The sequence below is a fragment of the Schistocerca nitens genome, chromosome 3 (genome assembly GCF_023898315.1).
Source record: "Schistocerca nitens isolate TAMUIC-IGC-003100 chromosome 3, iqSchNite1.1, whole genome shotgun sequence".
Lineage (NCBI taxonomy): Eukaryota > Metazoa > Arthropoda > Insecta > Orthoptera > Acrididae > Schistocerca > Schistocerca nitens.
Genome location: NC_064616.1, coordinates 259,296,433 through 259,584,790, shown reverse-complemented (window position 1 = coordinate 259,584,790; position 288,358 = coordinate 259,296,433). Strand labels below are relative to the sequence as shown.

The 288,358-nt window shown below is 42.8% G+C and overlaps 1 protein-coding gene and 1 pseudogene across 1 annotated transcript; both read left to right on the top strand.

The window, feature by feature from the left end:
* The first annotated feature begins 72,846 nt into the window (after positions 1–72,846).
* Positions 72,847–258,499, top strand: LOC126249169 (homeobox protein B-H1-like). The gene is made up of 3 exons (XM_049950825.1): positions 72,847–73,213; positions 179,867–180,083; positions 257,989–258,499. Exons 1-3 carry the CDS (start codon positions 72,847–72,849, stop codon positions 258,497–258,499), a joined length of 1,095 nt encoding a protein of 364 aa, XP_049806782.1.
* Positions 186,324–186,441, top strand: LOC126250087 (5S ribosomal RNA; annotated as a pseudogene).
* Positions 258,500–288,358: the final 29,859 nt, after the last annotated feature.

The following is a 288,358-nucleotide window of genomic DNA, read 5'->3' as shown; positions in this document are numbered from 1 at the left end:
CTCGAGGCCCTTTGTTCACATTGCACAAAACATGAAAATAGTTCATGAGCCTCTGGGGACACATATTTTAAAGTTCCTTCTAAAACTTCACTGCTTGTTATAATATTTGTTTCAATAACTTTCTTGATTCTGATAGAAGATGTTAGCTGTGAAACTTCCTTACATAGAACTTAATATATATATATGTATATAATATATATAATGGAGACACAAACTTCAATTTTCTTGTTATCATATTCTTTGTAAATCTGAATATGAAGTTATTATTAACAACACTGTCTTTGAATACTTTCGCCCACAGCTAAGTCTTATCTTTTCAAGCTATCATCAAAACAACTGTTTCCAAAATTACTTAATTCAGCCACAACTGTGATTTTTCTGGACTGTGTGAACATAAAAACAATTTCATCATTCGCCATACAGCTATTTTCAATATGTAACTCTACCAATCTCTCACACTTGTTAATAAAAATTTTTTCTGCAATAGTTTTCTAAATTTATTCACCACTTTGTTATTTGTATAAACAGGATATTCGCTATTAAGTGGCATTAAGTCAGTATTGCTCTTGTTCATTGTTAATAGCATCCTATAGTTCAAAATTTTGATTTGTGCAGCAAGAGCACAAGTAGCTTCCTCAAATGAATTTTCTCTTTCAACAATACCACTTTTCGTGAAGAAATAGTAAACAGCAAGTCAGTTGCAAAAGAGAAGTTTTGTTTATACCCATTGACTATGGTTTCAACATTTATAGATACATCTTTTTCAGAAGGAAAATAGTGACAATCTTGTATACATATATACAAGAACTATTCATACTTACTGGCTGACTAGCTGGATCACATGTTGTAGGAGAGACACATTAAAAAATAGCCAAAATTTGTCAGTAAAATATAAAATTTCACCTCCATATATTAAAAACATACAAAACATCGTTCTTGTCACTGGATAGTATCTCACCCATGTACAACTAATGCACGAGCATCATAGACATAACACTTGGGCCAAGGAAAGCTTCTGCTGAGAGAGGGCACAAGGAGTATGGGTGAGGAGGGTGTGCAATAGTGAATGAACATTACTATACTAAACTTACTTGAAACGTTAAAATTAAAATTATGACATTAAATCAGATAATAACATAGCTTTGTAAATAAGTAAAATTGATACAATGGCAACAAGGTACAGTGAAAAACGTTATTGTAGTAAAATCAAATTACCTAAACTGTGAGATAGTGTAAGTAATAAACAATACAATAACACCAGCATAAAGGGAGAAGAAAGGTGCATAAGAGAGGGGGGAGAAGGTGGTAGATGGTAGAAACGTTTATAACTAAAAAATACATCATATCTTAGAAGATGTGAACATGAAAACCTCAAGAAATACATTAACATCATAGCAAGAAGAAACAGAGTACTACCAGGATTAACACATGAGGAAAATGACATGTTCAATAGTCATGTGGAAGGTATAGCCACTTCACGGTTATGTTAACGAAATTAGGGGTCTGAAAATATCTAGAAAATTTTTGTTTTTGAGTTATATCTGTTCATTTAAAACTGATTCATCTTTATGAGCAAAATGTTTAAAAATTTCTACTTCTTCCAACAGCCCTATTATTTATGTAAAAGTTCTAAGGTGCAACTATAGAATATAAAGTTTCTATACAGTTTCAGACCCCTACTTTTCTTTAATGTAACAAGGAAGCAGCATTGTCTTCCAGATGACTGTTGAATATGCCATTTTCTTCGTCTGGTAATGCTGGTGGTACTCTGTTTCGTCTTGTTATGACGTTAATGGAGATTTTCATGTTCACAATTTCTCAATTTTTTTTAGTTATATACATCTTTTTCTATCCTCTCCCCTTCTCTCCACCCTGATTTTATGTCCCTCTCCTCGCCCTTTCCCCCTTGTCTTATTGTATTGCTTATTATTTACATACACTATCTTCCTGTTTATATAACTTCATAGTACCAAAATAACCATTTCTTGATGGTAACTTATTATTTGTTGACATTTCATTAATTTTACTGGTGCACATAGCTAAATTATGATTTGGTTTTTAATGTCATAACTTTAATTTTAACATTCTAAGCAAGTTTTTCATAGTAATGTTAATTCACTATCGCACACCCTCCTGTCACATACTACTAGTGCCATCTCTCACCAGAAGTTTTCCTTCATCCAGATGTTATCTACATGACGCTAGCGCATTAGCTGTACAATGGTGAGGTGCTATTCAATGACAAGCATCATTTTGCGCATGTTTTCAAATATTACGAAGGTGAAATTTTATATTTTACACCTTTTGCCTATTTTTGAATATACCTCCACTACAACATGTAACTCAGTAGGTTTGAATAATTTTTGTACCTGTAAAAAGTTCTTATTCTTCCTACGCATATAGCCTAACATGTATTCACTGTTAATCTGTTTAGTTGTCACTTTTTCCCTTATGAAGAAGACCTATTTATAAATGCTTGAATATTCCATTTTGCAGAAGATTAGCTATTTATTATTTCTTCATGAAGATTTCATCCTACAGTGGCTTCTCCAGCCATGTAAAAATTTTAAAACCATTTTTACTGTTACTGTTGTTGTTGTTTCTGTTTCCTTGCTTTGCTGAACTCAACTGTTTACATCTTAACCTCAGCTGTTCATTAGTATTGCTATTGTAAGCAAGACTAATGAACAGCTGTGGTTAAGATGTAAACAGATGAGTTCAGCAAAGCAAGGAAACAAAAACAATAACAACAGTAACAGTAAATATGGTTTTAAAATCACACTAGCTTTTCATAAGTTTCTTGTAACTGTTCAGTTAATGTAACAAAATTTGTTTGTCTGAGTTCATTTATTTTATGCTATATGCTATAAATATTTCTGCTAATTCCAGAGTTTTTCATCTTCTACACTGTTCACAGTCTGGTTCAATTCTTCAATTGTTTCACTATTTTTATCTCTATTTTCAGTTGTTTTCATGTTGTTAACTTTTAAAGTTCACTTACAATGTGAGTAAAAATTTCAAAGTAAATAAAAGAAGGCATATTGCACTTATCTTTGTTTTCTGTATAGAGTACAGGCAGGACATGCTCTTCAGTTCTTTTTGTTTTCACGTGTCATTTTTTCTTCCAAAATCTGCTTCCAGCAACGATCCTTTTACATTGTTATTTATTATTTCCATTTATTAACTCTTCTGCTTTTACTCTTGTTCGTTTAGTTACACTCATTTTATGTGTACTGCTGAAAAACATCAGAAGTATTTGTGTTTTAATCTGCAACTTTATGTTCTTTGGCAGAGCATTTATACAGAAAACCATCAGAGATATAATATCCCAGACAAATCAAAGAATCAAAATCATGCCTTGTGCAATTCATTGTAAATATGAAAATTAATCTTTTGTTAAAATAAGGAAGTTAGAAAATGTCTGACTTTTTAATGCACCCTTCTAGCAATGTATATGCTGATGTAACACACATTACATTTATCGTTAAGAGAGATGCTTCAAATGAGTTATTATCTGAATGATACTATACTAATCTTCTTTTGTAGACTTCCATTGAAATGTTGCTCATTGTCTGGGAAGTATGATGAGTTTTATTTGTAGTAACAATACCATCATGACTCGTTAGTGGGTATTTGCATGGTTTTCACATTAGCAACTTGAAAAATGACTTAAATGACACAACAAAACAGCTCTTCAACAGAAATTTCACATTTTTTCACTAAACAGTATACAAATATTGCAACATGATATGGTTGGAATAAACAGAACATACTTGTACATACAAGAGCTAATTCACAAGCATTTCAAGTCAACAAAAGACTCACAAACCTCTGAGAAGATAATGCCAACATAGAACTCATGTCAGTTATTTTCTTTTAGTATGGGTGCAGAACTTCTAAATTTTTTTTTAAATTAGTTAATCTTGCTTTCAGGTGTTAGAATTATATTTTGCCATTGCAGTTTTGGCATTAGGCTTAATGCATTTACAAACTGTAATACAACATACTGAGAACAATTTACAGTTGTGACTCTTCAAGCTTTCCCGACAGCTATGTTGTAAACAGTCTTAGCGGGTTTGCCGTCAGATGACATTGTGCAAATTCCACAATATTTCTTCAGAGCAACTGTCCGACATCTTCAGGTGGCTGAACCTTGCTGGTGGCCAGTTACGACTGACTGTAACCTCACTTCGACGCCCCTGTACGAGTATATAGAACACGCACGGGAAGAAAGCGCAGGCGCGGAAATTACGCATGTGCAATGATTTACAGATAGGTGGCACCATACTCCAACGCCCTCTGCCGAAAATCGCACAGCGGCCCTCCCGTGGGTGCGCTGTACGCTGTGTTTACCTACAGTACAGCCAGACGTCACTCACTAAAAAGCCATACTAGACCCATTTATGACGGGTCTTTTATCGAAAAATCTTGCTTTTCTCGTTGTGATTTAACAGCAGTCAGTGCAGGGCTCCAGGCTGTTCTTGGCGGTTCTAGGCGCGCAGTCCGGAACCGTGCGACTGCTGCGGTCGCAGGTTCGAATCCTGCCTCGGGCATGGATGTGTGTGATGTCCTTAGGTTAGTTAGGTTTAAGTAGTTCTAAGTCTAGGGGACTAATGACCACAGCAGTTGAGTCCCATAGTGCTCAGAGCCATTTGAATCAGGCTGTTCTTAGTTGAAGTCCCGCATCTCTGTCGATGAGATTATGAGCTGTACGGATATGTATTGCTTCCTTAATGACGCAATCCTAGAAATATTATGCCGGGGATAAAACTCCAGTTTGTTCATAAATCAAATGATGTCGTGTATTCAGACAGTGTTCTGCAATTTTCCGGTTGACGTAGGCGTGTATGACGCTGATATTCATCGCAGCGTTCGATGCGACATGTCTGGCCTATACATATGCCGCCGCACACCGACAAGGAATCTTGCACACGCCACATTTCCTTAGGCCAAGATCATCCTTAACCGAACCCAACAGGTTCCTCGGTTTTGCAGATGGTCGAAAAACACACTTAATTTCGTATCTTCCGAGGACTCTTCCTATTCATGACGACATGACACCAAAATACTGCAAATAGGCCAAAGTGGTGGGTGTCTTCGTATCTTCATTCTGCTCCATAGATTGAGCTAGCTTGGGCCTGAATGCATTTCGTATCTGTCTCTCAGAATAACCGTTTTGTAGGAACACTGTCTTCAAATGTTGCATTTAACTCGGCAGGCTCTCAGGATCAGATACCACTTGTGCTCTATGAACTAACGCACGTAATGCACTACCGCGTCGTGCAGGATGATGGCAACTTGTGGCCCGCAAGTATATATCTGTATGCGTTGGCTTGCGGTAGACGCTGTGTTCTAACAAGGGAACCTCCCCATCGCACCCCCCTCAGATTTAGCTATAACTTGGCACAGCGGATAGGCCTTGATAAACTGAACACAGATCGATTGAGAAAACAGGAAGAAGTTGTGTGGAACTGTGAAAAAATAAGCAAAATATACAAACTGAGTAGTCCATGGGCCACATAGGCAACATCAAGGAGAACGTGAGCTTAGGAGCGCTGTGGTCCCGTGGTAGCGTGAGCAGCTGCAGAAAGAGAGGTCCTTGGTTCAGGTCTTCCCACAAGTGAAAATTTTACTTTCTTTCTTTTTGCATAGTTATTATCTGTCCGTTCGTTCACTGACGTCTCTGTTCACTGTAATAAGTTTAGTGTCTGTGTCTGCGATTAGTAGACGAAAGGACGTGCCTCTCCAATCGGAACCGAAAACATTTGATCGCAAGGTCATAGGTCAACCGATTCCTCCACAGGAAAACACATCTGATATATTCTATACGACACTGGTGACGGCATGTGCGTGACATGACAGGAATATTTTGTCGACCCACCTAACTTGTACATTTGGCGAATGGGTAAAAAGATTCTTCTACCTTGCCCGACTTAGGTTTTCTTGTGGATGTGATAATCACTCCCAAAAAAGTGATGAAAACATAAGAGTTTGTCACATAAACTGAAAATAAAAAATTAAAGTTTTCACCCGAGGGAAGATTTGAACCAAGGACCTTTCGCTCCGCAGCTGCTCACGTTACCACGAGACAACAGCGCTCCTGCGGTCCCAGTGTCCTTGATGTTGCCTATCTTCCCATGAACTACTCAGTTTTTATATTTTGCTTATTTTTTCACAGTTCCACACAACTTCTTCCTGTTTTCTCAATTGATCTGTGTTCAGTTTTTCAAGGCCTATCCACTGTGCCAACTTATAACTAAATCTGAGGGGGGTGCGATGGGGAGATTCCCTTGTAAGATTCCATCCGCTTCCCTTCGTACCAAAACATCAATTGTGAAGTTTATATTCGGATGGAGCGAATTTAAATGCTGAATAAACGTAGGTTTAGTTCATAGGTAGAATAATGAGAAAATTCAGTCAGTGTACAAAGGAGACTGCTTACAAAATACTCGCGAACAGTCTTGTAATACTGCTCAACTGTGTAGAATGAATACCACATATAAGTAACAGGCAATACTGAATGTATACAAAGAAAAACAGGCTTCTGACTCATGGGAGTGCGTCACAGAATTGCTGAAAAAAGCTGAACCGGTGGATCCTTGAAGAAAGACGTCACCTGTCCTGTGAAAGCCTACTTACGAAGTTTCAACAACTACTATTGAGCAAAAATGTAGTCATATACAACAGCCCAATACGTACCACTCCCGTAAAGTCGGTGAAGACAAGATAAGGCCAATTATACTGTGTACAGAGGTACTTACAACAGTAATTCAACTTGCACAGCATACGCAAATGGAATCGGGAGAAACTATTTTATGCCGACAGGATGCTAAAATCTTTTCCATGCTATTAAATTTACGCATAGTGATACTGGACGTGTTCCAAGAAATTTTAATGTTTTGCGACACATCCACAGAGAGATATGCTGCAGTACTAAGGGTATTCGAATCACGTTTCCGCTGTGACGTCTACCAATCTTGATTTTCGATTCGCTAAACACTTCAAATTAATGCGAGGCTGCTTACTACGAAAATTCTAAAGCAGTTTCCATCTCAGTTGGAATCGTTTTCATTGAGATACCTATGGATGAAATGGCGAATTCTAATTTTCCTTTCTTGTTTCACATTTCCAATTCCCAATGTCTTTCTGAAATTTTGTTTTAACATTTCTGCATATTGTCCGCTAGTATACAGTTGTTATAACATTAAGGCAGGGACGTGTGTAATTCCTGCAGTATTAAAAAGAAGTTCATAGTTTTGTTAGAATCGTTTTTACCGCAGCTGCTTAGTGATACAATAACCCACAAGAAGCTACCGTTCCTGTTATATCTTGGATCAACAGTATCTTGTGCTTATCACTCTAGCGCATAGGTGAGGAATTCATTATCAGGCCCATGTTAAAAGGAGCTACCTTGAAGAGAGAAACCAATACTATGTGAATGATAACAAATAGTGCTTAAGATGACACATCCTTGTGTCCTTGACCTTCTACTTCCCGTGAATATAAAAGGCAGAGCACTGTGCGAGGTCTGTTGGCCCTCTTATATATGCACGTGGATGCCTGAAACAATCCGGGCTAGCGGCGTAGGAGCCCTGTCATTACCAGTAGTGAGAACCAGCGTGCTTATGAAATATTCATGCTGTTATTACGAATATAATTCATCCATTGCGCAATTCTAGAAAACTCTCGATACAGAACGTTTTACGGCCACAGGAACGATACCCAGCGAGCATTATGGTAATAAATCTGAGGAGGAAGCGATATTCGAATACATCTGCCGTTCCGCATTTTATCATCCGATTACCAGATTTTTGGAAGTACGCCATTACAGGCGTCATGCGCTCATCTTCGAAACCGTAATCTTACCATTACTCGACACTAAAAAAATTCGGATTCAACTGAAGCCAGGTGAGGGCTACAATATCTGGAAAAGAAAAAAATCGTCGCTTCGTGTTTAGGTAAGAAATGTTGAAGAATCTATCTTTGTATCCAATTTTCTCAGACTTCATAAATTACGAAAAACGGATTGTAAATTCAAACTGGTACCTTCATAATATGTGGAAAGCATTATATCTCTTACGAAACAACGCATATGGATGACTGGCGGAGGCATAGCCGATGTGACAAGCGCTCACAGAACAAGACAAAATGATTACGTTTATTTGGGAAGCAGTGTTTTCTTACACGTTATTTGAAATACGACACACCATTATACTCAAGAACTAGCTACATCGCTAGATAAACAAAAATGAACATTTAGTATTTGATCCATCCTCACCAACTGTAGTCGCATATAACTGAATAATAAGCAACCAGTTGCATAAAGGAAATTCAATTTCTTTATCGATTTCGGGCAATAATCTCTTCTTCAGAAGGTTATAACTATCGCATTATTCGCGAATGTCAGCAATAAGATGCGTACAGCAAAATGCCATGTCCATGTGGTTCATATTGTCTGTAGAAGACTAGTATTACACTAATTTTGTACAGGCACTATGAACCACATGACCATGGCATTTCACTGTATGCATCTTACTGTTGACACTCCCAAATAATGCAGTAGGTATAACCTCCTGAAGAAGGACACTAACAGCTCGAAACCGATAAGATATTAAATTTCTTTTAGACAACTGGTTGCTTGTTACTTCGTTATGATAATGAACAAATATTAAGTTTAATATCTATTCGGCGTCTAAGTCATTACATACGGAACAGAAGCTAAGATCGATACGAACAAAAAGATCGTGACCTTAATTAAGGAATTCTTCGAGCATTCTCTTCCAGGGATTTTGATAAATCACGCCAGGTATACAGGGAAATCACGTGAAACCTAAATCTGGATGGCTGGACGAGGATCTGAACTTCATTCCTTGGAAGTACGAATCCAGAACATTAACCACCGCATCACTTTGCACGTTGTAAAGATAAATAACAGTTTCATGTCAGTGGTACTATGATTTTCACCGCGTGTTGCATATCAATGCGGCAGCTCTGTAGAGTCTTATTACGGCGGATCCTCATCATCAGCAGAACTGAAACATCAAAACAAACAGAAAAGTCTGTGAAAGTTTTTCATTCATTCTGCCTCGTTTCGGAATTTTTGTTCCAGTAATGATGGAACTGCTGATCATTAATGAAGATGTTCAGAATAAACCACTTGAAACTTTGATGGAAACCTTTCAGAAGTCCGCGCTGTTTCCATAGCATCAGGATTTTGACATACAATTAGCCAACAACGTGGTAGTTCACATACTGTTGTTGGTGCTGTAGCTGGCGGAACAGATGAGGCTTGTTTTTTGCGAAGTATTGAGCCTACGACCGCCTTATATTAAGAGTTTTCTTGGAGAGATGTGATAGATAGAAGAGATAACGTCATTTCATCATTCCGACTCTAGACACACTTTTCAAGCTGTTGTTCAGCATTCATCATAAATCAAATACAAAGTAAAATGAGATCATTTTTGCTACAGATTTCAGTGTCTGTTATGGTCTTTCCTAACCGTCTGTAAAGTGAACTCTGCATATTAAGAATCGCCATGTGTACTATGTGATAAAAGTATCCTTACACCCCCATGTAATGCGGAATTGACCGCCAGATGTCGCGAGAGGTGGACCCGCCCCTGCCGAGCGGGAGGGAGGGGGGGGGGGCGGGGGTTGTTTTGCCAGGAGTGAAGCAGATAGTTATAGCTGATGGGTTGGTCAGGTGAGTTCAGTTACTTCGAACATGAACTAATCATTGGATGTCACCTAGTAAAAAATCCATCAGGGACATTGCAACCCTTCTAAAACTGCTCAAGTCGACTGTTGGTGATTTGATTGTCAAATGGAAACATGAAGGAACAACCATGCCTAAACCAAGACCAGACAGATCTTATCTACTTACGGACAGGGATCGTCGAGCATTGCAGAGGGTGCTTACAAAAAATCGCATGAAATCAGCGATCAGCAGAAGGAAGCACTAGTAATTCTAATTAGTACGATGACTGTGAGCAGGTGCATTGGTCGAGAAACTTCTGGCTGGAAACGAGTGATTTGGAGTGGTAAATCACGATACGCCCTTTGGCACCCAAAAAAAGGGTTTGGGATTGGCGAATGGATTTATAATGGCGACAGTGAAGCACTGACGAGGTGGTGTTATGGTATGGGGACGTCTCTCGTGGTTAGGGTGTGGTCCCTTATTGCCATTAAGCAAACACTAAATGCGGAAGGATTTGAACATAGTTTACAGCACTATGTACTGCGTACCGTAGAGAAGCTGTTCCAACATGACGACTGTTGGTATCAACATGGCAATACACCCTATCATAAAATAGCGACTGTGAGGCAATGGTTTATGGGAAATAATATTTGTGAAATGGACTGGTCTGCCCAGAGTCCCGACCTGAACCCAGTGGATCTCATTTGGATGAGTTAGAACATCGACATCAGACCAAACCCAGCGCTCAACATCACGATCTTCTCTCTTTTCGGCTCTTGAGGAAGAATGGACTGCAATTCCTCCAAAACACTCAGACAACTCACTGACAGTGCCCCCAGCAGAGTTCAAGCCATCACACGGAAGGGTTGACCCACACCATTTTAATGTCCACTATTAGGTGACCAGGTACTTTTGAGCAAATAGTTTGTAGTTACGCTAAGAAGGATGCTAGAGCAAATGATCTGCCGCTGACTTGCCGCTATTTTTTCCTCTCATGCTTATATGTAAATGTATAGCTCTCATGACTGTAATGAATATACTTGACCAATAGATGGGACAGGAAATGGACCGAGAAAAAGTCACGAAGTCCCACGTAAATCAGCAAACTACGCATAAAAAGAAAATGAAGTGTTGATCTTGGAGGAACTATCATCATGGCGTTCGTATACTTCCTGTTTACAGGACACCGCAAAACGTACTTAATTTTAATCAAGATACTGATTAGTAACTGGTATCCACCTCCCCTATTTCCCTGCCAGCAATGTATTAATACAAATTCTTTTCTCCAGTGGTATTCCAGTTTGCTTTCCTCTACGCAAACAGCGTTGCAATTCAGCCACATCCCTTATTAAAATAGTCGTGCGATATACTATAGATCATATACTCGAACAACGTAATGTTTTTGGAAGGAATTATCGTCTTGAAGGATGAAGTAATACTTGCGTTAACGAATCATATTTACACATCACAGTACTAAATTCACTTTCGAATACACGATTCACAAAAATTAGGATACAATGTCACTCTTCCCTCCTTTAACCAACAATACAGAATCGGCAAGGATAGTAAAGTATGTGTCACATCAGAATGTTTAGCGCACCTTAACACAGCACCCTTCTTGTATAATCTTTTAAAGGTCTTCCGTGTTTGTAGAGGGCAGATGTAATTAGAAACCTCCTAAAATCACAGCTGCTCTCTACGTACTGGTAACCTGATACTAATGGTTGCTCTTCGAATATTTTGACAAAGCCATAGACCATGAAATACCCTCGAGTTATTAGAAACTGATTTTTCGGTTGCAACCAGTCTAGCCATTGGAGTTTTCACAAGAATATTTGACTACTGTTAACCTTTGTTGTTAAAAGAAAAGTGTTAGCTTCTGTTCGTCACCAGTAGCATGGCAAAAGAACACTTTTTTTAAAGTTCTGGAACAATACATGTAAGCGTAGGTGTAGTTTTTTTTTCCTTTTGTATCTGATCTTCTGTGTAAAAAAGGGTTGAAGGAACGTTTTGCTCTACTTGTGAGTAGTATGGTGATGTAAAAAAATGTTTAATAGTTTCACTTCTTTTTGTGTACGGGATGTTCCAAAGAGTAATGTCGAAATTGTCAACATTGTTAAAGATGAGACTGGAGGTCGGCAGTCAGTTATATTTTGCACCACCCGTGACACGAAGGCGACTTGCACTATAGAACCTCCGCTATTGAGGAAGCCACTGGCTTTCTTCTTATCTCTTCTAACCCACCACGACGCAACTGTTTCAATACCTTGCGCCCTTTGGCGCAGACCACAGCCTTAGTTTCCCAGTGCATCAGCCTGAAGCACTGCTGCTACTTCTGATAATTTCTTTAGGAACGTCATTCTACTCAGCAGAAGTAACAGTCGTGCACCAGGAAAAGCATATTTACAGTTGTTAGAGAATCAGAACGGTTTTATTTGTTCACCAGAGCTCTCGGAATTGAGAAGTTAAATCGCATTGCGGAGTCCTAAGTGCTATGGCGACTGTTTCCGTGGCCTCCTTCAGTTGTAAATCCCCTGAAATCACGCTAATGTTGTTGAAACAAACAGATACATAATATTCTGCCTTGCTGTACCCCAGCACCAGATTTGGAATTCTTACAGTACTTGTATAACATTCGCATGATGTATGTGATGGTTTAGACTAAATAGAAATGCAGTTCTCCGATTCCCTTTTACAACTCTATCAGGTCGGATCTACACCACACTATTGGGTCAAGCTATAATATCTAATATTTTGATGTGCCCTCATTACCTTATGTCCTAACAATTCATACGATTTTATAGTTTTTTCTATGTCTTCCTGTAATTGGAGTGCATGCGTTATTTGAATCGGGATACAACTGACACTTTTTTCAATTTTTACATAGTATCTGCAGGCACAACTACAGTCCGCCGGCCGAAGTGGCCGTGCGGTTAAAGGCGCTGCAGTCTGGAACCGTAAGACCGCTACGGTCGCAGGTTCGAATCCTGCCTCGGGCATGGATGTTTGTGATGTCCTTAGGTTAGTTAGGTTTAACTAGTTCTAAGTTCTAGGGGACTAATAACCTCAGCAGTTGAGTCCCATAGTGCTCAGAGCCATTTTTTACAGTCCGACTTGGATTACTCCTACCGGCAAATCGTTACTATTTTCATGTTTTCGTATATTAAAAATTGATAATTTAATTGGGTCAAAATGGTTCTGAGCACTATGGGACTTAACATCAGTGGTCATCAGTCCCCTAGAACTTAGAACTACTTAAACCTAACTAACCTAAGGACATCACACACATCCATGCCCGAGGCAGGATTCGAACCTGCGACCGTAGCAGTCGCGCGGTTCCGGACTGCGCGCCTAGAACCGCTAGACCACCGCGGCCGGCGATAATTTAATTGTTCACATAATTTTCATCGAATATTTAAAACAGAGCATATACTGTACTCGAACATTATGAAACACCTTGAAGAAAATGACTTATTGATACATAACCAACACGGATTCAGAAAATATCGTTCTAGTGCAACACAGCTAGCTCTTTATTCCAATGAAGTAATGAGTGCTGTCGACAAGGGCTCTCAGATCGATTCCATATTCCTAGATTTCCAGAAGACTTTTGATACCGTTCCTCACAAGCGACTATTAATCAAATTGCGTGCATATCGAGTATCGCCTCAGTTGTGTGACTGGATTCGTGATTTCCTCTCAGAGAGGTCACAGTTCGTAGTGATAGACGGTAAACCATAGAGTAGAACAGAAGTGATATCTGGCCCTCTACAAGGTAGTGTCATAGGCCCTCTGCTGTTCCTGATGTATATAAATGATCTAGGTGATAATCTGAGCAGTCCCCTTAGATTGTTTGCAGAAGACGCTGTAATTGACCGTCTAGTAAAATCATCAGATGATCAATCCCAATTACAAAATGATCTAGAGAGAATTTATGTATGGTGCGAAAAGTGGCAATTAGCACTAAACAAAGAAAAGTGTGACGTCATCCATATGGGTACTAAAAAAATCCGATAAATTTTGGGTATACAATAAATCGCATAAATCTAAGGGCTGTCAGTTCGACTAAATACCTAGGAATTATAATGACGAGCAACTTAAATTGGGAAGTCAAGTAGATAATATTGTGATGAAGGCGAAACAAAAACTGTGCTTTGTTGGCAGATCACTTAGAAGATGTGACAAACCCACTAAAGAGACAGCCTACATTACACTTGTCCGTCCTCTGCTGGGATATAGCTGCGCAGTATGGGATCCTACCAGGTAGGTTTGACGGAAGACATCGAAAAAGTGCAAAGAAGGGGAGCTCGTTTCGTGTAATCACGCAATGGGGGTCAGAGTGTCACTGATATGATACGCGAGTTGGGGTGGCAGTCACTGAAACAAAGGGGGTTTTCTATGCGGTGAGATCTATTTACGAAATTTAAATCACCAACTTTCTCTTCCGAATGCGTAAATATTTTTTTGACACCCACCTACGTAGGGAGAAATGATCATCATAATAAAATAAGAGAACTCGGAGCTCTAACGAAAAGATTTAGGTGTTCCTTTTTCCCACGCGCCATTCGAGAGTGGAATGGTAGAGAAGTGTATGAAAATGGTTCGATGAACCCTCTACCGAGCACTTAAGTGTGAATTGCAGAGTAACCATGTAGATGTAGATGTAGAAGTAGCTCGTTTTCTGCATAAATGTGAGTGGTAAACATTGCTAGACATGAATAACTTAGGTAACCAGTTTACAACAGTAAGCATCGATCCTGAGCTCACTTTACATCAATACCACGCTAACGCGCTGCATTACACACGCTAAACTAAGAACTAAAATATTATTATTGGGAAAAGTAAGGATTCTCCACGAAGACAGTGGCACGACCTATCTAGTAGGTACTAAAACCCAGTTCCCACGACAGTTGTTGAGGAATGCAATTGTCTGGGAGAAGCGCAGAACAGAAAATCGCGTGACGGACTCTGGCGTACCAGCAGAGATGCTACCACCGGACGTAATTGGCATGCAGCGGCGGGGCAAAACTCCCACGCCCGAACGGGAACTCCAGTGACGGCGGTGTCACAGCGCGTTTGACGCGGTCGCCTCATGGAGCTCGTTTAGCGCTCACACGACTGCGTATCTGCGATGGAGCGTAGCGAGCACGCAACGCTCGCGGGGAACGAGCTAAAAGAATTAGCGCACGCCGAGCGCCGGCACTTAATTGGCCGGAGATGATCCCCGGAGCAGCGGCTAACAAGCCCCGGGCTGCATATTGAGCAGCGCCAGCCGCGCCGGCAACAGCCTGTGGCCAAGCGACCAAATCATTACGGCGGTTGATCCGGACCCATTTGCGTGCCGCCTTCCTGCAACATGAATGCATTACACCCACTTTGAGCTGCGGCGCTGAAACCGATAATTTATTCAGCCACCGTTCTCAACGACCTCCACGCAGAAATCGCGCACGCACGCCAACAGCGGTACGCGCAGCGGTCACGCCTCGAGCCGGCATCCCTCCCGTGTCTGCGTTGCTATCTTCGTGCGTAACGCTTTGTCGACTCTCTGTCCTTTCTGCAGAAAAGCGTATTTTCCACAAGTGAGAACGTTTCACGTAACCAGTTCGTGGGAATTTCTGTTCCCCGAAGGAGAAGTGTAAGATGTTGCGGAACTGAACAGGTAGAGGCTAATTTTATCTTGTTCTTTTGTCGAAAACTGACATGACGAAACCGTCACTGTGTGACAGACACATTCTTTGGCACTGTTTTATCTTATCAAGCCACTATCATTGTACGTAAAGATCCGTGTGACCGAAAACCTTAAGTGTGTACGTGAAAATTATAATCATTTTAAAGAAAACGAACTGTACTAACATTCTACATCTTCATTTCTAATGTCCATAAAGGGTGTTCAGAAATTCCCATTAAAAACATCTAGAACTTTCAGAGGGGAGTGAGTACATAATATTTTGAACAGTAATCCATGTCCGGTAGCGTACCGTTTCTGTTCTACGACGGTATCAATTCAGACGTTTAACTCATACACTTCTGCTAGAGGAATTGAATTAGGCGTGACGCAGTACAATCATTAGATAACAGCCTGAAAGGAAACATGACGAAACATCCATTCATCACTTAAGCATATTTGTTTATGCTTACACTTAAACATAACGTTCTTTACATACAGTATGCTGGTTACGATCTGTACATAAGGTATGCTGGGTTCTTTTTTGCTATAGGATCAAGTAAACACGTAATGTTTAAGTGTTAATACAAACAAATATGCTTAAGTGATAAATGGATGTTTCGTTATGTTTCCTTTCGAAATGATATCTAAGAACTGTACCGTGTCACGACTAATTCAGTTCCTCAAGCAGAAGAGGATGAGTGAAACATTTGAACTGAAACCCTCGTAGAACGGAAACCTTCGAAACTATCGATCCCTGCGCCACGGCTCAGTCATAGAGAAACGAATAGAGTCTAGCTTATATTAACAGCCGCTAGATGTCAGTTGTTTTCTGTTTTGCTTGGTAACCGTCATATGTTTAAAATAGCTACTCCGCAGCAGAAATCATTTTGTGTTCTCGAGTTTGAGAAGTGCAATTCTTTGATTAAAGTGCAAAGACGTTTCAGGTTGAGGTACGAAATCGATCCTCCGAATGGGTGGAACATTCTCAGATGGTATCGACAGTTTCTAGATACAAGATGTTGTGGCGTAACAGGACAGCCACGCCACTCGGAAGTAGCCGAAAGGCACGCGTTAACTCACGCAGGCTAGTAGATAGGTCTGAAACAGGATACGTAATGAATGCTATAAAGAAAAGTACGTAGCTCCTGGAATACTTAACTTTAATCCATCCTTGTGTTACATCGCTCTTGACGATACAAGTGAGACTCTTTAGATACAAGCTATGTAAGGCTAATGGCACCTTGCTAGGTCGTAGCCATTGACTTAGCTGAAGGCTATTCTAACTATCTGCTCTGCAAATGAGCGAGGCTTCGTCAGTGTGCATCGCTAGCTACGTCGTCCGTACAACTGGGGCGAGTGCTAGTCCGCTAATGGACCGCGGCCGATTTAAAGCTACCACCTAGCAAGTGTGGTGTCTGGCGGTGACACCACACAAGATGTGTATGTAAATGAGAGAATCCTGGCCGCCCACGTGTTCCTGAAGAAAATGTCGTAAGAATTGAAACTGCTTTCCAACTTAGTCCTTCAAAATCAACTCGTCGTGCCAGTCGGGAGCTACAACTGCCTACAACAACAAGTTGGCGTGTTTTGAGACGGCGGTTGGTTATGAAGCCGTACAAGTTACAGCTGTTACAAGCTCTGCGTCCTGATGACAAACGCAAACTTGTGGCATTTTGTAACGAGATTCTTATGCTATTGACAATGATAACACTTGCACACAACGCATCGTGTTCAGTGATGAAGCGACTTTCCATGTTAGTCGTCAGGTAAACAAACACAATGTTCGAATTTGGGGCGTACAGAACCCACATGCAGCCATTGAACATGCACTATATTCGCCCAAAGTCAATGTGTTTTGTGCGATATCCCGATCATCTGTTTACGGCCCATTCTTCTTTGATGGAAACACGGTTAACGCTCAGCAGTATCTCGCTATGTTATAAAACTTATTGTTTCCGAGGCTGCACGAACACAACTTCATTTTTCAACAAGACTGGGCACCCGCTCTCTGGAGTCGCCAAGTGCGTGAATATCTGAATGAAACTCTAGCGAACCGTTGGATTGGTCACCAAGGAGCTAGCGACATAGCATGTTATCAGCTGGGCTCCACGGTCACGGGGTTTAACACCCTCTGACTTCTTCCTGTGGGGTTTCGTTAAAGACAATGTTTATGTACCACCACTCCCACAGAACCTGGAAGAGTTGAAGAACCGGAGGTCACTTTGGAGTGCTGGGGAACGAAGCTGCCGATGCTGTTGCCAAGGCTGCAGGCCAACTACGTAAGCCTTTTACCTGTTCTGTCCCTTCAGATGATCTGTGTTACTGCACGTAGGAAGACTGTGCCCCTGCCGGCCGAAGTGGCCGAGCGGTTCTAGGCGCCTCAGTTTGGAACCGCGCGACCGCTACGGTCGCAGGTTCGAACCCTTCTTCGGGCATGGATGTGTGTGATGTCCTTAGGTTAGTTAGGTTTAAGTAGTTCTAAGTTCTAGGGAACTAATGACCTTAGATGTTAAGTCGCATAGTGCTCAGAGCCATTTGAACCATCTGAACTATGCCCCTCTGACATGATCACGGGTTTTCTCTACATGGGAAAGAACTCCGCGAAATAAAACATCTCCCAAAGGCTTGGATGACTTCCTCTCGCCCTTCTCGTCGTGAGGAGATACTTTTAGCTCGGCTGCGTATTCCTCACTGTCGTTACAGTCACCGTCATTTGTTAAGTGGAGACCCTGCATCTCTCGGTGCTTACTGCAACCAAGCATTGGCAGTGCGCCATTTTTTTGACTCAATGCCGATTTTACAACTGTTTACGTTTTAATTTATGTTTTCCATCTGAATTATCGTATATTTTATCAGATACAGCACGAGCTGTAGATCGCGGTGTTTTACTTTTTATTCGTCGTAGTAATGTGGCTAAGGAAATTTAATTTTCAACCTTTTGAGCAACTTCCTAAAAGGGGAAGTGATCGTTCTTAGCTATCACTCTACTCCAGTCGATTGGGCTCTGAGTATTCTCAGCTTCAACATCATCCGGTAATTCACCATTTAAAGTTATGACTGGGGCGCTTGTGGTCTCAGCGGTTTTGCACCTTAAAGCAACACACAGACACACACATACACATTATAAGTACTCATTAGCCTGAGTAATAGCTAGTCTGCACTCCGAAGTGTGGTTCGAGTTATGAGGTACTGTTGTTTGAGTGGTTTTAGTCTGTCTTACTGTGCAGTAAATAACTCGCAAATCTAAATATTTATCGTGATTTCTTATCTACATATAAAATTTACTTCACTTGTGTGTTTACTCTTTGGGGGACTGTACTACTTGTAAGTCCGAATGGTTGAGTACTTTTCTTACCAACGTGTCGGATATGGTTTTCTGCTATGGTTTAGGAAATGGAAGTAATACGAGCCCGTGACCTCTACGGTAAAATTACCCACGTTGGCAGGGACACGGGTCCTGTAGCATTCCAAAAGGCAAATCGTGAAATACCTCGTTCAGTCCACACGCCTGACATGGAAGAGAGTATTGTAAGTTTGTGAACCAAAATCCTTATAAATCGGTGCGTCGATTAACCACAGCGGAAGGCGCGAGTCAGTCTGTTGTCTGCGCTGTATTACACGAACATTCTCGTACCATATTCAACTCCTCCATGCCCTAATACCACAAGGCCACAGTGGCAAATTCCAGTATGTCAGTAGCTCTTGCAAAAGTATGGGCTGATGAAAAGTTCTATGCAGTTGAAGAAAAACCGTATCACTACCCTTTCTCTATCAATGAGTGGACAGTTCTTCTTGGAGATAGATTAAGACGGCCATGTGTGTTACCAAAGAGATTAAATGGGCCTTTTTTCAGGACTTTCTCGTATACGTAATGCCTCCCTTGCTGGACAATCAGCCATGTCAACAAAGAATAAAGTCGTGGTTCACGTACAGGATTGTTATCATTATATTTCCTACTTGAGCCAGTGCAGTCGGAACACTATTTAACTTATGGGTAACCAGCTTTGTTGGAATAACGTTCAATCTGTGCGCTGCAGGATTTGCGTTGTTACTAATGTTCGTGTCATGGCTTGCCATTAAGCTCCGGTACTGGTGCGGCGGTGTAGGACTGAAACACAAGCATCAGTGTGCATTACAGCTGCAGACAGTCAACATGGGTCTGGACGAGGTGATAAGGGCTTTACTCGTAAAGCTGTTTTATAAAAACAACAGCAATAGTGCTACTGCTCTTTGCGAGAATCTACGCATTAATGGAACACGGAAGGTTCTCTTTCCGCACTGGGGTTGAAGGACATGATTCGTATGTTCGAATTAAGTGGCGATTCGCCGGCCAGAGTGGCCGAGCGGTTCTAGGCGCTTCAGTCTGGAACCGAGCGACCGCTACGGTCGCAGGTTCGAATCCTGGATGTGTGTGATGTCCTTAGGTTAGTTAGGTTTAAGTAGTTCTAAGTTCTAGGGGACTGATGACCTCAGATGTTAAGTCCCATAGTGCTCAGAGCCATTTGAACCATTTGAAGTGGCGATTCGAGAATTGCTCCTGGGAGAGTCCGACGGACAATTGCGCCACAAACTGTCGAAGAAGTTACTGTTGTCCTGGCTGAGAATGCTGGACGCAATGTGCTGTCTTCAAGTAGTGCACGATATGTGTCACCATAGCTGAATATTCCATGGTCCACCGTTCGAACAGTGCTGCGAACAATTGCGAAACAGTATCTCCAATGCGGCTCCAGGCTGTCGTGGATGCAGATGGTCGTCACATGGAGCAACCTTTGCAACCTGGAACGTAAACATTTTAAGCAATTACAAATGTTATCCTCTCATGTGGGAGTTGAAATGTGTTTCGTTCAATGGTTTATCCTCACAAATGTGTCGACAAAGTTTCGTTGTCCTACGATGACTCGTTTTCATGGGGGCCCTGTCAAGTAGCGAAAGTTTAATTATATCACACAATGGCGCTGCGGCACAATCTAGAAGCAATGTGCCTGATCCTCTGAGGCTGACATTTCATAACCACTGGATTGATTCAGGAGGCTCCACATTTCGTCCATATTGTTCCCTAGACACCGGTCCGCTAAAATTTGACTATCGGAACGCTGGAAACAATTAGTTAACGTCACTTCAGTCAGCGTTGTGCAGACATTGCAGGACTGCATCTTCAAAGCATGCCAGCGCGTACGACAACTTGATCAATTTCAAAGATTTCGTGATTCCTTAGGTCCAGATGGATGCACTGCCATGAATGGGCGTCACTTTGAGGTCGAGCTGTGGATAAGGGTTCAGAGCTCAAATAGTATGCGTTGCCGGACCCGTGGCTATTGTACATGATATTTTTTATTTTTTATTTTTTTATTTTTTATTAATTTTTTATTTTTTTAGTATTACGTCTCCTCAAAACATTCGGAATTTTAATACTCTATGCAACATACATTCCGTGAACCTTAGGGAAAACTGACGTTAGGCAGGCTTGTCACCCGAATGTTTTGAAATTTAGACCCAGTGGTCTCAGGCGATTTTTTACTGACCAAATGAATTTTCGTTTAAACGTTTACTATAACATGTACCTGGTGAAAAATGCCCGAGGAGAAACATTAATTCCCATATTCACGTAGTCCGCCCCTGGTAGCTGAGTGGTCAGCGCGACGGAATGTCATACCTAAAGGCTCGGGTTCGATTCCCGGCTGGGTAGGAGATTTTCTCCGCTCAGGGACTGGGTGTTGTGTCGTCCTTATCATCATCGTTTCATCCCCATCGACACGCAAGTCGCCGAACTGGCGCCAACTCGAAAGACTTGCAGCAGGCGCACGGTCTACCCGACGGGAGGTCCTAGCCACACGGCATTTCCATTTATCTTCGCGTAGGTGTAAGAGTTCACAAATGGTTACAAGAACACGGGAAAAGTTGTTATTTCCACGTCCACACATGCTCTGCACACAGTGCACAGTGAATGGACTTTGTTCCAATTTACGCAATATTTTGTTTGCTTATGTAACGAGGGAAATATGGCTTTCAGGTGGCCTTGCATGCATCCCCACCTCTCTTGTTATATTCTAACGGGCATTACGCTAGATATACCAGGGATACTACATCTTCAAATTCACTAAACTGTGTGTAGTGAGAATAATATCACATTTCCTGCAAGGATCCCTACTGTTGTTTCCCGAATATCTCTGCTACACATTCGTATCAGCAATACCAACCTAGCAGCGCACCTCTGAATTCCCTTGAATTACTAAGTTAATTATTTCACGAGATATTGAGATATTTCAGTAGTAAATGAAGGTTATGCCTTGGAAGCAGCTGACCGTTCCCTACTTGGAGTTATAAATCAAGGAGCCACTTTGAGCATTGATTAATCGAATCTAATAGCGGGGATATAGGTGAACAGGAATCACAATCACAATATTAATAATAATAATAATAAGAAGAAGAAAAAGAATAAGAAGAAGAAACCCAGTTCGACTCTTTACCTACCATATATTCAGCATTCAAGATTTACAAAGATTTACAGAAGACGAATATCAAGCACTGGTACCGGAAGGGAAGAGTGCACTAGTGTTCTGTATCAAGGTCACATGATATCAAACTTTAGTTAAGATAAAACTTACAAAAATACTACAGTGAATACCCTGTAAAATTTAATGTCTGGAGAGCCTTGAAACGACGGCGGAACATAAATTCTACAATGAGGAGCAACTGTGGAACATAATGGTATTGTATCCAGCCCGTTGGCCGCAGTATCTCGCCATGTTGTGGCGACAGCGCCTGAAAAACACAGTTCCAGCAAGAAAACAGAAGACTGACAGGGTAGGCACTATTTTATACTGCTACCCGAAGCGACTGTTTTTACAAAAAGCTTTGTCTGTCTCAGTGAGTTCTGAGGGAAGTCTCTAAATCTGTCTCGTTGCCGTTACCTGGCTGGTCCTACCCGCCAGCACCCTCCCATGAAAGTATCCCAGCGCTCTTCGCGTCCTTCTTCAAACCAAGGAGCTTCTCGAGCCGTCACCGCCATCTTGGTCACCACCAATAACTACAGCTTGAAAGGCGTTGCCTCAAAATTAATTTGATTCAAAATCACTCCTCTAAATAGACGATAATCTTGAGTAATTTCTTTATCGTTCTCACCAAGATCACCTACAGAAAATCGGAAGGCCTTTTTTTTAATTTTTAGCTTAGCTTCTTAGTAAAATAAATTTGGTATCACAAACATTTTGCCACTTTTGGCTATTTAATCTTTTCTATATGTATGTATGTTTATTACATTATTCGCTTGTGCACCTTCAGCTGATTTCAGCAAGTGGCTTACTGTAATATCTAACACAACAAGGATTAACATTAGTGGAGTGCTGACGAAGGAAACTGTCAGAAACTCAGCAGTAGTATGTTTAATACATGAATGAAAGGAGAAGGCAGCTGATATTTTGTAATTCCAGTGAGCTCTCTATAAGCGTTACCTCTAGAAGAATCGGAGGACATTTCCATGGTTTATCGAATGGGAAGAATTCATGTATTCAAAAACGATTTCACTCCCCTATAAGCGTGTTCTTTCGTGAGCTGTAGCCACAGTCATCCAACAGGGAAACAGGTTGCCTGGAAATGGGTAGAAAAATTAATACTTTTTAGGTTTCGTGTTAGAAACAGTATATTTCTAGTGGAAATGAGCTCGCGGTGGCCTCTTGGTTGCACATCTTTTTGAAGTTACTTGTCAACGGCTTCGAGAGGTCGCTCTGCATGTTGGGCAACCTGCCGGATACATTCTCTTCAGTATGTTATCTTGAGCTTTATAAAATAATAGTATAACTACTTATTTCATCCATGACAGTTTCTGAAACTCTTATCAGAACATTGATAGCTAAGTTGGTAAGTATCCAAATAACTTACGAGAATACGGTTGGGTGCTATCGTCGACAACTGGCGATATTTCGACAGGTGCACACGCAGTCGTTTTCAAGGCAAAACTACAGAGAATGAATTGAAAACCTCGGTTTGCAGAGAAATTTCGGAAAGATACACACACACGCTCTAAATACATGCGCCACCTCCTGACCAAAGATGACCGATGTCAGGAGTTATCGATACCGAACAGTATTAAGCAATGAGTGTGGTAGCATTAACTCCAACTCTCTGCTTTACGACAAAGGAGACAGCAGGATACCACTCATAATTTAAGCAAAAACCTCCATCTCTATTTATATGATTACCTTCTAATTTCGCGGTGGTCATGAGGTTCTAGGCGCTCAGTCCGGAACCGCGCGACTGCTACGGTCGCAGGTTCGAATCCTGCCTCGGGCATGGATGTGTGTGATGTCCTTAGGTTAGTTAGGTTTAAGTAGTTCTAAGTTCTAGGGGACTGATGACCACAGATGTTAAGTCCCATAGTGCTCAGAGCCATTTGAACCATTTTTTACTTTCTAATTTAATTTCAACTGCTTCCTTAATGACGCTATCCCCGTACCTGGAAGTGCAAGACATAATCTTCATATATGACATGCCACAACTGCAAGGAATACTAGTTGCTAAGTTTTCATGTAGCTTCTCCCTTCACTCGCATTCCTCTATCTGATATATTACGGTTAAATGAGGTTAGGTTTGGTCAAGAATTAACGAACCTATTTCGACAAGTGTTGACATCCTCTTACTTTTTATTCAATGACCAGTACTCTGAGCAAACAGATGGAGTTGCGATAATAACTCGGTTGTCACCTATTATTGCCAATTGGTTTATGGAGGACATCGAGGAACGTGTCTCGAAGTCGGTGGCTTTGAAACCTGCGTGTCTTTTCAGATAAGTAGACAATAATTTTGTTTCCGGCCTCATGGCAATGAGAATTTGAACGACTTTTTAGAACACCTGAATTCAATGCACCCGTATATTAATTTCATGATGGAGGTGGGAAAGGATGGCTGCCTACCATTTCCTGATGTGTTGAGCAGGAGGAAGGTTGATGTTTTGTTGGGACATGCCGTTTATAGGAAACCCACACTCACATTGTCTCGTATTTACAGGCTGATAGTTGTCACCATCCGGCTCGGCGTTAAGGGGTACTTCGCACGTTGGTTCACAAGGCCCATGTCATTCGTGAAATACACCATGTGACTCAAATAGTTCACTTCGAAGTCTTCAGACTGAAAATTCATTTGGATATTGTTTGGCCTGTACAGTTCGCACCAAGATTGACAGCTTAACTGTAATTCCCTTAGAAAAACCGTCATTTGGGTAATCTTGAGTGTTTTTCGTTGGTCTGGCACCCATAGCAAGAGAGGAGAGAGAGAGAGAGAGAGAGAGAGAGACAGAGAGAGAGAGGGAGAGGGAGAGAAAGACACACAAAGGGAAAGAATATTTAATGTTGTGCGATTCGTCACAGGTTTGTTCAGTCAACGAGGGAACATCGCAGGAATGCTCAACTAACTTTAATGGGACTTACAAGATGGGGTTGTACATTGCGAAATGCTTTACTCGCAAAAATTGCCATTCGAGTCGAGGAGGGGTTTTTCGGGGGGGGGGAGGGAGGTAGGAGAGTGGGGAATATCCTGGCTCACCATAACATGCAACTTTCCCTCCCCCCCCCCCCCCCCCCGACACACACACACACGAACACACGCACAAGAAAAATCAGTAAAAATAAAAATACTTCGAACACGTATAAAAGAAGCTCCTCTTTAGTCTGACATCATTATAAGTGTTCGAGAGAAGTTATCGTATGGGTCTTACACTTTCATCATTTACTTCTGTACTATCAGTTTCAGTCTGATACTACCATTTCTTCATCTTATTGCCCAATCTTACAGAACAGTAAATCTCCAGAAATTCTCATGCCGTGTATCTCAAAAGCAACGCTTGAGTCTCTGCAAATTCCCTTTACCGTATCCCATGCGCAAGAACAGCTAACCTGATGTAAGCAGAGGTTCAAGTGGCGTCAGTGTTGAGTGTATCAGCGTTAATTACTTGGGCAATAGTGAGCCTAGAGGTGGTATAACAGGCGGGCATGGGACTAGCGTGTCGCCTCCGCCAGCCAGTAACCAGAGCCGGTAGGCTGTTGGCGCGAAACGGCGGCAAACCGCAGCCACATTCCTCTCGGTTCCCACAGTCCTGCCTCCTGCGGCTAACGGCCGCTCGCCTCACATACTTCCAAACTGCCGGCAACCGTCTACCGCTTCACGTTGAACTATGCCCAAACGTAAACGACTGGAGGTGATCTTCTTTTTTCCCGAGAAATCCATTTTTTAACTTCGACTGTTTGCAACTTGTCGGTAGTAAGTTTATTTAAGATGGTCTGCCAAGACTTCCGGCTGAGAGAGTACTGGTATCTGCCTGGTCAATGTGTGTCCTACTGAAGTGTAAACGATGAGCCGTCAATAAGTAATGCACCACTTTTTTTTTTTTGAAAATAGGTTTTTTTTATCCAGAGTTTCAGTACACCATATTATTTCCGATTCCTTTGGCTACAAGTCCGCAGCTCGGGTTCTCGCGGTAGCGTTCTCGCTTCCCGAGTACAGGGTCCCGGGTTCGATTCCCGGCGGGGTCAGGGATTTTCACCTGCCTCGAAATGACTGGGTGTTGTTGTGTCATCTTCATCAACGTCATTCATCGGCATTATGGTCGGAGGAAGGCAGTGGCTAACCACCTCAGCTAGGACCTTGCCTAATACACCGGTGCGGGTCTCCCGCATCGTCCCCTACGCTCTGTCGAGGAGTATGGGACTGCATCATCATCGTCATCATTGGCTACAAAATCCTGTATTTCAGCATAATCTCCGTTCAATGCGACGGCCTTACGCCAACATAATGGGAGGGCCTGTATGCCCGCCTGGTACCACTCTACTGGTCGACGTCGGAGCCAGTATCGTGTTGAATCCATAACCTCCCCACAATCCGCGTACTGCTTCCCGTGGAGTGCATCCTTCATTGGGCCAAACAGATGGAACTTGGTAGGTGCGGGTTCCGGGCTATAGGGAGGAACCCAGGGAGCACACAACTTAGACAACTCCAACTGGTGGAAGCCGGCCGTTGTAGCCGAGCGGTTCTAGGCCCTTCAGTGCGGAACTGCTCTGCTGCTACGGTCGCAGGTTCGAATTCTGACTCTGGCATGGATGTGTGTGATGTCCTTAGGTTAGTTAGGTTTAAGTAGTTCTAAGTTTAGGGGACTGATGACCTCAGATGTTAAGTCCCATAGTGCTAAGAGCCATTTGAACCATTTTCCAACTGGTGGACGAGTGTGTCAGCACTACCAACAGAGACGTCCAGTTGAGCAGCGAGGAGTTGGATCCATCGATCACCTCGAATGAGGGTGTTCGCACTTTACGTTCTAACATTGCAGGAGTCACAGCTGTGTGCGGCCGACCGGCACTGGGACAGGTTTGGGCCGACCTTGTTGCGATGATGACAGAAGCCTCGTCTGACGACTGACCGTGCTTTTTTCAGTGGCAGGTCACCGTAGACATTCTGCAAGTGCTTCTGAATATCTGCGATTCTCTGGTCTTCCGTCAAAGAAACTCAAAGACTGCTCTCTGCTTGTAAAGCAACTCCGTTCAGATGCCATTTTGAAGGCTACGTATAGCGCCGCTACCAATCAGAACTTCACGGAATTATAGGGGCTGAATTGGGAATATTCCACGACGTCCCACAACAAATTCTGCATTTTTTCAATCGAAACTGATTGAGGAAAAAGTGTGTTGCATTACTCATTGAAAGCCCCTTTTACGTGCTCATCGACAATTCTGGAATATATAGGTATTGGGGGGTATAACATGAACACCAGTGTAATGTGGTGTAGAAACAATTTTGCCATCCTGAATATACCATTTCTCGGAAACAAACCGTTCTAGTCCCTTGCGAGCTGTGATAGATTATAGGTTCCTGATTATTTCTCCAAGACAACCAATGCCTCGACAATAATCAAATTTGGCAGAGCGTTCAAATTTGGGAATTGAATACGTCTGAGAAGATATATTATTTGAGACTAATGTTCCTACATATCAGCCTTCGACATGAAATATGAATAGGAACATTATCATGTTGGAAATTCCGTTCCCTTGACGACAGTAATTCATCATTGAATGTAAAAGTTTATCTAACAACATTTAGAAGTCTCAAGCAGGTACCTTGCATTTCAGTGTTATTATGGGACCAACTTAATATCACTAGCTACCAAATCACTACAGACATTTCACTGTTGTTCGTAGAAGGTCTAGATTAATGGGCCGAGCGGTTCTAGGCGCTTAAGTCTGGTACCGCGTGACCACTACGGTCGCAGGTTCGAATCCTGCCTCGGGAATGGATGTGTGTGATGTCGTTACGTTAGTTAGGTTTAAGTAGTTTTAAGTTCTAGGAGACTGATGACCTCAGATGTTAAGGCCCATGATGCTCAGAGCGATTTGAACCATTTCTAGATTTATGTTTCTCATGGAGTCCTCCACTTGTAAACGTGTGCTCAAGTGCGCTTAATATGTCCCCATCAGTTCAATGATTTGTAGCTACCTTCTGAATTCTCTGCACCAATGAAAACTTCCCTTTACATTCATCTGCATTACAAGATGTTTGTCTATGTCATCTCTGCCATACTTTGCTGACACAGTTCCCTTCTCACCGTTTACCTTGGCATTGTATGACACTGTAATCTCTTGATGCACTGTAAGCTCAGAAGTCACTTTCGCGACAGTGATCTTCTTATCAGAAGTAGAAATCCTTTTCTACACCACCTGTCACTAAGAGTGACTTCTATTTTCCATTCAATATTACGTTTACAAAAGCCAATTTTATCCTGTGTAATTGTGCTGGGTGATTATACATTATAGTTCAACAGTCGCTGTCTTATGTGTGAAGAGCACACAAGCTCATGAAGTTCGGATAGCTATGGAACCAGTGACGACAATTGGTGCCTTGTCTTACACATGCGCGGGTGGTACTTGGTGTCATTCATGTGAAAGGTCTGAAGGTGACGTTACTGAAACGTCGAAATTGGTTACCTAATAACACAATATCAAAATAACGGCTGTTGGTACAGTATTATTAATGGCTCTGAGCACTATGGGACTTAACATCGGAGGTCATCAGTCCCCTAGAACTTGGAACTACTTAAACCTAACTAACCTAAGGACATCACACACATCCATGCCCAAGGCAGGATTCGAACCTGCGACCGTAGCGGTCACGCGGTTCCAAACTGAAGCGCTTAGAACCGCACGGCCACACCGGCCGGCTACAGTATTATTACATTTTAACTATGTGTGCTCGACCGCTATGTTGTTCATGTTGATAACAATTGTATGTATGCTGTATGTTAACCGGGGACCTAGAAACGACGGAGAGGCTCCGTCCACGCCGCAGCCGCAGTGGTCCACAACCCCGCGACGACTACCGCAGTCCACTTCACCCCTCCGCCACCCCACACCGAACCCGGGGTTATTGTGCGGTTCGGACCTCGGTGGACCCCCCCCCCTCCCCAGGGAACGTCTCACACCAGACGAGTGTAACCCCTATGTTTCCGTGGTAGAGTAATGGTGGTGTACGCGTACGTGGAGAAGTTTGCGCAGCAATCGCCGAAATAGTGCAGCTGAGGCGGAATAAGGGGAACCAGCCCGCATTTGCCGAGGCAGATGGAAAATCGCCTAAAAACCATCCACAGACTGGCCGGCTCACCGGACCTCGACACATGTCCGCCGGGCGGATTCGTGCCGGGGACCAGGTGCTCTTTCCCGCTCCTGAAAGCCGTTCTTTAGACCGATCGGCTAACCGGGCGGGCTTGATAACAATTACTCTCAGTGTAGTGTGACACACATTGGACTCTGGAGTGTTGGTAATCCGCGAACTCCGAAAGAGGAATACTTCACAAGCCTTGCTCTAGCTATACTGAAGGAAATGTAAAGTGTTACACCATGAAACAACAGTACACTATTTTTCCAATCTTTATGAAGATGTTCCTCAAATAATGGTTGTTAAATGATTAAACTTACATTCCAATCGTAACTCATCCTCATCACTAACGTCAAAAAAATGTTCAAATGTGTGTGAAATCTTATGGGACGTAAGTGCTAAGGTCATCAGTCCCTAAGCTTACACACTACTTAACCCAAATTATCCTAATGATAAACACACATACCCATGCCCGAGGGAGGACTCGAACCTCCGCCGGAACCAGCTGCACAGACTAACGTCAGTATCAGTGTGGCAACCACGGGCACGAATACACTCTTACACTCGTTGTGGCACGCGAGGGAACGTCCCTCGATTGTCATCTTCAGGAATATCTTGCATGACTAAAAACCATGATGGACTAGTTCATGAAGATTGCTGGCTGGAGACTGGTATTAAATTATACAGTACGTCTTCCCATTACATCTCAGATATGTTATATAACTGTCATATCAGTGAACCGGACAGGTCAGTAATGGATCCTTAAATTCTTCAGTGCGTTTGTGATGTAAATTTCATTGTGGGGTCTTGCATTGACCTTCTGGAATATTCCATTTGTTACCCATATCATAAACAGCCTGACAATGCGATTTACCATTCATGCCACAGACAGATGACCATTCAACAACCCTTCAATAATTACCAAATCAGGCATGTTGTGATATCAAAAAGCTCCCCCCCCCCCCCCTATGGTTCTAGGGTCGGAGAGCTATGGTTGCCAAGAATTGCTGCTCCTTGTGACGTTTCTCCAGGACTACAGTAAATGTATTCGCAATTCCGAATATGAACCGCCATCGGCTGTATATTGGAATGACGACAACGCAAATTTGTGCCGGATTGGGACACGAAACCGGATTTACCGCTTTACGCGAGCGGTCGCCTTAACCGCTTCGGCCATCTGTGAACGAATCGCGGTGAAACCCACACTTCCATATGTCGTCGTCCATGCGTTACAACGTGGACGTTACGCATATTACCTTCCAGGACGGACATAATACTAAACAGCAGTGCCTGTGTTATCAAGAAGTACATGCATGCATGTTCGAAGGAACTTACTTCTTAATAACACAGTTACCGCTATTTCGTGTTTCTCCAGGACGTCTAAGGGCAAGCTCTAAGCGACTGGACCGCTAGTAATAGAAGCGAGACTCGTCACTGAACGCCGCAGAATGTCACTCAATGCCCCATGCGACTTTGGTTCTACACCACGAAATTCAAATGGCTCTGAGCACTATGGGACTTAACATCTATGGTCATCAGTCCCCTAGAACTCAGAACTACTTAAACCTAACTAACCTAAGGACAGCACACGACACCCAGTCATCACGAGGCAGAGAAAATCCCTGACCCCGCCGGGAATCGAACCCGGGAACCCGGGCGTGGGAAGCGAGAACGCTACCGCACGACCACGAGCTGCGGACAACCACGAAATTCCCTGTTGTCTATAGTGTTAGCGGTAAACAATGAATTAAAACTCGAGATCTCAACCAAGTTTCTTGTAATCTGTTACCGAAACTTCAGGGTCGGATTTCACGTTAAACTGTAGGTGCCCTTTCCCCGTTAGGAATGCTGGTGTAGGATAGGGACACACAAGTCACCGAAGTGGTGACCAGTTAAAAGACTTTGACCAGGCCGTTCAACCACACGAAGTTATTATTACTGTGGTGACACACTCTAACATCGCCCTGGATTGCAGCTGTGGTCATCCGAATATTCTTTAGAGATTTTCGGACAATCCTACAATCTTTTCTTGGTGTAGTCCTTCTGGAAGGACCCATACCTACTCTTCTGGCCATACTGTTGTCCCTTTTCCCTCCTGTCAGCCACTGCTTAACAACCAACTGTCTATTCAGTCTGTCGGTGGAGTACTTAAATGTCCCTAACGCCAATTATTCGACCTTTCTCAAATTGCTAAATACGGAACAAGCTGCAAGTGAGCATACTGTGTAGCGATCTCCACTTGAAATGTTCTGGTAACGTTAGATGAATATTACAGCTATGATATTCTGACATGTATATTTTTTGATACTGAAAATTAGTTCACATAAGGTTTAAACTTTAATCAATAGCCGGCCGGAGTGGCCGAGCGGTTCTAGGCGCTTCAGTCTGGAGCCGCGCGACAGCTACGGTCGCAGGTTCGAATCCTGCCTCGGGCATGGATGTGTGTGATGTCATTAGGTTGGTTAGGTTTAAGTAGTTCTAAGTTCTAGGGGACTGATGACCTCATAAGTTAAGTCCCATAGTGCTCAGAGCCATTTTGTACGTCAATCTAGTGATTCGACCTGCTGTGCGGCCGTTCATGAGCAGCATTCCAGGGGGTGTTTTACAAGAGGATAACGCTAGCCCACATACCGCTGTTGTAACTCAGCATTGATCTACAGAGTGTCGACATGCTTCCTTGGCCTGCTCGATCACAGATCTGTCTCCCGTCGAGCACGTAAGGGACATCATGGGGCGACAACTCCCGCGCCATCCACTAACAGCATTAATAAAAAAAAAAGTGTTCAAATGTGTGTGAAATCTTATGGGACTTAACTGCCAAGGTCATCAGTCCCTAAGCTTACACACTACTTAGCCTAAATTATCCTAAGGACAAACACACACACCCATGCTCGAGGGAGGACTCGAACCTCCGCCGGGACCAGCCACACAGTCCATGACTGCAGCGCCTTAGACAGCATTAACCGTCACTGCATGTTTGCATGCTTGCACTCAACAGTCTGGCTGTTACACTGTTATAAAAGTACCAGCATTTCACATTTGCAAATGGCATTCCTCGAGCGTACATTAACCTGTGATCTTGCAATGTTAATCTCCTATACATGTTACCTAGACAGATACCCTACTGGCCATTAAAATTGCTACACCAAGAAGAAATGAAGATGATAAACGGGTATTCATTGGTCAAATATATTATACTAGAACTGACATGTGATTACATTTTCACGCTATTTGGGTGCATAGATCCTGAGAAATAAGTACCCAGAACAACCACCTCTGGCCGTAATAACGGCCTTGATACGCCTGGGCATTGAGTCAAACAGAGCTTGAATGGCGTGTACAGGTACAGCTGCCCATGCAGCTTCAACACGATACCACAGTTCATCAAAAGTAGTGACTCGCGTATTGTGACAAGCCAGTTGCTCGGCCACTATTGACCAGACGTTTTCAATTCGTGCGAGATCTGGAGATTGTGCTGGCCAGGGCAGCAGTCGAACATTTTCTGTATCCAGAGAGGTCCGTACAGGACATGCAACATGCGGTCGTGCATTATCCTGCTGAAATGTAGGGTTTCGCAGGGTTCGAATGAAGGGTAGAGCCACGGGTTGTAACACATCTGAAATGTAACGTCCACTGTTCAAAGTGCCGTCAATGAGAACAAGAGGTGACCGAAACGTGTAACCAATGGCACCCCATACCATCACACCGGGTGATACGCCAGTATGGCGATGACGAATACACGCTTCCAATGTTCGTTCATCGCGATGTCGCCAAACACGGATGCGACCATCATGATGCTGTAAACAGAACCTGGATTCATCCGAAGAAAATGACGTTTTGCCATTCGTGCATCCAGGTTCGTCGTTGAGTACACCATCGCTGGTGCTCCTGTCTGTGATGCAGCGTCAAGGGTAACCGCAGCCATGTATGCAAACGTCCCCATCCGTTGACACAGGGATCGAGACGTGGCTGCACGATCCGTTACACCCACGTGGATAAGATGCCTGTCATCTCGACTGCTAGTGATACGAGGCCGTTGGGATTCAGCACGGCGTTCCGTATTACCCTCCTGAACCCACCGATTCCATATTCTGCTAGCAGTCATTGGATCTCGACCAACGCGAGCAGCAATGTCGTGATACGATAAACCTCAATCGCGATAGGCTACAATCCGACCTTTATCAAAGTCGGAAACGTCATGGTACGCATTTCTCCTCCTTACACGAGGCATCACAACAACGTTTCACCTGGCAACGCCGGTCAACTGCTGTTTGTGTACGAGAAATCGATTGGAAACTTTCCTCATGTCAGCACGTTGTAGGTGTCGCCACCGGCGCCAACCTTGTGTGAATACTATGAAAAGCTAATCATTTGCATATCACAGCATCATCTTCCTGTCGGTTAAATTTCACGTCTGTAGCAGGTCATCTTCGTGATGTTCAATTTTAATGGCCAGTAGTGTATATTCTCGAAATTTCATTAATCGACACTAATTATTTTTTTATGTTGCGATTTTTATCCATCAGTGTATAAAGTTGAATCTTTCGGCTTGTAATAAATCTAGAAATTTCCAGAGCTATAGATTGTTAAACAAGTATTTGATGAATATCAGTATTCGCAACCCAGAATTGTGAAAAAGGTGGGAGGTGTAATTACCCCGAATATGGACAACAGTGATAACGACACAAAAGATGGCACTGTTAAAAATTAACGGATGATGAAGCCACTGACCGGAAATCATGGAGGCGAAGTATGGAGCGCCGGCCGCGGTGGTCTCGTGGTTCTAGGCGCGCAGTCCGGAACCGTGCGACTACTCCGGTCGCAGGTTCGAATCCTGCCTCGGGCATGGATGTGTGTGATGTCCTTAGGTTAGTTAGGTTTAAGTTGTTCTAAGTTCTAGGGGACTTATGACCACAGCAGTTGAGCCCCAGAGTGCTCAGAGCCATTTTGAAGTATGGAGCAAAAATGTGAGCAACTGGGCGAAAATGGTAAATTATCAGGTTCGTGCATAAGTTCCCACCGTTTTTGTTTTGCACGTTGGTATTCCGGTTGTTGTGGGTTTATTTACTGATTGTCATGACTGTTACTTTTTATTAGTAGTTCACTGTTGCTATTTGATTTTTTTTTTCATTCGGAAATACGTAGTTAGTGGAGCTGTGGACGTTAGAAAAGTGGAGATGAATGAAGGGGTGACGGCAGTAGAGGCAGCCAAAAACATTTGCCCCGTGCATGGTGATAAGGACATTACACAGAGAATAGCAAGAAAATTGTAACATGAACATGAGATGAAATGTGTGTGAAATCTTATGGGACTTAACTGCTAAGGTCTTCAGTCCCTAAGCTTACACACTACTTAACCTAAATTACCCTAAGGATAAACACACACACCCATGTCCGAGGGAGGACTCGAACCTCCGCCGAGACCAGCCGCACAGTCCATGACTGCAGCGCCTGAGACCGCTCGTCTAATCCCGCGCGGCAAGAAAATTGATTTCTCGTTTTAAGGAGGATCAATTTGACATTAGTACCCCACCATGTCCAGGAACCCCTTTGGCGTTTGGATGAAGATCGCTTAAACGCATTAATCCACAACGATCAACGTCAAGAGTACTCGAGAACTGGCATTTGTGGTGAACTGTGATCATTCCACCTTAGTTCGGCATTTTCAAGTGATGAGGAAAGTTCAAAAATCGATTTATGCGTACCGCATGCTCTAAGCCAAAATCACAAAAAAAAAAATCATCGGGTTGCTGTATGTGTATCTCTGCTTGCTCGTCATCAATTGGCTCGTGAAAAACACGACCATTCCCATCCTGTATCGTTACTGGTGACTAGAAATGGCATATTTAGGATAACATAAGGAAAAGAAAGGAACAGATGAGCTCAAAGAAAGCAGCAACACCTCGTACGGAACATCTGCGCGCTTCCGCAAAAGATAATGTTACTCATCTGATGGGAAAGTGACGGTGTGGTGTACTATGAGTTGCTTATCCGAGGTGCAACCATCATTGCTGATACTTGTTGTCAACAACCGAGACAGCTTGCAGACGCAATCTAAGAAAAACGACTAGGAAGACCGTGTGAAGTGATTTTACACCACGAGAACGCCTGCCCGCATTTTGCTAGACTGTCTGAAACACAATACAGGAGTTGGGTTGGGAAGGCATTCCACACCCACCTTATTTACCTGTCTTGTGCCATCAGATTTTCACCTTTCCCGCTCTCTTGCGACCAACCTTCAAGAAACAACAACATTCAATGAATTTGCTTTCCGGATGAAAATGCGCTCCGAACATGGTGCGACAAGTTCTTCGCCTCGAAACCACACGATTTCTGCAGTCGCGGGATGGAAAAGTTACCCCTGCGTTGGCAAACTGTTGTAAATTGTGAAGGAGAATATATTATTGCTGAATAAAGTCTCTGTGTTTATTAAACTTATGGGAAAATGCTACGAACCAACCCAATAATAAGTATTTTCCTCTCATTGCTTATATTACATTTAGTTTTTCACCCACTGGAGAGTGTAGTTAAATAATACTGATTCCACTGAACATGCGTGAGTGGTGAATCACTGTGATACCGAGACCATAGATGGTTCCTTCAAATGCTGGTGGAGGAAGAAACTTTCGTTACTAGAATTTTACTAGTTAGGAGTGTGGATGAGGTAGCCTATAATTAATAACGGCCAGATTGTGAACTAATACGCTGAGTATATTCTACTTCTTTCTGCAAACTCTCACGCATCGATGGTACTTGATTCTGTTGACGACTATTTGTGCGTCGGATGGGCTTGATGCCTCTGGTGTCCACGGGCGTGCTTATGGAGAGATATTAGGCAGGTATGGAGTTTGACCCGTTACTTTCCCGCTTTCAACATTAATGAGACGAAGATAACACTACACTGGACGTATATTTTTCACAATCTTCTACACTAAATGTTGGCAGTCGAACTTACATGTCATCGATGCCACTTCGATCAATCTAAAACCAAAATCTCTTCAAAATTACAGTTGATGATTAATCTTTTTCTTAGTTGAATGTAAAGTCTTCCTGCATTACCGCAGCCCTGTCCTTTTCCCAACGTTGTCCTGGTTTCTCGGCATCGTTGTACATGTTGGAGCAGTTTCAGTGACAGTGGATGATAGGTTGACCTTCTGATGCCACCACTCCTCCCCCTTCCTCCCCCCACCCCTCACATCTGCCCCATCCCTCCCTCTCTACGTCTTGCGTAAATCTCATGTACAAATGTGAGAACGTTTTCTCAATGTCTGCGTACTGCGTAGCGGGTTGATTAGGCGGGACGTGGTATCACCCCGGTTTTATCTAGATGGCCTGAAAGCCACCTCCAGCTCTCGTCGCGAATCCGGGAGGCGGATTCGAATCGGGGCAGGCTCGATAGAATCATTACAAGGAGCCGGAAAATGAAGTTTGTCTACAGAAGCCTTACAATACAGTGAAGGCTTATAATACAGGGCAGGGCAAATAAAAGTGGACCGAAGAACAAAGTTCCAGGGTACAAAGAAACACAGCCTGCCGCTGTGGCCGAGCGGTTCTAGGCACATAAATCCGGAACCGCGCTGCTGTTACGGTCGCAGGTTCGAATCCTGTCTCGGGCATGGATGTGTGTGATGTCCTTGGGTTAGTTAGGTTTAAGTAGGTCTAAGTCTAGGGGACTGATGACTTCAAATGTTAAGTCCCATAGTCCTTAGAGCCAATGGAACCATTTTGAACCATACAAAGAAACACAGCAGAGCAAAGGAAATACTGTACTAACCTGACTATAGCACATGTTGTCAGTGACCACCACTCACCTCTTAGCAGTTTTGGGACCTGGTCAGCAAGTTGCTGAAGGCGGATCGAGGCTGGACTCCTGGAATTGCTGCAGTCTCATCTGAAATGTTCTCCTGGAGTTCTTGAAGACTATGAAGGTTGTTGCGATACATCTGTGACTTCAGGGCTCCCAACACAAAGTAATCGCACACTGTCAGATCAGGTGACCAGACTGACCTCTACTGACAACTCTGTCAGTCGTGAAAATTGTAAAAATGTGCTCCAAGATTCGGCCGGCTATGGGCAGTTGGTCCATCCTGTTGGAAGTATTTATAGGCCTTTTCTTCTCCGTTAATGCTGCATAAATGGTTTCAAAACATTGACAATGTAACGTGCCGAAGTCAGTGATTAATGAAAGAAAATGGGACCAATAATGCGGCATGCAGACAATGCTCACCAAGCCCCAACCTTCCGACCACGCAATTGTGTTTCATGGAAGTTATGTGGATTCTCCGCAACCCAGAACCTGTGATTCTGTAAGTTGACCTAACAACTCAGGTGAAACCAGATATGATGAAGAGATCCATGTCCAAGCCAGTCATTGCTACCTCAAAGAACTTGGAGGCACTGCGGAGCATCTGCTGGTTTTAATGCATGAACAACCGACACTCGGAAGGGACGCATGTGCACGTTCAGATGGAGTATTCGTCTGCTTGATCGACGGGATACACCGGTTTCTTGCGACAGGGTCGGGTTATTTGGTAGGACTCTGAAGCATCTTCTGACTAAATGCAGCCACATTTCCTGTTGTGCGGGCACGTTTCGGAATATTTTTTTAAGTTGTTCAAAACAGATTCTGTCTGACGCATGGTTATATGCATACATCCACGTGTAATCGTATCCACTCGTCCGGGCCACTTTTATTTGCCCCACCCTGTATGTATGCGGTCTGTATTGGAATACAACGTAAGTATGAAGGATCTACAACTATATTAGTTCGCAGCAGCACAGAACATTGAGCCTGTATAATAAACCAAAACAAAAATATTCATAAGGTGTATGAGTAGCATGAAAGTGTAACAGAAACTCTCCAATATCCGAAGTGACAATCACTTGAGGAACGACGCCTCATATCTCACGTAACGCTCACATAGAAATCACAAAGATATTGTTTTGACAGTGGCATCTTCAAATACTTATACGCACCCTTCATATTGTTCCTACAAAAATAGAGGCAATAAAATCTTAAGCATGGGTATACAAACAGTCATTCTTTGTACGCTAGAATCATGAACAGAGCTAGAGGAAACTTAAATATATTGTACAAGCAAAAGTGATCTCCGTTTATAAATCTGGAGTTCCTCTAGAAACCCGTCGAACTCTCATAACTAAGTGTATTGTATTCTGCGGTTCATGCTATTGTTGTTTTGACTTAACAGAGATTTGCTGCAAGCTAAATAAATGGTTCAAATAGCTCTGAGAACAATGGGACTTAACATCTGAGGTCATCAGTCCCATAGAACTTAGAACTACTTAAACCTAACTAACTTAAGAACATCACACACATCCATGCCGGAGGCAGGATTCGAACCTGCGACCGTAGCGGTCGTACGGTTCCAGATTGAAGCGCCTAGAACCGCTCGGCCACACCGGCCGGCCAAGCTAAATAGCTAACAAAGCTACTACAGAAAAACAGTGTATGATCTGCTGGTTGGAGACGCCCCAGTACATTGCGTGTTTATGTGAATAGCATTGCGTCATGACGCTAATGTTACAGTGTTTGAAACAGTGCTCCAATGAGATGAATTCCTGTTATATTGAAGAAACTCATCCCACGAATTTTGGCAGATGTCAAAGAAAAGGAAAGCTGTTGATGTTGTGGATCTCATTTGCTCTTTCACAAGAATATAAAAAGAAGGAATTTGCAAATTACCTTATGCTGGTGCGATATTTTTCTGAGGGTTTAGTCGAAAGGCACTGGAAGAGATACGGAGCTGACAGACGACTGGATCGGATAATTCGCTTACAGTAGCTGCAAAGATACTGGGGACAGATTCCTCACGTAACGGCTGGCAGAATCTTACCAGAATCTTCCACCCTATTAAACTGATGAACCACGATGGAATCTAGGTGGAGGAGTACGTGTAAAATAAACCTCTAGAACTACTTTACTAATAAATTATAGAAAATCATGGGTTCATGAAAGGAAAAGGCCCCAGAGACATGGCTTTGTCGTCCGATCTTTACAAGAGATGCAAAGATCTAAAACCGCGTACATTATGTTTTCGTTCACCAGAAAAATCTAAGAGAATACTTACAGAGCTTATATGGGACTCTAAAATAGGGATGAGTGTCTTCAGGGTGAACTCGTACTCCACCGAGAAAATCTCTGACATTTATCAGGGATACGCCGCAACGAAAAATGCCTTTGTTTTAATGATTGCCACGACAATTCGTGTAACATTCCGTGATACTCCCCACCTGTTTGGCGATAGTAAAAAAACGAGTTGCCCTTCTTGGAACTTTTTCAGAGTCCGCCGTCAGTGCTATCTGGTACGGATCCCACACGGCGCAGCAGTACTTTAAAAGACGACGGGCAAGCGTGGTGTAGGGAGTCTGTTTAGTAGACCTGTTGCCTCTTATAAGCGTTCTACCAATGAAACACAGTCTTTGGTTAGCATTCCTTACAACCGTATCAATGCGATCTTTCCCGTTTACGTTGTTCGTAATTGTAACCCCTAAGTATGTAATTGAACTAACAGCCTTTAGATTTTTGTGATTTGTATGTAACCGAAATTGAACAGATTCCTGTTACGACTCATGTGAAAGACCTAAGACATTTCATTATTTGGGGCCAATTGCCACTTTTTCCATCATACATATACTTTATCTCAATTATTTTGCAATTGGTTTTGATCTTCTGATGACTTTACGAGACGGAAAATGGTAGCATCACCTGCAAACAGTGTAAGTACTGGATTACTTTAAGTCTTAACACTCCGTTTTCTGAATATGTCGTACGCCGAGCTGATGGGGAATACTGGAGAAGGCACATAAGATAAGATAACTGAGTATTTTTAGGTCCTGGAAGCGGAAGGACATGTGGTTAAGAGGTAAAACACAATAGGTTGCTCGTAGCAAAATAATTGCCTCGGTGGAAAAGTTCAAGTATTTCTGTGATATTCTAGAAGCGTGCAGTATCTGTGAAAAATATATGAAAATACAGCAGATTCATCTCAATAACGTTCAGGAAAATGTCTGCAGTGTTAGTAGGCAGGAAAATTACTAAACAGTTAAAGGAAAACATTTACAAAAATGCGGCTACATCGTGTATGATATGTATCTGAGGATGGTAGGCCGGGTTCGATTCCCGGCGGGGTCAGAGATTTTCTCTGCCTCGTGATGACTGGGTGTTGTGTGATGTCCTTAGGTTAGTTAGGTTAAAGTAGTTCTAAGTTCTAGGGGACTGATGACCGTAGATGTTAAGTCCCATAGTGCTCAGAGCCATTTGAACCATTTTTGATGGTAGGCAGCAATGAAAAATTGTGAGGAAGTGCAGCTAACAGCCGAGAGGAGTTTGATGGGAATTCTTTTTCTCAATAGGGAAAAAATGAATACATCACAGGGCAAGAAACTATGTCAAAGAGAAGCATATGTATTCAGAGCATATACAGATGCTGAACGATAATGTCCTACCGAAATAGTCAGCGAGTAGACACACACTGCTATCCGAAGAGCTCCGGAAGATCCTGAACGACGCTTAAGAGGAGACTCGACGAATTCGTGAATACTTACACAGTTTCGAAATTGCACCAGAGACTGCTTTCGACAAGGCAGCATGAGAGGGCACTGTCCTATCTGCGACCCTCGCTAGGTAAGAGCAGACAAAGAAAGAAAACGACGAAGATTCACATACTTTTCCTATTTAAATGATCAGCTTCATTCTGTACTTCAAGACAAAGGAGAGAAGGGAGTTAGCGACAGGTCTAGTAATGGCGCGCCAGCGACCGGCAGCGCGCCCGCTGGAATAGCGAGGGCCGCCCCGCGTAGCGTGAAATTGCCAGCGAGAGTTTGCTGCGCGTATGACCTCGGAGGTGGTCGCTTTTTCTGCGACCATCTCTTACCGTGCTCACAACGCGTGCAACAGTTTCACTGATGTTTCTCCGTAATTTCTCAGTTCGTTGCGATTCGCTCACGATGCGGGTTATTACAGCAGGAAACGCGATTCTTCTTGCGGCAGATTTGTTTACATTCGATACTCCTTCGTAGGTGGTAAAAGTTCCTAAAGGGGAAGTCCGGATACCGGTACTAAAGCGAATTGCATTCAACAGTGAACTGAATCAAAGTGCCTTACGTCTCTGAAAATCCGCCGTATTCGTAAACTGGCGTTTAGCAAGGCGATGTTCAGCGATCCTGAACATAAATTTATCGTATTATTAATTAAACAGCGTTCTGTTCAAATACATTAAAAAATCGGTTGACTGCTGGAGGTATAAAGTCATTATTGCATGACGAACGAACGAGTGAGTCTGGAATGCAGATGAGCAAAAATCTGGCGGTTCTACCGTTCTGAGAGGTTATTTGACAGTTTACATGTCAGTTACCCTAATCACCTACTGTCTAAGCGATCGTCCCTTTGTCAGGTCGTCACCAAACCCAGAGTGACACCCAGTGATAAACTGAATGGTCTGGACAGAATAGCTCCACGTTTCTTAGGTGGCTGATAGTTCTCAACAAGGGTGGTACTGAAGTGTTATGAGGCTCAGTCTTCATTTGATGATAAACGTTCTAGTCGAATATTCAGACCTAGAGTCATGTTTATAGCTGTCACAAACGTTATCCGTTTATAATGCGCTAGAGAAAACTGTTCTGGAAACTTAAATGAGCCAAACAGAACTTGCGAGGTTATTGCTCTCATCTCGTGGCCAGGTGGGAAATTAGTAAATTTAGAATCGATTCTATCGTACGCGGAATGATAAAATTATCCAGAAAACTTCGTTTATGGAGCTGCCTGAGAGAATTATTCGTTCAGCTGGGTGCATTCACAAATGTGGACAAGAACAACCACCTCTGCAGTTACATAGTTACCCTCTAACTTCGGACACGTTCACTCTGAATGATCTCCTATATGGTAATGAGGATGTAATCCATGTCATAAAATAACTGTCTCAGTTGGTTGCACAGGGCTGGAAAAAGAAAGCTGACCTGCAAAATACAGGGTGTTTAAAAAAATTTACTTATTTCGAATGTATGTATTTATTAAACTGTAAGACATACAACTATGAAACTTGGGAGACGTATTTACGAATCTCTCAAGTTTAGATTACAGCCGGCCGTTGTGGCCGAGCGGTTCTAGACACTTCAGTCTGAAACCGCGCGACCGCCACGGTCGCAGGTTCGAATCCTGCCTCGGGCATGGATGTGTGTGTTAGTTATGTTTAAGTAGTTCTAAGTTCTAGGGGACTGATGACCTCAGATGTTAAGTCCCATTGTGCTCAGAGCCATTTGAACCATTTAGATTACAGATACCTCCTCCACCAGCGATTTGAACAGCAATACATCAATACTCGAATTACTCCCACACTTGGGTAAGCATGTCCATCGACGCTGGTGCTGTAGCAGTACGGACCGGGTTTTTCAACTCTTCTACGTTCTATGGTAGTTTTGGTGCATAAACGTTGCCCTTAATGAAATCCCACAGGAAGAAGTCGCAGGGCGTCAAATCCGGTGGCCGTGGAGGCCAGCTGAGAAGCACCAACCTTCCGGCTATTTGACGACCAATCCAATGGCTCGGTAGAGTTTTACTGAGATACTTACGCACTTGGTGACTACAGTGTGGGGGTGCCGCATCTTTTTGAAAAATGAAGCTTTTCTCGTTCAGGCCCAGAAAGAACCAGTTTTCTAACGTGGCAAGACAGCTGACTGTTAACCGTGTTTCCATCAAAGAAGATTGGGCTGTAAACAGATGAGTGGTATATCGCTCAAAACACATTGACTTTGGGTGAATTTAGTACATGTTCATTGACATCTTGGGTTGTTGGGTGTTCTGCCGGATATCAGCGTCGTACTTGCACGATATTTTGGTCACGTAGCTCGTAACCTTCATCAGGTGCGACCTGAGACTGCTCCTCGAGTGGACCTGGTCCAGTATTTATGCCTATGGCCTTCCCCCTCCACCAACGGCTGCAGGCACTTCCTCTGTGGTCCGCGCCCATTCCCTGCGACCTGCTGGAGCGTTGCTGCTCCGTTTTCCGTCCGCTGCGGTTCTAGGTGTTCCCTCTGCGGTCCGCAGGGGGAACGCTTGGTACCCCAGACCGTAGATGAAACCCCCAGGAGCGGGGTTGGTGGGCGCGGACCGCAGAGGGAACACTTAGAACCGCAGCGGACGGAAAACGGAGCAGCAACGCTCCAGCAGGTCGCAGGGAATGGGCGCGGACCACAGAGGAAGCGCCTGCAGCCGTTGGTGGAGGGGGAAGGCCATAGGCATAAATACTGGACCAGGTCCACTCGAGGAGCAGTCTCAGGTCGCACCTGATGAAGGTTACGAGCTACGTGACCGAAATATCGTGCAAGTACGACGCTGATATCCGGCAGAACACCCGACAACCCAAGATGTCATCAGATCGCCGGGAAAGCCTGATGAGTTACATGTTCATTGTTTGCATAAGGGTCCTGTAGGCCCCAAAAACATTGTGTGTGTTTCCTTTCCCATTATTGTAGGCGGAAAGTTGCTTCATCACTGAACACGATGCGCTGTACGAAAGTGTTATATCAGTAGCATTCTGATGCTCGTCAGCAAATGCCACACGTCTGCGTTTGTCATGACGTAGAGCCTGTAGCAGCTGTAACTTGTATGGCTTCACAACCAACCGACCTCTCAAAAGACGACAAATTGTTGTCGCAGGTAATTGTAACTCCCGACTGGCACGACGAGTAGTTTTTGTAGGACTACGTTGGAAAGCGGTTTGATTGGTTCAGATGGTTCAAATGGCTCTGAGCACTATGGGACTCAACATCTGTGGTCATAAGTCCCCTAGAACTTAGAACTACTTAAACCTAACTAACCTAAGGACATCACACACATCCATGCCCGAGGCAGGATTCGAACCTGCGACCGTAGCGGTCGCGCGGTTCCGGACTGAGCGCCTAGAACCGCTAGACCACCGCGGCCGGCGCAAAGCGGTTTGAATTCGCGCTATATTTTCGTCACAAGCTCGAGGCCGGCAGGGACTTTTTTTTCTTACATACACACCCTGCGTCTACAAACTTTCGATACCACCTGCGAATGTTCCGTCCATTCGGAGGATCCGTTTGGTATGTCAGCCTGAAACGTCTTTGCACTGTAATCACGGAATTACTATTCGCAAACAAGAGAACGCAAAATGGGGAATCATTTTCTGCTGCAGAGTATCCATTTTGCAAAATATGACGGTAACCAAGCAAACGGAAGGCAACCGACATTTAGCGGCAATGAATATAAACTAGACAGCGTATTGGTTCCTTCAATAACCAAGCCGTGATGCGTCGATCGATAGTTTTGACAACATAATACTTTGTAACACGTATATTCTTTTTGAAACACTCTGTATTTCATACATCTTAAAATAGGCAAGCCAAATTACATCGTGTGCCCCAGGTGTGGATGATGTAAGTAGGATTGCCCATATTACGGTGCATGAAATATTTTCCAGGCCAGTTCTGTTTTCCCATCCTACATTTCAACTTCAGTTATTGTTCTCTTTTATTTTTTTATTCAGGTACAAAAATTATTAATTGAATTATCCTTGATACCCCTTTAAGTTGCTATATAAGTTCATTAGGAAAAGTATTAGTCATACTCTCAAAAAAAGAAAAACGCTTTGGAGTGCCGTATAATGTGTATAACTGGTCTCAGGCAGTCATGTAACCCTCTGTGACGTAAGTCATAGTAGTGAAGTGATGAGTACGTGCCAGTCGGTATGATGGAAGCAGCACGGTAATGTGGAACCACGTAACAGAATGGCAGAAAGGAACTATTGTGACTGGACGTGCTGATGATCTCCAAATGAATGACTTTGCTCGATTTGTTAGTGTTCAGGCACGAACTGTCCAACGAGCCTACAACGAGTGGTGTAGCGCTTGCAGCCATCTAAAACGGTGTGAGAGTAGTGCGATCCTAACCTTAAAAGACCGAAAGACGGGTGCCGCACCTGGTCAATGAAAATCCGTTTCAAACCCTGGAAGAATTACTGCTGCCACTGGATGCAGGTTCGTCTCAATCGGTTTCCGAGCGAATATTGTGAACGAAACTGCATGTAATGGACATCCTGAGTCGGGTAACTTATACAGGGTGTTTCAAAAATGACCGGTATATTTGAAACGGCAATAAAAACTAAACGAGCAGCGATAGAAATACACGGTTGTTGCAATATGCTTGGGACAACAGTACATTTGCAGGCAGACAAACTTTCGAAATTACAGTAGTTACAATTTTCAACAACAGATGGCGCTGCGGTCTGGAAAACTCTATAGTACGATATTTTCCACATATCCACCATGCGTAGCAATAATATGGCGTAGTCTCTGAACGAAATTACCCGAAACCTTCGACAACGTGTCTGGCGGAATGGCTTCACATGCAGATGAGATGTACTGCTTCAGCTGTTCAATTGTATCCGGATTCTGGCGGTACACCTGGTCTTTCAAGTGTCCCCACAGAAAGAAGTCACAGGGGTTCATGTCCGGCGAATAGGGAGGCCAATCCACGCCGCCTCCTGTATGTTTCGGATAGCCCAAAGCAATCACACGATCATCGAAATATTCATTCAGGAAATTAAAGACGTCGGCCGTGCGATGTGGCCGGGTACCATCTTGCATAAACCACGAGGTGTTCGCAGTGTCGTCTAAGGCAGTTTGTACCGCCACAAATTCACGAAGAATGTCCAGATAGCGTGATGCAGTAATCGTTTCGGATCTGAAAAATGGGCCAATCATTCCTTTGGAAGACATGGCGGCCCAGACCAGTACTTTTTGAGGATGCAGGGACGATGGGACTGCAACATGGGGCTTTTCGGTTCCCCATATGCGCCAGTTCTGTTTATTGACGAAGCCGTCCAGGTAAAAATAAGCTTCGTCAGTAAACCAAATGCTGCCCACATGCATATCGCCGTCATCAATCCTGTGCACTATATCGTTAGTGAATGTCTCTCGTGCATCAATGGTAGCGGCGCTGAGGGGTTGCCGCGTTTGAATTTTGTATGGATAGAGGTGTAAACTCTGGCGCATGAGACGATACGTGGACGTTGGCGTCATTTGGACCGCAGCTGCAAAACGGCGAACGGAAACCCGAGGCCGCTGTTGGATCACCTGCTGCACTAGCTGCGCGTTGCCCTCTGTGGTTGCCGTACACGGTCGCCCTACCTTTCCAGCACGTTCATGCGTCACGTTCCCAGTCCGTTGAAATTGTTCGAACAGATCCTTTATTGTATCGCTTTTCGGTCCTTTGGTTACATTAAACCTCCGTTGAAAACTTCGTCTTGTTGCAACAACACTGTGTTCTAGGCGGTGGAATTCCAACACCAGAAAAATCCTCTGTTCTAAGGAATAAACCATGTTGTCTACAGCACACTTGCACGTTGCGAACAGCACACGCTTACAGCAGAAAGACGACGTACAGAATGGCACACCCACAGACTGCGTTGTCTTCTATATCTTTCACATCACTTGCAGCGCCATCTGTTGTTGAAATTTGTAACTACTGCAATTTCGAAAGTTTGTCCGCCTGAAAATGTACTGTTGTCCCAAGCATATTGCAACAAACGGTGTATTTCTATCGCTGCTCGTTTAGTTTTTATTGCCGTTTCAAATATACCGGTCATTTTTGAAACACCCTGTAGAAGGCCTTTGTTCACAGTGGCACAAGAGGTTCCACGTCTTCGACGGCACAAAAAACACAGAGACTGGACTGTAGCTGACTAGAGGCGTGTCGCATGGACCGACGTGTCGAGATTTTACTCTTTTCAAACGATACAAGGCTTCGAGATACCGACGAGCCAACGTGGCGTTTCACCCGTAGTGTCTGGAGGACCCCCCGCGCCGGAGGTTCGAGTCCTCCTTCGGGCATGGATGTGTGTGTTGTTCTTAGCATAAGTTAGTTTAAGCTAGTTTAAGTATTGTGTAAGTACAGGGAACGATGACCTCAGCAGTTTGGTCCCTTAGAAATTCAGACAGATTTGAACATTTTTGTCTGGAGGATGTAGAGCAGGTTACCGTGAACATGATACGAGATGCCTATTTCAACACTCGCTGTTATAACAAATTAAATTTTGAAGTTTAATGAAGTAGAATTCTGAGAATTATGTGCATCTTTGCACTGTATTTGTTACACTCGATGGAATTATTACGTTGTTATTTTGTATAAATCAAAGGAGGCTCTCTTAGAGTTTATTACGTTGTCATTTTGTATACATCAAAGGCGGCTCTCTTAGAGTTTATTACGTTGGTATTTTGTATAAATCAAAGGAGGCTCTTTTAGAGTCCTTGCATCCACTTCTCGTACTGACTCTAGAAACGTAAGAAGGACATTTTGTACATGTAAGTTAATTGTGAGTAATAATGTTAATATTGGATTAAAATGAGTTACTAAGTTTTGAACATGAGTCTTAATTATCTGTCGAGATTTATTTTATGGTTCAACATCTTAATTCTTATGGGAAGCGGACGTCTGATGATGCAAGAATTACGCAACATCTGCGTGGTATCACATGCATATTTGCGTCCTTCCTGTTTGAAACTGAAATCTAATTCATTTTGTACATGAAGTATGACCATTCTTGCTGTACACTGTGACGCACACTGGAGAGCCAAAGAAACTGGTACACCTGCGTAATATCGTGTAGGGCCCTCGGGAGCACAAAGAAGTGCTGCAACACGACGTGGCATGGACTCGACTAATGTCTGAAGTAGTGCTGGAGGGAACTGACACCATGAAATCTGCAGGGCTGTCCATAAATCCGTAAGAGTACGGGGCGTTGGAGATCTCAACGGCACGTTGCAAGGCATCCCAGATACGCTCAATAATGTTCCTTCCTGGGGAGTTTTGTGGCCAGTGGAAGTGTTTAAACTCAGAAGAGCATTGCTGGAGCCACTCTGTAGCAATTCTGGGCGTGTGGGATGTCGCATTGTCCTGCTGGAATTGCCCAAGTCCGTCGGAATGCACAAAGGACATGAATAGATTTAGGTGATCAGACATGATGGTTACATTACATACGTGTCACGTGTCATAGTCGTACCTAGACATATCAGAGGTCCCATATCACTCGAACTGCACACGCCCCACTCCATTACAGCGCCTCCACCAGCTTGAACAGTCCCCTGCTGATATGCAGGGTCCATGGATTCATGAGGTTGTCTCCATATCCGTACACGTCCATCTGCTTGATACAATTTGAAACGAGACTCGTCCGACCAGGGAATATGCTTCCAGTCATCAACAGTCCAATGTCGGTGTTGATGGGTCCAGGCGAGGCGTAAAGCTTTGTGTCGTGCAGTCACCAAGGGTACACGAGTGAGACTACGGCTCCGAAAGCTCATATCGATGATGTTTCGTTGAGTGGTTCACACGTTGACACTTGTTGATGGCTCAGCATTGAAATTTGCAGCAATTTGCGGAAGGGTTGCACTTCTGTCACGCTGAACGATTCTCTGCAGTCGTCATTGGTCTCTTTCTTGCAGGATCTTTTTCCGGCTGCAGCGATGTCAGAGACTTGATGTTCTACCAGATTCCTGATACGGTACACTCGTGAAATGATCGTACGGGAAAATCCCCACTTCATTGCTACCTCGGAGATGCTGTGCTCCATCGCTAGTGCGCCAGCTATAACACCACGTTGAAACTCACTTAAATCTTGATAACGTGCCATTGTAGCAGCAGTAACCGATCTAATAACTGCGCCAGACACTTATTGTCTGCCGGCCGGTGTGGCCGAGCGGTTCTAGGCGCTTCAATACGGAACTGCGCGACAGCTACGGTCGCAGGTTCGAATCCTGCCTCGAGCATGGATGTGTGTGATGTCCTTAGGTTAGTTAGGTTTAAGCAGTTCTAAGTTCTAGGGGACTGATGACCTCAGATGTTATGTCCCATAGTGCTCAGAGCCATTTTTGAACTTATTGTCTTATATAGGCGTTGCCGACCGCAGCGCCGTACTATACCTGTTTACATATCTCTGTATTTGAGTACGCGTGTCTATAATAGTTTCTTTGGAACTTCAGTGAATTTTATCGCATTCTAGTGCATATTAACACCGTCCGCCATCACCTAAATTATCGCTCTCCTGCAGCGATATTTGCACCTGATTTCATCTTGACAGTAAATTTGACAGGCAACAAAGCGCAGATTCAAGTTCAGCGCGGAGTTTTGTTAAACCCAGTCCTAACAGCAAACTAAACGTGAGAAGTTTTATTCTCGCTGTACCCTTTGTGAATCATCCCACTTCCAACAATTAGTGTTCTAAGGTAAAATGCAGTCTAATATTCCATCTATATTCGGATGTCTTTTACGGTATGAAATCACACTCTGACCGAGTGTTGCCCATTCTTCACCATCTTCTTGTTGAGTATGCTATGGACGCCCCCCTCTTCTAAGATGACGAGAACCGTGTTCAGAGGGTTGTACGCACGGATTTCTGGTTTGTCCAACACTCAAGTATCCTTCCGAAGTATGTTACAGGAGCTACTCTAAATTTTGTTGCAGATTTTCCGTCGCAGCACAAAGTAATGTGAGGAACCAAAATTTTCTATTCCAGATATGGTTGCATTAGTGTTTGGTCATTCCTTTATTAATCTGGAAGAATAATTTGGCATCTACATAGCTGTAAATGCACTAAATCATCTTCCTGTACACAAGGAATAATATTCTACTGTTAATTTCACATTTCCTTTTTTTCTTAAATGTCAGACGTCTCTAAATAACTTTTGCCCCGGTACAAAGACTCTGTGCATATAAGGTGGCTTAGTAGAGCAAAGTTAGATTTAACCTTGAGAAGTGAAGATCATCCTTTCTCCTAGTGTTGTAGCCATGTACACTGCTATTACTTTTGAATTCGTTCGGATTGTTAATAACAAATTTCATAAGTGAATATACACTCCTGTAAATTGAAATAATAACACCGTGAATTCATTGTCCCAGGAAGGGGAAACTTTATTGACACATTCCTGGGGTCAGATACATCACATGATCACACTGACAGAACCACAGGCACATAGACACAGGCAACAGAGCATGCACAATGTCGGCACTAGTACAGTGTATATCCACCTTTCGCAGCAATGCAGGCTGCTATTCTCCCATGGAGACCATCGTAGAGATGCTGGATGTAGTCCTGTGGAACGGCTTGCCATGCCATTTCCACCTGGCGCCTCAGTTGGACCAGCGTTCGTGCTGGACGTGCAGACCGCGTGAGACGACGCTTCATCCAGTCCCAAACATGCTCAATGGGGGACAGATCCGGAGATCTTGCTGGCCAGGGTAGTTGACTTACACCTTCTAGAGCACGTTGGGTGGCACGGGATACATGCGGACGTGCATTGTCCTGTTGGAACAGCAAGTTCCCTTGCCGGTCTAGGAATGGTAGAACGATGGGTTCGATGACGGTTTGGATGTACCGTGCACTATTCAGTGTCCCCTCGACGATCACCAGTGGTGTACGGCCAGTGTAGGAGATCGCTCCCCACACCATGATGCCGGGTGTTGGCCCTGTGTGCCTCGGTCGTATGCAGTCCTGATTGTGGCGCTCACCTGCACGGCGCCAAACACGCATACGACCATCATTGGCACCAAGGCAGAAGCGACTCTCATCGCTGAAGACGACACGTCACCATTCGTCCCTCCATTCACGCCTGTCGCGACACCACTGGAGGCGGGCTGCACGATGTTGGGGCGTGAGCGGAAGACGGCCTAACGGTGTGCGGGACCGTAGCCCAGCTTCATGGAGACGGTTGCGAATGGTCCTCGCCGATACCCCAGGAGCAACAGTGTCCCTAATTTGCTGGGAAGTGGCGGTGCGGTCCCCTACGGCACTGCGTAGGATCCTACGGTCTTGGCGTGCATCCGTGCGTCGCTACGGTCCGGTCCCAGGTCGACGGGCACGTGCACCTTCCGCCGACCACTGGCGACAACATCGATGTACTGTGGAGACCTCACGCCCCACGTGTTGAGCAATTCGGCGGTACGTCCACCCGGCCTCCCGCATGCCCACTATACGCCCTCGCTCAAAGTCCGTCAACTGCACATACGGTTCACGTCCACGCTGTCGCGACATGCTACCAGTGTTAAAGACTGCGATGGAGCTCCGTATGCCACGGTAAACTGGCTGACACTGACGGCGGCGGTGCACAAATGCTGCGCAGCTAGCGCCATTCGACGGCCAACACCGCGGTTCCTGGTGTGTCCGCTGTGCCGTGCGTGTGGTCATTGCTTGTACAGCCCTCTCGCAGTGTCCGGAGCAAGTATGGTGGGTCTGACACACCAGTGTCAATGTGTTCTTTTTTCCATTTCCAGGAGTGTATATATTGTGAGGCTACAGTGAAGTTCTCTAGCTCTTTAAATGTCTGCAGGATGATCTTGGATGAGCTTCAGCAATTATTCTGATTACACGCTTTTGTGCAATGAACACTCTTTTACTCAATGGTGAGTTACCCCAGAATATGATGTCATACGAAAGCAGAGAATGAAAATAGGCGTGGTAAGCTAATTTACTCAGATGTATATTGCCAAAATTTGAAATGACCCCAATAGCATAAGTAGCTGAACTCAAACGTTTCAGCAGATACTCAGTGTGTTTTTTTCAGTTCAACCCTTCATCAATGCATACACCTATAAATTTTGAATATTCTACCTTAGCTATAGATTTCTGATCGGAGTCTATATTTATTAATGGTGTCATTCTATTATACTGTATATACTGTGTTTTGTCAAAGTTTAATGAGAGCCCATTTCAAGAGGACCACTTAATGATTTTCTGAAAAACATCGTTTACAATTTCACCAGTTAATTCTTGTCTGTTTGGTGTGATAGCTATACTTGTATCATCGGCATACTGATTTCCCGTGGGCCCTGCACGGAGTCTAGCGTTCGCGAATTGTGGCAGAGAAGGCGACTAGTGTGACGTCAGAAGTTCGTTGCGGAGCCGGTGTTTCTCGTGGGCCTTATACCCGAAGGCAGCCTCACTGTCCAGACAGCGGCCGGTGCCACGTGTAACCGCAACAGAATTTACTCCGGCGAAGGGCGGAGCGCGCCCATTGAAACGCGAAGGCAGTGAAATGCGTCCAGCGGCGATACTCTAAAGCTGAAGCACGTGAGGAGGCGGTGGCGTAATTACAGAGCTGTGGGCGGACTCTGCGCCTTGCCTCCCGTGGCCTTTCCCCGAATTATGGACGCGATGCTCCAGTCGGCGCCCGACGACAATTTTCTATCGAGAATTAATGAAGGCGGCTGTTCATATAATGATGCGGAGTGCAGATCGACATTCTAAATGAAATTCTGCTGTCCTGTGTCAGCATCAAATGCTCCTTCTCATCTGTCATTTCGGAGCTTCCGTTGCCTCTGACGAAGATCCGCTCTCGGCCACGCCATAATCCACGCACCCTTGAACCCCTTTTACACGAGCAACATTCTTGTCATCGTTGACCACTCGTTATAAGTTACTCTGCGAGTACTGCAGCACCCCTGGCGTTTTATTCCGTCTCATCTGTCATGAGTGGTCGTTTGCGATTACAAAAATGGCTCTGAGCACTATGGGCCTTAACATCTATGGTCATCAGTCCCCTAGAACTTGGAACTACTTAAACCTAACTAACCTAAGGACATCACACAACACCCAGTCATCTCGAAGCAGAGAAAATCCCTGACCCCGCCGGGAATCGAACCCGGGAACCTGGGCGCGGGAAGCGAGAACGATACCGCACGACCACGAGCTGCGGACTTGCGATTAAACAAATGCGCCAAAATTGAGTTTGTCGTCAGAGTTGTCTGCTGTACAGTTTGGCACCTGAACGGAAACAGTTAAGTTAGGAAGGACCATCTTTTTTACGAAAACAATCGAAGTGTAGTACCGGTAACAGATTGCTAGAGATAGAGTTTCCTAATGACAAAAGCAAAATACTTAGAGGATGTTCTTTACAAATGTCGTATGGTCAATTCTCCTGAGAAATGAAAGAATAGGAAAAGTATCACCCAAACTTTTCAAATTATCTAAATATATTTGGTCAAGAAGATATACCGGGTGATCAAAAAGTGAGTATAAATTTGAAAACTGAATATATCACGGGATAATGTAGATAGAGAGGTACAAATTGACACACATGCTTGGAATTACATGGGGTTTTATTAGAACCGAAAAAATACAAAAGTTCAAAAATGTCCGACAGATGGCGCTTCATCTGATCAGAATAGCAATAATTAGCATAACAAAGTAAGACAAAGCAAAGATGATGTTCTTAACAGAAAATGCTCAATATGTCCACCATCATTCCTCAACAATAGCTGTAGTCGAGGAATAATGTTGTGAACAGCACTGTAAAGCATGTCCGGAGTTATGGTGAGGCAATGGGGTAGGATGTTGTCTTTAGGCATCCCTAGAGATGTCGGTTGATCACGATACACTTGCGACTTCAGGTAACCCCAAAGCCAATAATCGCACGGACTGAGGTCTGGGGACCTGGGAGGCCAAGCATGACGAAAGTGGCGGCTGAGCACACGATCATCACCACACGACGCGCGCAAGAGATCTTTCACGCGTCTAGCAATATGGGGTGGAGCGCCATTCTGCAGAAACATCGTACGTTCCAGCAGGTGTTTATCAGCCAGGCTGGGGATGATGCGATTCTGTAACATATCGGCATACCTCTCACCCGTCACGTAGCAGTTACTGACGTTTTGCTATCCATCGCCATCTGTCGGACATTTTGTGAACTCTGTTTTTTTTTGGTTCTAATAAAACCCCATGTCATTCCAAGCATGTGTGTCAATTTTTACCTCTCTATCTACATTATTCCGTGGTTTATTACGTTTTCAAATTTATACTGACTTTTTGATCACCCTGTATATTTGCAAACACATCAAGCAACATATAGATGGCGTAAAATAGCGCCTTTTTAATTTATCCTTTCTATTTTCTTGTCTTTCTAAGTGTCAAAATTGAAAATTATTTTCCCCGCTTAATAGGTTCAAAAAATGGTTCAAAAGGCTCTGAGCACTATAGGACTTAACATCTGAGGTCATCAGTCCCGTAGACTTAGAACTACTTAAACCTAACCAACCTAAGGACATCACACACATCCATGCCCGAGGCAGAATTCGAACCTGCGACCGTAGCAGCCGCGTGGTTCCAGACTGAAGCGCCTAGAACCGCTCGGCCACAGCTGCCGGCGCTAAATAGGTCTTACTTTTTCACTGTTGAAACAATTTTCATTAAATTTTTTATCCATTTACATTTTTATTTATGCATAGTGTAGCCTTTTTTGTTTATCTAGGTACTGTAAAACGTAAAAACAATTTTTATTTTCAGATTTTCTCTCTTGAAGAAGAACATTAACAGGAGAAACATTGAGCCACCTTAGCACTGAGCAGCCATCGCTCCGTATCACGAAAACGAAACTGACAGCAAAATAGAAGCTATGACCGAAATGAGTTCAGCGAGAAAGGTTGGCTACCTATGTTAGCAGACGATGACACCGTCCCTTGTTTCTGTACATGCGCAGTCTCCAACATGCGTACTCAAGGTTTTAGAACTCCATTTTCGGCACAGCCAACAGATTATTATGTCACTGATCACTCCCGACATGATTGGCAGCTGATTTACTCGCAGGCACCTGACGCACATCCTCAACGAGTCAACGAGTAGTGTATTTTGACCAGAAAGTCGTTTGTGTAGAAAAGGCTTTAGTGCTGTGAATTGGGCGAGATAAATTACACGAAATAGTACTCCTCAGACTGCCTAGCAAACGTTTCTTGGCCGGAGCCGGTTACACAGGTCTGAAAAAAAATTTTTTTTTGTCAGCTGCATGAGATATTTTTACTGAATTATATGTTTTAGAATGCGCTGATTTCAGAAATGATGTCCATTTTTTCTATATTGTAAGGTTTTTTCGCAAATTCAAACACAAAAAATTGGTAAAAGCACTCGTTTATTCAAAATTATCAAACGTAATATTTTTTTACAACCGATGAAACATTATTTGAGACATGTAGTAACAATATTATACTTTTTCATGTTTTTTATGAAAATTTTTCTTCTTTTCCTTGATACTTCGCCGAGTCCTTTTCCGATTTCCATTTTTAGTTTCCCGCTTAAGCATGCAGCAGTAGCCAGCAAGCACAGTGACATCCCATCTTCCTTGGTACCGTTTCTCGATATCACGGACATCCTGGTGAAACCACTCCCCCTGTTCTTCACTGTAAGCTCCCAGGTTTTCAGGAAAACTGTCTCTGTAGGAGTGTAAAAAATGGACATTCAAGCTCATCTTGCAGCCTTGAGCTTCGTATGCTGCTAGCATCCGTTGGACAATGGTTTTGTAGTCAGGATCTTTAGTATTTCCCAAAAACTTCCGCACTACATCCTTGAACAATACCCAAGCTTCTTTTTCCTTCTCATTCATACGTTCCACAAAGAGGGTGGCGGTCAAACGTTTTCTTACGTCGGGGCTAGTGAAATTTCCCTCTTTCCACTTTGCTTCTGACAGCTTCGAGAATTTTGTACATAGATATTTAAAACAGTCCCTATCCTTTTGCAGCTACTTTACAAATTGTTTCATCAACCCCAATTTGATATGGAGAGGGGGCAACAAAATCTTTTCTGGTGGTACCAAAGTAGTGTTGATAACATTTTTCTCTCCAGGTTTTAAAGTTTCTCGGAGTGGCCAATCAAGTTTAGCCCAGTGCTATTCTCTGGCTCTATACTATCACACAAGCATAAGAAGCATGGTTATTTAGTATAGCCTGCCTGCTGATCCAAAAGCATCGTGAGTATTTTGAAGTCCACTCAAACCATCCATTGATCTTCCTGATATTTGATTTTTTCCAGGATAAAGGCCAAATCGTTGTAATTTTCATCCATATGCACAGAATATCTCATCGGAAGCGATGCAAATTTATTTCCATTGTGCAATAATACTACTTTAAGACTAGTTTTGGATGAATCGATGAATAGGCGCCATTCAGATGAGTCATACTGCACATCATTGCAAAACACTAAATTTCCTTCTTTTGAGAAAAACTGGGTACATTCTTTTTCTCGGTGTCTGTACCATGAAAATGAGATGCCAGATGGTAAAAGGTTTTTATTTTTTTAATCTGGAACCTAACAGTTCGGCTGCATCTTTTGAAAGACCTAAATCTCTTATTGATCATTGAGCTCACTTTGAGAAAATACTTGAGGCCTTTCATCTTCGTCTGAAGAAAAATCTGAGCTGAGGTAATGTAACTTCATCCTCCAACTCACTCGGGTATTCATCCAAACTGGAAGGTGGTTGTGGGATAGGTATTTCGGAGCTATGGGGCACTGGACGTGTCGCTGAGTCAAGGTTAGGATAACTTATGCTTCTTTTGTTTTTTGAATTGAATCCCTTTGCGTCAACTGAACAGGAGTAGCAATCAGTGGTATGGTTTTTCTGCTCACGCCATATCATAGGACTTTCAAATCGAAATGCATTTTTCTTACCCTTAAACCACAAACGAAGATCTTCACATCTTCTACACACCTTATGCGGGGCCCATGGTTTATCTTGATCACCAAGTTTAAAGTAGCAAAATAAACTTTCCTCACAGAATCACTTTTAATAGTGTATTCACCACAGATATAACAAAAATTGTTTGGGGAAGTAACACAACCTCTTGCAGCCATGACTAGACAGAAACAATAGCACTGTTCACTTGAATACCAACATTTCTACTGAGAGTTTCTCTTCATTTCATGCGAGATACAAATCGTCATTTGACTTGTCGCAACACGATAAAACTGAACAATAAGATTGTTTGCATTTTGTTCTGGCGCCCAGCTGTTCACGGCAAAATCTGCAAGTGGTAAAAAAGAATAGTTAACATAGTATTTTTTTAAATTTAAGTTTATTTTATCAATCATAATTGACATAATTTTTTAATAATTATTAAATTAATAAAATACCTAGGTTTACTACTAATGAACATAAATACTGCTACAGTCGCAGGTTCGAATCCTGCCTCGGGCATGGATGTTAAGTCCCATAGTGCTCAGAGCCATTTGAACCATTTTTAAGATACATTTATTATGTCGCGATTGGTTTCGTTCAATGAACATGAGGTGACACTGCCAACAGTCTTCGTAACAAATTCTCACAGAGTCGTGCCGATAGTATTACGAGACTATTTAGACTTCTTGAGTCATGATATCGGCACAATACAGTGAGAATTTGTTACGAAGACTGTTTATATTGTCACCCGATGATGTTCTTTGTTTGTGGTTCTTATTAAAAATAAAAATAAATCACTTTCTTAAGAATAGGAGTTACGGGCCAGACTATGACTATTTAACAGGTTTAGTGGGGGGCTAGCCCATTGTCTGCGGTCTGGAGAATTGTCCACATCCTACAAAAGCCAGGAAACCGGCGTTGGCGTTCCCAATAGCGACCACCACAGATAGGGCCGAAACTCGGAACTAACATGATACGAGCAATCCATGATTAAACTAACACTAATCAGGTCAGCGACAAGGGTACTAAAAGAAATCCGATAAATTTTGGGTATACGATAAATCGCACAAATCAAAGGGCTGCCGGTTCTACTAAATACCTAGGAATTACAATTACGAGCAACTTAAATTGGAAATACCACATAAATAATATTGTGGGGAAGGCGAAACAAAGACTGCGCTTTGTTGGCAGAACACTTAGAAGATGCGACAAACCCGCTAAAGAGACAGCCTACATTACACTTGTCCGTCCTCTGCTGGAATATTGCTGCACGGTATCGGATCCTTACCAGGTAGAAATGACGGAGGACATCGAAAAAGTGCAAAGAAGGGGAGTTCGTTTCGTGTTATCGCGCAATAGGGGTGAGAGTGTCACTGATAGGATATGAGAGTTTGCGCGGCAGTCACGAAAACAATGGCGGTTTTCTTTGCAGTGAGATCTATTTACGAAATTTCAATCACCAAATTTCTCTTCCGAATGCGTAAATATTTTGTTAACACCCACCTACGCAGGGAGAAATGATCATCATAATAAAATAAGAGAAATCAGCGCTCGAACGGAAAGATTTAGGTGTTCCTTTTTCCCACGCGCCATTCGAGAGTGGAATGGTAGAGAAGTGTATGAAAATGGTTCGATGAACCCTCTACCGAGCACTTAAGTGTGAATTGCAGAGTAACCATGTAGATGTAGACGTAGATGTAGATGATACCATCGTTCTACTCCTGATCCTTTAACGCTGCCAATCCCCAGACAGCAACAGTAAAAATTTCCTGCCATACTGCTAGGTGTTTTGCCGATGGTGACCTACTACAGTTTTATGTTCTTCTTCATTCACTTAATCTTCTTTTCGTGAACGATTCCTAATTTAAGTTACTTGTGTTGTCCGACTGTGGTTGACGGCACGTCTAACAAAACAAGAACCAGTCGCAATTATCACCTCTCGATATGTTTATTTTTTGATAGTTGGGTTTCGAGCCTTAGAAAGTTCATCACCAGGTGAAACATTTACTGTGGACTGTACTGCAATCGTTGCACAGATAATCATGACAGGCGTGGTAGTTGTGGGATAACAAATTCATTTTGGTAGGGTACATAATTGAAAGAAGCACGAAAATTAAGATCCGGAATCGCTATCGCAGCTTAGGCGTCATAGAAACGAAAAGGACATGCGACATGTTTGGGTAATTTAAGACATTAATCACTTGCAGTGTTTAAAAAGGCACTAGGAAAAAATTCGTGCGTAAGAAATTCAGTGTGCAAGATACACTTGATCACTTCGTGATCTGAGCAGTTAACATTTTTTGTTATCGAAAGTACGGCACTTAGTGCTTCGATAAAGCAATCATACAGGGTAATTAGGAACGGTCTGAACGGCTTGTAAGTTTTGTTGCAGGGAAGGTTGTGGTGGTAAATAACTGTTAAGAAAAAAAATTCGATACGTTGCGCCGTCACCGAGTTAATTAGCATTGAAGTTAGTCAGTCAGGCCGTTGCACGAGCAAATTCAAACTGCCCGCCAGAGACGGTGTCGCCAAACGTATTCTTTGTTTGATTTCCTAAAACCGAACGAAAGGGTGATACAAAAATTGTCGATGGGACGGTATTAAGAATCGAACCCGAGCTAAAGGCTGAGCATTCTCGTGCGCTATCATTTACGCTATGAGTACAACGGATATTAATTGTATTTGGCGGGCCGCTTGAGTTTCCGAAAGCAACAGCATGATTAGCTACCTTCAATACTAATGGAGTAGAAAATGGTGCAACATATCGAATTTTTTTCTTAACACTTATTTCTCAGCACAGTTTATCCTGTAAACCCTTACAAACTTTCCAGACTGCTTCTCGCCACCCTGTCTAACATGAAAATGCAGAATAATGTGTTCTTGGGGACTCCTCGCAACAAGGCGAAGACGGCTAAACGAAGAGGAACCGGAAAAATTCAGTCATTCATCTGTATCTTATCCTTCAAGTTCTCAAATTATAGCTGTAGTAATAACACCGATGTTGGTGGTAGTTCATTACTGAATGTGAAATTGGTTACCTGAGTTTTGGAACTTAAATAGTGTCAACTATTTATTCACAACCGACACAAAAGAGTTACATGTTTGCACCTGTTACTGTCCTTCAAAGTAGTCACCTGCGTTGTGTAGAACCCGTTGCCAGAGATGTGGAAGCGTAGTATACCGTCAGCAGAGCCTGTTCTGTTTATGGTGCGTATGGAGCGGTCTACTGCCTGTCTCTGGAACAGTTCTGAAGCGAATGCCACGAAGCCTAAACTGAAACGCCAATCCAACGAATGGCGTCATTAAGGGTCGCTGCGAAAGTCGAAAGTGCGTCAGAGCCCCAGTATGGTGAAAGCTATAGTGATTCTCGTGTACCACTGTGATGGTGTTATCCTAACGCATTACGTTCCTCCACGGCAGACCGTCAGTGTACAGTATTACTGTTCGTTTTTGAAGCAACACCTGCGACCAGCTTTGCGAAAGAAGCTTCGGCACTTTCTGCGCAACCCACCCATCATTTTGCGCGACAATGCGCGGGCGCATTCAGCGCAAGCTGTGGCTGCTCTGTTCGGTGGATGGGACTGGGAAGTACTGTACCATTCACCATACTTAAGTCCTTGTGACTTTGATTTGATTCCGAAGACGAAGGCATTCGCTTCAGAACTGTTCGACAAGGTGGCTTCCCGTCAGTTACTACGAACTGTGAGTTTTCTAACAGGAAACCACGAATCCAGTCGCACAGCTGAGGCAATACTTCATAGGAACGTAGTTTTATTAGAAGGAACTTGTGTGGAACCGTGACAAACGCCGTCTAGAAATCTAGAAATATTAATCAGCTTGAGATTTCTGTAGCTATCTCGTGATTATTGGCAGTCACGAACTTCACAATTCAGAAAGAGGTGGAGAATAATTGTGGTGACATAAGTTTCTTTTTGTATGAAAATGTGTGATTCCAGGAGACAGTGAAGTGAAAAAGGCATGAAAAACAGTGCCTATCATTAAAAAAATTCAATGATGTTACAATAACACAACAGAAAACGTGACATCCTGATTAGTATAAAAACGCATAAAAGCATGTCACTATCACTCTATACGGTTCTATCTTTACAATTAATATAGTTACAGAAATAAGACTTGAGCCACTGAAGGTGAAACGTAAGTGTCGGAACATTGTATTTTGCAGGAAGCGGAGTTTAAAAACCCATAACTATTCCCCAAACTCGGAGAAAAAGAAACCTCAACAGGCGTTTCCAACCCCAACAAGCTGATTAGAGTTTCATTCCGTTAAACACTTTTCGGTTATTGTTATGTCATGTGTGGTATTTAAGTCAATAAATTCCCACTCCGTAGTAGCACTGTAATATTAGTCTTGATACAGTCTTATAATATGGCTTCCTGATGTGTTCCGCAGAGTGGTGAAGACACAAATCAGAGATGTGATCCTAGTTGCTGGATACGAGTACAGAGGGTAACGGCAGTTTTGAGCGAGTTTCGGAGGTATTGGGGCCTCTGGCTGCATTCTTTAGTGACTCTTATATCTACACCATCCGTCCTTAAAGTCCTGGCGTGTAAGTGACACCATCCCAGTAACTACGGTGTCAGCTCAAATTAACGCCTGTAAACGACAGACGTGTACTGACGAGTCAGTTGTGAGCAGGCTTGTAGTGTGTCAGTGTTGTTGAGTCACAAATCGCAATTGAGCAACGAACTGAACATCTCTAAATCAAGTGTGCAAGATATTCTCCAGACTGTTTTGAAGAACAAAATAACATGTGCAAAGTTCGTCCCGCAACCTTGACTCCCGAACAAAAAAAAAAAAAAAAAGACGCGTGTACGCCTGCCGCGACTTGATTCAGTTAACGAATTCGGACAGTTCTTTTATCGAAGAAAGCTCACTGATGACGAGACTTGATGCTCTCAGTACGAGTCTACCACAAAACGACAAAGTTCAGAAAGGACTCTTATGTTTCGCCAAGAGCGAAGAAGATGCGAATGTGACGCGTGAATCGAAAATCTTAAAGGACTTTTCTGACAGGAAATTTATTCGCAGTTTCGAACTCAACTATATTCGGCTGTATATTAGAATGACGGCAGTGAAAAATTCTGCTCGAACCCTGATTTCCTGCTTCACGCGAGCGGTCGCCTTAACCGCTTCGGCTACCCGTGTAGGACTCGCGGCCAGACACAAACTTCCATATGTCGTCGTCCACGTGTCAAGAGCTGTACTCGTGCGATACTTATATTCTCGTCCAGGAAGGACAAATTTACTGAGAGTCGAGGGCTTGGTATTAGCGAATAAATACGAAATAGCAGTGCCTCTGTTAACATTGTATCGTATTTCTTAATAACACTACTGTGACAGTTTCACATGGTTGTTCGGATGTTCTGCGCGCTGTACTCAACTGGACGGAGACTATTTAGAACATCTGCAGCATTAAAACCACCATCTTAACTTTTCTCTATTTTTATTAAACCAGTCTCGAAACATTTTGGATAGGCACTTGGTGCAGGGAGTGGCAACTGTCCCTTAACATAGACAAATGTAATGTATTGCGAATACATAGAAAGAAGGATCCTTTATTGTATGATTATATGATAGCGGAACAAACACTGGTAGCAGTTACTTCTGTAAAATATCTGGGAGTATGCGTGCGGAACGATTTGAAGTCGAATGATCATATAAAATTAATTGTTGGTAAGGCGGGTACCAGGTTGAGATTCATTGGGAGAGTGCTTAGAAAATGTAGTCCATCAACAAAGGAGGTGGCTTACAAAACACTCGTTCGACCTATACTTGAGTATTGCTCATCAGTGTGGGATCCGTACCAGATCGGGTTGACGGAGGAGATAGAGAAGATCCAAAGAAGAGCGGCGCGTTTCGTCACAGGGTTATTTGGTAACCGTGATAGCGTTACGGAGATCTTTAATACACTCAAGTGACAGACTCTGCAAGAGAGGCGCTCTGCATCAAATGGCTCTGAGCACTATGGGACTCAACTGCTGAGGTCATTAGTCCCCTAGAACTTAGAACTAGTTAAACCTAACTAACCTAAGGACATCACAAACATCCATGCCCGAGGCAGGATTCGAACCCGCGACCGTAGCGGTCTTGCGGTTCCAGACTGCAGCGCCTTTAACCGCACGGCCACTTCGGCCGGCTCGCTCTGCATCGCGGTGTAGCTTGCTCGCCAGGTTTCGAGAGGATGCGTTTCTGGATGAGGTATCGAGTATATTGCTTCCCCCTACTTATACCTCCCGATGAGATCACGAATGTAAAATGAGAGAGATTAGAGCGCGCACGGAGGCTTTCAGACAGTCGTTCTTCCCGCGAACCATACGCGACTGGAACAGGAAAGGGAGGTAATGACAGTGGCACGTAAAGTGCCCTCCGCCACACACCGTTGGGTGGTTTGCGGAGTAAAATGTAGATGTAGATGTAGACCACTGTAGCGGAATGCAGAGGATCGACGATTGGTTCATACACTACCAGTGCACTCTAAACGGCCGAAAAGATCCACTACTGTTGGATTACAGTATTACAGGAATCACTGGAAACAGTAAATACCGTAACTACCTGCGACGACTTCAAATGGAAAAAAAAACTGTAAATTTGTGGTAAGTACCTATGGAACCAAACTGCTGAGGTCATCGGTCCCTAGGTCTACACACTAATTAATCAAACTTAAACTAACTTACACTAAGGACAACACACACACACCCATGCTCGAGGGAGGACTCGAACCTACGACGGGGGAAATCGCCCGAACCGTGGCAAGGCGCCTAAGCCCGCGCGGCTATACCGGGCTGCGACTTCAAGTAGAATGACCACATAAAACAAACAGTAGGAAAAGCAGGCTTAAGGAACGGCGGTTGTAAGGGGAAGTTTCAATGGACCGCAAGTTGAAAGCTTTTTAAACATCTGTTTTCTTTATAATCTTGTACTTTTGATACATAAACAGATTATTTTGTTTTTTAAAGTCAAAACACCTTTTTTAATTAACAACCTGTATTTTGTTGTATGGCCTATATTATCCGACACTTCTCTTAACACCTTCCGAGCGGTTCTAGGCGCTTCAGTCCGGAACCGCGCTGCTGCTACGGTCGCAGGTTCGAATCCTGCCTCGGGTATGGATGTGTGTGCTGTCCTTTGGTTAGTTAGGTTTAAGTAGCTCTAAGTCTAGTGGACTGATGAGCTCAGATGTTAAGTGCCATAGTGCTTGGAGCCATTTGAACCATTTGAATCTTAACACCTCGAATTATGTTCTGGAAAATCTTTTCTTGCTTTGTGTCGTTTTGGTTAGAAATTCTTTTTCACCATTTAAACAAAAACCAATGTTCAAGCAACTGTTTCATGCAGATATACCTTATTGAAAAAGAACAATAAAATTTTCTACCCATCTTAGCTTAAGGGGCGCCTACCAAGCGCCGTTCCTTAATCTGAACCATTTGCTATTCATCCACGAGAGAAGTGGACTTTTTCAACCGATTCTTCAGTATTGCTCATTAGTTTGGAACCTTTACGAAGAAGGATTAGTAGAATAGATACAGAACATCGAACGAAGAGTGGCGCGTTTCGTTACCGGAGATGCTCAACAAACTCCAGTGGCAGAAGCAAAAGAGAGGCGTTGTGCGTAACTGTGAGGTTTACCATTGGACTTTTGAGAGCGTACATATCAAAAAGAATCGAACAACATATGATTTCCTCCACCATGTAACGCTAAAAGATCACGGATAGAAAATCAGAGAAAACAAATGTTATATAGAGCTTTACCGACAATCATTCTTCCCATACGCCAGTCGCGAGTGGAACAGGAAAGGAGTTTGAAGGTGATGGAACAGAAGTACCCTCCACCACACACCGTACTGTGGCTTGCGGGCCGGCCAGTGTGGCCGAGCGGTTCTAGGCGCTTCAGTTTGGAACCGCGAGACCGCTACGGTCGCAGGTTCGAATGCTGCCTCGGGCATGGATGTGTGTGATGTCCTTAGGTTAGTTAGGTTTAAGTAGTTCTAAGTTCTAGGGGACTGATGACCTTAGAAGTTAAGTCCCATAGTCCTCAGAGCCATTTTTGTGGCTTGCGGAGTATAGATGTAGATGTAGATACGTGCATCAGAGAAGGTAACAATGTGTTCGATAATCTTTTTGTCGATTTTCGTCAAACGTGGGTTCAGTACCATATGACAAATGCGTTCGTTCGTATCTAAGTAGGCTTACGACTCAATTGAGCGGAGGTATAATGCATAACATTACTCTGGCTGGAGAGTCATCGACGGATTAAATTAGACACTGCATGTAGTTGAATATGCAACATGCACCCGCCATGGAAGTAACCTGAAGACGATTGCTTTGATAACTGAAATCGGTAATTCAATTTAATAATCGTGATTTTACCAGTTAAATTAACGTTTCTGAAAAATAACCAAGTCACTATAGACGTCTCCAACGCTGTAGAACGTCCTGGTATGTAGATCCATCCAGTGACAAAGAAGTGATTTCTTGTACGCCTCGGGAAAACGATATGGGGCCACTACAGTTCACGTTAATTATTTCTTGGACATAAACTAGTTGGTCTGTCAGACTTTCCAGAAATGAGGTGGTTAAAAATAAGAAAATGTTGTGCAGAGAAAAGTTGTGGTAGTATGTCGTCAAATACAGAACAAAATACCAGCCTAGTGCACAGACTGGTAACTAGCTCCGAATTTCGGGTAACTTAGCTTTGTGCTCCTCCGGAGATGTAAGAATGCAGTAGCTTTTGAGAGCACGATTAATTACTCAAAAATGGAATCAGTCAGTCCATACAAATACCTGGCAATATCCATGCATGGGGAACGTGAAAAAAGTCTATTGACAGAAATAGAAATGGTGTATCAACTCTCATTTCTCCTGCACTTCCTCCATGAATGAGAACATAATACATGAAAGCTCCGCGGCGCGCACTGCTGCGAGTTGTAGACAACACAATGCGTTCGCAGTTATCTTGATCTTCATCCGTTTGGTACGATCCGTATCCTTTTCCGCTACTATGAACGAGGTTAGCACTAGGCAGTGTTATAAAAATTTGCTAGTTGGTGAGACTAGTTATAGTAGTCAAAATATTTTTGTTTTATTTGTTTGTTGCCATTTACGTGTGACCTTCCACCTAAAGGTTAAGACAGGTCGTATTTTTGAAAATTATGTCGTTCTTTCATATGGCAAACGCAGCAGTAGGAGCGCAAAATTTAGCTTTCTCGTTTCTTTAAATCGTAAACACTATGTCTCCGGATAATATGAATTCTCATTCAAATCACTATCTATCAAATACTCTTAGAAGTTTCGTGGAAACTCCCCATCTCTCGGTACATCTTGATCTACATCTGCGAGTCGCTGCTAAATATGTGGCAGAGGGTACATTTTATTATACCACACATAGTTTCTCCACGCCCCACTCAAGCTTCTATTATAGGTTCAAATGGTTCAAATGGCTCTGAGCGCTATGGCACTTAACTCCTGAGTTCATCACTCCCCCAGAACTTAGAACTACTTTAACCTAACTAACCTATGGACATCACACACATCCATGCCCGAGGCAGGATTCAAACCTGCGACCGTAGCGGTCGCGCGGTTCCAGATTGTAGCGCCTAGAACCGCTCGGCCACCCCGGCAGGTTCTACAATAGGAACAGTACGCATCTGTGAGAGCTACTATTAGTCTATCTTGACGATGTTTGTGGGTTCTGTAAAGTGTCGGCGGAGAGTGGGGTTACATAAAATTCTCTAATCAGATTGTCTCTTCTTTTTCCTGTCTTTGTGAGATGTGCAGGATCTTCAGTCAAGTGTCTGCCAATTTACATTTTTTGTCCTCTCTCCCGCCAGACAAACTCGCGTGTAACCGTCTGCGCCAATCTTCGTTGTATACGCTCTATATATCCAGCTAGTGCCCTTACTGAATCCTGAACACTTCATCAGTGTTCCAGTACATCTACATCTACATGATTACTCTGCAATTCACATTTAAGTGCTTGGCAGAGGGTTCATCGAACCACAATCATACTATCTCTCTACCATTCCACTCCCGAACAGCGCGCGAGAAAAACGAACACCTAAACCTTTCTGTTCGAGCTCTGATTTCTCTTATTTTATTTTGATGATCATTCCTACCTATGTAGGTTGGGCTCAACAAAATATTTTCGCATTCGGAAGAGAAAGTTGGTGACTGAAATTTCGTAAATAGATCTCACCGCAACGAAAAACGTCTTTGCTTTAATGACTTCCATCCCAACTCGCGTATCATATCTGCCACACTCTCTCCCCTATGACGTGATAATACAAAACGAGCTGCCCTTCTTTGCACCCTTTCGATGTCCTCCGTCAATCCCACCTGGTAAGGATCCCACACCGCGCAGCAATATTCTAACAGAGGACGAAGGAGTGTAGTGTAAGCTGTCTCTTTAGTGGACTTGTTGCATCTTCTAAGTGTCCTGCCAATGAAACGCAACCTTTGGCTCGCCTTCCCCACAATATTATCTATGTGGTCTTTCCAACTGAAGTTGTTCTTAATTTTAACACCCAGGTGCTTGGTTGAATTGACAGCCTTGAGAATTGTACTATTTATCGAGTAATAGAATTCCAACGGATTTCTTTTGGAGCTCATGTGGATCACCTCACACTTTTCGTTATTTAGCGTCAACTGCCATCTGCTACACCATACAGAAATCTTTTCTAAATCGCTTTGCAACTGATACTGGTCTTCGGATGACCTTACTATACGGTAAATTACAGCATCATTTGCGAACAACCTAAGAGAACTGCTCAGATTGTCATCCAGGCCATTTATATAGATCAGGAACAGCAGAGGTCCCAGGACGCTTCCCTGGGGAACACCTGATATCACTTCAGTTTTACTCGATGATTTGCCGTCTATTACTACGAACTGCGACCTTCCTGACAGGAAATCACGAATCCAGTCGCACAACTGAGACGATACCCCATAGGCCCGCAGCTTTATTAGAAGTCGCTTGCGAGGAACGGTGTCAAAAGCTTTCCGGAAATCTAGAAATACGAACCCAACTATTGTCTTCTAAGTGTTCAACATTGTAGAAAACTCGTTTTTTCCCTCTATCGTTCTAATGCATCGCAAAATGTTACAAGGTGCGTCAGAAAAGTTCTTTGAATGATTCCAGAAAATAAAGGAAACACGAGTTACAAACACAATATCTTTACTGACCTTCAAAGAAATCAGTTTCCTGCAACACACTTCTGAAATCGTTTGTAAAATTGTTGGAAGCTGTCAGCGAACACTTTGCTCGAAGCACCGTGGTCACGCGTTGTTGGATATCCGCATCGTTATAGATGAGACCTGACGTAATCAACACCATGCGGAGACCAAGCGACAGTCAATAGCGTGGCGTTCATAGTCTTCCCCGCCTCTTTCAGGTAGACATGCATAAAATATCAAGTCCTTACTGTCGAAACAGGCGACCAACGTTGTCTTATTTTGCCAGTCGACATTTTTAGCGGGTCGCCGGATCTTATTGGAATCTCCAGGTCTTGTCACCTGTAATGATGCGGACATCCAACAGCGCCTGGCCACGGTGGCTCGAGCAGTTCCACAAGAAACGTTTCCAACTGCTCTACAAGCGATGTCGTAGTCTCTTGTTGCTAATCATGATTTCTCTAAAGGCTAGTAAAGGTGCTTTGTCTGTAAAGCTTATTTGCTTTGTTTATGAAACCATTCACCGAACTTTTCAGATTCTCCTGGTACTAAATTTACCTACCAGTGAATCTATGTGATCATTCCACTTCGTAGCTATAGACTCATTAAGACAGTAGTCAAAGTGCGAGAATTTGACCTACATTTATGAAAAAAGTTCTGGGAAAATGCAATGTGTCCGTAAAGGAGATCGTAAACAAGACGCAAGTGAGACCAATTCCAGGTTACTGTTGCAGTTTTTGGAGTCCTTACCAAACAGTCACGAGAACAGACATCAAAATGGTTCAAATGGCTCTGAGCACTATGGGACTTAACATCTATGGTCATCAGTCCCCTAGAACTTAGAACTACTTAAACCTAACTAACCTAAGGACAGCACATAACACCCAGTCACCACGAGGCAGAGAAAATCCCTGACCCCGCCGGGAATCGAACCCGGGAACCCATCGCGGGAAGCGAGAACGCTACAGCACGACCACGAGCTGCGGACAGAACAGACATCGAACTTAGTCAGAGACGCGCTGCTAGGATGGTAATAGGTCGATATTTGCCTTACGGAAGTATAACAGAAATGCGCTCGAAGATGGCTGTGCGGCCATTATGCTGCCGCCGACGTATGTATCATGAGAATAAGATACGAGAGATGAGGGCATTTACAGAGCTTATTGACAGTCATTCCCTCGCTAAGTACGCGAGTGGAATAGGATAGAAAATCGATATAATACTAGAACAATATACCTTCCGCCATGCACTATATTGTGGCTTCCGGACTACAGACGTAGACCTATATGTAGAAAGAGAAATGCTGACCGATCTCACTGATTTCAGTTTTTCGGTTCAGTTCAGTACCATAAACTTCTGTACCTGTTATGTGGAAATTCTAACACGAGTCGTACAAATTCAGTGCTCATGACAAAATACAAAGATTTAGATTAGGTCTAGTAATATAGTATATCATAGCAACTGTTGTAAATATGTGAGGAAGATACAAAAGAAAATGTTGAAAATATAATTAAATAAAACAACATCTAGTAAAAGTGAGTAACTTTCAATTTTATTTACTACAACTGTTACTCGCAGCCTCATAGTTCAGCTCATGGTTCACCGACTAACTAGCTACAGCTAACTCCACATCTAGACCTATTATTTCTAAATTATTCTACATTGCACCCACTGGTATGTGCGTCTGTCGGCAATCCCTTATTCTAGATACACCCATGTAAGTGGCCACTGCATTTCTTCACTTACATTTTAGTCGTACCTGTAATTTGCTACAATACATATAACCATTATTGCTGGTTCGAATCCTGCCTCGGGCATGGCTGTGTGTGATGTCCTTAGGTTAGTTAGGTTTAAGTAGTTCTAAGTTCTAGGGGACTGATGACCACAGCAGTTGAGTCCCATAGTGCTCAGAGCCATTTTTGAACCATTATTGCTATTATTCTATCTTAACCTTACAGTTTATTGACTTTAGTTTGATACTCAGAGCGTACATTCGATCTTAAGGACTTGCTTTTTTTTACGTACGGTGAGCAACGAAATTAACAGTGGTCCATAGATTGTTATATTTTACAACTTTTTTCAATCGCAATGTAAATCTCTGCATTCCCTTTCTACCTGGAAGCAGAAGCACCTGAAGACGACATGATCAGCTGAAACTTCTTCTTCACATTCACAGAGTGGTGTATTACTACATCCCACTCGATGTAATGTCTGTGGTATTGACCACGACGTGTGAATAGATACCCATTTCTTGAGTCTGCCAATGCATTCTGGGCCTTTTTAAATGCTTCGGAAAATGCTGTCTACTCGTGCTTCTAATGTCCCAGTCTGACTGACATTGGTCTAATCTGCAGGCTCGTACACGTCTTCTATTAGATATACAGGCTCCTATGATTTCGTGTATACGATCGTATTGTTCACACCACACAAAATAGTACGCTGCCCTCTAACATAATACGATATCCAGCGAACGTATCCCGAGAATCACTAGTAAACTCTCGACAACAGAGTTGCCAAGAATCCCGATTTGGGCGGGATTCTCCCGATTTTTCCTGTAGAAAACCCGACTTCCAATTAAAACTTAAAAAAAAAAACATAAAAAATTCCCATTGCACCGGAACGAATAATATTTCATACAATACGGTCTGTTTCTTATGTGAGGTAAGAGGCACTCTTGTATATATAACTGAACTTAAAAATGCAGCTTTCAGTCCTAAAAGACTTGCATTCAAAAGCCATTCAGAGTCTGTAAGTTGGCCGGTCAGCCCCCTAAACCTGAATGGCTGTAACCTATATGCCAGCTTATGACAAAAAAAAAAGTCCTCAATCGGCAGAAGTCGACAAGTTTCGGTTGACAGACATATGCTTTTGCTGCAGCCAACGTTGCCCTCATAGCTGACAATTCGGCGTGAGGTAGCCACCGTGTGCTTTGTAATTGTGTGCTGTTTTTCACTCATTTCGAGTGTTACCTCGTGTAAGTATACGAAAGCGTTGTAATTACGATCTTTATTAGACTATCAATATCTATGACGGTTTTAGTTTCAACTGCGAACATCATTTAATTGATTTTCACCTCTGACTTCTGCTTGCAGAAGCAGCTATGGCTTGTTCACCCCGCGTGGTGGCGGCGTGTGAGGTCAGGGGTTGAGGTCGACTAGCTTACGTCAACTTCAGCAACGAGTCAGACATCCATCGAAACACCTAGTTATTGTTACGGTTGGCGAAACATTTTTACACCGTGATTCGCCGTCAGCAAAACTAATGAAGTACCATCGCCTAAAAAGAAGGAAAGTGAAAGTGAAAACCAATTTTAATGACATATGATGTAAGGTTTACTCAAGGCTTCACAAAGGTAAAGATGATTAGCTATAATGTTAACTGTGTTTTATGCGTCTCATAGTTTAGTGTTTCTCACTGACAAGGGGAGGCCGCCAATTGTGAAATTCAGATTCGATTCATACTGCACATAATAAAAGCTCATGGCCAGAGGTGTAATGTGGCAAAGCACCAAGATGCACTTCTCAGCCGTTGTCGAGAAAATCGACAGTTAAAAGAAGCCGTTGCGGTGAAATACTCTCTACGATTAATAGTCTTCTACAGCGTCGAGGCGCAGCGGTAAGCGCTCGGGTTCGTAATCCGAAGGTCGCCGGATCGAATCTCGCGCCATGCAATTTTTTTTATTATTAGTTTTTTGTAATTCAAATATATATATATATATATATATATATATATATATATATATATATATATATATATATATATATATGCGGCGGCTCGTTTCAGCCCATTCAACATCTGTCCTTCAAGTGTAACGAGTGAGCAACGGAGTTTATATTTCATACCTGCCACAGCAAATTTGTGTTCGTCGGGTCTCTATTCTAATTCGAACGTTTGACTTACGCTATACGTATTCGTTTCGGAATATCGTTTCTACGTCTTCCGTTAACTATACGTGGTTAACATTATGCAGACAATTAATAACATTTGTGAAATACAACTCTGTTTGCGGGAAACACAATGATGTTCGAAGTCGCCAGTTTTTCCACGACAAACGACTTTCAACAACTTATTATATGCATAATTGTTGCAACTGATTGCCGGTGTGTGTGTGTGTGTGTGTGTGTGTGTGTGTACACATTTGAATTACAAAAAACAAATACTAAAAAAAATAGTTGCATCGTACGAGATTCGATCCCGCGACCTTCGGACTACAAACCCGAGCGTTTACCGCTGCGCCACAACGCTGTAGAAGACTATTAATCGTAGAGAGTATTTCACCGCAACGGCTTTTTTTAACTGTCGATTTTCTCGACAACGCCTGAGAAGTGCATCTTGGTGCTTTGCCACATTACACCTCTGGCCATTAGCTTTTATTATGCGCAGTATGAATCGAATCTGAATTTCACAATTGGCGGCCTCCCCTTGTGAGTCGAAAATGATGTTAATGGCACACGTTAAAATTCTCAGTTTTGTTCACTTTAAAAGAGTGCTCGAGAGGTGTGCGAAAGGCACCGGTGTCCCTCAGGAATACGCTCCACTATATTCGTCGCAGAATTGTTCTGTTCCACTCCAGTCGAAAGTGATGCGCCCAGAAGCTGGTGGCAAATCGCACAATAGCGTTGAACACAGCTTCGTGATATGATCGGACAAGGTTGCCAGAAACAGAGAAGATAGATGGAGAGCGTCCATCGTAGCACCGGCGAAACGTTTGGAAAACGTTTAAGCGACCACCGGCAGTAGAATCCGCGATCCACAGACACGGGGGCCGTGAAGTGTCCGCGTTGTCACACGCGTCGCGGCGGGAGGACAGGCGGCACGTGGCCGTCGTTTAGCGGCTAGGGGAGAGGCTTATTAGCCGTGTGTCTAGGCGGCCTGTAAATCTGTTGTAGGCTTCCTTCCCTTCCTTCCGTCCGTCGACCTCGACGGAGACGCTATCGATCCCGCGGAGGAGATCGCGGGTGAAAGTCAGTGGCGGGGTCGGGCCGGCGGGCGGGAGGCGTGGCAGAGCGCGCTCCGCGATTGGCCGGAGGATGGCCAACGCCGAGTGGAGGGGGGTGGGGGCGGAGCAAGATGGCCGCTGGGCCGGGCCGCGGCGCGCGCCGGGCGGCGCGACCCGCAGTCGCGCGCGGCCGCCCCTAGCCAGCGGACGTCACCGTCGTGGACGCCGTCGTGAGGCTGGCGACGCAGCGGGGCATGACCGTGGACGAGATGACGGTGAGCGACAAGCTGGCGCCCGCAGCCATGGTGAGCCAGCAGCAGCAGCAGGCGACGCGCTCCCGCTTCATGATCACCGACATCCTGTCGAGCCCGGGGTCCGGCGCCAGCGGCGGCGGAGGCGGGGTCGCGGGTTCGGGCCCCGTGCACGGCGCGAGCTCGGCGTCACCCTGCTCGTCGCCCGGCTCGGGATCTGAGGGCCCGCGCGACCTGTCGCTGCGCTGCCGCGCCGCCCACGCCGCCCACGGCGCGCCCCCCGCGCCGCCCGACGCCGACCTCAGCGACGGCCACGAGAGCGGCACCGACTCCGGCCTCGCCGCCGACTCGCACTCCGTCTGCTCCAATGGTTAGTACACGTGTGCACCGCATGCCCGCGCTGTGTCGACCGAAACACCCTTCTGAGGACACATACTGCACCGTTACACAGTCGTCTGTAGTGGAACATTACAGTTCTAGCAGAAATGGTAGCAAAATGACCATTGCTGTAATGTCTGGACTGTTTGACAGCCGAAATTTCGTAACCTTTACTTCGTCAGCTGTTGTACAAATTACCCTGAGATTCCATCGCATTATTTGCCAGTTTCACAACTGATCTTCGTACTGTCACTATCTTCCAGAAATTATCGCTAATCTTAGGGTATGCCCGCATTGTTAGTCATTCCACATAAGTTATTTTTGTACACATTTTAACGAGTTTGATTCTTGGTAAAAATAAATTGTTGGGTAACCTGTCACCGACATTTGTTGTAACGCACTTTGAATTGTGTCTCACTAATTCCATGTGAAGTGCCGCACCAAAAATATATTATCTTCTGACAGCATCATTACGAAGGCTGAAAGTGCGTTTAATAACAGTCAGGTCTAGAATGACTGCTTAGCGCAGGTGGTAAATGCTTCGGTGCTATTTACGATGTTCATATTTGTCCTAATCTCGGTACCATAGTGCCACAATATACGTTTGTCTACAGCAACTGTTTTTGTTGGCTCGTTTAGACACTGCCTTTATCTATGCAGTTGCGATAGCTGAGAGTAATTTAACAGTTTTACTGGCGGTGTAGCACTAGTTTCCGTTAACCGGGAGCAAAACTATCGTGCAGGGTATTCTCTCATCCATCGGCGATACACGTCAGGAAGCCGGTAGATAAGGTTGTACAGTATCTAATCTGCTTAGCAGTAGCGGCCTTCATCTCGGAAGTGTTCTCACCTTTGGCATCGAACGTCGTGGAAGTTACTGGGACAGTGCCCGCAGCGATAGAAATGATATGAGATACGCAGTCAGTGGGCAGCGTCCTGTTGCCGCTCCTGCCGAGTTGACAGGAAGACTGAATCGCGCCCTGTTGGCTGCAACTGGCGTTTTTACACGCAGCGATTACCGGGGAAACCAGTCGCGCCGGCTGGTTGTTTGTCGTCGCGTAATAGCTCGTTAGAGTCCTCTGGCTTCGACAGCAAACTAAGCACCGCCGTCCTTTATTTCTTTATTAGTAAAGCCGAAGCCCGCCGTCCATTAAGACTGGCGCTCCGTACCGTGTTACAGCGCGCCTCGACTTCTCACACCTCCGTGTGCCGCCCGCGACAAGGGAGAAGCTCAGATAAAAAGCTGACGGTCACCTATAAAAATCAGCGCTGCTACGGCTAGCCCATTCCAGGGAGCTGACTGAACGGCTTGTTTAATCTGTACGCTACGCTATCGCACCATTTTTCTAAGTAATTGTTCCGAATAGGAACAGCGTAATGCTTTTTCCTTCTCGCGTCATGTGTCCTTGGCAATCATCGCCATAGGAGCATTTCATTCGTTCCCTTCCCACACGAGGACTCTTGCCTTCCCAGTTCTTGTTCGTCCTTCCGTATTATTAACTGCCACTTTTGTATCAGTTGGCATAACGCAACTATAACTCCTTCATATAAGCATTAAATCGCATTCCGATAGTTTATGTTTGTTGTTTTTACGAGTTTCGGCGTGTTTCAGAGTTAAAATTCCATTCAGTCCAGTTCTAGCGTGGTATCTACTTCAGTTTTTAATACTCTTTCAGCCATTAAATATTTTTGTTTGCATCAGTGATGAGCCTCCTGATTCGCACTTCCAATTCTGTTTCGATGTTATACTGCAGAACTTTTTCACAACTGTAGTAGCAATCTTTTCAGTATCAGTATTTTATAACGAGGAATCCATTTCTCACTCGCTTTCAGTTCTATTCTTCAGTATTTTTTGTCGTCATGGGACATGTTTTGAATATTCTTATTTTCCTTTCAGTGAGTGTGAATTTTGTTTCGTGATATATTACTGTTGTGAATCCGTGCGAAACTGTAGTATGGCTGATTTACTATAAAACCCTTGTGAAAAATAAGCACCAAATTATGACACAATTGTAATTGAGGACGAAAACTAAAATTTGTTCTAAATCGTGATTGGATGTGTTGTGTGGGTGGTGCACACGGGACCTGACGTGGTATATTAATTTCTCATGGTACCACGCGGTCATGCACACGTACGAGTCTATGCTGTCTGGAATGTTTCACAAATTTGGCGCATGTCTGTACCATGCTGTACCCTGTAATTCATTGCTACGTCATTTTATTATTGTTGTTGTGAATGTAATTACTAATTTAATTGAAGTGTGAGCAACTGCACAATGACAGTGTTGAATGATGTCATATTATCAAATACAACGTTACAAAACCATGTGTACAACTGTACTAGAAGCAGTCTAATAGTATTTCAGAAGATTTCATTTAGACGCCAGTGTTTGAGAAGATGCAGTGTGATACGTTGGTACATCTGTCTCAAAATGGGGTCGCAACACTAACAAAACTGCCATTAGTTTAAGCGTTTATAGTAATCCTTTGCCTCGGAAGTTTCTCCTCGTCGGCTACCGAAAGTGTTCGCAGTGTAACACACAGCGGGGGACGCCCAAAAATAATAGAAACTTTCTGTACTGTATGTCTCAAAAATTGGTAGCAAAAATGTTGATAATATGTTGTTCTAAATAGGTTATTATTATCCGTAAAGTAGACATCAGCGTGACTATTTCTGTGAACACCTTCTTAGGCCTTCATGTACAACGAAGCCCTTTCCAAGTTATAGAAAGAGTTTGTGTATGTGCAGCATTTTGTGTACAAGCAGTAACATTTGCATGTCTTTACAAGGTAGCCTTTAGACGTCGACTAGTGTTTTAGATAGTTGGAAGGATGAATTTAGTTGCTTGACCTTTTCCCAAAAATTGAAAAGCACTATGTTCGCAGCACACGATTCAGTCCGACAGCTACCGTCATAATGATTTTACACCGAATGTGAGATGCGCGGGTACTCTACACGAAAACAATTCAAACAAAGATTGTTGTGTGTATTTTTGCTAGATGTTATTGTTGACGAAAGTCGGCTCACTGTATTTTTCCCCCAAGCAAAAATCGCTTGGTCTGCAATATTAATTGTAGATTACTCGTAAAACGACAGTTTCAAATTAGTTTTCCGATATCTGCAGGTGCATATCCGTAGCACTAGTTTCAGGCGAGCAGTAAGGAATGTAAATAATGTTCTGTCCTGTAGCGTGGTGACTGACGCGCACTTAGCCTGCATATGGCGTCAGTTTGTTCTCGTGCCGTATTGTTTAATTTAAATAAAGCTTATGTGCTTCACCTGTGCTTTCTGTACGCTTCACTTGTGCTGTAGTACACTAGTCTCGTTTTAATTAGCCATAAAGAAAATCTCTTCTTCCCGAGTATTAAATTTTATGCTCTATATGTCAAGGAATTCATATGGTGAACTCCTGTTTTTGACAAACTACGCTTAGAGATATATAGTACCGCCAGAATGTTGACCTTGATTGTTTAATATTTGTACCTGTGGGCTGAAAGAGGTAATAACTACACGGTGATACATGTCGAGTCTTTCGGGGGCAACATTATATTTTTAAGACCGTTTATGCATTCCCGATCAGTACAGTTATTCGTAAATGCTCTCCCCACACGTAAAGTATTGAAACCGTTTCTATCCACTACGGAAATTAAATCTGGATATTCTATTAGATTTGATATATTGTGTAGTAATATCTCGGCCGCGCTTGCAACAAAAGGTAAAACTGTGATAAATTAGACATTTGTAGTACCTAAGATGTAAGACTAAAGTTATCCGCCTCGGTAGCTGAGTGATCAGAGCAGCGGATTACTAACTGAAGGAAACCGTGTAAGATCCTCGGGCGGGTCGGAGATTTCCTCCGCTCAGGAAGTGAGTGTTGTGTCCTTGCATTCGTATCGTCATAATTGACATTACACTATTAAGTTGACTGTATGGGCACGTCCCGAAAGCCAATAAATTTAAATTAAAAAAAACTGCAGTTACATAGATTCATGGCCTGATCTCTGGCTAGTCCTACAGCTTTTTTGTGGCAATTGATGTGACTTTTTCTTCTAGAAAATCAATATGTCTGTGTGAATTTGCAGAATCGTTCGGATTTCTGGTTGAGCTGCAGATACTCCTCTATATGAACGGATGAATCAGTTCGCAAAGTACGACAAGGCCAATACAGCCTTCCGGTGTTCAAATCAGTGTTCGTGTAGATAAGTGATCAGCTTTTTAACTTCTAAGAATACGACGTATTCATCTCCACACGACACTGAGTTACCAATACTATGCTGACTGCCTTCCTCAGGGCACTATACGCGGTACTATATATATAACACTTCGCCTGTGTACTCCGAACACTTCTGATTTACTATTTCTGTTAGTCCAGAGCAAGATCTCCAAGTGCGTCGCTTTCAGGATAAGTTATATTGTAGTACTGTAGCAGCAGTTCTCCGGGAAAGGTCAAGAGATCGTGACCCGAAGACTACAATTTGACGCTAATGTAATGTACATGTTTTATGCGCTATAAAAGTGCTCAGATTGCACGGCTGTGTGTGTGTGTGTGTGTGTGTGTGTGTGTGTGTGTGTGTGTGTGTGTGCCCACAACGGCGTTTATCTCTCCGATCGGCCCTGACCCATTACCCGAAACCAACACAACACTTAAAACACTTTCGGCGTCCATCCGGTTAACCTGAACAGCTTTCAGTTTAACACGCAAGTCGTTAAGAAAATTCTCTGTCGGCCGCACGCGTGTTTCCTGACTATAAAGATCGTTTATATCAAAAACAAGCGCGGGTGCGACGAGGTAATCGTCGCAGCGATGGCGAAATTCCCTATCGATGAACAAAGAAAGTACACGGGGGCCTATCTGACACGTTACCTTTCTATTAAACAGGTGCGGCGTGGCCTAGCGTGTCGTGCGAACGACGCAGGATTATCGTCGTTTGAAATCTATTCGTAGGCGTATCGTCGAGTGCGTTGGGCTGGGTGTGTGACCCGTTACCTTATAAGCAGCGTAACACACCTTCGCGTACAGGCCCTCAAGCAGCAGCCGTATGTTAGCCGCTTCCATTTAATTAAGACACAGAATTTGTAATTAACGGTTCTAGGAAGTTATATCCAGATGTGAATCGGATAACTACAGCTACGGATCTCGTCAGGCAGTTTCGGAATAATATATTAATTACCGAGCTGCGCCCCTGCCTCGCCCACTAGTTGAGGAGCGAGTGGCTGTTAATAAATTTTGCTTTACAGTTGAGTTAGCCTGCAGCGTGCTGGGAAAGGAGGAGCGAATTATACAAGGGAGAAGGTCGAGTAATTACTGCGGTCAGCGGCCACTCGGGCTCCTTAGTACAAAATGTCAGATCTGATTACGCCGTCGCCTAAACGCCGCCCGGAAACCATGACGCTCGGTTTACCCATGAGGTGCGGTCGCTGCCGTAGCTACCGATATATCTTTTCCTCTGAACGTCTCCTTACCATCTAATAGTGTTCTGTAGGTGACTGAAAATTTCACCCACGCATAGATTTATACAGAATGTTTAAGATCTTTAATGGGGGTTGGGTTGTTTGGGGAAGGGGACCAGACAGCGAGGCCATCGGTCTCATTGGATAAGGGAAAGATGGGGAGGGAAGTCGGTCGTGCCCTTTCAGAGGAACCATCCCGGCATTTGCCTGGAGTGATTGAGGGGAATCACGGAAAACCTAAATCAGGATGGCCGGACGCGGGATAGAACCGTCGTCCTCCCGAATGCGAGTCCAGTGTCTAACCACTGCACCACCTCGCTCGGTAAGATCTTTAATGCTAGAATAGTCATAGCGATGCTTTCAACGATCTTGCGGGATGGATGTATAATCAGAAGTATGTAGAGTACTTCTAGCATACTTTTTCTTGTATCTCATATATCGCGTCTGGCGAATGCTGGGATGTTTTCATTAAAAAATTATCAGTTACCTATGCTATCCTTACCCAGTTCGAGGTTACGCTCCGTCCCGATGACCTTATAGTCTACCGGGTATTAAATTTTAATCTGCCTTTTCTTTTTTAACATTCCCTCTTCGTGTTTTCATTTCTATATTTTGTCTCTTAACGTTTTTCGCTTCCGTATCTAGACGAAACCGTGGTGTGTACGACAAAATATGAACCTCTCGTCAGACGACTACAAGTATTTCGTTTCCAGTCCTCAAAAAGAACTGAATTGTCAAACTGCTCAATTCATCCAGCTTTCATCGGTAGACCTTTTTTAATCACTTTGTCATCGGCAGGACCTCAAATGCCTATCTGTCCTACATCTTTCTCGACAGATGTCTGAAATTTCCCTTCGCGCCATGATTTCTCGTAATAACTCAGACTTTCAACTCTGGGGACGGTAGGGGAAGTTTTCAATATGTTCACGCACACAAATAGATAGTAAGAAAAAAATTAGTAAATGTGGAACGTTGAAATTCATTCCGTATTTATGCGTTTGCATTCTGGTTCCTCTGAAAAGCACGCAGCCAATTTCCTCCCCTCTTCTTGATCAAACCGAACTTATGCTCCGTTTCTAACGACCTTGTAGCTGAATGAGCGTTAAATCTTATCTCTCCTCCGCCTTTTATTCATGTCTGCTGATCATTTTTAACTCCAATAATCGTGGATATTCTTTATCTATCTTGAAAACCCATGAGAAATACGAGTACATGTACCAAAATGTTACACACATGTTAGACTTAACTATCAGTTTCATAATACGATGGTAATAAATATTTCTTCCAAATCATCATAAAGAACTGAATTATCAAATACCGTACAATTTTGCAGCAGCTGCACCTATTTGAAGAAATTTTTTACGGCATGCTTATTCTTCGACAGTATTTTTTGAACTTCTAAACGTTAGCAAGACGTTATCGGAAAGTTCAGGCACGGGACCACAATGCTAGAGAAGCAGGTATCATCCTAGTAGACCTAGAATATTGCTCGCCGTATGGTGGTACTGCTCAAGGAGAAATGAAAGCCTTATGGTATTTTCTTAAGCTCAAGATATTTGTCGTTTCCTTTTTGCTACCGTATAATGATAGCAAACAATTTTTTTATGGTCGGGAAAACTAGTAATAATAACTAAAACAAGTTTGCAGAAACTTTATCCTTTACTCTACATTTCGTTTGCAGCATATAGTGTGAACTGACAAAAATATTTAGTGGACGTATGTTAGCACCTTTTTGATGATTGCGCGGTGTTAACCTATTCCCTACTTGGATAACTCAACTTTCTGGTTTATTCAATTGATGTTTTAACGTTGCAAATGAAGTCCGTTTTGAAACTGACTCTGTCAGTGCAGGTTAGAGGTATATGACATTTTAACAAGCGTCCCATGGATGTAGTTTTATATTCTCAGCCCTGCAGCGTCTCCAGTAACTTATATCAATTTCCCGATGGCTGCCTACGGTTCTTCGTTTCCTCTATTTAAGTTTTTTTATACTGCAATCTGCAAAATTATTTTTTTTTTCCTGTCTGTAATCTTCTAACAATACACTCTCTCTGTATTTTCTGAATGAGTGCTGTCGCCTCAAAATAACCATTCGAGAGGTTTTTTTCGGATAGTATGTTTGCTAATTTCTGGTTTTGTTTTTGTTCATCAGTACATGTGATGGAATTAATAGTTTGATTTTTGTTTATTATGCTATCAGATTGTTCTAATATAAGGTAATCAGTCTCTCCATTTGTTGTAATTTGCCAAACGTGGATTCCATTATCAGTGACCTCCGATGTTGCATAGCATTAGATGGAATGACAGTGCTAAACTAAATTCCTCCTTGAAAAAATGTCCCCCAGCTTACTAAGAAGTTATATACGAGCTTCTGTTTCAGCTTGTCGCCTAACACCCTCCTCTTTGAGTATTTATCGTCCACAACATCATCAACATATAAGCGAAGTATCCTCGTCTCTGTTTTAACCTATAGTCTGCTGATCCGCTTAGTACTACGCTAGTTAACCCCGAAAGTCACGGCACTTGACTCATTATGTTATCTCTTTTTCCACTGACACTTCTTCATTCTGCCTAACGTCTCTTTATTGTCTGTTTTTCTTTCAACTGACAATTTTAAAATTTCCTGGGATTCTAAGTTTTTTTAACGTTCGCAGGTTCCTTCCTTATGTTATATGTCTCTAACTCTAAATGTAACACATTCATTGAGTCTCAGTTTCAGTAAATTTAGAGTTTTCTGGCATTACATTAGATCAATATTTGATACAGATACCATTGGACAAGAAAGTGCAGAGAACAGACTCGTATTTTCGATGAGCGTCGTTTAAATCCCCATCCTGTTTTGATTTTCCGTCATTCCCTTAAGTCACTTTACGTGAAGTTCGGGATACTTCCTCAAACAAAACGACTGTCAAAGCTTACTATTATTCTATCCAACTAAGTTATTTCTCCTTGTTTAATGACTTTAATGTGGAACTGATCGTTAAAAGGTACCCTTAATGAAGATATATCCTTTTACTGAGATTGTATGTGGTTTATGGATACCTTGCTTCGGCAATATAGCGTGATTTCTCTCTCTCTCTCTTTTTTTTTTACTATGGAGATCACATTATTAGAAACCTACCGCCGTTAAGGTAAGGGGACGTTATATTCGTACTTTGCCGTAACAGTTTTATATCATATGCGGCAGCCTATCCAACGGCTTTTAGTGTTATTTACTTGGTTTAAACATTAGTTTTTTCCCTTCGTATAAAGGTAATTCGAATCGATAAGAGGCGCAATTCGAGATATTTGCGTTCCTCCATCGCTGTGAGAGGACGTAATTGAGTCGACATGAATTACGAGTAGTTCGCCTTCCATTCCTTCCGTTATTAGAAAGCGTAATTACGCGGCGCAGTACGGGAGGCGTTCTGAACGCGGTGTCGCAGTGGAAACTTCGATCCTCGTGAGAAGCGGGCCGGCCGTAATAGTGAGTGCCATGATTGGGAATATTGACACAGGAATCATGGCCGGCCACCAGTCAATACACGCATTTATTATTCAAAAGCCAAACAGAGCGATGTGTCGGGCTCTATAAACGTATTGCGCTTATATCGTACCTCGGGCAAAACTGTGTGAATAACGTGTTTGCTAGCAATGTTACAAAGAGCAGTAATTGAATCAAACGTGCGCGATGAAATATTTAAACGGCAGGCTCGCACTATGTGACGTTTGCTAAATAGCTTCCAAAATGCTCTCGGAGCGACAAATGACGCTTAATCGAGCTGATACATTTCATATTTCATGAAACGAGCGATAAATTAAACAATATCCGTGCTAAAGGCCGCGCACAAAAGGTGTCGTCGTGCGTACTACAGAAATATTGTATCCAATTTGGGCTAATTATTTTTTAAATTATTACTCGCACGAATACCGAATAATTTTTGCGGTCGGATGGACAGCTAAACGTTACCGTCCGGTTCGAAACGTTTATCACCCTTTCCGTGTCACACCTACGATCAGATCACGATGTGTTAAATTTCCATTCGATGTTAAATTTGACCAAATGATTAAAGTTGACGCCGCTGCATGTGAAACGCCTGAGAGGATACAAAGCAAAATATTTTTTCTCGTGGGGGTTCGGACTGAAAAATGGAGAGGCAATCCAGAATGTGAGTGTTTTATGTAACAAGAGGCCGGACAAAAGTGAGGGAGACGTTGCAGATAGTGAAATCGCTATTTGTTTAAAACATTCGCAACCAACAACTAATGTTTACAACAATAAAAAACTCCTCACACTTCCCTGTATCCTTATATCGGAAACAGAGCACCTAAAAACTCTGTTCAGAAAGTGAGCAGTTTGAAAAAGTCTGAAAAAAGTGAAGTACAAGCTGTTGGATTCACAGAGTCTGTTATTAGTATTACGTTTTTCAGTCGTATATATTTCGGGCATTAGGCTCATTCTCAGTGTTCCAGTTTAAGAAAAAATAGTTGTCATATTTTGGCGTGTCACCTAAGGTAAGTTATAATAATGCTTGAAAGGATAGTACACACTGAGTCAATACAAGCAAGTTTTTTGTTATTTCTCCGTTATCGGCCCGTGGTGATGACGTGTGAATTGTCTCTTTTCTTTCATTTAGTCAATGGAAATTACCGGCAGTTACAGCTAAAGAATTTTTATGTTGCCGAATGCGGAAACAGCATTCCTGAAACAAAACGAAAACCAATAAGGGACATGTAATCGGAAACGCTAATTTCGTTTAACTATGCCTTATTGCTATGAAAGTTGTAAAGTGGAACGTGACTAGTTTACAGTATTGGGACTATGCAGTACCATAACTCTATTTGGTGCTGCCAGGTTTTCGCTTTCACTGTTGTCACGGATAAGAAATAAACGGTCGAAGGGAGATAAAATGTATTATGCACACCGAGTACAGGCCACAAACAATGCTAATGTCAGACGTTTTAGCCTCCAATGAGCTATATTTGTCTTATACGTAATTTTCGATAAAGTACTAAATTCTATGCAGTCAGGAAAAAAGGTTACGCAGCCAACTGCGTGGCTGTGTGGAGGGTATGGTTTTCCATGCTGAGAATTTCTCGTACACACTGACTACAGATTTCTCATCCAACTCGCAGTTTTACAAGACGTGTCGTGCTTTGACCCCAAAGCCGGAATATTGGCAGGTGACGTGCTGTCAAAGAGACGGATCACCGGCTCGCGAAGCGGGGTTGACAGACTTGCTTCCACCTACCATCAGCCTGTTACGTCACGGCCATCTTCTGACGGATATTTCCCCATCCTCCCTGAGAAGCGCCATTGTCTTCTGAAAAACCAAAGACACGTATTTAGCAGCAGTAGATGTCTAGTCATGTCTTTTTTGGGTATAGATTTATCTCTGATACATGTTGCTATACAGATAGCACAGGACGTCAGAGCGTTTTATGCAATTAATTACCATTGATTGTCGTAGCCATTCTTAAAGAACCGAACATAATATTTAGAAGCAAAATAGCTGTTTGATACAAAATACGCTTTCGAAAAGCCGTTACTGTGCCGTCGCAATCATGAAGGCCTTAGATAAAAACTGAATGCTGTTTCAAGAAAAAATAAATTACGGTGAGCGCTTTTAAAAGGTGTTAAAATGAGCCCAAGGCAACAAAAGCACTCGAAGATTACCGCTGTATTATGTTCATCGATCATTTGTAACTTACTTATCTTAATATATTTACAAACATACACCGTGTTTACCTACGTTTGCTGTACGTCAGATTATTATTCTAACAGTTTTATGTCGTTGCGTAATGGGATATCCGTCTACTTCCTTTTCGTTACGTTACCCACTGCTTGGAATGATAAAACTTGTTGCGCAATCGTTCTCGAATTCATTTTTCGAACTTAATACATACCCATTTTACTTCACTGCATTATGCTATACACTTCTGCACTCTTGGGAACAACGGTCAGAATGGATTCTAGCTTTCATGACTCATTACCTTATTAAAGTTTTTGTTCCCCCGTTTGCGGTTTCGTGACAAGAACGATTTCATAATCTTTTTGGAACTTATTGTGTATGAAAGGTTGAAAAGTGCCTGCTTTTATGTACACTTCCTACAGTGTACACAAAAATATAATCATATTGGCCTATTTGCTTTGAACATTGTCTTCCGGAATGACAGAGTAGAGCACGCGACGGAACACAGGAAGCGGACACGGCCGTTTATTGCGTAATTACTGCGACGTCGACCCGACTTAATCACCGTAAAGGACTTTCAACAACTGCGCCAGGTGAGCGCCACATCAGCCAAGTAATGCCCAGTAATATTTAAACTACTTTTACAGTCATCCGATTTTTGGCAGTGAAAGGCTGAGGTTTTTGAAAACAAGCATTTTAACCAGTATATGGCTGACGGAGTCAACGAGGACTCGAGCAGAGTGGAGAGCGAATGTCTTCTGAGGCAGCATTATGATCTGTCAAATGGTTCAAATGGCTCTGAGCACTATGGGACTTAACAGCTATGGTCATCAGTCCCCTAGAACTTAGAACTACTTAAACCTAACTAAACTAAGGACAGCACACAACACCCAGCCATCACGAGGCAGAGAAAATCCCTGACCCCGCCGGGAATCGAACTCGGGAACCCGGGCGTGGGAAGCGAGAACGCTACCGCACGACCACGAGATGCGGGCATTATGATCTGTCATTCTCTTGCCTCTTACGTGGTCGGTGCGGATTACAAATTTGTATATCATCTACTTTTTTTATCGTCGTCATTAACCAGTAGCCTGTGATTTTCTGGTCTTAGAAATCATATTTGTGTTGAAACGGAGAAGTATTGCAGCTACTTTAGCATTCGCAACTTGTACCGATTTTTCTTAATGAAACGGTTAAGGGATCGTGATTTGGAGTTCTTCTACATGAATGAAACGTTGTTGTATAAATTAGATTCAGATTTTCAACAATCTCCTCATCTTGAAAACAGTGGAAGTAGAGACAGTCTTTCACGTCGAGGTTAACGTCAACAAGCATCGATAATTAACTCGATGCTACTAATTAACTCGAGGGATTTGTCTCAGGAATTATTTAAATTTAGTTTTTCGAGTTTTAGCGCACTTTATGTTCATTATAGACAGTCCACCATGTGTTGGCTCATCGTAGCACGTCCGTCTGCGTTAATCTGCAAGAGGGAATTATCTACCGATAGCTAATGGTAAAACCATTTTAGTGATTGTAAAAGTTCGCGTTATTCCGTAGGGATAGGGAAAGAATTGTACCTTCTGATTACATATAGGTGATATCTCCCAGTTTAAAAACGTTTTAGTCATTGAGAATTGTTTCACGAAGTTTCATTCCATAAAAGAAGGGAGGCCGACAAAGTTACGCATCCACACATTCACGCGTCGTGCAAGATGCTTCAAAGAGAATGCCTACCAAAATTTCAGGAATTCTTTTGCTGGTCACAGAGTTCCTGGCACCGTCTTGAACTTACGAGTCAGATACCATGCGGGGCCCAGAATTCAAGTTTTTACTGGTATTCTGTAGAACAAACCATCTTCTGGTTGTCCTTAACTCAACAGTGCAAAGCCAGCTATTTGTTCTGAACACATTTGCTTTTGGATTACCTGTAAATCTTGGCCTTGGAATGAGGAAAAGATTCCTGGACAGGCCTGAGGTGTTGTTGAATCTATAGGAAAGAAGCAGGCCCTAATCTCGACTAGAAACTGAAAGTTAATTCATCAGTAATTCGATAAATGTGCAGACGTGCAAACAGTTTTTCTCAACAGCTTGAAACTAGCTTTAAAACTAGGCAACCGCTCTTAGCCTTATCGGCGCATGTACGTATGTATATAAGCACTTTACGCGCTCCATATCGCAGCGGCTATTTGACCGCTATCGTGCCGATATCAAAACCCTCATTAGGCCACTGCGAGCGACAAATGGGGTTCTTCACCCGGCGAGCCCCCCCCCCCCCCCCCCCTACCCCCGCGGCAGCGCAAAGCACAGAGCTCTAAGCCCTCCACTACAGCAGCGCCGGCGCTTATTAAGCGCGTCTCGTTTGCTGAAATGAATCGGGACTCAACAGTGGTCGAGTAGGCGCGAGCGGCGCAGCGTATGTCACTCGCGTCTCTGTTTCCATATTTCTTCACCTACGTAATACTACAGGCCACTATGAATTTCTTACTAGACGGAATTTCATAGTAATACTTGGGACATTTTAAAATTTCTCGTCCTGACAAAGAAAACGCTGGATTTAAAAGATTAATTTGTTTTTTACTAGTAAAATAATCAATTACTAAATCAATAAATGTAGTCGAAAACTTTCCGACTTTTTAAAATTTGCAGTAAAAGAAGGTTTCCCTACGTGTGTAAAATAAGTCTACATTTAAATCTACATGACTACTTTGCACACTTAAGTGTTTGACAGCGGATTTGTGGAACCATTTTTAGACTTCTTCGTAATCTTTCCACTCTCGAACAGCACTTGGAAAAAAAATGAGGGCGAACCCTGGTTTCTATTATTTTATTACGATAGTCATTTCTCGCTAAGTAGTTGGGAGTCAAAATGTTTTGGCATTCATTGGATAAAGCTGGAGGTTGAAATTTCGTGAAAATTTCTCCCCGCGAAGAAAAACACCTTTGTTTTAATGATTATCGCCTCAATTCGATTATCATTTTCGTTACACCTTTTCCTCCATCCCGCAATAATACAAAACGAGCTTCCCTTCTTTAAACTTTTGCGATTTCTTCCGTTAGTCCTATCTGGTAAGGCTCCCATGCCGCGCAGCAATACTCTACAAGAACAGAGAACTGTAGGGTAACCAGTCTGTTTAATAGATTTGTACGATCTTCTAAGTGTTGGCAAATGGCTCTGAGCACTATGGGACTTAACTTCTGAGGTCATCAGTCCCCTAGAGCTTAGAACTACTTAAACCTAACTAACCTAAGGACATCACACACATCCATGCCCGAGGCAGGTTTAGAAACTGCGACCGTAGCGGTCACGCGGTTCCAGACTGTAGCGCCTAGAACCTTTCGGCCACCCCAGCCGGCCTTCGAAGTGTTCTACCAGTCAAATTGAGTCTTTGGTTCGCCTTTCGCACAGCATTTTCTATGTGCTGGTTCCAATTTAAGTTGTTCGTAACTGTACCCCTAGGTAATTAGTTCAATCGGAAATCTCTAAATCTGTACGCTTCATCAGCTACCGAAGTATAAAGGATTTTTTTTCATTCATTTGATTTGAACCTACGTTCACCTAGCCATTTATTCAAATCTCAGAATAGAAAGCAGCAGGAAGACGTTCGGAACGTTATGCAGTAATGACCAATGCCTGTGTGAAGGTGCATTATCGTAGAGGAAGGAAACATTTTTCTTTTGTGAGACGAATGTCAGACCAAGCTGCATCTTTCAGTTTGTTTAGTTCAGAAGCGTAATACTCCACGCCCACGAAGGGGGAGGGGGAGAGGTTTGTTCCCCACGTCACGAGAATCTCAGAAAACGATATCCATTAATTTTCATGTAGACGGAACTGTTTCTGATTTATTTGGTGATCCCCCTCTTGTCATTTGCTCTTATCACCACATCGTGTCTTCAGTGTATAATGATGAATCCGTGTTTCATCTGTCATTATGAAACGTTAGACGAACTCAGCGCTATTGTGTTTAAACAAGTCCGAACACCCTTGAGCAAAGCGTACTTTAATATAGAAAAAAATTCTGTAAAAATGTGCTACGGTATAACACCTTTGCAATGTTGTCGAGCTCTCGTACCATGAGTCAGTAGTCATTAGGTACGACTCTGTGAAATTATACGAACAAAATATTGTTAATCGCACGGAATAGGTAATTCTTACTACTTATCATCACTGGATGCACAACCCTCCTCAATTCAGTAGTATATTTTAATAATAAATACAACTCTCCTTTTATAATCCTTGTGCTTTAACTTATTAACAGAATGTAGTTCATCATAGTTCATAATTCAGTTTGACTCAATCTTCATTGATGTCTTAACACTCAGTTGTTATGACTGTCACAAGCAAGTAAAAAAAATCATTGAAACTTCACTGTGTGCCACTGAAAGAGTTGTATTTTGCAAAGATCCTTATATGTTAGTCACCTGCGTAGCATCTCTATTCTCGGACGAGAATTTTCACAGCATCCTTCGTATTACTAGGTTCACGTGCTGCTCCATTCACAATTGTAAAAGTGATTGTGTATCGTTGCAGTTACTTTCTTGTGGTCTCTACGGGAATTGCGAGGCTTCTCAAGAAACGTGCTCGCTCCGATGTTTCATAAGATATTCAAGAAACTGAAACAAAGAACTCTGCAGTTTTTGGTGTATGAATGTAACATTTTTATTGACTCAGATACTGAAATAATTTTTTGAACAAATACTTTATTGAATGAGATTTTCACTCTGCAGCGGAGTGTGCGCTGATATGAAACTTCCTGGCAGATTAAAACTGTGTGCCCGACCGAGACTCGAACTCGGGACCTTTGCCTTTCGCGGGCAAGTGCTCTACCAACTGAGCTACCGAAGCACGACTCACGACCAGTTCTCACAGCTTTACTTCTGCCAGTACCTCGTCTCCTACCTTCCAAACTTTACAGAAGCTCTCCTCCGAACCTTGCAGAACTAGCACTCCTGAAAGAAAGGATACTGCAGAGACATGGCTTAGCCACAGCCTGGGGGATGTTTCCAGAATGAGATTTTCACTCTGCAGCGGAGTTTTAATCTGCCAGGAAGTTTCATATCAGCGCACACTCCGCTGCAGAGTGAAAATCTCATTCTGGAAACATCCCCCAGGCTGTGGCTAAGCCATGTCTCCGCAGTATCCTTTCTTTCAGGAGTGCTAGTTCTGCAAGGTTCGCAGGAGAGCTTCTGTAAAGTTTGGAACGTAGGAGACGAGGTACTGGCAGAAGTAATGCTGTGAGAACCGGTAGTGAGTCGTGCTTCGGTAGCTCAGTTGGTAGAGCACTTGCCCGCGAAAGGCAAAGGTCCCGAGTTCGAGTCTCGGTCGGGCACACAGTTTTAATCTGCCAGGAAGTTTCAAATGCTTTATTGTCTTTACGTCATTCGATATTCCGAGAAATGAGGGACGCAAATCTTTTCGAAGTGAAGTCTTCACAAAAATAAACAGGAAATGTACTAAACGTGAGAGCAAAATCTGCCTGCACACTGCAGATTGATGCTCATCATGCGATGTTTTCATGGGCAAGTAAATGTAACAGTGTTATTTCGGGCGATTTCTAGCTCAAATTCAGCACGTTTTTCAGCCATTTTGCATTGAGATTCCCTGCGATTATTACCGTGTATTAAATCACGGTATGCTTTTTCACGTTCTGTCGAATGCGATTTAACAAAATACATCGTCTCATTAAAAAAAGTCATCATTTCCTCGATATCTCGGTTGGTAAAAACGTTAAGAGAATTACAAACACCTTAAAGTAACCTTCCAGTACTGGAAACGTTATTTCTATATTTTGAACCACTTACGAATCAATTGAAGTTTGTTCGTTACATCGAACACACAGTGTAAACACGTCGAGCCCAATGTAATAATTATTCAGTCTACTATTTCTCTATTTTCCACATTCCTTTTGCGAGAACAACTTTGACATTTCTTACAATTGCTCCCTTTTATGTTCACAATTCAGCTCTTTATTATTTCTGTACTAACTACATGCACTGGTTACAACCCTTTCAAAGAAGACCGTGGAATACTTTCCCGACTCTCCGTTTATGCTACCTTTATGAGGAAACTATTCCTCAAAAATTGTTCGTGCGAGAATCCTGTAAGTGTTCCCTCTTGTAGATGCAATAAACCTTCTGCAGAATTGTCTAAGTAAATCGATTTCTTCCAGTCGCTTTCATATAACAGATTATAACAGATTGACGTGTTTCCTCCACTTGGTATTCCTTTGTGATGTTGGTTCTACATCTTAAATCGATTTCTTCCAGTCGCTTTCATATAACAGATTATAACAGATTGACGTGTTTCCTCCACTTGGTATTCCTTTGTGATGTTGGTTCTACATCTTTAATCAGTGTCATACGTCGAGAAGCTTACCACCCAAACTAAAATTGAGTGCTACTTGATTATTTTTCTCCTTAAGTGAATTATTTTACACATATCCACGTTTAGTGAAAGTGGTCGTTCTGTACGCCAAGTGTAAATGCTATATCGATGTTATTCTGAATTACCCTACTGTAAATTAGATATGTCGCTCTCCTACAAACAATAATATAGTAATATGATAATCTCAAGGTTAACCCTGCGTGTTGTCAATGGTTTTTACATACTGGGAACATTCACATTCCTGTTACGCTTCCCGGCTGTATTCTCGACGTACCCTAGCCTTCGATACATTTTCAGTGCTTTAAGACTGTTATCTCAGAGCTTCCTAGCGCTATTAAGGGATAAAAAACAGGTGTAAATACTTGTCTACATGGTTTTAAGCACGCTTTGCTTCGTCTTATTACTTCTATATTCGAAAACGCGGCGGTATGGAAGGATGCTCTGCGATAATATCATTTTTTCGTAATATTTCTCTGTTGTATAAGGACAAAAACTGTGAATACAAATGTGTGTTATATTTGCGTTGTGTTCCAGCAAAATGTTTTCATTGCTTTCATAAGTAGCTGTGAGATGTACAGTGACTCGTGTCAACCACAACAAATAAAAGAAAACGAAGCATTACAAATGTGTGATCTGACATCTTCAGTAGTTATTTTTCTTTATACTTCATCTCCTAACTAGCAGCCAGCAGTTTTCAGCATGCTCAGTAGCGCTAAAATTCTCTCCTTCTAGAGATCATCCGTTTACAATAACCAAATTCTGAATCTGTGATTCGTGATCAATTTATCGTGTGGATAATTCTGAGATATCTGTCGTTAATCACTACATCTCCGATGACGTTGTTACTGGCGGTATGTAAGATCCTCAGAAGGATATATTACTCGCTACTCAGCGTTTAATGTGATTCTCCAGTGTCGTCGCCTTTACTAATGCAGTCCGCCGAATACCTCAAAAATCTTTCTACACGGTTGTGTCGGAATTTTGCGAACCACTGGCTCTCCATAGCATATTACATACCAGCATTCAAAGTGACACCGCAGCGTATCGCTTCTGAGATGCTTGCATACACTGACACAGTGATTTGATTTCACCGTTACTGGACGTTAAAAATTGTTTGTTAAGACAGGATTTTCTTTCTTAGTTAGAACAGTCGAAGACACAAAAGATGTAATCAAATTAACAATGCATACTCTTTTCAAACACATCTTCCCGCAAAAAGGAAAAAAAATTGTTTCTTTGTAGATATGCAAATAACAAATACAGAAATGTATCCACATTATTCGTTACTTATGTCAGCCCCAATAAAAGTGCTCCTTTCCTGGTGTGATGCACTAACTGTTATATACTTCTTTGTTTCAGAAGCGCTACTACATAACCTGGTCAGTAACGAAAGCAGAGGTTTTCGTGTAGCTTTAACGTACTGCAGTAGAGGGGCAGGAACCCTGCCTTAAATTCCTCTGTACCTTGTCCTGTGATCTACCATTTCAAGCGAAGTTTCCTCAGTCATCTTGTCTTACACACGATAAGAATTTTCATTATAAATAAGTCTATGCGTTGACTCAAACGAATGACGATATCTCTTATCAGAAATAGGACATGCCTCTTCCAGTGATTAAATAACACAAAGGCAAAGAAATTCTTGACTTTTCAACTACTTACCGTAGAATAAATTTCAAAGAAACGTAACTAGAGGTAACACACAAGGTAAATGTCTGGGTTTGAAAGCATCCCGTCACAGAACGCATTCTATTTCACAATAAGGTTACGAAAACGATTCGTAGTACTATTGTCGGCGAAGATATAAAAAATGGTTCAAATGGCTCTAAGCACTATGGGACTTAACATCTGAGGTCATCAGACCCCTAGAACTTAGAACTACTTAAACCTAACTAACCTAAGCACATCACACGCATCCACGCCCAAGGCAGGATTCGAACCTGCGACCGTAGCAGTCACGCGGTTCCGGACTGAAGCGCCTAGAACCGCACGGCCACCGCGGCCGGCGCGAAGATATAACTTACTAAACTAACAGTCACTTAAATAGTTCACGAAATATTTTGCTTAGAACAGAGGGCTTAAAAGTTGTCTACCTCTGGTAGTCAGTCTGGCTGCTCTAAATTTTGTATGACTTTTCAAGTGAAATTAATGCATCGATCTTCATTACCTGAATAAAATGTTTACAGCTAAGTAATGCTACGAGCATTCCAATAAACTGTCCTGTATAATTAAGAAAATGCAATTTCTTTCATAGGTGCTACAAAATTAGCAGTAACGTAAACTGCAAATAGCAGAAGCGTTTCAACTGTGTCGAAAAATTTTGATTAGCTGGACTATATTTTATTGCCTGGTTAGATTTCGTAAACAATATCTCAGCGAAGGTTTGTCTGTTCCGAAAACTTTAACTTGTGCGAAAATGTCATTCTTGGAGTTACATGGAAGATGAGTGTTAACATTGCTAACATATAGCGATGCGGGGATAATGTGGCAGGCGAAAACGTGTCGGAAAAGTGGTGTGCTCTTACATTGATTTATCAACGGGAAATTCAGTTGTTAGGTTGTAATGAGAAAATGTAGACGCGCGCGGCTCTGGTAGTAGCGCGCATAGCAAGTCACGCGACATAGTTTATTTCCACTTTTTTTTTTATTCTCTCGACAGTCCGTAGTGTCGGGACATTAAAGACAATGCTAATAGCAGCACTCATTCTGAAATGTGATCGTACGCTTTTGAATGACGTGACGCGGTACGCGAGGGTGTCCCCGATAACTCAGACTCGTGCAATTTCTGGACAATAAAACAAAAAGCAGCTCGCCGGAAACAGCGGTGGCGATTGTCACGTAACGCCGACTGTTTAGACCGGCTGGCAGCGCGTCGCACGCTCAAATCAGGCGCCACTGTTTGCGTTGTTCGCGTCGATAGCGGTGCATTATTAACGGCTCTTCTAGATTTAGTAGCTCAAGGCTCTGCGTTACGCCGCGTATCAACGCCACGAATTACATACCACGACCGCGCCTGCGACGTCGCCGTGTCCAATGGGTGACCGCCACGTCCCATTCTTCACTACATTTCTGCTTCCCTTGGAGACAGAAATAAGAACATTATCAATCACGAGACAAGTGAAGGGTATGCAGTATGAGTCCTAAAGTCCGTTTTTTTAAATATTTTTGAAACAAAACATATTTCTTATTTATTCGCTGTTTACATGAACTATTTTAAAGATGTTGCCACAAAGGTCAACACGACGTTAGCGCCACTGCCGTATGCAGGATAAAACCTTCACACAATCTGAGCTGTATCAAACAAGTTTCGAGCTCCAGCTTTCGATTATTTGATTATTTTCAACACTGTCATCATTAGGAGACAAAAAATGGTTCAAATGGCTCTGAGCACTATGGGACTTAACATCTCAGGTCATCAGTCCCCTAGAACTTAGAACTACTTAAACCTAACTAACCTAAGGACATCACACACATCGATGCCCGAGGCAAGATTCGAAACTGCGACCGTAGTGGTCGCGCGGTTCCAGACTGGGAGACAAATGTTGACTGCCAGGAACGAGGTGGTCCCCCCTCCCCTCCCCCGCCCCCCAGCCCTTACGAATATGGTGTAGGAAATAACTCGCGTTCTGAAACCGATTTACCTCAGATTACCGACCGAGAGATTCTACGTTCTCTGGGTGAAAAAATTGTATTACTATCGCAACCTGTTATCAAATACGAACGGAGTTTATTGCTGTTCTCGTGGTCGTGCGGTAGCGTTCTCGCTTCCCACGCCCGGGTTCCCGGGTTCGATTCCCGGCGGGGTCAGGGATTTTCTCTGCCTCGTGATGGCTGGGTGTTGTGTGCTGTCCTTAGGTTAGTTAGGTTTAAGTAGTTCTAAGTTCTAGGGGACTTATGACCACAGCAGTTGAGTCCCATAGTGCTCAGAGCCATTTGAACCATTTTATTGCTGTCTTCATGTACCTCAGAATGTTCTTTTAAAATGTCTGTTCTCTAATATCCCCATCCTCGAGTCTTTTGGTCAACACATTGCAGACTACAGTAAACTATGACTGATTTATATATATTTTACACTTCAGTATAGCAGTTTTCATCTGAAGTATTATATATATTTTTGGGGCCAGATGAGGTCTGGATTTTCTGTGGCTGCCTATAATATAGCATTTCACAAGGTCACTGCTTGGTTAGTGCAATGTACGAGGCTTTGTATTTCACTTCTTAGTTTAGTGTGCTTATTTAGTAACATGTGTAACAGTATAGCTGCAGCTGTGTTATATAGTAATGGTGATATTGCAATACCTTCTTCTCCTCGCTGTGTCTTCCTTTAATATTTAGAATTCAACGGAGCGCGTCTAACGGACGGTCCAGCAATAAGTTAAAGATATTAAATTATTTATCTTTGTCTATTTATACCCTATGTGGAGTTTGAATTGGTGACCTATCACTTTTAGTTGCAACGTAGCAATCTCCATGTGCGATTAATCGCTTGAAAACAGGCTGTAAGCAATAAAGCAGCTAGAAATTATGATTTTTCTTTTTACTTGTCGCTGAATCTAAAAGTCCGCCATATTTCTAATTTTTGGTGGTACTGGACGTGTCGTAGATGTTTCACTTTAGATCAAAGAGCCAGAACTCGCTCATATCGTTTGAGAATTATCAAATTTTCAATCTTCTCAAACAGAAGTATTTGTTTACTCTCGCTATTGTTTCTATTTATTTTTTCTGTATCTATCCTGGTCAGAGTATGTCCTTCAAGACTTCCCTTGTGCTGGACCACACATTGTACATTTTACAACGTAAACATGTATACTTTGACACAACAATAGACGAAGTATGTTATCAATTCGTAGTACAATAACTGTAATGGAAAACTGAAACTGTCGAGAAGGAAAGGTAATTTTGGAAAAAAGGAAATTGAGAAAAAGCTGTAGGAGGCAGTGAGTTAAAACGTGTGCATTTGGCAACAGTTATAAAATACTAAAGCTATACTGTACTGAGATAAGCCGTTAGCTTATTTCAACAGACGGGAAAATGTAGAATTTCTTCTTTGTCACAACGCAGGCTATTCCATAGGCGAGTGTTTGCACCGCAGTCTTGGCGTAAACACTAGCATGTAAGATGGAGATGAAGGTAGTTTAGAATATAACGAACAATATATTACATTCTGATGACATTTATGAACGCATGGAATACGTAAATCGGAGTAGACGGGAATCTGGAAGGGATCCGTAAGCGTGCATCGTAAACTAGAAGCCATGCCTAGAATAAATACGCCGGGCCTGATTGACAATGTTCGAACGCTCCCGAGAGTGTGGATAGTACGAATTTCGTATTGGCTGCTGAAATTTGAGCCCTGTTTAAGCTTTGAGAGTTTCGCGGCTGAAAAGTGGAGGGAGCTTTAGAAAACGGTTAGGGTGACGTTACTTAACATTTTTGGGCAATAAGGAGGATATTTTGTATAGGACTTCAGGTATACGAACGGGGCCTATAAAAAGTAGTGTGCCTCAAAATGTGCTTGGAATCGGCGGCCAAGTCAAAAGAAACTGTCATGTATATTTGAATATCTATGATAACAGAAATTATACAGTCTACTAATGTTTATGTATGATAATATGACAAGGTGGTGAACGAAGTGAATTATGAACTGTATGTTGATTAGAAAGCTTACTTCATTTCTTTCTTAAAACTTGTGCAACCTAGCTGAGCTTAGTCATGACGAGTACAAGTTTTGTTCTGCGAAATATAAAGGAAAAACATTAGTTATTGTAGTATTTAGGTTATTTGTCATTTCAGTTACGATATTATTAATAAAGCTACCACATTTCATAACAACGAGGAAATAATCTGTTCGATTTATCTTTAAGAAAGCCTCTGGATATCGATTGGAAGCAATGACTAAAATTACTATTTGTTATGTTTAGCCAGGAAGTGGAGTAGTTTTTTCATAAAGCAGAATTTAAATAAGTGAGAAAAGCTTATTGAATGAGTTCCAACCTCACTTATCGATACTGTCGGACTCGCGAAACGCTGGAGCATGTCTGCCTCAAACGTCTCTATCAGTCGCCCCCTCTTGACGGCGTTGCAGTCTCAGACTTACGTCTGGCACGCGCGCTAATTTCTCAACTGACTTCGCTCGTGTTCCAAATGCACTTACCGGCCGTAGTATTCTACCTCCTTTCTGTTACCCATAGTTCCAGTGAAAATAGAATTGATTTTCAACAATATCAAGGCAGCTTATCGAGTATTCAGTTCTATCTGTTCTTTGACACACCGATCGCGTTGTTGTAATGGTGAGATAATGGTCTATCTCTAATGTTCACATCCCAGTTCTGCCGTCCAGGTTATATTTTCTATGGTTGTCCTAATCGCTTATGGCAAATGCTGTGCTGAGTTGCCTGAATTGGGACACGGATAAATTCATTCCCCATCCTTTTACAATTCGAGCTTGCACTCCGTCGTTAGTAACGTAGTCACACACAAGACGTTAACCCCTAATTTTCCTTCTTTCCTTTTGTAAACTCAGTATACACGTCCTGTGTGTCTGCCTTTAGGGAGCGAATGGTAAAACTATAAACGGAGAGTCTATGTTAGACGCCTTATTGAAACTAACGATACATTGTTGATGTCGAAAATTTGGGCCTCGCCCGTCCATTGGCTTGTATGTGTTTGAACATTGTTCAACACTGTACTGCCTTAAAACGAAGCAGCTTTTAAAATTATGAACACGTACCTTGAAGACACATCTACGTAATAAGTTGTTTCTTTATCGTCCCATCTGATACAAAATCACAACATCCAATTTCAGTTGTGGCTAGAATTTTATTTTACAAAAGCGCTTTTATACGGAATTCCCTTTGTAAAGCTCTGAGGGTATATGACATACTTTGTTCTAACGAACGCAACTCTTGCTTGGTGTCCATATACGTCGTTAGCCAGAACATTCCTTAAGCCTTTGATCCTCAGAACGTTCGAACTTCTACAGTAAGCCAATGAAAACTAGAGACACATAGAATGCCTTATTATGGTTATTAACATTGCACACTACATACGGTCTCGAGTAAAAGGGGAGTCCCTTTTCTCACGTATTTCTCGGAAACGAATAGCCGATTGCTTTGGCTGGAGAATTAGAGGGGATTAACTTTCTGACAATTCATATTTTTAAATATTCACGTGACCGTTGTTAGTCTAAAAAAAGGAATTTACCGATATTTTGAGCTTATGTGTATCTGGTGTATGCGGAAATACTGTGCGTAATCTACATATGTACTGGTTCAAGCCTACTTAGAAAAAATCGCGGTTAACATGATGCACTTATTTCTATTAGTAATAATATGACGAAATACATGTAGCGCAACGAAACTGCATTGAGACTTACAAACTAAAACATTAAAATTCCTACATGAGGAATCAAATGCAAAAACAGCCCTATCTGTTGATAACGCTGATGCAATATAGCTCTTATCAATAAAGCGAGATAGTATTCGAGAAAAAATATGACGGTCGCAGTACGCAGTATAGGAGAGTATCAACCAAAATATCATTCTTCGTAATAATTATCTGCTATGAGAATAATCGCATTGTTTTATTTCATATCAATGTTTTTTCAGGTTTTGATAGAGCACCTCTAACTTCTCAATTCTATGAAACCAGCTTTTGAACGCCTGGAAAAAGCGACCAGATAACAAACTAAATTAATCTGTGAGTTCCCCCTCGCGAATGTTAACGCCGAAAGTTGTACGATAACTTACTGAAGGATTGTGGTGAATCATAAAATCGAGATATTATCAGTTAAGAAATCTATGGTTGCTGCAGGTAGATAAATAAGGCACCAATGAACTTTATACGCAATAAAAAGACGACATTGGCTGCCACTGATTCCTTTTCGTTAAGGTCAAGAAATATTTCCTCTCACAAATTTTTTACCGCGAATCCACATGAGTGATTCTCACTCCTGAACCAAATCTGAAACTGGCGCGTAGTATCGGATAAAGCTTTGAGCTATACGTTAGATTCGAACTGTGTAATAAATAACTGGTAGAAGCCGACCTTGAGGAAGTTCAGTTTGAATTCTGGATAAATATACGACCACGCTATGCAATGCTGATTCAACAACTTACCTTACAAGATCAGTTAAACAGAGGGAAACCTAAGTTTAGAGTTTTTGTAAGCTTAGAGAAAGTTTTGATAATTCTGACTGGAATATAATCTTCTAAATTCTGAAGGTACCATAGTTAAATTATAGGGAGCGGCAGGTTATACAGGGTGGTCAAAAGAGTCTGAAAAGCTTGTAAGGGTGTTGCAAGGTAGGCTGTACTAAGAAGTAGCCATTAATAAACAATTAGATACGTTGCACCGTTTCCGAGTTAATTAGCATTGACGTTAGCCAATCAGGCCGTTGCCCGGGCAAATTCAAGCGGGCCGCCAGAGACGGTGTCGCTAAACGTGTACTTCGATTGGTCTCCTAGGATCGAATAACAGAGCGATACAAATATTGGACAAGGGAGTGTAGTAAGGATCCAACGCGAGCCAAAGGCTGAGCAGTCTCGTGCGCTATCTTCTACTTTATGACAACAACTTACGCTGCTTGTGTCTCGAGGGCTGCCTGAATTTGCCCGCTCAGCGGCCTTATTGGCTAGCTTCGATGCTAAGTCGGAAAGGGCGCAACGTTTCGAATTTACCTCGTACTTATTTATCAGCACAACCTACCTTGCGACACCTTCACAATCTATCAAACTTTCACTGGTCACCCTGTATAAAATCTTGTACAGAAACGGGATGCAGTTACAATAGTCAAAGGTCATGAAAGGGAAGCAGAAATTGAAGAGGGAGTAAAACTGGATTGTAATCTATTCCCGACGTTATTCGATCTGTACATCGAGCAAGCAGTAAAGGAAACCCAAGAATAGTGTGGAGAAGAAATTACAGTTCGGCGAGAAGAGATAAAAACTTTCATGTTTGCTCATGATATTGTAATTCTGTAGACGGCGAAGGACTTGGAAGATCAGTTGAACGGAATGGAAAGTGTCTTGAAAACATGGTAGAAGATGAACATCAGTAAAAGTAAAATAGGGGTAACGGACTGTAGTCGAATTAAATTAGGCTGTGCTGAGAGAATTAGATTAGGAAATGAGAAACTTAAAGTAGAAGACGAGGTTTGCTATTTAGACAGCAAAATACGACTAACTGATGAAAACCGAAGTAGAGAAGGTATTAAATGCAGACTAGCTACAGAAAGGAAGAAGTTTCTGAAAAAGAGGAATTTGGTAACATCGAGTATAAATTAGTGTTAGGAAGTCTTCCTAAAGGCAGTTGTCTGGAGTGTGTCGTACGGATGTGAAACGTGACCATAAGTAGTGCAGACAAAAAAGGAATACAAGATTTTGAAATGCGGTGCCACAGAAAAGTGACGAAGATTGGGTAGGTGCGTCACATAACTAACAGGGAGGTACTGAATCGAATTGGGAAGAAAATAAATTTATTGGAGAGGTTGACTAAATGAAGAGATCTGTTGACAGGACGTATTCTGAGACATCAACGAATTGAGAGTTTGGTAAGGGAGATAAGTGTGTGGGTAAAAATTTGAGTGCGACCAAGGTTTGAATACAGCAGGCAGGTTCAAATAGATTTGAGTTCAGTAATTATGTAGAGATGAAGTAGCTTGCATAGAATATATGGTGTGGAGAGCAGTATTTTGAATAATCAACTTCAACTCGCTCCCGGATCGGCAGTTTCTTTCTTTTCAGCAACAAATATATATCGGTATGTATTCTTCGTCTATGCTATTTCAGTATTTGTTAATGCAGATATTACTTAAATCTAAGAAAAAAAATTAGAAAATACACGGATCTGTAGAAGTTTTCGCTTCCCACGCCCGGGTTCCCGGGTTCGATTCCCGGCGGGGTCAGGGATTTTCTCTGCCTCGTGATGGCTGGGTGTTGTGTGCTGTCCTTAGGTTAGTTAGGTTTAAGTAGTTCTAAGTTCTAGGGGACTGATGACCATAGATGTTAAGTCCCATAGTGCTCAGAGCCATTTGAACCATTTTTTTGTAGAAGTTTAATCTTAACACCAAGCTTCCTGCTTGTCACAAGAAGCCGTACAAACAAAAACGAGACTATTCTTTAGTCAGTTAATTTCTGAATTCTTTGCAGTCTTTTCCCTTACTGGCTGACTAATTTGGTAGCATATGCTTGTAGTTAATATATTTTTGATGACAAAGATGTAATTTATTTTGTTATTTTTACGGAAATCTTGAATCTGTACCTTTATCCTCATTGTTTATTCGTATACTTCAGTTATGGAATGGTAGCAAAAACAGTTTCAGGATGTATTTTGATGAACGGATTTCAAAATCTTAACCATAAATTCTTTTTATGAGAGAAATATCTTCCGACTGTTAGTGTTTCCCACGTAAGGCCGCAGACCATATGCGTGATGTCTATGAACTAATAAACATAGATACAGTACGAGTGTATGAATTCGATGGCTCTCTTCTTTTAGACAGACATTGTAAAGTGCGAAATTGATGAAACAAAGTTTTATGAACTTCGAATATAATACATACCATACAAGACATATTTTCTACATTTGCTTTATATGATCAACACGCACGAATTTACATGGCATTGTCACAGCTAAATACTTAGACGATATGGGCATGCTTGTAGGCGTTTCATTGATAACGTATCCTGAAATTTCCCTGCGTTACCATGTATTTCTATACATCAGCAGAATTCTTTATAACCTCTCATTTATTCTTTGCAATCATTGAACTCTTTCTATAATGAAAATTAAGAAATCAAAAAACGAAAGAAAGAACATTAGAGTGAATTTCCTGTCAAATGTGGTGTGATGAGAGACAAAGCACGCAATCGAATGGGACAACGGTCGAGATGAAAACAAATCAGTTCCTTCTCAAAGAAACTGTCCCGCCGTTCGCCTTATGCGATTAAGGGCAGCTACAGAAATCCGAAATTTGATGGATGGACGGGGTTTCAAACTTGCACCTTCCCAATGCTGATTCATCACCTAAACCACTGAGTAACCTCTCTCGGTTCGCTAAGTCATATTATCCCTTAATATTTTGACTCAGAAATGATCTCAGCTTTCTTGTTGCCGCAATACCGAGTAGCGCGTAAGACGGATATGAAGGCGTTTGACCATTCGCACGAGGAAGGCGATAGAAGTAATGTTCTCAAAGACTTAATTAAATCCTGTGTAGGTATAATGGCGTAAATCGCTGCATTGCACTCCTACACAATTTCAGCGGCGGCGTGAATCTAACGACGCCACATGTTGCGAAAATCAAGATGACCTTACAGGATGAACTGAATTTATTGGATGAACCAAATGTGGAATACGGAGCAGTTAATTATTTGGCGCTGATGAAAGCAAATTGAGAGGAGAAGAGCACTGACATTTGTCTCTCATCAAAGAAAGATGGCGGCTGCAGGTGGCCACTCATAAGGAGGCTTCACTTATTAAATACTTGGCCACGCAACCATTTCCACGGCCGGTCTCCCTCAATTATGGAAGCCACGCGGCTGCGCTGCTCACAAAATCGCCGGCCAACAGCACTTCACAAATAAAACATGGTTGCGTCACAAATACGTCGCAGTCACGTCAAGCGAAAAACTACAAGCCAGTTCGTTGCTTTCCGGAGAACCTGACGTTCCGTCTCTGAATCTACCAATCTAAAAGTAAGGCCATGAGTAGGGTGGCAGAGCAACAAAGGGAGGGGGGGGGGTGAAGGGAGGTGCGAGAGGGGGGGGGGGCAGGAGGAAAACGTAGAGAGATGAGTGAAGCAAGTGGTGGAAATAATTGGAGAAGTAATTGGCATTTGCTGGGCAGCAACAGACGCGCGGATGGAACAACAAGGGAAGCGGCCCATTCTGTATGAGTAACATTTCTCGTCAGGCCTCTTTAATTGCAGCTCGACGAAGTTTAGATAGTATCCAGGATGTCACAGATATTCCAAGTTCTCCTTTAATTGCACAGAAATAGAAAGTTTCTAGAAAAAACGGGTTTCGATGGCAGAGCAAGATGTATTTTCCAGTTTTGTTAATGAAGTTCATGACAAAAGACACACCACAAATGCTGATAAGGGAAAGGTAGGAAACGTTCACTGTGACTACCGTGAAGTATTTCCGTTCGTTTCATTGTCTCAGTGGCACAGTGCGTTTCATAACGAACAGATCTGTCACTCCTCGCAATGTCTTAACAGATCATCGCTGAAAAGATCGACTATTTGGTCTATATGTATTTCGTAATCTCATTGAACTGGTAATCCAACTGACAGAGGTGTCTCAGTGTTTAAGACACTCAGTTCTCGTTCGGGAAGATTATGGTCCAGTTCCCTTCCGTCCTTCGAGGTACAGATTTTCCGTGGTTTTCGTGAATCTTTTAAGGCAAATACGAGGATGTTTCCGTTACAAAAGACACAGCTGGTTCTTTTTCCGTCCTTATCTACTCCGAGCTTCAGTTCCGTCTCTAATGATCTTGCTGTCAACAAGGTGCTAAATCTTCCTTTGTATGCTATCTAGAGTAACATGGCCAGACATTTCACTTAACAAGAATAATACTAATAAGCGTTAAAAATATATAACACGCAGAAGACGATAGTAGTTTGTCAGGTCCATTAGATCCCTCGAACGCACGATTAAAAGTCACACCTCCTGGTTTTCAGTGTGAGTAAATTTTGGTGTGTAAATTTTGGCAAGGAAGAGAATATATAGAGGTTGTCCCATGTTACACTGGAAGAGTTTGAAGGGGAAAAGGCAAGTGAAGAAGAGTTGAAACCAGAACAATCCAGACTATAAGAATATGTAAGATTATTCTTGTGGATAACAATTTCACTGTTAATTTATTTCTGGTCTAAAGTACAGGAGTTGGAGCTACCAGCCGTGTGAAGCGGTCTGGTGAAACTCATGGCAATTCACACCTGCCATATAAATGTCTCGTGAGCTCTCTGGTTTATTACATAAAGCTGTGCCCCACGATCTGAAAAAGGTAGCGGAAGACAATGGCAAACGGGAAGTCCGAAATATACAATGCCACAAGAGCACAGCTTTGAAGAGCGCTTTCACATGCTGCTTTCCCCCCACTTAGTTTACGACCATTTTCAAGAGAATGCCTCCACATAAACGATGATGATCATTGCCGCTACTACCAAATCAAAGAAGTGAAGTCGAGAGCACAACGAAATTTCTCGCGCGTTATATAAACAGCAGCAGGAAAATGATTTCGGTAGATTTGGCTATGTATCCAAAAAGCAGGAAGAGTTCTGTTAACCATCGATTAACCTCCACAATGATCACTATATAATTTTCAACTGTATTTATAGTCTCATTTTTCGTGCATCAGAGTGGCAGCTCGTAACTACACAATTGATAAAATTTAGCTATTAAAATAGTTAGTCCTGAGAAAACACATTGCCTCGTTGTGCTTCTGTCATTTCAGAATTTACAGTCGTCCATTTATGGCTCAACTGAATGTTATTATTAATATAGACTGCACAGAATCAACAAAAGATTTTGTATCAGATTACTTCCTAAGAAACTCTTGAGCTGCCAATCATCATAACCCCGTTTCTTCAGCGTCCGGTAGAGTTACTTTCGTTCGTGTATCTTAGCACAACTCCTAGTTCCGTTCCCCTCAAACCGTCTCCAGCTACCGATTTACTGTTGATTGCACACTTACTACATCACTTCCGCATTATTTATTTTATGATACTCTGACGCATTTTTCTCAGTCGTGTATACTGCAAACCTGTCTTTTGCAAAGGTCCTGAACTGCACAGAAAATGAGTCACAATTTCGTTCTCAGTTTAAAATAAGAATTGCAATGACCAAACAATGCTTCAGACGTAAAAGTAATTTATTAACAAATAACAACTTTAATGTAGGAGCAAGGAAGAATTTCATCAAGAAGTGTACCTCCAGCTTCTATTGTGAATTATGGAATCTGGGGAGACGAAAAAGGACAACGTTAGAGGCAGCAGGTATGTGTTTATGGTCGACAGTCATGAAAACAATCTGATTTGAAAGAACATTCAATACCAAGAACTAAGAAAGATTAACAAAAGAGATGTTGATTTAAGTCATTTGGAAAGAAAAGAATAACTGAGCTCTTAATCCAGCATAATAACTTTGTAAAAAAAGGATCCTCGAAAGCAAAATCCTTGTGAATGAATCAAGAGACAGTGGCAGAACTGAAAGCGGATCAGGGAATCGAAGTGCGAAACTTAGAATCGAATGGAAAAAGAAAAGTAGCAGCGAGGCCGGACGCTAGTATACCAAGCGATGTTGCTCTGTGCTCGACACAATGGACTCGCTTTCAGAGAAACGGGGTTCAAATCCGTTTTCCTAAACCCATTACGCAGGATGCAGGGAGATTCTGACTTTGTGCACCGAGTTAATAACGCTTATAATCTTCTTCCTTTATGGAATAATAATAATTATTATTACTATTATTATTATTAATATTATTATTATTATTATTTCTTTCCTTTCTCAGACCTTAGGTCTGGTTCGAAATGAAAGTGACGCGGACCTTGATCAAGCGTGACTTCCTTTTAACTGTACGGTATATGTTACATTGCGTTTAGGAACTTTCGGGTAATTGAACATGTATCAATAATTACGGATTTCTGTAGTTGTATATATAAGTTTGGATGTAGCTGTATTGCATTGATGTACTGGTGGATATTGTGTGGTATGACTCCTGTAGTTGATAGTATAATTGGTATAATGTTTAAATGGTTCAAATGGCTCTGAGCACTATGGGACTCAACATCTTAGGTCATAAGTCCCCTAGAACTTAGAACTACTTAAACCTAACTAACCTAAGGACATCACACACACCCATGCCCGAGGCAGGATTCGAACCTGCGACCGTAGCAGTCCCGCGGTTCCGGACTGCAGCGCCAGAACCGCTAGACCACCGCGGCCGGCTGGTATAATGTCAACTTTATCCTGATGCCACATGTCCTTGACTTCCTCAGCCAGTTGGATGTATTTTTCAATTTTTTCTCCTGTTTTCTTTTGTATATTTGTTGTATTGGGTATGGATATTTCGATTAGTTGTGTTAATTTCTTCTTTTTATTGGTGAGTATGATGTCAGGTTTGTTATGTGGCGTTGTTTTATCTGTTATAATGGTTCTGTTCCAGTATAATTTGTATTCATCATTCTCCTGTACATTTTGTGGTGCATACTTGTATGTAGGAACGTTTTGTTTTATAAGTTTATGTTGTAAGGCAAGCTGTTGATGAATTATTTTTGCAACATTGTCATGTCTTCTGGAGTATTCTGTATTTGCTAGTATTGTACATCCGCTTGTGATGTGATTTACTGTTTCTATTTGTTGTTTGCAAAGTCTGCATTTATCTGTTGTGGTATTGGGATCTTTAATAATATGCTTGCTGTAATATCTCGTGTTTATTGTTTGATCCTGTATTGCAATCATGAATCCTTCCGTCTCACTGTATATATTGCCTTTTCTTAGCCATGTGTTGGATGCGTCTTGATCAATGTGTGGCTGTGTTAGATGATACGGGTGCTTGCCATGTAGTGTTTTCTTTTTCCAATTTACTTTCTTCGTATCTGTTGATGTTATGTGATCTAAAGGGTTGTAGAAGTGGTTATGAAATTGCAGTGGTGTAGCAGATGTATTTATATGAGTGATTGCTTTGTGTATTTTGCTGATTTCTTCTCGTTCAATAAAGAATTTTCTTAAATTGTCTACCTGTCCATAATGTAGGTTTTTTATGTCGATAAATCCCCTCTTTTGTCTTGTTTCCTGCTGTCAATTCTGTTTTCAGTATTTTTGTTAGTCTTTGTCTATATTTTTCTTTTAGTTGTTCTTTAATATTTGTATTATCTATTCCTATTTTTTGTCTGTATCCTAGATATTTATAGGCATCTGTTTTTTCCATCGCTTCTATGCAGTCACTGTGGTTATCCAATATGTAATCTTCTTGTTTAGTGTGTTTTCCCTTGACTATGCTATTTTTCTTACATTTGTCTGTTCCAAAAGCCATATTTATATCATTGCTGAATACTTCTGTTATCTTTAGTAATTGGTTGAGTTGTTGATTTGTTGCTGCGAGTAGTTTTAGATCATCCATGTATAGCAAATGTGTGATTTTGTGTGGGTATGTTCCAGTGATATTGTATCCATAATTTGTATTATTTAGCATGTTGGATAGTGGGTTCAGAGCAAGGCAGAACCAGAAAGGACTTAATGAATCTCCTTGGTATATTCCACGCTTAATCTGTATTGGCTGTGATGTGATATTATTTGAATTTGTTTGGATATTAAGTGTGGTTTTACAATTTTTCATTACTATGTTTAGGAACTGTATCAATTTAGGATCTACTTTGTATATTTCCAATATTTGTAGTAACCATGAGAGGGGTACACTATCAAAAGCTTTTTGGTAATCAATGTATGCGTAGTGTAGCGACCTTTGTTTAGTTTTAGCTTGATATGTCACCTCTGCATTTTTATCAGTTGCTCTTTACATCTTCGTGCTCCTTTGCAACAGCCTTTTTGTTCTTCATTTATAATTTTGTTCTGTGTTGTATGTGTCATTAATTTCTGTGTAATGACTGAAGTTAATATTTTGTATATTGTTGGTAGGCATGTTATGGGGCGATATTTAGCTGGGTTTGGTGTGTCTGCTTGATCTTTAGGTTTCAGATAAGTTATTCCATGTGTAAGTGTATCAGGGAATGTGTATGGGTCTGCAATGTAACTGTTAAATAATTTAGTTAGATGTGAATGTGTTGAGGTGAACTTCTTTAGCCAGAAATTTGCTATTTTATCTTTTCCAGGGGCTTTCCAATTGTGAGTAGCATTAATAGCTTGGGTGACTTCATGTTGCAAAATTATAACTTCAGGCATTTGTGGTATCATCTTGTATGTGTCTGTTTCTGCTTGTATCCACCGTGCATGCCTGTTATGTTGTACCGGGTTTGACCATATGTTGCTCCAGAAGTGTTCCATGTCTGTTATGTTTGGTGGATTGTCTATTTTAATGTGTGTGTTATCTATTGTCTGGTAAAATTTCTTTTGGTTTGCGTTGAATGTTTGGTTTTGTTTCCTTCTATTTTCACTTTTTTTGTATCTCCTAAGTCGTTTTGCCAATGCTTGTAATTTCTGCTTCTTCTCATATAATTGCTCTATCGCTTCTTGTTGTGAGATTTTACCTAACGTTTTTCGTTTTTTTTCTGATATTTCATTTCTTATAAACTGTGTTAGCTGTCCGATGTCCTTTCTCAGTTTTTCTATTCTGATCTGTAGCCTGTGTTGCCATGCTGGTTTTGTGGGTTTCTTCTGTGTGTTGGTTGGTTCTGATCTCTGCCTAGTGTGTATATTTAGTGTAGTGAGTGCTCCTATATAAACCAGTAGTTGTAACTCTTCCATAGTTGTATATTCATTTATTTTGTTGTGTATGATTGTGTTGATAGTTTTTATTGTTGTTTCGACTTGTGGGTTACTTGGCAGTCTATGCAAGAATGGTCTAATGTCTGTATTTGTGTCTTTGTATTCTATATATGTCAGCTGAAATTTTTCTTCTATATCTAACATGTGTGTCACTTCGTGTTCTATTTGTGCTTGTTCTGGTGGCTGTCGCAAGATTCCGTTTTCCTCTGATTGTTTAATTGATGCGTGTTGTTCTTTGTTTGTTTGCTCTGGGATGTTTGAGCCCATTACTCTATTTTCTTCTTCTTCTGTTTGCACATTATTTTGTTCCAGTATTTGTTGTACTTGTTGTTTGATGTTTTCTAATTCTGACTGGAGTATCCTGTTATTTTTGATTATTACACGGATCTGATCAGCTAGTCGTTGTTCTGTTAAAAATTTTGATTCTGGGTATCTGGTAATAAATGTTGTGTATGCTTGTGATCTGTATCCAGTTGTGTTGGTTCCTAGGTTTGTTGCTTGATAATAACAGAACATGAGGTGTCGATTAACTTCACCTGACCATCTCATCCTCTGCCTTTGTTTTCCTTCTAGGGTGGTTGTAGGAAGCATATCCTGCAAAACACCTCTATTTGGATTTAAATCATTTTCCAGTTGGCTAGCAGTGTCGTTACCATTGTGGGCGGGCATAGGGTTCAAGCGTCGTCCCCGACCATGAAGGCGCTTGTCCGAGGCTTCTTTAGTTCTGTCCTGAACCAACTCATCACACTAAAAGGGGGGTTAGCCCTATGAGTGGTTTGTTCTTTTCGTCGCCTTTTACGACTGACAGAACATACCATTATTATTATTATTATTATTATTATTATTATTATTTAGATCTCCCATCATTCATATTTCATGTAATGATTAACTTATACTCAGATATCTAGTTTATCTTGCTGTTGGTGACATGTTGTAACAGTGTATTAAAAAAAAATTGTCGTACCTCCATTTCAAGCCTCTTATAGTACTTCATTACTGGGCGAATGTGTTTCATCTGAACCTTGAAGAGCCGCTTTTTGTTCGACTCGATTATCACCTGGTGCACGGTTATACACCTCCTTCCAGCAATAGTGGAACAGGTGGCTACTGTAGCATTTGACAGGCCGGTCTTACTGCCTGTCACAAGAATTAAACGTTTCTCTTGACAGAATATTCACAACTGTTATCGATCATCAGTGATAAAATCCACTACAGTTCTAAAAATTATTTATTTCGAAAACGGAAAACACAGCCCGGTTTCAGTACATGTCCCATCTTCAGGGGCATATAGCAATGTGAGTCCAAAAAGGCTGCGTAACTGAAGTTAAAATAGGTGAACACTTTTACATATATAACAGTTTTTAATCAACTTTAACCTCAGCTGTGCATGCTTTGTGGACTCACATTTCAATATGCGCCTGAAGATGGGACACATGTCCTGAAACCGGGTTATGATTTCCTTTAAAGAAATAAATAAATTTTACAGTGGAGCGGATTTTAGGAGTGATTATAAAAATAAAATTTTTGGTGCGTACAAGAGCTGAATGAATGTGGCGAATCATCATGTTTAGTGAAATGATAATTTAATAGACACCCTAGCTGCAAACAGGCGTTGATATACTTCACTGGGGACATGTTGAAAATGTGTGCCCCGACCGGGACTCGAACCCGGTCGGGGCACACATTTTCAACATGTCCCCAGTGAAGTATATCAACGCCTGTTTGCAGCTAGGGTGTCTATTAAATTATCATTTCATTTCTAGCAAAGCTGCATGGTCATCCACGGTATGTGTTCTTTCGGGAACAGATACTACCGTCATATATAGTTATCATGTTTAGTTCCATACAAAATATTGTTGCAGGTGCTAACCTGGTTCTCTCCTGTTTGTTGGTCTTCAAATTAGCAGACGGTTGTGTTGTCAAGTTTTAAGCAGTACGTTTTAGTGTCTTTATAAAAATTACTTGAGACACGAAAGTGAACAAAACTTAAAATAGCTTTCATACGACCATAGGGCAGAGCTATTGGCATTTCATCTACAGATGTATTGTAGTTACCTACCAACATAAGAGTTACAGAGAGAATATATTTTGGATCCTTAAGAGAAGATAATTTTGTATTTGTGTATGGCCATTGGCCTCTCAATGTATACCCCTTCTGTGTCACAGTATGTGAGTCAAATGCAAGTCAATTTATCTATGTCGTTTTGGTGAAATTGTACCAAAAAATGTTTCAAATGGCTCTGAGCACTATGGGACTTAACATCTGAGGTCATCAGTCCCCTAGAACTACTTAAACCTAACTAACCTAAGGACATCACACACATCCATGCCCGAGGCAGGATTCGAACCTGCGACCGTAGCGGTCGCGCGGTTTCGGACTGAAGCGCCTACAACCGCTCGGCCACTGCGGCCAGCGAAATTATACCACAGCGTTTCTAAAATGTTAGCTTACCTGCAGCAGTCCTTCATGACTATTGGATCTCGACACTCCAAACTGCACCTTAAGGATGGAAAATTGCGCTCATCTCGTGTCGTTAGGATTAACTTGGCTTCAGCTTCGCGCACAAGCTCTCAAAAAAAAAGTTGCAATTAAAATATCACCTGTGTATTTAAATAAAACATTATATCCTTCCCGTTATGTAATGTGGGTATGAATTAGAAATCCTTTGACAGTAAGAGTGGAACGTGAGAAGCTGCAAAAGTCACCTATTTCACTCTTCCTGGGCATTCGGGAGGACGACGGTTCAATCCCGCGTCCGGCCATCTTGATTTAGGTTTTCCGTGATTCCCCTAAATCGCTCCAGGCAAATGCCGGGATGGTTCCTTTCAAAGGGCACGGCCGACTTCCTTCCCCGTCCTTCCCTAATTCGATGAGACCGATGACCTCGCTGTCTGGTCTCCTTCCCCAAAACAACCAACCAACCAACCAACTCTTCCTGGAAGAAGGTGTGTAGCATTGCACCAGGTGACATTCGAAACACACAACCATTGCAGGCCGAGGTTTGAAGCATCAGTACAATAATAAAACGGCAAGTCACGATTCAGATGAAGCTTGTTTGCTCAGTGATGAATTAATGTAAGTGGCTTGAAGCTGAGGTCGACAGTGCTATCAACGCTACTTTATCGTGTGAGAGTACTGGTTCTTCCTGACATACCAGAGAGACAATGCGTAGTCTCTTGGAATATACGCAGAAAAAATTAACAGATAAATTATGCTGAACAGACAGAACATTACTCTGTGCATTGTTCCGTTGGTGTGATACATGAATTCGAGGTAACCTCTCAGTCGAGTTGAGTGTCAAGTCGAGAACTGGAAAAGCTAACATGGTTAATGTCTTATATGACTATTCTGTACGGCGCCACTGTTGACTTTAGTATCGGCATTGTGTTTTCATTATAGCCTGGTAAGATTTCGTTTTAGTGTTATGTAGATAACTGCGTATAATAAACTATCAGAGGGAGATACTTGTACATTGGGCAAGACAGATTCCTACGCTGTAAGACCAACTGGATTATAGTTTAAAATAAGCTAAATTCTACGAAAGACGGAAATAATTTTAAAACACAGGTTTAGCTGCCAGAGTAAAAGTGGAGGAAAGGTTTTAGTGATGTAACCTTCATCGGTGCTTCAGAACAGATCAATGTTTCATTTTACATTATCGGTCTACAGATAATCACAAAATTAATTATCCAACCTAGTTTTTCTGGCCTGAGTAAGGTGGCTTTACGGCTCACATAGTTTATCTAAATCACAAAAGTCGAAAAATAAGATGATTTCAGCGGCAGCGGCAGGATAGGTTCCTACTCCCAACACTGAAGAAGAATTTCAAACCTTTCGGCTTTCGGGACACTTCCGAAACTCCTCCGGAGACCAATGGACAAAATAATGCTGTAAAGCTTTGAGCTCTGGCACTATTATGTCACTAGAAACATGAAGTATATTTGTTACAAAGTGAAATAAACAAATTTTCTTAAATTACACTCAGAATGGACAGCGGGAAGTTGGACTGCCTCGTCCAACAATGGAGAGACGGTAGAACGGTTATCTAGCTGCCAAGACCTTGCCTTGATCTTTCTAAATGAATTAAGCGTCTAAACTCATTCCGACAGTGTGGCTAATCGATCCGTGAACTAACCTGAGTGAAACTACATCCGGTAAAAATGCTCTCCACACTTGAGACTGAACTCAAATCCAACATTCAGAAGGTGGCCACATGCTACTCTGAGATCATGCGGTTGCAGTGCTCTGTCATCTTTTGTAACAAGCCTCTCAAGTCTTCGCATTATTTACTGCCATTTACTCACCCGCTGTTAGCTGACTTTTTTCTTCTTGCCGTTAATTTGTCCATGTCGTTGAGTGTAGCTGACCCACAGTTTCTTCGGCTGAGAAGGACGAGCGTGAATAAGAAAGCGGAAAATGTTAGAATGATTCAAATCCAAATATTTTCTGCTGATAGAAACGTTTCCTCCGCTTTCTTTTGTCTCGTGGAGTTTGATTTAGTAGGACTTGGGACATGACGTGCACTGATAATGTATATGTATTTTATGACAGCAAGCACGTAATTTTTTTCATCAATATAGTACTACATTAAATTATTTCTAAGGAAAGAGTAAGGTAATTTTTAACAGCATCTAACTACGTGCTTTAAGTTTAAATGTGCGTAAAATTTTTGTCAATACCTTCACACGATCTACTGCTTTAGTTCCGAGGGTCAGGCAAAAGAAACAAAGTAAATACGGTGCCAGGGAGGCGCTGAGGAGAACGTCAACCATATCGTCATCGGCTGCCCTTCGTCATCGCAAAACATAACTAATTTGCTACACTTCCTGGTGATATGTGAACAGCAGTTACCTTTCTAGTGTCAAACTTTTGTTAGCAAATGACCTGGCGTTGTATCTTGCCTGAAAGATGAAGTGAAGCGCCCAAAATGGCAGCAGGAAACAAAATGAAACTTCACGGATTGAGAGGATATGTAATGATATTTCAGTGTTTAAAAAATTGAGTCTAATTTATAAAATACTTACCGGCGTTATGTTGCACCCCTACTGGCCTGGTTCTGCACAGATTGGGTTGAAAAGGGTGACACAAAAGCCGGTTTATCCTCCTCTGAGCCACGCTGGCCCACAACTGTTGTAACTGGTCCTTAATATGGGTACTGGCCTCGGATGGTTCAAATGGTTCTGAGCACTATGGGACTTAACATCTGAGGTCATCAGTCCCCTAGAACTTAGAACTACTTAAACCTCACTAATCTAAGGACATCACACACATCCATGCCCGAGGCAGGATTCGAACCTGCGACCGTAGCAGACGCGCGGTTCCGGACTGAAGCGCCTAGAACCGCTCGGCCACCGCGGGCCTGGGATGGAGTTGAAGACAGAGCTGCTCCCACACATGTTCTGTCTGAGAATCTTTCAGGCCACGGGAGTACCTCAGCCTTTCGCAGACAGTTCATAAAGAAACGTGCCATATGTGGACGAACATTGACCTGTCGAAAAATGGCACCAAGATATTGACGCATGAGGGGTAAAATATGAGGATGCGGGATGTGCGTGACGTACCATTGTGCCGTCAGATTTCCCACAATCAGTACCATCCATGAAGTGAAGCTATACCAGATGGTTGTCCACACCATGACGGCAGAGATAGCCCCGCTGTGCCTCTCCGAACACTGTAGGAAAGAGACCTCTCCCCAGGTCGCTGCCGTATTCGTCGACGGTGGTCATCCGGGGATAGTGCAGAACAGCGGTTCATATCTGAACATAATCCGACGGTATTCATCGGCAGTCATGCTTACCGGTCACGGCACGGCACCAAAAACAGCTTTGTGTTAGGATGTTAATGCCAGCCTTTGCATGTGATGTTAATTCCTGCCAATCTTGGACCAATGGTTCGTGACAGAGAATGTGGCAGGGAGTCTGTTACCTGTTCTAGCACGCCAGGCGCAGATGTGAAGGAGTTAAATGTACTTAGTACACCATACGGTGATCCTCAATTGTGTGGTCAGACGTGCTCGAGCAGAACCTTAACGATTGTGAAAGCCCTGCCTTTTCCATACCTTCATAAATCGCGCCACTGTCTCATACGAATGCCTCAAAAACCTGGATGTTGCACGATTGGGTCAGCCGGCCAAATGGAGACCCACAGTGAGGCCACTTTCAGATTCTATCATGTTCTGATAACGCTGTCTCACACGAGTACGTGGCATTTTTCCGTGTCCCTTACAGTGATCACTCAAACCCTGGCCTGTTCACGCCTGTTATATACCCTACCGGGCCAGGTAACAATGCTAAACACGAACAACAGTAATCGAATCTGGGGGCAGTGCTATCTGCCTCAAAGAAGTGAAACTCTATAATCATTTACACTGGAGTGCAGAACTTAAGGACGAAAGTAACTTTTCCGAGATGTGTCACTGCCAAATAACATAGTTCAAAGATATTTGGACCATACAGAGAGAGAGTTGCTACAGTATACTACAGAAACTTACTGAAAGAAACACGCAATGACACTAACAGAGATGATAATTTATCCAAAGATAGTAATTACACTGAAAACACGGCAATTCATTAGACACTAAAACGGCGGGACAAGGTTCTCAACAGGGGATGTGATCACCATGGAGGGCTATGCATGCTCTACAGCGTGCTCGCATGCTGACCAGAAGGTTGTTAACGAGCTCTTGTGGTAGGGCGCTCCACTCCACAAGCAGAGTGGTTGATTGCTGCTGGATGGTCGCTGGTGCATGTCAAGGGGCTGCTCCGCAACGCACCCCACACGTGCTCGTGTATGTTTGTGTGTGAACTTTGTATAACACATTGCTTTCGATTTCCAGGTATAAAAATGGTTCAAATGGCTCTATGGGAATTAACATCCGAGGTCATCAGTCCCCTAGAACTTAGAACTACTTAAACCTAACTAACCTAAGGACATCACACACATCCATTCCCGAGGCAGGATTCGAACCTACGACCGTAGCGGTCGCGCGGTTCCAGACCGAAGCGCCTAGAACCGCTCGTCCACTGCGGCCGGCTCCAGGTATACAGTGATAGGCTACCTCAACGAGCGTTGTACGAATGGCATGGAAACATTATTACAACATAAAGTATTGTCAAAAGGAGGAAAGAAACTTCGTGTTAGAAATGACATAGTCACTGGGCGGATACAAGAGTGGGTCTACTGCACAACTATTGCACAAACGCCTGTGGTATAGGTGACATCAGACATAATTCTTTTCTGTCAGTTTACACGTCTCAGTCAAGAATAAGAACTGTGAAAGAAACATTGGGAGATTTATAAAAAACCTAGATGCTGAAAAGTCAGCCCAACGTGGAGGACTCTGGTAGTAAGCAAATCGCGGACAGTTATGCGCTCTTGAAGGACCAGCGAAGGAGTGAAGGAACAGAGCATATTTTAAACTTGGCTAGTAAATCGATAATTATAAATTTAAAATGTGCTATGAACATATTAGAGCGATATCATAGAAGCGGCTGAAGAGTTTGTGTTCTGAAAATAACTGGATGAGCAGTAAAATAAATAAACAGAAGAGTAAAGAAACAGCTGTGAGCGCTTTTGCTAAACTAAATAGGGTTTCCTAAACAAAGGTTCCGGTATTTCTAAAATTGGAAGTTTACGATTAGAGAATATTAGATTTGACTTATGATGATGATAATAGGACATACACATTTTCTACGAATACTATTCAAAATCTGAGAGTTGGTCAGCAATTAATGGCGAAATTCATCCTTCATCTGTGTGACCATATTATCCGTAGTTGCGCCCCCTCGCCCCCCCCCCCCTGCAGGATGTTCGAGTCCTCCCTCGGGCATGGGGGGGGGGGGTTGTTCTTAGTGTTAGTTTAACTTTATCTAAGTAGTGTGTAAGTCTAGAGACCGATGACCTCAGCAGTTTGGTCCCTTAGGAATTCACACAAATTTGAATTTTGTCCGTAGTTGCGTTACAATTCTTGAGGATATTTTCGTTCTATCTTTGCAACGACAGAACGAAAATACTCTCAAGGAGAGATTTATGTTGGGAATTACTAGGAGAGACTGAAAGAAAGCAAAAGTTAGCGCGTACATAAATCAGTAGAACACTTAATTATGTCCGTAATTAAAATAAAATACAGAGGAGCGGGAATGGAGTCTGACGAATGGGCGGTCAGTGAACCAATAATATTCTCTGCTATATTCAACGACATAGGGAAAGTGCAATAAGATGACCTAAGGAAAGTCGAGTGGAAAGCATTATAAAACATGGAGGAGCACCATTAATGTACACACTTGAAAACCGTATGGCGTGCATATATCTAGAGGATTTTATCCAGCAGTGGCTGATGATATATTCTTGGTAGACAACCCGTGTTGCTTTCTGATATTGTTCGCAGGCAGTGAAGTTGTACACAAAGCAGACGACGTTTTTAGAAGGCTGCAGAGAAATACAGGACGACTTGCAACCAATGGTGACGTGTCAAGGAGCATCTGTCTGTGTTGTGTTCACCACGTAAGCTTGGCATCCAACATAAAGGTGGCGGGAAGAGAACCTCCTACCACAAAAAGTAATTGCTTTTATTGAGGTGGCTTGATGAGAACGTAGCAACTAATCAGCTCCGTCACAGGGCAAACTAGGTATGAACAGAAATACAAGGCAACACGGATTGGGATATAATAAACAATAATTTATTAGGAGAACTTTGTAAATTCTTAATTTTGGTATTATGATTAGGATGATGCACAGAAATTTTTTAAACAGTTCTATCACAGACATAACTGTGAACATTAGTCTACCTTTTGATTCCAGTGAACGACGACTTAACGCAAGTAATGGTTTGTCCAGTCTGCCATTGCTGGCACTGACAGTACACAGGGTGATCACAAACAATCTGAGAAGCTTGAAAGGGTGTTTCAGGGTAGGTTGTGCTGAGAAAAGGCGCTAACAAAAAATGTAGATACATCGCGCCGTTTCCAAGTAAATTAGCGTTGGAGTTAGCCAATCACGCCGTTGCGCGGGCAAATTCAAGCGGACCGCCATACACGGTGTCGCAAAACGTATTCTTCGTTTGGTTTCCTAAAACCGAACAAGATAGCAATACAAAAATTGGACATTGGACGATAGAAAGGATCGAATACGAACCAAAGGATGAGCAGTCTCACGCGCTGTCTTCTACGCTACGAGGAAAACTGACATTAATTGTACCTGGCGGGTCGCTTGAATATGCGCCGTCAACGGCCTTACTGGCTAAGTTCAACAACTCGGAAACGACGCAACGCATCGAATTTTCTCTTAACAATTATTATTTCTCAGCACAAGCTATGCTGCAACACCTTTACAAGCTTTTCGGACTGTTTCTGATAACCACGTACAAGTCGTAGGACTGCCTGTTGATGCACGGACACTGAGACACTCAGCGGGTCTGGACACGCCGAGTTGAGCTGGGCGTCGATTTTAAACCGCGACTGGCGGACGATTGTTCATTTGCCAACTATTTGCTTGACTTCAGGTGGAAGTATGATACAGACCGTGTTTTAGCGCTCTCTGTGGCGTCAGACCATAACTACACTCCTGGAAATGGAAAAGAGAACACATTGACACCGGTGTGTCAGACCCACCATACTTGCTCTGGACACTGAGAGAGGGCTGTACAAGCAATGATCACACGCACGGCACAGCGGACACACCAGGAACCGCGGTGTTGGCCGTCGAATGGCGCTAGCTGCGCAGCATTTGTGCACCGCCGCCGTCAGTGTCAGCCAGTTTGCCGTGGCATACGGAGCTCCATCGCAGTCTTTAACACTGGTAGCATGCCGCGACAGCGTGGACGTGAACCGTATGTGCAGTTGACGGACTTTGAGCGAGGGCGTATAGTGGGCATGCGGGAGGCCGGGTGGACGTACCGCCGAATTGCTCAACACGTGGGGCGTGAGGTCTCCACAGTACATCGATGTTGTCGCCAGTGGTCGGCGGAAGGTGCACGTGCCCGTCGACCTGGGACCGGACCGCAGCGACGCACGGATGCACGCCTAGACCGTAGGATCCTACGCAGTGCCGTAGGGGACCGCACCGCCACTTCCCAGCAAATTAGGGACACTGTTGCTCCTGGGGTATCGGCGAGGACCATTCGCAACCGTCTCCATGAAGCTGGGCTACGGTCCCGCACACCGTTAGGCCGTCTTCCGCTCACGCCCCAACATCGTGCAGCCCGCCTCCAGTGGTGTCGCGACAGGCGTGAATGGAGGGACGAATGGAGACGTGTCGTCTTCAGCGATGAGAGTCGCTTCTGCCTCGGTGCCAATGATGGTCGTATGCGTGTTTGGCGCCGTGCAGGTGAGCGCCACAATCAGGACTGCATACGACCGAGGCACACAGGGCCATCACCCGGCATCGTGGTGTGGGGAGCGATCTCCTACATTGGCCGTACACCACTGGTGATCGTCGAAGGGACACTGAATAGTGCACGGTACATCCAAACCGTCATCGAACCCATCGTTCTACCATTCCTAGACCGGCAAGGGAACTTGCTGTTCCAACAGGACAATGCACGTCCGCATGTATCCCGTGCCACCCAACGTGCTCTAGAAGGTGTAAGTCAACTACCCTGGCCAGCAAGATCTCCGGATCTGTCCCCCATTGAGCATGTTTGGGACTGGATGAAGCGTCGTCTCACGCGGTCTGCACGTCCAGCACGAACGCTGGTCCAACTGAGGCGCCAGGTGGAAATGGCATGGCAAGCCGTTCCACAGGACTACATCCAGCATCTCTACGATCGTCTCCATGGGAGAATAGCAGCCTGCATTGCTGCGAAAGGTGGATATACACTGTACTAGTGCCGACATTGTGCATGCTCTGTTGCCTGTGTCTATGTGCCTGTGGTTCTGTCAGTGTGATCATGTGATGTATCTGACCCCAGGAATGTGTCAATAAAGTTTCCCCTTCCTGGGACAATGAATTCCCGGTGTTCTTATTTCAATTTCCAGGAGTGTATGTCGCGAAGCACTGGAGACTGGCCTCGCTGTTGGATGCTCTCTGTGTATGGCTGTGTACCGCGTCTAACGGCGGATGTAACAGTTCACAGCTATTCAAGAACGAACGAACATATGAAGTTGGCCAACGGCATGACAGATGTCAGGTAGCGATTTATCACAATGATCCTAAGGAAGCGAAGTTCGCTCATGATAGAGATCGCTTGCGCAGTTCTTGTTCGACGAGTTCTGGAGCATTGATTTTTGATTTTTGGGGGAGGAGACCAGACAGCGAGGTCATCGGTCTTCTGGAGCATTGTTCCTGTATTGTGTACATCTACCAAGTTGGATATACAGAAAAGAGAGAATGAATTTGTAGAAGAGCTACGTGATTCAATACTAGTCGATTTAGATAGCACGAGGGCGCCATAAAATCAATGAACAAACACCGGTGAGGAAGACTGAAAAGGTTGGGCATCGCAGGTATCTTCACCCACAAGTGTCCAGTAAAGGTCACGAAACATGTCATCTCTCCAACACACATTGTACTTAATGACCCATCGAGTGAATTTGCATAAATTCGGGATTATTAAGTCAGATGCTCAAAATCAGTCTTCTTTCTTACCGGCGAAAATGGAAAAAGGAAGGGGGCAAAATGAATCTGGCACATTATGTATCTCATCCAAAGTTAACTTGTAGAGTACAAGTTGCTCACTCTTCAAAGTGAACGTTTATTATAATTGTTACTGTGCTAATTAGGGCGACAGTCCATGTAGGAAGCACACTAATATCCTGGTCGTTAATGACAGCAAACGAATCTTTGCCGATACTAATCCTTCAGGTTTCGTTTGAGCTACTCTTGCCAATATCCGCCGTTTCAGCCACTGAGATGTTGGAAAACACATCCGATTCTCCTTGAGGCTTGAAAACCGATCAGCTGTCAGTAGTGGAAGGGAACGTTAAATATTAATATCATTTGCTTATTCTACTGAGCAACTAAGGCCCGTATACGCTCACTCAAAATTTTCAGCACAGTGAGTGCTGAGGACAGCTTCACCGCCTCCGCTTTTGTTCCACTCTCTGACAGAGCCTGGGAAGCATTGTTTTCGTGCATTTCAATTTCTCTTTCTGCTCGCTGTCAAGATGAGAACAATACTGCGTGGCATCTCATGTCTGACGTCACTTGATTCAAAATGTGGGTAAAATTTCTGGAAAATAACTGATCGTTATAATATTGACCTTTATCACAGTAAACGTATTAGTTCCGTGTTCTAGTTTTTGGGATCACCACCACATCGGATTAAAGGAAGCCACCGAAGCAATCCAGCGGCGTTCTGCTAGACTTATTACTGATAGATTCGATCATCACAGAACTATTACGGAAATGCTTCGTGAACTAAACTGGGAATCCCTGGAGGGAAGACGACGCTCATTTCGCGAGGCACTATTGGGGAAATTTAGAGAACCGGCATCTGAGGCAGAATGCTGATCGATCCTACTGCCGCTGATGTACAAGGACTACGAAGACAAGGTGAAAGAAATTAGGCCTCTTACGGAGGGTTCTGAACAGTCGTTTTTCAAATGGTTTAAATGGCTCTGAGCACTATGGGACTTAACATCGGAGGTCGTCAGCCCACTAGAACTTAGAACTACTTAAACCTAACTAATGTAAGGACATCACACAAATCCATGCCCGAGGCAGGATTCGAACCTGCGACCGTAGCAGTCGCGCGGTTCCGGACTGAAGCGCCTAGAACCGCTCGGCCACCGCGGCTGGCAGTCGTTTTTCTCTCGCTCTTTTTGCGATTGGAACAGGAAACGAAATGACTAGTATTGGTACGTGGTACCCTCCGCCATGCACCGCACGGTGGCTTGCCGAGTATGTGTGTAGATGATGATTGTTACCGGTCAACTGAGAAAAATAGTTACAAAGCATGCCATAATTTACTCTCGTGTTGTTCCCTTATGTTCCCTCTGACCTTTCGAGGACGATATAGTGCCCTTTCTTCCAGTTTGTGCTTCATACAAGAAGTCACATTTATGCGTAACAAGATCATGTTCGGTGTTCCGGTCTGCTCTTCAGTCTACAATGGAGTCTGCAGTTCTAACCTGGCAATTCTATCGTGATGGCGCTGGGGATAAAGAACTGGACTTGCCTTTAGGAGAAGCGGGGTTCGACTCCTGTCCACAGATTTCGTTTCCCCGTGTTTGTCCTACGTTTCCCTAAACTGACCTCAGTGGCATCTTCGTCGACAGGAATTGAACTCCCTATTTACCTTTCTCTCAATGGGACACCCTGATAGCCACTCTGTGATTAGGATCAGCCTATACCACCATTTTGAGCTGCATGCGTCTCCTGCCAAGAACAAGTTGTCGTAAGACTAACGAAGGCACTAGTCAGTTCTCGAAAACTGGACTAAAAGTACTCTGAAAAACTCATTAGTGAAAGCTGTTTCTTTTGTGAAGTCATGGTATCTTCTTACAACTTTATACGATAAGCAGTTGACAGCTGCATCATACATCAAACTGATTTCTACGTGCGCAGATGCTATCATAATCTGTGGCGACGATGATAAGCAAGCGATGCAGCATTTTTCATTAACATCGCGACAAATTCCAAGTTAACATGACATCCTTCAAACTTCTTCAGAGGAAGATGCTAATCAATTAACGTCTCGGAAACGAAAGCGTTGGAAAAGTTTCCGATTCCTTTCCAACGCTTCTGCTGTTCGGAAAATTCCATCGTTCTTTGCAGTATAAACTTCATTTCGAATGGAAAATAGATTGATTCTTAACGGCTTAACTCTCCATCTGTGAGTCACTTCCTCATATTCGGCAAGAATCTCATCATCATCATCATCATCATCATCATTTAAGACTGATAATGCCTTTCAGCGTTCAGTCTGGAGCATAGCCCCCTTATAAAATTCCTCCAAGATCCCCTATTCAGTGCTAACATTGGTGCCTGTTCTGATGTTAAACCTATTACTTCAAAATCATTCTGAACCGAATCCAGGTACCTTCTCCTTGGTCTGCCCCGACTCCTCCTACCCTCTACTGCTGAACACATGAGTCTCCTGGGTAACCTTGCTTCTCCCATGCGTGTAACATGACCCCACCATCTAAGCCTGTTCGCCCTGACTGCTACATCTATAGAGTTCATTCCCAGTTTTTCTTTGATTTCCTCATTGTGGACGCCCTCCTGCCATTGTTCCCATCTACTAGTACCTGCAATCATCCTAGCTACTTTCATATCCGTAACCTCAACCTTGTTGATAAGGTAACCTGAGTCCACCCAGCTTTCGCTCCCATACAACAAAGTTGGATGCAATTTATTTAATTCCAAATTGAAAATTTCGTCAACGGCGGCGTCGTTAGATACGAGAAAGGGTTCACAATTATTGCTTTTTTTATTTTTTATTTATTTATTTATTTATTTTTAGTTGTCGTGAAAGAGTTTCTAAATTTACGCCATACGCGTTAAGGGATTAAAGTTGAGGGCGAGTGAGTATAATTTTAAATAGTAATTCAGATTCTGAGGTGTAGCAGTTTCATACTACAGGAACAAACATGTAAGAAAAGTATTCCTTTTCTCCTATGGTGCTGAATGAACGATCCGCAGTTGATTACCGTCTAATGACGGTGGTTACAATGCCCGGTACTGAGCAGAGCTGGTTACAAATGCAACCGTTGCCACAGTCGAGGTGAACTAGGATTGCTCAAAAGCGGTCTAGTGGAATACGTTCTGTTACATGTTTGTTTTTGTAGCACAGAAACAGTTCATGGCCCGGTATGAGTTGTTGTTTAAAGTGGTACTTAGTGATCTGTCTCTACAATCCCTCGAAGACTGTGGTGGAAGTTTTAGTAATAGTCCATACGTCATCACTATAGAACGAGGCATCATATCTTAGATCCTGAAATTCTTAGTACTGAAGCGAACGTCACGCTGTCATTAAAATACGTGCTTTACTTATGTACAATGGTGCGTAGTGGATACTTCTATTGTGTCTTTTCATTCGCTTCAAATAATGTAATATTATTAGTGATCTTTTTTTGTTTACTTCACGTATCGACGACATATAAGTAGTAATAATGAACTTCGTATTTCATCATCAGTAGAACATATTTAAACAAATTAGCTTTCACCAGCAATACAACATTGTACAGATTTTTTTTTTTTTTTTTACCGACAGTAAGTATCACCGTTTGACGGTCAGCCTGTTGATGATTGAGATCTTTTACTGGAAAAAACGAACTGTAATTTTCTTCGTAGTGGAGGTTAACTTGTTCGCGTGACTAGTTACAGTCACGTCTAGTTTAAAGTAGTGGAAATTGTTAGATCGGAGTGTTCGCTAGGAAATGTCTCTGTGCACAGGTGCGACAGCTTACTACTAACATCGCTCTATTTATTGACGTTGGTAAAGAGAAAACACTCCAGTGGCAACGAAGACAGCCTCAGAGAGGGTTTATAAAATACTAGAGTTTATTCGACGATTGGCAGAGGAGTGGTACGATGCCCAGGGTAGTGAAGGAACCAGCTACTTCATGATATGCGTGAATGCGACACTGGACAGTGTCTTTGCGATACTACGCAGAGCAAAGGAGATACGAATACTGGAAAAGCTTCACAGCTTTTATTGCACAGATGTAGACTTCTGGATCGGCAAGAAAGCTCCAAAAAATTGTCCTGTCTATACGATTTGGTCTCAACAGCTACCACACCAGAAGAGTGAAGGAGAAAACATAGCTGCAGAGGGGCTTACTATATCGGATTATACTAGAAGGTGAGGCATAGTAATTCAAACGACGAGCGGTTTATTTAGACGAGACATTGATTCGCACACATAGCACGGCGAATATACAGGGTGAAAAGTATTTAAACCGACAAACCCTGGGAGGTTGTAGGGGACATCAAAATAAATATTTTTCCGTACTGTCATTTTCTCCAACGAGGATTATTTAAACCGTTGGAGGCCGTATTACGCTCCTCAGTTGATAGAGGCCGTATTACGATCTTCAGTAGTTAGGTGGCGTGCCGGCCGCGGTGGTCTCGCGGTTCTAGGCGCGCAGTCCGGAACCGTGCGACTGCTACGGTCGCAGGTTCGAATCCTGCCTCGGGCATGGATGTGTGTGATGTCCTTAGGTTAGTTAGGTTTAAGTAGTTCTAAGTTCTAGGGGACTGATGACCACAGCAGTTGAGTCCCATAGTGCTCAGAGCCATTTGAACCATTTTTTAGTTAGAGGGCGTATTACGCCCTTCAGTTGTAGGCAACTGCTGTCCACCAGTGTAGTAGTACATTGTCTCTGTTTAATAATGGAGCGATACACCTGGAGTGAGTACACTGATATGGCTGGTGCGTACTACATAGCGCACCACAACGGACGAGCTTCACAGCGGGTTTATCAACAACAATATCCTAATCGCCGTATCCCGCATCATACCACCTTTGATGCTGTGTACCAATGTCTGCGTGAGACCAGGTCATTTAGCAGATTACCTGGACAGGGATGCCGTCGCACGGTAAGAACGCTGAAATTTGAGGATCGAGCGGGATCCTTCAATCAGCACTCGTGCAGCTGCACCTCACATGGGGACGAATCAGACGAATGTAAGAACAGTCCTTCGAGAGCAATTGTTACGTCCATTTCACTTACAGCGTGTCCACAACCTAGAAGAGTTGATTATCCACCCAAAAAAAAAAAAAAAAAAAAAAAAAAAAAAATTGGTTCAAATGGCTCTGAGCACTATGGGACTTACCATCTATGGTCATCAGTCCCCTAGAACTTAGAACTACTTAAACCTACCTAACCTAAGGACAGCACACAACACCCAGTCATCACGAGGCAGAGAAAATCCCTGACCCCCGCCGGGAATCGAACCCGGGCGTGGGAAGCGAGAACGCTACCGCACGACCACGAGCTGCGGACATTATCCACCCAGAGCTCAGTTTTCGCTGTGGTACCTGTAACAGTGTGAAATGCATCCTACATTTCCATCCTCTGTGTTGTTTACCGATGAAGCAACGTTCGGGCGTGATGGAGTCTTCAAGATGCACAATTCGCATGTTTGGAGTGAGGATAACCCGCGTGCCACGGTTACTAGCGCTCATCAAGTGCGGTTCTTTGTTAATGTGTGGGTCGGTGTTGCTGGACACTGTTTAATTGGGCCGTATCTGCTACCTAGTTGGAAAAGTGTTTGTTGGTTTAATTAATTTGCCGCCAGAGAAATATTCAAAATATTTTCAAATGTGTGTGGAATCTTATGGGACTTAACTGCTAAGGTCATCAGTCCCTAAGCTTACACACTACTTAACCTAAATTATCCTAAGGACAAACATACACACCCATGCCCGAGGGAGGACTCGAACCTCCGCGGGGAGAAATCTTCCTCTACCGGTTTAAATACTCCTCATAGGAAAAAATGACATTAGGGAAAAATATTTGTTTTGATGTCCCCTACAACCTCCCAGAGGTTGTCGGTTTAAATACTTTTCACCCTGTATGCCGTGTCAGTTTCAGTGTATCGACGAAGAAAAGTGACAATCAACCTTCAGTTGCAGATGTGCGGTACAGATCAGTTTACGGGAATACCTCAGTACACTATTCTGGGCTTGGGCGCTCTCTTCCTCGGACGTAAACGACGGTACAGACATTCTTGCTCGACAAGGTACTTTGTCGGGCAAAACCTAATGGACAAACAAGTATTCCTAGGCAAACCCACGACTGATTCGCTTTTCTGCTAGAACTACGGTAGTTGTTACGTGTGAACGCAGGACTAAACAGAACATTTTGAATCGATCGGCGATGTAAGCAGTTTCATTCTCTTGACTGTTAGAACCTTGAAGATTCAGCTTGACGCGTGCTGCTTAGGGCAGCGTGTAAGCGAAAGTTGGGCTGTGGGCTGCCGCGTGGCGCTTGCAAGCGGCGGCAGCCCCATTCAACCCTAAGTGGCAGCACTCAGCACTGATCGCCGCGGGGCGCCGGGTTACCTCGGCTGTTTCCGGATCGACTCGCGGCCCGAGGGTTGAGGACTGAGGGCTGTCCGCTTATTCCGTTAAATGATTACCGGCACACGGCGCGCCGCGCTTTGAGCGAATCCCCCGGCTGTCCTGATGGCCAGAACCCGCTGTTAACACTGCTCGCAATTACAGACACGGCGACGCGCCTCTGATGCTGTTGGTCATGAATTCACTCTCTTACGGGCCGTGAACTCGCAGACCCTCTAGAGACTATCCGTTTCTGTCGGTCGCTGCCCGTCTCCATGATAATGCTAACTGTTGTTGCTCGTGAGGGAACTGTCGTTATTGAAACGCCACAGCGAAAACAGTATTATTTTAAAAAATCTCAAGTCACTTTCTGAGTTAGGTATTTATATTCAGAAAAGGAATAGCAGAAGTTTTATAACTTCATGTAGGATTAATCCACGGCCTTCGTGTATTTATTAAATACTTCCCACTAACAGACATCAAAAAATATTATTTTTTATATAATGGAATAATGGAATGTAGTCGAATTAAAGCGGGTGATGCTGCGGGAATTAGATCAGGAAATGAGAAGCTTAAAGTAATAAAGGAGTTTTGCTATTTGAGGAGCAAAATAACTGATGATGGTCGAAGTAGAGGATATAAAATGTAGACTGGCAATGCGAAGGGAAGCGTTTCTGAAGAAGAGAAATTTGTTAACATCGGCTATAGATTTAAGTGTCAGGAAGTCGTTTCTGAAAGTATTTGTATGGAGTGTAGCCATGTATGGAAGTGAAACGCGGACGATAAATAGTTTAGACAAGAAGAGAATAGAAGCTTTCGAAATGTGGTGCTACAGAAGAGTGCTGAAGATTAGATGGGTAGATCACATAACTAATGAGGAGGTATTGAATAGAATTGGGGAGAAGAGGAGTTTGTGGCACAACTTGACTAGAAGAAGGGATCGGTTTGTAGGGCATATTCTGAGGCATCAAGGGATCACCAGTTTAGTATTGGAGGGCAGCGTGGAGGGTAAAAATCGTAGAGGTAGAGCATGAGAGGAATACACTAAACAGTCTCAGAAGGATGTAGGTAGCAGTAGGCACTGGGAGATGAAGAACCTTGCACAGGATAGAGTAGCCTGGAGAGCTACATCAAACCAGTCTCTGGACTGAAGACCACAACAACAACAACATGTATTTGTTGCGAGTGAAATTCCGACTATTACTCGTATTCACAGACAAATATCAAATGAAAATAAGCACAAGCGGTATTCAAGTCAGAGGACACAAGGAACAAGTAACAAATCCAACTGTCTGGTACCTTAGGAACGTTCGGTCGTTTTTATCTCGCACTGTCGTATTGTGTTTATTTGTGCACTATGTGACTTGGACACAATACATACTAACTTTATTTTTGGACTAGTGACCAGTCTACGTACCTGCATTTGAGACATCTGTCTGAACCTGAGTCATACTCGAAAATATTAGGTAGGTGCATAATTTCGTAGCATTTTTCCATAAGTTTAATAAACACGACAGATACGCATAACAGAGAATTTAGTCGTCAGTATATTCTCCTTCACTATTGACAACAGTCTGCCAAATCTGGGTTAACTTTTCGATTCCGCGACTGCAGAAGTCACGTGGTTTTGAGACGAAGAACTCGCCGAGCCTTGTTCGGAGGGCATTTTCATCCGAAAAGGAAGTTCCTTGAACATTCTCCGGTAGACAGTGGAAAAGGGAAAAATCTGAGGGCACAATATCAGGTGAATAAGGTGTGTGCGGAATGACTTCCCAACCCAACTCCTGCATAGTGCTATTTGTCAGTCTAACAGACGGGCGGGCCTTATCGTGAAGTAGCATCACATCACTCAATCTTCGTGGTTGTTGTTGGACTGCGTCTACAAGACGTTTCAGTTGTTGACAACAAGTGTCAGCAGTGATGGTTACACATCGGTGAAGCAATTCGTAGTACACCACACCGCCGCTGTTCCACCAGATGCGTAGCATTATCTTTTGTGGATTCGAGCAGGTCTTTGTACTCTGAGTTGCTGCTTGGTTTGGGCTCAACCATTCCTTTCGTTTCCTTATGTTACTATAAAGAAACCATTTACCGTCACCAGTAACGATACATGACAGGAACTGTCCGTGCTGTTCACGAGCCAATTGATAACGAGCAAGCACAGACGCACAAATGGCCGCCCGCTGAGTTTTGTGATTTTGGCTTAGAGCATGCTGTACCCATATAAAAGATTTCTGAATCTTTCCCATTGGATGAAAGCGTCGCACAATGGTAGAACGATCACAGTTCATTACATTTACATCGGTCATTGTGGATTAATGAGTTTAAACGAAATTTATCGAACTCCGAAGGTCTTCCTGAACGTGAAGATTCACTTGCGGCAAAACGAGCCTCCTTAAAAGAAGAAAACCATTTTCTTGCCATGTTCTGTCCTGTACCATTATCCCCATACACGGTGCAAATGTTTCTGGCTGCCTCTGTTCAACTCAAACAGAAGAATACGTCAGAAATGTTCCGATTTCTCCACTTGGCTTTTCACTTTCTAGCGTCCACAGCTCCAATCAGTATTTCTAAATGACAAAATGACCGGAATACTAACATGCAAAACAAACACGCTACGAACTTATGCTCCAATCTACACAACAGCAAAAAAAAAAAAAAAAAAAAAAAAAAAAAAAAAAAAAAAAAAGCTGTTAGTAGAAACGATCATGTTAAGTTACGAAGCGTGCAGGGCCCCAGACTCGATGTAGAACGCTACCGATATATCTAACACTGTACTAGATAAGTCGTTATAAACTGTTTGGCAAACGATAATCGTTACTCTACACTATGTTATTGTTTCTTTCTGCCATATTTCCAGTTGGATTGTTGGAATAATGGGTTCTTATGTCACTGTGCTAGGTATTATTAATCTAATTTTATCTTTTCCCTTTCTGGACAGATTATATGTAAGGGACTGAAGAAAATTCTTACGTATCACCCAGAAAAACCTGGTTCCATATCCCTGACAGTAATATAGCTTGGGAGACTTCAGTTATCAGACATTACTCTAGTTATCAAAGTAATACACCTCTACATTTCGTGAGTGGCACATCTCCAAATTTGCTTACATGAAATACTAGCAGCAAATATTTGCGTCTGGCTAATATTTTTTCGTGAAGATCTGATCTGCATCACCATATTTTTTTAGCTAACACATTTTCACTTACAAGCGCATCATTCTTCGAAAAGCCTTAACTTATAAGTATCACTGTTCAATTAGTCCCAGCCAGATAACACAAACATTAATTGCTTCACCACGTTTCCCTGTGACCGACCGAAAGTTACATTTGCGTCGTTGAATAATCTTAACGTGCTGCCTTCTGCTTTTTAAGAACTCTTGAGTACATTTGTACGCGTGGCTAGCTATACCATATTAACGCACTTATTGTAACAGACGTTGATTCGGTACATAATAGTAAGACTCTCGCAACTCTATAAGCACCGAATCCGCCCTTTTACCTCTGTTGTCAACAATAAGTGTACATCACAATGGGCAAAATGTGCATAAGTCCCTTTGCAGCAATTAACATTTACATTCTATAAGCCTGCAGCCAAACCTACATACATATCAGCAACCAGTGGACCAAGTACTTAATAACGGTGATTCAGAATATGAGGAGGGAGAAAGTTAAATTAAACAACGAGATACACCATCTTTTTCAAGAGGAACAATCCCTTAATGAGAGCTGTGTTGTAACCAGACTGAACGAGTTTCCTTACGTCAAAAGTCTAGAACCACAAATAACAGCTGGCCTTAGATTTGAGAAAGAATTTGAACATATGAAACCAAGATTGCGTTCGAAGAGAGATCAGTCAGTTTACGAATTATCTAACAAGCAAGATCTGTATTTATAGCACAGAATAAAAAGAAGACATTATTGGAGCCAGCCTATGTTTGAGAAATAATCTGTTATAATCCAACTTCAGTGTGATGCTAAACAGAAACAAAAATTGCAAAAGAAAAGACTTACATCAACTTGATGGCCGAAGGATATACTACAAGAAACTCGTTTGCTTTCTAATACAGCAAAAGCTGACTGCACTGTTGTATTTGTCGCACTCCCTTGTGTTCAATTACTCACTCAGTGATGGACTTGAACACTTTCACATTATACTTCGTCTGAAAATATCAACATTTTACAGTTTTTATGATTTTCTTTTTAGCCTCTGCTGTGACCTACTAACAGCACTCGCCAAGATGACAAATTACGATGAAGCAGTTGGTAATGTGTGGTAGGGTGTTGTTAATCGACATGATGACATTTACATGTAGCGGTAGCCATTACCCACAGATGAAATCGTACAAGATTATAACGGGTATGACATTTCTCAGTCAACCAATTGTCCACTTAAGAGATCTTTCGCACCAGAAGAGAAAGGTAAGCAATCAAAGCTCCCCACGTCATGTTTCGCGCCTCACATAACAGATTTTCTTCTACTATGCCACATTTGGCACTGCATAGAGCCATCGTTTCCATAAATAATTCGAGGTTAAACCAGATTCACGGCCGACTCCCTCCATCATCTTTGCCTGTCAGAGTCATAGCCCCCCCCCCCCCCCGCCCCCGCCCCTCTTTAACTTTCCTTCCTTCAAACAGAGAGCTCTCCTTCAAACAGATTACTCTTTAGTTAACAGCTGGTCGGTCACCTCAGTGTGAGCTCAGTTTGCCATGGTAACTAATGTCCAAATGGGAAAAATTGTTCGCCCCATAAACCATTCGTCGCACGCACACTCACTCACACACACACACACACACACACACACACACACACACACACACACAGACACACAGACACACACACACATATGTACCGAGTGATCAAAAAGTCAGTATAATTTTGAAAACTGAATAAATCACGGAATAATTTAGATAGAGAGGTACAAATTGACACACATGCTTGGAATGTCATGGTGTTTTATTAGAACCAAAAAAAAATACAAAAGTTCAAAAAATGTCCGACAGATGGCGCTTCACCTGATCAGAATAGCAATAATTAGCATAACAAAGTAAGACAAAGCAAATATGATGTTCTTTACAGGAAATGCTCAATATGTACACCATCATTCCTCAACAATAGCTGTAGTCGAGGAATAATGTTGTGAACAGCACTGTAAAGCATGTCCGGAGTTATTGTGAGGCATTGGCGTCGGATGTTGTCTTTCAGCATCCCTAGAAATGTCGGTCGATCACGATGCACTTGCGACTTCAGGTAACCCCAAAGCGAATTATCGCACGGACTGAGGTCTGGGGACCTGAGAGGCCAAGAAAGAACGAAAGTGGCGGCTGAGCACACGATCATCACCAAACGACGCGCGCAAGAGATCTTTCACGCACCATCTGTAGGACATTTTGTGAACTTTGTTTTTTTTGGTTCTAATAAAACCCCATGTCATTCTAAGCATGTGTGTAAATTTTTACCTCTCTATCTACATTATTTCGTGGTTTATTAAGTTTTGAAATTTATACTGACTTTTTGATCACGCTGTAGATATATGTTTGATTCATTTCCTTTTTGGAAACGATTTCGTGCTTTGAAAGAGTAGCTTGTGGAACAATTTGAGGTGATCTGAGATACGGATTTAATTTTCGTCAGTATACATTGACCTTGAGGAAACTGTCTGCAAGTACAAAGCAAGTCAACATCGACAGCTAGAGGGGATTCTGCGGACAATGCATGAAATCTGTGTATTTGTAACAATCAGTCAAGGCGCCAAAGGGAACAAACAGCAGGGGTATCAGTGACGGCATCTCGCAGCTCGGATACATTTTCGTGCTACTGTTGTGTGTGTGGCAGAGCTGAAGAGGTGGAGGAAGTGGGGTTGGGGAGGGGAAGTCTGGAGGTGTCTGCTGACCTTGCAACGGCGAAGCCCGCCTGCCACAGCGCCTCTCCATAATCCCGTCAAATGTCAACAGTAATGTTGACAACAATGCGGAGCCGCACGCTTAATCCCTTCACAATCAAACTAATCTCTGCCTACAATGAGACATTTAAGTGTCCGTTAAAACCGTGTGACGCGGGGTTCGAGGAACTTTTGTGCTCAATAAACCTCTCAACAAAGTCACCCTCCGGTCATTTTAAATGCGCCGGTTTGATCTCGGCTTAGTCTCTGTCACTGTTATATCATCCGGCTCCTGAGCGGAAGAGCTGTTGTGATCCAGTTTCCGAAACCAGATTTCCATCTCGCTGTTTTATTTACAAACGTTTGCCGTCCCGCTCCTGGCCGATGCGTACTTCTCTTCCGATGCTTTTCTGCCAGATCTCGTATGCGGGAACTATTTTTCGACAGTTAAACCCTTCTGTTATTACCGAGCAAGTATGGCGCTTGTCTGTAAGCTATCTTCGTCTTATGCTAGTTGTCATACATAATGTAGCCATTCATAATATGTTTCAAAATGGTTAAAATATCGTAATTAGATTTTCGAAAGCTATTGGAAAACAAAAATGGCTCTGAGCACTATGGGACTCAACATCTGTGGTCATAAGTCCCCTAGAACTTAGAACTACTTAAACCTAACTAACCTAAGGACATCACACACATCCATGCCCGAGGCAGGATTCGAACCTGCGACCGTAGCAGTCGCGCGGTTCCTGACTGAGCGCCTAGAACCGCTAGACCACCGCGGCCGGCGGAAAACAAAAGGCCAAGCCGTCTTTTTTCAGTGTTCGTATCTTCCCTTCCTCCGAGATGCTGTGACGTACATAATACTATAGAATGAGCTTACTTTGGCCCTAGATACTTGTTTTGTTCCAAAACGGAAGAAGTGTCATGTTCTGTATTGCAAAGGAAATGAATCAAATTCTCTTGGTTCTTATTCTTCTTAATAGGTAGATGTATCTGCCAAATGAAGACATACTCGAATTGGTTCAGTCTTTATCCACACACGTGTAGTAATGTCAGTTTTTGGTCCTGTCACATGTTTCGCGCTGCTCAAATGTATAACACTAAAACTGCTACTATAAACTTGTTACATAATTTATGGTTGCCACAGTTTTGCAAGCGCACAGTATGCAAAAATACTTAGTGTGTGTATTGTATCGGTAAGTGTATACATTTTATCGTGTCGAATGATTTAACGAAGTACTGTTGAAGATCAAATCTTCTAGGTTGTATATCGTGCCATCATTCTTTTCAGCTTCTTCTACACGATCGACGTTTCAACGCCTCTCCTGGGATCTTCTCCAGAATCTTCTGGTGTAGACTTAGACAGTTAGCTTATCACTGGCAGAGATCAATGTCGTGTTCACTTATAAAAGGGAATTTTCCCACTCTTATGATGAAGTGGGTTTAGTGCGTAAAATTCATCCAGCTACTATTGGCAGGCTGTAGAGATAGGATAGAAAGCGAAACAGGCAGAGGAATAGAGACGGAATGTTTTTCAAACTATTATTGTCGCGCAGCAGAGGTGACTTCATAATCGTCGTTTGTATTCCTCGCGCGCAGTGGCCGGTTCAAATGATTCAAATGGCTCTGAGCACTATGGGACTCAACATCTTAGGTCATAAGTCCCCTAGAACTTAGAACTACTTAAACATAACTAACCTAAGGACATCACACACACCCATGCCCGAGGCAGGATTCGAACCTGCGACCGTAGCAGTCCCGCGGGCAGTGGCCGGATATTTGCTTCCTTGACGGGAAGAAGCCACCACGCACGTGAACATTGTTGAAATCACTGTCTTAGGTGCAGCTCCCCTGCTGTTTCACTACTGTGGATTTCACGCTTTAATTTAGCCGGTGTGACGTTCGTTCTTGTTAATATGTTCTTGTACAGTCGTTCCCGTTTCGCATATATACACTCTGACACACCCACGCGTCACTTCGTGGACTCCAGGAGAACGGAGGTAATCGGTGTCGTCCGTTTCGTGTCGCAATTTATTATTTTTTTACTCTGACTCAAAAATGTGAACTGCATACCATTCCTTCGTAGAATTCTGCTGATGCGGCCAATACCCCTGCAAACGAACAGTAATCTAACAGCCATAAGGCGACCCATCGCCCTATTTACTGACACACTTAACAAAATTTCCTTCGGAAAACCCTGTTTATGAACAAATCGTCGTAACCGTTGGCTTTGATTGACTTGTTGAAGGAATCCAGCTCTGACTACAAGTTGTTATTGTCACTAATATGGAAGAGAAGTGAAGACAGTGTTAAGCGTTGCTTGCTTCTGGGCTGGACGGTGGTGGAAAGTGGAATCTAAAAACCTATTTATGTTTGTAGGCTTTCTGTACGTCGCTGTCCCTAGAGTGTTGTCAGACATTCTAAAGACTAACACATCTAGGATCGTTTTAAATGAAGTGTGGAATATGCGGTAACGGAACATCAGAAAGACTGCAACCAAGACATTTTCAACAACGAGTGTGTTCTGGCCAAGGAAACCAATATTTTTAGAGGGGAAGTTCGAGAAGCCATTGAAATTTCCAAGAAGGAATGTAAGTTAAATAGAAAAGACGGCTATAGGCCACCAATACGTGCGTTCTCGCCATCGAAGAAGTAAATACGCAGCCACAGTGCGCGAGGAATACAAACAACGATAGGGAACCATCTCTAAGCCAGGACAACAAGATTTTAATAAACATCCGCCCTCTCTTGCTCTGCCTGTTTCGTTTTCTATCGAATGATGATGGCTTACCAGTAGAAGCCGGAAGAATTGTACCCAGTAGCAGCACTTCTTCGGCGTAAGAGCGGGAAAACTGCCTTTTATAAGATTATTCATCATTGGTCTCCGATAGTGATCAGCTAATGGTGGACACAAAAAAATTCCTGAGACGCTCCCAGTAGGTGGGTCGAAATGTCGATCGTCTAGAAGAAATTGAAGAGGATTGTGACGCGGCATAATGACCTAGAAGTTGTACCTTCAATAACAACAGTCCCGAAAGCATGCAGACTTCCATAAAATAGTGTTGATTTATTTGGCCTCCTTGCAGTGTGAGTCAAAGTAGCTCCTGTTGTCAAATAGATTAAGATTTACATAACAAAATTATTGTGTGTCCGTTTAAGCCAGCTTCAAAATAGTTGTCAGTTTGCCGCTTCATCCATGGGCTGGTAAATGAGCCGAAAATTGGTAGAAATAACTCGGGCGCGGGTTTAAGATTAATTCAAAATTGGCTGAACTGCGTTTGACTAAAATACTGGATACCTAAGCGTGCTCGGTGCAGCAGAAGAGCTCTCATTGTAATCTGCCAGAATATGAATTTCTCTCTGATGTCCATGCTTGACATACAGTATATAATCATGTCTTATGTAACCTGACAAGGAAAGTAGCTACATCATTTCAAAACCACTTTCCAGAGCCTGAACTGTAAAGTCATTTTCGAACGATAGGACAATGAGTATGGAGATCATACCGCATTTTATTGACAGTTTAGAACAAACGGTAAAAGATGTCACCTAAAACATATACTACTACTAACAAGGAAACCTCCCCATCGCACTCCCCTCAGAATTAGTTATAAGTTGGTACAGTGGATAGGCCTTGAAAAACTGAACACAGATCAATCGAGAAAACAGGAAGAAGTTGTGTGGAACTATGAAAAAACAAGCAAAATATACAAACTGAGTAGTCCATGTGTAAGATAGGCAACAACCAGGTGGGTGTAAAGCCATGAGCGCCGTGGTCTCGTGGTTGGCGTGTGCAGCTGCGGAACGATAGGTCCTTGGTTCAAGTCTTCCCTCGGGAGAAATTTTTAATTTTTTATTTTCAGACAATTATCAAAGTTCAGGCACTCACAAATAATCAACTTCGCTCTCCAAAATTCCAGGACATGTTCAGATTTGCTTGGACATATGCAGGATTTGACGGTCTACACACGGAAAAATTTGAAAACGTTAAAAACATATGTTTTGACAGAGCACAGACAAAACTGTGAGACTGTTGCATTCATTTGTTGCAGTTTATGTGACAAACTCTTACGTTTTCACACTTTTTTGGGAGTGATTATCACATCCACAAGAAAACCTAAATTGGTCAAGGTAGAAGAATCTTTTTACCCATTCACCAAGTGTACAAGTTAGGTGGGTCGACAACATATTCCTGTCATGTGACGCACATACCGTCGCCAGTGTCGTATAGAATATATCAGACGTGTTTTCCTGTGGTGGAATCGGTTGACCTATGACCTTGCAATCAAATGTTTTCGGTTTCCATTGGACAGGCACGTCCTTTCGGCTACTAATCGCACGGTTTTGCGGTGCGGTCGCAAAACACAGACACTAAACTTATTACACTGAACAGAGACGTCAATGAACGGACGGACAGATCATAACTTTGCAAAAATAAAGAAAATAAACTTTTCACTCTAGGGAAGATTTGAACCAAGAACCTCTCGTTCCGCAGTTGCTCACGCTAACCACGGGACCACGGCGCTCCTGAACTCGGACTCTCCTAGATGTTGCCTATCTTGCACATGGACTACTCAGTTTGTATATTTTGCTTAGTTTTTTCATAGTTCCACACAACGTCTTCCTGTTTTCTCGATTGATCTGTGTTCAGTTTTTCAAGGCCTATCCACTGTGCCAACTTATAACTAAATCTGAGGGGGGTGCGATGGGGAGGTTCCCTTGTAAGAAACAAATGTGTCATATGATCAAGATCGAACGATGATACGCACTAGAATATACAAATTTCAACGATAAGCAGCTCACCAAAAAACAAATTAGCTTATCGGGATGTGTGATGGTAATAATATCTTAAGGAAAAAGATTCTACACTACGTTACACATTAGATAGAGCACTCGCGGTCTTCATGGACTGAAAATATCTTTTCAGAATTCCGAGAAAATCTATCAGGAATGTGTAATATTTATTAATTAAAATTCAAGTGCTGTTATCTCCCAAACATAATTCTTTATGTTTCCTTTACAATATTATCCGTTTTGGTCAAAGCTCAATTCAAGTAAATAATTGCGCGAAGTACTGTTTTCCCTGAATCCTAGAAATTCAAGCGATGTATTAACGGCTGCCACCCTTTCTATTCCCATTTAATAATTTTACAGAGCATGGAAGTTACTTAGAATATTTTAAAACCAAATACAAGTATCCGTGTTTTCCGATACCCCACACAGGTACTAACCATTAACCCATACATCCCGTTTGTCTAGTATTAATTGTTGAAAACCTCGCGCTGTTTATGGAATGTTTGGAGTGGGGCGAAATATACTGCTGCTGTTGCTATTTCACTAGACCCGATCATATTTTATGCTATTTATGATAACTGATCCAAGCAAACTGCAGGTGCAGTACGTAATTTTGCGGTTGCGGGTTTCCCTGACCTTTGCAACACATGTTACACCTATTAACCTTAAAACAGAGTGAATATTAATCAGCGATGTCACAGTATTTAGCCGCTGACGATACTAGTTGAATAAAGATGAGAACAGGCATTTCGGCGTGAAACGTTGTGGATCACTGGTAAAATGCGGAACGAAGCCCAAATCGTGCTGCACCTACACTCATACGGACAACCTTCTGTCACGTTTATTTTTTTTAATTTTATTGTGTACGCGCTATGGAACACCGAATAATGATCTCCATGAGTGGCAAAGTTAGTAAAATTTGTACAGTATCTGAGGCAGACTTTGTTTCACATTTACAGACATAATTGCAGTATGTAACTTTTACAAGACGGGGAAGATGCCGAAGGCAGCTGTCAGTGAAACTTCTTGTTTTTAGGCACGCAGATTGGTTCCAATTCACAAAGCACTGCTTACTGCCAATAGGTTGGAGGAAGAATTCACTATTTCCAACAGATGATGTGAATAACTAATACACGGACGAGCGGCTGCCTTGATCATTTAGGTGTGCCGTGATGCTCTTTTCAGTGGTAAGATGAACTGAACCAAAGGGGAAATACGATTGCAGTACAGAAGACTGGTTTCCCCTGTCAAGATTATAAATGGGATTCTTTAGCCCAAACCAGACACGCTATCTCCTTGCCTAGTAGTAAAAAATCTGAAGATATTAAAATACGATATATATATATATATATATATATATATATATATATATATACTCCAGGAAGTATTTCATCTGCTTCTTTCACTACGGTTTTCATCCCTTATCACATTTTTGTGTTTAATTTACTCTGCAAAATAACTCCAATTTGTCTTGCAGTCCCTTCCTTACTTACAATTTTTGAATAAGCTTCCCGCTCATTTTTACCTCGAACTTTCCTTTTTCATCTCTTCTCTCTTCCTTGAAGTTTACACTAACGATTGTTATCTTACTGTCCACGGTTTCTGTAGTCGCTGCTTGCACCAGTATTTTCAACTTTTCCAGTGTACCATGGACGTTTGTAAATATGAGATGGAGTATATCCATGAGCGCCAGAACGATCGAGTTTAAGTATCCCACTGTTTAATAAAGTCTCCATACATAGAACATAATATTTCAGTAATGGAACTATGCTGTAGCTATTACGTGAGAACAGAAACATACAATTTTCGTAATTCTAGTGAAACTTTTTCCTTTATGAATGTCACTTGGTTCCAGATAGACACGAGTAAGGCAATTGAGTCGAGCCCTGGTAAAAGTGTGCCACGTATTTTGTTTACGTTCGCGTTCCTTGGTTATATCTAAGAATTGCTGTTAGGTTTCTGTGGCCGGAATGAGGTCTTCATACACATAATTTACTCGAGACATTTAAGCTGAGCGTTATTATTGATTATTTCAATGAAGCTAAAAGCAGTCTGTGGACATGCGATTCAAGATTCTGGCAAAGTAATTGTAGTTTCACGCTGTTTGTTTAACGTGTTTTAGATGAACAGAGAAAGAAGCAAAACAGCAAACAAGTAAAGAAAGAGCGTGAAGGAACTTCAAGGAAGTAAGAGCTCCTATAAGGAATTTTTTGTCATAAGAAATGCATTAGTAGAAGTCTGAAAATTCAGCAATCAGACTTGTTAGCTCCCAGTCATTTTTCTTTCTTCCATTAGCAGTTGTCGTTCAACACACTTCGTATCTGCCATTATGAAGGCATCTAAGGAAAACGGAAGTTTCTGTTTACAATGGAAGCTTTAATAAACAGTGTAGTGTCACGGTAGTATGAGTTATGTTTCAGGCCACTTAGACCGGGTCATTCCCGAATATTGCGAGAGTAATCACACTGTTCCGAAAAGAAAATGACGCTCTTCAGTTGACATCTGGCTAGGAAATTGGCTGTAATCGCTTTTACAGTGCTGAATATCTAGAGAAGTATCAGCTGCCGTTTTTAACTGGTAAGAGGCAACAAAAGCACTGAACGTAGTACTGCCATGAGTTTTGCTACATAAGTATCTGCGGGAACAAAGTTGGGAAACACTCAAATTTTCCTAATGTAAGGAATGAATCTTCGATAACTCTGTTGCGATATATTTTCCTTCTAGCATTCAGAGATCTGCAGCACAAAAAAAAAAGAAGGTAATGTAGACGAGTACACCTATTTTAAAGCGGCGTTGAGAGTACAGGAGAATATGACACGTCCTAAACATATGTGTTGCCTGCTCATCGCCAGAAAGCGTAGTCACCTGTGGTTAAAATTGGCAACGATGCGAACCAATACGTTTAAAGTATGCTCAACCACGAGAATACAGCTATTAAACAGTTCTGCCAAATCACGCTTCTCTTTTGTGGTCTGTTTACTGGGGTGATGCTTTTAATTAGGGCGAGGAACGATCAGACGTTTGTGGGTGTGTTCGGATAGTGCCTAATTCTATCGGACATGCTTCGTTTAATCTCGCTGCCCTCCAGGATAACAAAGAAAGTAATTCTCCGTCCTTCGAAAGCTGTTTGGCAGTGAATGGGGGGGGGGGGGGGCGGAAGGGGGAGAACGAAACGTATATTTGGATTAACTTCGTCATTATGGAACGCGATTTCATGAATATTTGTCGGACAGCCAATTACATGTGTGCGTCACCAACTTCAAAACGGACATGTCTGTCGATTTCTTTTAGACCAAAGTGCCTGAGAACTTCAAACGCACACAAAACGTAAACATTTTCAAGGAAAGCTTTTACTAAAGAAGTACTGTGTTCAATGTAGTAGTCAGGGGAGGGTCTTCAGTCCTCCTGACCAAGCACATGAATTGGAACTATCCACTGTTTGCTTCCACAAGTTTTTAATATCGTTGAGCGATTACGGTGTAACGGCGCCGAATTTCGACTTTCTTTACGATTTTATTCATGTGGTGGTGTAGTTTATTACCTGGACATATGTAATAGGCCGTGCATTCCAGTTATTTAATTTTTTTCTTTATTTATTAGTAAGCACCTGTAGGTTACATCTGTACTTTCTAATTAAAAACAACTGCTGTAAGCGAATTACTGTAGTTTTGTATTATATCATCTGCTCCTCGCATAAATGCTCGTCGGAAAATATTTAATTAAAGTATCAAGAAGATGATCAGTCTTCTCTTAGACGAATGTGAGAAACCGCTTAATTCCGCATCGGTAGCTGTGCTGCCCGCGCGGCGGACTGCCGAGCGAAGGGGCCGGGGTTCAATTTCCGGACGGGTCAGAGATTTTCTCCTCTCGGGTCTGGGTGTTTTGTTGTCCTTACGTTCGTATTACCATAACTGACATTTCGCTGCTGAGTTGGATGAATTGGCACCTCCAGAAAGCCAATAAAAAGAAATGACTTAATAATGTTCCCGTTTGTGGATGTATCAGTAGTCGTTAAAGTGACTCATATGGTAGACTGATCACTTAGTGCACGCAGAGAGGAAGAAGAAGAAAAAATTGTCCGCATATGTCGCAAAAATCAAGAGGCGCATTAGATTGCCAGTATCCCCTTATAAGGATAAGATACGTGTCACCAATAGCTTGCTAGTCCAAGACACTGGGAACTCATTTCTTCTGCAATCAATTTCCTTCAGGAATTCTAGCTGACGTCACGTCGCACTTTCCTTAGCGCTACATTTATAATACACTTATTATTACGAAACGTTGATCGAAGGTTGTATCGGGAATCTATCGAGCGGCCAGAAATGCACAATGCAAACTGGCCACCGTTTTCAGCTGCCAGTAAAGAAGTGCCACCACCGATCGTTAGTCAAATGATAGCTTACCAGGTACCTAAACGCTTGGAAAGCGTTAATCAGATAATATTCTCCTCGCCAAAAACGTTGCTGCATTTTCGTTTGTCACTACTTCTGCGAATGTCACTGGAGTACAAGAACAAAAGGAATAATAATAATGACGGAACAGGCGGAGAAATCTGTACGGAAAGCGCAGTCATCATCATTAAGCTGTGGTATCGGGGTGGCGATCGACTCGCTTTGGCTTCTGGGAAGGCAAGGGTCGCGTGTGGGATTGGCACGGGCGACTTTACGTGCGGCCTCTCTGACGGTGAAAGGATAATGATTGCCATTACTGCGCCAGCGGGCAAATAGTGTGCCGACACGGCTCGCCGCTTTGCCGCGTTCCCTGCCTGTTAATTGTGCCAAATGGCTCATACTTGCTGTGGGAAATAAAGGGAGCGGTTTGACTGAGTCAGTGAGACTCATAAACTTTACTTCTCCCTGTAGCAGGCTGTCGCTTGCACTGCCATCTGCTTGTGAAAGCAGGTAGTCACTGCTTCCTACTGAATACAAAATAATGTCGTGTAGGTTACAGAGTACTACAGGCCTTTCGTCCTGTCGTCACTACTGTAGTTTTATATCAGGCTTCTTGATTACACTACCGGTCAAAAGTTTGTGATCACCTATCACAACTGGGTTCAAAATGGCTCTGAGCACTATGGGACTCAACTGCTGAGGTCATTAGTCCCCTAGAACTTAGAACTAGTTAAACCTAACTAACCTAAGGACATCACAAACATCCATGCCCGAGGCAGGATTCGAACCTGCGACCGTAGCGGTCTTGCGGTTCCAGACTGCAGCGCCTTTAACCGCACGGCCACTTCGGCCGGCCACAACTGGGGATTTGTAGTTAAAAAAGGGATTTCGTTTTGAATAATCGATCATTTCAGTGGTTGTTCGGCTAGAGGGGTGCTGATGAGTGTCCACAACCTAAGACGGTTTCATTCGAGTAGGCCTCATTCCTTCTGCTGTCTGTGTACCAAAAATCTCGTGTTTGTTTACATTACATAGTGCGCATCTAGCAGTGTGTTTTTATACCTGATCAGGTTCATGCCATATCACCTCCTAATGGAACGTAAGCAAGAGATTGGAAATGAAAAACGTGCTGAAATTGTAGCTCTGCATCAGAAAGGTCATTCGAATAAGATAACAGCAAACAACAGTTGGCGCAACCCACTCTACATTGCAGCGATTTAAGCAAACAGGTGCCAATGCAAATGTTTCGCTATATGGAAGATTCCGAGTAACATCATACGGTGAAGATCATTTCAGATGTAACTGTAAGATCATCGCCTGTCAGAAACCTATTCCTACCAGGATTATACGGAGGAAAATACACCGCATAGGTTTCAACAGTCGACTACCGACATAACACCAAGTACCTTCTCATGACTTTTCGTCACTTATTGTAAGTAACGGCCTCTAATCTGTTGCTAAGCCATCTCTGTAACCGAGTGGTCACCAGTACGGTAGTTCAGCGCGTTCGCTCAGGGGACTGGTCACACTCTGTAATAAAAGATAAAGAAAAATAATAGAAAAGCTGAGTGAAGTTCTCATCGATAGAATTTGAAAGATGCCATGCCACATTCGTGTAGAACTACTAACAAAACGATGACGAAGAAACAGATCGAAAGGAAGAAAGAAAAAAAAAGTTTTAAGTGTAGATGGTTGCCATGTGGACGGCTCAAATGGGTCAAATGGCTCTGAGCACTATGGGACTTAACTTCTGAGGTCATCAGTCCACTAGAACTTAGAACTACTTAAACCTAACTAATCTAAGGACATCACACACATCCATGCCCGAGGCAGGATTCGAACCTGCGACAGTAGCGGTCGCGCGGTTTGAGACTGTAGCGCCTAGAACCGCTCGGCCACCCTGGCCGGCTACTAATCCGACAACGGCCGGAAGAGTGGTATGCTGAAAACAGGCCCCTCCATATTACTAGGTAGTACTGAAAAGTAATGCCTCCGAAATTTTTATTCTGTCCTCAATATCGGTTGAGGTCTTAGCTGTCATCTATTGTACTCAATCGACTTTCTTCCTTCTCTGACGCAAGTTCCAACTCTCTGCTGCTAGAGGGCTCCGAATTGTAGCGTGTAACATGGCGGTTTGTAACGTAACTACGTCGGTGCGTCAGAGACTATCATAAAACTGAAAGCACGATTTTGAAGAGTTGGTCCACGCAAGGAGCACCTCTCTTTCAGCATGCCAATGCCAAACCACACAAGAGCGCTGCACATCCGCAACAATCCGACGCCATGGGTTCACTGTTATCGATCATCCTCCATACAGCCCCGACTTGGCCCCACCTTATTTTCGTCGGTTTCCAAATCTCAAAGAACACATTCGAAGACTTGACTTTGATAGTAATGAAGCTGTGCTAGGAGAGATGAGGTTGTGGATCCATCGCCAAAGTTAAACATTCTACAGTGACAGTTTGAAAAAAACTGGTCTCTCGTTGGGAGAAATGTGTTCATCACCTGGGTGACTAGGTTGAGAAATAACTATGTAGACATGAAGAATAAACATGTAGAAAGTTAATAAAGTTTGTTTCGTTCAAAGAGCTTTAATAGTTTTACATACAAATGTCGGACGTATTACTTTTCATCACACCGCTGAATATCCAAATGACGCCATTGGCTGATGGATGACACGGCGGTAGCATGGCGAAGCTTGCTTTTATACCTTCTTCCAGAATATCAAGAAGCTGGAAAAAGTTCTGTGAGAGTAACAGAGTACAAATACAGTAATCACCATTCAAGATTTACATCAATTGCAACCCAGAATTATCCAAACTGTTTTGGATTCGATGTGTGGCCCTACATCATATTGGCCGTGTGCTTTCGTTATTTTGACCAGCTCCTGTAGCAGCTGACTGTGAACAGTTCTACGTGTGTGTGTGGAGCGACAGTGAGCAGTCTAGGTGGAGAGTAGCCTTAACTCGGCGGCGGCTGTGTAGTGCGACGGTGTGGCCGTCCTCTTAAAAGCGGCGTTAGGCGCTAGGCACAGGCGTGCGTGCGCCGGCCAGCTATCGCCGACACCGCACAACAAAACGCCGGCTTATCTGAGCCGGCGCACGCTAACGCGACAACTTCTAAATACTTCATTACGCCGCTGCGCGCCAAGCACGCCTCTTGGACGCCAACGGCCGGGTTCGATTACCGGCTCGCCTTTACTTGTCTGCCTACTCACTGGCTTTCCGCGCAACTTCATGCAAATGCACTCTTAACGCAGACTGTTTTTCCTGTAAGGTAACTCTTTGTACGTCAATGAGCAACTGATTTAGAGATCTCTCCTTGACGACGGGTACTACGGTAAATTAAAAACAAATTATCGGTTTGGCACAGTGGTTTCGATGAATTCAGTGACATTTTGTTGTATTATGTTGCTATAAAGCAAATTAAGTTTCACGTGTATCTGCGTAGTAGTCGGTAAGATGAAATGTTTTCACTTCGACACTGATATTTCACTTTGTTTTATTGTTTTGATACATGTTGCGCGATAACGTAAGTTAAGTGTCGGCTTGTCCTGCGTAATGGCTTTCTTTGTACGGATTTTTAAAACTAATCGTTTCGTGTGTGTTTCGCGTGCATAGATACACTGGAATACAGTAAAAGTTTGGCGGTTTATCAAATATTTAAATTCATCCGAAACTGGTGTAGGTTTATGAGGCTGCTCTTTCGTTTCCAGCAATTAAGAAATGTGTGCATAAGTTCGAACGTAGTCACACACTACGGGTATTTGAATATATTCAGCGTGGAGGACGTCCCTTTCACACAAAGAAATAGCAACGAATAAGATTTTTTCCGTATGGCTACGTCATTTGTTACTTGTTGAGCAATAGCAAATGGGAACACTAATTTATAAGCAATATTGGGATGCTATTAAAATAATCGTACAGATTTTTTGAGCCGATTAGTTTCCGTGGACGTATTTATTCGAACATTTCCTGCCACAACGAACCATCTGTCAAAGCAGTGTTTAAAAGCTGCCAGCCCTGTAAGTGATGTAGTTAAAATTTTAATTGTTATTGTTATTGTGATACATCCTGTGCAATCCTTTCCATCAACCTACATCTTTCTGAATCTGCTTACTGTATTCATCTCTTGGTCTCCCTTTAAGATTTCACCTCCCCCCTCTTGCCACCAACACACAGTTCGACTACATTCCACTTCCTTGTTTTGCTTTTCTTAATGATCATCTTATATCTTCCTTTCAAGACACTGTCCATTCAGTTTAACTGCTCTTTCAAGTCATTTGTTGCCTCTAACAGAATTATAATATCATCTGCTAATCTATAAGTTTTTATTTCTTCTCCCTAAACTTTAATCCCTGCTAGAAATTTTTCTTTGGTTTCTTTTACTGCATGCTCAGTTAACAGGTTCAATAAAATCGGGGCATGCTACGATGCTGTGGCGTAGGGATTTCAGTGAGTAGCAGGACTGCACACATATACCTGCAAAAAAAAGTTACCTTATTTTTTTCGAATTGATAATTAAATTTTTCTGATTATCCCTCGTAGGCTATTACCACTGTTGTCTGCAATGAGAAAGGGATTACCTTGCAAAGAATAAATCACTAAATGGTGATGACTACATTAGTCTTTTGGACAAGCTGGTTTAAATATACGTTCGAAGGGCCTAGACTGCAAAAGAAAAAAAAAAAAAAAAAACTGCCGGCCGCGGTGGTCTCGCGGTTCTAGGCGCGCAGTCCGGAACCGTGCGACTGCTACGGTCGCAGGTTCGAATCCTGCCTCGGGCATGGCTGTGTGTGATGTCCTTAGGTTAGTTAGGTTTAAGTAGTTCAAAGTTCTAGGGGACTGATGACCACAGCAGTTGAGTCCCATAGTGCTCAGAGCCATTTGAACCATTTTTGAAAAAAATACTTTTGCATCAGGCCTATGGATCTACTCATAATGGTGCTTGTAAACACACAAAATAAAGAAGCAGAAAAAGCAGTTGTTGGTAATACATAGATTTCTCCAGATTTGGTAGTCTCTGACTTTCATTCAGATATAAAGAAAATTGTGCCTGGAATACATTCTCAATCAATGAAGAGGAAATGGCAGACGTAGGTAATTGTTTTATAGAGAGATAGGAATTGGTCTACTCACTGGAAAAGCACTAGACCAATTGCTTTAATCTGAAATGCGACTACATCAAAAAACAAGCTCAATTTTGACTTTAAGAAATGGTTCCTTTCACTGGAAGCGAGAGAAATTTTCACCTTGCCCTCGTAGGAAGTCTGCGATAACTTGCGAGCAGCAGAGCAAGAAGCATGCTGCAGAAGTGAGCACGAGTGTCTGAGCTGTGAGGCGTGGAAGCCTTTTGCGTAACGAGCGCAGCAGTTAGCGGCCGGCAAACCGCCCGCTCTCCTCTCTAGCCAGCGCAACACCTGTAGCTATACTTCAGCCTCCCTCTTAGCGTACTGTCCACACCTCATACGTGTCTACGTGCTGCCCATCTTTACATCCGAAAGACGTTATGAGGCGTAAGTTGCGCCGTATGAAAGAGCTGAGTGAATGAAGGGAGCTGATGCTTGGAGTTTAATGCACTGTTGACTCGAAGATGCGTAGAAACAGCAAGGAACAGATAGCCGGCCAATGCTTCGTCTGAGGAACCGTTCCAGTATCTGCGTGGAAAGAACTTAGTGAAATCCTGGAAAAGCTCAATCTGGAGGGTGAAAATTTCAATCCCACTGCTGACGGGTATGACACAGTATTTCAGTATCTCGCAAAAGTGCACCTAAAAATTAGAAGGACTAGGTGTGATGGTACTTTCTGCGCATATTTTATGAACTCTACTTAGAGTAGTAGATAGTGGAGGGAGCCTGGCAGTGAAAAAAACATCGCGGATAAGCCAACTAGCTGTCATGATGTCAAGACATCGACGGAGAACCTTTGAAAGACTAGAGGCTGTCACACTCAGAGTGATGTGGCTAGGTGATCGTATGTACCTTCGTCTGGTATTCATAGATTATGACAATAGCTTATAACCTAGATTCTACATCCGAAAGATTCAACCCACGACAGCAGCTAAAGGATGCGAAGCGTGATGGTGACCAAATCTCTCTGTTACTAACTCCAAACAGTAATATCGTGCCAGCTCTTCCCGTCTACGGTCTGCCCTTGTTGTAGTAACTGATGGGGTGGTGTCATCGGGTACTGTACGCAAAAGGATTCAGGAAGGTGATATATATGTGTGCACTGACGTGGATCAAAGGTAATCAAAGTGCAGAACACCTGTAACAGAACAAATAAAATTTCAAAACATGGTTTCGTACAAAGGATTCAATTTCGGACTTAAGAACATGTAATATTTACGAAACGAATGTGTATTTCGTCATAACACAAAATAAACCTAAAGTTTCTCGCTACATATTTCATGCTTAAATATTTTCCGAGATATTTCCACGTCAAATCTTCATAAACCTCCACTTTTTTAATAATTTATTCCCTTATATGCTAATTGCAGGCAACTGTAACATATTAAACGAATCCACAAATGTGAGTGCAATAGCGGTGCCTCCTGTCACCAAAGAATACACAGGTAGCAATGACGACACGTGACTTCTTAATTATTCTCATCGCAACGTCAAATGTGGCCCACAGTCGTCTGTAGTCTCTTGGCATCCAACTCCGAGTTCAAAGCGTTACTGAGTGCTTGGCCCGTGTCTCTATTCAAGTTGTTAATGTTCACAGCTTACTTGCAATATCATCTGAATATGGAATGGCGATCAGTCACTTAATTAATTACAGCCATGAAGAATATAGTAGCTTCTGTCCTGCAGTTTAACGACCACATAAATTTATTCTTGGAGAAATCAGAAGTCTGACTCAAATTTATCGGAAGAATCCTCGTGAAGCATAATTCATCCATGAAGATGGGCGCTTACAATGTCCTCGATCGGGCAACTCTTGTTGTTCGTACCTCTGGGACCCTACCAAGTGTGGTTAACATGTGAGATACAAAAGACTCAAAGAAAATGTGGTCTTCCTGTCAAGCATTTGTTTTGTCAGGGCCGGAGCGTCGTAGAAATGCTCAACGAAGTACAATGAGAAAGGACAGAAGAAAGGCGACGTGCATCGCAGAAAGACATTCTTACAAAATTACGACAACTCACATTCCATCACAGGACAATAGGTATAGTACCTACTCCAGTAATTCATACACGACATCTTGCAAACAACAGGTGGATTCCGACTTCCTAGATTTTCTCAATGCATTCCACACTCTACCACTTCTTTTACTACTACTACAACCTAGATGCAATCATTCGGAGTATCTTCACAAGTACGTGACTACCTAGAGCAATATTTGCCTAATAGAACCAAGTACGTTGTACCGGGCGTCGAATGTTCCCCATAAACTAAAGTAAAATCAGCTGTGTCCCTACAAAAGTATTAGAACATCTAATGTTTTCGATGTACATCAACAAATTATCAGATAGGATTAGCAACACTATAAGCTCGTTTGCTGGCGAAGCTGACATATAGAAGAAAGTATCGTCCTTGGGTGATTACAAGAAAATGGTTCAAATGGCTCTGAGCACTATGGGACTTAACATCTGTGGTCATGAGTCCCCTAGAACTTAGAACTACTTAAACCTAACTAACCTAAGGACATCACACACATCCATGCCCGAGCCTGCGACCGTAGTGGTCACGCGGTTCCAGACTGAAGCGCCTAGAACCGCACGGCCACACCGGCCAGCTTGGATGATTACAGAAAACTGCAGAAACACTTGGACAAAATTTCCAGTTTGTGTAATGAATGATAGCTCTCTTTATATGTGGACGGCTGTAAAATAATAGCTGTAACAAAACGAAAGAATACAGTACCTGATTACAAGATTAGTGATGGAAACCTTGAACACGTCACATCGTACAAGTATTTAAGGGTAATACTAAGAAACTATATGAACTGGGACGATCACGTAAAACCAGTATTAGCGAAGGCTAATAGAAGTCTTAGATGTTTTGCAAGGTTTCAAGGAAAATGTAAAAATAATCGTATTCAAGAGACTAGTGCGACCAATTTTTTAGTATTCTTCTGGTGTTTGTAGTCCTTAAGAAGTAGACTTCAGAACAGACTCGAACGAACTCAGGGACGCATTGCTGGCATCGTAACATGTCGCAATAGTGTAATAGAAATGCTCGGCGAAATGAACTGGGATCACTTGGAACAGAGCCAACGTAGTTCTATCGAAACTTAGTAGTGTAAATTTAGAAAACATGCATTCGAATAAGACTTTTAAACCATTATGCTGCAGCTAACGGATAAGGGGCGATCAAAAACTTTCCGTTCGAAGGTCGTACAGTCCAGAATCGGTATGCCAATCATGCAAAATCGCCGTAAGCATTGAGGCAACCATGCCATGCTTCCTCGTCCGACAGGAATCGTCGACCCTTGAAGGCCTTTTTTTAAGGTACCGAAGGAGAGATAACCACCTGGGTAAATATCAGGACTATAGGGCGGGTGTTAGAGAGTGTGCCACTTGAGTTGGCAGAACGTCTGCGTTACGACGTTTGCGAAGTTGGGATGTGCGTTATCATCAAGCAACAGTCGCCACTGTCGCACCGTTCCACAATGGTAGTTTTCGACAGGCGTGCTGCCTATACACATTCTTAATTCTCCGATGGATGTCTACCGGTGTTTGTCCTTTGGCAGTAAAAAAAAAAAGTAACAGCACGTTGATCCTATTAGGTCCCATAAGGTAATAACGTCGCCGCGTTTCCGCATTTATCGGAAGCACGTCGGAGAGACACGACTGCCATACTAATCCGTTGTCTACACTTCGGTGCTGAAGTACCCGAATCGGATTCGCACTATGTTGCATATACGCTGCAGCAACGCCCTCGAATTGAAACTTTTTGATCGTCCTTTATATATCTTGTGTAGAGATCATAAGAATAAGATAAGAGAGATTAGGTTGCGTGCAGGGGCATATACACAGTCATTTTCCCCCTCCTAGTACGTGAGTGAAGTAGGAAAGAAAATCGATAATATTGGTACGATTTACCCTCCGCCATGCACTGTACAATGGTTTAAGGAGCGTAGATGTAGATGTAAATTACGATGAGTGAAATGTAAGCAAAATACGGACATAAATAGAAAGGTATCGACAAACGTTCTACATGCGTACCAGCCATCAACGGAAAAGGAAGATGATCGCGGTACTTATGTATGCTCCGCCAGACGCCGTTCGGCGTGCACATGTGTAAATTTAAGTGTGGATGTTTATGTTTAGCTGTTAATTACTATGTTTATTGGAAAGTGCTTACCCAGGATCCGAGCAGGGGAAAGGGGATAGTTTTGAGTTTCCATGACGGTTGTCATTTAATACTACTTAGAATCCATTACACACTGACGGGAAAACCATTCAAACACCAAGAAGAAGTTGTGCAAGATAAACGAAAGTTGGTAGGCATGTTTCTACATCAGAATGATGGTGTCTGTTCTAATTTCGCACCAGTCGCATAAATGTGACGCTGGTCACGCCGCCATAAGGATCTAAATTAGGTTTCCTTTAAATATGTACTGCAACGGTCGCGAGCGTTAGTTATCTTTGAGTTTGGACGTAGTGAGTTGATGTTAGTCCAGAATACGTTTAAGACGACGAAGGCGCCATTATCAGGCCGGCCGGTGTGGCCGATCGGTCCTAGGGGCTTCAGTCTGGAACCGCGCGACCACTACGGTCGCAGGTTCGAATCCTGCCTCGGGCGTGGATGTCTGTGCTGTCCTTAGGTTAGTTAGGTTTAAGTAGTTCTAAGTTCTAGGGAACTGATGACCTCAGATGTTAAGTTCAAAAAATGGTTCAAATGGCTCTGAGCACTATGGGACTTGACTTCTGAGGTCATCAGTCCCCTAGAACTTAGAACTACTTAAACCTAACTAACCTAAGGACATCACACAAATCCACGCCCGAGTCAGGATTCGAACCTGCGACTGTAGCGGTTGCGCGGCTCCAGACTGTAGCGCCTAGGACCGCTCGGCCACCCCGGCCGGCAGATGTTGTCCCATAGTGCTCAGAGCCATTTGAACCACTTTTTTTGTTTGGACGAGATCGTATAACAGGGCTACGAGAAGCTATGCGTTCCTTGCACGATACTGTAGAAAGGTTTGGAAGGAATGTAACCACTGTACATGATTGCTAGCAGCGGTGGTCACGAGAATGTTCGGTCCCAAGATTACTGGGCTCTGGGCGGCCACGTGGTACTACCGAAAGTGAAGACCATAGTGCTCGGCTTATGGCTCTGGCGCATCGTACTGGGTCTGCAGCAGCAGTTCGAGCAGCAGTTGCCACCACAGTGACACAACGAACAGTTTCAAACTGATTACTTCAAGGACAGCTCCGAGCAAGCCGCCCTGTAGCGTGCATTTTCTGAAGCCAAACCACCACCGTTTGCGACTTCAATGATGTCAAGCAAGAGCTCACTGGAGGGTGGAGTGGAGGTGTATTGTGTTTTCAGATGAAAGCCGGCTCTGCATCGGTGCCGGGATACCCGTGTGTCGGTTAGAACACCATGTGAGGGATTACAAGCAACCAGTCTGCGGCCTAGACACACTGGACTACACGTGGAATTGTAGTCGGGCGTGCGATTTCGTACAAAAGCAAGAGCGCTCTCGTGGTTATTAAACTCACCCTGACTGCAAATCTGAACGTCAATCGAGTGATTCCTCCTGTTGGGCTGCCATTCATGAACAGCATTCCAGTGGGTGTTTTAGAACAGGATAACGCTCGCTCACATACCGCTGTTGTAACCCAGTATGCTCTGCAGAGAGTCAACAAGTTGTCTTGATTTTCTCGATCACCTGATCTGTCCTCAGTTGAGCACGTATGGAACGTCATCGGACAAATCAAGCGTCATCCACAACCAGCATTAATCACCCCCGTATTCATCGAGGAAGTGCAACAGGCATAGAACTCCATCCTACAAACTGACATGCGACACCTGTAGGACACAATACATGCACGTTTCTTGCATGCAACATTCTGCACCGGTTATTAATGTAGCAGGGTTTCACATTTGCAATGGCTTATATCTTCCTTTCATTAACCTATGATGTTCCAACGTTAATCACTTCAATACACTACTGGCCATTAAAATTGCTACACCAAGAAGAAATGCAGATGATAAACGGGTATCCATTGAACAAATATATTATACTAGAACTGACATGTGGTTACATTTTCACGCAATTTGGGTGCATAAATCCTGAGAAATCAGTACCCAGAACAACAACCTCTGGCCGTAATAACGGCCTTGATACGCCTAGGCATTGAGTCAAACAGAGCTTGAATGGCGTGTACAGGTACAGCTGCCCATTCAGCTTCAACACGATACCACAGTTCATCAAGAGTAGTGACTGGCTTATTGTGACGAGACAGTTGCCCGGCCAGAAGTTTTCAATTGGTGAGAGATCTGGAGAATGTGCTGGCCAGGGCAGCAGTCGAACATTTTCTGCATCCAGAGAGGCCCGTACAGGGCCTGCAACATGCATTATCCTGCTGAAATGTAGGGTTTCGCAGGGATCGAATGAAGGGTAGAGCCACAGGTCGTAACACATCTGAAATGTAACGTCCACTGTTCAAAGTGCTGTCAATGCGAACAAGAGGTGACCGTGACGTGTAACCAATGGCACCCAATACCATCACGCCGAGTGATACGCCAGTATGGCGATGACGAATACTCGCTTCCAATGTGCGTTCACCGCGATGTCGCCAAACACGAATGCGACCATCATGATGCTGTAAACAGAACCTGGATTCATCCGAAAAATGACGTTTTGTCATTCGTGCACCCAGGTTCGTCGTTGAGTACACCATCGCAGGCGCTCCTGTCTGTGATGTAGCGTCAAGGGTAACCGCAGCCATGGTCTCCTAGCTGATAGGCCAAGCTGCTGCAAGCGTCGTCGAACTGTTCGTGCAGATAGTTGTTGTCTTGCAAACGTCCCCATCTGTTGACTCAGGGATCGAGACGTGGCTGCAGGATCCGTTACAGCCATGCGGATAAGATGCCTGTCATTTCGACTGCTAGTGATACGAGACCGTTGGGATCCAGCACGGCGTTCCGTATTACCCTCCTGAACCCACCGATTCCATATTCTGCTAACAGTCATTGGATCTCGACCAACGCGAGCAGCAATGTCGCGATACGATAAACCGCAAATGCGGTAGGCTAAAATCCGACCTTTATCAAAGTCAGAAACGTGATGGTACGTATTTTCCTCCTTACATGAGGCATCACAACAACGTTTCACCAGGCAACGCCGGTCAACTGCTGTTTTCTTGTATGAGAAATCGGTTGGAAACTTTCCTCATGTCAGCACGTTATAGGTGTCGCCACCGGCGCCAACCTTGTGTGAATGCTCTGAAAAGCTAATCATTTGCATATCACAGCATCTTCTTCCTGTCGGCTAAATTTCGCGTCCGTAGCACGTCATCTTCGTGGTGTAGCAATTTTAATGGCCAGTTGTGTATGTTACCTAGTCAAAAGTATTTCTGGAATTTCAATACTCTACGTTAATTGTTTCTTGGTGTTGGGATTTCTGTGAATGTTCAGCATTTCTTAAAATTGATACTTTTTTCTGAGTGGTGATTTTTTTTTTTTCTGGTTACGTGGGCAGCTGCCCATGTTTCCACCGTTGTCGACCCCTCCCTCTGGTCATATGCGGTGGCAGAGCGAAGCTAAGGACGCCAACAGAAGGCGATAGCGCCTGCGGACTCGGCAGCCTAGAAAGCGCGCGAGGTGTCAAGGGGAACGGCTGAGGTCGAAGACTCTGGAGCTGGGCTAACGACGTCACGGCTTACCGCCGGCCGGCGGCCGCCGGCATCTGGCGGCTGCGGCAGCGGCTGTGGCGGGCGCAACTGCTCTCCCGGCTTCCGTTAGTCGGCACCAGGAAACGAGTTACGGAAGATGTGAAAATAATGACCGGCCGCTGGAAAAAACGGCCCTTGAGGACACCAGCTTCTGCGAATCCGTCCGGTATAAACCTCTTACTCGCTGTTAGGCAGTTAGCATGATGAGTCTCGCGTTAAATGCCGCGCTGTCTTAAGCAGAACGAAAACGTTCATGCCTGGTAACTTAAGCTGTGAGTGTTGAGTGCACGATTTTCTGAAGTGCTGGAGCTCCGCTCTTAGACTTCATCAGATGCCAACTCGTCGGATCGTCTGCGGTTATGATTCAGGTAGGCTTATTATTATATCTCATTTGCGACACGTTTTGCACCTAATCTATACGTATTTACTTGAAATGGCGACATTTAAATGGACGTCTGTACTCTGCTAACCTCCCTGCACCGTATGTCGGAGGGCATACAACGTGTAAGAAAGAAGTTGCGCTCAAACTGTGAGACCGACTCGTCACACACAGAGGAAGATAATATATAACACAAACATGGCTCGGAAAACGTTTGATTTTCATGTTAGAACTATTTCTCTACAAGTATTTATACGAGGATGAGTCAAATGAAAACCTTGAATTTGTAATAACAATTCGAAACTTCGCGCCGTTATCCTGTTAAGTTGGTAAGCGTGGTACAAACAGCGTGCAGAATGGCCTGTAGGTGGCAGCATAGTGCAGATGCCCACATACCGTCGCAGTATCAGTATAAAGATGGCCGCCCCACTTGCGACTTGCACCAGGGAAGAACAGCATTCTGTTATTCGGTTTTAGCAGAGTGAAGGTTTGAAACCTATTGAAATCCGTCGACGAATGAAGGTTCAGTACGGTGATGCATGTTTGTCACAGCAGCAAGTCTACGAATGGAGTAGGAAGTTCGCAAATGGTGTGACTTCAGTGGAGGATGCTCCTCGTCCAGGTCAGGCACAACGAGTTGTGACTCCACAGAACATTGCAGCAGTGAAGGAAAACCGCCGAGTGACACTGAATGACATTGCAGCATGTTTACAGATTAGTCATGGGTCAGCACACCACATTGTGCATGATGTGCTCCAGTTTCACAAAGTGTCTGCAAGATGGGTGCCACGGCGGCTGACTCCTGAAATGAGAGAACGACGTGTTGATGCTTGTGAAGAACTTCTTCGGCGCTTGAACGAGAAGGTGATGGCTTCCTTGCAAGAATCGTTACTGTGGACGAAACCTGGGTTCACTTCCACCAACCGGAAACGAAGAGAGCGAGCAAGGAATGGCGCCATTCCTCATCACCAAAACCAAAGAAGTTTCGAACAGAACCATCAGCAGGGAAGGTTATGTTGACTCTCTTTTGGGACGAAAAAGGCGTCATCTTGGAGCATTACATGCCTAGAGGGACCATTGTCACCAGTGCATCATACACAGATATCCTAAAAAATCATCTGCGGCCTACAGCCTACAGCAGGTGTCCTTTTGCAACATGACAATGCACGGCCCCACACTGCCCGTTCAACAGTTGCAACAATCACAGACCTGCATTTTGAGTGTCTTCCTCATCCACCCTACTCACCAGACCTTGCCCCAAGTGATTTCCATATGTTTGGACCACTCAAAGACGCAATGGGAGGAAAGAAGTTCCGTTCTGATGAAGAGGTACGTCACGCGGTGCATGAGTGGTTGCGCGGACTACTAAAAGAATTTGCTTCTAAAGGAATTTATGCACTTTGTAAGCGCTGGAGGACTTGCATTGAGCGTGGGGGAGATTATGTTGAAAAGTGATACAGCTTTGTAACACTTCTGCACAATAAATAATATTTAAAAATATATTTAAGGTTTTCATTTGACTCACCCTCGTAGTATGACGGCAAGCGCACAGGAACACAAAGTATCCACATAATACATGAAATTCTTTAAGGCATAAAATGTTTAAAATGTCCTCCGTTTGCATCATCTAGCGTTGCATTAAATCCCGAAAGCGCTGGTGTGTCCCTGGGGTATTGCGTGCAGTCTCGAGGCCTTACACGATACGAGCACGAAGGGTCAGCATCTTGTGCCAATGTTCGATAGACAGATGCCTCCACAAATATAAGTCTAATGGATTCGGACGCCAGAGAGATGGTCTACCTGTTCCTATTCGTCTCGTGCGAAATGTATTTAGAAACAGGAAAGCAAGATTAGCCGTACTAATTTTTGTTTTCCATGGTTTCCATAAATCACTTCAGGCAAATGCCGGAATGGCTCCTTTGAATAGAACATGGCCCATTGCCTTCCTGATCTTTACCCGAATCAAATAAGAGCATTGCTTAAGGAAGCACTTTAAGTTCTTCTGTTGACTTTTTTGTAATAAACATGAGGCCATAACAGTCAGTAGCGATGACGGATCACACGAAACTGAGGGATAATTTAGAACATTACATGTAACATATTCGCTCTGAGGAGCAACATTTAAGAATTAGTCAGACTGTAGTTTTGGAAGTGACACGCTTCAGGGTGAATTTCATTACCTGAATACTCTTTCAATGAATTTCAACCTGGCACTGTCTTCTGCATAACCAGATTGATGTTGTAGTCCCACCATAAATCGCCCCAAACAAGAACCTTGATTTCAGCTGGCTCTAGAATATTTCAGTTGCTTCTTGCAGCTTTGTCTCTTCCTTCAAGAAAAACGCGCCAGTTTACATTCCCAGAGGCCATCACGATATAATTATAGTTCTCCAATTTTTCGTGTGAATACTGGGACGACTTATCGAACAAGGACACGGGCAATGTTGATCTCTATTCCAATTTTGTGTACAGGTTCCGGAAGTCTCGGAACCGAGGTGATGCAAACCTCGGTTCCGAGAGTTCGGGAACCTGTACAGAAAGCTGGAATAGAGATCATCATAAACATCATTTCCGCTCTTTTCATTGCTTGTGAAAATCACACATTGCATTTTGTACCACCATACAGCGAGACCTTCAGAGGAGGTGGTCCAGATTGCTGAACACACCGGTACCTCTAATACCCAGTAGCACGTTCTCTTGCATTGGTGCATGCCTATATTCGTCGTGGCATACTATCCACAAGCTCATGAAGGCACTTTTGGTCCAGATTGTCCCACCCCTCATCCTTCAAATGTGGATGTATACGAATATATTGAGAAGTTGTCCATGCATAACTATTCTGCAGATTAAATACAGGGTGAAAAGTATTTAAACCGACAAACTCTGGGAGGTTGTAGGGGACATCAAAACAAATATTTTTCCCTAATGTCATTTTTTCCTATGAGGAGTATTTAAACCGGAAGAGGAAGGTTTCTCTGGCGGCAAGTTAATTAAACCAACAAACACTTTTCCAATTTTTTATGACCAAGAGACTACACATTAAGACAACCCAATTTCATTTACAGTAGATTTTCAAAAATGCCTCCATTGACACGTAAACAAAGGTTACACCGTCGGATCATGTTCTGTCTGACACGGGCAAAAACCCCAGGAGTATCCTGAATTGTTCCTGCTGCTGCTGCTACTATCCGGGCGACCAGATCCTCTTCTGATGCAACAGGAGTTGCGTAAACAAGATTCTGCAAATCTCCCTACATTAAAAAAAGTCCAGAGGTGACATATCTGGGGATCGAGCAGGCCATGGTACAGGACCAACTCCGCCAATCCACGTTTCTGGGAACCGTCGGTCCAGGAATCGACGCACACGACGACTGAAATGTGCTGGCGCCCTGTCATGTTGGAACCACATGCGTTGTCTTGTAGGGAGCGGGACGTCTTCCAGCAATTCTGTCAATGCTCTGGCGAGAAAATTGTAATAGTGCCTGCCATTTAACGGCCTAGGTAGCAGATACGGCCCAATTAAACAGTCCCCAACAACACCGACCCACACGTTAATGAAGAACCGCACTTGATGAGCGCTAGTAACTGTGGCATTTGGGTTATCCTCACTCCAAACATGCGAATTGTGCATGTTGAAGATTCCATCACACCCGAACATTGCTTCATCGGTATACAACACAGAGGATGGAAATGTAGGATGCATTTCACACTGTTTCAGGTACACTGCGAAAACTGTGCTCTGGGTGGATAATAAACTGGTTCCAGGTTGTGGACACGCTGTAAGTGAAATGAACGTAACAATTGCTCTCGATAGACTGTTCTTACATTCGTCTGATTCGTACCCATGTTACGTGAAATTGCACGAGTACTTATTGATGGATCACGCTCCACATGGCGCAAGACAGCTTCCTCAAATTTCAGCGTTCTTACCGTGCGACGGCGTCCCTGTCCAGGTAATCTGCTAAATGACCGGGTCTCAGGCATACGCTGGTACACAGCAGCAAAGGTCGTATGATGCGGGATACGGCGATTAGGATACTGTTGTTGATAAACCCGCTGTGAAGCTCGTCCGTTGTGGTGCGCTACATAGTACGCACCAACCATATCAGTGTACTCACTCTAGGTGTATTGCTCCATTAGTAAACAGAGACAATGCACTACTACACTGGTGGACAGCAGTTGCCTACAACTGAAGATCGTAATACGGCCTCTAACAACTAAAGAGCATAATACGGCCTCCACCGGTTTAAATAATCCTCATAGGAAAAAATGATATTAGGGAAAAATATTTGTTTTAATGTCCCCTACAACCTCCCAGAGTTTGTCGGTTTAAATAATTTTCACCCTGTATAATTTGACATATATTATTACATATCGTGTACTAATAGAGCAAAAAGAAAAAAAAAACGTTATTGATGAGAAACGCCGTCTCTGTGTGAAACCGAGAGACTTCCCCTGCGCCCTCGTAAAGCAAAAAGATGAGAAATAAATCGGCGCGGTTGGGTGGCAGCACAGCGCGGTGCGTGTGGAATGGTCCACGCTTTAGCATCTGGTGTCCCGCCTGGAGCCGTGCGGGCATTGGGCAGGACGGCTGTCAGCGGCGAGCACTCTCATAAATAAAGAAACGGCAGGAGACGCGCAGGCAGCGAGGTGTTGGCGATATCTGCGGCGGGTGCTCCGGGCCCTGGCCACCCCACGCCCCCACCGCAACTCCGGCCCTAACTTCGGCAGCGCAGCCGGGCTACGAGAAAGCCTTTAAATTTCGTTTTCCACCACTCGCTGCCCTTCTTTTCACTCGCTCTCTTGGCTCCGCTTCTCATCCTCCTCTAAACCTCTCCCTCGCCTCTCTCTCTCTCCCTCTTCTCCTTTGGCCGCCTCACTCCCCGTCCCTCCATTTGGCTATTTTCTTTTTATTTTGCTTCTGGGTGAGGGAAAAAACTCTTTTCCAGGATCGATAAAACAGTTTCCCTTTTTCTGCTTCAAACTACCGATTCCTCCGGATGATGAAAAAGTTCGGTCGACCCGAAACGTAGACAAATGAATACAAATGCCGAGCGCCGAGCGAGGTCTGGGTTGCGGAGTGAGGGCGCGTCCGGTTCGGAGCATTTCCTTCTCGAAATCTGTCCACAGCTCGTGTTCCGCACCTTGAAACAGACACGACTATCTCCTGCTTATAATTTCCTTCGTTTCTATTCGCTATTTGTGGTGTGCGTACTGTAAGACCTTCGGTACACACACCATCAGATTATTTGACTTGTCGCTCTAGGTAGACGATAGCAATGCCACTTGCACGCTTAGAGTAGCAGATTGACGGTGACCAACTTTAAACAGAACTTGATTAATTTTCACACATATTTATTAAAATAATAAAAAGCATAGAAATTACTTAACTTGATTCTGGATGCTGTTTACAATTGACAATCTGAAGTTCCTTTGGTCTTGATACGTTAATCTTATTCTCACATATCTCTGATACTTGACAAAGTGTCTATACATTTCTCTTCATGACTATGTACAGGAATTTGATAATCTTATTAGGCGCAGACTGGTGCAGACTAATGCAGACTGACTAATCGGAGGTCTGTACACTCGTTGTAATACCTCACACATTCAGGTATCACTGCGCGAGTGTTATCCGTGAGGAGAAAAGGTTCTACGTTAGCAGCAATCTCATTGGCTGCGTTACATATTAATACGCGGATCTTCGGAAGCAGAATTTGGTCCGTCTCTAAGACAGCGCCATCTCGTAGTGCAGAGACGGACGAGCGCTGCACCTGTGCTGTTGTGCTTAGCGGGGCGCGCTCTAGTGGGAAAGTTGTGTACGTGCTGACTACACGGAACTATGTACACAACACTATTGTATGTGTTTTAAATCGAAAATATCTTTTTTTCTATCTGTTGGTTCTAATTTTATAAAGTGATGAACTGTAGAAAAGAGAAATTATGAAAATATTCTTCTTTTTCTTTGGCTATCATCCATCCATTGACGAATGAAAGCCTCTTCCATTTTCTTCCATTCCACTATGTTGTGTGCCGTGAAATACCACCACATTTCAGTGTTGTCGCTACAGCATACCTTTTGTGGTCTTCCAATGTTCACTTTGTGTCCTTAAGGTGAACCATCTTATACCTCCATCTGTTGGAGTCTTGCCTCGCTATGTAGCCTGGCTACTGCCATTGCCACCTGGGCATCTCCAGCCTGATCTTGTCCCTGAGGCTGGTGCTCGACTCTGTCGGATCCAATGTTTCTAAATCGTAACTTATTACTAATAGCCGACCGGAAGTTCTGGGGGTCTGATGACCTCAGAAGTTAAGTCCCATAGTGCTCAGAGCCATTTGAACCATTTTTATTACTAATAGAAAACAGGGATTGCACACAGGATGAACTCAGTTTTAGCTAATACATTCTAATTCAGCCCAATTCTTTGTTCAATATCTGTCGTTGGCTTGCTTTTCATAGTTGTAATTTGTATCCAATGCATAAGTATTCTGAGAAGGCTTGAACAGCTTCATGCTTCTGGTCGATTGGATCGTTAAAACCAGAACTTCATTTTTTTCTCAATTTCATCGCCATACTAGCTGCTGCAAAGTCAACTCTCAGATGTAGCGAAGACGTATAAAACGATCTCGAAAAATTCACTACATAGGGGTAGAACATGTGGATACTCGAATTATTTTCTGTGAAGACACGGTGGGTAGCGATACATAGCTTGGAGGAAACCCAATCGTATGTATTCTGCTGTGTGCTTTGTTTCCAGGTAGATGGGAATTCCTGGCGCGCTTTATGGATGCGACGCTTTCTTCCGCAGGTCGCTTCGACGCGAGACCAGCAATCGCTGAACGCTGGCAGAGCTTCCATAAGACGACGTGTGTTCGAGCAAAATTGGGGACATAGATGAAGGAGCTCATACTTGGTTTGGATACTCTTCACCCAATGCAAGTAATTACAGCGATAAATGCCTTTATCGAAATCCAGCTCCAGATGTGGAGAACAGGAAAGCGGCAGTGCCGCTGTAACGACAGGACCACCAAATTATGAAAATCTTCTTTTTCTTCGGCTATCATCCATCCATTGATGAATGAAAGCCTCTTCCATTTTCTTCCATTCCACTACGTTGTCTGCCATCAAATACCACCGTATGCATGTGTGTGGTTTTTCCTAAGCGTAAAAAAAAAAAAAAGAAAAAAGGTTACGATGGTGCCTGGATGATTATGTCGAGGGAATGGTACACTTAAACATGGTCCTTACATCCACTTACACCGATAAGAGCTCTCTGCGACTGCCGAGTAATAGGGAAGCCTGAATAAATACTGCTTCAATGTAATTTACATGAAATATAAGCAGTAGTCAAATGAAAACAAGACAAATGGAAGAATGTAAGTAAACTGTTTATTACTTCAAAAGTTATCGCCATACCTGTCAACACAATCATTCCAGTGAGAGACAAGACGGTATGTGCCTTCATGGAAAAATTTATGCGGTTGTTCATGAAACTAGGATTGTACCCAGGGTTGCGCCTCTACATCTGAAGAAGAAAATCGACAGTCATGAGAATGTTTCTTCTGGGTTCCAAACAGATGGGTAACTCATGAGGAGAGATCGAGACTGTGTTGAAGATGCGTAAGGGCTTCTCAGCGAAATATGTACAGCATAACTGAAACAGCCGCTGCAGCATATAAACTACATACCCGCGTTCAAGTGAAGTAACTTACAAAAACGGAGGAAAACTTAAAGTAGGGTGGTTGGGCGGATGTTAGAACCAGTCTCTTTCCAAACACAATTCCAGTTTCTTAACCTCTGCACCACCACGGCTGGCAAAGAAACATATGCATTGACCAGATAAACGAAGGTAGGTTTTTACATTTACTAGAAATTGTCGTATACAAATTGTGTTGACACGACGAATCGAAAAGTCTGTTTCATGCTACAAAGAGAGCATCGATACAGAGTTAACATACATTTATGTTTCAAACACATGTATTAAAACTCTGTTCCCATACGGTAACATTTTTTATTTGTATTACATACGTCACCTCGCAAAAAAGCAATTTAACTGTTTGCTATTAATTAAGGATTTCAGCAAATTGCAGACGGGACAAGAAGTGTAATTGCGTTGTTTTAGAGACTATTGCCAGTTTCACTCAAGGCCAGTCCAATTATTTCCCCATTAGGATTTTTTCAGCATTATAAAGCATAAGGTATTACGCAAACATCGCTTCCGCTGGATGAACTTTTACGTAATAGCAACATTTAGCACTTAATGGTAGTCACTTATGCTTTCGCAATGACGTCATTAGTGAGCGCAAGAACACGTGTCTTGCCCCCTGTTTGGCCAGCCAGAAAGTGTCCATTATTTGCTACTAATGGACGTGCTATGAAGAGGATGAAGACATGGCGCAGGAGTAGGGAAACACGCAAGGGAGGAAGTGTGGAATTAATCCTTCCATTGATATCAACAAAATAAGAGTACTGACTCAGTAGGCTGGGGAAAGTATAGGATGTAGTTTAGGTTAGATAATCATACTGACATTCATAGAAAGCGATTTGCCTTGACCACGAAAGGTCATATCAGACAGACCCGATTGGGATGAGGATCACATTCGTCCAGAATACGAGTACTGTTGTAAGCCCTGGAGCATGACTGCTGAGATTAACCCTAACACATGACTGACACGTTCACTATTAATATTGATAACTGTATCAACGCTCGTGAGAAGCATGTGCCGTCCGATATAAGTTCTCGCTTTTCGTACAAAATGCTCATCCAAACATTTACTATACTCCATTTATTTACTGACTCAATTTTGTACCAGATTCTGCTTCCACATTTAAGGTCACGCGCATCAAGAGCCTGGTGATAACTATCCTGTTACCTTAAACTACGATAAAAATTACTTCTACAACCACTGTGGCAAATTAATCCACATTATTATTTCCTGCCTTTTTAGTTTTATTCATTAGCTGGCATTCAATATAGCGAAATTTTATTTTAGTTGTAGGGCACATTCTGTGACAGGAGCTTGCTTTTATATTACGACGGATAAAAATGCAAGAGCTAAAGAATCTTAGTCGCCATTCAAAAAACCTTACTGTTACCTGTGGGTATTCGGCAGATTGTGCTCGATTTTATTACCATACACTGCTCCAACATTAGAGTCAAGTTATTTTTTATTTCATTCTGCAGGTTTGTAGAATCTGTGTCAGACTATAATTATCTTCCATAGCCCTAGATGAATACTTGATACAACTGACTGAGATGGCGCAATGCATACAACTGTGAAATTATATGAGGGGCGTTCAGTAAGTAATGCAACACACTTTTCTTTCCGAAGACAGGTTAGTTTTATTCAAGATTCTCTTACAGCAAATTATTCCTCCTTCATTTGGCTACAAAACAATATTTGTCAACATAATCTCCGTTCAATGCGACGGCCTTACGCCACTTTACTGGGAGGGCCCGTACGCTAGCGTGGTATCACTCAATTGGTCAATGTCGGAGTCAACGTCTTTCTGCATCAATAACCTCGCCGTCATCCACGTACTGCTTCTCGTTAAGTGCATCCTTCTTTGGGTCAAACATATGGAGACTCGAGCTGTAGGGTGGATGAGGAAGAACAGTCCAATGAAATTTTGTGAGGCCTTGCGTTGTCATGGAGAAGGTGAAGTGTTACGGAGATGGTGGTGGTGGTGGTTAGTGTTTTAACGTCCTGTCGACTACGAGGTCATTAGAGACGGAGCGCAAGCTCGGGTTAGGGAAGGATTGAGAAGGAAATCGGCCGTGCCCTTTCAAAGGAACCATCCCGGCATTTGCCTGAAACGATTTAGGGAAATCACGGAAAACCTAAATCAGGATGGCTGGAGACGGGATTGAACCGTCGTCCTCCCGAATGCGAGTCCAGTGTGCTACCACTGCGCCACCTCGCTCGGTGTTACGGAGATGCTTCGGGAACTCAAGTGGGAATCCCTGGAGGAAAGGCGTCGTTCTTTCCGAGAAACACTATTGAGAAAATTTAGAGAACCGGGATTGAAAGCTGACTGCCGAACGATTGTACTGCCGCCAATATACATTGCGCGTAAGGACCGCGAAGATAAGATAGTAGAATATGGAGCATATTAGTCATTTTTCTCTCGCTCTATTTGTGCGTAGAGTAGGAAAGAAAATGACTAGTAGTGGTACAGGATACCTTCCATCACGCACCGTATGGTGGCTTGCGGAGTATCCACGTAGATGTAAATGAAGTGCGTTTGCATTTTTGTGGCGCCGAACACTCTCAAGTCGTTAGGTCGCGAGGAACTTGAGTAGCCGGCCGGGTTGGCCGCGCGGTCCTAGGGGCTACAGTCTGGAACCACGCGACCGTTACGGTCTCAGGTTCTAATCCTGCCTCGGGCATGGGTGTGTGTGATGTCCTTAGGTTAGTTAGGTTTAAGTAGTTCTAGGGGACTGATGACCTCAGAAGTTAAGTCCCATAGTGCTCAGAGCTATTTGAACCATTTGAACCATTTGAACTTGAGTATCCTAATTGATGTGCGAGTGTCTCAGCACTTCCAACAGACGTGTCCAATTGTGCAGCGAGATGTTTGATTGTCATTCGTCGATCACCTCGAATGAGAGTGTTCGCACGTTCCAGCGTCGCAGATGGTTCAAATGGCTCTGAGCACTATGCGACTTAACTTCTGAGGTCATCAGTCGCCTAGAACTTAGAACTAATTAAACCTAACTAACCTAAGGACATCACACACACCCATGCCCGAGGCAGGATTCGAACCTGCGATCGTAGCGGTCACGCGGTTCCAGACTGAAGCGCCTTTAACCGCACGGCCACAGCGTCGCAGATGTCACAGCTGTGTGCGGTCGGCCAACCTGCGGTTCGCGCGAACTTGTTGCGATGACAGACACTTCGTACGACGACTCGCTCTCCTTTTGTTGCCTTCCAGGTCTCCATAGACATTCTGTAAGCGCCTATGAACATCTGCGATGCTCTGGTGTTTCACCAAAAGAAACTCGACAACAAAAAGATGGTTGAAATGGCTCTGAGCACTATGGGACTTAACATCTGAGGTCATCAGTCCCCTAGAACTTAGAACTACTTAAACCTAGCTAACCTAAGGACATCACACACATCCATGCCCGAGGCAGGATTCGAACCTACGACCGTAGCGGTCACGCGGTTCCAGACTGAAGCGCCCAGAACCGCACGGCCACACCGGCCGGCAAACTCGATAACAGCTCTCTGCTTGGAGCGAACTTCCGCCATAGACGCCATTTTGAAGGCTAGGTGTACCACCACCCATCTGAACTTCATGAAATTACAGGGCCTGAAGCGGCAATATCCAACAATGTCCCATAATGAATTCGGCATTTTCTCTGGCGAAGCTGGCCGAAAGAGAGAGAAAAAAAGGTGTTGCTTTACTTATTGAACAACCCTCGTATTTTGGTGGAGTGTGGATCCCCAATCAGCCGTCCTGAGTTTAGTTCTTCCATGGTTCCCTTATATCTCTTCACGTGAATTTCTGGATGCATTCTCTAACGAAGACACGGCCAAATTCATTCGCCGCGGGTGCCCAACTGAGCTAGTGTCCCAACTCTAATGACCTCAATGTCGACGGGACGTTAAACTCTAGCTTTTCTTTCTTCGTAACAAAAGCGACGGAAGTGGCAGCGTTTATGAGTAATGAGGCAGACGACAGAAGCTGTAGTGCAGTACGGGCTGCCGGCCAGCTGTCGCGGCCATCCTCATTACGAGGCTCAGCTGCTGCGCCGCCGGCGCTTGCTCTGGCGCTACTTTCCACGCGAAACAAACTTCCTGTAATCGCTCTTGACACAAACAAGCAAAAATGAAACTTTGGGAATGTTTTACAATTACGAAGGCAAGAAGAAAATATCTCGCCCTGTCTTTGGGATACTGTTTCCAGGTTAAAATGCACTCATTTTCCAATGAAATCTCTTTAAGATCCGTGCACGTTGTCGTGTGTATTACCACTGAACATATTCCATCAATGAAATGTGATTCTTTAAAATCCGTAAAATATCCCTCTATGGCTGCCATAAGTCCCTTCATGAGTCTCAAAACTATTCCAAAAGCAAATTTCTTTAGATGCGGGAACATACGAAAGCTAGAGAATGGTAAATTAACTGGATGTTCCAACTAATCATATTTCAATTCCCGTAGCTTCCCATTGCCATAGCACCTTTGTCACCAAGTGCACTGACCTGACATTTATACTTTGCAATCTACGCGTCTTGTGCCGTATTTTCCCATCCAGCTCAGCCAGAATACTTCCCTAGTATTCGCCAGTTATTGATGTACTCATTTCAGAAAACATTATAACTATAATGAATGGCGTCCAAGTTCAGAATTCTTACTTTGGTGTGTACAAGCTGCTTCAAACACAGAGCACAATGGCCACACTCTAACAGACAAGTTTCTATTCTTTGTCTGTGCGTGATTTCTACGCGAACAACCTAGATGTGCTAGTGTGGAATCCGCAACAAATTAGAACGCAGGTTGGGAAGACACTACACAGTACATAAGGCTAATGAGAATTGCCATTTTGCTGATATAGCTCAACAGGACTCGAAGGGTTGTGAACGAATTGGCTTCTGCACAGTAAGTAAGGTTCAGTTCAAAAACTGTCGTCGCATTAGATGCTTTGCACACACACTTCAAGACAGGAAAATACATCCTCTTTCACGTACACGTCAGTCACGTGAAAGTATTGCTCTTTCCTTCCTCGGAATGTGCATGTACGATGGGCTTTCCTTATTGATTTACACTCTATTTTTCCCAATCACCCATGGTGCACCACTTGTCTGATCATTGCAGTTGCAGGTCTAACCGTACGTATCATAATAAAATTCGCCACAACTGTAACCCTGCACAATAGAGCTCGATTTCCCAACCGCTGTCATCACGTGCGCTGACAATATGGAGGGTGAGCAACACGGAGAGCTCTGGACGACGTGCTTTCTGTGGAAGGAGGGTGTAAACACTGTCAATATTCACAGGCAATTGGTTGCCGTGTGTTGAGAATGTGCACCACCACGACAAAGTACTCTTGCAACAGGACAACGCTCGTCTCCGTACGAGTCGGAAAATCATGGCTTCCATCGTCGAAGTAGGGTTCCAGGCACTGCCAAACACATTATATTCGCCTGACTTGGCCCCTTTAACTTCTGTAGGCCCTCCTCGAGCCTCGCAGTTCCTGGAAATCTGCAAAATGATGTATCAGAAGTCTCTTCACAGCCCTAATCGTAACTAGTAACCAGAAGTGGCCAAGTCAGACGAATACGGTGCGTGTGGCAGTACCTGGAAACCACATATCAGCGATGGCGGCAGCCGTTTTTCGAATAGTATGGGAACGAGCGTTGTCGCGTTGCACGAGCTCGTTTCAAGACTGTGCGCACTCTGCACACATTGGAACCAATCGTCTGTGAACATTCACAGTGTTTACTCCCTCCTTCCATAGAAACCGCGTCATCTAACGCTGTCCTCGATGCTGACACTCTTTATGTTGTCCCATCACGTAATGACAGCGGTTGAGAGACTGGGCTTTTCTGTGCAGGGATTACAGTTGTAGTGATTATCCTGCCACCTACGGTTTAACCGAAGTACTAAATACTTGTTTCCGTAACTTTGTGTCAAACGACGCCCCATGAATGATGGGAAAAAAGTAAAGTGTAAATCAATATGGAAGCCTCTCGTATTTCATTTTGAACTCGCTACGCCCGATACACAGAGGGCGCCACAGACCAGGGCCAGTCTCCAATGTAGGGCTACGTATTAATGAGGAGTCGCTACATAAATGGCGCACAAAACAGGGACCATATTATGCTTCTGCCATAAGTCAGACCCAGCAGCCAAAATTATGCTTTGACGCCATAGACGGCGTTCAGGACAGGCACTACATGCTGCTTCCACCTGACGTCAGACAAATAGTTCGCAAACGAAAATTCGTCCGCCAGTCGAGAATAAAAGCGAATGCACAGCTCCACTAGGCCAGTTGTCGCAGTCGCCATTTACTAGGTGCCATAGATTACCGGCAGCTGCCATCGGTTATCCGGCAGTCATCGAACAGCTGTTACATCGCCGCGGTGGTCGCACAGTGTCACGATAACTGCCGAGTGTCGTAGTGTGCTTATTAGCAGTGACAGAACTTAGATACTGTCACCAATAGCAGAGCCAGACTGGAATTCCTATTAGATTAATCGTCGTCCACTGAGTTAGGTATACATCAAGTGCCACGCCTTCTCATCGTCAAACTAAAGCTGAGTATTTGCATTAAGTTTTTAATGAATGATTTTTAATTGTTACTCATTGTGCTGTCACCAGTATTTTTGCAGTAGTACTAATTGCCCCTGTGACAAGAGAGCTGCTGCGCGCAAGCACTACTTTCTGTTGCAGGCGGTTCGCTTCGGCTAACTTTATGTTGGCACCAAACTTATCTAGTGACTACAAGAGAACTGTTTATTAAATCTAAGATAATTATTTCTAAACCTGTAATAAAATCTTCTCGAGTTTATTGCTGCATCAATTCCCAGTGCATCCGTGTCGTTTTCAGAAGATAGATGAAGAAAGGGTGTCTTACGAAACTTCGCGGACACTGAATTGTCCCGACAAGAAACCCTAGAAGATTTTATTTCATAGAGGTAACCATCATTTCATACATCTGGATCAGTTGAGTTGTAAAACAGTTCATTTAGTGGGACGATTCTGACACTGAGTGAATCGGGGGAAGATGGTAATCGGTGTTTCTTGTGTGTAGTGTGGACTGAAGAGATCATCCTTGATGATTTATTCTTCTAGGATGGGATGTAAGGCTAAAAGGAAAACACTTTATTTATTACACATTCAGTTAGGCTTGGGCACGCAATGGGTCCTTTAGCCTGCTGTCTTTGGTGATGTCTATCTCCTGTGGAGGGCGAAATGTGTCAAGGCTGTTATGTGTGACTGCTTCCTCGTGTTATGACAGATTGCCTATGGGGGGTGAAACGTTATTGACTTCGGTGCTCTATACTTGTGCCATCTTGCAGGGTTTACCGTTCCTACCGATTCTAATTGTCGAACTTCGTCCCTAAGGGCCTCGATCTTGTCAAAAACTCGTAGAGCCTTGTCATGGACCTTCTCTTGTATAGTGGTCTCGTGGAGTGCGGTGCGGATGTCGACGTTTCTTGTCCACCATGGAGCTCCTGTGATCCATCGATAGCAAATGTTTTGCAGCGCTTAGAGTTTGTTGTAGTTGGAGACGCACGTAGTTCCCCACGAGGTTGAGCCATACAACATTGTGGGTTCCACCGTTGCCTTATACAATTGGAGTTTAGTCTTAGGGTTGAGATTCTTACTCTTCAGGAACGGAATCAATGACCTGGCCATCTTCTGGGCTGCCGTCTTCTTGTCGTCAATATGCTGCGTAAAGAGTAATTTTTTGTCAAGGTAGACACCGAGATACTTCACTCCCGGCGACCATGGGATAAATTGGTCAGTTATTTGGAGTCTGTCGTTCAGAACTGGTTTCCTCCGTGTGAATAGCGTAATCGGTGTGTGATACCTATTTGCTAGCGTTACTTCACTGTGTCAAGAGAGCGCAGCACCCGACAGTTCAGCAGTTCCTTGAGTCCAAGTCGTTAGAGGCGCGCGGTAGGTGCAGTTATAACGGATATTTTTCATGTTTGGGAGTAAAAAACTGTGGAATGTATTAAAATTTACACTGTAAAATAATGTAAAATCGATTTAAAAACAGAAATAGTGATTTCTATTCATATTTATCAGTTCTAACCGAGTTTTTATTTTTATCTATTCTGTGTCTTGAACTACGTGTGCGTCCAGCTATTTCCCATTAGCTGCCATATGGGAACGCATATTGCAACCTGCATCTCACCCCGATACCTGAGAAAGACGCCATATTTTATCTGTGGTAAGATGGACACTCATAATACCTGTCTTTGTTCATTTATTTATTTGCAGACGATGCGTAGAAATTACGAAGAAGCATCCCAATGGAACCAACATAACTGTTGGATCTGGCATCTCAGAACCCAACACTCCTAATGAATCTGTAAGCGCAGAAATTGCATCTTAACAAGTGTTGCAGCTAAAGCAGAGACCTGTAACCTAGTTTGAAAAGACTGCACCGATACCAGTTTTAGAAACACCAGAGAAAAGGAGGAAGAAAGCTGCTTCGGTGTTGACTGACCAGGAAACCCTGCAAAGTTTGAGAGAGCGCAGCAAGAAAGACTGATACCAAAAACAGTAATCCAACCTCCAAACGAGAGAGAAAAGTAAGGTCGACTGCTGAAGACTGACTGTGTTGTGTGTAAAAGACACTGCTACGAAAAAAACGACCTGTAAGTGGTCTGGATTCAGTGCACTCGCTGTAAGAAGTAGCTTCTTAAAACATACACCGATTAAGCAGATACTTGTAACGACTCTGCAGTAAAACCGTAAAATCAAATGTAGAATAGTCGGTAACTGCAAAACAAAATTTTATTTTTTATTACTTGACAAAATATATAATAAAATTGGTGATGGTACCACATTTATTTTGTCATCTTACCCCGATTTTATTGTATACATCGGTTTTCTGGCTTGAAGAGACCTTGCCAAACATGAGTGATTAACTGAGTTTTTAAAATCCCAAAATTCCCCTCATAATTTCATGTCGAAGCAAAGAGTATGGCATCTTCCCCAACGTACTATATACGTTTGTCGATTTTCTTGTTATGCGTGTTCAACATAAAGACTAAGGTCATCCATCAAATGTAGAAAATGATTTCAGCAGTCTACAACGAAGCACTAATTATAATAGCATTTCGTCCTTGTCTCGAAGTATTCAAGAGAACGAGACAAGGGCGAAATTTGAGTGTATGTTAGATCCGGTAACTGAAGAACTGCATAGCTCGGTTTATAAAGACAAAGACAGACAGACAGACACTAATCATAGCCTGGTGTGGAATGTAGGCAGTGTCATAGGAACACGACCTTACTGAATATGTGAGAATATGCAAAAACTGTAAACATGAGACTCAAATATCTCGAGGAAAATTTAATTATAAGATATAAAGCTACACCTGTTTGTCCTGGTCAACATGAAAGCGATGAATACAGGTTTAACGTCCCGTCAACGTCCAGATTATTAGAGATGTAGCAGTAGCTCCTGTCGGACAATGGGTGCAGAAGACATTCGTTCATAAATGTTTAAGAAACCACACAGGCATCCGTCTGGGGTTAATTAGGAAAATCGTGGAAAACCTAAATGAGGCTGGTCTTTCTTCCAAACACGAGTACAATAATTTCACTTCCGTGCAATTTTGCTTGGTAGACAACACATGCAAAGTGCATCTGATAAACTGAAGAATTTGCGGTAAATCTCTGCTCGTTGTGTTATTGAACGTTAGATGATATTTAGGTCGTATGCATAATTTAAATTCGCAACAGCGAGATAGGCAGAAGAAAACGTGAATCGATTCGGATCCAGCCAAGCGAGAAAATGGTGAGATGAAGCTCGCAGCCTAACCGGCTTGTGATATTTAGACAATTAACTCCGCTATACGAGACTTCACATTAGAAACTGTTTGCACATCAGGAATAAAGTCTCGTACTAGCCATTCGTTGAATCTGTCCTTCAGAACCAGTACTATTTTTGTAGCTCATAAAAGTGGAAGAGTCGAGTTTTGTGAACGACAAGTTACCACACCAATTGTAATGCATTGTGGCCTCTCTCCTGTCTAAGTTCAGCTTTTGATGACAATTTTGCTCTTTTACGTAGTCATCATGTGTTACGAAGCCACGTGTGGTGTTACAAGAGCACCGCTTTGTACTTGAAAGCGGAAGCGTTCGTCATACACACGCAGATTGAAATCTGTGCAGCCAGTGGAAAGCTGCCGCAGGTTGCGGTGTGAACGTTTCCTCAGTGACACCACTACTTCTCTCTCTGTCGCTCACACACACACAGATGAGAGATAAGCAAACCTGGCTAAACTAAACAGTCTGTAACACGACAGTTGTTCTCAGCATTGCAAGATCCGCAAAGTCCTCACAGGTACAGTTTCCATTTACCTCCCAAAATAATAACCATTTCATTCAGTCACCTCGGATGCTAGTCTACAAGTTAGCACTTCTCAAATATGTAAGACTTTGCCTGGAGTTGAATGATGCAAACGATAATTAAAAATCTCGCTCTCGCAGATGTGAAACGGATGCAGAGAAACGGGACTAAACAGTACTGTTTCGATGGACAAACTTTGTGTCTCATGTGACAATGGAGAAACGGGTCTTACCCGCAATTTCAGATCTTTTCGAGACTACTGTAGAACAATTTTAACCATACTCGTCATATAAAAGTTTAGAGCGAAGACAGTTTTCATGCAGGGTGACAGCAGGCTTTGTCTTCGGCAATGAGTGGCAGAGCATTCAGCTCTAAAGATGTTACGCCACACACATGACAAATATTTGTCCGGATGATATGTGATGGATAGTTCGTTTATACTGTACGATTCATGGATGACGTCGATGACTATTCCTACTGTGTCATCCTTTAGTTTTGCTATTTTTATTTATTTATTTTTTCTTGTGGTAGCGACTGCCTGTCTCTTGTCTAATTGCGATAATATTATTAGCTAAGCTTCTTAAAACTCGGCACGAAGGCAATAAGCGATCTTTTTCAACTAAAACAAGGGCGAAACTGCAATCTTTGTGCCGCTCTGTGACTTCTTTTACGTTATGCTGTTGTTTGATGGTAGTTTTTTCCTGATAGGACAATATAGTGTTGAATTTCAATAAAAAAGGATGCATTGCATTCTTATTGTATTCCCCATTCAGACACATACATGTGTACTTCATTTTCAGAAACACACTCAAATATGATAGCTAATTTTTTTGCATTATTTTAGACTTTCACTTGGATTTTGGATCGTTGCTTTTATAAAAAAGCTGTACGTATTACTCGAGATTTTACGTTACACAAATTTCATTACGCTTTTGATGGCGAATCCTGTTTAATTGCGGAAAATGGATGCTGTAATTTCGGGATAATTGTAGTGTTAACTTGCCTGAAAAATAAGAAACTTTAAAAAACTTCCTGTATCTTATTTCCAGCTAGTTACTTGTGGTAATTGTAATTAATTACACGTCTGGAACTTCGCTTTGTATTTAACGTCATACCACTCCGACTGCATTCGAGATTAACTTAAACTAATATAATGGTGGGAGAGAGTTTCGCTGCCTGTTCTCGGATGTGCACACCTTGTCTGGTGAAATCTTCCCAGTTAATCAGCCACGTAAACTTACAATGAGGCACAACACTGCCGGAGGTAGGTGAGGGTGGTTCAAACTTTTAAATGGCAGCTTTTATGTAGGTTTTTCCAACCATTACTCGGTGATTATTCGTCGAGAATACTGTTTGAGAAGAGTTCGTAGGGAAAAAAGTCATACATTATAATTAAAAGACCAAGTTATGGGCCTCAAGTACGTTGACGTGACGTAAGGACGGCAATGTTTATGTGGGAAGCTTTCAAAGCTCGGAAATTGATGTTGATTGATATATAAGTACTTGAAAATAATCATACTAGAATGATATTTTGTAAAACAGTGACTCTTCCAGCACTGTTTTATGTTAATGAATTACGGGTTATGAACAAAAACAGCTGTACTCAAGTATCATAACTGAGATTTCTTAGTACAATAACCTAGTGACAAGAAGGTGTGTTAGAAAATCACAGGGCACAAATAAAAAAATATTGTAGTAAAAGTAACTAATTAACATATTAAAATAATGGATAATTAAGGGCAACCTTCCGTAGTTAAGAGCTGTAAAATGGGACAGATTGGGCTAATTAAGAACTCGAAGTACAACTTAATTGACAAATGGCTTTTGCCTCCATGCTAAGATGTAGACAACACTTCAAATTTTCTGCCTAACATACTTAATATCCCTTATTACACGAAAACATTTAAGCTGCATAACACAGATGTAATCCCTATCTAAGTGTTTATTAAGACAGCTAATGTCTCATGTTTACCTCCTGTTTCCTCGTAGATGCAAGTTCATCTGCTTTCCAACTTTTCGGTACTTCTGGGAACGAGTGAGGCTAGTGACACAGAATAGTATTTAAAATAATTTACATTTCGTAGCAGGACTGTTCCTCACGTGGTACGTTGAAGAGTAGCTGCAGAGACTGAAAGGAAGAATACTGAAACAAACCAATAAAACTGATTACTTTATTTTCAACCAGAAAGGTACCTGGTGAAATCTTATTATTTCTTAGCTAGTTAACTGTTCTGAGCGTGACACAGCAAACTCGTGTACTGCAAATTGCAACTATCTTGAGGCATGGTTACAGCCACAGATACGCTTGCACACAGTAGGAAATAGGCATTGATCTATTCAGGGGTAGAGAACAGGTGATGGAAGAAACGGGGTAATCTCGCGAATCGGACGTGTTCTGAAGAGCCAACACAATGCTACGGCCGGGGAGAACAGAAGGCGCAACATGTGTGTGACCGTCACAAGTCACGCAGTGCGGAGATACCCAAGGCAAAAAAAAGAAAAAAATCACCAACTTTAGACGTACGTGCTCTGAAGCTTTGCCTGTCCAGTTCCATCTCATTAACTTGGCTCTGAGCACTATGGGACTTAACTTCTAAGGTCATCAGTCCCCTAGAACTTAGAACTACTTAAACCTAAGGACATCACACACATCCATGCCCGAGGCAGGATTCGAACCTGCGACCGTAGCGGTCACGCGGTTCCAGACTGTAGCGCCTTTAACCGCTTGGCCACACCGGCCGGCCGTATCTCATTAACTACTTCATTAAATTACGATAACTACACCTGTCAACATTTGTTGCTTTCGTAAAGTTCTGCGTTAATTACACTGAGTTTCTCTTTTGCTGCTTCTGAGACGAGCAAATAAATGGTCATCTGCTAACAAAGTGTGTCGTCACTTTCTTCCGCTTGCGCATGAGACAACTGCGTTGCACGAAGGGCGTTCAGTAAGAATGCAAACACATTTATTTTCTCTGCCAGTTAGGTTCAAAATGCTGAATTTGTTGTAGGACATTTTAGAATATTCCCCTATAGTTTCATGAAGTTCCGATATGTGGTGGCACTAAACGCAGCCTTCAAAATGGCGTCTGTAACGGAGGTGCGTTCCAAGTAAGTTTCTATTGGCCTAACACCTGAGCACCGCAGATACTCAGAGGTGCTTGCAGAGTGTCTACGGAGACCTGACAGTGAACAAAAGCACGGTGAGTTGTTGGGCGAGGCGTCCGTCAGCATTGCAACATGGTCGCGCAAACATGTCCGATCTCCAGTATGCCGGCCTTCCGCAGACTGCCTTGACTCCTGCAATATTGGAACGTGCGGACCCTCTCGTTCGAGGTGATCGACGGATCAAAATCAAACACTTCACTTCTCCATGACAACGCACAAGTCTGTGCGACCGAGAGAAGCTGACAAAATTCATCAGACTGTTCTTCCTCAACCACCCTACAGCCCGGTTCTCTTGCTTCCGACTTGTATTTGTTTGGCCAAATGAAGGATACACTTCGAGGGAAGCAGTACGTTGGTGATGGAGAGGTTATTGATGATGCAGCAAGACGTTGGCTCCTACGTCAGCCAGCAGAGTGGTACCATGCGAGCGTATAGACAACGCCCCTCTCCCTCCCCCCCCCCTTCCTAGTTAGGTGGGGTAAGGCTGTCGCATTCAACGGAGATTATATTGAAAAATAATGTTTCGTAGCCAAAAGAGTGGGGAATAATATGGTGTACTGGATTCCTGAATAAAACCAATCTACTTTCAGAAAAAATCACGTTGCATTACTTATTGGACGCCCTTCGTACAAGGCCAATTTGACACATCATGGTCCAAGTCTCCGTCAGGAAACCAAAACTGGTTTAGATATATATTAGGTAAGGGAACACTAAAGTCTCGTACAACTCTGCTGCCCCGCAGTCGGCCATCCTGATATATTAATTTATATTTGTAACTTAACAGCTGTAACACATTTAAAGAAAAGTATTTTTTCGCCATGAATTGTACATATTTAACTTTATTCTTGACCATTTCGGTTATTTGAGCCATGATCATTGGAATGAAAAGGTGATCCAACTGATGTACTCCAATTTCTTCCAGTGGACATGGTTTAAATAACCGAAACCGGTCAAGAATAAAGTTAAATATAGAATGGCGAAAAAATGCTTTTATTTAAACATTCTGATTGAGTTTTATCGTGGTTCCCATAAATTATTTAAGGAAAATGGTAGGATGGTTACTATTATGAGGCCACTACCAACTACCTGTTCCATCCATGTCAGAATAGACCTGCAGGTATGGACATGCCTATATATATATATATATATATATATATATATATATATATATATATAATCAAATCCACATGTAGCTTAACCCAGTATAATGGTCGACGGGGTCGAAATCGTCCGTCACATTCGTAGAATGTCAGAGTATGAATCTACATTATGATGGTCAGTTTAATGACCACGCAGTTTCAGAACTTCACTTTAATTACAAAACTGTCAATTGCGCTCGTGGTCGTGTAATCTCCAAGCGTGCTAATAAAGATTCGTCAGATCATGGAACCACTCCTACTGCGTTTCATAAATCGAACCTGTTTATATTGACTAGAACATTGCGTACCGTAGGTTCATCGCTCTAGAAAACTTCCCCTCCTAGGGTCAGTTTACTATATACGGTACTGCATCGCTCTTTTCTATGTTAAAACGCCGCCTGCCACTGTCTTCCGTTTTTTTTTTTTTAATGTGTCGTAATCTGACATCTGATCATAAAAACTGAGTCGATTAAAGCACAATAAAACGTCTACAGTGTTTACAGGAGCGTTGAAAGCTACACTTCTGAAACGACTTTAGTTTGTGTGATATCACAAGGTAAGAGGTGGCTACAAGTGATAAAAGGCAACGTTAAAGCTCAATAAGACCCACTCAATGTTAGGACCTCTAACACCATCTACGAAAGCCATACCTAGGAATTACCGTCCACGACTTTGCTGAGTCTGATAAACCACCAACTGCAGCACTTCGAGAACTGTGGCGATACAGAGCAAAACAGCTCACACAGAGTCTCTTGAGAAACGGAATAAGGAATAGGACAACCTCAGGAAAGGGGGATTTTTCGAGACACAATCGGAAGCTGGTGTGCTCGCTGGGAAACTGCAAACTACCTGGCATAGGATCAGTCTAATCCCTACCCTACCCAGCGTACATTCAGTTCTCGCAATAGGAGTAAGGAAGAGTAGGTTTTCATGACTCGCTGTCGAGGAGGTCAAAACAATGGACCGCGAACTCACTGGAGTAGAATGTATTAGGAAACTCGCCATTTCCTTTTCAACGTAATCATAGAGGCATTCGCCTTTGATTTCAAACGCGACTCAAGCCGCTGAAGACGGAATTTCTGCTTGCAATTTTAGAGTTCCGTATCTCAGTGAGTAAAAACGAAACTATTGTAGGATGTATGTGTATCTGTATGGCTGTCTGTCTGTGCGACTGTTATGCCTCCTCTTCCTCTGAAACGGGTAAAGGTTTCAAGTTGAAAATTATGTCACATAATAAGGTCTATGATCAGTAGGCGAGTAGTCAACGTAAGCTTCTATGCCATTGCAATCGAAAGATATGACCATTTATGTCACATATTTTGATACTCGCGAACTCATTCGTCAAAACCTATGCGGTACTTCCCACTGGTCTACAATCATGAAATCTGGCAAGAAGCAAGGTTTCACCGTAAAAAAAGGAAAAACGCGGAAAATTGTCAATATGTAATTATATCACACACAAAAAATTTATCATTCATTATCTGACCGCCTGTCCGTATGCCCGTCCCTCAGTTAAGCCCCTTGTTTTTCAAAGACGGGTTGACGTATCAAGTTGAAATTTATGTCACGTGCTAAGGTCTATAGTCCCTTGGCGGTATTACGAAAGTTGGGTTCTAAGTCAATGCAGTCAAAAAATAAGGCCACTCGCAAAATCACTCATTAAAACATATAGGGTACTTCCCGTTGGTCTAGAATCATGAAATTTGGTAGGAAGAAAGGTTTCACTGTACAAGTAAAGCGAAAAATCGGAATGTGTTATCCAACTGTGTTGTTGTTGTGGTCTTCAGTCCTGAGACTGGTTTGATGCAGCTCTCCATGCTACTCTATCCTGTTCAAGCTTCATCATCTCCCAGTACGTACTGCAGCCTACATCCTTCTGAATCTGCTTAGTGTATTCATCTCTTGGTCCCCTTTACGATTTTTACCCTCCGCGCTGCCCTCCAGTACTAAATTGGTCATCCCTTGATGCCTCAGAACATGTCCTACCAACCGATCCCTTCTTCTAGTAAAGTTGTACCACAAACTCCTCTTCTCCCCAATTCTATTCAATACCTTCTCATTAGTTATGTGATCTACCCATCTAATCTTCGGCATTCATCTGTAGCGCCACATTTCGAAAGCTTCTATTCTCTTCTTGTCTAAACTATTTATCGTCCATGCTTCACTTCCATACATGGCTACACTCCATACAAATACTTTCAGAAACGGCTTCCTGACACTTAAATCTATACTCGATGTTAACAAATTTCTCTTCTTCAGAAACGCTTTCCTTTCCATTGCCAGTCTACATTTTATATCCTCTCTACTTCGACCATCATCAGTTATTTTGCTCCCCAAATAGCAAAACTCCTTTACTACTTTAAGTGTCTCATTTCCCAATTTAATTTCCTCGGCATCACCCGACTTAATTCGACTACATTCCATTATCCTCGTTTTGCTTTTGTTGATGTTCATCTTATATCCTCCTTTCAAGACACTGTCCATTCCGTTCAACTGCTCTTCCAAGTCCTTTGCTGTCTCTGACAGAATTACAATATCATCGGCAAACCTCAAAGTTTTTATTTCTTCTCCGCGGATTTTAATACCTACTCCAAATTTTTCTTTTGTTTCCTTTACTGCTTGCTCAATATACAGATTGAACCACATCGGGGAGAAGCTAAAACCCTGTCTCTCTCCCTTCCCAACCACTGTGTCCCTTTCATGTCCCTCGTCTCTTATAACTGCCATCTGGTTTCTGTACAAATTGTAAATAGCCTTTTGCTCCCTGTATTTTACCCCTGCCACCTTCAGAATTTGAATTATCCAACCACAGACTTGAAATTAAAACACTATCGAACGTCTCGGAATCTTGCCAGTATCAGTGTCGATAACAGGCAAAAATTATCAATAACCTCGACTCCCGGAATGAACGAACTGTCTATATACATAACTTAGTCTATACGAAACCCTCAGAGCGTGAATTCTCCTCGCAGCCGGCCAATTTTTGTACAGGTTCTCTGTGGGCTACAATATTTTATCTGTTTAATCGTATATATGTTATCGCTTGTCCATTAAAAAATAATAGCGGTAAATCATATTGATACCAATATGAACTTATTGTTGCAGGACACAAAGAGGACGAGAGCAAGGGCGGTCACGGTTCGAGCAGCGCCCTGGCCAAAAAGCAGCGCAAGGCGCGGACGGCCTTCACCGACCACCAGCTGCAGACGCTGGAGAAGAGCTTCGAGCGCCAGAAGTACCTGAGTGTCCAGGACCGCATGGAGCTGGCCGCCAAGCTCAGCCTCACCGACACACAAGTCAAGACGTGGTACCAGAACCGCAGGTAAACACAGCTCATTTCAACGCCTCCTCTCATATTTCTGTCTTAATTTTCAGCATACAGAGCAACGTAAGTCGTGGCCCTCAGACAGTTAGAAAGCTGCCCAACTACCTGTTTGTCTTGAATCTGATTTCGTAACTAATCCGACTCCAATACTAATGCCCAGAAATATATTCTTTCTTTGCAAAACGTTGACCAATAAACTAACAGCAACGTGATATGACTTCTATTGATGAAAGATTAGGTAGCAAGTAGACTTTCAGAGTGCAACGGAATACATGACGGGACCTCTAACATGTGTTACACTAACGCAAAATTAGAACCAAAATACTCAAATATTCTAACACGACCTATAAGATAAGTATTCTCTTATAGAGAAAACGTGTGCTCCACAGACGTAAGCTGCATCTGTATTGCTAACACCCAATAGTAGGAAGCATGAGTGACATAATAACCAAATCCCGATGTCTTCAGAACTGAAGTAGGTGTCTCGAAGCTTCTAGCAGTAGAAACTTATATTTATTAAAAATTGCATGTACACAAGGAAGATATTCCATATGCCAGTATCAGTGTCTCATTATATAAGGAGCAGCCAAATGAAAACCGAATACCCGGCACAACGGGACCATGGAAATTTTCCATTCAGACGTAATCACCACACGCGCTAAGACATTTATCCCACTGGGAGACGAGACGATCAATTCCTGTTTTGTAGAAAGCTATCGGCCACTGACCGTTCCACAACCGCACCCCTCTTGTACACTACTGGCCATTAAAATTGCTACACCACGAAGATGACGTGCTACAGACGCGAAAATTAACCGACAGGAAGAAGATGCTGTGATATGCAAATTATTAGCTTTTCAGAGCATTCACACAAGGTTGGCGCCGGTGGCGACACCTACAACGTGCTGACATGAGGAACGTTTTCAACGGATTTTTCACACACAAACAACAATTGACCAGCGTTTCCTGGTGAAACGTTGTTGTGATGCCTCGTGTAAGGAGGAGAAATACGTACCATCACGTTTCTGATTTTGATAAAGGTCGGATTGTAGCCTACCGCATTTGCGGTTTATCGTATCGCGACATTGCTGCTCGCGTTGGTCGAGATCCAATTACTGTTAGCAGAATATGGAATCGGTGGGTTCAGGAGGGTAATACGGAACGCCGTGCTAGATCCCAACGGTCTCGTATCACGAGCAGTCGAGATGACAGGCATCTTACCCGCATGGCAGTAACGGATCGTGCAGCCACGTCTCGATCCCTGAGTCGACAGATGGGGACGTTTGCAAGACAACAACTATCTGCATGAACAGTTCGACGACGTTTGCAGCAGCATGGACTACCAGCTCGGAGACCATGGCTGCGGTTACCCTTGAAGCTGCATCAGAGACAGGAGCGCCTGCGATGGTGTGCTCAACGACGAACCTGGGTGAACGAATGGCAAAACGTCATGTTTTCGGATGAATCCAGGTTCTGTTTACAGCATCATGATGGTCGCATTCGTGTTTGGCGACATCGCGGTGAACGCACATTGGAAGCGTGTATTCGTCATCGCCATATTGGCGTATCACCCGGCGTGATAGTATGGGGTGCCATTGGTTACACGTCTCGGTCACCTCTTGTTCGCATTGACGGCACTTTGAACAGTGGACGTTACATTGCAGATGTGTTACGACCCGTGGCTCTACCCTTCATTCGATCCCTGCGAAACCCTACATTTCAGCAGGATAATGCACTACCACATGTTGCAGGTCCTGTACGGGCCTTTCTGGATACAGAAAATGTTCGACTGCTGCCCTGGCCAGCACATTCTCCAGATCTCTCAACAACTGAAAACGATTGGTCAATGGTGGCCGAACTACTGGCTCGTCACAATATGCCAGTCACTACTCTTTATGAACTGTGGTATCGTGTTGAATCTGCATGGGTAGCTGTACCTGTACATGCCATCCAAGCTCTGTTTGGCTCAATGCCCAGAGGTATCAAGGCCGTTATTACGACCAGAGGTGGTTGTTCTGGGTACTGATTTCTCAGGATCTATGCACCCAAATTGCGTGAAAATGTAATCACATGTCAGTTCTAGTATAATATATTTGTCCAATGAATACCCGTTTATCATCTGCATTTCTCCTTGGTGTAGCAATTTTAGTGACCAGTAGTTTAATTCCTTATCCGACTGAAACTGACATCCACACACGTCTTTCTTCAGGTCGCCAAAGACGTGAATATCACAAGGTAAAAGATCGGGGCTGTATGGAGGGTGTTGCAGTGTTTGCCAACCTAATCGCTGCAACGTAGCCTTGCCTGATTGGCAGTGTGGGGCAGATGTTATTGTGCAACTTCGTAACTTGTGTGAACAGCTTCGGATTTTTTTAATGTGGGATATGTGGGATTTTTCCACTGTTGGCTTTGGCGTTTGCCGTCAGGCTCTAAATGGTGGCACCACGTAATTTCATGATGACCTCTCGAGAGTGGAACTATCATCAGTGCGCAGCGTTATGAAGATACTTAGCAGAAACTGCGACGTGTTATAAAGTCAAAACGTCCAGGAATGCAGTCGGACGGAATGATCCTGTTGCGTGATAACGCCCGCACCCATACTGCTCATCGGACGTAGGTTACGCTTCAGCGATATTATTGGCAAACACTGGAACATCCTCTGTATAGCTGCATCTTTCGCCGTGTGATTTTCATGTCTTTTGTGACCTGAGAAAGACATGCACTGACATCGGTTTCAGTCGGGCGAGGAAGTTCAAAAGTGGGTGCCGTTGTGGATGCTTCAGCAACCGGCCGTGTTCTACGAAACAGGAATTTTTCGTATCATCTCCCTGTTGTTCCCCGTTAGCGGCTAACAGCAGTTATTAATTGTCATGCCTTATACTCGATCCTATACAATAATTTTTAATATATCCTGACATGGACGGACTCTCAGTTACTGAAGGTGTAACATGGTAAGAACTCCATGCCTACATGCTACACGAACCATACCTTATTATTTTTATGACATCATTCAGGAAGCATTGTAGTCAGACGTAGGGTGTTAGTTCTGTGTCACATGTTAGGTTAGTGTTGTTTAACGTCCCGTCGACAACGAGGTCATTAGAGACGGAGCGCAAGCTCGGGTTAGGGAAGGATGGGGAAGGAAATCGGCCGTGCCCTTTCAAAGGAACCATCCCGGCATTTGCCTGAAACGATTTAGGGAAATCACGGAAAACCTAAATCAGGATGGCTGGAGACGATGTTTGTTCCAGGGAATTTTAAATAGCCTGTCCATAGTTCACAGAGTTATACTGTCCAGTCAGGACTTTTTCACCATAGTGTGTTCTCGTATTTTCTCCAGTAGGACATTGTTGCATTGAAAACAGTTGCATCAGTATCATCTGTTGCTTTGTATCACTTGCTGAAAATCTTGTTTCGTCGTCTTTAACCGTTTTGTTGCATTTGTGGTTTCCATGCAGGTAAGCTTTGATGTAAATTTATGCTTATAACGAAAGTAAAACTGTCATTTAAAAAGTACACTTCACTCCGATGATAACTCTTAAATTAAGAATCTGAACAAGAACTGGAGCAGTTGACGTTACTTACGCCTTACGGATGGGGCTAGTGGAGACAGTGAGTTGGTTTCATTGCCTACACTTTCGAGACTTCCTTAGCTCCCTTGGGTAGTGTTACTGTTCCTTATTCAGCTTTAATTATTATTATTATTATGGTGTGCGTCCGGTTCAAAGTGAGGTCGTTTCACCCTCATACGGGCAGAGATTTATGGAAAGATGGTCCGTTGGTTTGTTGAGTTCACATCCCTGCGTTTGCCTGAAGTGTTAGGAAATTAATGCAGACGTTAAATGACGATGGTCATAAGGGGGGATTTGCACGTAGGTCTACCCGAACACAAACAAATTAACTGTGGCACAGTACTCCTTAAGATACTCTTTAACAAAAATGCAAAGAAATAAACATCTCCAACAAAAAAAATATTGTTAGCTGAGCTATACTGGGGAGCGGCGGAGGAATGTTTAACATTTTTATAAAATTCCTGCATCCCTTAGATAAAATTCGTGAGAAGTGTTGCTGATAGTAAGGTATCGTATCTGGTAAAGGATCAATGGTACGATGGATTGATAGCGAAAAAGGGACAGATTTAGTCATACTTCCAGACGCTATAAATGTGCAGGCTGCAATTTATTTACATGCTACAAAGCCCACCAACGTCAGCAGCTGTGGTTACAGGTGTGCGTGTTTGTCGAGCTTAACATGTTAGTGGCGTCTCTCACAGGCTGGAAAACGATTGACGCAAGCGGTTTCACAAGCCCCTTTTGTACATAAAATTGATTGTACGCTCGCAAACAACTATTTCTGGCGAAAGCGGTAAATAAATACTTACACGCTCGTGATGTGGTGACGATCAATTCTGTGAATGAGCATGTTCACAAGCGACGTTTCTTCGCATCGCAGATCGCTAAAATGGAGGAATAGTAACCTGCATAACACTGATTTCTGTTTCGGTTCAGAAGATTTAATTCCAGATTCTGTGTGATCCTTTAAGTAGTCATGTAACAAACCCAGAAGATCTAGTTTTTCGTCGTTCTTAAAGCCTATTCACGGATGTCTCATAACCTAGTTATCGTTAGTCACGAACACAGAAGCGCCGACCACTGCCCTGGTTACCGACATGTCGTCAATACTCAACAAAGGAAAGCTCAAATAGAACCAAGAGAAAATTTACGATCCGATAACAACTATAATTTGTAGTCGAAAAAGACCTCTTCGAAGATTTTTTTCTGGGTGTGCATCACAGCCTCGATAACTTTATTTCTTGAGTTAAAAGTGCGTAATAGGTGTGGATACGTAATCGTAAATAGTAAAAAACAGAAACAACATGCCATGTACAGTTACTGATATCATGGTCTCCAATGTACACTACCTCGGAATAACTACCGATTAACCAAAGTAGTATGACCATCTATTTCGCAGCGTGTTGGTCCGCCTTTGGAATGCAGTGCAGCAGCAACTCTACGTGGCATGTGTTCGACAAGTCCTTAGTAGGCTGGTTCAAATGGCTCTGAGCACTATGGGAATTAACTTCTGAGATCATCAGTCCCCTAGAACTTTGAACTACTTAAACCTAACTAACCTAAGGACATCTCACACATCCATGCCCGAGGCAGGATTCGAACCTGCGACCGTAGCGGTCGCGCGGTTCCAGACTGTAGCGCCTAGAAGCGCTCGGCCACTCCGACGGGCTCCTCAGTAGGTTTCCAAAGGTTAGGGCTACGTGGAACCATATGTCTACGCACAGGCCACGCAATGCTTGTAAATTATTACGACCTTGTGTTTCCTTGGTTCGATGAAGACTATCGATAGCGGCTCACTAGTGTTCCACCGGCTTAACAATTTGGTGTCCAAAACTTGAATGTGAGTTCATTACCAAGCTCCTCAAACCGTTGTAGTACGAGTCTGGCCTTGTGACACGGACAGTTATCCTGCTGGAAGAACCCACCTCGGTCGGGGAAGACACTAAACAGGAAGGGATGCAGATGGTCCACAATAACGTTCACGTAGTTCACAGGTGTCATAGCGCCGTCGATTACTACCACAGTCCTACAGAAGCCCAAGTGAACATCCCCACAGAATAACATTGCTTCAACGTCCAGAGTCTGTGGCGTGGGGCAGGTTTCGATCAGCCGGGCACGAACGTCGACATGCCGCAATCAGAAATGTGAATCACCCGATCAGATGACATGTATCCATTGATCTACGGTGCTCTGGAACACTTGCGGCTGCACTAGGATTGTACACTGACGTCAGATCTGCCACAGATTGCTGCCTATGATGCTTCAAAGAGGAGGAAGGCCTCTGACATTCACGTCATGTGATGAGGTGTGGGCGTCCAGACCCTTGTCTCCTATACGTGGTTTCACTGTCCTTCAGACACTTTCCACAGGTGCTCACGACAGTAGTGTGCGAACAGCCGATCAGCTTCACTTTGTCCGAGTCGCTTGCATCAGTGCATTTTCTGTTTTGCAGCCTGTATCGTCGCTCGAACGAATCGCCATGCATGCATGAGCGAAGGAACATTGCATCGAACTTCTGAACAACACAGGAACTGCAGTATCGTACGAATCCCCATTCGTCTCTGTTGTGCTAATATACCAGGGCGTGGTCAAAAGTAATGGCTCCGAATTTTTGAGGTGAAAACCCCTAAAGTTTTTGAAATAAAACGAACGTTATTAACATTCTGTCAACGGCCTTGCCGCAGTGGTAACACCGGATCCCGTCAGATCACCGAAGTTAAGCGCTGTCGGGCTGGGCTAGCACTTGGATGGGTGACCATCCGGTCTGCCGAGCGCTGTTGGCAAGCGGGGTGCACTCAGCCCTTGTGAGGCAAACTGAGTAGCTACTTGATTGAGAAGTAGCGGCTCTGGTCTCGGAAATCGACATACGGCCGGGAGAGCGGTGTGCTGACCACATGCCCCTCCATATCCGCATCCAGTGACGCCTGTGGGCTGAGGATGACATGGCGGCCGGTCGGTGACTTTGGGCCTTCATGGCCTGTTCGGGAGGAGAGTTTATTAACATTCTTCATGTCTACATGTTTATTTCTCAACATAGTTATCCTGCGACGAACAAATTTTCTCAACGAGAGACCAGTTTGTTGACACCGTTGCTGTAAAATATCAGACTTCGTTGACGGAGGCACAACCTCGCCTCTGCTTGCACCACTTCATCACTATCAAAGTGAAATCTTTTAAGGTGTTCTTTAGCGACCCATTGTTTCGAAAACAGATGAAAATCGTGTGGCGCCACGTCAGGACTGTATGATCGATGGCAGTGAACCCAAGGAGTCGGATTGTTGCAGATATCGCAGCTCTCGTGTGTGGTCTGGCATTGTCATGCTGAAGGAGAGGGTGCTCCCTGTGTGGACGAACTCTTCGAATTCGAAACTCGAGTTTAGCATGCTGTTTCTCACGCACCGACATAGTTATGTTACACACCGCCACTTTACACGCTACAATTCGGAGCCCTCTAGTGACAGAGGGTTGGAACTTGCTTCTAACGAGTAATATGCACGACACGTAGTACCTCAACCGATATTGCGAACAGGATAAAAAATTGGGAGGTATTAGTTTTCAGCACGCCCTCGTACTTTCCTTGTCACATCATGTGTTCGCAACGCCACCAGAAGAGTTTCAGTGGGCATAATGTTTTGGTTCATCAATTTATATCAGCAGACTACACCTACGTGCCTCACATAACCATAGTGTAACTAAAGCAAATCTTGATCTTTGGTTCAATGATGTATTACTGCGAAAATGCGATTAATCATGGAAGGGAGAGATTGTAAGAAACATTAGATACACTATTGGGACACTGCTGAAGTGTGTAGAGTCCTCGTCAGATTGCAATAACAGGACATATCGAGGGCATTGAAAGAATGGTATAACGGATAGTCACATGGCTCTACTTAATCATGGAAGAGAGTTGTAGAAATTCTGGAAAATATTAATATGTCGAATCCTTTAAAAGGTATCTAATACCTCGCAGTGAGTTATTTGAAAATTACAATAACCAGTTTTCAGGTATTAATCTTCTAATATTTTTTAAATCCACAAATACAAAAATACATTTTATAAAAAAAAGCAAAAAAAGGCCATTTAATGTCAATGTAGACAAGTGTAATGTGCTGCGAATGCATAGAAAGAAAGATCCCTTATCATTTAACTACAACATAGCAGGTCAGCAACTGGAAGCAGTTAATTCCATAAATTATCTGGAAGTAGGCATTAGGAGTGATTTAAATTGGAATGATCATATAAAGTTGATCATCGGTAAAGCAGATGCCAGACTGAGATTCATTGAAAGAATCCTAAGCAAATGCAATCCGAAAACAAAGGAAGTAGGTTACAGTACACTTGTTTGCCCACTGCTTGAGTATTGCTCACCAGTGTGGGATCCGTACCAGATAGGTTTGATAGAAGAGCTAGAGAAGATCCAACGGAGAGCAGTGCCCTTCGTTACAGGATCATTTAGTAATCGCGAAAGCGTTACGGAGATGATAGATAAACTCCAGTGGAAGACTCTGCAGGCGAGACATTCAGTAGCTCGGTACGGGCTTTTGTTGAAGTTTCGAGAACACACCTTCACCGAGGAGTCAAGCAGTATGTTGCTCCCTCTTACGTATATCTCCCGAAGAGACCATGAGGATAAAATCAGAGAGATTAGAGCCCACACAGAGGCATACCGACAATCTTTCTTTCCACTAACAATACGAGACTGGAATAGAAGGGAGAACCGATAGAGGTACTCAAGGTACCCTCCGCCACACACCGTCAGGTGGCTTGCGGAGTACGGCTGTAAATGTAGATAACACTTCCGTAGAGGTACTGAGCGTAATATTAGATTAACAATAACTCGCACATGGGCATATATGTACTCATTCTTTCCACGCTCCATACGCCAATTGGACAATCGAGCGAGGTGACTCAGTGGTTAAGACAATGGAGTCGTACTCGGGAGGACGGCGGCTCAAATACCAGTCCGGACATATAGATTCAGGTTTCCCGTGCTTTTCCTAAATCGCTTCAGGCAAACGTCGATATGATTCCTGTGAAAAGGACACTGCCGATTTCCTTCCCGATCCCTCCTCAATCCGAGCTCGCGATCCGTGTGTAACGATCACATCGTCGACGGGACGTTGAACACTAATGTCTTCCCTCCTCCGTTTTATCTACGGATAGTGGCAGAGCTCAACATTTATATGGCTGCCATCTTGTGTTTATGACATGATGTTTCTGCGAGTTTGCGAATCCTTAGAGATCTGTCCAGATTACACGAAATGTTGAGATGTGAAACCCTGTGTGAAAACAGTGTGCAAAAGTACAACGTAGCACGCAGCGAAGTGAGAACTTGATGATCTACCACTACAGTGGCATGAGGACAAACACGCAGGAGGCATCCTGGTCAAGACTCCTACGAAGTTATTCGGAAAAGAGAAGCATCCTCGGTGTTATTGATAACAGGTTTTGTTAGGAAAATAGTAACTTAGATGCTTGATGATTATTGATTCCTGATAATAAGCACCAGCGGTTTGAAACGCATTATTTATTTATGTATTTATTTCACCCAGAAAGATTAGGGCCTTCAGGTCATTTCTCACATCTAACCACACATCCTTAGTTACTCCATATCGGCCGAGCGGTTCTAGGCGCTTCAGCCTGGAACCGCGCGACCGCTACGGTCGCAGGTTCGAATCCTGCCTCTGGCATGGATGTGTGTGATGCTCTTAGGTTAGTAAGGTTTAAGTAGTTCTAAGTTATAGGGGACTGATGACCTCCGCTGTTAAGTCCCATAGTGCTTAGAGCCATTTGAACCATTTTTTTACTCCATATCATAATATGCACTGTACATGACCATTTCATAATGATAATAATAACAATAGTAACAGTAATAGGTACAGTAATAAATAAAGTTTCTGAAATGCCAGTATTATTTACGCTGTGTTACACAATTTTATCATTACATTCTTGTTGAATGTGATTAATGACATCAAATATAAATGTATGGTAGCAGCACAAAAGAAATCAAAGGTGGAGAAGAAGTTGACTAGTAAAAAATTGACAGGTAAATAATTGGATAAGGTTAGCAGAATAGATAGAGAATGATACCAGAAACAGATATGGATAATAAAAGCGCGTATAGTGTGGACACTTTGACAGACATGCGTGTTCAGTGTTCCATAGAAGGAAAATAGTTGGGATATGCCGAAATGGTGCTACGCCAATAACAACGGGAAAAGCTGGAACGTCCTCTTGAATGCTGACAAGGGAACCTCCCCATCGCACCCCCCTCAGATTTAGTTATAAGTTGGCACAGTGGATAGGCCTTGAACAATTGAACACAGGCCAATCGAGAAAACAGGAAGAAGTTGTGTGGAACTATGAAAAAAATAAGCAAAATATACAAACTGAGTAGTCCATATGCAACATAGGCAACATTAAAGAGGGTGTGAGCTCAGAAGCTCCATGGTCCCGTGGTTAGCGTGAGCAGCTGCCGAACGAGAGGTCCTTGGTTCAAGTCTTCCCTCGAGTGAAAAGTTTAATTTTTATTTTCAGACAATTATTATCTGTCCGTCCGTCCCTCTGATGCGACTGTGAATCTGTTGCATTCATTTGTTGCAGTTTATGTGACAAACTCTTATGTTTTTATCACTTTTTTGGGAGTAAATATCACATCCACAAGAAAACCTAAATCTGGCAAGGTAGAAGAATCGTTTTACACATTCGCCAAATGTACAAGTTAGGTGGGTCGAAAACATATTCCTGTCATGTGACGCCCATGCCGTCATCAGTGTCGTATAGAATATATCAGACGTGTTTTCCTTTGGAGGAATCGGTTGACCTATGACCTTGCGATCAAATGTTTTCGGTTTCCATTGGAGAGGCACGTCCTTTCATCTACTAATCGCACGGTTTTGCGGCGCGGTCGCAAAACACAGGCACTAAACTTATTACAGTGAACAGAGACATCAATGAACGAACGGACAGATCATAACTTGCGAAAATAAAGAACGAAAGCTTTTCACTCCAGGGAAGACTTGAACCAAGGACCTCTAGTTCCGCAGCTGCTCACGCTGACGACGGGACCACGGCGCTCCTGAGCTCTCACTATGCTTGATGTTGCCTATCTTGCGCATGGACTACTCAGTTTGTATATTTTGCTTATTTTTTTCATAGTTCCACACAACTTCTTCCTGGTTTCTCGACTGATCTGTGTTCAGTTTTTCAAGGCCTATCCACTGTGCCAACTTATAACTAAATCTGAGGGGGGGGGAGGGGGTTGCGATGGGGAGGTTCCCTTGTGAGTGGTTTCGGATAAGACGCAAATTGCGGGATACGTGGTTCCAGAGTCGTATGGCTGAAATGGAGATGGAGAGATATTTACTATTATGCAAAGGCACAGCTGGGTGGGTGCTGGCGTATACGATCTAGTAGTGTAAGTATGGGACAATGATTAGTATTCGATATAATAAGACATTAAAGGAGCCTGACGTCACACAAAGCGCGTTCACTGAGGCTTCGGGAGACTTTTGACCGTACGTTATATGGCTCGAAGAAAAACTGAGACGGTAGCATATGTAGTGTAGGCTTTCGAGGGGTCGCCGCCGTCCTCGCCGCGAGCACATTTTCCATCGATAACATCACAGATGTAAAGCACTTCGGAGCGCAGATACGGCGACGTCGTACACAGACGTGGGTCCATTCGAAGCGTTGGAACTGAAACCGTAAAATTTCGTTTATCAGAGTGAATGCGCTCAAAGCAGAGGCCAAGTGCACGGGAGGCGGCAGTTTACGCCACAAAGAAGTGGCTTAGCGCTGCGCCGTCCCGTCGCCCTCTCCCTGGGGAGAGTCCTGCAGTCCCCGCGGCCCGGGCCGGTGGGGGCTCCTTTGTGCCGGCCAGCCCGCCAATCTTCACGGCTTGTTGGCGCTGTCATCGCGGGGCCGTTTTGATTTGTTGTCCGCCAGTTTCGTCCACGAGGTGAGTGCCCTTCGGCCCGCGTTTTAGAGCTATAAACAAAGTAACCGTTCCGTCTGAGCCAAGAGTCACGCGAAGCACGACCACGAAGCTTTTCACATTTCACCAAAGCGACGATCTCACGTGGCTCAAAGCGGATGCATACAAACCAGTTTCTCGTATATTCCTTTCCTCCTTTATTTGAGTTAAGAATTTATGTCTTCTGCTACGAAGCGGCGATCGCCTCGGTAGCTGCGCGGTTGGCTAAAGCCGTCGGCACACGGACCGTGCATCCGAGCGTTGAGCGTGCCGAGTTGCTGACGTCACAGCGTGGAATAGCGCGTTCGGGAGTCTTTCCGAGCGTGCAGAGCAATATCTGGCTTATCAGATATTCTGAGCGTGCGTCTGAGCGTTGACCAATGAGATGGCACAACGCCACCTACGTCACACGCTCGCCGTCTCCCTTCAGTACAGAGTTGTGAGGCGCCATATTGGCATTCATTTCAAGCTTATATGTATATATGCTGTTTCTGAGCATCAGCAAATTCAGAATCATTGGAAAACCCGTTGTTAACTGTGTGATTCGTTTCCAATAAAACAACGAGAAACTTCATATTCATGGCAAAAGAATTATTGTGACATGCGTCTTATGAGAGCAGGCTATTTGAAGGCAGTGACACAGGGAAGATCCACCCAAAACGCATTCTTCTTGTACAATTTGTTATAATTAAATTTCAATTAATAGCGTATCTACGATAAGGTTTTCTGCAACGGTAACATACTTGGATTACTTGCGACGTGTATCTGTGTGTTGTTGGATTAGCGTCATGCCGGCACGGTAGCTCAGTGTGTTCGGACGGAGGGCTACGTGCTCTCTGTAATTAATAAACTGAGTCAACGAACCAACGATCAATTTGAACGGATGTCGTTTTTATTAGGTTCTGATACTTTATTATTAGTTTAATATAATTCTATACTATGATATTTGGTGTTATGTAAATATAAGTTCACCTTTTTTTTTTTTTTTTTTTTGGGCCGGCCGGTGTGGCCGAGCGGTTCTAGGCGCTTCAGTCTGGAACCGCGCGACCGCTACGGTCGCAGGTTCGAATCCTGCCTCGGGCATGGGTGTGTGTGATGTCATTAGGTTAGTTAGGTTTAAGTAGTTCTAGGGGACTGATGACCTCAGATGTTAAGTCCCATAGTGCTCAGAGCCATTTGAACCTTTTTTTGACGGGTGACTTTGTTTGATTGGCTTAATCTACGTCCGGCAGTGATTTCCCAACACTCAAATTGTAGATCTTCATGTTATTTGGATTAGAAACTTGCATGCAAGTGTTGGGAAATCACTGCCGGACGCAAACAACTAAATAACCTGATGTAAATCACTAAAAAGCACCTGAAGATGAGCCTGCAGGGCTCGAAATGCATAGTGCAGTTTATAAACGCAACTTGTGACTGAAGGCGGTTTGTTCTTCATTTTACGTTATTATTCTCGTTTTAACTCCTTGTGTATATCTGCACACCCTAACGATTACATTTTTGTGAAAAACTCTTATATTCGACTAAATAAAGTCTGGTGACAAGAAAACCAAAGAAACAGAAGTAAAAATCAAAATTCTGCAATGGAGAAAAAGGTAAAATGGAGAGATTGCTCTAATTGAAGCGTGTTTCGAACTATCTTAAAAATTAACGTTAGCTTAAAACTATCATTTGAATAAAAGTACTCTCATTTCAATCTCGTTATCACATAATTTTTTCTTGAAATACTTCTTCTTCATCCACCTTCAGGTAGGTTCCGGTATTTAAGATAATAATTTACCATTTTTATTTCTTTTAAATAAAAATGTAATAGTAAATTGTAACTTAACATTGCTAAACTCGTATAATTTAGCTCACTGCCATGTTGAGTTTACAAGAGAAAATCACAGGTTTTCTGATAGTTATGGAGTTCAGGCACTGGCGGTAAGTGCAGATCTGGGCAAGCTACGTACTCTGGAAGATGAGCAGATAAATGGTGCAGAGTTTGTGAAAGCCTCTTGATTAACTCCGTGGTTGTTCTTCTGTTAAAGATTGTTGAGTAAGCCAGTTTCTTTTTGGAAAGTTTTACTTTATTGTCAGTGTCATTGTAGATCAGCAGTAAACATCTTCAGACATTTATTGATGGAATCTTCTCGGGTCGTCAGCACTTATCGACTTATCGTCAGGTGTGCCCCAGGGATGTGCGATAGGACTGCTCTTTTTCTCTATATACATAATTGATATAACGGACAGGATGAGCATCAATTTACGGTTGTTTGCTGGTGACGCTGTGGTGAACGGGAAAAGTGTTGCATTGAGTGACTGTAGGATACAAGATGACTGAGACAATTTCTAGTTCGTGTGATGAATGGCAGCTTGACGTAACTGTGAAAAATGTAAGTTAATGCCGATGAGTACGAATAAGAATTTTGTAACTTTCGAATATAGCATTAGTAGGGTGCTGCTTGACGCAGTCATGTCGGTTAAATATCTTGGCGTTATATTGCAAAGCGATATGGTGTGGAATGAGAACTTCAGGTTGGTAGTAATGAAGGCGAATGCTCGACCTCGTATTATTGGGTGAATTTTGGGAAAGTGTAGCTCATCTATAAAGGAGACGACGTATCGAAAGCTAGTGTGACACATTCTGCAGTACTTTTCGAGTGTTTGTCATCCCCACCAGCTCGGATTAAAGGAATCCATCGAAGCAAATCAGAGGCCTGCAGCTAGATTTGTTACCGGTAGGTTCAGTCCGCACGCACGTATTACAGAGATGCTACGGGAACTCAAATGGGATGTCCTGGAGAGAAGGCGACGTTTTTTTTTTTTTCGAGAAACGTTATTGAGAAAATTTAGATATAACGCATCTGAAGAGGACTGCAGAAGGATTCTACCGCCATCAACCTACATTTAGGGTAATGACCACAAATATAAGAGAAATTATTAATCGTATTGAGGCATATACAGGGCGAACATCAGTAAAACCGACAACGGCAGGGACGGAAGCCTGACTGGAAACGGAGGAAGAAAGGTCCTAGAAACATGTGTCCTCTGGAAGTGCATCATTGCCACGATAGACGGCGCTGACGAATGAAAGTTCCTCTGACCACGTGCTGTGTGTTCCTCGTGTGTTGAAAGCTGTGTAATTGACGCAGCGTGCTATAAGCAGCAGAATGGTCCGGTACTCAAATCAGGAACAAGCCGAGATGGTGTTTGTGTACGGCCAAGCAGATAGAAATGGTCGAGAGGCAGCACGGCTACGCCAACACAAGTACCCTCACAGACATCAACCACATCGTACAACATTTCAAGCCGTTTTTGGCGTTTGTGTGAGCCTGGGTCCTTTCAGACAGATGAAAGTGCAGGGAGCCGACAGATTGAGCGTACACCAGATCTGGAGGACTGCCTCTCGACCGTTTACATCTGCTTGGCCGTACATACGAGGTGTGGCTAGAAAAAAACCGGACTAGTACTGGTGAAACAATAAAACGAATGCAATAAGGCTCAAAGTCGCGTGGCCTGTCACGTGACTCTCGCTCCGCCTACTGCTCGAGTTTCATCTGCCTCCTGCACTCAGTCTGCCCGTGGCGTCTGTTTTAAGTAGTTGACGTTTTGTCTGTGCGTCGGAAAATGTTGAGTGTACAGAAAGAACAGCGTGTTAACATCAAATTTGTTTCAAACTAGGAAAATCTGCAAGTGAAACGTTTGTAATGTTACAACAAGTGTACGGCGATGATTGTTTATCGCGAACACAAGTGTTTGAGTGGTTTAAACGATTTAAAGATGGCCGCGACGACACCAGTGATGACACTCGCACTGGCAGACCATTGTCAGCAAAAACTGAAGCAAACATTGAAAAAATCGGTAAACTTGTTCGACAAGATCGCCGTTTAACAATCAGAGCAGTGTTTGAGTTAACAGGAGTTGACAAGGAAAGTGTTAGGCAGATTCTTCATGAAAGTTTCAACATGAACAAAGTCTGTTCAAAAATGGTTCCAAAGTGTCTCACAATTGAACAGAAGGAACGCCGAAGAATGATTTGTTCTGACATCCTGGAAAACATTGAAAGTGATCCCACCTTCTTACAAAATGTTATTACTTGCGATGAATCGTGGTTTTTTACTTACGATCCCGAAACTAAACGCCAATCGATGCATTGGAAAACTCCTGGTTCTCCACGACAAAAAAAAGCACGAATGTCAAAATCGAAATTCAAGGCAATGAAGATTGTTTTTTTTTTTTTTTGACATCAAAGGGATTGTGCACAATCGTGGTTTTTTACTTACGATCCCGAAACTAAACGCCAATCGATGCATTGGAAAACTCCTGGTTCTCCACGACAAAAAAAAGCACGAATGTCAAAATCGAAATTCAAGGCAATGATGATTTTTTTTTTTTTTTTTTTTGACATCAAAGGGATTGTGCACATTGATTGGGTACCAGAGGGACAAACAGTGAATCAGCATTACTACATTAGCGTCCTGGCTACCCTACGTGAGCGAGTACGGAGAAAACGGAACGATTTGTGGAGAAAAAAGTCATGGATCCTTCACCAAGACAATGCCCCAGCTGACAGTGCGTTGTCAGTGAAGACGTTTTTGGCAAAACACAACATTCCCATCTTAGATCATCCACCCTACTCACCTGATTTGGACCCCTGTGACTTTTTTTCTTTTCCCTAAAGTCAAGTCAGCTTTGAAAGGAACTAGATTTGAGACTGTTGAAGCAGTAAAAGAAAAAGCGACGGAAGTAATGTATGGACTTACCGAAAATGAGCTGCAGCATTGCTATGAACAGTGGAAAATTCGTATGGAGCGGTGTAGAGACCGAGGAGGAGAGTACATTGAAGGAGATAACATGAAATTGAAAATAATTGTAAATAAATGTTTTTTCCAGCATCAGTCCGGTTTTTTTTATAGCCGCACCTCGTATCATCATCTCAGCTTGTTCCCGACATGAATACCGGACAGTTCTGATGCTTGCAGTACGCTGCATCAATCATACAGCCTGCAATGCACATGGAACACACGGTACGTGGTCAGGTGAACTTTCATTGATCAGTGCCATTTTCCGTGGCAACGATGCATTTACGGACCCATGTTCATAGGATCTTTTTTCTGCAATTTCCCGTCAGGAATCCATCCCTGTAGTTTGTCGATTATATTAACGTTCGACCTGTAGACAGTCGTTTTCCCTCACTCAATTTGCGAGTGATACAGAACAGGAAATGACTATTAGTGGTACAAGGTAAAGGCCGCCATGCACCGTACGGAGAATGTATGTAGATGTGAATGTAGATGCACGAGCAGAAAGCAACGTTTCAACCATCTTCCTACTCGTCATCTTAAGGCGAAGTGAGATGAGTACTCGTTAAAATGTTACTTAAAGATGGCACTTCTACTCTGTTGATAACCTGAGAAACTTACAACTGTTAAATTCATAATTATCATACAAGTCGACATTTCTGTGAGAAGTCGTCTGTTGCTTTGCTGCGTGGGAAATGCGGGAGATAGTGACACAGTTTTAATGATCGCCTCAAAAAATAAAGTTAAGTAAGTAATTGTTTGCAGGTATATGTGCGCAGTTTTGTTACAATTGGATACGCCTGCGCCACAGCATCGTAGCTAAAAGTGGCGCGGTCCATTGAATAAGTGGAGATGGGATGATTCATTTAGTTTTAGCTGCTGTAGCGGCCTGTTACGATACTGCGGAACAGGCATTTCAGATATGTACCTGTAAACAAACTAAAATTAAGGTATATAACTTTTCTTTGGAGGCAATAACTAATACTTATTGATTACCGCTCGGGTTTATGATAGGGTAATGTCCAAAGGGCATGAACCGATTTTAAAGCAGGTGTAATGTATTCTGGTATTAATTACCTGAAATTTTAATGAGATGTGTGCTCCAATGTTCAATGTTTGATCCTTAGCCAAGTGTAGAGAGCCACGTTTTGGAATCTTCCACCATCAGCGTTAATAGCGGTAACACACCTAACGATACTAACTACAGACCTACACTGTGCAGTTGAGACGGAAGATGGGACGCGCACACTTCTAAAGAAGTGATATAAATGTGCCAGAGATGGGATCATTTTACCAATTATTGTACTGAAACACGGCACCGGTTTTTTCAAGTCGCATAACGCCGTCTCAGTTGCATTAGAGAAGAGCGAAGGATTTGGCGAATTTTCAGCGTTCGGCAGTAACGGGCGAAGCCGCAAGCAGGCAGCATCTCTGCTGACAGCGGAGTAATGCGACCATCGTGTCGGCAGGCGGTCAAGGAATGTGCCTCACGACGGCGACAAATCTTCGGTGTTAGCGGAACAACGTTTGCTGCTTGGAAATTCAGTTAGCCAACGCAGTCGTGAGGAAACCTCTGCTCTTGAATTAAGACGTTTCCATAGCAGCTCCGGCTAACAGGACCTAGCCTCCAACCTGACTTATTAGAGCAATTAACGTCTTAATGACCAGAAGTGTTTCAGTTACGCTTCCATTACCTGCTGCTAGTTTCTGAATTTGGAAAGGAAGAAGTAAGCCCGTTTAGCAGGGAGTGTTGATACGTTGCGGAAATAACTCACTCGGCTGCTGTAATCTACATAATTTTAAAAACACCCTTGGCGTACATTTTGGGGCCGTTCCTTTTTAAAATTATTTACGCATAAACGAGGTGGATTAAGCAGATCGTGCAGCCTCTGTCGTGACGGATGTAATTTGAAAGTGAAAGGACGGCAGAGAGTCGAAATAACATTTGCAGTTCAGAGAGACGGTCGAAAGGAATCTGATAGCGGGCAGAGGAAGCCAACAATTCGGCGAAACATTATACAATACGAGATTCGCGTGTGTGGGCTAGATATTGGGTAATATTCCTCAGGGCAAAGTGGGAGGGCTCCCAGGAGCCGTTGCACCACCTCGAATCTGTTATCGGACCGCGGGTCATTAAAGACTTCCGACTGTGGAAGCTTTTCAATTGCACGGTTCGCTGTGTATATTCTTCGCTCGACAGACACATAACGTGGAAATTGCATGTAAGCACGCGAACCAATTGTTAATATTAGTAAAAATTCGGTTACGACTTCCAGCGCGGACGACTCGGCAATAACGACGCCAAGCGAAGTTTCCGACGCTGCCGCATTTACATTCCAGTCTGACGTGGTGAAGCGGCGAGAGCCCCTGCAATATCTCCGGCATTTTGCTACCTTCTCACAAAGGCGCTGCGAAATACAACACAGTACGTCGCTCCCACCGTTTTCTTCTCATCACCAAGAAGGGCGCTGCCATCGCGCTTTCCTTCAGGTACCGTACAGACGGTTATCATAGATTATTCATGCGCAGCGGTTGTCATTCGCTGTTGTCGTGAAGGAGTACTCTGCAGTATGGTTCAAATGGCTCTGAGCACTATGGGACTTAATATCTGAGGTCATCCGTCCCCTAGAACTTAGAACTACTTAAACCTAACTAACCTAAGGACATCATACACATCCATGCCCGAGGCAGGATTCGAACCTGCGACCGTAGCAGTCGCGCGCTTCCGGACTGAAGCGTCTAGAACCTCTCCGCCACCGCGACCGGCTACTCTGCAGTATGTTAGACGGTATATTAAGTCAGTACAACATTATAAACGAATGGCTGAACTATTGCGCCTATAAAGTAACCAATAGGTACTCAGAATCTAGCGTGCCTGTTAGCTGTATTACACAAAATGTGTGATTTCCTAAGGGACCAAACTGCTGAGGTTATCAGTCGTTAGACTTACACACTACTTAAACTAACTTATGCTAAAAACAAAACACACACACATGTCTAAGGGAGGAGTCGAACCTCCGGCGGGAGGAGCCGCGCAATCCGTAACATGGCGCCTCAAACCATGCGGCCATTCCGCGCTGCTGTATTACACGCTACATTTGTTATACAGGGTGATTCTTATTAACGTTTAAAAACTTCAGAAGTGACGTACATGATGCTGAGACAAGTAATTTGATGTAAGACAAATGAGGTCCGAAATGTCGGGAAATACCCCCAAAGTGGATAGCAGATGCTGAACGTGTGACGTTGCCAGATGACGTACGTCGCCGCTCGTGCAGCGGTCCAGCCTATCGGTCTGTCGCACCTCAACATCCCAACCCAAGTCAAGTATTCACGTCGATGTGGCTCCGGTCTACGTTCGCGACCTTAGCGCGTGGGGCTCAAGATTTCAGTCTTGCGTCCGGCGGATAGTATAATTTTTGCATTAGACAGTTACGTGTTTACAATGAGGTATGATTTATTAATTTATTTACCGATCTAGCTGCCTCTGCTTGTTCATTGCAAAGGGTACTACAACTGCTAAGCTACCGTATTCCGTCACAGGTAAATGAGTATGAGCTTCCGATCTGCGTTGCTACCAGTAAATTATCTACGCTTTCTTCACTAAATTACGTCTATGAACAATAGAAGACAGGAGAAAAGGAAAGAAACACAAAATAACAGCACCTTTGGCTTGGTTACAGTGATGAAAGTAATTTTGTAACTTACGCCATTTGCCCCGTTGCGCTGCAGACTGTGGTTGGTTGGTTGGTTGGTTAGTTGGTTCGGGGGAGGGGAGCAAACAGCGAGATCGTCGGTTCCATCGGATTAGGGAAGCATGGGGAAGGAAATTGACCGTTCCCTTTCAAAGGAACCATCCCGGCATTTGCCTGAAGTGATTTCGGGATATCAATGAAAACCTAAATCAGGATGGCCGGACGCGGGTTTGAACCGTCGTCCTCCCGAAAGCGAGTCCAGTGCGCTAACCACTGCGCCCCCTCGCACTGTGCCGAAGTGTAGCACTGCCTCCTACCAGTGAGAGCAGAAGCGACTAGGACAACCGCTGCGCGTGCGGCGAAGTGCGCCGTATGCTGACGTAATATGCTGAATATTTGTCATTCACTTTTGGTGTATATCCTGACATTTGCGGCCCCGTGTGCCATGTATTAAATTACTTGTCGCAGCGGCGTCTACATCACTTCGTGTGCTTTATATTAAGAAGAATCACACCGTACAGCTGCTTCTTCAGAAACGCTTTCCTTGCCATTGCCAGTCTACATTTTATATCCTCTCTGCTTCGACCATCATCAGTTATTTTGCTCCCCAAATAGCAATACTCATTTACAACTTTAACCGTCTCATTTGCTAATCTAATTCCCGCAGCATCACCCGATTTAATTAGACTACATTCCATTATTCTCGTTTTGCTTTTGTTGATGTTCATCTTATATCCTCCTTTCACTGTCCATTCCATTCAACTGCTCATCCAAGTCCTTTGCTGTCTCTGACAGAATTACAATATCATCGGCAAACCTCAAAGTTTTTATTTCTTCTCCACGGATTTTAATACCTACTCCAAATTTTTCTCTTGTTTCCTTTACTGCTTGCTCAATATACAGATTGAATAACATCGGGGAGAGGCTACAACCCTGTCTCACTCCCTTCCCAACCACTGCTTCCCTTTCGTGCCCCTCGACTCTTATAATTGCCATCTGGTTTCTGTACAAATTGTAAATAGTCTTTCGCTCCCTGTATTTTACCCCTGCCACCATTTCAATTTGAAAGAGAGTATTCCAGTCAACATTGTCAAAAGCTTTCTCTAAGTCTACAAATGCTGGAAACGTAGGTTTGCCTTTCCTTTATCTGTTTTCTAAGATAAGTCGTAGTGTCAGTACTGCCTCGCGTGTTCCAACATTTCTACGGAATCCAAACTGATCATTCCCGAGGTCAGCTTCTACCAGTTTTTCCAGTCGTCTGTAAAGAATTCGTGTTAGTATTTTGCAGCCGTGGCTTATTAAACTGATAGTTCGGTAATTATCACATCTGTCAACACCTGCTTTCTTTGGGATTGGAATTATTATATTCTTCTTAAGGTCTGAGATTATTTCGCCTGTGTCACACATCTTGCTCACCAGATGGTAGGACTGGACTGGCTCTCCCAAGGCCGTCAGTAGTTCTAATGGAATGTTGTCTACTCCCGGGGCCTTGTTTCGACTTAGGTCTTTCAGTGCTCTGTCAAACTCTTCACGCAGTATCATATCTCCTATTTCATCTTCGTCTACATTCTCTTCCATTTCTATAATATTGTCCTCAAGAACATCGCCCTTGTATAGACCCTCTATGTACTCCTTCCACCTTTCTGCTTTCCCTTCTTTGCTTAGATCTAGGCTTCCATCTGAGCTCTTGATATTCATGCAAGTGGTTCTCTTTTCTCCAAAGGTCTCTTTAATTTTCCTGTAGGCAGTATCTATCTTACCCCTAGTGATATGCGCCTCTACATCCTCACATTTGTCCTCTAGCCATCCCTGCTCAGCCATTTTGCACTTCCTGTCGATCTCATTTTTGAGACGTTTGTATTCCTTTTTGCCTGCTTCATTTACTGCATTTTTATATTTTCTCTTTTCATCAATTAAATTCAATATCTCTTCTGTTACCCAAGGATTTCTATTAGCCTTCGTCTTTTTACCTACTTGATCCTCTGCTATCTTCACTATTTCATCTCTCAAAGCTACCCATTCTTCTTCTACTGCATTTCTTTCCCCCATTCTTGTCAATCGTTCCCTAATGCTCTCCCTGAAGCTCTCTACAACCTCTGGTTCTCTCAGTTTATCCAGGTCCCATCTCCTCAAATTCCCACCTTTTTCCAGTTTCTTCAGTTTTAATCTACAGTTTATAACCAATAGATTGTGGTCAGAGTCCACATCTGCCCCTGTAAATGTCTTACAATTTAAAACGTATCATACTGATTTAACACCTTTGTGCGTGCAACTACACGGACAACGGTGAGACCAAATGAGAGGCCTGGCAATGCGCTTTTAAGCGCAGTAATTTGGAGCAAGTGTTTCGAAAAATTCACAATTATAAGCCCATGTTACACGACAAACAATGAAGACAATAATTGTCTACACTGCAGCTGCGTGCTGTAGGTGGTGCTAAGGCTGGCTAGTAGGCACAAAGAGTTTTCTTAGAATCTTGGTGCCTGTTGACCACTTAACATGCCAAACATGGTACTCAGCTGCAATCTACGAGACTGTTCACTCATTCCTTTGCCGCGTGACACAGGCTTTTACTTTATCAGAGCGACAGCATCTGAGGTATAGGATGTAAGAGTGACTCGTGGCACCAGTGAGTCATACTAATAATAGCAGCTGATAACCAAGCGCTACGAATCGCCTCAAACTGTGAGGGTAATGCGACACAAGTTGTGTCAGAGCATAGTATCTCAAACGACTTCTTGTTGTCACAGTTCGATGTTATTTGCACGAAATGAATAACCGCTGCTACGCCGTATTTAAGAATCTTTCTGTCAGCACCGACACGTCTGCGCAGTGGCTGTACAACATGGACCCACGATGGTTGGAAATGGGTGTTATGGACTGCACATTTTTCAGCGGCTGATCTTAAGGAGGCAATTTAGTACATGAGAAGTTCCCGTAAAGGTAATGAAGATGCCAGTTGTGTAGATTTTTTTTTTTTATTTTGTTAATTTGAGTGTAATGTTCCTTTGCTGGCCTCATTCACGAACTGACTGCATGATTATGAACACACTGTGTTTTACACAGGACGCCAAAAAATGAATTAGCGTATCAACTCTGTGACGAGTGTTGACGCTTAAGTCAATACATTTAATGTATAAGAGTACTGCTATCATCCTTTTTTATGAGAAAAGGAATGCGGATTATTAATTCCACGACACGTTATTAATGGGAAAAGAAATAACGTACTGAAATCGGCCAATGAACACAAAAGAATTAGATAATACAAGGCCTTATGTAACCATCTATCTTCCGTGAATGATTTTCTCATTCAACATGCTCGTCTTATGTCAGTACTTCACCGTCGAGAAGTTATTTTCCCATCCTAGCCACAATAAGTTTGTGCCAACTAATCTTAATTTACATACACTGCCCTTATAGAAGTGTTTCCGACGGCTGCTAGATTATTACCTCGACACTCTATAATCTTAGCTTATGTTGCTGTAAGGTAATGGTTATCCTTTTCCGATAATGTCAGCGACACGTAAGCAATTCGCATCTTATCTATACCAAACAAAATTACGAGCTCTGACCCGTTCGAAATCACGATCTTCCGTGAGAATCGAGTGCGTTTATAGCAGCGTATCCGATTGCCTTTGATACCTGTTCTGAAACAGAGATCGTGGAAACCGCCTGCATGCGTTCTCGTTTAAAGCTTAAACCGAAACATTGATCTGCGAGACGCCTATGATATTTCACTCGCTTGGTGTGGTAACAGTTTTTGTAACAGTATCCGGCCCCGTCTTCTCGGTTTTCACACCTGTTTTTGCTTGGTTCGATGAGAAAGCCCAGCGACCTATTACACCAGCAGCCTCTGGAAAGTACCGCTAGCGTCTGCATTACTTACCAGTGATACGAGGAAATCTGAATCGTTTTTTTGACGTAATGTCGTACTTGCTGTTTGTGAGAAGTTCATTGAGGAATAAAGTTGCGGTAGAGGAGTGGTTAAGTCGTTCTTACTCTTGACGGAATGGTTTCACACTATGAGTAACACCTCGAACAGTCTAATGAGGGTCGAAATTTTCGAGACAGCTGTGGGGAGACAAACTGCAGGCTCACAATGAAAATATTCATTGTCCGAAAATGAATAATAAAGTAAAGTTTATTGTCCTCCAGGGAGACAAGGAAACATGTGTGTTCTTTCCAATAAGTGAAGATTAAGGTTCAAAATGGCTCTGAGCACTATGGGACTTAACATCTATGGTCATCAGTCCCCTAGAACTTAGAACTACTTAAACCTAACTAACCTAAGGACAGCACATAACACCCAGTCATCACGAGGCAGAGAAAATCCCTGACCCCGCCGGGAATCGAACCCGGGAACCCGGGCGTGGGAAGCGAGAACGCTACCGCACGACCACGAGCTGCGGACGCGGATTAAGGTTTAACGTCCTATCGATGACGAGATTATTAAATATGGAGTACAAGTTTGGATTATGGAAGGAAATTGACTGTGTCCTTTTCATTAAACCATATCAGCATTTGCCTTAAGCAGTTTCTGGAACTCATGCTAAACATAAATCTGGGGATTAGGACGGCAATTTGAACTGCTGTTCTCCCGAGGGCGACTCATGTGTCTTACTTACTGCACCACCTCGCTCGGTGGATGCATAAATAACAATCTAAATTGTAGCCCCAATTTCCCAGGTAGCAACGCTACAAGACTGACATTAGCGACCATGCGTCTCAAGTGTCTTACGGGCGACATTTCAGTTTATTCAGATGAGAAGATCTAAAAAAAAAATCGCAAAACGATTTAGAAAAGATGTCTGCATGGTGCGAAAATTGGAAATTGACCCTAAATACTGAAATGTGTGGGGTCATCCATATGAGCTCTAAAAGGAGTCCGTTAAACATCGGTTACACGATAAATCATCGAATCTAAAGGCCGTAAATTCAACCAAACACCTAAGTATTACAATTACCAACAGCTTAAATTAGAAATTACACATAGAAAATGTTGTTGGGAAGGCGAACCAAAGACTGCGCTTTCTTGACAGAACACTTAGAAGAAGCAACAGATCTTCTGGTGTAGACAGTCTCTTTAGAGAGACTGCCTACACTACGCTTGTCCATCCTCTTTTCGAGTACTGCTGCGCGGTCTGTTATCCTTGCCAGATAGGATTAACGGAGTACATCAAGAAAGTTCAAAGAAGAGCAGCGTGTTTTTTTATTATAGATGAATAGTGGAGAGAATCCCATGGACATGGTACAGGATTTGGGGTGGACATCGTTAAGACAAGGCGTCTCTCGATGAGGCGGGATCTTCTCACGATATTTCAATCATCGATTTTCTCTTCCGAACTGGATCATTTTTATTGGTGCCGACCTACACAGGGAGAAACGATCTTCATAATAAAATGATGGACATCAGAGTTCGCACGTAGGTGTTCGTTTTTTCTGCGTTATGTTCGATAGTGGAATAATAGCGAATTATTGTCGAGGTGTTTTGATGAACAGACTGCCAGGCACTTAAGTGTGATTTACAGAGTATCCATGTAGATGTAGATCTAGATGAGTGTGTTACTGAGTTGCTAGTTAATGACGTCAGAGTGATCAGGCGAAGACAAAGGTTTACATAAATGTTCTACTGGATGTCGTCGGTTATGGGTGTAGTAATCGATGGCGAAACCACAGGAAGTTACACGTAATTTTAAGAGTAGAGTTTGGTAGCAGGGTGGAAAGTCGTGTCAACAATGATGTGGATATGATGGGTAAGTTGCAGACCTCGGGAATCATCTAAACTTGTTGGAAAAGAAGGGTCATTGTGTAACTTACAACGACGAACAATTGTACATTTAGTTGCCTTTCGTATGATGAAGTTACTGTCACGTTCATGCAATAAACAAAAGATGGACAAAAAATTGACGTTTGAATGACCCTTCCTTAAACGTTAAATATATCAGTATGCACAATTTTGTAGATTTTGTTTTCATTAGGTACCCAACAATAATGTATGAACATATTTCCAGTTTTATTACCTTAAGTTTAAAGTTTTCATGCTGGCACACACTATTGCCTTTGTACACAAACTGTTGGCCGTAGTTGATAGCCTATTTTCTGTTCTGTAGCATTCAAGTGTATACACTGGTATATGTTTCTTGACTTCTTTATTATTTGTAGTCGACATTCTACGCACTGTGTAGAAAGTTAGTCGTCGGAGAATTAGTCCCTCCTTGGTGTCCATTGGCGTGGTACATGGGTATGCTGTCATGCTCTCCAGCCCCAAGCCTAGTTTGATGGTGCTGCCCACAATAGTCTGTCTTGTACAAGCCTGTTCATGTCTGCACAGCTACTGCAATCTACAGTGATTCGGAACCTGCTTACTGTAGTCAAACCTTAGTCTGCCTCTGTAAATATTCCCACCCCGCCCCTGTCACACACACAATTCTATCCACTACCAGCTGGACTATTTGTTGATGATTCAGGATGTATCCTATCTACCAATCCCTCATTTTTTAGTCAAGTTGTACTCTAAATTTCTTTTTCTCATTGATTAGACATAATATCTTTTCATTAGTTACCGGATGTACCCATCCAATATTAAGTATTCTTCTGTAGCACTACATTTCAAATGATTCTATTCTCTTCTTGTGTGAACTGTTAATCACCCACGTTTCACTTTCATAAAAGGCCACACGCCAGACAGATACTTTCAGAAAACACTTCCTAACACTGAAATTTATATTTGATGTTAACAGATTTATCTTCTTCAGAAATGCTCTTCATGTCGCTGCCAGTTTGCATTTTATATCCTCTCTATCTCGCCCATCGCCGGTTATTTTGCTGCCCAAATAGCAAAACTCAGCTAGTACTTTTACTGTCTCATTTCCTTATCAAACTGCCTCATCATCTCCTGATTTGATCTGATTACATCTCATTACACTTGTCTTTTTATTTTTTCGTATTCATCTTATTATGTCTTTTCAAGGTGCTATCAATTCCGTTCAACTGACCTTCTGAGCCCTTTACCATCTCTGACAGAATTTCTGTTTCATTTGCAAACTTTGATGCTTTTATTTGTTCTACCTGTACTTCATTCCTTATCTCTGACAGAATTACAGCGTCATATGCAAACATTCATGTTTTTATTTTTTCTCTCTGAACTTCAATTCCGTTTCCAAATTTCTCCGTGATTTGTTTTATGCTTGCTCAACGTAAAGGATATACGAGGCGTGTTCAAACGCTATCGGGAATTTACATTTTTTGAAAATAATTTCATTTATTGGTCTACATTAATGTTATCTCCTTCAAAGTAGTCCCTATGAGATGTTATACACTTATGCCAGCGCTTCTTCCAGTCCCCGTCACATTTCTGGAACTCGATCTTTGGAACAGCACTTAGCTCTTTCACCTATTCACTTTTAACCTCATCTAAACGTGTAAAGCAACTGTCCTTCGAGGTTATGTATATTTTTGGAAATGGAGAAAGTCACACGGGGTCATAGCTTGTGAATATGGAGGCTAGCGCATGATTACAATGTTGTTTCGCATCAAAAATTCACTAAAAACTAATGAAGTGTGAGCAGATGCAATATCGTGGCGCAAAATCCATGAATTATTTCGTCACAAATCTGGACATTTATTCGCATTGCTTCCCGGAAAGAGCGTTGACTTGTAGGTATTACTCCTTATTGACTGTTCGACCATTTGGAAAAAAAAACTTATGTTCCACTATGCCTTTAAAATCAAAGAAAAGAGTGAGCAGAGCCTCAACATTCGACCACACTTGCCAAGTATTCTTCGGTCTTGACGCTGTGGAATGCCTCCACTGGGAAGATTGAGCCTTAGTTTCATCATTATACCCGTACACCCATGCATCGTCACCTGTTACGACACGTTTCAATAGTTCTGCATCGTTGCTGACTTCATTCAGTGACTCTTGCGCAACTTCCATTTTGCTCGAAATGCAACACCTTTGGCACAAATTCTGCTGTCGCACGTTACATACCCAAAATATCCGAAAAGATTTCAGGGCATGAGCAAATCGGTATGTCAACATCATCAGCAACTTCTATTGTGATTCGGCGACCGTTCATAATCCTCTTTTTTTTTTCTTTTTTTTTCGCTTTTTCCGTGTCTTCATCGGTTGTTAATGTCCTCGGGCATCCAGAACCTTCGGCATATTGAACTTCTTCACGTCCATCTTGGAAACTCTAATACTGTTCGCAAACCCTATTTTACGCACAGCAGACTCACCAAAAGCAATCGCGCCTTAGTGCGCTCGAAATTGGATTATGGAAGCATAGTCTACTCCTCTGCTCGGCCGTCTATTCTTCGGCGTCTCGACTCTATCCACCACCGTGGATTACGTTTAGTGTCTGGAGCTTTTTACACTAGCCCTGTGGAAAGCCTTTATGCTGAGACTGCTGAACCTCCGCTGTCCAATCGGCGAGCAGTCCTTCTAAGTCGTTATGCTAGCCATCTGTCTTCCATGCCTGCTAATCCAGCCCATGACCTTTTTTTCGACGTCTCCTTTGATGTAGGGTATGCAGGCCGCTCCTCCTCCCTACTACCCCCGGGAGTCCGCTTCCGTCAACTGCTCCATTCTCTTTCCTTCCGCTTTCCTAAAACCTTCTTGACAACTTGGGGTACAGCACCGCCTTGGCTCCGTCCCCGGATCTGCCTGCTCCGTGACCTTTGTCGATTTCCCAAGGATGGTACCCCTACACTTGTTTATCGTCGGGCATTTGCTGCTCTATGTGCACAAATGACGGACGCCACATTTATTTACACCGACGGCTCGAAAACATCGTTAGGTGTAGGGAGTGCCTATATTGTTGGCGACACCCCAAATCACTTTCGGCTTCCCGACCAGTGTTCGGTTTACACTGCGGAGCTTTACGCTGTTCTCCAGGCTGTCCACTACATCCGCCGCCATCAGCGGATACAGTACGTAATCTGCTCAGATTCTCTCAGCTCTCTCCTCAGTCTCCAAGCTCTTTACCCTGTGCACCCTCTGGTCCACCGGATTCAGGACTGTCTGCGCTTGCTCCACCTGGGGGGCGTCTCGGTGGCGTTCCTCTGGCTCCCGGGACACGCTGGTATCTGTGGGAATGAGGCGGCCGATATGGCGGCCAAGGCTGCAGTCTCTCTTCCTCGGCCAGCTATTCAGTCGCTTCCCTTCACCGATCTACGGAGCGTTTTCTGTCGCAAAGTTGCTCATTTATGGCATGCGCATTGGTCAACACTTCCCCATAATAAATTGCGGGAAGTGAAAGCCCTTCCTTGCGCTTGGACCTCTTCCTCCCGAACGCGTCGTCGGGAGGAGGTAATCTTAGCTAGACTCCGGATAGGGCACTGTCTTTTTAGCCATCGACATCTTTTAAGCGGCGATCCTCCCCCACTCTGTCCCCACTGCTCTCAGCTGTGGACGGTAAGACACCTTTTAATTGAGTGCCCCTATTTTAATCCGTTACGCTCCCGTCTACAGCTATCGCCTGATCTATCGTCGATTTTAGCAGATGACACGCGCTCAGCCGACCGCGTTCTCCAGTTTATTAGTGACAGTGAAATGACGTCAGTCATTTGAAGCTTTTTTGGGGACAACCAACCCCTTTCTGTAGTGGATTTTTAAGCATTCCTTCTGCTTTTAGTTTCTCCAATTTTATGACTTTGTTCCCATTGCTGCTGGTTTTCAATTTCGGTTTTTTACTGTTTCGTAAGTCACGGGCTGGGCGCTAATGACCATAGGAGTTTTGCGCCCTAAAAAAAAAAAAAAAAAAAAAAAAGCAACATTCAACATTTCTAAAACTTTGTTACATTTTGTTCCACTTTTATAGCAAAATGTAATGCAAAATCTCTGACCCATTTTTAAAATAAATCAGTAATCGCCATTCGAAGCAAACACATGCAACCTTCTTCAGTACTGACGACATACTAAACATATAGCTACCAGCGTTCACGTACGTTTCAAACATGTTTACCATCATAACTACGAAAAATTGTGCTAATCAGACTAATACAACCAGCGAAATTACAAAATTCCCGATATTTTTTGATCACATCTCGTATAGGACATGAAAAATTGTACGCGCACTGCTTATATCTCTGAAATGATACCATTTAAAGAGGGGCACATAATTTCAAAACGATACACTGGAAGACAGTCTGCTTGACAACAAACAGTCCTCTCTGTAAGAGTCCGAGAAGTTTCTCATTCACACGGCACTCACGCGAAGCGAAGTTTGAAACGTGTGAGGAGTTGCGTCCTGGCAGAGACGACACGACACTGGCCCCAGTGGACGCAGTGCAGGTTTCGAGGCGGCGATTGCAGCCATATGGCGCAGGAAGCGAGTGAGACCTGTGAGGGTGATGAGCGAGATAAGCGGCGCACACACCCACTTTGAGGAACAACCTTCCTGAATTGCCCCTAATTGCTTTTAGCCTGTTTAAATAATGCATGAAGGCCGGGCAGCGGCACTTAGGCGGCGCTGCAGCGCGGCCTAACTTATTACTAAAATACATCGCACACAATGACACTGCCGGCCGCGCGCAGATAAGCTGCCGAGTGCTTTACTCTCTTTCCCAGCCGCTTGCCATCGATTGAAGTTAGGCTTATCTACCGCTGTCTGGTGCAAGCAAGCACCCGCTAATTCGTCTAAATAAACGTCAACGGCAACTATTTACGGCAGAGAGTTACACGACGTGGAAAAACGAGTGCCACACTTGTGATGAAGGAAACGGTAGGTTATCTGCAGGTAAAACTCAATAAACTGCTTTAGAGACTGTAATGTCAAAGTCTCTGCCTGAAGCTACTAACTGATTTGTTTACTCGTGTCAATTCTAAACTTGCGACAGATTCTTATGTTCCAATCCGCGAGTGCTGTTGGTGACATGGCCAGCCTGTTATTGGCGTGCGTCTTTGTCTAAGACTGGGGGGAGGGGGGTGGCGTCAGGGGGAGGGCACTGGGCAGGTGTTTCACTCTAGGCTACGAGTATTTGCCAATCGGTCTCGCATATGTTACAGCGTAAATATACGACGAGTGTACAAAAAAAAGTAATGATAACTGCCTAGGCACTGTCGTTTAAGCCGGCCGGTGTGGCCGAGCGGTTCTAGGCGCTTCGGTCTGGAACCGCACGACCGCTACTGTCGCAGGTTCGAATCCTGCCTCGGGCATGGATGTGTGTGATGTCCTTAAGTTAGTTAGGTTTAAGTCGTTCTAAGTTCTAGGGGACTGATGACCTCAGATGTTAAGTCCCATAGTGATCAGAGACATATGAACCATTTTGAACTGTCGTTTAATCCTTTGCCTGCAAGATGTGACACAAACCAACAGACATCAGTTGCAGTAATGTTGTTTTAGAGAAGTGAGTTCAAGCTATGTTGATTTCAGTTCCTAACAAATGCGAAATTTGTGCTGTGATTAGAATTTTAAAAACACCGTATGCTACCATAGAATATCACAAGTAAGCGTAGACTACGATAATTTTCCTAGACGCTTCGGTCAGTTAAGATCATAGCTGTGTTACCTAACCGAGTTACCGCTACGTAGGTGTGTTGCATACCTATCGGACTTTACTTCATATCGATAGCTTTGTTTGCGTACGCGATCAGTGTCTTACCACATACCCCTAAGAACCGGAAGCGGCGAAGCGTCTAGAAGCTGAGTGACGATATATAAAGGGCCGCGTAACCTACGCAACATTTTTGCTCTGCATTCTGATCCTCCTGTTTCTTACTTAAAAATAAAGAGTATTTATAGCTAAACTGAAATTTTCAATATTTAATTCAACCTTTATTCAAAAATTGTTGATTTGTAACGTGAAACAGACGGATGTTGAAGAAAAAAATGCAGATTTATGATATAGTACAAGCAAACGCAATTTCCTCAGAAAAAGTTAAAATTAGGAAAAGCTGCAAAACAAAAACATACCAAACATTACTTCAATACTTTGTCGAGCTTATATAAAACATGTTTCTGTTACTCATAAACAACTTGTTCGACAAGATCGCCGTTTAACAATCAGAGCAGTGTCTGAGTTAACAGGAGTTGACGAGGAAAGTGTCGAACAAGTTTACCGATTTTTTCAATGTTTGCATCAGTTTTTGCTGACAATGGTCTGCCAGTGCGAGTGTCATCACTGGTGTCTTCGCGACCATCTTTAAATCGTTTAAACCACTCAAACACTTGTGTTCGCGATAAACAATCATCGCCGTACACTTGTTGTAACATTACAAACGTTTCACTTGCAGATTTTCCTAGTTTGAAACAAAATTTGATGTTAACACACTGTTCTTTCTGTACACTCAACATTTTCCGACGCACAGACAAAACGTCAACTACTTAAAACAGACGCCACGGGCAGACTGAGTGCAGGAGGCAGATGAAACTCGAGTAGTAGGCGGAGCGAGAGTCACGTGACAGGCCACGCGACTTTCAGCCTTATTGCATTCGTTTTATTGTTTCACCAGTACTAGTCCGGTTTTTTTCTAGCCACACCTCGTATTATTTGTGTACTGTGTACTTACTTTCCAGGTAACGCTCGCACGCTGAAGTAAGAGCTCAAACCTCTTCCTATCATTTAAAAATCCGGAGAGAGTAAATAGATGTTTCTTTCCCATGCATTATCATCTCGCCATCGACAGGATTCCAAACTAAAAATAATGCCTAAATACATTTTTTGATGTCTAACATATCATGTGAGATGGAGTTTTCACTTGTAATATGTGAATGCATCCAAATTTTTTAAAAATTTTCTCCATAGCTGAAACCAATTCTCGTGTTCGTTAAATATAGTCCCATTGCTGGTGACATAAAACAAGAAATATGCATGTAGAGTTGATACGAAAAATGGTTCAAATGGCTCTGAGCACTATGGGACTCAACTGCTGTGGTCATCAGTCCCCTAGAACTTAGAACTACTTAAACCTAACTAACCTAAGGACATCACACACATCCATGCCCGAGGCAGGATTCGAACCTGCGACCGTAGCAGTCGCACGGTTCCTGACTGCGCGCCTAGAACCGCGAGACCACCGCGGCCGGCGAGTTGATACGACTTATGCGGATCTTCGTTCTTCGCGTTTCCTTACATTTATGTTCTTGTAAATGGAACAAAGGGGATCTACCACCTCTACTGATCTCCAGAAAACACTGAAGTTCCAGACCGTATGCAGACCAGTAACTGGTACAGGATAGATTTGCATTAAGGATTTCAAACTTCAAGCAGTCTGTTTCAAAGTTGGTTTATGTCACCGTATACCAAATTTCTCTTCGTTTCCTATCTCTTTAGATTTCGTGCTGTCACTTGTATTAAACTGGACTCACATGCGGGAGGACGCCGGTTCAAGATCACGTCCGGCAATCATGATTTAGGTTTTCCGTGATTTCCTTAAATCGCTTCAGGCGAATGCCGGGATAGTTCGTTTGAAAGGCATGGCCGTCTTCCTTCCCCATCCTTCCCTAAACCGACGCGACCATGATCTCACTATTGGGTTCCCTTCCCCAAATCAACCAACCAACCATCACTCCTATTACGAGCTTTCATCTTTGTTGAAATATGTGAGATTATTTCTGAGATATACCAAATCACACATACCAAGTCTACCGACATAGTGAAGCAGCCGTTTGTTTTTTTTTTTTTTGTTAATTGAACTACAACTTTTTTAAGGTTAACTCGTGAAAAATAGATTGTTGTGATACAACTAATGTCAGGACTTACAGTGAACCTTTTCGAATAAACACCTGGGAAACGTGAGGCCTAAGTTTGGGACACAGACACAGGGTGGTTTTATCCCCGTTAAGTGGTTTACATAGAAATGTAATTCCACAGAATTTGGCTAGACAGTTGTCATACATTCAGGCTATCTTTTGCTTAAAGTTTCGCTATGGGCGATGAAAAGTTTTATAGCAACGCGCTCCGCTTTTCTTGATCTTCGTAAACAGTTGATAAACGTTGATATTAATTGTAATTCTATGTACCTATTATAGTTTTCAGCCCCCCCCCCCCCAGAGTGTAAATGCGCAGGTTATTAGATTGAATGAACACACTAAAAATTGTAACGTTTGTGAAAGCCTACCCTACAATTTATTCCACACAAGGAAACGGTGATTGAGTAACTAATACTTTATATATGTAAATAACAGTTTCAGTTTTGGTATCCGTTTCGAATTGTTGAACCATTTTCCAGACTAGACTTTCAGAAATGTTGCGCAGCGGACATTCTTTGCGACAACTTCGCATAATGACCCACTATATTGTCGAGACGCGAAGCGTGTAAGAAGCCTAAAGAAACAGTGTCACGAACTATTCCCTTCCCTCGACACTGAATTTGCCACATTTTGTGGCTGCAGGATGCGAGTTGGTGCTCGTTCACCGTACGACCCTCTGCGTCATTCGGGTCTTTGCTTGCGAGGGTCGTAAAACTCCGATCCGTGCCATTAAGTGGCCTTTTTGCATGTATCACTGCTTTACTGCTACCCTGCTCCGCCTCTTGCCGTTTCGTCATCCTGCACCCTTTCTCAGTGCCCCGTCTAACTATTTTCTTTCAGGAACGTTTCTCTAAAAACACCATGTGGCAGCTATTTGTTTAACGGCTAGTTTCTGTCTGTCTTTCTATTCCAATACATGTGTCTTAACCTACTTCGGAGATTCACTGATTCTGATGAAAGGAAGGGAGGAAGAAATGACAGGTATAGCGTCCAGTCAATTTGGAGGACATTAAAAACGGAAGATTAGCCCTGATCAGATGCGAATTGGAGGAGGCTTTGTTGAAGGATCCCTCCCAGCATTCGCAGGAAACGATTTAGGGCAATTACAGAGAACCGTCGGCGGAATGATGAGATGAAATGTTTAATTCCGCTGCAGCCTTCACTTCAAGTAAATGCCGGAGTGGCTCCCTTCAAAACGGTGCGGTCTGTTTCCAACAACATCCTTGTTCAGTCTGAGTTTGTACTCATCGGATTATTAAACCCGGTCCTCCCTTCCTTCTGCTACTCCTGAGTTCAGTCCTCACAAACGAGTCACACTTTTCAGTATATAATTTTAGTGCTCAACTAGTATCCGGCAACTTGTCGTATATTGCTTGACTGTTCCAGTAACTTACTCAGTTATCTTTATTGCATTTTGAATTGGTCATAACTCCGCCTGAAAAGTTCTAGAACTTGACCAATGTTATCCGCTGAGTGTTTTATAGTGATCTCCGGTGTATCGTTACAGGATGATCCTTTCAGTTTGTTACCACAGTTTAGTTCGTAACTACACTGCACTGAGCGCAGCTATACACCTACGGAAATGCGTGTATTACGAGATCCGTGTCGTGTTTACGAACAAAACATTTATAATGAAGAATGGAAATGATGGGCAGATTTAGACAGATGGAAGTGGGGACTGAAGGAGATTTCGATGAGCATAGCGTATGTAACCAAAAAGGCTCAATTAAAAATAAAAGAAGTTAATAATATCCAAGCTTTTAAACTGGCTTTAATCATACCTTATCGTGATGGGTGTTATTTGTTATATCACTATGCATGAAAGAATCATAAATGAAGGCACATGTATTCGAAGTAAGGATACAGTACTAGCCAGTACTTTAACGAAGAACAGTCTTGCACACGTAGTATGTAATACCATATTTTGCACTAATCTGAAGCAAGTTATGCAGTAGGAAATATAAGTGCCATATTGTAGGTTCGTTATATCATACAAAACTTTTGTGTATTTGTATGGTGCTTTTGCTTCTTCTTCTTACTTATACGGTCAAATTACATTAGCAAAGTTGAGATCTAAACCTCGGTAGAAAGGAAAGAATGACGAATAGCGTGTGGATCCCCGCCGACAACCAGATCAATAGACACAAGTGTATGTTCGGACAGGGCTTTATCAGTTAAGGAAATAGGACGCAACCTTTTCAAAAAGAGCATATCTACAGTTTCCTTAAGTGATTTAGCGGAACCATGAAAAATCTAAATATTTATAAAAAATGGTTCAAATGGCTCTGAGCACTATGGGACTCAACTGCTGTGGTCATAAGTCCCCTAGAACTTAGAACTACTTAAACCTAACTAACCTAGGGACATCACACACATCCATGCCCGAGGCAGGATTCGAACCTGCGACCGTAGCGGTCGTGCGGTTCCAGACTGCAGCGCCTTTAACCGCTCGGCCACTCCGGCCGGCTAAATATTTATACCTACAAGGCAACCTGAGTCCTGCTCCTCTCAAATGGTAGCTGGGAAACTAAAGAAGAAGCCAAGACGTTATATGAGTAAGCGAAAAGTTTTGCTGAAATTTACAGTGGCTTTCACGTCTTAGTTCTTAAATTACCATTTGAAAGAGTCATACACACAGTAACACCACCACTGCTACAGAGAAGGCTCATACACTTCAATGATGACGTTGATGACGATTGAAGTGTGTGTGCCTTCTCTAACTCAGTGGTGGTCCCACTGATGGTGATATATTTCTGGCACAAGAGAAAAAGAAATTCTGGCTCCATCATAAAAAATATTGATCTAATAGAATATTGTTCATACACGTAAGAATCAGCTGAAGTGCTAAGGCAAACTGACTGGTTACGACTTAAAACATCCAAGCCGTACGACAAGAGTCATACAAACAAAGTATGGGGCCATTCTTTCTGAAGTTTAACAATAGACAGTAGAGGAAAACCCAGGAAATCAAATTATGCATTAGGACTGCAAATAATTTGCAGGTAGCTTCGAGAAATCCCTACGATGTCCCAGGAAGGAGGAGGATTAAGAGTACAGTTGCAGCCACGGTACAGATGATAAATAAGGTAATTGACACCGATAAACAGAATAACATCTCGGATGTGCTGCTTCCCCGACCTCAGGAACAGTAGTCCAGAGAGTTTCACGACAGACTCGTATTGCTTGGCAGCGAAAGCTGAATGAACATAGATACCTCAAAGGGATGTTAAAGGCAGTTGTGTGCCTATCCTTCCTACCATTTGGTAGCCACATTTTTAACGTTAGTTTTCAGCTGTTAAACAACAGTGACATGCAGTTTCGTTTGTTGACAGGCGCAGTTCGAAATAAAACCACCCTGGTAGAGACGGGTGAGATTGGGTTTAACGTCCCGTCGACATCGAGGTCCTTATAGACGGAGCGAAAGGCTGGGGAAGGTTCAAAGGAACCATCCTGGCATTTGCCCGAAGCGATTTACGGAAATCTCGGAAAACATAAATGTGGACGGCCGGACAGGGGTTTGAAACGTCATCCTTCCAAATGGGAGTACAGCATGCCGACCATTGCGGCACCTCGCTCGGTGCCAATGTGGTGTGTCATTTTGGACATAATGTCACACTTTCATCTCTTTCATCAATTTTACGTCATAATACTAAATAGTTTGCACGCATTCGCGATGGTGAAGGATATACCCGCCGCCGAGAGCCGTATGTTTCTCTGCTACATTTCCATTATCAACCTGTTTCCTACACTGCCCCAAAATAAAAGTCACATTCCAGTTAACATCTTGTTTGAAATTTCTCGTACAAATAAATATCAAAAACGACTATGTCCTAGAAACAAATGGCTCATTCACTCCAACATCTTAGATCAGTCCACACTGGCTTTTGAAATGTTCTTATTTTGATAGAGATTACAGCAATTTTAGCGTCTAGGATTCGATAGGTGGGACCAGCTTGTTAATTGCAGTGCGTAGGTGCTACCTTGCGGCAAGGAGAGATGAGGCGGAGCTGAGTAGAAAACACTACGAAATGAAGGCCGTTTGAGGCTTACCTTCCCGTCGACGCCGAGCTCGTTAGAGACGGAGTACTATTTCGGATTAGGTACCGAAAGGGAAGGAAATCTACAAAATTGTGTTCAAAGAAACCATTTCAGTCTGGAACCGCGTGACCGCTACGGTCGCAGGTTCGAATCCTGCCTCGGGCATGGATGTGTGTGATGTCCTTAGGTTAGTTAGGTTTAAGTAGTTCTAGGGGACTGATGACCATAGATGTTGTCCCGTAGTGCTCAGAGCCATTTGTACCATTTTTGACATGGTATTAGCGTAACTTTCCGGCGTAAATCGGCATGCTTCATGGCCGATCCACATTCCGATCGAGCCCGAGCTACCCGCAGTCCCTGTCAATTTCCTCCGTGTTCACTCTCTGAGATTCCCACAGAAGGTCGGACGTGTCCGAAATAACAGACACCACGCGTTCATATCATTTCAGAACTATAAGAAATCTAGGAAATCCATGGAAACACCACGTCAGATGCCAGACGGAGAGTTGAATCCTGCTCATTTCGAATGGAAAATTAGTGTCTGCACCACTGAGCCACCTTGCTCAAACTGGAGCAACAAAACTAGATCTCACACAACAGTCACCCAAAATGTGCTTTTTAGGTGTTTCCCCATTGTATGTAGCTCAGTTTTCGACTGATCCCTCTTTAGGTGAAAAACATAAGACAGAAATAGTTAAATACGAAAACATCATCCACGGACCGATTTTCGTTTACGGTATTAACTCTTTAGAGTGAGATGACCCTGTGTGGTGAGGAAAAGCATTCACGTACAGAAACATGTGCCACATGCGTGATTACCAAACACACATCAGGCGTGAACGTTGAAAAGCGTGATGAAATTCGTAAATTCGGGAGGAATATTTCAACTCCCTTATGTGCGTTTTTTCAAACCTCAGAAATGAACGGCGAAATTTTTCCTTCTGTCAGTCTATGATATCTTATTCCATTGCGCCCTTATCCGTGCAATAGTAAGTGAATGATATCTTTCATAAATGTAATGTCGGCGAAACGTTAGACCGTACCTTCTTCCGTTTTTATGCAGCCGCTGCTTTCTAACTTCGTCATCAACGTGACGCTACACAGCAAACGAGAAGATAAGTAGAATCACAGCTCATCTCGGATAATTAAGGAATGATTTCCTTGTAACAGAGGGATTGATGTTTCCGATGCTGGCGGGATTTTAATCACTAACGATTTCGTTTCTGCAAAGCTAAACTCCCTTCAGCTTCATTGCTCGTACGTTTAAGTGCTGTACACGCCAAGCGTTTTCTGGCATGATCTGTATTGTACCTACGTTCATACCGACTTCGAAGTAGAGAAGGAGCCAGCTCTGTTGGTCGCAGGTAGCGGCGTGGTGTGAGAGTCTGCAATAGCCGGCGGCTTTGTGGCCAACCCTTCCCTCGAGCGCCTATTGCAGTTCGCTCGCCTGTGAGTGATCGCGACATTAAAAACAGCTTCATCACGGAACGGAACCTCGACTCAGTACTTACACAGACAAAAAACGCTTTGCCGCAATTTGTCAGTCGTCGTAATAAAATATTGCTCGGCTCGCACTTCTATGACCGCACTGGTGATATATTATTTGGAGTGGTAGCTTTGTAAATGACGTCTGTGTTGTGAATAATTATTGGGAGGATTTACATTTTATAGCGGGGTAGTCAGGGGTGCGTGAAATGGGTGCTAATCCGAACGCTGTTTATTGTGGTCGGTCGCCGAGTGCTAAGGACACTCGCCGCTTCAAATTTAATGTTATTCCAAACGTAAAATTATTATTAACGCTCGCCACTCAGAGGTGGAGCAACTTAGCGCTTGCAGCTTCAGTCCTTAATGTAACAATTGGCGCCCCCTTGATCACAGAAACGTCTGCAGCTGCTTCAACGGAAGCTGTTACCCGCTACTACCCGCACGTGGCGTTCTCAAATAGATGATCTCAACACGCTTACCATACGATCGGTCGCCATACGTTTGTTATGTGTATGCGTCCTTGGTATCAGATGTTCACTCCACGATGACAGTCATATAATTTGTGTAGCCAAAATCTTATTATCACATGATATCTTTCTATGTGATGCAAGAGGATTAGAGTGTACTAGTATAATTTTATTCCCTTCTTATTCCATTGGCAGACATTGCGTTTAAGAAAAACTGTCAGTACACCTGCGATTTAACCGGAATGTATTTAATTTCGATGTCATCATTATCAATAGAGGTGTATGTGAGAAGGAATAATAATAATTTTCGTGACTCCCTTAGAACATCGGCTCGCGGTGTTTTAAGCGCAAGCTTATAAATAGAGCACGAAGTCATTGCTGTAGCGTCTATCATTGGATGTCCATCGGGAATTCTGCATAAAGTCGTGACTAATTTCACAGATCTTGTTTAAATTTCCTCTAAATATAAATCCAACGTTGAGAGAGACCTAACGTGTTGACCATTATTTAAGAGTGGGACAACAGAGAATCTCGTAAGAAATCTCCCTTGGTGACACGTTACACGTAATTAGTTTGGTTACGATGAACCGCAGCTTGGCATTTGCCTTCGGAACATCTAGATTTCTGTGGTCGTTCCACCTTGAATTACTCCCGATTGATTGCCTTAGACATTTGCCGGCTTGGAATGACGCCAGTGATTTTACAGCGGTCATATTATCAAGCAATATCGTAATCTTTCTTACCCTTCTGCGCATTGCATCATGCTTGTATCATTTTGCACCTCTTTATCCGTATTATGCGTCCTCTTACGGTTCCTCATGATCGATGGAAGCGGAAATCGTGTCTGTTCTTATAGAAGAGTTAATTGGTCTCCAAAAAAGTCAGAATTTAACTTCATGCACAGGATATAGAGTTACAGAACTGTACATCTTTCCTCCTTCCCTTCTTATTGCACATCCAAATTCTTACTAATTTAGCAACCTTACCGTGTTTATGAGTATATCGTATACCAACATCATTTCTCTTCCATGTTTCATTCACGGTTGACGCCATTTACGGTTGGCTCGGGGGAAGAACGGCTATTGGAAAACCTCCATTTGAAGTCTAATTTCCCTGTTTTAGGGGGCATAGACATTTTGCGAATTGTGTTTGGAAGGAAGCAATTTTTTCTTGACTCTTAGTTAAACGTACGTTCAAGGAATTTTGACTGTGAACCTCTCCAGAGTTCACAACGCCTCTCTTCTACCATCTACTATTTTAGTTGGATGAGCAACTCCCTGATGTTTTCACTCTTATTAAACAAACCTGTGACGAAATGTGCAGCTCTTCCTTGTATCTTCAATATCTCCTTTACTAATCCTACCTGATAAGTGTTTCAGATTGACTAGCAGTATCCAAGAATTAGGGTTTGTAAAGTATTCGAAGCCTACTCTGACATGGTCCGTGATGATAGCATATAGCCATCTGTCTACAAAACTAAAAACTATAGCGCTTGACTGTTCTTTTACTTTTTGCCTATAACGCCCCAGGATAAGACATCAATATGTCAGTCTAAACTTGCTTATGTTCTAAAACTTTAATTCACTATTGGAATAGGTGCCAACGGACTTCTCACTCCTTTCGGAAAGTGTAGAACAGCAATTTTCTGTACAGTGTAATTGCCAGTAATGACATATTATGACGTCGAAGTCGTACTGGCCAGTCTGTACATTGCAGATTCAATCAGTTTTGCAGTACGACGTTTTACAGGTGAAGGGGGTGCTATGGGGAGTTTCCCTTGTCAAAAATCCGTCGAACGAGTGTTTCGTAAGCCACCTCTCTCATGGATAAATTACACTTCCTTAATGGCCTTTCAGTCCTTCTCAGCCTGGCATGTAATTCTCCTACTACTTATTTTATCTGGTAATTCCACTTCAGGTCGCACCGGATGATTACCCTAGGTGTTTTACGGTAGTTACTATTTCTAGCGACTTGCCAGTAGTGTAATCCAGCAGTAGTAGATGTCTTCATTTATTTATGTTTGCAATTCTTTAGAAACTCGTCCCCATTAAAAAGTTACTGAAACTATGAAGACAGCTGTAAATACAGGGAAAGTGCAAAAAATGGTTTTGGACAAGCAGCAATGAGAGGCGAGGAAAATACGTGACACTACAGGCTTGCCAGAAGAAGTATGTGAACACCTCATGTAATGCGGAATCGACCACAAAATGCCACGAGAGGCGGAGAGTGCTGCGTTGTTAGTAGAGAAGCAGTAAAAGCGCGATGGGTGGGTCAGGACCATCGAGGACATTTCTCCTGTATAAAGCTGCCAAAGTCGACTGTTGATGACGTGATCGTGAGGTGGAAACATGAAGGAATAACCACCACTAAGCCAAGACCGGGCAGAGCTCTCGTACTGTCCGACAGGGTCCGTCAGGTATTGCGGAAGGAGGTTGTAAAACTTCTCATGAAATCAACGGAAGGGGCCACTCGTTAATTCCAAAGTGCTAACAGTGACCACAGTGGCTGTGCGCAGTGTGGTATCATACATTATCGATATCGCACCAAGCAGAACGCATCCCGAGGTTGGCAGTAAACCGTGCGACGGCCACACCAATCCGCGGCCGTTATTGAAGCCACACCTCTTGCTGTACCAGGGAACAACGCTACCACCGAGACGGCTAATGGAACGCGGAGCAAAGATGTCACCCAATTTCATTGCGGACTTCGTACAGTGCATTAGCGGCCTTATTCGTAGTTTCTCTTAGGGCAGCTGATAAAATTTCGATATATCGATACTCTTTCTTAATGCACCGATAATGTCAGCGATATCTCACTCCACGATATATCGATATCGAAATGGCAGTATCGAATACTGTTATTTTTAGTTTATATTATATTTTTTCGCAATTTTCAGTAAATATTCGAAATTGTAGTAGAACATGATTTTTTTCACTGTGTGAAGGAGTCTTACTACATTTTTGAGCTTTCATCACGTACAGTCTTTCTCTTTGACTGTGTGAAGCAAATATAGGTGGCACAGAGAGGTCCGATTGCACTGGTAGGTGGTGGTGTGAATGGAATTACAAAATTTCCGATGTGAAGGAATAGCATACAAGTTGCGTTAAAAACCAATTTCTAATGCCACTAGTGTCCCCTTTCTTCACAGCGGCATTCTTCAAAAACAGTTGCTGAAAATGATAGAGAAAAATCTAAATGGTAAGAGTGGTCCTTGCAGTGGAAGGAGACGTGTGAAGGGAAATGCTGCTGTAATCGGCGCTCGGTGTTAACAACAGAAACCGCAACGTTTAACTTCACACGAAATTTTGACACTGCCACTGCTATGTCGCTGGCGTTTGCAGAGATGCAAAAAACGGGGAAGTCGGCATGAAGTATTCCGGACTAATCCGATCTGTGATGAAACCGAACTACTGTCCCATCCGACGTCTTTTATTGTGCCACTTACATGCAGATACGTGCATCGTTTTCCTTTCAGTTAGTGTGCAAGGGGGGATAAGCAGGCTGGTAGCTTGTTGATGTACAAAATATCTAATAACAAATCAATACGTAAATATGCAATTCTAAAACCGACAGTATATTTACAATGTGCAGCTGATATTTTAATAGGCCTGAATGTCGATATATATTTCCGTCGAAATATCGATACCTTTTTCGATTATATAGACGGCCGAAACGATGCTTTTTTTTAAATATCGATATATCGGATTCTCGATATTGTTAAAAATCTCAACAGTCCTAGTTTCTCTGTACTGTGATCGTTCATGATGACTAGCCGATTTCTGGAATAGAGTTGGAGTTGCTGCATTGAACTAAACGCCAGTGACACTCAGATCACGTGTACTTCTAATTATTTCTGCTTACTGTCTAAGCACCCACTTACTCCTCGACTCCCATCTCTGCCGGATCCAACACAGGAAATTAGAAAGATTGGGGTATATTGGTCGAGCAGCTCCTTATAAGCCAAACATTTGTGCAGTCAGAGCTAAGCGACACTTAAGGTGATGTAAAGACCGACGTATTCGTAATGGATGACTGAAAATGAGTGATTTGGTGTGATGAATCACGCTATGCCCTGTGGCAAACCGATGGAAGGTTTCGGGTCTGGCGAATGCCTGGGGAACGTTACCTCTCATCATGTGTAGTGCCAACAGTGAGGCACCGAGGCAGTAGTGTTAAGGTATGGGGGTGTTTTTCATGGCTAGGGTGCGGTCCCAATTATTGTGCTTAAGGAAAGCTGGATGCCGGAGAATTTGAACGCATTGGCGCCAGACCTCAGTGTGCAACATCACTTACTCGGTTCGGCTATCGAAGAAGAACGGACTGCCGTTCCTCCACAGACACTCAGACACCTCACTGAAAGTGAGCCCAGCAAAGATCAAGCTGTCATAGAACGAAGTGTGGAAATACCCCATATTCGTATCGACTAATAGCCGTCCGGATATTTTTGATCAAATGATTGTATATGAGAAAAGCATTGTTGGTGCCGAATAAGTTAAATTCTGACCAAAGGCAAAGGCGGAACTAACTTCTCGGCGATTTCTGGATGGCTTCGGAGAGAATCAGGCGAATTCTGCGGATTAGTTTGCTACTGTAGACGGGACGAATGTTCATCTTTTCACTCCGGAACTGAAACAGCAATCGAAAAAAAATAGAAGACAGCAAACTGGACTTTTTCTACTGGGAAGATTATATCAAGTGTTTACTGGAATGCAAAAAGGATCCTCTTTGTTAATTACCTTGTAACGAGTAAACGAATAACTGGAAAATACTATGCAAGTCATCTGAACCAGCTATAGCATCCGACAATTTCGCACGCTGTATTGCCTGTTTGCACAGCTAAACAGATCTGTGTCTTGGATATGTATTCATTCTAACGAAGTGGGTATGGCAATGGAAGGCGGATATATTGCACACCTTCTAGAATCAAACTTTTTGGGAATGAATCGTCTCACAGGATAGAAGTTGGACAAAGTACATCGGCTTAAAACGGCATTACGTCGGAAATAAGTGCAATTTTATTCATGAATTAGTTCCTCATTGCTAGGTAATGAAATTTTTGCTGTGTCCTAGTATGCCGAATTGAATCATTAAGATTTTCGTTTCGGGGCCAAACAATGGACTTTTAAGGGTAGGAGCGGAGTTACTGTCGCGTCAGGTGACATTTTTCGTCGTTTGTCCTAAATCACTGCAGGAGAAAGCCGATATTCTTCCCCCGCCCATATTCAACTGATGCAGTGCTCAGTCTATAACGTTCTCTATGTCGACGAGACGCTAAACTCTAACTTCTCTTTTTCTCATTTCATGGTGCATGTGTCTACAGCGCAGTTGAACGTTCGGAACTTCGCCTTGCGGTTTCCAGCAATCATAGATGAGGCAGAACGGAACTACTTTCTGCAACAACTTGTAATGTTTTACAGCAGTAATTCGCTTATAAACAGGATGTCATAGGTAAGATTTGCGATCAAGACAGTGGTTTTCTTGCGACTGCACGAATTACCTGCGAATCGAAACAAGAGCTGGGCGTGAAGTTTTTGCTGGCCGTGCCGGCACGTACTCACAAGTGTTCCGCGACAAAGGACGCACTTTCTTCTGCAGTGGGACGCCATCAGCTCACCACGGAACTGCGGGCTGTCTCTTGAGAAGCTCATCCGATTATATGCTCAGCAGCTCCATCGTCGAGTGTTACGTGATCCCAATGTAAAATACAATATTTCGTAAACGATACATTTTGAAACAAAAAAACTGTTCCATCTCTTTGACATGCGCATTTCACCAAAACTGTGAAGCACTTTTCTTCTCTCAAACGAATATCAAAATCTAATATCTATGTTGATTATGTTCGTAAGATGTAACCCCTTGAGGTCGATAGCTCTCTAAATGGGAAGTAATTTGTTAAAAGTGACAGTTGGCTCATTTATAATTTGTAGAGGCTGTTCAGTAACACATGTGGGTAAGTTTTCTCCATTAATCCTTCACGATCAAAAAGTTTCCGTTTGACAGTTTGGTGCAGCGTATATGCATCATAGTGCGACTTCGATGCGTGTATATAAGCACCGACATGTAGGTGATGGATTAGTGTGGCAACTTGTCTTTCCGTCTTGCGAACACGTGTACCACGACGGCGTTATTACCAACATTATTTCCATTCAAACATGCCGCGCAGGGTAGCCGCGCTGTCTCAGGCGCCTTGCCACGGTTCGCGCAGCTGCCCCGTCCGGGGTTCGAGTCCTCCCTCGGGCATGGGTGTGTGTGTTGCCCTTAGCGTAAGTTAGTTTGTTAGATTCAGTAGTGTGTAAGCCTAGGTACCGATGGCCTCAGCAGTTTGGTCCTATTTCCAACAATTTTCCATTTAAACATAACCAACGTGCTGTTATTCTTTTCTTGGCTGCCGAAGGACAAACACAGGTACACACGCATCAGAGAATGAAGAATGTGTACCTGCAATTAAGGCGAAACGCCCGTGAAAACTGCGACAAGGAATGTTGCTGCTTCGTGTTAACGGACGTCCCCATACAGCAAATGTCGTAACCCAAAAGTTGCGCCAACTAAGTGGGAGACACTCGACACAGGTCCTATAATCCTGATGTCTCCCCAAGTGATTATCATCACAAAAACTTTCAATGGTCGAAGATTCCTGTCGGACGAGGCTATGCAGCAGGCAGTTACGATCTTCTTCACGCAGCAGGACAGTGTTTTACCTAACGGGTATCTTCAACTTTGTGCGTCGGTCGGATGATAGCCTCAATGCTCACGGCAATGTTGCCTGACGGCATACCTATTCTGGACTGTACGGCCTTCCAACGGAAACTTTTTCATCGTACCTTTTATTTCTACGTTAACTTACGACAATAAACTGATTAGGTGGCCAACTCACACTGAAGAATATACACGCCAACACTGTGTATACGAATAGTATGAACGTGATCTTCCATATACATTTCGTGATGGAATACGTTTTCCCAAAACCTAGATCTAATGCGTTTAGCGATTTATTTAGATTTACGAATATGTCAACGTAATTTTTTTGCGTGCCGCTGTATCTGTATGGTACACAGTAGAGGGTACTATGCACCGGCATTTCAGCTTCCCTTGCCTATTTCACTCTCAAACTGAGTTCGAGAGAAATGATCTGCCCACTTCATAATCTCTTGCCTTTTTCTTATGGCCCTTCCACGGGATGTACGATTCAAGGAGAAGACTTTTCCTTGCTCTCTGTCTCAGATAATGTTCCATTAAATTTGTCGAATAGCGCTTCGAAAATGGTTGTCGACTTTCTCAGAAATGTAAGATCCCAGTAACACTCTGGCACTGAATGCAAGTTTCTAATGCAGAACGCTTCTGAATTTTATCTTTGCCTTTGATCTGACATGGCGAGAATGCTAAACACTAGAGTGATATTCGAGAATAAGTGACAGAAATGTATTTCGGTGGCCTCCTTTGTAAGTACAAAGCATTTACTTCGAAATGTGAAACACACATTGAGATTCTGCAATTAATCTGCTTCTGCCAAAAGAAAGCGAGGAACAGCACGTCTCTGGTTCATTGGAACTGCCTTCGGGAAATTTATCACACTGCTGGATGAAAATGGCTGTATCATAGACTCCAGAATGACAAAATCGCCGAAGATATCGTGTAAATATCCGGAAAGCAACGTCGTCTTTCTTATTAAGTTCGGGCCACATGTTTTCCCTGCCATGTCTTCTACAATACGGTAAGATTTCAGCCACCTGTGTCGATTACGCATCTCTCTTCTTTTTTATACTGTCTCATATTATTAATACAACATTGAGGTGGTGGTGGTGGTGGTGGTTAGTGTTTAACGTCCCGTCGACAACGAGGTCATTAGAGACGGAGCGCAAGCTCGGGTTAGGGAAGGATTGGGAAGGAAATCGGCCGTGCTCTTTCAAAGGAACCATCCCGGCATTTGCCTGAAACGATTTAGGGAAATCACGGAAAACCTAAATCAGGATGGCCGGAGACGGGATTGAACCGTCGTCCTCCCGAATGCGAGCCCAGTGTGCTAACCACTGCGCCACCTCGCTCGGTACAACATTGAAATGCCCTCTTCATTAAATGTGAATACGGTACGAGGCATATTTGCGTCCATTGTGGCAGAGGCGTGTTTAACAGGCACATTCGAAAGCGTGTTGCGAACAGCGTCGTGGCAATACGAACGTTACGTGAGACATCAGGCATATCACACATATCTGTGTGTCTGATTTCATATAATGACCTAAAATCAACGTTTATTGCTACCAACACGTTGATATGTACACTCCTGGGAGAAACAGTCCCCAGTCATGCCGCGGTGATCGTCCGCGATTTAGAGAAATATGTCTCGTTAACTAAACCACCTGTCATTCACCTTCCCGATGAACTGAAACTGAACTGGAGTTACGTGTATGAGTTAGTGAGAACAGATATATTATGACGGTGAACGCGATAAACTGCTCGTAAGCGAACTAGAACTGAACGTAACAATGGAAACTCGAGCACTTTGTCGGGGAGGGAAGCGCCTGCAGTGCGCGGTGAGTGCGCATGCGCGCGAAGAAGCCACGTAATTGCCTGCGCTGCGGTCTGAAGCAATGGCGGGCAGCTTGTCTCACCTCCTCACATCCTGCTGCGGTCGCCGCGCCGCCGCGCTACCTAATGTAACGCGCCAACGTATCGAGGAAACGTCTGAATTTCGGGATTATTCCAACGGCATAACAGGCATCGCATCTATACGGGGTAGAATAAACCGATTCGTGCTAAAGGCTTCTCGTGAGAGAAATTGGTGAACGGCGTTTCCGTACTTCTCATATCTTAAAAAAATAAACAAACATTCAAGTAGCGAATTTTTTTGACCAGCGGGAACGTAATTTGAGTAGGTCTAAATTAATTATTGTTAACGGAAAATAAAGAATATCAAATACTCTACTGCTACTTACATACATTACGAAACGGATTTTTTTTAACGATGCCTTTTTTAAGTAACAACTAGTGGCTGACTTTCGGAAACGAAAGTTTATTATATTTTGCTACTGTTGAGTGCAATGTGGAAGCGGTGGTCAGCGTCTCTGGCTGCCACGCTTGTGCCGCAGGGTCGATCCCAAGCACAATCAAGGAATTACCCTTTATTGGAGGATGGAACGGCATCCGCTCAGCCATCTGGAGGGTGTGTTTGAAGTGAAAGTTTGGGCTAATGTTTCGAAAACCGGCACAGAAGTCCGAGAGAATGAGGCGCCGATGCAGCAACGACAGTCAATGACAGTTAAGACAGGGAATAAAAAAAAAGTGTAGAAGTCGACCAGCATGACCAATATGATGAACGGTACTACCGTATTGTTTTAATGTCTACTTCAGTTTTTTTACCGTAAAGTGTTATAAGAGTACACCAAAATCACTTCAAGTAGATAGTTAAGAAGCTAGTAACTTTTGAAATGCAGTAGCTGTGGTCTGAAGCATTCGTGCCTCAGCTAAGTAAATTATACATGCAACCGGCCTCGACTTGACGACTTTGGATTGATAGCTGCTTGAGGGAGTGAAGAGACAATTACGGAATTAAAGATCTCTCTGTCGTTTAAAACCCGTTTCGCACAAGGAAAAATGTTTTAATCTATTCAGTGACAAAGTAAATAAATGAAAGAATGGTTGGTGCCGAAGAATAGCAACGTTCTTTGTCTTGTCATGCATTTAACCGTTTAGCTCGAAACAAAATTAGAAAACACTCTAGATTTATTTTCGTAGGTATATAACTGCGAGACACTTATCCTGTACAAGGCGTTTAAAGCTAAGTGCAAAAAAAATTCATTCGCTTATCTTAGTCGGGAAACTACTGTGGGACAAAGCACCAATACCTCGTCCAGTTACGCCACATCTCTGTCTGTAACGACTTCATTGGCAGCTGATGTTACACTCCAACATTGCTTTCGCATGAGTATAGTTCTTCATGAATTGAACCCTAATATCTCCAAAGATTCTGAATAAATTGTAACGCGTAGCAGTGTTTTAACTTGGAGGAGACATTTACTCCCATGGCCGCGCTTACCATCTCGTAATTCCTTGCACTTCACTGTACGTTATTTGGATACGTTCTTTACTTTTGATTTTGCACATTAGAAACTTGGCGAATCAGATTACTTGTAACTGAAGAAAACACTATCCAAATAAATTGCTTGAACACTAGAGAAAATTATCACAAGAAATGAGTGAATATCATCAAAATATGACGAAAACGACATAATCTCAGACAACTGAAAGAGGAGAGCACCACATTTATCCCTGAACCTGCGTACTATTCTCAGTAGTGTACTAACACGCAGAATTTCAGTTATAGGAATCGAATGTGGTGCTGGGATATGGTTCTTTACAACTTTTGCTAAGCAGCAATAGTAGTTTTATTAAAAGGTGGAACCACTGTTTTGTACTCTATAAGTTAACATCTGTGTAATTAAAATACAGTTATTGATTCAAACAGTGGAGAGGAGTGGAACCCGTGGAGATTACAAAGGTGCTAGGCGCAGAATGAAATTGCCCATGAAAAGTGGCCCTTTGTGATGGCCAGTCTTTCCATTTTGCTGCCAATAAGTCGTCTTGGGCCATTAACTTTCTTTGCACCGTGCGCCTGCTTTGCTGGGCGGCGATGGCGATCTGTCTATCGTTATTGGAACTGTTCCGCCTGGAGTGCACCCTGTTGGCTGTACAAGCGGCAGCAGAACCCTAAGGCCGGCAACTGCTCCCCTTCTACAGAAACAGATACACAATTACCGGCCTAGTGTGAAGCAGACTTTTCTAACTTTGATTTCCTTCCACAGAATGTGGTACTACTTCTGCTCTTTTTTTACTTCTGTGAACTCTTCATTACATCTCACTCTAGATTTAAACCTCTACTTCTCCTTCATTTTTCCCCGTCCATTATTCTTGCACTTCTGTCGCGTAGATAAAGGACTCAAAAGTAAATTTTTGCTCATACCTTTGTTTGCGCATCCCGCACGGACGCTTCTCCTTTAGGCCTGGATAGTCTAGCCAGTAGAGCGTTTTCCCGCGAAAGTGAAAACTTTCGGGTTTGAGCTCCGGTCTGGCACATAGAAAATTTGTCAGGTCAGGTCACACTCCGCTCATTCTATAATGCAGTCAAATTTTCGGTGACTTACTATCTCTTTATATTCCACATTGCATCAGAGAAATTTTTGTCCAATAGCATATTCATGTATGTTGTGAATGAAAAACCTATTGAGAGCCCGTTGATACTTCTTCGTAAGGATATTCGAAACCCATTCCTTTGTGCAATCCGCCGGCCGCGGTGGTCTCGCGGTTCTAGGCGCGCAGTCCGGAACCGTGCGACTGCTACGGTCGCAGGTTCGAATCCTGCCTCGGGCATGGATGTGTGTGATGTTCTTAGGTTAGTTAGGTTTAAGTAGTTCTAAGTTCTAGGGGACTTATGACCACAGCAGTTGAGTCCCATAGTGCTCAGAGCCATTTTTTTTTGTGCAATCCAAAATGTTCAAATGTGTGTGAAATCTTACGGGACTTAACTGCTAAGGTCATCACTCCCAAAGCTTACACACTACTTAACCTAAATTATCCAAAGGACAAACATACACACCCATGCCCGAGGGAGGACTCGAACCTCCACCGGGACCAGCCGCACAGTCCATGACTGCAGGGCCTTAGACCGCTCGCTAATCCCGCGCGGCTTTGCGCAGTCCCGATCCCGTATTTTACGCAACAACGACTTACTCAACGTTAACTTTTTCAAGCATCAAAAATGGTTCAAATGGCTCTGAGCACTATGCGACTTAACTTCCGAGGTCATCAGTCGCCTAGAACTTAGAACTAATTAAACCTAACTAACCTAAGGACATCACACAACATCCATGCCCGAAGCAGGATTCGAACCTGCGATCGTAGCGGTCGCTCGGTTCCAGACTGTAGCGCCTAGAACCGCATGGCCACTCCGGCCGGCTTTCAAGCATCTCCTGACCTTCTCCTACCACCTATCGCTGTTTCGTCCTTCATATTTATTGGCGTTAACAAACAAGCCGTTGTGCTGTTCCGTGATCGGCGTGATCAGTTTCCTCTTGATGCTGTGTAGTCACAACGTACGCTATTTTGAACTAGAACGTGATTATAGCAGTCACGTGTCCGATTTGAAACCGCTACTGCCGGGACCACAGTTTGTATTGGAGAGTGACGCATAATCATGCTTGTGGGCGTCTTCACGCATTTCCGAAAAGCACATTGTGCGTTTCTTGAATTTGCAGTTGTCACATCGAAGTAAGTGTTACTTGTTTGATACTCAGCGACAGCGCGCGTGTCCATCGCGCAGCGCTCCCTGGCGGCCAGGCGGCCGGCGCGTAATCACAGCATGTCTGCTGTACAAAGCTGCATCTGAACCTAGAGCAGGGACCGCTACTACTTCGTATTCATAGAACTCGTCTATGCCAGAAGCGAAAAAGGCTGCAATAACTTGCTTCTCAATAGTGACCTCTACAAACAGCAGAAGAAACTCTGCGGTGATCGATCATGCCGAATTCGAAGAAATACTAGCGTGTAGCTTACGTTGCTCTACGTGCTAGTACTTTACATTTTAGTTTCTCGGACTGACCTTGATTTTTTCAGTAACTCATCATAAGAGAAATACACGCGTATCACATCTAGAGGTGGCTAACGCACGCTTGTATCATGGCATTTGACTCGGAAGTAGCCATTATGAACCTTTTTGGTGTTAATAATTTCGACAGCCAGTGTTCGACCAACAAGGGAAAGTCAGATGGTGGTGTAAAGTTCTATATCGCCGAAGTTTATGCCATAATCCTAGATTAAGTTCCTAACATTTCCACCGAGTCTGTAGGATTGAGGACATATGACATTATTGGTGGTGATTATTGGCCGGCAGTTGTGGCCGAGCGGTTCTAGGCGCTACAGTCGGGAACCGCGCGACCGCTACGGTCGCAGGTTTGAATCCTGCCTCGGCCATGGGTGTTGTGTGATGTCCTTAGATTAGTTAGGTTTAAGTAGTTCTAAGTTCTAGGGGACTGATGACCACAGAAGTTAAGTCCCATAGTGCTCAGAGCCATTTGAACCATTTGTGGCGATTATTCCATCAGATGGGGACTTTAAGCCCGACGGTCCCCTGGAAGTTCTACACGATCAGCAGGCTCGGCACCGAGTTTCACCCTCCACAACAGTCATTCATGATGATACAGATAGGTCGTAACAGATCCTAGCACGGCAGCAGCTAACCATCTCTACTCCAACCTCACTCAGGACGCCAATGTTGGATTTGTATTTCATCTGACATCCACTCTCCCTCCTCCCCCCCCCCCACCTCCCCCTGCCCAACCTACCCATATCATCTACCAAAGGCAATTCCCTAGAATATTTTGATCGTGTCTTTCTGACTTTTATATTACGATAACTTTGCCGTAATAACAGATTTCAGCAATATGAAAAATTGCGTCCAAAATTCAGGTACGTGTTATTTTCAAAATTAATATAAAAATATCCAGTCTTAAAAATGGCCGTATATTCAATGTCGCGGGATACCTATCTCTACCTGACAGCATTGCATTCAACTGGAAGCAGCAGTGCACCGATGTGGTGAGCATGAGATGCTGGGAGTCACAACCTTGCTAGCACTGCCTGCCTCCCTCCCAGCCATAGCAAATCTAGAAAACTGTCTACTCTATGATGCGTCATTCCAGTCTACGGTATCAATGAACTTGAATTTAAAGTGATTTGTGTTATCGGTAACAGTACAATAGTTTTGTTAGTAGTTGGTTTTGTAATGGGAAAAAAATGCGGGCTATAAACGAAGAAATGGAAACAGAGCAGCTGAACGGCGTTTCGGCCCACCACCAACAGGCTAACAAAGAAGAACTGAAAAAAATGAGGTAGATTAACCGTGCAAATAGAGGACTGAACGAAAAATGGCCAAAACTAGAAGATGACGATTTTCAGAATTTTTAAAGGTCAGTTCTGTTTTATAAACTAAGACTTTTTTAGTCGGGCTTTGCAATCTAACAATAAAATGGTGAAAATGTTATTTTTAAAAGATGCTTAAAAATTAATATGCGTCTAGTAGTTCGTGGCGTCTTCCAGTCCATAAAATACGTTAAAAGTCCGCTAACTATTACTGTTAGCGGAAAACCTTTCTCTGAAGAAATATGGCATTCGGTAAATTAGCCATACAGTCAGCTCGTTATCATTTTTTTACAATTTCGGTCAATTTTTGTAAGCACGCGCAATATTTAGAGGATAAACAGCACATTAAGCTTAGGTAACAGACAGGTCAGAATGAGAGGACAAATTGACCCATATCACATCACCCATTTGTTTTCGGACAAATAGTATCACTATAGGAACTTTTCTTCTAGTTTTGACTAATACTACCTCCTCTAAGAGCATCTGACACATTTTTTAAACAACCTTTATGGCTGTGTTCTCCATACACTGTCTCTACCACAAGGCTATAGCTAAAGCCATGAGGCTAGACTCTAAGAAGGAACATTAAGGTTTAACGACCCCTCGACCTCGAAGAAAACGATTTATTGACACGTAGTCAGCTCGGATTCAGAAAATATCGTTCTTGCAAAACACAACTAGCTCTTTATACTCATGAAGTAATGAGTGCTATCGACAGGGGATGTCAAATTGATTCCATATTTTTAGATTTCCAGAAGGCTTTCGACACCGCTAATCACAAGGGTCTTCTAACCAAACTGCGGGCGTATGGAATATTGCCTCAGTTGTGCGACTGGATTTTTGATCAAATTGATTCCATATTTTTAGATTTCCAGAAGGCTTTCGACACCGCTCCTCACAAGGGTCTTCTAACCAAACTGCGTGCGTATGGAATATCGCCTCAGTTGTGCGACTGGATTTTTGATTTCCTGTCATAAAGGTCACAATTCAAAATAGACGAAAAGTCATCGAGTAAAACAGAAATAATATCCGGCGTTCCCCAAGGAAGTGTTATAGGCCCTCTATTGTTCCTGATCTATATTAACGTCATAGGAGACAATCTCAATAGCCTTCTTAGATTGTTTGCAGATGATGCTGTCATTTACCGTCTTGTAAAGTCATCAGATGACCAAACCTAATTGCAAAATGATTTAGATAAAATATCTGTATGGTGCGAAAAGTGTCAGTTGACCCCGAATAAAGAAAAGTGTGAAGTTATTCACATGAATACTAAAGGAAATCCGCTAAATTTCGATTGCGCGATAAGTCACACAAATCTGAAAGCTGTAAATTCAATTAAATACTTAGGGATTACAATTACAAATACCCTAAATTGGAACGATCACATAGATAATATTGTGGGTAGAGCCAACCAAAGACTGCGATTCATTTGTAGAACACTTAGAAGGTGCAACATGTCTCCTAAAGAGACTGCTTACACCACGCTTGTCCGCCCTGTTCTGGAGTATTTCTGTGCGGTGTGGGATCTGTATTAGATGAGACTGACGGATGACATAGAAAAAGTACAAAGAAGGGCTGCTCGTTTTGTATTATCGCGAAGTAGTGGATATAATGCCACAGACATGATACGTGAATTGGAGTGACAATAATTAAAACAAAGTCACTTTTCGTTGCGACGGGATCTTCTCATGAAATTTCTATCACCAGTTTTCTCCTTCGATTGCGAAAACGTTCTGTTGGCACCCACCTACATAGGGATAAATGATGTTCACGATAAAATAAGAGAAATCAGGGCTCGCACAGAAAAATTTAAGTGCTCGTTTTTCCCGCGCGCCGTTCGAGAGTGGAACGGTAGAGACATGCTTGAAGGTGGTTCATTGAACCCTCTGCCAGGCACTTTATTGTGAATAGCAGAGTAATCAGGTAGATGTAGATGTAGACGAGGTCAATAGAGACGAAGCAAAAGCTCCGGTTGCAGATGGACGCTATGGAAATCGGCTGTGCCCTTTCAAAGGAATCTTCTACTTCTCCATCTATATACGTACTCCGCAAGCCACCGTACGGTTAGTGGTGCCTGTTAACTTGTGCCACTACTAGTCATTTCGTTTCCTGCTTCATTCGCAAATAGAGCGAGGGAAAAACGTCTTTCTATATGCCTCCATACGATCCATAATTTCTCTTATGATCGTGGTCTTTATTCGAAATGTAGGTTGGCGGCAGTAGAATCGTTCTGCAAATCCGCGTCAGATTCCGATTCTCTAAATTTTGTTAATAATATTCCTTGAGAAGAACGTAGTCTTCCCTCCATGAATTCCTATTTGAGTCCCCGAAGCATCTCTGTAATAGTTGCGTGTTGGTCGAACCTACTGGTAACGCCTCCTACTTTCTTCGATGCTTTCCTTTGATCCGACCTGGTGCGTATCCCTAACACTCGAGCATTACTCAAGAATGGGTTGCACTAATGTTCAATACGCGGTTTCCGTAATTGATGATGACCCACATTTTCCTAAAATTGTCGCAATAAAACGATGTCTGTCATTCGCCACCCCTGCTAAAATCCTTACAAGCTCGTTTCATTTCATATCGCTTCGCTGCGTTACGCCTAAATATTTAATTGCTATAATCGAGACAAGCGGCATCCTGCTAACGCTCTATTGGAACACCACAGGATTTGTTTTTACTGCTCATCTGCATTAACTTACACTTTTCTACATTGAGAGCTAGTTGCTACTCGCCACACCAACTAGAAATTTTGTCTAAGTCATCTTGTATCCTCCTACAGTCACTCAATGGCATCACCTTCCCATACACTACAGCATCAACGAGAACAATCGCATACTGCTGCTTACCCTGTACATCAGACCATTTACGTACCGGTATGTTGAGAATAAGAGCATCCGCCAGGATAGCAGAGAGCACCAACGCGCTGCTTCCTGGACTCGGGTAGGCGCGCCGGCCCCGGATCGAATCCGCCCGGCGGAGTAACGACGACGGCCTGTGTGCCGGCCAGCCTGGATGTGGTTTTTAGGCGGTTTTCCACATCCTCCTAGGTGAATACCGGGCTGGTCCCCACGTCCCGCCTTAGTTACGCCCACACCGCTGGGGTACACTAATTCCGTCCCGGGGCGTATCGGGTGGCGGCAAGAAGGGCATCTGGCCACCCGTTAAAAAAAATTTAACCATGCCAAATCCGTCTAACCCTGCCGACCCTTCACACAATGCGGGATAAAGGCAGTAGCAAAAGTAATTATATAGAGAATAAGAGTGGTCCTATCATACTTCCCTGGTGCACCCCTGACGATACCCTTGTCTTTGATGAACACTCGCTGTCAAAGAAAACGTACTAGGTTCTTTTACTTAAGAAGTCTATGAGCCACTGACATATCTGCGAACCTATTCAGAATGCTTGTACGTTTGTTAAGTCTGCAGTGGGATACTTTTCGGAAACCTATGAATATGGAATCCGCCTGTGCCTTTCATCCACTGTTCGCGGCGGAACAGTCCGATGGGAGAAGAATGGCGGAAATTTTTACTTAAATCATTAGTGGAATTAAGATAGTGAGTCGTGGATTTGGACACTGCTCCTCCTTAGCGTGAGTCCAGTGGCTTAATTATTACGCCACACGGTTCACTTGACAGGCGTAAGAGGGAAGACACGAACTAAAGCAGGAGGCACCACGTGTCTCTCCGCAACAGGAAATTCCGACAGCGCACGTTTCTGTGATCCAGTCTAAAATCAGACAATCTCGGCGTGTTGTTCCTACACACTGTGACTGGCCACGACGTTGCGTGGCACGTAGGACGACAGACGATAGCGCTCCAGCGACCCGCGGGGCAAGATCGATCAGTAGCAGCACCGTCATCCACGCGTTGAGAAGCTAACGTTTTTGCGACGCCGGCGGCTCCTGTGAGCGGCGGCCTATTAAACGATGAGTGGCTGTTTGTTTGTCGCATAAAAGGAGTCCCTCTTAACGCAGCACGCAGCGTGTTCGACAAGCCCAAAAAATCTGTGCCCGCCACAATTCGGGACGGATTACGTCAGAAAAAGATTAGAAAATTTCAAAATAGGAAGTTAATACTCTCGTGCTTATCCCAATTTAAATTACGGATCAAACGCGGTCCCGGTAAAAAGAAGATGCGAGCATTTCAGGTATTTAATCGTAAAAGCTTCTGGAAACGGTCGTCCTCTTAATAGATAATGAAATTTTACGGAGACTGGATGTCAGAACTGCGTTCAGCAGTCAATCAGTTCTGAGGAGGTTGGTTTTGTGCAGCAACGTTAACAGACGACATCTCTTGTGACTACATGCAATGGCTCGACATGCAGTATCTGCGCAGTCTGACTCGCGTTAACACGCGAGAAATAAAAAAGTAATTGCTTGTGAGTCTGTTACAATCTGCCTAAAGCTATGGACATCTTAAGGACACTTTTTGCCGTTAGAAAAGAAATTGTAAAGTAATTTCATTACAATATTACAGTTTATCCGAACTGAAATTAAAAATTAGTCATTTTGCTGTTATATCATCAGACTCGTCTATATACATAAATTCTTTTAATTTTACAGCTAATTATATTACGTGTTACCCGAGTAACTTCGTGTTACGCCAGATTTCCTGCAAGGAAGACAGAAAGCCGCACGGGATTAGCCGAGCGGTCTTCGGCGCTGCAAAAATGGCTCTGAGCACTATGGGGCTTAACATCTTAGGTCATCAGTCCCCTAGAACTTAGAACTACTGAAACCTAACTAACCTAAGGACATCACACACATCCATGCCCGAGGCAGGATTCGCACCTGCGACCGTAGCAGTCGCGCGGTTCCGGACTGCGCGCCTAGAACCGCGAGACCACCACGTCGGCGCTGCAGTCACGGACTGTGCGGCTGGTCCCGGCGGAGGTTCGAGTCCTCCCTCGGGCATGGGTGTGTGTGTTTGTCCTTAGGATAATTTAGGTTAAGTGGTGTGTAAGCTTATGGACTGATGACTATAGCAGTTAAGTCCCATAAGATTTCACACACAGTTGAACATTTTTTTTTTTTTTTAAAGACAGAAAGGAATATTAAGAGCTTAGTGTCCTGTAGACTCGAGGTGATTAGAAATGGAGCGTTAACTCAGCTGGATAAGGATGGGAGAAGTCTCTACCGTGGTACTTTTGAAGTGACCATTTCGTCATTCGGAGGTAGGATTTATAAAAACCACGGGAGAACGTATGTAGGATGATCAGAGAGAGATATCAAACTCGCTTCTTCAGAAATATGCAGGATCTTAAGAAGTACAACACTTCACTCAGTGATCTCACATATGTAAAATCTTACAATATTACTAACATTTTCTAGTACTTATCTAGGAACTTCGATTTTACAACGGGGAGGTGCTTTGATTCCCAAGCATACCAGATGATAATCACCCATGGTGAAGTGAAATATTTGTTTTTAACAAGAATAAATTTCACTCCCGTCCACTCTTCAACAGACAGCAAAATTATTGAGTTGTTGCTGGTGTAGCGAACAGATGAATTGAAATATGTTGGTTTAATATTCTTGAACCGCGTAAGATAGATGACATTTTATATAATAGCTTCTCAAAATTTCTTTAACTCTCGTACGATAATTATCACCGAAATAACCATGAAATATGGTCGATGTAGTTCAAAATGGCTCTGAGCACTATGGGACTCAACTGCTGAGGTCATTAGTCCCCTAGAACTTAGAACTAGTTAAACCTAACTAACCTAAGGACATCACAAACATCCATGCCCGAGGCAGGATTCGAACCTGCGACCGTAGCGGTCTTGCGGTTCCAGACTGCAGCGCCTTTAACCGCACGGCCACTTCGGCCGGCAGGTCGATGTAGTGATGTGTTAGATTAACAAGATCTCAAATTTTCGTCTTGAAGCAACTGCTATACAAACAAACTAACTAACAAATGCATCGTTCAAACATACTGACTACCTAGTGTTACATATGATTCCGTGATAGTGTTGCTTAAGTCGATTGAATCTGTAAGTAATTTAGATATATGTTTATCACTTTCATCGGTGGGCTCAAAATATCACAGTACTTTTACATTAGTACAGAATTATCCTTCGAGCTTACGCCTGTGTCCTCTAGTATTTGTACATACATGAAGCCTAACTTGGTAGGAAAATAGTAGGCGTAAGCCAAACAATAGAGTTGACGTGTAGAAATGAGACATCTGTCTGGTGAAAAAGTCAGCATTTGTTTGCATTTGAGCTCCCGAACACAATGTAACGTAAGTTTTTGTAGCAGTGGAAATGTGCGTGGTTGAGAAGCTCAGATTGATGGCTATGCGACAAACACAGAGTGGAAAATTTCGTTACCCGTCATTCATTATGAGTGAATGTCACGTGAGAGATGCTTGCGCTACATGCCCTTTGATTTAGTTCATTTCTTCTAAAGCAGTGCAGTCTCGTTTCGTAAGCACGTACATCCTTAACTGTATAAAATAGTACTTTATTCATCTGTAAAATTGTTGCTTTTAGCGTAACCTGTAGTTTTTCTGTGACAACAGTTCTTAGGTAATTCCAGAATTCCATTGATAGCACGCGTCCCTTAATTTGTCATTGTGATACACATTTCGTTTTGTAATGCAGTCTGCGAAGTTCTCTGATAGTATGCTCTCGTTAGCTATCTTATTACATTCACTCACTTAGAGCATTAGTTAGTCTTTATCTAGCGGCCAGTTTGGAAATTTAGAAACCTTATGAAGCTAACTGTTGAGTAACAGCTCAGAACACACTGGAAGCCTTTAAACTGATTCCTTTCCTTCGAATGTGTCGAAACACTTTTGACTAGTTCTTTGGCAATATTTTCACTTTACGTACACAAACGAGTGAAATCATATAGTTTCTGGTAAGATGACTTTAAGTATCTACTGAATCCATTATCAGTAAGATAACACGACAATACATCGTTAGAGGGGAACAATACCGACAAAAGAGCCCAAATATATATGTAATGGATGTGACAAAAGCTTCTTGTAAGTATTTGCAGCCATTGCAATTCTGAATACTATCATGGACTTACTTTAGCTCTTCATAACATAATTTGGAATTCAGAGGGTAGGAGAAATCAATTTATGACAAATTAAGGACCATACGATCGCATTCTCGAAGTAAGTTCAACACAGAATAGTAAGAACAGTGTTTTATGTCCCTGATTTCTTGTGATACAAAGTAAGCTACGAATTCCAATTTCATTTCTACGTACTAGTACGTGCTGTTTGTCTTTCTGTGAAGCTTCCATAGATTCATCGATCAACGTGATCCTTCTCATTATCTTAAAGTTGGTAAAAATGCTATTAGAAGATAGAGTTCTCCCAGACTTGCAACAATTACATTCCGAAAGGACACGAAAAGTTTTTTGGTTTGTTACCAGCACGCCTCTTTTTGATACTGGATTATAACTATGATGGTAGAATATATGGTATCGCCATCTGATAGCGCTCACACGAAAAGAGAATGAAATGGAAGTGTAGAACCGGATCTCACACTTCATAAGCAGTATCACGGGGCTCATGGTTGTGTTACGGCAAGATTTAAAAGCATAAACAGCTTGTTTTGTGGACGTTATGGTCAATACATAGTTTCATCATAAAGAATTATTGTCTTCATTATATCATTGTAAAAGAGAAGCCGACATCACACGAAAATGATACAATATGTTAAAGATACCCGCGAACTATTCAAGTTGTTGTGACCTAAATGAAAAGGAACGGAAGAGATGCATGAAGAGATGTATGCAAAACATACGAGGGCTATTCGGAAACTAAATTCCGATAGGTCGTGAAATGGAAACCGCTGTGAAAATCAGAACTGTTTTATTTGCAATGGTTAGCTTCACCTTGCAGCTACTTCTATACATAGCCACCGCTCCGACAGACATTTGTTGTAGCTTTGTACCAATTTTCCAATACCCTCGTCATAAAGCGAGCCGCCAGTGCTTTCCGCCAATTCTCTACGATCGTCTACAACTTGCTGTCTGTGCCACAATGTTGTCTTCGTAGCTAGCGGTTCATGAGAGCAGCCATGAAACTCAGGGGGAGCCAATTATTGGTTGTGTTGGGGGTGATTAATTCCCATATAAAACGGTGCAGGAGAATCTTTATTGCCCCTGCAGAGTGCGGCCAAGAATTGTCATGAAGAATGAAACACATGACGGTTATGTTACGTGGGTAGGACGACATCGGGCGAAACCTCTCATCAGGTCCTCATAGTTGACCGGAGACACTGTTTTTTAGACATTTTTACGGCTCACTGTGCGCTCAGAATTGAAATGTGCGCCGTGTCCCGATCGAGGGGCATACTAGAGGTACTACCCAACACCTCTGTGCAAAACTTCATAGGATTTTCACAGTAGTTTACATTTCGCGACCGATCGGAACTTACTTCCCGAATATTCTTTCTATATGCCCAAAGCCCTATAGAGCAGAGATGACAACCATAATATTGTTAAGCGTTTTGGGAAAATCTTGATGAAGGACGAAGACAATGGAAAAAAATGGGGCGGGGGGAAATCATCTTACGACCATCTAGATTCTTTTTTTTCTGTGGCTTCGCTAAATCTCTCCAGATAAATGCCGAAATTATTGCTTGCAAAGGTCATGGTAATTGCTTCCCTCCTGCTCTTGGTGAGTTTTGTGTTAAGTGTCTAATTACTACGACGTCGACAAAACTATGACATTCCTTTGTCTTTATTCTGAGGACAAATTAAACTACGTATGCCAACTGCAAGGAAAAGTGACATTAAAATTTCTTCTAATCATTATATCGGAGAAACTTTGGTTTCTACGCTACACGAGTTTTCTTTACGTATACGAAATTATTATTTTTTTTTTCTTTATAGTTGAGTGGTTGCTAAGGAAGACCTTGTTAACAAAATCCCTCCACAAATAATATATTTCAGTCAGCTACATTAAATTTCTTTAAAGAAGTCATTTTTTCTGAAAGACGCTGTTAAAAAAAAGAAACCTTATTCTATTTGCGATTAGATAATATCGCCCCACTGGGTATGATCAAGCAGAATCACAGAAACATGACATTACCTGTTTCCATTTGTCTGCGTACCACGATGCACACCACAATGTGGGAAGATCAGCATATAACGGCTCCCCATTTTCCCCCGTGTGACGGAATATCGTGGAATCACACATGTCAGCTTCTTTATTCGCTGTTTGTGCTCATACTGTGGCTAAAATGGCAAATAGCCGGCCTGCGGCTTTTTAGTTTTGGAAAGTCGCATCTCTGATTGCACGATATTGTGCTATTCGATGGGAATATAAGACACCATTACAAGTTCTTACTTCCACACTGCTGTATGGCACCTGATATGATATCAGATGAAGGATATTTTTATGTTATTTTGCTTGATGTTGTCAAACGGAGAGAACTTAGTTAATCGCCATTGAAACAGTGGGTTAGTTTAAAATAAAAAACAAAATCACACAGGAAATATTTTTCTTCAAGGATTAGTATGATTTACGTATCAGTTTTAATGATAGCTTACCGTTCGAACTTTTGTCATTCTACAATATCATTCATTTTAGAATCGTGACTGACACAACACACCTCTTTTTTGCATCAGTATCTTCACAAAAGCATATTTGCACACCCAAGCTAAGTGTAACAGACTTCTTCCTTGCCTTTCTATGTTAAGTGAATATATTTGACTAAAGGAACAAAGAAGATCTTTATTGTTGTCTTTAGAATTCCTTCTCACTGAAATAATTTCTGAGCGTGCAATTTATTTCCCTAAGTTTGAATCTAGAGAAATCTGTACGATCCCTCTGTTTCACAACTTCATTCTTATTCATAATACTTGGCTTGTTTACATAATGAACTCAGCCGGCTGCGGGGAAACAGTCCTATTCGTCGGGCTAAGAGCTTGTCAATTTGGCGAAGACCGACAACTCGGCACGCTGGTGGTAAAAAAACACCTTAAGATTCCGAGGAAGCCTTACTGCAGGGGCTACGCGACCTGACGAAACGTGACAATCTCCACGCCAAGTCCTTCAATCGATGCCTGTTGCCTTCTTTCTTTCCTCATACAAAGCGCTCTCTGATTATTTAACCTACACCGTTGACACAGATACATTGTTTGAAAAATGAGAATTTGATTTGTTTTTTTTTCCAGTTATTTGGATAAGTATAGATCTCTATTATGACTGAATAACTACTGCATTCAACAGAACAGTACAAAAATTTGCTTATCTAAATATAGAATACAATACCCGAAAAAAGTACTCTTCCAGTGGTGACCAACATTGCGCGCTTTGATAGCACTTTTGGCAAAGCAGCGCTGATCAAGCGTGACTTGGGGTGCCAACAAAGAAATTCTCGCCATGTGTAGCAATTGTCGAACTTTATATGGAATTTAGATCTTATGGATTTGTGTTTATTAAATAAGTTAATAAAGTACTAAGAAATTGATTAATTTAGAAAATTTTCTCCAATTTGTCATCCCTAAAGGTAAAGTTAGCTAACTGACAGAAACAACGGTGAGAATATTGCCCTGTTATAATGGAGAAAATACTCTTTGATATTTGCTTTCGGAAGTGTTTGATATATGTTGCGTGTTACGTTGTGGGAACTCATTAACTATCAACCGTATTCCAAACCAGAGAATTACTTCTTTCTGCCACGAGGTGTATACAGATTTTCTTGAGATCGTTTATCTACAAACTCCATTTGAGTTCCGAAAATGTTCTAATTAGTTTAAACACAGTCTTAAAACGTGAAGACTCAGATCTATCGTACAAAGGATGTGAGTGGTCCTCAAGTTCCTCTCGTGTCTCCTGTGGAACAGTGTGTGCCGTACGCTCGGCTGAACATGGGAGAGCGCAGTGCATACATCCTTTCTCTTTCCAACACTTTTCCCCAGAGTTAAGCGGCTTTGACTCCGTTGCGCAGATATTTAATTTGACGTACTTGAGACCGTTTGCTTTCTTATTGTCTGCTGAGGAATGTAAGACCTTTTGTTAATGTCTGGAGTATAAGAATGCAGTTTTAGTATCACATTTGGACATCTGTTAAATGGTTTAGGATTTGTTACGCATGACGAGTTGCAGTCGCATGTATGCCATCTGCTGGTTTCATGGAATCCGTGCGAGGAGTTTGTCGTTACCCTAGCTAACTACTTCGAATAATTAAGAAAATAAGAGCGACTGATACAAATTGCAGCAGTGACAGGGTGAAGTAAGAGACCCAGTTAACGTCAGGATCTGCTATCATGTATTTTGTTGTATTTCGTTATAACTATCATCGTCTCATCTTCTAATTCGCAGAAGAATTAGATTTTAAGCTCCGTGACTAATGTAACTTCTGTGTCATTCCGGCTGATGATTTGGATAGCTACCTGTGCTGTCTTCGTAACCCAGGAAAGAGAAAAATGGAAAGAAGCTTAGAGATTAAACACTTGTCGAAGCTGAAGTTGCTGGAGACGGAATATAAGCTCTAAAGGGACAAACTGGAGAAGAGAGGGCCATGATATTATTTGGAAGCGTTCCGCCATTCACGTGGACGAAAAGATAAGTCAGCTTTTCTGAATCAGGATAAAACAGACATCTCCCTAGAACAATATATTTTAGACGCTACTCCAACTCTGTTATAGTCAAAGAATATCTTCGCTTTTGGTGTTTTGGTGGCGAGTACATGAGAGTGGGCAGAAAGAAAATGAAATAGAACACTGTACAGAGATACTTCGGAGCAATTAAACATTTGATGCGAGATGTTTTGCTGGCTTATTTGTTGAAATACGTCCGTGTCCAGTCATACAATACGTCATGGAAACTGCTTTGGGTCTTTGTCAACCGCAAAGCGAATCGATTTCCAGGAGCGGACTGTTCTTATTTATTGCTGGAATAAGACGCGCGAATTACGCAACTAGGTTACGAACGTGGCGAGCAAAATGATGTTCTCGTTTCACCGCAGGTACCCTCTCACACTTGCGCAGGGGGTGTACACACTGACCTTTTCCAAAACTACCCTGGATCAAGATAAATCCTACGGTCTATGTAGAACGCTGGAAATCCGCTGTTTTTCATCAAAAGACGATGTATAATTTTTGAGTTTTTTTCGCAGTTACCTCCGAGCTCGTTCCTTTCTGGATGAAGGACTGTTAATAGCAGAACTTTATGCCTTCACTGCAGGAACCATAATGGAGTGGTCGAAAACGTAGTCTATCGCCTTGTAGAACTATATTGTAACCGAGAGCTATACACCACCTTGTATCCTCCCATTTGAGCAAAAATCTGGAGGTGAAAAGTCTTCCACTACCAAGTACGGGATCTAGTACCTCCAGACACGGTGCTACTGCTTTATGGAAATTTACACAAATCGGTGACGGATGTGCTAGAGTTTAATGTTTATATTATAAAATGATTACATTATCAAATAAATGATTGTGAACATTGCACCACAGAAATGTGTTTTATGTACTTAGACAACAAGGACACAAATCCGTTAGAGCGTCTTATTGAGCACGCAGGAGAACGTTTCTCTGGTTTGCGGTGTAACCCGACAACATTTCCGCTGGAGCCTTGATTTTATCTGCTTTCTTGTTTCACCTTGTCTCTCAGAGAAATGTCTAAGGAGAACCTTGGCGCATCACCTCTGCAAATAACGTATACCATCCTTGCACTAGGACACCCATTACGCAGTTCACCATAACTGAATTGTGTACTGTAATGATTGTTTCCCTCGGATATAACACTTCGCTGACTCTCTCATGTAATAAGCCATACTGCCAATATGAGGTTAAATAACATAATAATTCCATTTAATGACATTGTGGTTGTCAGCTAGGGACTTTTCAATTTAGAGATTTCGCAAAAAATGGATTACAAAATTGAAAAGAACTCTAAGGATTTTCTAATATTAGATGGCTTTGCAGCCTGTGGAATCAAGAAACATTACGTGCTTCAAATAACATTACCATGACGAAATTAAAAATATTCTGCGACACCTCCTACCAAATTTAGTGAAGGATGTGACTTGTTTCTATTTTAAACACACCTTTATTTGATGTCTCAGACATTTAGAGTAGACAATCTCATTTTCTGAAAGACACGCATTTTAAAAGACGAAAGTACTAGAATGTGGCTGGATTCATTTGTTCTGAACCCCTAGAGTTGTTGGTTTCAGGCGCATGTTGCCGTTCATCTGTTTCGAAATTCAGTCTGCAACAATTACCGTCAGATCGTATGTTCTGTTAGATTAGAAATAACGTATGTCATTAACCTTCCCAAATTTTCTCTGTCTGGCAACAAGTCATGAGAAAACTGGTGTTCTATTAAATGCAGATAGTGAACATAGTGCAGTGTAGCTTTCAACTTCCGTGAATCTCATATACGCCTTATTTTTCACAGATTCCGTTTAGCTGTCGTAGCTGTGTCAAGTGTTCTCAGACTAAATGTCGACTGAAATATTTACCTAAAACGCCAGCTTAGAAACATTGGTAACCGAACTTGTTAGGTGAACATAATTAACCCTTTTGCTAATTTCCAACACATTAGGATCAGTTTCATTGAAACCTCAATTTCATAATTTTAACATGTGGCACCTTATGACTTTTTTGAATTACCGTTGTACCCGTTACGCACCATGAGGGAGTCATTGATAAGAAGTGAATTCCATGTTTTCAGTTTTGGATATCAATCCGTAATACAGCCATAAAGTTTCGGGTTCATTATATACAAATTTTCGTCGAAATGTAAAGACTCTGAGGTACTGTCCGATTCATACATTGCTTCTCGTCTTCACGTGTGATTACATGGACAAAACTGTTTTAGCGTTAATTCGAGCCGGCCGCGGTGGTCTCGCGGTTCTAGGCGCTCAGTCCGGAACCGCGCGACTGCTACGGTCGCAGGTTCGAATCCTGCCTCGGGCATGGGTGTGTGTGATGGCCTTAGGTTAGTTAGTTTTAAGTAGTTCTAAGTTCTAGGGGAATGATGACCACAGATGTTAAGTCCCATAGTGCTCAGAGCCATTTGAACCATTTTGTTAATTCGAAAAGAAAATTCCACTGTAAACCACCTCTACACCTACATTTTTACTTCTGTCTGTGTTCAGGAACAGGATAAAGTAAGAATTCATTTGTATCCAGGAGTGTTTTCTCTTTACATGGACAATATCATTTTCGAGTAATTTCTAAAAATAAAATTCCGGTATAAGCAAACTCTATACCTACATTTTTAATTCTGTCTCTTTTCAGGAACAGGATAAAATAAGAATTCACTTATATCCAGGAGTGTCCTTTTCTTTTCACGTTTCTTTTTCTGTCATAAAATTATGTAAGAACAGATGCTTCCAGTCCCATGTAGCTTGGATGTATTGCTGAATGAATATCTTATAAATACGGCGTTGTGACACGAAGTTAAGTTATGATTTTGAATAATGTATATCCCATTCTTCGGAAACAAGTTAATCTACATTTCACGGAATATATACACTACATCTGTGGTTTACTTTCCTACAGGTCGAGAGGCCAAACGTGAGATTTCGACTTGTTTAGATCAACTGACGACATGTCATGAATTACTTGTTTCCTCTGTGTTGAGGTGGACTCAACATGTTGCATCACGGCGTAGGACAAGTGCCAGATCAATACGCTTACAGAACCAATACACGCTTAGCGTAGCGATGAAAGCTAGCAATCAGCCATGAGGAAACGTTCTTGCTAATTCATAGCCGCAGCGATTTAAAATAGATGCTAAATCGACTTTCAGTTATGGAAGTACACTACGGAGTTTACCCCGGCTATTGCTTAATGTTCCTGGACAGCTCGTTATCGGCCGTAAATGAGAACGTGGGAAAGGCCACAGTGAGTTGCTATTGACACGGCTCTACAACAGGAGTGCCTGAGCCAGGGAAACAACGTTCTGAGACTTATCCACTAGCACTGTGCAGTGTATCTCTTAGAAATACATCCAAATTTCTTGAGTGCTGTTCGGGTTTCTAGAGGAATAACGTGGAATGGTAATATTTATGATGTACTGGTATGTCACATATTAGTCCTTGATATCTTCACTGTTTCCGAAGTGATGTTTCTGTTGTCTATCATAGCTCTTCTGTACACACGTCTTTGCATTCATTAGTGCTGCTAGGGTAGACGGACTCGCAACTCGAATTCCGCGATGTGTAACACCAAAAGTTTGTGCATCAGCACAAATCTTAATTAAGAAGGGTAGGCCACAGTATTCAATACTCTTTGACCTGCTATTCAGCTGTAGGTCGAAATCCCATTACTTATTCATTATACCAGCACCTTCTGCACAGCGTCCATCATTGACTTTATCTCTAACGTAAGGGTGCAAGATGGCGCCGTGATTAAGGAATTGTACTTACCGAGAGAGGTGGCGCACTGGTCAGCAAATTGGATACCCATCCGAGAGGACGACGGTTCAACTCCGCACCCTGCCATCCATATTTAGGTTTTTCGCGATTTTCCCAAATCAAACCATTGAAATGCTAGTATAATTCCCTCAAAATGGCACGGTTAATTACTTTCCCCATCCTTGAAACATTCCGATCTTGTGTTCCGTCTCTAAAGATCTAGTTGTCGACGAGAAGTTAAACCCTAACATTCTTTCCTTTATTTTGTATTTAGTAGGAGGGGAGTTCGAATTCCTTTCAGGAATCTACATTCTGTTTAAATTTTCGTTAATTAATTTCTGATTGATGCCGTGGTGGTTCATCCAGCCAGTCGCACACCGACTCCTCCCGTCACACTTTTCCACCTGAAAAAGTGTTCCGACTCAAACGAGGCTATTAAAGTTATATTATTCCTTGTCAGTCGTTAACCAATTACACAAAAGCACCACTGCAAGCATCTTTTATCAACAATATATACCTCCTAATCTCAAGATAGAATAACGAATTATCTGGAACAGGTCCTTGTACACTGACGAATACTGCTCGGTCTCTCCACGGTCCAGTACGATCTGTGTGTTTGGCTAGTACTCGGAAGCCCCAAGTTCCATTTTCGCTAGCGCCAGTGGAAAAAATAGAAGGGGCTCTACCCAGTCTCCTGAGGACAACCGAAGAGCTACTTGAAAGAAAAGTAGCGTCTCTGTTTTCGAAAGCCGACCTCAATGGGTGGGAGAGCAGTATGGTGACTGCACGTCCCCCAATATTGCTGTATAATAACGCTTAGGAAGCGCATGACAAAGTGATTAAGCGACGAGCCAACTTCTTGCAGATCTATCCGTCGTCGAGTTTAGTGGAGTTCACATAGGGCACTAATCTCAGCAAAAAGTGATGGGTTTATGTGCCTAGGGTGCTATGAAAGCATTTGTGAGATGAGGTTGAAGGTGAACAGTTGACAAACTGTTCTACGCCTCTTTAAATGTGCCTAAACTTGCTCGAAGATCTCCTATCAATTTTTTTATCTGTTACTCAACTATCGGCTGTACATGTCACGCTAGAAGAAATTTACGTTACAGTTTTTTTTTTTTTTGGTGGTGGTGGAGGGGGGGGGGGGGAGGACGACGACTGTAAACCAGTGCTCATGTTCTCTGTGATGTAATTCTATCCGTCTAGCCTCGCTATTCATAAATCCGAGATTGACCGCTTGAGATGAGAACTGTTTTATTCCTCATAAGCTAAACTCCACGTAATAAAAGTTGGTTCTGATGTAGCACTTTCGGTAATGACACAGAACTGCTCGAAATTATTCGTCCGTTTCGACATCAGTCTTTTTATTTATATTTACTATGTTCATGTGTTTCAAGTTTATGTTTCAGAAATTAGCCCCAATTTGCTAACATGTATTGGAAGTCAGAACAACTTCCCACTCACAGTGACACAATTGGTATTCTGCAGCATGGCTTCCACCAACTAATCTTCCAAAGGCTGATAGGAAAACACTGCTCATCTTAATTTAGACACTGTTTTTTTCAAGCAGTTGATGTCTTTGAGTCAAAGCCGGAGTTCAGTGTACCTCGCTTCTGAAAACTAGTTTCATTTAAAAGACGGTGTTTTAACTACAATGAATCAGTTGAATAAAACTTAGATAAAGACGTACCAATAATTTTTATAGTACCATGCCTAGACAAATTTCAAATACAGTTTTGTAATCCTCCGATTAAACGGAACCGTTTGTTGTATATCATCATAACACTGATTTTTATTTTGGCAACTACGTAGTGATTTTTGTGTCTGTTTGTTCTTAGCCCCTTCTATCCCTTTCAACGCATTTCAGTCAGTATACGTACTAAGACAAATAAAAAAAGGAAGGTGTACCACGAAGGAATTATCCGAATTGGCCGAAAACCGGTAGGTGTGATTTTCATGTACGGACAAACAAATGATTACAATTTCTGAAAAAGTTGGATGATGTTTTCAAGGGAAAGAGCTTCACAGATCGAGCAAGTTAAAAAAAAAATGGTTGAAATGGCTCTGAGCACTATGGGACCTAACTTCTGAGGTTATCAGTCGCCTAGAACGTAGAACTACTGAAACCTAACTAATCTAAGAACATCACACACATCCATGCCCGAGGCAGGATTCGAACCTGCGACCGTAGCGGTCGCGCGGTTCCCGACTGTATCGCCTAGAACCGCTCGGCCGGCGATCGAGCAAGTCAAAAACGCGTTGGTCCACCTCTGGCCCTTGTGCAAACAGTTATTCGGCTTCGCGTTGATTGCTAGATTTGTTGGATGTCCTCCTGAACGATATCGTACGAAATTCTGTCTAACTGGCACATTAGGTCGTCAAAAAACTCCGAGATGGTGGAGGGCCCTGCGATAATGCTCCAAACATTCTCAGTTGGGGAAAGATCTGGTGACCTTGCTGGCCAAGGTTGGGTTTGGCAAACACGAAGAGCGTGGAAACTCTCGTCGTGTTCGGGCGGGCATTATCTTACTGAAAAGTAAGTCCAGGATGGCTTGCCACGAAAGACAACAAAACGGAGCGCAGAATAAGGTCGACGTATCGCTGTGCTGTAAGGGTGCCAAGCATGACAGATAAATGGCATGGATGAAAGTAAATGACACCCCAGACCATCATCCGCATGGCGGGCGAGAGTCATGTTGGTATGCCGCCGCTGTCCGAGGCGTCTCCAGACACGTCGTCGGCCTGGAATCTCATTTACTGAAGTAGAATTGTCTTCAGTGATGAGTTCCGCTTTGATCTAAGCCCCCATGACCAGTGAAGACACCCCGGACACGGTGGGATATCAAAATGACTGTCGTCCGCCGGTCATGTCGTTTGGTGAGCGTTTTCTAGTGATACAGAACCACAGAGTAGGGCGAGAATTAAATTTTAATAGGTAAATTAAACATGGCCGTATTGCTAAATGTTTCTAGTGCCATTTGCAATACGGTCTGAAACCATGGGCTTGACACTAAAGACAGTTGCGGACTACATTTTCACTGTCTCTCATGAATAAGCATTATTACGTGTACATTATTCTGTTTATCATAGTCGTGTATATAGCCAATGCAGAGAGTCGTAAAATGCTTTTCTGAAATCTTTCAAATTTTTTGTTAATTATATTTCCTGTATGTAACAACAGGAGAGGTCATACATCTAAAGTTCTAGATCGGATACACATATCCAGTTTTTACCTCTATTAGCGAGAAGGTTACTGTTTGTGGGTGAGGAATGCATATGCCGCTGCTGAACATTATTCTTTGTGGCAGAATAAAGTAAACTTAGTGCTTAGTACGGACCGTGGAAGTGCCGCCCATGTAAGCACAGTAATGTATTACACAAAACTTTGACATCAAGATGTAATTAGTCTTCCCGTTATTCCAATCAGTAATCTTTGCTCGAGATGTTTGTCAATCTTAACGTTCGTCTGCTCAAATAAGAGTGTATCAAGAACGGTAATCAACGCCTTAGGGAAGTTTTTTTCATTTTCTGAGAGTTTCTGCACGCAAATGACCTGTAGGAACGTTACATCATAATTACGAAGAACGTTATTCATGGGTGGTTTTCAATACGTAATGGTATTTTATGACGGCAATTGGAAATCTGGTGTGCGATAGTAACTGTAGTCGATAGCCTTCGATCCATTCGAAGGAAGGGCTGTTGGATCATATCGTCTCTTCAGAAGCTAAATCAGAGTGAGTGGACAAGTGTTTCTTTCCTCATATTCCAAAAATAAACCTAATGTCTCTTGCCAAACCTCGATTGATATTATTATCGTCTGATCGTGTTGAAAGATGCAGTCGCCATCCCCGAATTGCTCTTCAACAGTGGGAAGCACGAAGGTGCTTGAAACATCAATGTAGGCATGTTCTGTGTTAGTGCCACGGAAAACAACAAGGGGTGCAAGCCCCCTCCATGAAAAACACGACCACACAATAACACCACCGCCTCCGAATTTTACTGTTGGCACTACACACGCTGGCAGATGACGTTCACCGGGCATTCGCCATAACCACGCACTGCCATCGGATCGCTACATTGTGTACCGTGATTTGTCACTCCAAACAACGTTTTTACACTGATCAATCGTCCAATGTTTACGCTCCTTACACCAAGCGTGGCGTCGTTTGCCGTTTACCGGCGTGATGTGTGGCTTATAAGCAGCCGCTTGACCATGAAATCCATGTTTTCTCGCCTCCCGCCTAAATGACATAGTACTTGCAGTGGATCCTGATGCAGTTTGTAATTCCTTTGTGATGGTCTGGATAGATGTCTGCCTATTACACATTACGACTCTCTTCAATTGTCGGCGATCTCTGTCAGTGAACAGAGTAGGCCGACCTGTACGCTTTTGTGCTGTACGTGTCCCTTCACGTTTCCACTTCACTATCACATCGGAAACAGTGGACCTAGGGATATTTAGGAGTGTGGAAATCTCGCGTACGGACGTATGACGCAAGTGACACCCGATCTCCTGACCAGGTTCGAAGTCCGTGAGCTCCGTGGAGCGTCCCGTTCTGCTCTCTCACAATGTCTAAGGACTACTGAGGTCGCTAATATGGAGTACCTGGCAGTAGGTGACAGCACAATGCACCTGATATGAAAAACGTATGTTGTCCGGATACTTTTAATCACATAGTGTATTTTATTCTATCACTTACGTTTCATTCTTCTTCTTGGATGTTTTAGTTCTTTCACAGTGTCTATTATTCCTAGTCTGATTTCATTCCAATTTCCCATACCTCTATGTTAAACGTTTTAGCGAATTCGTTTCTGTTGTCTGACAGAAATTTTGTGTCAATTCAATTAAAATATTTAATTTTGGGGTTTGGTCCATAGGTCGAAATTTGGCTTTGATTTCTGTTAGAAAGTGTTCCGAAACCATCCCTAGTCCTTTTCTGACCAGTATGTTCATGATTTATCTACGGTTTTGTTTGGTTAGTGCCAAATGATCCAGTTTATATGAACCTAATATGTATTAAGAGAAACCAGATCTTCTTTCTCCTTAACAATTTTCTGGAAAAGGTTGACATTGTCTACAGAAGTTGATGAGCCTTTCTCCATTCTTATTGGTGCGTTTGTGTCCATGAAAATTTCCTGCTATTGTTTTGCATTTCTCTTCTGTGCCGCTCTGGCCACTGAAGTCTCCTACGAGTAGTTCTATGTGGTGCTTTGGTATTTTGATATCTCATTTTCTGGTGTTTTCAAAAATTATTTGACTTTTCTGGATTTTTTTCTGTTATCATTGTTGTTAGGGGCATGTGCATTTCTGATGGTATAGTCCTTGTTTGCTGATTTAAACGAGAAAAGTGATATTTGCTCCAATGGGGAGGCAAAATTTCTTACAGATTCTGTTAGATTCCGTGTGACCATAAAAGCTGTTCCAAGCATAGTGAATTTCTGTTTGTTCTTTATGTCTGGTTTTCCTTTATAAATCTTGCTGTCTTCTGATTCAGATGCTTTCTCATCACCGTATCTTGTTTCTTGAAGTCTAGTATCAGTATGTTATTTTTTAAGTTTCCCAGTCTTCAGTGGAATGTTGATGTTCAATGCTCCTAGCAGATGTTTTGTTCTGAGACCGTATGCGAAAATTTCTAGGAAGCTACGGCTCTTCCGTATGTGATGTTTTACGCTCTTCAGAATCCGATGGCGTAGTTGAATCACTGTTTCCAGTGATGAAGGATTGTTACCTCCTGGACTACTTTTCCGTTCAGTGTTTACCATCATGTCTTGGTTGAAAGTAAATTAGGAAGGGGTGTTAACCTCTTCGTGGGATGCTACATCTCTGACCGACTCCCCAGATGGATCTTAACAGGCCACCCTATATGGAAACAGACGCCTTTCGCAGCCGACCACTTTGGTAACAGTCGCAACTGATTTTTGCTGCTTCGATCAACATGCAGAGAGACGGTGATGACGTAGCCGCTTCTTGTAAGTCAGACGTGACGTGGGTTATTGTTCTACTTAGTGAGTTGTCTCTTCCGCTAGATCCGCCATACTGAGGTCCATCCACTCCACTCCGCCTTTACTGCCGTTGAGGTATCACTGTGATGGGAAAATGACTCATCCGCCTTCTTTGCCGTTGAGATTAATATCTTCATCCGCCTCAGAAGCCGTTGAACCTCTTCACCTCATCTCCCACGTTGCTGGCTAATTGCCTTTCTCTCTCCTCTTACCAAGCGACCAGCTATTAGAAACAGACTGTCCCGCTTTGTTGGTCTGGATCATTGAGTAATGAACACCCCGCCACATCAAGGCTCAGTCCTTGGGCTGGTTCTTTAAGTATAACATAAAATTCATGCAAAATTCCAAGCACTTTGCCCCATAGCTTACATTCAAAATTTATTCTTGAGACGACTTTTGTAGGGTTTATAGAAATAAGTGTATAAAATATGATAATTCTAGCCTTCATAGATTCTGAGAAGAAGGTACATAAACTTTAAAAAAATATAATTTTCAGAAAATGCAGTTTAAAGTTCTACCTAATGTTTTTTCTTTATATCATCTCTTCAGAAGGTCCCAGATTTGTATTGATGGTCCCCTTTCCCTTCAGGACTTTTCTTCTGGTTTCTTATTTTCTGCCTTCTTTGCTTTACCACGTCTTCAACTAACTTTTCAGTAGCAGAGAGTCGCTGTAAATCTATTTTTCTCAAGATGTCTGTAGTAAAATTTCCTATCCTAAAGCCCATTCTCTCTAATACCTTGATCCTCCCTATTTTACCATTATTAAACACAAGAAGTGCATCATAAGTTACAATTCTATCAACTGTAGGAGATGAAAATGTGGCTTTAGAGGCTCTTTGCTACGCAGATGGTTTGTTGTTGTTTGTAAGATACGAAACAGAGTCACAGATGACCTGTAACACCAAAGAGTATATATCACAGGCTTCTAGATGAATCCCTTTCAAGTTCGTTTAAAAGTAATCCACGGAATCGTTGTTCATCGAGCTCATATTGACGTGTTGCTTCAAAGAGTGGGAGTGGCAGGAAGGTGGCGTCAAAAATTGTTATTTTTCAAGCACTTCGGATGCGATTTTATCATCGAAACTCTGGGAAATAATTTTCGACGGGTTCTACTAAGAAATAAACGACAAATTGAAAATTGTTATTTTTTGTCAATTTCATGAACGTCACCGCTTAACACATGAACACTGATGAGCCAAAACATTATGACCTCCTGCTTAACAGTTCGTTTGTCCGTTTTTGGAACGAAATACATCACTGATTCTGCGTATCGGGGATCTGGCAGTTTGTTGGTAGGTTTGTGGAGGTATGTGGCATTAGATTTCTTGTTCAAATGTGTGTGAAATCTTACGGGACTTAACTGCTAAGGTCATCAGTCCCTAAGCTTACACACTACTTAACCTAAATTATCCTAAGGACAATGACACACACCCATGCCCAAGGGAGGACTCGAACCTCCGCCGAGACCAGCCGTACAGTCCAGGACTGCAGTGGCCAAGACCGCTCGGCTAATCCCACGCGGCCATTAGATGTCAACTCAAAGGTCATATAATCCACGTAAGTAATTGGCCGCTGATTTGCGTACGCGGTGATGGCGCCCGATAGAGACCCAGATGGGATCCTTAGGAATTACATCGGGCGAATTTGGTCACTGAGACATCAACGTAAGTTCACTATAATGCTCCTCAAACCGCTGTAGCACGGTTATGGCTTGGGGACAAGGACAGTTATACTGCTGAAGGATGAAATCGCCGTCGGGAAAGACATCAAGCATGAAAGAATGCAGGTGTTTCGCAGTTGTCAGAGTGTCTTCGATTACTACCACAGGTCCCATGCAACCGCAGGAGAATGTCTTCGATAGCATCATACTGCTCTCACCAGCCTGCATCCGTGGAGCACTGAACGTTTCAAGACGCCGTTCAGTTCCATGACGGCGTTTATGGACCAGCGACCCAGTGTAGCAAAATTGCGATTCACCCGAAGAGCCGACACGTCTCCATTGATCGACAGCCGTATCCCGATGAAGCCCACTGCTGTCGTAACTGACGATGTTGCTGGATCAACATGTGAACAAATGGCTCTGAGCACTATGGGACGTAACTATTGAGGTCATCAGTCCCCTAGAACCTAACTAACCTAAGGACATCACACACATCCATGCCCGAGGCAGGGTTCGAACCTGCGACCGTAGTGGTCGTGCGGTTCCGGACTGTAGCGGCTAGAACCGCTCGGCCACTCCGGCCGTCCAACATGTGAACACGTAGGGGTGGTCCGCTGCGGAGCTCCTTGTTTAACAATGTACGATGAACGGTGTGCGTGCACTAAGCCTTGTGTTCTTCCGGCAGAGGTGCCGCGGATCACTATCTATCCAGCTTTGCAGAGCAGACAAGCCACCGAATACCACGTTCTGTGAAGAGTCGTGGACGTCCAACCATTTAGCGCCTAGTGGTGGTTTCATTGTCCTTCTAGCTCTTTCCGTAGATGCTCACGACAGTAGCTCGTGAACATTCGACCTGCTTCGTCGTTTTCGAGATACTCGTTCACGGGCTCTGCATAATAATAATCTGCTCTTTGTCAGAGTCACTTATCTGAATGGATTTCCCCATTTGCAGCCCCTGTCTTAACTAGGGTGATGGCCCGTCCGTGTCTGCGCGGCTTACATACTTTTGTTACCGCGTCACGTGCCCCCCAACGTCACCAGGCGGCGTCCAACGTCGCTGTGGCCAGTGCTCATAATGTTTTGGCTCGTCACGTAAATCCACCTCGCGATGATGTTTTAAACCTCTGATATGCCTTGTGGACATAAATAGAAATTGGTAAGAGTAAACGTGTTGTTTCCTTCGATGTTTCCAAATGGATCGATTCGTTATTCGTCGCAAATGTATGACGATCGGTGGTAGCGAGTGTTAACCTGAGGCTGTGTGTCGTGTTACAGGACCAAGTGGAAGAGGCAGACGGCGGTGGGCCTGGAGCTGCTGGCGGAAGCGGGCAACTACGCGGCGTTCCAGCGGCTGTACGGCGCGCCGGCCGCTTACGGCTGCTGGCCGTACGGCAGTGCGGGCGCGGGGCCTGCCGCGCCGGTGCCGGCCGTGGTGTCGCCAGACCTGTACTACCGTCAGGCCGCCGCCGCCGCCGCCGCCGTCTCCACGCTGCAGAAGCCGCTGCCCTACCGCCTGTACCCCGCCGCCGGGCTCGGCCTCACGCTGCCCGGCCCCGGCCCCTCGCACCTCGGCTCGGCGTCCGCCTCGCTGTCGTCGCTGTCCAGCTACTACCAGCAGCAGCAGCAGCAGCAGCCGCAGGCGGCGCGCTCGCCGTCGCCCCCGCCGCCCCCGCAGGCCGTGGTGTCGGCGGAGGAGGCGTCGGCGCTGAGCCCGCACGCGCTGCCGCCGCGCAGCCCTGCCGTCTCGGACCCCGACGTGGGCGCCGCTTCGGACCTGCACGCCTGAGCGGCCGCCGCCTTCCTACCGACACCGCCCGCGCAGCGGCCGTCCACACACCAGCCTAGTGCTATATTTTTTGACATGACGCGATCAAACTGAAAATGCGACACTACTTAGTAACGTGGACTGAGTTCGATATTCGTTATCCTGTCAAGTGGAAGCACACGACGTTATTCAGATTCACAGGAACGTACTCGGACTTACGTTTCGGTATTTAAACAGAACAGGTTGCTAAGAAATAGACTACTAAAACACTACCTCGTCTTTGTGACACGATACTTTTATTTGGTGGTTAAAGAAACTTTCTCTTATTATCGAAGATAGACGAACTCGAGAGTTTCTTATTTCATTCCAGTCTGTTTCTTCTCTTTCCTTTTCGTAAGTACCCGTGACAACTTCGTCGGTATTCTGCCCGCGTAGTTTTCACTCTGCATTAGATAAGGTCCTCCGAGACAAAGCAATTTCTGTCTGTGTAATTCAACGACAAACATTCGTGTCCCTACATATTATAGCTTATACATTTCGAAATTATATCCTCTTTCTTAGGAAACCACTCAAAAATTTTAGTAATAGTCTCGCCTTTCTTTGACTTTTTAAACGATTTAACTTCTCACCGAACGATATCATTTTTCGTGATGAATAAGTCCGCTCCAGTTGTCCTCGATCAGCACTTTATCTGAATAAAATCGTTCACACGAGCCGGGTTTCAGGATGTAAATCGAATCTTCAGGCGCTACAAAAAAAACAAAGAAAACTATGAGAGATTCGTCATAAATTTAATTAACCTTAAATGGCTCGAACAGACGTGAACATAGGTCATACCTTGACTGCGTACGAGAAAGTCGTACCAGTCATGTAAAAAATTCAGCAAATTTATCAAGTAGCGCGCGAGTTCCAGTGCGGGTGAGGCACGAAAAGGTTCTCTGAGCCAACCAGTTCCACGCTGGGTAAACGGGCCTAACCGAAAGAACGATGTATGTAACAGCAAATAAGCGCACATTGCTAGCCTAATGTCATCTATGAACCAACTGCGAACCATTGGGCTTAAGAAGTTAAAATGAAGGCATAAAAGCCGTAAAATGCCAATTTGTGAACCTCATAAGCAGCTTACCGCATAAATGCCCAGAAAGTCGCATGCCGTAGAACCTCAGCAAGATTGGTCAATAAACTGCCGCGCGAATCGGAATGAGGCACCCGAGTACACATATTCGTCAAGGTGGCCGCCACCGGAACTAAACCGAGGGCGCGAGGTACCACCGAAAAAATCTTCGCTAACAACACGGCCGCACTCTGTTTCCTCCCAAACGCCACATGTCAACTCGCTCGCAATTGGTTCGTGGGCTGTGTTAGATTAGCAATATGTGCTTATTTGCTGTTACATTCATGGTATTATTAGTTAGGCCCCGTCTATCCCATGTGGATAACTCAGAGTATCTTTTAATGCCCCACCCGCACGGGTTCCCGCATGCTACTTCACAAATTTGATGGATTTTGTACGCGACTGGTACGACTTTCTCATATGCAATCGAGGTACGACCTCATGATCACATTAGTGGCCCCTTTTAATGTTAATATTTTGATAATTTCCTCTTACTTTTCCTTTTTTTTTCCGAAGCGTCTGAAGATGGGATTTATACTCTGAAGCCCGGGCCGTTTCTAAGGTTTTATTCAAGTAAAGGATTTATCAAGTACAATTGGAGTGGGTTTATTCATCATGAAAAACTTCAGCGATAGTTGTGGATGTCCCGCAAAGAGTCTATTATGAAAGCAGTATCATTTGATCACATTTCTTACGATTTCCAAAATTCTATTTTTCCGTGCAATATTTCTACGAAACATCTAATCGTCTAATCCACCTACTGCAAACAATCAATTGACAATTCTATCGTCTGCAATACCTGTAGAAGTTGACTCATATCAGTTATGCAAATATTGTGGACAGTAATGGAATTCTCAGCTCAACTATTAACACGGAACAGGCCTCAAACAATAGCACCATCAGTTCCCCCTGAATCCTAGCGAGATCATTTCCTCTGGATGTATCCAACTGTCCAATAACATTTGCATCGCAAAGGATCAACCACCCTGGAGAATTATTTTGCCAAATCGACAGACTTTGGCTTAAATTTCGCCTCTTCCCTGAGGTTTTACTCAAAGCTTAAGGCAACTGGCCGAAGTTTTATATTGCAGTTACCGTCTTTTCATTAAATAATAACGTCCGAAAATGTGGTTTATGTCATTTAACTTATCGTGGCCCAACAAGATAGCAAACCTTATGGGCGTAACTACTATACCCGGAGTTTTCGGAACGTATCTTCTCTGGTGATGACAGAGTAACCTGACCATGCCGCATCAAGTGTGCGTTCCGTCAGTCCTGTATACTTTGTTTAATTCAAAAATTAAATTGGTATGTTGCTGTGAAGAAAACTCTGGGTTCCTCACAAAGAATTTTCAACATTTTACTGACGAATATGTCAGTAAACCAGGGATTGTGGTTAATATTTAAAATAAACGAGCTGAGTGAGACGCCTTCGTGGTAAAACGTTTTTACATTCTGAATGTTACAAAAAAGTTTACTCTCCTCAGCAGAACTACCATCTTTAATGCTTCCAGTTATTATTGGCTTTCCTACAGCAGACATTCTACAATTCACTTTTTTAATTTGCCTTAATGTGTCACAGAGCGAAGGGTGTGTCAGGGCAGTTCCTCGACATTTGAACTTTTCATTCATTCGAGAGTAAGTATTATTTTTGGTGTTCCAAACACATCGCTGAACTTAGAATATTTACTTCATACGAACAGCACCGTTAACAAAAAAGAGGTATCTATGTACAAGTTGGAAGCTGTGATCCTGGGTTAGGAATCACTGTTATCATTAAACACGAATATAACACATTTTAAAAATAAAAATCACACCGATATACTTCCGTGAATCTATAAGATGCAAAGGGAATACATGGAAGCGTGTAAACGAAATGCGTGTTGCTCTATGAATCAAAATGTACTTAATCTTAATATATTAGTGTTTCCGTACGTTCTACGAAATGTTCAAACGTGGACAAAATTGTGAAGAAGGACTGAACATTATTTTCTGTAAAATAATGTAGATCTAATTGAAATTTATTTATAAATCCTTAGTTTGTAAATCTAGAATGGTATAAAATTAAGAGGCGGATAGTGCAATTTTGGTATATGATATTACCTTAACCATATGCATCAAAATAACGTTGTACTAAACCGAAGTTTTTTAAATTTATTTATGTGTCGTTTAAAAAACTAATTTCAGCTACTTAGTTACTCACACGAGTCGAGAGATGTATACGCTGCTGTGCCACTATTAAGTAGGAGGACGATGAACAAGTGTAGTGACTAAGCGTGATATAATCTGCCTGTGCAATTTTAAAATACTGTGGAGGATCCACACTTCTGCAGGCACCGAGGGCAAGCCATACAGGAATCATACTCAAAATAAATGTTAACGATACTAGAGGCTCCACTGTTTCCAGCACGAGGATTCCGTGTTTTGCAGTTGGGTTTTCGCAGTAACAAACCATCTTTACGATAAGGATGATGGATCTGCTATAAATTCAGACATAGCACTACTTTTGTACACCGGATGCCGACATAAATCAGCGAGATCGAAATTTTTTTCGTTCTTCCGCGCATAACTTCACAAGGTGTTTCGGAAGATTCCTCACTGATTCCTGTATGACATGCCTCGATACAGTAAATGTCTTAAATCGCCAAAGCTGAATGAAGCACTCTGTAACTTCCTACAGATATTATCATACTACTTTCCTGCTGTTTTTGTACGCATTGCTGTGAGAATATAAAATGAATAACATCAAAGGTAGACTAAGATGTGTAAATACTGTATATACCACGTACTGTTTATATTATCAAAATTGTCGCTGTGTGTTACGTAAGCGTGCGGCATCCACTGAAGGACTCTATGAGTAATCCGCTACACCTGGCACGTATTCGACGTAGCTTTGTTTTCGGCTGTATATGTTCTTAGAACAATGTGTTTTTAGTAACTGTGTGTTTTTTATATGAGAATTTGTTTAAAGTGTAGCATATTCTGACGTTTCATGCATTTCCTTGTAATCTCGATATATCTATGTTCAGCTCCAATAAAAGCTGTTGGAAACGTATTACACTGTCACTTCAGTAACGTAAGTTCTTTGCTTTGCAAACACATACAAGATTCGCATTTTTACAGCATTTTTCAAGAGACGGTACACTTAATACAATTTTTTGTAACTGCAGTGAACACTCAGAGTTTTGCACTAAAGAACTACGACACCAAAATTTACCTCCTAACGAACAGGTACGTATTAACAAATTTAAGGACTTCCTGAGATATCTCTTTGGATACTGACATACAGCACAAGACGTACATCTTTCATATGAGGATCTGATGTGGAGTTGCGACCGTTGCTCTGATACGTTGTCCAGCGTGTGAGCCATTTTTAAGTGGTGTCTTCACATTCTTTGGAAAATGGCAGTCTAGTTGCACATTCCCGTCACAGATAACATGCACGCTTACAGTCAGAATATGGAATTACAAGGAACAGAGATCACACAATTCCTAGACAGAGAGTACACACAATTTCCCCTCCACAGCCAGGAGGATAATGTGAGGTCATCAGGTTACAGAAACAATTGTGTCAAGCCACCACGCAAAATTGGGAACTATATCAAAGGAAGAGAAGAAGAGATAAGATACCAGAAAATCAAATGGGAAAATTTTGAGCCAAGTTGCTTACGTGTATTGACTATTGATCAGAATAAGACAGTTACTCAAACTGACACTTATAATCCATCTGGACTTTACAAACACGACAGAAAAAGTAGAAATTTCGTAACAGTTATTTTCTAAGATCAGCAAACATAATTTAACCTATAGACGAGTAGTTATAGTCAAATACGAGTTAAATGGCGAAGAAAAACAATTATCTGAGCCGATGAACATCTACTTGCATGTACAATTGCTTCTGCTCACCATCATCACATTAATCATTCTACACAAATGCTGCAAACCCATGAATCATCACCAGACAACCCATTAAGATATACTGCTTATTGAACGCTAAGTTCAGACATTTACCCATACTCTGACAAAACATAACACACGCTTTCTGACTGAAAGCTCTTTTGCCGAGGACTTTTTTCTTTCTGTAGATTCTTGAGACCATCTAGTTCTTTAGACACACAGCACTATTGCCCTGAGTTGGCAACGAACAAAAGTAAAAGCTATTTTCTTAGATAAGTAATCATCTACGGTCTACGAAGAAGCGAACAATTTACCACGAATTCATGTCAGAATTTCCATGCTAGGAACAAGACATTTGTGTTTATGAATCCGTAACTATTAACCCGGCTAGGGCTAAAATCCGTAGTTGTACGAAAACAGGAAGAATTCTTTCTGCTTCGGCAGCTGTTGTGTATGTAAAGGATGGCAGACTTCCCAAACTTCGTGTTTCACACAATGCTCTTGATACTCCTAAAAGTTTGGAACAGTCAAGTGGTGACAAAAATAGGAAGGAAACAATGGCAGTCGATTCTCTGGAGTCCAAACTGTTACTGATATGTTTAAATAACTTACCGGTTTGCTGCCGGGTGACGTCGTCGGACACCGCCGATATTTCGATAGGAGCTCATCCTGCCATTCTCAAGGCACAAATGCAAGGAAGAAAAAAATGTGCAAGCAAATTTAATACCTGGGTTCATAGAGGAGAAACAAGGAAGATACCACACACAGAACAAGTGTCAACACAACCAAAGATAACCAACATCAGAAATATCGATGGTTACTATTAATCAACAGGTGAGGTAGCACTAATTTTGTCCCATTTTGTTTTGACACTTGTTCTGTGTGTGGTATCTTCCTTGTTTCTCCTCTATGAACCGAGGTATTAAATTTGCTTGCACATTTTTTCTTCCTTGCATTTGTGCCTTGAGAATGGCAGGGTGTTCTCCTGTCGAAATATCGGCGGTGTCCGACGACGTCACCCGGCAGCAAACCCGTAAGTTATTTGAACATTCGATTCGCCGGGAAAAGTTAAGGTCTCACATTGTTACTAATATTATCGACAGAATTTGGTAGATAACAGACTAATATGATACTCTGTATGTTCGCAATGTCCTTGTCCTGAGTGTATAATAACCACGTTTAGAAATAATGTTAGCTGTGGAGTAGACACGTAAAAACGTTATATCGTAATCCATAATCGATGAAACGGCTGGGTCAATTGTATGGAATTTCTGTTGGTTTTCTCTGAGAGACTCTGATGTAAGAGAGAAACAGTGTCCACAAGTTCCTGTAAGTACTTAACAATTCATTGATGAGCTGTACTGTAAATATGCGAATAACAATAGCATACATGCAGCTTTACTGTATGACTAAATGATGATGGCGTCCTCTTGGGTAAAATATTCCGGAGGTAAAATAGTCCCCCATTCGGATCTCCGGGCGGGGACTACTCAAGAGGACGTCGTTATCAGGAGAAAGAAAACTGGCGTTCTACGGATCGGAGCGTGGAATGTCAGATCCCTTAATCAGGCAGGTAGGTTAGAAAATTTAAAAAGGGAAATGGATAGGTTAAAGTTAGATATAGTGGGAATTAGTGAAGTTCGGTGGCAGGAGGAACAAGACTTTTGGTCAGGTGATTACAGTGTTATAAATACAAAATCAAATAGGGGTAATGCAGGAGTAGGTTTAATAATGAATAAAAAAATAGGAGTGCGGGTTAGCTACTACAAACAGCATAGTGAACGCATTATTGTGGCCAAGATAGACACAAAGCCCATGCCTACTACAGTAGTACAAGTTTATATGCCAACTAGCTCTGCAGATGATGAAGAAATTGATGAAATGTATGACGAGATAAAAGAAATTATTCAGGTAGTGAAGGGAGACGAAAATTTAATAATCATGGGTGACTGGAATTCGTCAGCAGGAAAAGGGAGAGAAGGAAACATGGTAGGTGAATATGGATTGGGGGGAAGAAATGAAAGAGGAAGCCGCCTTGTAGAATTTTGCACAGAGCATAACTTAATCATAGCTAACACTTGGTTCAAGAATCATAAAAGAAGGTTGTAAACCTGGAAGAATCCTGGAGATACTAAAAGGTATCAGATAGATTATATAATGGTAAGACAGAGATTCAGGAACCAGGTTTTAAATTGTAGGACATTTCCAGGGGCAGATGTGGATTCTGACCACAATCTATTGGTTATGAACTGCAGGTTGAAACTGAAGAAACTGCAAAAGGGTGGTAATTTAAGGAGATGGGACCTAGATAAACTGAAAGAACCAGAGGTTGTAGAGAGTTCCAGGGAGAGAATAAGGGAACAATTGACAGGAATGGGGGAAATAAATACAGTAGAAGAAGAATGGGTAGCTCTGAGGGATGAAGTAGTGAAGGCAGCAGAGGATCAAGTAGGTAAAAAGACGAGGGCTAATAGAAATCCTTGGGTAACAGAAGAAATATTGAATTTAATTGATGAAAGGAGAAAATATAAAAATGCAGTAAATGAAGCAGGCAAAAAAGAATACAAACGTCTCAAAAATGAGATCGACAGGAAGTGCAAAATGGCTAAGCAGGGATGGCTAGAGGACAAATGTAAGGATGTAGAGGCTTATCTCACTAGGGGTAAGATAGATACTGCCTACAGGAAAATTAAAAAGGCCTTTGGAGAGAAGAGAACCACTTGTATGAATATCAAGAGCTCAGATGGCAACCTAGTTCTAAGCAAAGAAGGGAAGGCAGAAAGGTGGAAGGAGTATATAGAGGGTTTATACAAGGGCGATGTACTTGAGGACAATATTATGGAAATGGAAGAGGATGTAGATGAAGATGAAATGGGAGATAAGATACTGCGTGAAGAGTTTGACAGAGCACTGAAAGACCTGAGTCGAAACAAGGCCCCGGGAGTAGACAACATTCCATTAGAACTACTGATGGCCTTGGGAGAGCCAGTCATGACAAAACTCTACCATCTGGTGAGCAAGATGTATGAGACAGGCGAAATACCCACAGACTTCAAGAAGAATATAATAATTCCAATCCCAAAGAAAGCAGGTGTTGACAGATGTGAAAATTACCGAACTATCAGTTTAATAAGTCACAGCTGCAAAATACTAACGCGAATTCTTTACAGACGAATGGAAAAACTGGTAGAAGCGGACCTCGGGGAAGATCAGTTTGGTTTCCGTAGAAATGTTGGAACACGTGAGGCAATACTAACCTTACGACTTATCTTAGAAGAAAGATTAAGAAAAGGCAAACCTACGTTTCTAGCATTTGTAGACTTAGAAAAAGCTTTTGACAACGTTAACTGGAATACTCTCTTTCAAATTCTGAAGGTGGCAGGGGTAAAATACAGGGAGCGAAAGGCTACAATTTGTACAGAAACTAGATGGCAGTTATAAGAGTCGAGGGGTATGAAAGGGAAGCAGTGGTTGGGAAAGGAGTGAGACAGGGTTGTAGCCTCTCCCCGATGTTATTCAATCTGTATATTGAGCAAGCAGTAAAGGAAACAAAAGAAAAATTCGGAGTAGGCATTAAAATTTATGGAGAAGAAGTAAAAACTTTGAGGTTCGCCGATGACATTGTAATTCTGTCAGAGACAGCAAAGGACTTGGAAGAGCAGTTGAACGGAATGGACAGTGTCTTGAAAGGAGGATATAAGATGAACATCAACAAAAGCAAAACGAGGATAATGGAATGTAGTCAAATTAAATCGGGTGATGCTGAGGGAATTAGATTAGGAAATGAGACACTTAAAGTAGTAAAGGAGTTTTGCTATTTAGGGAGTAAAGTAACTGATGATGGTCGAAGTAGAGAGGATATAAAATGTAGACTGGCAATGGCAAGGAAATCGTTTCCGAAGAGGAGAAATTTGTTAACATCGAGTATAGATTTAAGTGTCAGGAAGTCGTTTCTGAAAGTATTTGTATGAAGTGTAGCCATGTATGGAAGTGAAACATGGACGATAACCAGTTTGGACAAGAAGAGAATAGAAGTTTTCGAAATGTGGTGCTACAGAAGAATGCTGAAGTTAAGGTGAGTAGATCACGTAACTAATGAGGAGGTATTGAATAGGATTGGGGAGAAGAGAAGTTTGTGGCACAACTTGACTAGAAGAAGGGATCGGTTGGTAGGACATGTTTTGAGGCATCAAGGGATCACAAATTTAGCATTGGAGGGCAGCGTGGAGGGTAAAAATCGTAGAGGGAGACCAAGAGATGAATACACTAAGCAGATTCAGAAGGATGTAGGTTGCAGTAGGTACTGGGAGATGAAGAAGCTTGCACAGGATAGAGTAGCATGGAGAGCTGCATCAAACCAGTCTCAGGACTGAAGACCACAACAACAACAATGCAAATGCATCATGTCTTTTGAATGATATTCTTAAAATAATATCCATAACTTATGAATCTGTGCAGATGGATGTCAAGAACATATATGTCACAAAAATTTGTGTTACCCAAAAGCAACTCTTCTTAGATGATGGCAAAGTTCTTGTTTTTCCTTCTTAATGGAGCAGAACAATAGAACAAAATAATAAGGAGCACACTCCAAAAGAGTGGGAAGAACATAATAAGCAACTTTCATTTCGGACACCTACGTATCTGGATATGACAATTATTAGATGTGCAATACTCTACACATTGGTGACATTAGCACAGCGACTCACAAGACTGTGTCAAGCCGATAGTTTGGTAAGGCGTGGGCATAGGTTGTTGTTGTTGTGGTCTTCAGTCCTGAGACTGGTTTGATGCAGCTCTCCATGCTACTCTATCCTGTGCAAGCTTCTTCATCTCCCAGTGCCTACTGCAACCTACATCCTTCTGAATCTGCTTAGTGTATTGATCTCTTGGTCTCCCTCTACGATTTTTACCCCCCACGCTGCCCTCCAATGCTAAATTTGTGATCCCTTGATGCCTCAAAACATGTCCTACCAACCGATCCCTTCTTCTAGTCAAGTTGTGCCACAAACTTCTCTTCTCCCCAATCCTATTCAATACCTCCTCATTAGTTACGTGATCTACCCACCTTATCTTCAGCATTCTTCTGTAGCACCACATTTTGGGCATAGGTAGTTAGTCAGTAATATGAGAAAACAGAGAAACGATTGCTTACGCCTTAAGCAACAGCACCAGAGCTTGATACATCTTGAAAGAGGCACTATAGAGAGTCTGAATTATGCCAGGTGGTCGAATCCTCCAATGTTTTCGTATGCTAAGTGTTCCGATACCGCACTGACAAAACAACGGGCCAAAATACATTACCACATGTCGCGAGCGATACAAAACATCAAATGTGACTGCTTAGCGGGAGCATCAGTGTACTTCTCCCTACTCTAAGCTCAGTGTCATTACTTCTGATCGTGCCATCTGGAGTTCAGTAGCTCGAACTGTTTAGCTTCTCTTGTTGACAAACAGATCCGGGGACAGGGAGAAAACTTCTCCGCCTGGTAGTAAAGACTATGTTGTTAGGTAAAAGAAATGCATTTAGTTTTCGACCATGTTCTATTTTGGATCAATATAATTTGTACAAGGTTTTTTAATTTAATAGATTCCACGAAGAGAGATTTTTAAAAGTCTGCCAAATACCTATATATCATAGTCGTAATCTCAATATTAGTCAGAAAATATCATCCAGTGAAGAAAGTACTTGTATCGTATTGTATTGTATTGAACTGGGGACCTAGAAACGACGGAGAGGTTTCGTCCCCGCCGTAGCCCTCAGTGGTTCACAACCTCACAACAGGCTACAGCAGTCCACTCACCCCACCGCCACCCCACACTGAACCGAGGGTTAGAAAGTTATTGCTTACTTACTTACTGGATTGGCTACCCAGACCGCGGTGGGTCTTTGGCGTTGCCAATTAGCCATCTCCATATCCTTCGGCCCATGTTTATTTAGATGTGTAACTAGGTGGAAGTCATTGGGTGACAAATCTAATGAACATAGCAGACGTTCCAACAATTCGTGCTTCAAATCCTTTAGTTCCCCCATTGCAACATCGCCTTTATGGGCAGAAAAATCATATCCACTCATCCATTTTTTTGGGGAAGTCAGACATCTTCTCGCTTGTTTGAAATAGTTGGCCAAGAATGCATGCGTAGCATTCACCAGTTCACCAGTAACTGTTTTCCCCTCCGGAAGGTTCTCAGTATAAAGAACTTCATTTGAAACACAGGTAACATTGACCATAATCAGTCCGGCAACTTACGACGTCGGCTTTAAGGGTTGTGTCCTACTGATCGTCACCAAGCTGGTTATTTTTTTTTTTTGTTATTTCTTCTCTGGTGTGAAGAGATGTGTTCGTGTTTCATTTATAGGAATAAATCAATCCACCAAATGAGTTGCATAATTTCTAACGTGACTGAAACCATGCTGATAATTTAGTTTTGGCTTTTGGTCAGCAATCTGCAAATGGGACATTAAACTTACTTGAAACTTTCTCATTGTTAATTTTTCATGTAAAACTCGTCGTAGTTTTCTTCTGATAGGTCTATAACGTAAATTATTTCATACACCTTTAATATCTGATCACCCAATACCATGTAAGCACTAAATAAAACCGAGCGAGGTGGCGCAGTGGTTAGAAGACTGTACTCGCATTCGGGTGGACGACGGTTCAAACCCGCGACCGGCTATTCTGATTTATGTTTCCCGTGATATCCCTAAATCTCTTCAGGCAAATGCTGGGACGATTCCTGTGAAAGGGCACGGCTGAGTTCCTTCCCCATCCTTCCCAAATCCGATGGGACCGATGACCTGCTGTTTGGCCATCTTCCCCAAATCAACCAACCAACCACCGTATAAAGTATTTCCATCCAAGATGTAATATATCTATGTGGATTATGCAATGTTTCAATTCAAACGCCTACTTCTCAACCGTTGATAATAAAGGAACCGACTGCTCAACGAGCTCCATCAACTTTGGATGACCGAGCGAGGTGGCGCAGTGGTTAGACACTGGACTTGAATTCGGGAGGACGACGGTTCAATCCCGCGTCCGGCCATCCTGATTTAGGTTTTCCGTGATTTCCCTAAATCGCTCCAGGTAAATGCCGGGATGGTTCCTTTCAAAGGGCACGGCCGATTTCCTTCCCCATCCTTCCCTAATCCGATGAGACCGATGACCTCGCTGTCTGGTCTCCTTCCCCACAACAACCAACCAACCAACTTTGGATGAATTTGCGACGGTGATAAACCGTTAAAAAAAATGGTTCAAATGGCTCTGAGCACTATGGGACTTAACATCTATGGTCATCAGTCCCATAGAACTTAGAACTACTTAAACCTAACTAACCTAAGGACATCACACAACACCCAGTCATCACGAGGCAGAGAAAATCCCTGACCCCGCCGGGAATCGAACCCGGGAACCCGGGCGCGGGAAGCGAGAACGCTACCACACGACCACGAGCTGCGGACAAACCGTTCAAAACAACGACATTTATTAATGCAGTTTAGTCATTTGAACGAAAAATACACACACGCACACACACACAAGACTATTTTTTAACAAGTCGTATAAACAAAACCATTTTGCAGTCTAGCTGATCTGACTTCTTACACTGCAGATGAAGCAACACACTAAGAAATGCAGTTTACTGCGAAAGTAAAACTTGAAGGTTGATTTCTTAGCCTGAAACTTTCAAAGAAGCTCAGAGATAGCGATGACGCTAGACATGTATCACTACCTGGGTTGGATTGATTCAAACGAACTCCTCAGCAACTTTTACCTCCTCAACAGCTGAACACCACAACCGGCCCAACCTTGAAAAAGGTAAATTATTATTTTAATACCCTAAGAGTCAAAAAGGTCACGACAGAATGTTAAAATAAACTATGTGATAACGAACTTCAATCGCAAGCATTTTTATTCAGACTAGTTTTTTGTACAGAATGAACTTCAGCCACTGAAAACTGCCCATTTCATCGTTTAGTCATTGAAAACTTTTGATCTGATAGATATCGTCAAGAATGAAGTCTTTCACATGTCTTTGTAATTTTCTAAAATGCAGAGGACTCGTCTGCTCAGATATACTTACGTGCTGTTTTACATGAAGAACAAGTTGAGGAACTCAACTGCCAGGAAGTTTCAAGTTTCAAGTTGAGGAACTCAGTACTGTGATTAGTGTACCCTTCGTTGACCTCCTCTGAATCGCATACTTCATGTCCGCCAGGTTGTATAAGGACGGGGAAGGAAGTCGCCATTTGCCTGAAGTAACTTTGGAACAGCAAGCAACTGAAATTGAGACGAAAATACAGCGATTTAAATTCCTCACCTGTCGAATGTGAGCGAGTGGCTTAATCACTGTCTCTGTCTCCCTCTCTCTCCCTCCCTCCCTCCTCTCTCTCTCTCACTCTATATATCAGAGAACGATAAGCACGGATGTCCACTCCGACCCTCTGCTGGTTCCCAGTACGCTGAGGACTGATTGCAACACTGCGGCTCAACTTTCTAGAGAGGATGCAGTGGCTGTAAATTTCCTTTCTCGAACACAATGCATGCTTTATAAAGCCCTGATGCCCGACTGATCATCAGCTGTATATCTGTAATGGCTACTCCACTGTCCGCCTGACGAGAATTGAATATTTTAAAACTGAGGACCGTTTTAACAAAACTCAACAAATACTATTTACAAAATGTTTGCAGGTGAGGTATTTCTTAGTGTACTCAATATCGTTGATTCAAAAAATTTCAAAAATGTAACACTGATCATCCATGTAAATTGGGACTAATGAAGGAATAACTGAAGTTCGCCATTAGTCTCTTTTACTGAGAAAAAAGTTATAAATTATAAATTTTTGCAAAACTCAACATATTCGGGTTTCCACACGTATTTCTCCTTTAGCACAACGAATAATTTCACACTTTTATTTGTATCTTTGCAAAGGAATTTTAAAATTTAAAAGCTCTTTGTACTCAGAAATTGATGATCTACAACTTTCATGCATAGCACTTGTCATTTGAAGTAGCCCTTTTTGAGTTACAGGCACTGGAACATGAGCATAGCTCACTTTTCCGTCAAACTGGTAAAAACTGCTGATCTCTGACGATCTATCGTGGCTAAAGGACTGAACCGATTTTAACTCTTAAGTAGATACGTGAAATTTTATTATCTTTGATTCTAGTGAAAATTTTCTGTAGGCTATATCGTTTTCAAGTTATAACGGGAAAACTGAAAAAATATCCATTTCCAGCTTGTGCATATTTATCGGTCAGCATAACTCTAATGTGTCTACACTAATCGTAATAAGAAATCATACTGTTCAACTTTTGTTTTATTCATGTACATGCTATCTCTAAAATGAATAAGATAACTGAAACACAAATTTCCTCCTTTGCATGTTGTTTCTTCTGTTGTTTCAATTGGTTACAATCTGTACCAGATCTTCATTTGAGGGTACAATCGTGCGCTTCTCACTCTTGCGACATTGATGACTCTTACTTTATCTTGAGCTTTTCCCCTCCTGAACTGTTTCAGAATATTCTGAATGTTCTAATACCTTATAATGATGCTCCAACAAGAGCCTACTAACACTGCTACTAATTTTGTAGTAAAACACTGGCTGAAAATGATAGAGAATTAAGCGGAACAATATGCATTGTTGTCCAGCAAACCGATACCAAACAGCTGGTTTATCTTGTAGGAGGTTGTGCGATTACCTGACACTTAACACATGCGAGTGTAAAGGCTATTAAATTTAACTTCTAAACCATGCGGTATAAAAGAAAGATTAGTTGAGTTTGGTGGAATTTTGAAAGATGGAGATGTCGAGTTCTGTGAAAACTTGCTGTATTCAGACGCATTTTACAACGGCAAATATTCATTTTTGTCGTATTTTCTTTTAGCCATTGTTTGAGGCTCATATTAAATTACCAGAACCCGTTGAAAACGTATTTTTAAAATTTGGCGTTTGTTGACTTTTGTTGAAATGGTCCTCAATTTTTGTTACATAATCTATCTGAAACCTTTCAGTTTCTCCCCGTCTCCTTCACCTATCCAGCCGTGAAAAAAGGTTGTACACATCGAAAAGACCTGCAGACACCTGAGGGTTTCAGATAGATTATTGTCTGACCATATTGGTAAGACAGAAATTTCTAAACCGGATTTTAAAATGCAAAAAATTTCAATGGGCAGATGTGGACTCTGACCATAATTTTTTAGTTATGAACTGCAGATTAAAACTGAAGAAACTGCAGAAACATATGAAGTTAATGAGTTGGGACCTAGATAAATTTAAAGAACCAAGGGTTATTGAGAGTTTCGTTGCGAACATTCCGCAGCGATTGACTGAGAAAAGGGAAATAAATACAACAGAAGGCTAATGGGGGGTTCTGGGGGATGAATTAGTGAAGGCATCAGAGGATCGAATAGGTAAAAAACACAACAACCAATAAGTGATCCTTGGGTAGCACACGAGGTATAGAAAATCATTGACGAATGATAAACACAAAAATGCAGGAAACAAAGCACTCAGAAGGTAATGCAGGCGTCTATAAATAAGACTGGTAGAAAGTGAAAAATGGCTAAGTAGAAAAGCTAGAGGATAAAAACGGCGGTGTGGAAGCATGTATGACGAAGGAAATGGTAGATGCTGCCTTTAGGAAAATTAAGAAGACTTTTGGAGAACAGAGAAGTAGCTGTATGAATACAACAGCTCGGAACCCAAGCCAGTAATGAGCAAAGAAGGGAAAACTGCAAGTTGGAAAGAATATATATAGGATATCTCTGCTAAGAGTCTCCACAAGTACTTTTACTGGTATTTCGGCAGATATCTATAATTTAGTTTTTGCGTTGAGTAGATGGAGTCAGCCCAAACATGCCGCCCTCATCATGTCGATCACGAGACCCCCAGTACCAACTGAACGCGTCGGTTTGTTTTCCATTCCAAACAAAATTAATTTTAAATCGAAAATGTAGGTGTCCATTCGATAGAGCGGTCTAAAATTAGTGTAGTCCGATATTCGTTTTAACGATATGTATTAATAGGGACAGTAGAAAGAGGATGAATAAATAGTAGTTCAGCAGCGGCTCACAAGGGGAACTCCCCATCGCACCCCCTTCAGATTTAGTGGTAAGATGGCGCAGTGGATAGCCGATCAAAAACTGTACACAGGCCCAGCATGAAAACAGGAACAAAGTATACTGAACTGCGAAAAAAAAGAAAGAAAACTCGAAACAGGGAACAGTACAAGATCAAGATGTGCGACAACGAGGGATGCGGGTAGCTACACCATCGGGTTTTAATGTTCACCTGGGTGGAGTTGGAAACGGGAAGTCTCGTGTTCAAATCTCCGTCGTGTCCTTTTTTTCCCAGAAAAGTGTGAATAGTCAGTCCGGTCATTAACGTATCTCCTCGCTGTAGTCAGATTCATGTCTATGTCGTGGTGTAACGTCCGTTTGCAACAATGAGGTGTGAGGAAGGGACTTACAGGCGTACGTAACTCCTGTCTGTGCTACACAAGTACCACATATTATAAATCTTGCGTTCCCTTTTCGAAGTTTTGTCTGTTGAATTGCTTTGTTGTAACATAGTTCACATTCGATTATTTGTCGTTTACATTTCTGTGAGAGGTCTATGTGACATCTCGCCAGCTCTCACTATTCATCACATTTACTTGCGACGCTAATATTTTCTTACCACATGACTCACATTCTATAAGCAATTTACAGTATGACAATTGCCACGGTTACAGAAGGAGAACAGGCACGCAAGCGACCAGACGGAGAGTTCATAATTTTGTGGAAAAAAGGTGTTCTAGGGAGTTTTGAACCCTCACCTCCCGCTTTGTAGTCTAACACCGTGACCACACAATCACGACGTTGTCGTTCATGCAGAGCTCTAGATGTTTCACATCTTGAGCTTGGACCGTTCACTGTTTCTATTTTGCTTCTTTTTTCACAGTTCACTACATCCTGTTTTCATGCTGGATCTGTTTTCAATTTTTTTGGCGAGCTATCCACTGGCCATTTTACCACTTAATCTGAGGGAGAAGTGGGGGGGGGGGGGGGGGGGATGAGACAAGCAAAATAGCCTCAAACTTCGAGAAGGACGTACACACAAACGGACTTCTCAAAGTAAGTTACACATTATTACCGCAGACCAAGTAACATTTATTGAATGCTGAGCTACATTTCATAGTAACAGAGATAGATGGCACTGTTTTTTAACATAGTCACCAAGTCACTTTAAGCAGCGGTCGGAACGTTCTGTTAATCGTTCAATGCCTTGACGATAGAAATCCGTCCCTTGGTCACGGAACCGTTCGAGAATCGCAGTGTGAATGCCCTCAATGCTGGAAAATCTATTTTCCTCTGGACATTCTTTCGGCATGCCAGAAAGATAGAAACAGAATGATTCAAGACCTTCCTTCCTCACGATTAGCATCACCCATGTCAGAGCAGCCCTGGCCGAATGTTTGGCGCCATTTCACTAAAGCTGGTCGCAACACTGTATGTTGTCGATGTACCGTCATAATTTCACTGTGAATCTACGGGTAATTAGGCGTTTTGCCAACAAGAATCGTATTATCGCGCGAGCTTAAAATTTGCAATATCTTAACAGTTGCGGCGCCATTTCGCTTGCACACTGTGATGCACATGTTATCCGTACAGTCGGCCAGAGTGGCCGTGCGGTTCTAGGCGCTACAGTCTGGAACCGAGTGGCCGCTACGGTCGCAGGTTCTAATCCTGCCTCGTGCATGGATGTGTGTGATGTCCTTAGGTTAGTTAGGTTTAATTAGTTCTAAGTTCTAGGCTACTGATGACCTCAGAAGTTAAGTCGCATAGTGCTCAGAGCCATTTGAACCATTTTGTTGTCCGTACAGCTGTAGAACTGTGTCTGCAGGATAGCCAGAACATGTACTCTCTTACGAGAATACGGCACTCATGTTGCGCAATGGTCTTAGCGTGGGACAGCACGTGAAGTCGCTACGTAATAATTCCAATTCCAAAGAAAGCAGGTGCTGACAGGTGTTGAATATTACTGAACTAGCAGCCTTATAAGTCATGGCTGCAAAATTATAAGGAGAATTATTTACAAAAAAAAAAAAAATGGAAAAAAAACTGTTAATGAGCCGATATCGAGGAAAATCAGTTTGAATTCCGGAGAAATGGAGAAACACGCGAGGCAATACTGACCCTATGACTCATCGTAGAAGATAGAATCAAGGAAGGCAACCCTACATTTCTAGCGTTTGTAGACTTAGAGGAAACATCTGAAAATGTTAAGTGTACTATACTCTTTGGGATTCTGGGGGTAGCAGGAATAAAATACAGGGAGCGAAAGGTTATTCACAACTTGTATAGAAAGCAGACTGCAATTGTAAGAGTATAAGAACATGAAAGATAGTGTGTAGGTGGGAGAGTAGTGAGACAAGATTGCCCCATAAACTCTCTCTGTACTTTGAGCAACCAATAAATTAAACTAAGGAAAATGTGTGGAAAGGTAATTAAAGTTCAGAGCGAGAATTAAAATTTTCGATTGATGTCGATGACATTGTACTACTGTCAGTGACGGTAAACCATATGGCCTCAGTACCATATTTAAGCTTGTTATAAAATGTAAGTTGGTTTGGGGTATAAAGCGAAATTTGTGATTGGACTGCTGAAGGTTTTTTGGTAGTGAGGTCACAGCAAATTATTTTGGATGGAGAGTCATCGACAGATGTAGCAGTAGCTTCGAGTGTTCCCCAGGTAAGTGTGTTCAGAATCTTGCTGTTCAGGTTGTATATTAACGACGTTTCGGACAATGTTAAGTATCCTCAGGTTTTCGCAGATGATGTAGTTATCTGCAATGAAGTACTGTGTGAAGGAAGCTGTATAAAAACTCAGTCAGATCTTGCTAACGTTTTAATGTGGTGCAAATATCAGCAACTTTCTGTAAATGCTCAGAAAAGTAAAACTGTGCAATTCACAGAACGAAAAAAAAACGTGGTAGTATCCTGTGACTATAACTTCAATGTGCCACAGATGGAATCGGTCAACTCATGTAAATACAAGGGTGTAATACTTTACAGAGCTATGGAATGGAACTATCACAAAGACTCAGTCGTAGATAAAGCAGGTGTCGGACTACTTATTACTGGTGGAATTCTACGGAAATACAATCAGTTTACAAAGGAGATCCCTTACAAATCACTCGTGCGACCTGTCCTCAAATATTGCTAAAGTGTGTGGGACCCATAGCAAATACGGCTAATAGTAGATATTGAACGTGTATAGAGAAGGGCAACGCAAATAGTCACAGGTTTTTTGACCCGTGGTAAAGTGTCACAGTGATCCTGAAGAAACTCAACTGGCAGATAGACATAAATTATCCCACGAAGACACAGACTATCCCGCGGAAGCCTAACTTGAAAGTTTCAGTAAACGGCTTTATTTAAATGATGACTCTAGGAATATACTGCAGTCCCTTCATACCGCTCCAGTGGGCATCGTCAGGACAAGATTAGATTAATTACAGCAAGCATGGAGTCATTTACACAGCCATTTTTTCCGCGTTGCATACGTGAATGGAACGTGGATAATGTCTAAGAACTGGTACAGTGAGGCGTACCCTGTGCCATGCACTTCGCAGAGGTTTGCAGAGCATAGATGTAGATAGAATTTGTAAGATCAGATGAACGATGCGGACTGAAGAGAAAGGAAGTTGTCAGATGGACAGTAAAGAAAATAAAACAGGGGTGATGCAATGTAGAAGTAATCAGGTGACGCTAAAGGAATTAGAATAGAAAATGGAACACTAAAAGTAATACATGAATTTTGCTGTTTGGACAGCAGAATAACTGATGATGGACGAAGGATAGATTATATAAAATACTTATTGGTAATGGGGAGAACAAGCATTTCTGAAAAACAGAAATAACTTAGCACTGAATATAAATTTGAATTTTAGAAAGCTTTCCGAAGGTATTTGTCTGGATTGCTTCCTTGCTCGGCGACTCTTCAAACAGCAAGGTGGCGACACATGCGACAAAAGAGAAACAGCTGAGAAGGTGATGTGAACTACTGTAAGATGGGTTAATGATGTCCCATTAGCACCAAATCTCACCACACTTCTCCCCAGCGCCATAGCGGACGTGTCGCACTATCGTAAGGGTGTAACTCGCCTTCTTACCCACATTTCGCCCCTTCTTTCGACGTCTCTGCGATGGCGGTCAGAGCCGCGAGACCCAGCGTTGAAATCATTCGATTTTCCTACGGGTGCCCGAGAAAGACTTTTCAGACACACCGCCGCTCAGAACTACACATCAAGAGATGGCATTAAGGGCGGCAATGAAACCACCTCTTTTCCTGAGGCGTTGATTCCCACACATATCACGGTAGAAAACGACAGTTCACAGTGCGATGAACAACAGGAAGACGTTCTTGACAACCTTTGACACTGCTAGCACCATCGGACGTTTCAACCCCTGTCTAAGGACATCGTGGGGCTGCATTCACACTTAACGTCATAACATCCCTTTGGAGTGTAGAGCGACAGCAAATTTGCTCTCGTATACAGCTTGGAACCACTAGAGACAGTTCAGAATCATTCGAAGGAATTTGGATGTCATCCAAAGCAGCAAAAGGTACTTAGGTTTTTTGCCGCCCTTCTGTTTTCTGACTTCCTGTGGCATGATCATAGGGGACTGCAACATCAACATGCGCGTGAATAGATCGACAAGCAATCACTCTAAGACTCCCAGTTCGGTAACATCCTCGCTGCCATTCACTCACCAGTGTTGAGCGCTTTACAAATGTAACTCTCATAAATCTCGACACCAGTTCAGCTACTCTAGCGCCTGAGGTTTAGGCAACCCCTTCGACACCCCTTGAGTCAAGTTTGCCCGCCGTCAGGCGCTAGAGCGGCCATCTCACAAGGAGCCCCTCGCGTGTGAGGTCGTAATAGACCCATGATATTAACAACATTCGACGCCCCACATACAACGAGCGGGACTGGAAGCATCCAATGGCGAGCACAGCATGACACTAAAGAGCGTAGTTAAACTACTTAATCAACGAGTAACTCACAACAAAGCTACAGTGCTAGTGGTGTCGATACAAAGCAGAGTTATGGCAACGATAAACAAAGCAAACATTACATCATAGCTACAACAACAGCTGCCGAAGTTGACATTTCGTCAAATTAATAGCAACGACAAACAAAGCAAACATTGCATTATATCTACAACAACAGTTGCCGAAGTTGACATTTCGTCTTAAAGGAACCCAAGGAAATACACAGAGTGAGAAAGAAGTAGCAGATGAAATATTAGCGTTTCTGCAAGATGAGTCTGTGGAATGTGTGGCGTAGTATATGCTCGATTGTGCAGACAATGTACATGAGGATTACAATGATGACGATACGTGCTTAACAAAAGAAAGTGATATTGAAACAGGTGTTGAGCCATGTAGCTCATCAAACTTTTAGCACAGGAAGCCACAAATCCCGTCTCCAGTGAAATATAATAAAGGACAATCGTTGTCGAAGGAACAGATACTAACATAATTATGTACGTGGAAGATCATCTGCTGCATAGTAAAAGCAATTATGAACAGATGTCGAATAAGTCCGCAGCAATATTATCGTTAAATGCATAATAAAAACTGAGGATATTCAAGGCAGGACAAGGCGCACTTGTTACAGAAACTGGTGTTTGCGCGTTTCAAGGATCTTCGATACAATTTACAGGATGTGCCTGATTGTGACCAACTACGTTTTGCAGATCAAACTGCGTGGAAATAGATTGCAGTAATTTCAAGGGAAGCAGTGGATTGTTGCTTAACTTCAAATAATGCTACAGAATTGGAATACGTAAGGTAACGAAATATCTAACAAAGTATCTACTTCACGATGCGCAATAAACTGCGGGATCAGCCCGGAAATTTGTAGATGAGATAAACAAACTTATTTCAGTAAGAATTTTTTTTTCAACTCCGAGCAATCAGGATGTAAAGAGGAGATGCGTATGAAAGGAACCCTGGAAATTAGAGGTACCAAGAGAGTTGTATCAAGATCAACTAACATGAATGACGTAACACATTCGTATACAATTATGCCGACTGTTAATATGGATGATAAATTTGCTGGAAAGTTGTTTTTGGGCTGCGACAAGTTGGATGTGCTCCGACTTGCCCTACGATTCTTTCTCGTGTGCGTGATCTTGCAAGGGCAGTAGGGAATATTTTCGTCAAATCAAGCAACAGTGCGAAAATGGGCGTAAGAGAACTACGACTATGGTATGAGTAAGACTTTCGGAGAATAGCTGGTATTTTTTTTTTTTTTGGCTGCTCTGCGTATAAAAAACATACTCCTTTAGAGCAAACTATGCCTCCTGAAAGTGTGTAACATTTCAGTTCACACCACCCGTAACCACAGGACAAATTCATCCTCTGGATGCTTGTAATTTTCCGTGCCTATATTGCACATTATCGCACTACCTGCAGCTACGCTTCAAAGGGTAGACAGTTTCACGATAAGCTCCACGACAGACTGTTTCGCATTCGGTTGAATGCCATCGCATTGCGTCAGTTCTCGTCACCTTGTTACGCCAATACGTTCTTAAAGAGTGTATACCTGGCTGAACGTTCTGCAAGGTTTGTAATTCACAAGGAGTTCGCCTTCCATCTTGATGGTGTGAACCTTCGTGATAACTGTGGCGCGCCATTTTTCATTCGGTGCTCATGGTGCAAGTTAATGGCTTGCTTTGAACATATCCTGAATGTTGCCGATGTCCATTTTGTGAAATGTAATACATACATCCCATAAAAGGGTGATCTCTGCAATTTCCAGACAGTTATTTTCTAGTCCGCAGCTCGTGGTCGTGCGGTAGAGTTCTCGCTTCCCGCGCCCGGGTTCCCGGGTTCGATTCCCGGCGGGGTCAGGGATTTTCTCTGCCTCGTGATGACTGGGTGTTGTGTGATGTCCTTAGGTTAGTTAGCTTTAAGTAGTTCTAGGGGACTGATGACCATAGATGTTAAGTCCCATAGTGCTCAGAGCCATTTGAACCATTTAGACGGTTATTTTCTGTCGCCCTGCTGATGCACATGGTGAGTCATTAGCAGCTAATATTTTTCCCGTCACAACTGTTAACACAACACTTTCAAATGAGGATCACGAAAGACTGAACTTGTGACATCGCACTCATGTGGTTCCTTGTCAGCATCCCCAGAAAACACAAGCAGTGGTATATGTTCTCCTAGCACAGACAATTTATCTCACCACATTAGCCTTTTCACAATATTCCCTATATAGGAAAGTGTCCCTGGGTCACACCAGATGAACTGATCGCCAAGAAATTCATCAGTGAAGAAAACCTTGCCTCACTGTTCGTGTGTGGATCACGAGCAAACAGAGCAAAAGCTCGATGCCGACTGCGCACAGTGCAGGCATAATAGGGGACTTAGGACCCAGATGCTGCCGAGGGGGTTCTAGACAGGGCAGCTGACGTGCTTGCTCGGTGTCTTCGAACACTTGCTGCAAAATAACGATTCTAACTATCTCTAGGTTGTAGCACTGATCGGCCTTGGCCATATTATCGTTGAACGTTCCTTCCTTCCTGGAAATTTTTCCATAGTCGTGAAATGACGATGACTGTGGACTGCTTCCAATCTGCAAATGATTCAGCCACACATCATGTTATTCAGACGCCCTACGGACACTTACACCTTGTGAGAACCACTATAAAAGATCTGTGTATGCAGATGAACTGAGCGGCCTCGTACAAGATAGATGTGTATGTTTATTACGTTACGTGTTTCCGTGTTGTAGCCCCCCCACACCCTTTCGTATGCAAATGAGCGGACAAAAGAGTGGCCCCATTGTAAATACGTCGATCTGTTTCCTTGCACGGAGAAGCAGTGGCGAGGGGGGGAGGGGTTATTAATTTTTAAAACAGATAGAAAAGGGAACCATAAAGCTGGGGGAACGTAAATATAAACCTTACGCAGTGTCGTTTCTTCATCTGGATAAAGTGGAATACAATGTCTTGGCTCTGAGCGCTATGGGACTTAACATCTGATGTCATCAGTCCCCTAGAACTTAGAACTACTTAAACCTAACTAACCTAAGAACATCACACACATCCATGCCCGAGGCAGGATTCGAACCTGCGACCGTAGCGGTCGCGCGGTTCCACACTAAAGCGCCTAGAACCACTCGGCCACTCCGGCCGGCTGAATACAATGTCTTCATAAACTTCGTTGTTATGAGCAATTTAGGGACAGCATAACTTCATCCGAAATAGGTGATGGTTTGTGAGCAGTCTTCTGAAAATATAGAAGATTGAAAATGTATGAAATAACTCAGGCAACAGACACACCAGAAAAACGAGTACAATACGTTTGATATCGAGAGGTAATGAATACTGGCCAAAATAATGTAGAAACAAGCTACTGATCAATATTTTTTCATTTTTTTAAAAAGAATTCTGCTAATTTAGTGCAGCAATTCGGTATTGTGGAAGAGGCGTGTGTCAACTACGGGAGAGGACAATACAAACGAGAAGTCAAAAACACAACACATTACTACGCCTAATAGCGTGTAGAAAAACAGTTCATTCAAAACAGCTTCTAGTAGTCTCGGAACTCATAAATACCGGTCCTGAATGGTTCTCAAGAGAATCATACACCACAGCTCCTGCAAAATAGTATCAAGTTCAGATAATGATGATGCAGGTGGACAGCGATCACGCACACTTCTCTCCAAGGTGAACCACAAAGGCTCAATAATATTGAGGTCTGGAGGTTGTGGTGGCCAGAGGAGATGCGAAAATTCATCCTTGTGCTCAGAAAACCAGTCCTGGACGATGCGAGTTGTGTGACCAAGGAGCCTGCCGTCTTGGAACACAGCATTGTACCATGGGATGGACCTGATCAGCCAAAGTGGTCATATAATCCTTGGCTGTAATGCTCCCAAGCAGAGTAACCGTAGCGTCCATGGAATACCACCATATGGTTGCCCAAATCATCACTGAACCCTCTTCGGGCCAGAAATCAGAAATTGTGTGAAACGAGACTCAACCGACGAAATGACTTCCTTCCATTGGTCCATAGTCCAGATTGTTTTACTTCGCCACCACGTTTTCCTGTTATGGGCATTTTCATCACTAATGCGTGGTTCTGGGATTCCAGCTAGGCGTGCGATTCCCTGTTCACGTAGCTGCCTTAGTGTTGTTTTGAGACTGACAGGATTCGCGAGTGCGACATTCAGTTCTGCAGTGACCTTTACAGCTGTCGACCTCTTATGTTTCGTCGCAGTCCTCATCAATGACTGTCTGTCAGGATGAGTCAACACGCACTTTCGTCCGCATTGTTATTTAGCAAATAATATTTGTCCGCTTTCTCTGTATACGGTTTAAATCTTCGACACGGTGCCACTTGAAGCACCGCACGTTGGTTATGGAAGCACCCACCATACGAGCGCAACAATTTACCCACACAAGAGATTACTTAGCTCCGGCATAATGCACTAGAGACTACACAGAACTCTGTTATGACCACACTTGACACTTACAGTATATTGAGAGCACCGTACAGATGCCGCTTGTAGTCAAATACAGCACAACAGTGGAACCTGCAGGCTTGGCTGTCATATGCATTTATGTTAAAGCATATATTTATCGCAATTTTTCCATATTTTGGTCCACCTCCTGCAATTCATGCCAGAAACGAAAGAGCAATCAAACCGCTAGGGAAAAAATTGGTCCTGAACAAAACTAGTAAATTCATTTCATCTGAGGGGACTGCTGACCTCAGATGTTAAGTCCCATAGTGCTCAGAGGCATCTGACCCATCATTTCATCTGCTAGGAAGATTATGACTTTCGACTGAGGTTTTTCGTATTGATTTCCTTGAGATGAGTTCAACAATAACCGGAGAATACTAAACAGGTTATCTGGAATAGCTGGATGAAAATATTACGCGAGAAAAGACCTGGATAGCGAAAGAGAAACAATCTTTTTTCTACAGAACAATGCACTCTTTCACAGAGCTAATTACACAAAGGAAAATAACACACGTCAGAGCAGAGGGTAATCGAAGTAATAAGAAATACATATCAACCAATACAGTGTCTTGCAATATAATATGTAATGAACACATGTGAAAGATAGGGAACTTGATAATGACGTATAAACCATAATTATGTACGATTATTACACAATTATTTAGTGCAAATCAACATATTATTTTCAAAATACGTTGCTTTCATAAGACTGGTTTATGTATTATGATAACAGACGTCGATAAAATGGAAAGGGGAAAACAATTCTTCTCCTATAAAATATGTAACTGGCTACATTTCACTTGATATACCCTTATATCTTAAGATTAATTGCACTTTTCAGCTCAATCAAAGATATCCAGTAATCGTGCAGATACTTAAGCGCCGCGCGGAGTGGCCGCGTGCTTTAGGGCGCCATGTCACGGATTGCGCTGCCCCCCCCCCCCCCCCCCCGCCGGAGGTTCGAGTCCTCCCTCGGGCATGGGTGTGTGTGTAATGTTGTTAGTATAAGTTAGTGTAAGTAATGTGTAGGTCCACGAACTGATGACCTCAGCAGTTTGGCCCTTAGGAATTCACACACATTTGAAGATTTTTTTGATACTTAAGCAAATACACTGCTGGCCACCGTAAATGCAACACCAAGAAAGACAAGAGGTAGCACAACAAAATTTATTTTGTAGATAACATGTTGACCAAGTATCAAATGATTACGTTTACAGACGTCTGTGACATGTGGTTCCTGCCAGAATCAGTAGCCAGAGTAGCCGCCATTGTTGGAGATCACCGCTGCCACACGTCTCGGCATTGAGTCAAAGAGACCTTGGATGTGTTCCTGGGGTACAGCAGCCCAAGCAGCTTCCACACGTTGCCAAAGATCATCTGGTGTGGCAGCTGGGGATGTAATCTGGGTCACTCGTTGAGCAACCATGGACCACATGTTTTCTATCGGCGAAAGATCCGGAAAGCGAGCCGGCCAGGGAAGAAATTCAATCTGGTTATTGACGAAGAACCTTTGGACAATGCGTGCCAAGTGTGGTCGCGCATTATCCTGTTGAAATATGGCTGTGGCCGAGCCCTGAAGGTAAGGAAGGACAACTGGCTCCAACACCTCGGATATGTAGCGCCGGCTATTTAAAGTACCGGCAATGCGTACTAGAGGGTGCGAGAGTAATATCCAATACCGCCCCATACCATAATACCCGGTGCAAGACCAGTGTGGCGGTGCATAATGCAGCTGTCCAGCATCCTCTCTCCACGGTGTCTCCACACTCGAATCCGACCATCGTGGTGCTGCAGAGAGAAGCGTGCCTCGTCAGTAAAGACAACGTCATTCCATTCTGCCGTACACATCCGTCTGTCATCACACCATTGGCGACGGAGACGTCTGTGGTTCTGCGTCAATGGTAGACGAAGTAATGGACGTCTTGCGGACAGACCACTCTGCTGTAAACGGCGTCGAATGGTACGCGCAGACACTGGATGATGCGTTACAGACGCAATGTGCTGTGCTATGGTTCGGGATGTCACTGAGCGATCCGTCACTGCCATGCGCACAATTTGCCTATCAGCACGTGCAGTGGTGCACCAAGGTGAATGCGATCGACCACGTCGGTCCGTCGTACCCTCCTGCATCCAACGGTCACATATCCGCATTACAGTTGTTTGGTTTCGTCCAACACGACTAGCGATTTCTCTGTATGATAATCCACAATCTCGGTAAGCCACTATCCTTCCTCTGTCGAACTCGGATACTTGATCAAAAGATGTTCGCTGTTGTCTACGAGGCATAACTGATCGTCTTGTGAAACAACCACAAGGTAAACACACGTGCCGAACGTACACTCGTCGAAATCGCCAAGCCTTAAATGGCGCTATGAGGTGGCGCCACAGGCGCGCGTGATGTGCGTCTGCGCTGAAATTCTAATCAGTTGCATATCTCATCGCTGCAAACCCATGGTGTAAATTTCACTTGATTAGGATGCTTCCTTCAGGGTGTTGCATTTATGGTGAGCAGCAGTGTAGGTATTCATCTTGTCATCATTGATAGCGCCTGTGGGGAAAGATCGTTGTATCTCCTTGTCCTTCTTCCTTACTTTGTCTCGTTCGACTGTTGTGTCGGCATTTTCATATGGGTTGATGGGTTGAAGTGATTTTAGTGACAGTGGGTGACCGGATGCCACCGTTTCCCTGGGTCGTAATTCGTGCACTCCATCTGTCTGCGTCTAGAGGAAAGCACATTGTCTGATGTGAGAGCGTTTTCTAAACATTTGCGCATTGTTTATCTCAGGCGAGACGTGGGAACCAGCCCGGTATTTGCTTTGCTGGATGTGGGAAACCGTCCAAAAGCCGTATCCAGGTTGACCCGCACACCGACCCTCGTTAATCTGCCGGGTAGATTCTATCCGGTGCCTGCGCTCCTCCCCGAGTCCCGGAATCGGCTCATTCAAGTGCTCGGCTATGCGGGCGGGATGGGAAGAGATCGTTGTGTCTTACAGTTTTAATGTAACGCATAGCCACTGACCTGAATGACCGCGCACGATTCTGTTACTACATATCGTTAAAAAAAGGGACGATCAATATAAAAATAAAAATAAAAAAAGAAAGAAAGATTTCCTTTTTTGCCGGCCGGTGTGGCCGTGCGGTTAAAGGCGCTTCAGTCTGGAACCGCGTGACCGCTACGGTCGCAGGTTCGAATCCTGCCTCGGGCATGGATGTGTGTGATGTCCTTAGGTTAGTTAGGTTTAATTAGTTCTAAGTTCTAGGCGACTGATGACCTCAGAAGTTAAGTCGCATAGTGCTCAGAGCCATTTGAACCATTTTTTTTCCTTTTTGAAACTTCCTGGCGGACTGAAATTTTGTGCCAGACTCGGATTCGAACCTTGCATCTTTGTTCGTGGGGAAGTGCTTACATTTTTTTCTGTTTTCTTCGGTTAAGACTCACAATTCACTCTCATAGTTTCATTTCCGACTCTACCTCTCCTCTAACTTCTAAACTTTACATGACTTCTTCTACTGCTGGAAGAAAGGATACTGCGGAGGGGTGTGAGGGGGGCTTTACTCTGTCGTAAAGTGTCAAATCGACGCACACTCCGTTTGAGAGTCAAAGCCCATTCTGGATTTTTTTTTCTTGTTTCATTTTCTTGTTGTCGATTGCAAGAATAAACTAAGAGATGGTTTCTGCTCCTCGTTTCGATTGTTCATTTTAACAAGGCCAGAACACTCAGGACAAATTCAGTTCAGCTATAGTTGTTGAAGAAAGTCTTTTTCTCCTTCAAGAAAATACCAGTTAAGTATTTTTCTGTTCGACCGCCAGAAAATGGGATTGTGGGCTAAAATAATCGATTTTGATTCTAACAATTCTCATTTTATTAGCTATAATTTAGAACTGACTCTGCTACAATATAACTCGAAATACTGGAGCGCCTGATGTGATATAGTTGTTAGCACAGTAGACTCGAAGGATAACGGTTCAAATCTCTGTCCGACCATCCAGATTTGGGTTTTCCGTGATTTCCCTATATCACTTAAGGCAAATCCGTTTGAAAGGTCACTGCTGGTTTCCTACATCATCCTTCCCTAAACCATGCTTGTGCTCCATCTGTAATGACCTCGGTGTCGACGGTACATTTAAACCAAATCTACCTACCTACCTTCCTTCCTTCCTTCTTTCCTTCAAAATACTGGTGCATATTTCGCTGGGGAACTTTATCATATGCGGAAACGTTTTCATTTAACCTCTAAAGAGGCATAATGAATCACAGTGGTTACCAACCTGACCTATGGGGAATGTAATGTACGAACATAATTGATCGTTGTCTAAAACATAAGCAGTTAGCTACTG

What these genes read in the sequence shown, in the direction of transcription:
- LOC126249169 (XM_049950825.1), top strand. Translation starts at nt 72,847, where the DNA reads ATGACCGTGGACGAGATGACGGTGAGCGACAAGCTGGCGCCCGCAGCC. An exon ending in GCACTCCGTCTGCTCCAATG is followed by an intron (nt 73,214 to 179,866) that starts GTTAGTACACGT and finishes TTATTGTTGCAG; the next exon opens with GACACAAAGAGGACGAGAGC. An exon ending in ACGTGGTACCAGAACCGCAG is followed by an intron (nt 180,084 to 257,988) that starts GTAAACACAGCT and finishes GTCGTGTTACAG; the next exon opens with GACCAAGTGGAAGAGGCAGA.